At 36.5% G+C, this 288358-nt stretch overlaps 2 protein-coding genes across 8 annotated transcripts; both read right to left on the bottom strand.

Moving 5' to 3' along the window:
• Window positions 1-95963: 95963 nt before the first annotated feature.
• ABCA13 (ATP binding cassette subfamily A member 13) lies at window positions 95964-265550 on the bottom strand. The gene is given in 54 exon segments (XM_039714776.1): window positions 95964-96053; window positions 97616-97753; window positions 98620-98725; window positions 111975-112067; window positions 114633-114736; window positions 117059-117198; window positions 124538-124683; window positions 134605-134714; window positions 135979-136171; window positions 136457-136710; window positions 137640-137796; window positions 142049-142164; window positions 144772-144949; window positions 145573-145627; window positions 155358-155466; window positions 161820-161907; window positions 162853-162971; window positions 164489-164561; window positions 166183-166429; window positions 182724-182814; window positions 188317-188547; window positions 188942-189099; window positions 189959-190155; window positions 192430-192648; window positions 193496-193668; window positions 196367-196530; window positions 197912-198046; window positions 199082-199151; window positions 200077-200406; window positions 201577-201691; window positions 202523-202823; window positions 204856-205032; window positions 210985-211075; window positions 211692-211805; window positions 216548-216687; window positions 218927-219104; window positions 224644-224808; window positions 226616-226810; window positions 229323-229444; window positions 229679-229755; window positions 230921-231093; window positions 232809-232927; window positions 236406-238280; window positions 238851-240012; window positions 244421-244585; window positions 245567-245632; window positions 246335-246468; window positions 247516-247631; window positions 249738-249901; window positions 251028-251056; window positions 251905-252053; window positions 260793-260916; window positions 262033-262126; window positions 265482-265550. Coding segments are annotated over 54 exon segments (10398 nt in total).
• Window positions 265551-272988: 7438 nt separating this feature from the next.
• UPP1 (uridine phosphorylase 1) lies at window positions 272989-285205 on the bottom strand. Of its 7 annotated transcripts, none has more exons than XM_039714901.1 (8): window positions 285093-285205; window positions 282474-282539; window positions 279074-279191; window positions 278433-278591; window positions 277286-277400; window positions 276628-276837; window positions 275000-275146; window positions 272989-273581 (listed from the first exon to the last, which is right to left on the bottom strand). In XM_039714901.1, exons 2-8 carry the CDS (start codon window positions 282524-282526, stop codon window positions 273442-273444), a joined length of 942 nt encoding a protein of 313 aa, XP_039570835.1. In that variant the 5' UTR covers window positions 282527-282539; window positions 285093-285205; the 3' UTR covers window positions 272989-273441. The 7 variants fall into 7 exon arrangements, with proteins under 7 accessions (XP_039570835.1, XP_039570836.1, XP_039570833.1 ...); XM_039714902.1 differs by lacking the exon at window positions 282474-282539 and adding an exon at window positions 282011-282076 and having other exon boundaries at window positions 285093-285113; XM_039714899.1 differs by lacking the exon at window positions 285093-285205 and adding an exon at window positions 284979-285092.
• Window positions 285206-288358: the final 3153 nt, after the last annotated feature.

Raw genomic sequence — 288358 nt, 5'->3', positions numbered from 1 at the left:
TAATATTAGAGTTTAGTGATTTAATATGACATTTACTATTGGCAATCCTTCTATGTATGATTTGATGTTACTTCTTTTATATTAAAGTGATAACTATTTTGGTCTACTTTGTCATTTGGATACTTCCCTAGAGACTAGCTCCCAGTAATAGCAGATTTAGCAAATTCTTTCTCATTACTTGTAGAAAAATGTGAATATTTGACCAGATAAACACACTTCTTGTATCCAAAGAACTTGTACTCGGACTTAAATTGTGCCAAAGACATTTTGATAGCATTCATACTTGCTGGTTTGTTAGCTTGAGTGTGAAAAGAAACCAACATCTGCCTGTTGCCAAAATCCATTTTGAACCATACTGGATAAAACTCACAGCTGAGGCAATTTACATAACAAAAGAAAATCACTATTGTCTTGCTCAGAGAACAGTTTTTTATACCTTTTGTAGTTTGTACTGTGCTTAAAACAGTGAAGTAGATATTAGATTTATGTTCTCAATATCAAGTTTTTCCTGGTTTGAAACTAATTTTTTAGTTGCAAGTTAGTATTCCATATACTTGAGCAATACTAGCATGGGACACCAACAATGCTGCCTGAATACTGCGTATGGCCCAATACCACAGGAAGGTCAACCCTCTCCAAATGGAAAAAAATCCCCTAACCACAGCACACAGTCTGTCTGTGGGGTACCCTTACAGCACTGGAGACCATGGAAGCTTGGGATTATTTGTTTGTCTTCTTGAATAACAAATTCAGGATCTTCGTTACTGTGCAGTGCTTGTGCCGCTTTATGACTGCTATTTCCCCATCTCAAACCCACCTGCACTTGGATTGCACATGCCTGACCCAAACGTTGATGACTGTAACTCCCTGAAACGTCAGCCCACAGCTCTGAAGTGCTTCAGAGTGAAACAAAACAGACCACCACAGTGCTAGTCATTCTAAAAGAAAGGGACTAGAAAGATAAGTGATCAAGAGGTCACATCAAATGAGGAAATTATATTCCAGGATTCAGCATTTGAGATCCCATAAGATAAATAGTTAACGGTATGAACTGATATCAAAGTATCTTATTTTGTGAAATCAGCATTATCTGTTGTGAATTAAATATATTTTGATTCTACTGGCATTCAGTATTTCCATCTATGCATAAAAGAGACCCATGTCGTGATATGGAATTTGGACTTGCATGTGGTGTTTTAACTGTGATTAACATAGGTCATAGTAAAATTGTCATAAGTTAAAAAATGAAATTTTTTTTAAGTTAACTGAAAAGATAAATCATTAGGTAAACAAAAAAAGTATAGCTTCTTACAAAAACTCCCTAGTAGTGGATTTTTAACATTTATTTCACGTGTAAACTTACAAGGATTTATCCCATTTCTTTATGAATTATGACTTGAGTATTTCTTTAAGATCACTACAATTATTCATGCTAAGGTGCAGACAAGGTGGGACAACAATGGAGAGCTGTACACCCTCTCCATCAGTCTCATCCCACCTTGTCTATCAGTTTTGTCTCAACTCACCAGCACAGTAACATATTGCTGGATGTCTCACATCTTTTATTCAACACTGCTTCTTCCATAGAACTGGAGATAAAGGCAAATTTTGAACCTATTGTATTTGTGGAGTGCTCCGATGGACGAAGGAATGATGAATCTGACTCCATGTTCTCAGAAGGTTAATTTGTTATTTTATGACACTATATTACATTAAACAATACTAAACTATACTATACTAAAGAATACAGAAAGGATACTTACAGAATGCTAAAAAAAGTAATAATAAAACTCATGACTCTCTCCAGAGTCCTGACACAGCTTGGCAGTGGTTGGCCATTGAATCAAAACAACTCACATGAAACCAATGTAACAATCACCTGTTGGATAAAAAATCTCCAACCACATTCCAAAAGAGCAAAACACAGGAGAAGCAAATGGGATAAAATTGTTTTCCTTTTTCTCTGAGGCTTCTCAGCTTCCCAGGAGAAAAATCCTTGGCTAAGGGATTTTTCAGAAAATATGAATGTGACATGAACCTACTTGTAGAAAAGTGCTAATGGCACCATTTTCTCCCCAAAATGTATACATGCCATTCTCAGTCATAAACTGAAGGAACAAAACCATTCCTCTGAGTTGGTAAGGGAAAAGAAATTTAACCATTCTCAACTGATTTCCTTTGTTCTTTGCCTTCATGACTTTAGACACAGACGCTGAAGCCCAGTGTCCTAGATCTTGACAAGGGCATTGGGATTTTTAGATGTGGGCAGTAGAGATTATTTTATTACTTCTTTGTGTGTTTTTTTTCATAGAGAACTGAGTGACCTTCTGATAGTTATTGTTCATAAATGGTAAAGGGGTAACTCCTCCTATAAAGATATGTGGTCTTTATAGGAAGAGTTACCCTCTTATTACATGTCTACACTCCTCTCCTGATGTTGAGTCCACTTTAGAATCTCCACTTACAATGGGCTGCTTCCCTGAAAGATATCTCATTGGTTTTTTCTCCACAAATATAGAAACTAGGGCAGACTGCTTTTTTTGTCAGCCGGCCTACTTGTAAGGAAAATAGGAAAGTAACCGTGGAGTCTTAACTAGTTGTAAAGTTTATACTTCTAAAACATAATCTTAAAATCAATTCCAGCTAATATAAATGAATTAATTTCCCTAGACCTACCTGGCTTTTAGGTTATTTCCTCATAAGTAGGAAATCCCTTATTAGTTACCTGTGATAATATAAGTTCAGTCAGAAGCATTTACTCCATTCCCTGAAATACTGCTATGGCTTGGTCATATTAAACTTGATATTATTTTCATATGTTTCATCAAGTAGTGCCTTAAGACTATGTGGTTTGACCTCTTCTCTACTCCTACATTTTCTTCCATTATGTTGCCAATAAAATGGCTACAGACAGCAGCAAAATTATACAAAATAGAGCCAGAGTTCAATATAGAGTTTCTTACCTTTGAATAATTCAGGTAGTTCTGACTGTGAACAAAATTCATTGCCATCTGTCATCAAGTAAATTTAATGTAGGTAAACATGGCAATCCCTTCCTACTAGACAGCTGGCCACATAAACCATGCCACCACACTTTGGAAAATCTCAGCAGAAAAACCAATAAGTGAATGAACATGGAGTTTTATCCCTATCCAGAATGAAACAATGCATATATTTCAATTTTTATGTTTATATATTTACATATATGTGCTTAATACACATACATACTGAAGAAAAAATACCTTCTCATATTTTAGGAGCAAACACTTAATGGAAAATATACTTTAATAATAATGACTCTGTTTCTTCTTATATCAATATTTCAAACTGCACACTTCACACATAGATAAATAAAATCAATAAAAATCTCAAAACTCTATATCACCCTAAAATTACCAGAATTTTTGCATTTTCCATTCAAAACCAAGTTTTTAAATAGTTCTGTGGGACCTTCACAAACCTGTTGGTGAAATTGCCATGTGATAATACCACATTCAGTTTATGCTTTCTTTTGACAGTTTCTTAGCAGGAAGAGGATGACCTTTGCTCTGCAGTTGTGAGGTGATCATAACTGTTAGAACCTATGTAAGTTGAACTGGATGGATATAACACAAATATTGACTAAACAAACCATTTATTTATCCTATCAACCTTTCCAGATATCTTCTAAATTTACTCCAAGTTTGTTATCTCTCCCTTGTGACTTGAAACCTCAAATCTGCAGAAGCAGAGCAATCTGTACCCAGAGGGTGAAACAGGGTACTTTCTTGAGTGCATAAAAATAATGAATGCATAAAATGTACTGAATGCACAAAATGCACTTAGAACAGAGAGCAGAATCTGTTGTTATTGGTAGTTGAGGAGTAGAGAGACTCATGTCACTACTGTAAATCATCATGATCACTCAAGCAACCTCCTTAAAAATATCGGTTTCATATTTGTACTAAGGGATTAGGTAAGTAACCATGCCTAACTTTAAGAAAATGTCCTTCATCTAGCAGCTAAAAGCCCTGAAGTTCATATAGTCATAGAAACACAGAATGGTTTGTGTTGGAACAAACCTAAGAGATTATCTAGTTCCAAGCCACACACCATAGGGAGGAACATCTTCCATTAGACCAGGTTGCTAAATGCCACATCCAACCTGACCTTGAACACTTGCAGCAGCACTTCCAGGGCTGGGAAGTCTGCTCTTTTGGCAGACTAAACACTCTTGTCAGTTTCTGTTTTTACCCATAGCCTGATGAATTTCATTACTGATACAAATTGCTTTGGAATAATCCATAAAATATTGAAAGACAATGGTATAAGTTTTAACCAGCCAATTCTTTCTCAGGTGCAGTTAGACACAGATCAGCCTGACAGGCTGATCAGTGTGCTATATGAAAGTAGCACGCTTAAGAGCTATTACATGAAAGAGTACAATTAAGTGGGATTTCTTATGTGACTTCTAATGTCACTGTTGATAAGCATCTATGGTTGTCTTTGGTCTTTACAAGGAAGTAGACACTGAACAGCAACATAAAAGAAAATATAGCAGGTCATTTTTATTAGGAGGAGTTTTAAGGTGAAAAAACCTTAAATTGGTAATGCTGACATGTAACAGACTATTTCATGTCTGTGGATGAATGCACATGTGGATGAAAGACAAGTGGCATGACCCCAGTCTGCCAGTTGATAAGAGACAAGAAACACCACACTTAGGGATGCTCATATATTCTACTTCTGCACAAGGACTATTTAGTTTGGGAAATCAAGGGCTTGAATTCTGTAAAGAAGAGCAGGTGTGAAAAAGAAAGGTTCCCAAAACAAGGTGACAGTCTTGAAAACATGAAGATGCATAACCTGCAGATCCTGGATATCATATTTTTGGTGGAAATCAATGTCGTTGAGCAGCCAGGACCTTGCTCAGTAACACCCAGAACTGGTGACTGAGCAGGTGGTAGAGCAAGAGCTGATATGACTTTCTGGCCATCATTTCTGGGCTGACCTTCAGTCTTACCTGGGGGAAAGGAAATTCAAAACCTGGGAATAAAGCCCATAGTAAGGTGAGTGAATCAGTGTGCCATGAACAAGCAGGGTAAAATATTTAGTTCTGCTGGTTCTTAAATAAATGCTAGTATGCAGGACCAGCAGGGGTTGCAATTTTACTTTGGTTCACTTGGAACAGAAGAAAAATAATTTCTATAATCTATTCTGGAAATGCTTTTTATTATCCCAAGATGGTGTAATTGTTGGTGTACAGTGGAAAAAATCAATTACAGATATAACTTGTTAGAAAATGTGATGCTTTGAGACTGACCGTCTCTCCTTCCTCACTCCTAAATGGCAAATTAGTTAAATTAGCAAGAAAAGATCTTGGAATAGAAATGCAGAATATCTAAAAAAGAAGCTTGTACTGAATTACTTTTTAAAAATTGTTGTTACATGCTCTTTATTTAATGGGAAATTGTTTTGGTTGGCTGTGCTTCAGTTGCTTTGGGGAATATGACAGATTTCTCAGTGGCCAAAACATCAAGTGCTTCACCATAAAGTCACTTGGTAGCAACCAAAGTCTGCATTGCTTCTGGAACAAGCGCAGGAGCCCCCACAGCCCAGAACAGGTCACTGAGCAGGGTGAACACTGCTTCCATGGTAGCCACCAAACCCAGGGCTCTGGGACATCTCTAAGAGACTCCCACCATTTGCTGTGTAGGTAACTAACAACACCAAAGTTAGATACCAAAAAAACCTGACATGGATAGCTTGGAAAACTCTGTGCTTGCGTCCTGCCCCTTAGAAACAGTAAGACATGGCTCTCCTTTCCTCACAGACACTGCTGTGCACTGTGACTGAGATCTAAACCACAGGTACCCCGTCAAAACATGGAAGGGAGCTTCCCTTCTCTGGTCTGATTCCCTTGCACATATGACAGTTCAAGAACTAACCCCATCCACAGAAAGAGGGTATGAAAGGATTTATTTAGCCATCTCGGCCCACCTGTGCTGATTTTTGAACTTGTGTAGGAGATTTAAGCATCACAATTTCCTCAAACACTGTCAAGGCCACACAACAGCAGGAACTTGAGATAAGCAAAGAAGAGAGGAATTGGCAACAAGAAGGTGTTAATTCCAGATCAAGTGGAGTTCAGATTTGGTTAGCACATCCTAGTTAGTGCTTCCTGACAAAAAAAAAAAAAATCCCACTGTGGCAAACTCTGAGAAATGAAGCAACTGCTTATACACATGGCACCCCAAATTATTGCAACATCTGTGACTGCCCTATGGATACCTGGAACTTCAGAACTTGGTATAAAAGTGGTTGGTAACTTCAGAGGAATGACTCTTGAGACCCCCCACCACCAAGAAGAGCAGCAGAAGAAGGACCAATGGGTTGCCATGTGCATCTACAGGTGGTGGCGTATTTCTACTTAATTTGTCTCTCTCTAACTGTGTCTTCCCTGCGCTCCTTTATTTCTTATTTCTTTCCTTCTCTCTCTACCTTACATTTACTGTTACATAAAATCTGTACTATTGATTTTAGCATATGGTTTTCTTTGCACCTTAGTTCAGACAGAGACACCTCTCAATAATCAGCTCATAACAGCTTGGGGCATCGGCAGCATGCTCCATATAAATGTTTTTGCTACAGAAATATACCAAGTGGATACACTTTGTAACTTTACACCTCTTAACACATGCAGGGTATAAAATTAGGATCTGTAACTTCAACTGCTATATGACCAAACCCAGCAAAATTAAATAAGGAATAAGCCATGTTTTTCCTCAGTATTTATCTTTAAGAAGAAGAGAGAACATGAACTGAACTTCTTTCTGAGGACACAAAATCATGCCATTAAAATTTTACCAAGGATAATTCTTTTTCTGGTAAAATAATGTGAATTCTTACACAGATAAGTAGAAAAACAGTGGTTCTTTTGTTAAATTATTTTGATCAAGATTTTGGTTCAGTTAATTCCCTGTGTATTGCAAACATAAGAAAGCACTTGCTACACGAGTCACGTAGCTTGAGAGGCAAAAATTGCTGTGTCCTTGTGTCAGCTATCCAGGTAGCTCAGGGCAGTCTTATACACACCAACAAATAGCTATAAATGTACTTGCCTGCCCACACTCTGTAAAACTAGGCCATAGACTTTTGGAGCCAGGACAGGTGATTAGCATTTAGAAAAACTGCTTTTAGAGTACAGAGAACAGGGGAGGTTCAGTGCTTTGTGGGAATTTCACTCAGATAAGAGTATCAGATCCAAAAATCCTAGGTAACCCTTTGGAGCTTGCTGAATCTCCTCTCAACACATTGATGGGAAGATATGAACCTGAGTGTTTGCTGGTAGTGTTGCTTAAGCCATCCCTGCAGGAGCAACATGGACAAGAAAAGCAGCCAAGGCTCACAGAGAGCCTGTGATCCCTGAAGTGACTGTAGGGAGTAGGAAAGGGCTGGAATAGTGTAAGTTTCTCACAGTCCTGTTTATGCATCGTAGCAATAAATCATTTATAAAAGGTAGGGGGGGAAATGGGGAAGAGGATAAAGAGGGATTTATATTTAGTATGCAGGCATATCTGATACCACTGTTTCCTACTGTGACATTCCCACTCAGGGAGTGTGGTTTGCTTTGACTTAACACATGCCATGTGAGCCTTTTCCTAGTAAATCCACTTCATCTTTTTTCTAAATTAGCAAGGGTAATCCTGTAAGGCATACAGAAAATCAGTGTGTAACAAAAATATGTGTACAACCTTCAGTGTAAGACAGAAAATATTAATCAGAAAATTTTATCAGAAATATATTACATTTCAGAAAATTCTAGATAAGCCCCCATGTTTTTTTTTCCTTAGCTTTTCCTTAGATGCAGAGGAAGCTATTAAAATATTTATTAAAAAAAAAAAAAACTCAAAAAATCCATGACATTTTAGTGCTTTTTAAAGAGCAATTCCTGACAGCCTTTTATCTTAAGCTCTTTCAGCTCTCATTATGTAAAGCCAGTCATAGACTTGGAACATAAATAATCTGTGTGCATACAAGCTCTTTGTAAAAAGTGCAGATAAGTATTGTTGCAGCTGTATGCCTACACTTGTTTAAAAAAACTACCTTCAAACTGCTTTAGTGTTCACTAGTCGAGTCATATATTAATGGAAGTATGCATGAGACCATGACTTTTGAAAAAAGATTACCTTTAATGTCGGTACTAAAATAGACATAGAAAAACTATATTAGTGATGAGACACTAAATTGACAGCCTAAAATGTGGTTTTAATTTAGCATTATATGTGGAAAAATAAAATTCTAAAAGTTATTGCAGACATATTTTATTACACATATGAATACATTACCTCTGTAGCATTGCCTACCAAGAATAAATAGTTTTATACAAAAACAAAACAAAATATTTCTGTCATTTTTGATTAGCCTAAGGAACAAGAAAAGCATTTATGTAGCTTTCCTGACCTTGAACAGAGCTTGGCTGAGCTGGGGCTTTAACAAATTTAAGTTTAAAAAAAAATGCTTAATTTTTCGTAAAAACAAATGAAATATTTTCAGAAAGATATCACTTAGCAAAAGCTTGTTGTGTAAGACTTTGCTGTCTCTGAACAATGACCATTCTTGGGAAACATCAGAGGAGGAAGGTAGATCACAGATGTTTTCAAATTTATGAAGCAATTAATGGGAGTTTCATATCTCTGGACATTGCTGTTACTTTAAGTTGTAAACAATGTGGTGCGAAACCTCCCTACAGGACAAGAACAAAGAGGATGCCTACTAAGCAAAACATCTAGTGCTTTCAAAGAGTTCATGAAGAACGGGCATCAGACTGAAAGGGCCTTGGTGCTCTAGAACAGCATTGCCATCGCTTCCTCATCGTGCTGGGTTAGAAACACATAGCACATGGCTCTCTTACTCCTAACACTGGAGTTGTTATGCAGCCAGGCAGGTCTATCTTTAAAAAAAAAAAAAAAACAACAACAAAAACAATCAAACATGGAGAAAATTAAAAAAAACCCAAAACGATGCTCCTTTGCACTGTAAGGTGTGTAGCTCTGAGCAAAATCAAGGTGCAGGTCAAGCAATTTATTTTTCAGTAAAAATCCCCATGCACAGTTCTGTGGGTGCCTATAGAAAGAAAGAAAAAAAAAACAATTCTTGACAATAGCCCAAGATTCTACTAAATCACTTGGTCCGGGTACTCTATCCTGTGATATTATTATTAAGAAAATGTGGCTATTGCTTCCACAGGTTGCAGATCTCCTGAGAGGAGAAGCTAGATAAAAGACAGAGAGATAAAAAAATTAAGAAAAAAAAACCATCAGGCTTTTATAATTTTCACTTAGAATTTAGAAAGCATCTGACTAGTATAAATTCACTAAATTGTGCTTGTGATATTGGGCTTGACATCAGCTGAGGATTGAAGTTATGTAAAGGAGAGATTTTTTCCTGTATTGTAGATTGCTGAAATAGTATTCCCACTGTGTCTACCTGCTTTTGTGACACTATAATCTCCATGGCCTGATGCTGCAGCATAAAAAATAAATGGCTTTTTAACTACAAAAATTAATTGGAATTTCATCTCACATAGTACATTTTTATTAATACTAAACAGGTTAATTATTAAAAAATTACCATAAATAATATAGCTATTAAAAATTTAACATCTAAATATAAAAAACACACTGCATAAAAGAATTGCCATTTTTCATAAAATCTTACCTAATCACCACTTGGATTGCCCAGAAAATTCCATGCACAGTAGCCCAAGTTTTGTGCTGTCCTTGTTTTGCACATTGAAAGCTTCCATTACACTAATTTAGGTCTTAAGAATGTGACCAGCTTTTTCTGTTGTATCCCTGCACCTGGGAATTACACAAGCATTAAGTTCTCACTTTAGGAACTGACTCTATAGTAGACTCTATAGTACAAGATTCCTTGTATTTAAGTAAATGCTACAGCTTCAAGTCAGAATACAGGTTTCAGTCTTGAATCTAGTTCAAGTCTAACAGTATGAGTGACCTTATGCATAAGAAATTAATTTTTACATGAACATCAGATATTGTCTGACTCTGATATCTTACTGGTTACTGGGAAAAGCCTAAGATAAATGAATTCAGTTATTGGTTTGGATGCCTTTGGTGAAATTTTCCATTCATTTATTCCACATCTTGTCATTATCTGTGAAAAAACGACAATTAATTTTTCTTCCAGCCATCATCTGCCTTCTCTACTTTGAATGTAAAATTAAAGATGAGAAGGCAACGGGGGCAAATATAGATGTGTCCAGTTCTCATACTCTTCCCTCAGCATCCTCTTCTGTCTGCTGTCATAGGGTGTAGGATTTTCTATATCTTTGGTCTGCCTAGCTTGATTTTAAACTGAAAAGTGGTAAGTTTAGGTTAGATATTAGGAATCAATTTTTTCCTCTGAAGGTGGTGAGGCCTTGGAACAGGCTGCTCAGAGAAGTTGTGGATTCTCCATTCCTGGCAGTGTTCAAGGCCAGGCTGGATGGGGCTTTGAGCAATCTGGCCCAGTGGAAGTTGTCCCTGCCCAATTCAGGGGAGTTGAAACTATATTGTCTTTAAGATCACTTCCGATTCATAAATTCTAAGGTTCTATGATTTTAGTACAAAGCTGAAATGCTGAAAAACATAAATTAAATGCTGTCTTTACATACAAGGAAAGAACTAAAGAACAAAAAGGATGTGAAAAATGAGAATCTAGGACCTTGTGCCACCTGGAATAAAAGGAAAACAAACCTGACAGAAATCTGAAATGAATTTTCCTCCCAATTGTGCACGACATAGAGCTATTAGTTATAACGACATAGTTTTCCAGAAGTACATTCACACAAAACCAGCAGGACTGGAGCTCAAGATAACACATGCACAAAATCCATTAGCAATTTGTAAGAGCTGAACCATGCTGACAGACTAATTCCTCTAAACAGCAGTTCTGGGCTGAGCTGTGCAGCGCTCGCCACAGCACTTCACCGTGCAGTGCTGGCAGGCTTGGCACCACCTGCCACGAGCACCTCTAGAAATGTCAGTAAATAACACCCTTTTTTCTACTGCTGCTGACAGAAGAGCCCAAAGAGCTGAGGTGAAAACAGGTCCTGTGTGTTTATATAGGCATACATCAACATTTAACACGCCAAAGGGCGAGGGAGGTGATGCTCACCTCTCTCTTTCCTTCTCTCCGGAGGGAATAATGCTCTCCACCTTGTGGCTTTGCCCCCACTGCAGGGAACAGCTAAGGCTGGAAGCAGGTGTCCTGTGCTTCTGTAGCTGGGACAGCAGGGCTGCCCTCCCTGCTCCACAGCATGCTGTAGCAGGGAGTAACAAGGCTGTGGGGCCACTGAGTCAAAAATACTTTTCATACATTTGACAGAGACTCTGCAATTTTCTGACAAAAAATAACATGCACTCTAGCCAGCTGAAATAAACCAGTAATGTCTCTGTAGATCTGCACTAAAGAAATAGCATAAACTTCCTGTGGACACCCGACAAGCAGTTTAGCTGAACTGCACCAGTTACTGGTAATGAGTCTGAAGGAAGATCCCTGCAACTCAGAAACTGGGAAAATTGACAGAGTGGCTGACAGTTTAAAAATCAAGGCACATTTTACATGCCTTGCTATCAGGCAGTCAAGCTGTGATAAGAGATTTGATTTCATGGTGACCATGTGTGAAAATCAAGCTCCTCCATGGTACTTCAAGCTGGGCAGTAATAATCAGAGGGCCCTAAAGTCAACCTAACCATAATTCATGTCAAAATGTCACCTTTTTAACCTAACTCCTGTCCAATTCATACAACTGCCTCTTGCAGTACGTACATTAAGAGACAAGAAAAAGGAATTTAAAATACAGCAGTATAATCTTCCTGCTTTGCTTTATTAGCCTCATAAAGTAATACTAATTTTTTACTATTCTCATATAAAAATCCAAAGGCTTTCTGTTATGAAGTGAACTGGCTTTTCAAATCATAGATTATACTTCAATTAATATGGAATTACTATGTTCCAATAAAATATGTGATGTGTAATATGTGGTAAAGGAGGCTTATTTAAAGGATAAGAGCAATACCATACAATATGTCACAGTATTTTTAATTGTTCTAAGCGAGTTGTTTTAGCTATTTCTTCAATAGTTAAAGTAAATCTTCAGAGAGAGAAAAAGAATGTGGCTACAGTTACCCTGTTCTTGTTTCTGCAAACACATTAATTCATTATTGCTGAATTTGTGGTGAATTTGTAACACTTTATTTGCTTGCTATAGAGGAAGGTTGGAACATTTTTTTAAACATTCCTATAACTCCAAATAATTATTTAACTGTAATGACAAGATGCAGGCTCTGGATACAGAGTCTAAGATAGAAGCAATGTTTTAAATGCCAAAAACTTACTAAATTTTCTGTAACCATGATATCACTGTAGCTAAATCTTCAAGGAATGATGAAGCTGCAGTATAAGACAAAGAGTAAAATTAAGATCTCATCTTTGACTGCATGACAGAATAAAAAAAGAACAAAAAAAAGTGTCCACCTGCTTTTTAAAGGAATATCTAAACCCTTAATAATATTTCTATCAAATGTTTTAGATTTTTCCCCAAAATCTTAGGTGTAGCTGTGTTTTGTGCAGCTGGCGTACAAAGAAGGAACAGAAGAGTTTGGAAGCAGATACATAAGATGATCCTTCTACCACATGCAACGTCAGACTAAGAGGCAAATCCACCAAAAGAAAAAAGACTATATTGAAAGAAAAAGGCAGGTTACCTTACATTTCTCATTTTGAAACTTTTTTTCAGGAAAAAAATTCCTGTTGTTGTCAAATTGCATATTTTGAATATTAGTAATTTATTCAGGATCAAAAAGATCTTTCACTGATTTTTTTTCCTCTTTTATTTTATTTAAGTCCTCTAAATAAATTAATTCTTCATAAAATGTCATTAATAACTTTTCAATATAATAGTACATTCACTTCATTATTTATTTTTCTATCAGCTTAATTTTAATTCTGGTTTTGTAGTTTCTTGTGGTTTTCTTTCCCTCTCTTCTGAATGAAACTTTACTTTTACCTCTCAAACATTCACCCAGGTTAGAAAAAGAGTTGCTCTAGTTTACTCTGTTTGCTACTAAAAAGATTATTTTCCACTTTTTATTTCCAGGTATACAGAACAAGTGGTAAATAAACCTCTGTTTGTCTACATTTTCTTACTAAGTCCTAAAATAATGTAGTGTAAGAGGAGTACCTGTGCTTAGACTAGAAGTTGTTAGCCATGGTTGGTTTGGTTGGCTCACTTTAGAAAAACATCAGTTAAAGTATTAGCATAAGGAAAAAAGCTGACTCCTGGCCATTTAAACAAACAAACAACCTTAGTCCATCTCCAGGGACACAGATATATACTAAAGAGGGGCTTGTGGTTGTTTTAGAGCAAAAGTAGAATTGAATGAATATGTTGCCTAGGCAACAAAACATCTGAGCAGAGGTAAATTATAGAAAAAGCTGGCCAGCAGGAAATGAGTCTGGTGACAATGTCAGAGACTTCCCCTGTAATAACAAGAAAATAAAACAAAATATTCCAGAACTGAGCAAAAATTTTAGAAACAAATCCCTACTAACTTTACTTAGAGGTCAAAAGTTATAAAGCCTAATTCAACACATTGTTTTACAGCTTGGTCTGTTGTGATGTACAGTGACTTCTGAAGGACAATTTTCCCATGTTTGTTTTCATCAACTCACAATCCTTTCAGAATAGTCGCCAATGCAATCCACAACTTCAAATAAAGAGGGAGAGGTATACAGAAATGGCATGATCTAAATATGGGGCTTTTTTTCAAATTATGTTCCTGATAAAGTCAATGCCAAAGTTTGCACTGACTTTAATTAGGTGAAGAAATCAGTACTTAAAGACCAAATTCAAAGTCACTAAGCTCTGGAGAAGGCTTACATTTAGGAAGGCTGGCTTTGTTGGTATTGATTTAGCCCATGGCTGAGAATAAGTTCCTTCCTTTAATACGCTTTTATCATATCAAGGGGGGTTAAATTAATACTACTTTCAACTTCTGAATATTTTCTAACTTCATACCTTTCAAATGAGTACAGAAAAGAAGTTTTAAAACAACAAAAACAAAGCATCTCATTATGGAGTAAAAAAGAAGTTTCTATGACTAAGAAATGAAAAGATTTTATGCATCAAGTCCCTTGCACATATAATGAGACTGGAGAAAATAAAAAGACAAAATTTATTTTATCTTGGCATTGAAGCTAAAGAACTGTTTGAATAGAGGAGAGATGACATATTTAGTGTCACATCTGTTTATCTGCATGTGGTAATCTAAGGGGCCTGTCAGTGCTGCGTGTCAGGACTTTATAGGTGTGTGCTCGTGGGTGGGGGGTGAGACGTGTGTATGTACACAATGGGAACGATGAGAGGAACACAAGGAGGGAGTCAAAGGGCTTCAGATACCTAACAGGGATTATGTGATTGACAAAGAATAAGCCAAACAAAGGACAGAGAAATCAAATTGACATCATTTTTCTATTTACCATGTTTCAAAATAACCCATTTTCATGCGAGAAAGAGATTAGAAATGGAGACAGGTAGAAAAATATCTTGTCAGTTAATGGCATAGCCCGGTAAGTAAAGACCTTATGAATTTTAATAAGTGTGTTGGCCCTGTACAAATTCTTTTTAAGATAGTGACAAACTTTCTGAAAGGAAACAAGATGACATTTTTTCCATACCAATTATATTGCTTAGAATTAGGCATATGCCAATCCTCTCCCTCCTTACCACATCCCCCCTTCCCCAGAGCCCAACTCAAAAAACCCTGAAATCTGGAATTATTCTGCATATAAAGAATATTCATTATTAGCAGTTAGGCAGAGATTACGGATGATCCTTTTGTCCTTTATTATGTCCACTGATGGTACTTGTAGTAAGGCTAGAGAGACCATTTTGAGGTGGTGTACAATGAGGCAGCTGAAAGGCTTTTAGTCACACTGAGCTCTTCAGCTGAATTTTTTGCAATAGTGGTATGGAAGAAAAATTGGTGCTGCGTCAGCTCACTGAATGTAAATCATACTGAAAGAAGGAAAATGTTGTTACAATGCAGCCCTTGGGAATAGAGAAGGTCAGAGATGAAGCAAAAAGAAATTCTTACAAGTATGTGATGAGAAAACTTTTGAATCTTATGCAATCCAAATCTGGCCTCCTTTATAAGTAACTCCTTCTGTCCTGTGTCTTTCTTGGAGAATCCTTCTGGCCTGACTTTGCTGTCAACAAGGTCATTTGGTTATTGAGGAGCCTCTTTTTTCTCCCCATCTCACTTTTCTGAGAGAGGGCTTAGGCTTGGGGAAGGTGAGGAAAAAGGGGTTGGTGGACAAGAGCAAAATCATAAAAGTTTGCCTTTCTTTCTTCTCTCCCTTTTTTTTTTTTTTTTTTTTTTTTTTTTTTTTTTTTTTTGTATGTGTGTGGTTTTGTTTGTTTGGTTTTGGTTTTTTTTAGGGTTTTGGGGGTTCTTTTGTTTGTTTGTTCATTTTGGGTTTTTTTGGCGGTTTTTTGTTTGTTTGTTTTTTTAATCAGGTTGATGGTATCTCTATGAAAGAACTTCACTGTTATTTTTTAACCCAGTGACAGAAAACTAAGTGGATTCCTTAGCCATTTGCAGTCCTACATATCCCCTATTCAGCAGATCAAACAATTGTCAAAATCTGGATACTAAACTCAGCTCAAAGCTTGTTAAATTCAGTGCTGGACTTTCTACTGAGTCAGAACTCTCTGCATCTGCCTGAACATGACATAACTAAGTAAGTATTAAAAACTAGATGCAATAAATATTCCTAAAAAACCAGTTGTCTAAATATCTACTTTATTGCTTATGAATGTTTTGTCTGTCTTAAGGTCTTGACCTCATTGGAAACCTGTTTTCAAGGAGATGTATGTGGATAAGGGATATTGAACGAGGTGATTGTAAATACATTATTCATTTCTAGTCATTACTGGTGACCTTATATGTAACTCGTGAGTGACAGAGCATAGCACAGCTATGAATGATTGTTGTGAGGTCATCAATCAAGGGCAGAAATTAATTCTGCATCTACAAGTGCTTCATTGCAAATCCTGTGTAGTATAACCATGCTGTTTCAATATTTATGATTTTTGTAATTCAGTATTTTTTAAAATTTAAGTATACTGCCTTGAGGAATGGAAGATGAAAATATATCAACAGGTTTTAATCTAAAAATGTCCTTTTTTACCTGGAACCCTGAGAAATCAGAGTATTGTCGGGCTTTTCTGGGAAGGGACAGATTATGCCTGTAGCAAGTTGTATTTATGTTAATAGGAGTTCTGTCATTGAATTTTCAATAAGGACAGTGTCTCTGAATTTAGTGTAATCCATATATTTGGAAACAGCTTTTTAGCACAAGTTTATAAAAAGATTTTTTTTTTTTTAATTTCCATAGGAAACACTATTAAAGAACTAAATTTATTATAGAGTGTGATAATTTTAATATAGCAATACATAACATAATAGACTAACTTAAATACTTTCACAGTGCACCACAGCAGTAAATTAACTCCTTATTAAGAAGTATGTGTGTGTCTCTTGTGTATTAAGAAAACACTGCTCTAATATTAATGGTGAATTCTTAATGGAAGAAATACTTTTGCCCTTGAAAACTGACTCAACCACAGATGAGGATTTGTCTGTATTTATTCAGAGAAGTTTTTCAAAACTTAAAAAAAGCTCACCTGATTCAATAAATAGGTAGACAGACAGACAGATAAATAGAAACATTCAAAAGTAATGCAATTAATTATCACTATGGAACCAAGTTGAATCCCCTGCAAGTAAGAAGACTTTTAAAACTTAATTTAGATTACCTATAATAAGACATACTGCTAAGCATGCAGAATTAGACTATTCCAATCAAGTTGTACAAATATGAAGATTCTAAGCAAGAATTAATATAGCTTACAGCAATATATTGAAGCCTAGTTCTGACTAAAAGTGTTTATGGAGCATCCAATACAAATCCACCTATCAAGTAAAAGTAATTTCAATATATTTTACTAAGAGTCTTCCTCAGGATTACCTTCCAACTATACTGTATTTTGATCAAGTTTTCCTTAAAATGCAGTTGATGTACTCTATAATCTATACTCAGCTGGATAGTATTTAAGTAGGCTTTAATGTCCAGCCTGTTAAGAGCCTGGCTTGCACACTGAGGCATTGTGCAGACCTTCCTTCTGAACATGTTCCTTTAATGTCCTAGTGGAACACAAACACATCTCAGGATATTTTTCAACTGAAGCTACAGATTTAAATGGGTCATAATATCCTGCATAGAATTCAAGTAATAAAATCCTGCATCAAGCAAAACTCAGACCCTCTGAGGATTTATTAGGAAACTTGCAATTGAGAACAGCTTACCAAAAGGCTTTTGAAATGAACCTAAGCCAAATAACGTGGAAAGCATTGCACTTTCATACTGGTAGCTATACAAAGAAGGGCTTGTCTGAAATGAGAGCTTGTTTGGAGACAAACATTCCACAACTCATAGCTAGAGACAATGCTCAACCATGCTCTGCTGAAGAGAAGCTGCTGCACACCAAGCATGTTGGCTTAGCAGCTGTGGGCCCAGATGACTGCTTTTCAGTGCAAAGAGCAAACTACCCCCAACTTCTACAGGACCAAGGTTAGACACATAATGACTCCTTGCTGAAATTATTAACAAAACATAAAAATTTGGCTTTACAACATGACATTTTTATTGATAAATCAAAATGCATCAAGCAATAAACAGGCAAAAAAACCCCCCTAAGAACACTCATTGCATTATTTCAGTACTTAAAAGGCAGCTACTAAGGACAGAAGCATTCTCCCCTTCACAGGAAGTCAGAAACAGGGAGCTGACAAGGGGCAACAGGCACAAATTACATGAGGAGAGGTTTCGCCTTGGTTTAAGAATGAAAATTTTTATGAGAACAGTCACCCACTGAGACATGGTGGAGCACCCATCAGGAGGCTTTCAAGATGCAGTTGGACAAGCTTGTCTTGGCTCCCTTTCCCACAAAAAGTTGGACTGGATGGCCTCTTATGGTCCTTATAACCTGAGCTGAATAGTTTTATGATTCTATCACCATCTCACCTCATCAGACAGAAATTTTTCAACAAATTTTCCTCAACGTTGAAGAGCACACCTCAATGCCTTTAGGTTTTCAGGAAACTATCTAAAAACCAGTATTATAACTGTAATTAGGATTAAATACTGACAAAAACCCCCACAGCCTCTCTCCTTATGCTGTCTGTGGGAAGCAGGGAGGAGTTGAGGGAAAATAAAGGTGTTTTTAATGGCTTATGTTGCCTCTCATTATCTTGCTCTGAGTTTGTTAGTAATAAATTCACTTAATATCTTTAAGTCAAGCCTGTCCTTAACTCATGAGCTCTTCATTAAATTTTCTCTCCTCTGTCCAGTTGTGGAGAGGAGTGACTGAGACGCTTTTGTGAGTGCTAGGTATTTGGCCAGCATCAAACCTCAACAGTAGGCCATTTTATGGTTCTATGACTCCAGCAGTAAATTAAAATCATAAGAAATTCAACAATCTCATTCAAGATGAGATGATCTCATCTCACTTAGGCAAAACAGGGAGTAATTTCAAATCCCGTCTTTTTCCAAAGAAAAATCTAAAAGAAATTACAAAGCAACCCAAAGAGTGGACAAATACTTGGATTGGACTACTCAGAAGGTGGGAAATAATTACAGTAACAGTATGCAAAACTGATTATCTTCCCACAGAAGTTTATGCAAGATTCTACCCCAAAACAAATGTAAATTAAAATCATAAGAAATTCAACAACAGATGATGAGATCTCATGAGATATACACTTAGGCAAAACAGGGAGTAATTTCAAATCCCGTCTTTTTCCAAAGAAAAATCTAAAAGAAATTACAAAGCAACCCAAAGAGTGGACAAATACTTGGATTGGACTACTCAGAAGGTGGGAAATAATTACAGTAACAGTATGCAAAACTGATTATCTTCCCACAGAAGTTTATGCAAGATTCTACCCCAAAACAAATGTAAATTAAAAAAAAAAAATCAATTTGAACTTTCTTGATCTGATTCCTGCACAAATTCCCTACAACATCATTGGGATCACCCTTCTCTGCCCTAAATTAAGTAGCTAGAATAATTTAGGTAATTTAGGTAACTCAGCTTGCCAATTAGGATTGTGATTTGACTTATAGTAACAGGAGCTGCCTAGAAACATTTCATTAGCACATTGCTAATTCCCCATTTATGTTTTTTACACAAAAAAGGAAAAAAAAATGACATTGCTAAAAAGTCATATTTCAAAATAGAGAAAGTCACCCTGAAATAGGAAAATTCCGTGAAAAAAAAGCACAGCAGTAACAGTGAACAAGAATATTTATCAAACATTCGGCTCAGTTTTAGGTCTTTTTAAATCTCCTTTTTAATATTTTCTTTCATTTTAAAATTATTTTTAAGAATATAGATAATAATTTCTATACCTGTTGCATTTCATTTGGAAAAATTGTTTTGTTTCTCTGGGTTAACAGAGAGCCAAGCATCTATTCAAATTCATATTTTGGTGCAACTTATTATCAACAAGCAAATGCCTATTGTACTTCATCTCTCCATAGACAGATTTTTCAGTGTCAATTCAAAGTGAAGATTATGGCCTTTCCTTACTGAAGCCCTAATGGGAAAAATCTTTTCTTTATATACCTCTGTAACAGCTGCAGCAACAGGGGCAGTGAAGATGTGCATTCATTCATACTCCACCTTCAAAACTTTGAAATTTCAATTACACAGAAGCTTCACAGAATGTTCTTTTGTTTGCATTAATTTGTGGAGACTATCTCTGTGGACAAAAAGCAATCTCATCTTGAAATCCAGAGGGTATCACAACAAAAACGGTAAACAAACAAACAAATTGAAAATAAAATAAAGAGAGGAAAATATAGCAATTTCTGGAGCTAAATCTGGCATTACACCGAAGGACTAAGAGTTTCAACAGGAAATAGATCTACACAGTGAATGAGAGATTTTTTTTAGCAATGTCCTGCCATTTTCAGGTTGAATATACTTTCTGGATAAACCCTTTTTCCTATGCTTTTGCTTCCTACTCTTTTTGCTTCTATATGGTCCAATTAGCATTTAAATCAAAAGCAGGTCAGGCTGACATATAACTAGCTATGTCTTCATATATAATGAACATGTTCTCAAAGTATGTATACATGTTTTTTTCAAAGTCTTGGAAAATATAAATAAGAACAAAAGAACAAAATATATATGGCCAGATGTTCAAACTGAATAACACTCCACCAAATCCTGTATGAGACAGGATGGGGAACTGGTCTGCTTTCTCAAGGTTCAATAGAAACAGAAGGTAGGAGTAGTGAGGGGAATTTACTACATCAGTTAGTATGACTACATCTCAGTTATAGATGTTATGCACAATATTACATAGCTCTTAATATTTTCTCTTGTTAAAAAAAAAAAACCAAAAAAAAAAAAAAACCAGGAAAAAAAAAAACCAAAAAAACCCCAAAAAAAAAACCACCAAAAAACCAAATACCCTCAAAACCAAACTCATAAGAAAACCCAACCATGCCCACCCAACCCCAGACAACAAAACCAGAAACACATTATTTGTTCTGGTAAAAAAGCATCCAAAGTTTTGAGAATTACTTAGTCCTGTCCTATCTTTGCCTGGTATCCTCATTTGAGGAAGATGTCACACCATATCCTTTGGATGCAAATAGCTTCTAGGCTTGAGTTTTTTCATTTTCTGCAGTGAAGAGCTCAATCAGCAGGGGTGGAAAACACAACTAACCTGGGAGGCTCAGGTCCAACCTTTATCAGACTTGCAACTGAATTTTGAGATGTAAACTCTGCAGTGTAAAAGCCTTCTTTGGCTTGTTTGGAAAGATGAGCAAAATGCATTTGGACTTCTGTTGTCCGTGTAAGAGCACAGTGGCCATGACTTGGTACAGCTACTGAATATGTTGATGTACACAACTAGGACTATGAAGTTCAGGACTTATGCCTTTTACCTGTCACACTTCTGCCTAATATGAATATTCTAGAATTTATTTTTTTTTTTAAGATATGCTTCAAATAATGCTATAAAATGTTCCCAATTCATGTTTTCATTCTACATGTATAAAAGTGCTGTTGGTAGTAAAATGGCTAGTATTAAAGAACCTTTACATCCTTCTAAACTAAATATTTATTTATTTGACACAGGCAAATGTAGAGAAACAAGCATCACCCTTAGAAAAGACATTACATCAATAACACATTTAGACACATGATTAGAATCCAGGTATTCTCTTCTTCAATGTTTTGCTCTTAACCAACAGTCCTCAATATCACTCTCCACAATCTGCTGCATTTTTAGTCTAATGTAATCATCCCAAAGTACTCATACAGTTAGAGACTTTTAACTTCATTATTACTGACGGAATTTGGACTAATTAATAATTCCCAAAAGAACACTTAGCATAATCTACATTTTGACAATAGAGCATGAAAATTAAAAGAACAAATGTATGCACATTTCCAGCTGCCTTTGAATTATGATGTGACATTAATAATTTGTTATATTCATTGCTCAGTATTTATTGAAACTGCTCATAGAGCAAGATAAACATAATTAAAATTAATGAAACCTAAGGAATACACAGAGGATCAGAAGTCAATGTCAATTGTATTTGCTACTTACAGACAACTCTGAAGTTGAAGGTTTGCTTTTATGTGATTGATAGTTGACTGGTATATGATTAATTGCCAGGTTTACTGCTACTGAAATTCTAGTAAGAGGTTACCAAAATGAAAGCAATTATTTATGAAACAGTTCAGTGTTAACTTTTACATTTACTCCAAAGAAATTCTTGGAGGGATGGAACTTATGAAACTTTAATGTTTTGCAATGAAATTCTGCTGACCACTCTGACAATACTGTGTCTTCAATTTTAGTTAAAAGCAGAAAACTTGGCATATCTCTAATAAAAGATAATTTTAGCTGTATGTTTATTATGTGGTCTCTATCTAAAATCAACTTTTTGTCTTGTTCTTAGATAGTTCAAAGTTTTCTTTTAAATTATATTCTGTAACTTCAATAAATTCTTTGGATAGGCTTTGAATCCCAAGCTTAGAGCAATAAGCTTTAAACTTGTGCCTTGCCCATAGCTGGGAAGGAGAAGGCTGTCATCCAAGAGTTTGCATCCCAATAGCATTTCCTCCGGCTATTATTATATGTATCATGGGATTTGACTTCACTTCAATTAATTTTTTGCAAGGACAGGCTTGTCAGGTGCTATAGAAACCTTATCCTGTTTACAGGCAAGGCTTATACTTATGAAAAATGTTAGTTGCAAATAATACATCACAAGATTTAAACAGAATTATGCAATAGAACCACGTCAAATCATTTTAACTGAAGATACAGCCTGAATTCATTGTTGGAGGGAAGGAATCGGGGCTACTAGAGTTTTACTACCAAGTTTGACCATCCTTTGCTTTATCATTACCTACCATCTGGACCTGTGTCCTAAAACAAACCTCAGTGAACAGAAGAAATATTTGGCCAGTATGAATTTATTTATCTCTGTCCTCTTTTTTAACCCTGTAATCCTTAATTAACATTTGGATACAGATGAACCGTGTTCTATACAACATCTAGCTCAGGAAGTGTTTAATTGTACGTTCTTCTGCACAAAGTGTGTCCAGGTAATTTTTCAGTTTATATGAAGAGTTATGGCTACTCATTGATATTTCAGGGACAGCATGTTCCTTTATGCCACATCAAGAGCTTTAACTGTACTCTTTTATGCATTCAAACCTTTTGTTGAAACTTCAAAGAGCTAATGACATTGTAATAAACAGGCAATATATTTACAATTTTGACTGCCAACAAAGTCTTCTAAACTAATGACTCTTGAATAATTTTCATCTTGTTTCCCACTCAAACTTCTGGTTTCTTTGGATGAAATAACAGAAGAAAAATTAGACATTTTTTCCCTCAACCAAGCAGCAGACCAAAAGGATTAAGTATCTTGTGTGTTTCTTGGCTGACAAAATCCACCAAACTCTAGTACACCACATTAGCTGGCAATTTCAGATTATTCTCTCCCCCACCAAAGTCTGTTCATTGGTAGTGGAGGTCACCAATTCGATGCCATCTTGTCTACTTTGCACTATTTTCTGGGATGGGCACTCGTTTTTGGACTCCCTGTGGTTTGAATACATCACACTGAGCCTGACTCGTGTCTCTTCTGAGTTAGGGTAGCCCTGCATGACGGCAAGCCAACAAGTCATTTTCTGTTTCCACCACTGTGTAGTAGAGACTACAAATAAAGTGGATAGTATCTCCACTGGGGACTTTGGAAGCCTAGATGATCTGCACACGAGTGACAACATTCTAATGGAAATAGATACAAGAGACTTAAAGTACCCCGAAATTCAATTTGATATTAACTTGGATTCAGTTCATGTACTGCTTATGAAGAATGCTGAGAGAGAGAGAATTTATTTTGAAAGATAAATACACATATGTATATATACATAGAAAAATAACTACACACGGATAAGAAAAGCTTTGAAAGATAGAAAACAAGGATGCAAAAAAGGAATTATATCATTGTAGGGAGCTTTGTTTTTTGTCTCCTGTTTTTCAAAATTCTCATCTGGGATGCTCTTTTTAGACTGTTTTGTCTCTCAGCATATATGTATGGCAGAATTTTAAATGTCTGTGAAAAAGAATTACAAAGTCAGAAAAAGTGGCTCCAAAAATAATCCACAAGTGCCTCTAAAAAAAGATTATCTTCCCATTTAGGAAATGAGTACATTAAGAATCATTTAAACTATGGCCTATTATTAAATTTGACTTTCATCTGAAAAGCTTGATTACTGTCATTGGCAACTTTTGAAATTACAATCCCGTGTACAAAATTGCCATTGCAGAAGACTTGCTCTTTTATTTTTGAATCTTTCCTTCCCCAAGGCGAGTACAAATCAAACATCCTTTTCACCCAAAAATTCTACATGGGGTTTTTTGTTTTTTGGGGTTTTTTTTTGTTTTGGTTTTTTGTTTGTTTTGTCTTTTGGGGGTTTTTTGTTTGTTTGTTCGTTTTTGTTGTTGTTGGTTTTTTTAAATAAATAAACAACAGAATATGCAGATAAATCCACAACCTGCACACATAGCCTTCTAAAATTTGGCCCACAAGTACAAGCTGTGACATATATTGATCTACATCAACACTGTACTTCTCTGGGTTGTTAGCTGCTATTTCTTTCTTGAACTGTCAGAGAATTATCACATCAAACTGTACAGAAAGATTTACTTATATTGAAGAGTGGTTTAAAATCAGCTGACATGCAGTCCCATGAGACTTGTGATAATCATGGCAAATATCATTCTCAACATGAATAGAAATGTAAGTGTAATGTCAATTGACTGTGTACCCAGATCTGGCATAAATTTAGTAAAGGGATCACCATAGTCCAGATCATGCAACAAATAGAGGGAATTTCTGTGATTCCACACAGTTCCATACAATCCACTTATTGTTTGCAAATTTATGTAGCCGTGACTTAAATTGTCAATTCTAATTTTGTTTAGTTGCCTAAGGTAAAGGACTGTCTTCATCTGGCTGCTAGAGCTTTCATAGATAATGCCATGATGTTTTTTCCTAATGAATGGTGAAGCTGAGCAATCCTAGATTTCAGTGCAATGAAAATTATCCTCTGGAAGCCCCTTTGCCTCATTTTCTTAAGCCAGTGAAGAAATTAATTGCTCTATCTTATCAACTAAATACCTTCACAAATTATTTTGTAAGCTCTCAAGCTTGCTTTTTCACTGGTTTCACTGCAGTGCTACTCATCCTATATAACATTATCTATTTCACCCCATCTGAAATCCTACAATTCTAGGTACAGCTCCTGGCTAATTATAGTTCCTGCTGGAAAAAACAAATCAAAACAAATTTCTTAACAAAAATGAAGCACTGATGAAAATTATCCTCTGGAAGCCCCTTTGCCTCATTTTCTTAAGCCAGTGAAGAAATTAATTGGTCTATCTTATTAACTAAATACCTTCACAAATTATTTTGTAGGCTCTCAAGCTTGCTTTTTTACTAGTTTCACTGCAGTGCTACTCATCCTATATAACATTATCTACTTCACCTCATCTGAAATTCTACAATTCTAAGTACAGCTCCTGGCTAATTATTGTTCCTGCTAGAAAAAACAAATCAAAACAAATTTTTTAACAAAAATGAAGCACTTAAAGTCTTCTAGATTAATAAATATTCAACAAAATTTAAAAGAAAAAAGTTCTGTCATTTTTTCTCTAAAATGTTTGAAATAAAAAGAAATGTCAGAGAGAAGGAGGGGAGAGGGGGGAGAGGAAAGGACAGATACAGAATAGAGACTTTGGGTGGGATGACAAAGGCAAAAAAAAAAGAGAAAGAAAAATTCTGCCAATAAAACTTGATCCAGTACTCTCCTTGAGCTGGGGTTCTCTGATCCTCTATTTGTTTTTAAATGCTTTGTCACAACCAATATTACTGTGCTCATTAGAATGGCATTTTGTTTGTTAGTGATTTAGATGTTGTGCCAAAATGCCAAAATGCCAACATACACAGTGACAGCAGCATTCAGACAGTACTTCTCTTGATAAAGTGGTCACAGATAGATGCTTTTCCTGATGTTTTACTGTCAATCAATATAATGAATGAGCTAACCATCAATGGTTTCTGGAGTAAGCCTTAATGCATATTAAGATGCTTACACAAGTACAAAGAGGACACTTAGTTCTGAATGAGGTAGTTTGTCTTGTGTTTAAAAGTATTTTTGGGAAAAAAATGTAATTTCATTGCCTACAGATGCAGAGACGGTTGAAACAGAATACCTGTTGTTATGAGTACATGCATAAATTAGGAGTGATCTGCTCTGAAGGTGTTACTTATTGAGCTACTGAAAAAAAGCCTGACAGCTGCCAGAGGCAATGTATTACCCACAGTAGAGCTGAATGCTGTGCTGATTCTGTGCTTTGTTAAACTCATTCCTTCTAATGCTTCACCCTGTCCAGACTGCCTCTCAGAACTTACACTACAAACTGTGTGGTTTCTTTGCAATTATTGAACTGCATATGCAGCAGGAGAGTGACCAGAAATTTTTGTGGTTCTCAGAATAGAAAAATACTTTAATGGAGAGTTACATTTCTATAAACCAAGGCACTGAATATTTCTTTAGTGTTTTTGTCAAAAGACCCCTAGTCTTTTGCTGAAGTCAGGCCTTTTTGCCTGTGATGGTAACTGGTGAGTGATCTCTCCCTGTTGTACGTCAATCCACAAGCCTTTTGTGATATTTTCTTCTCCCTCTCTAGTTGAGGAGGGGAGACAGAGCAGCTTTGGTGGGCACTTAGCATCCAGCCTGGGTCAACCTACTATGAAAGCATCACATTGAAATTAAAGTGCTGCTACACAGCTTTTTGCCTATTTAATTTTCATTTATAGGTCAAACAGTGAGATCTCTGTAGGTGGCAATAGATGACACCAGTCAGGATTCCGTCAAATATAAAAAGCAAAAGCAGCAAAGATGTCAAAATCTTTCCGCACATTGCTGTTTCTTTTTTGTGGGTTATTTTGTTTTGTTTATTCCCAGAAAAAAAGAAAAAGATGTAGCTTCCTGTGGCAATCTGATAGTTCCAAAATGAACATGTCTGTTTAATTTAAGAACCAAAACCTGACTAGACAGAGTCCTGAGCAATCTGATCTGGCTGACACTACCTGAAAAGAGAAAGCAAGCTGGACCAGATGATTTCCAGAGTTTTTTTCCAACCTTAGTGATTCTGTAAGTGTATGAATATATTTTATATTTTTGCAAAAACTGCTGCAGAAACAATCCAATAAAGTCTGTTGCACCAGTCTGCCACCCCTATCCAAAGAAGACTCATTTGATCTTATTTCGTGCAGCTAGACTCCATGTTATTTACAGAGAAACCAGGAATAACAAACAGCATTTTGGCTGCAGTCTGTCACACCAATGAGTCTTAAACATAAAACTGTGACAGCAAGAAAAAACAATGTACATATCAAAGGATTTGGAGCCCTGATGCGTCCATATGCAAACTTTAAGAATTAGTTTACATCATCAAACTTCCTTGTGAAGTAACTCTGGCGAGTTTGAAGGGATTTTTCCCTTCTGGGTGTTGTGAAGAATTTTCCAAAACACAATGAATTTTCCTTCAAAGAGGATTATGTTGTGTCTAAATGTTCTCACTCATGAAGAATATTCTTGCAACTGTTGTTAGCAAAAGAAGGCTGGTTTTTCCTGCATCATTTCAATTTATTCAATGCCAGACCACATGATGATGCAAGTTCAGCTCTGCCAGGTGAACTAGCTATGAAAAAGAGATGATGCAAGATCAGATATCTGTACATCAGATATGATGTACTTTCTCTATGAGAAAGTTTGCCTTAGGCTGTCAACAGATTATTATTATAATAATATAACTATTATTAAATTTTTTCACATAAACCTTTTCCCCAATTTATGGGCAATAAAGGAATTTAAGTGCTTTAATTTTTTTAATCTGCATCATGTGATAACAGTGATGAATTCAATCTCTCTTTAAATAATGTATGTTGCAATAGTAAATCCAGAATGTGACCAATCATTACTCACTTAACAGTAGAATATATAATATTCTTTAACGAATGGCTTTTCCCCCAATTTTATGCTACATGCTTATCATTGCAGTATGCAATATCACTACAGTAGTCAACTTCAGAACCAAAAACTATGAATAATAAATAATTAGTATATATTAGGATTATTAAGAAATCAAATGTTTTTATTTTTAGTTATTCAAATGTTTAATTATTTTATTGTGAAAGGATACACATTATAAAATAATAACTTGATAACTTAAGAAATAATTCCTACTTTGTAGAAATGGGAAACTAAATGCTCAGGCCAAAATAATATTTTTTGACAAAGTTGGGGTTTTTTTACTCTGATGATATTCATGGGAGAAGTTTCACTTTATAAAAAGCTAATCTGTATGGATGTGTGTGCATACATGAAAGATGAATATTGAGTAAAATAATCACTACCTTGGGAAAGGTATTTGATTAATTAACATACAGGCAAAATAAATAGTCTAAATTATTTCATATTTCTGACTTAAAAGCTAGTGTTCGATTAGACTGTCATGGAAACTGTCGTATGTGATCTGATTAACACTTAAAAATTACTTGCTTTAAGAATACATAGGCTCTACACAATAAAAAAATCATGGCACCAGAGGAAAGAATTAGAGATAATTATCTCATTTTTTGATGAGATTGAATTGAAGCATTAGGCATTAAGTCTTCCTGAAAATAAGTCATGACTATTTGATTTTAAATTCACACAACTAACATTATTATTACTGGCATCCAGTCTCACACTGATTACTCCAACAAAATTACTTACTGCCAAAGTTAATTTCTAGAAGTTCTGCTAAATGAGAGCCTTGAAATTTGGTTCATTTTCTGTTGCCAACTATGCAAAACTTACGTATTTGACCTTGTGGCCTCCCATCACATACCTGTTACAGACATAATACTCTCTCAAAACTAGATTATCTGCTATGCACATAGTGGCTCTGGAGTCAGTGTGTGATAAAAGGGGCACTGCCATGTAAATAGATTGGGAAGGAAGGGCAGTCTGCCTGCAGCCAGAGTCAGTCCACTCCACTAAAGGTCTTACCAAATCCATGCAAAGCATTTGGAGCTCACTCAATGTTATTCTTCTAATAGCAGAAGGCTAAACAGGGAGGGAGTCCAAGGACAATTGTATGATTCTGAGTTCAGAAGCAGTGTCCAAGCATTGAGTGGTTGGGAATGACAGGTCTTGGACAACCCTGGCACTCCTCTCCAGTTTGACAGAGGCTAGCCAGTTAAGAGAACAATTCCCACTCACTCCCAGGCAGCTGCAGAAGGAGAGCTAGCAACACTCGGTCCTGTTGCATATTGTACTGACTGCCAGAGCACGGCTCAGCTGCAGCAGTTTCAGAAAAAAGGGCACTAGACCCTAAGGAGAGACTGAATCTTTCACTATTGTAGTAGTACCAGTGACCCCAGCCCAGGCCAACTGAAGCCTAATCTGCCAGGTGGACAAACTCCAGCCTGGCTTGACCAAGACAGAAGTCCATCTTGTAGAAAGGAAGCACATCTAACCTCAGCAGAGACGAGCACAGTCACCCTCATGGCACGGCAATGCTCCCAGTGAGGACAGCTGCACAGCGCCAAAATCACCTCCTGCAGCTGTCCTCACTGGGAGTGAGGGAAAGGGAGGAGGAGTCCTCGAGCGTGGTAAGCTTATAGGAATAGGATGAATTCCTTCAAACTAGCATATGTTTATTGATTGATTTCAAACACAAAATCACATTTCTATGTCATGCTCTGAAAAGATGGATGCTATTGCCAGCTAAACAGAGAAAAAATAATGCCACAGGGTGAACAAGGGCCAGCACAAGCAAGAGGGTGTTCCAAGCATAGCAGGGTGTTGGTCAGCAGCAAGACCGTGATACAAAACAGGACTTGCTGGACTTCAATATTCTCCATTAAATCAATTTCTCCATTGAACTTTATTGTCTTACAGTCAACTCTACCTCAATCATGATAGATCTGAAAAATTCAAAATTGAGTAAGTTCTGTTATTGCCCTGCTGAGTAAAAAGGAAGAAGTAATTTCTTTTATGTTCTTCCCAAGCTCCATGGCCTGTGGTATTGGCAAAATGTTCCTGCTCTCTGTTTGGGGCCTATTGAGTCCAATAGAGAACTACATTATTCATGATTCACATATTTGAAGGACTTCTTGTACTGACAGATGCTCTCAGCTCTATTTTTATAGAGTTCCATTTTTAATGTATACATCTCTCTTTCTTCTCCATTGCCTGGGTGATTTTGATTTATAAGCACTGTAGGTCAACTATAAAAAAAGGTTTTGATTTCCTGAGATCTCTCTTTGAAAATGAAATGGCTCTTTTGAGGAGTAAAACTTGGCATAGAGCAGAGAAAAAAGTGAAGCACAAATAAATAAAAATATCCTTGTGGCCATCATAGAAGGATGATGATGTGGGTTATCAAAACTATATATGACCTTTATTCCCTCTGCTTCTGGCAGTTTCTGAAAACCAGAAGACTTTGCTGTGGTAACAGCTGAAACCCCAAAGGCATATATATAACTATTATAGTGTTCCCATACTGAAATGTTCCAAAGCTAGAGAAGTTTTTATTGAGCTGAAATTTTAGAATTAATACTAAGAAAAAATAAGGCGTACACACTGAAGATCTCAAAGAAACATAACAGGTATTGAGAATTAATACACTGTAATTCGGGCAGATGTCATCCTGATCTGCATATGGGCATGACACAATTAACCAATGATTATGATTGTGAGTTGTCTCAAAATAAATAATGATTATGGTCTTACAAGTTATTGGGCCAGGTTTCATGCAATGAACATTTCAAAAGCCTTTTGAGCTGGAAGAATATTTTCTGAGTTTGTTTAGCCTTCTTAAATGTTTCAGAATTCAGAATTTAGAGTAATTTTCTCTAAATTTTTTACCAGTTTTACTTTCATCTTCAATTAGGCTACTCTAATCAAAATTAAAATTAAAACACTGATTCTAAGCAGCTTATAACATATTTGAAACATTTCTTCAGTGAAAAAATTAAAGCCACAATACATGCAATGGTCTTCAGCAGACCTTGTTTTCCACATTACAAAATTTAATATGTTATCTTAGATGACTTGGAAATTATTTCTACCAAAACTTATTTTAAAAAAAAGTTACATATTCCTTGTTATGGTTTATTGATCTATTAATTGTAGATTTCCTTTTCAATGTTGAACTGCAACTGTATTCTCAGGTATAACTTTATTAAATGTTCATTTACTGCTTTGCTGAGGTGCTCTCTGTTATTTTCTAAACAGTGATCTTATGTTTGAATTTTCTAAGCACAGCAGAAAAGCTCTGAGTAGATAAGCAAGTGCTCCACTCCCACTTTTGCTCTCCATTCTACAGGGGTGCTATGACTAGCAAGGGAGAGGGAAAAGAAAAGTTACCATTTCAGCTGGAAGTGTGCCTTTCATTCCTGCTCTCTCCTCTAAGAGTTAAAATTTATGTATATAAACAAGTGTTTGTGACCTGCCTTGTTTTGTGGCCCAGTTACTCTCTTCTGAGAGGAAAAAATGGAAAATTAGACAGAATACATTTTGCTATGTTTAGATGGAATTACATAAACTAGAAAGAAAGTATAAGCAATCTGTACTTTGTCTGTACTGGATCTGTAATATTCCATTACTTTTTGGGTGATCTACTGTTGAATATAAAGTTTTTTGCCTAATTTATAGAAAGCAGTAAAAAGGGTTTGGAAGACACCAAAATCAAACACTATGTTGCAAAATAGAAAGTAACACAGGAAGAAATTAAAGAAAACCAAGAACAATGATAAACCTAAATTGTATGAACTACAGCAGAAACAACACAGCAGGCATTAACTGTAGGAAGATGACACCTTTCATAGTACATAAACAAAAGTCATCAGTCTCAGAGATGAGTCAAAAAAGCAACACAAAGTTAGTAACTAATCATTGAAAGCCTAAATTGAGCAAAGTCCAACAGGCCTATTCTGAATCGAAGTGATCTTACAGAAAAAGCGCAGAACTCTTGACCTTCCAGGAAATTGTTGCACACAAATGTATTATCCCTTCAACAATGAGTAATTTCACCATTGGTTTCCTGCATTTTCTCTCCATGCTGTTTGACCACTGATTGTTGCACACAAATGTATTATCCCTTCAACAATGAGTAATTTCACCATTGGTTTCCTGCATTTTCTCCCCATGCTGTTTGACCACTAATTACAATTTTCTCCAATTCCACAGGTTACTGTCCTGAACATATTCTCTCTTTGAATTTAGAAGGATTTTGTGAAGAACCATCATTTATACTTCTGCAAATGAAAGAGATTTCATTTTCTTGGTAAATGTAGAATGAAAAATCAAACCTAAATCCTCTGTTATACTGTAAAACTTTAACTAAATATTGACATCTTACTTAAAGGAAAATTAAAACACAGAGCTATAATGACATATTGTCTTGTATCTGCAGATATTAATGTGACGCCATTTTCTCAGCATCTGAGCTCCACCCGTTTTTCACATCAGTAATATATTGCTGTCTGCTAAAAAAAAATTCTCCCATTAAACTACAAAAGAGTGCAGAAAATTATAATTGGGAAAAAATCACATCTCTTAAAAGTAGTTCTATTGTATAAAAAAAGGAGCATAACATGCTGTTTCACATCCTACCACATGCTCTATAGATTGTCCAAAACAACTTATGAGACTCAGTAAGAACTGAGCTGGAGGGAATGTGGAAGCACAAGACACTTTATGCATATTTGGAAGCAACACCCTTAAAAGAAACCATGCTGGCAACTGACCAGGCAATTTGGCTATAAGATGTGGGGGGAAAAGTAAATAAAATGGGAGCCTTTTCCTTCAGAGAGTGTTCAGTTTTCACAATCTGCAGCAATCTCTCCCTTTGTGCGCACAGGAGATCTGATGAGTCATCCTACATCTCTGCTGGCAGTGAGAAACAATCTTGCTCTGTATTGAAGATCAAAACCACACACATCTGTGGGCCATACTGAAGATAAAAAACAACCAGCCTTGAAAGGAAACAGGAGTAATTATGCTATTAAAAATAATAATGCATATTAATTATACTGCTGTAAATGGCATGTGTCTTTCAAGTTCGGTGAAGGCTTTTACAATCTCAGTGGAAAATAGCTCTAGTGGAATTGTTTCCCCAACCTAAGTATAGCAGCCTAGAGATTTTGGCTTTGCACTGTGTAGAACTCACCCTTTTAATTTGTCCAGTTTAAAGAGAACAGATTTGTTTTCTTAGTAGGACAGAGAATTATAATCAGTACTTCCCTGCACAGTTTTCAGTTCAGTTGAATGAAAGGAAGGTTCATTGCCAATAGGGAAGGGTTAGGGAGTACACTCAAATTGTCACAGCCTTCAAAGCCTTATTCTACAGTTATCCCTACCAAAGGATACCGACATTTCCTGAGGATGCCAAACCAGATATCTGATTGAAGAATCCAAATCCTTGCATCACATATATCACCAGTATCAGCTTACACTGAAGCCAACACAGGGCTTTGTTTTTACACAACCAGTGAAGAAGCTGTTTGTTTTCAACTTCATGAGAGTCAATTTTATAAAGAACAAATATAGTATTTAAGATTGTTCTTATTCATTTACACATTAAGGTAAAAGAAAAAAAACAACAAAAAACACCCACAACTGCAGCTGCTTTAGGACATGGCATCCCACCCCCCTCACCCATTGACATTAGAACTGGTAAAGAAACAAACTTGTTTCAAACAGAACAGAATATACAGTCGATTTTTACTTCTGCATTGAATAGGTCCTCATAGAGGAGGTTATAAGTGTTCCAATACCAGCAGCTCTTTATTCTGCTTTTCACAGAGATTTATAAATATGATCAAGAAGGAATCATTGTAGTATCTACACTGATCCTTATTAAGATTTTTGACACACAGTCAGAAGCAGACACAAGAGAAGAAAACATCACTTGTGAAAATATTCACTGAAATTATCTTAACCCAGTTCGGATTCCTCTTTTTCCAGGTTCATATTTGTTTCTGCCAAATAGTTTCTCCCTTTCCTCTGCTCTGCAACTACAGTTCTGCTGTCAGTTCTACAATATGATGGCAGTTCATCATATGGCATGCATATTTGAGGATGTCACTGAAACTGGACTCTACCTCTTGTCTGTAGATGCAGACAAGTCCACAAAGGCAGTTCAATTATGAAGAGGATGAAAAGCTCTTCCTCAGGAGCCATTTCCTCCCCATTGACTAGGGACAACACCCACAGTGACTACACGCCTAAGCATAGTACTTCAGCTGTGCAGGGCTGATTCAAACAGTTTATTTACTTAAAATAAAAGACCCATTTCTCTGCATTGAATATATCTGTATATATATATTTGGCTTAAATTTTTATAAGGTATGATTATTTTTCAAGTTGGAATTATAACTTGAGGTGCGTATTTTGGGGTGCTAAGCTTGGGTCGGAAAATAAGCAGGCCTATGGAAAATCAGGATGCAAATGAGAAAATGCCACCAGAAGAGGTCTCATCAACTTTTGTTTCATTCAAATCTGCAGCGAAAGGTTTTATTTTTGTACAAAATATCACTAGTTTTATCAACATCTCAACAGCTGAGCAACTAAAATTAAAATCAGCTAAGCTTCAGTTCTCTTTGTCCTCATGGAACTGCTACTCAGCTCAATTTAATACAAACAAAATTGACACTGCCTTTTTATGAGGGCACAACTGAGACTGTACCTTCAACTACCCCTTTACCTGTACACAGATTCACAAAACAGCAAAACTACAGCGAAATGCAATTTCCCCCGAACAGCAGCCTATGAAAGAAGAAGAGAATTTGATTATGAGAGACAAAGAGATGAGGTGTCAGTTCCTATTTCGAAATGAGCTATCAAGAGGCACCACTTAAGGAGAGAGATTGAATAAGCATATTTCAGTTCTAACAGCTTTACTCCCTGCGATGCCACTACACAATAATTATAATGCATTGTAAGTGATCCAGGGAGGGCCTGTATAAAGAGAAAAAAAACACAATTTAAAAGGGGCAGGAGGTAACGCCTCCTTCAGTCACTGTAATTTGTGTTACTAGAGGGCTTCCTAACTTGTGTGTTATGTAGTTCAGACACCTGAAAATTAAACACTGCAAAACCAGGATTAGATCATGCCAAGTTTAATTTGCAAATGTCCTGTCTTTGCTTTGCACTATATTTACCATTTTTAAAACATCATATTATATATTGGTTTTCTTTAGCCACTTCATAGTACAGCTTTTATAGTGACAGATGTGCCATTCTGGCAATCTGCAAATGTGGCTCAGCACTTTCATCACTAAGACCCATTCCAAGGGATTTATAACACAACTTGGAAATAAAAGCTTTTCTGTATAAAGGACTCCATCTCAAACTGAAAGGAAAAAACCCAAATACAAAAGAAGACAATTTTTTTTCCTATCTTTCAGAACTACATGAGATAAAACACAGTGGATGGAAGCTGTCTCTGAAATATTTCTAAGCATGTCTTAGTTTCCTCTACTGTCATGAAATAAAACCCATCTGATCAGGAAAAAGCAACCCACCGGTGATTTTTTTTTTTCTTGAGCTCATGCACTGGATTCCTGTGCTTGTTATATTCTAAACATTCATTTGCATAAAAATGTGAACCTTGTTAGTAGCAAGTAACTCAACAACTGGATTAGAAGTCAAGTTTCTTCCTCCTTTCTCCTTCTTGCTGAGAACAGTACCTCTTCCATCTATAATTTATGTGGGATCACAATAACCAATTTAACTCGTGGTTGGAATTATCTTTTATTAAACATGCACAACTTTTTATAGTGAAAAATAGATGAGAATTTCTTCAATGTAACACTATAAGACAGGATATTTTTATAGTGAAAAATAGATGAGAATTTCTTCAATGTAACACTATAAGACAGGATATTTTTGTGCCCATTCATGCATCTACTTTTGATTTATATGTTTCATTTTGTGCTTTTGAACAGTCACATGCACTTCAAATTGCAATCATTTTGCTATGGTACCTTTCAGTTTTCCTGTTATGCCCCAGAAAAATAAATTCAAGCAATAGGATTACTCACACTTAGAAGTACCTTAAACAACTAAGCACTAAGTGAAAACAGCAATATAAGCTAACAGCCCATCAGAAAATAGTCTCTTAGCTAAAACTCTTTTGAACAATTGGAGTATTACAGTTAATGATATGGAATATTCAAATTTTAAAGTCAAAACATAGATTAAGTTCACCTGGAAAATAAAAAATATAAAATTACTGAAATCTATTGAAATATTTTTTTCAATGAGGGAAGAGAGAGTAAAACCCTGAGTAATTTGATCTGATTTCACAACTACCCCAGCTTTGAACAAGTTGCATTATAATTTTTCTATAATTCTGTGGAGAAAGGTTCCATCACATAAAATACCAACTGGAATTTCACATAGACAATTAGCAAGGTATGTAATCAAAAATTACAACTGAATATACAAGAGAGAGAACTTGTTATTCCAGCAAATGCACATTTGATCTTCACAGAACTAAAAATCACATCATAAAAAAATCACAGCATAAGTTGCAACTTTTGCCAGTTAAAATCACCAGGGGAGAAACCTCTGTGGCCACACATTTGCTCTGTACTGAAATCTTGGCACAATTTATGTCAGAAAGAGTTGCAAGAACAATAATAGTGAAGCTGATGGACAAATTTAGGAAGACACAGTGCACTGGATAAATTCCCATGTAGTATAGCCTTTAGCAAGAGGAAAGGAGATACCAGAGAAAGATATATTTGAAAGCTAATGTTCATTTTTGTAGAAATAGTTTTGGCAATGATGTTCATTTTCAGATAGTTCAGACACATTCTTATTTAAAAGCAAACACAAGACTTTGTTAGAGAAATTACAAGGTACTTTTTTGGTATTTTAAAAATATTTTGTATTCTTTTACATAAACTGGCAACAATAATGGATCTTTATCTGAGAAGCTCAAATAACCACTGTGCAACAACATACATTGTTAGAACAAACTTTTTTGGCCCAACTGGTAAGATGCATCCCTCTTCTCAAATATATATTCAAAACAAGACCAAATTTCTGAGGAGACAGCACTCCTGTTTGCTTTCCTGCACCAAGCTCCAGACAGTAATTTTCAGAGGACCACAAGTAAGCTGCTGTAAATTTAAGCATTCACAGCTCGATCTCAGTTGATTTTTATTAAATTTATTTCCATTTTCTTTTTGAAATTCTGAGATGTTTGAAGTTTCTATGCTGACCTGGTGGTGTGTCTTCAGTAGATTTTTATGGCATTAACTCATAGTGAATTTTTCCACAAAAATATGGCATAAAAATATTGTTTCAACTTTATAAAAATAGCCAGGATTTTATTTGAATACATTTGAATATTTGAAACATGAAAATTGCTGTTTTCAAAACATTTTCTGCGAACTACTTGCAACTGAACAATGATAAAAGATTGAAGAGCACCATGACATCTGAGTCCTGGTTTCTTTCTTTCGTCTCTAGTCTAGAAGAAAATCTCAGTAACATTACAGTCTTTTATATAACACTTAACAAATGATGCTCAGCATGAATATTTCCACTTTTCCCTTATGCTTCTTTTTGCTTTGAGACTCTCATCAAATGCACTGATTGGCTTTATTTTGAGAACTAGAACATAAGTGATATAACTATAAAAATTTCATGTGTATATTTCCACTTTTTAGGATGGAACTTTCCATCTTAAGATATTTCAGCTTAGCATTAGTGAGATCATTTTTCACTCCCTTTTTTATTCAGTTGTTTGTTTGGAACCATTCCCCTTGATATGGAAAACAAACTGCTTAAATAGGGAGAACAGTGTCAGTCTGGTATTCAGACAGTGATTTTCTTGCTCTGTTTAAAACCCAGGACAGCCACATCCTTAAGTGTTGCCTTATTCCAGTCTTACATCAGTTATGGGCAAATTATTGCCCAACATTAGATGTGGAGTGGCAATTGAGAACAAGGGCACAGGGATGCTTCTGAATAGACACCTCCTTGCTCTTGAGGAGAGGAAAAAGTGGGGATTTCCTGACTGCTACCAGTGAATTTGAGGACTTTTCTTTCTGTCCTTGTCTCTGTGATGATGCTCTACAGCCTGAGCTGCCCAGATCTGCTGATGCTGCAGGACACTGCTGAAGAATGATGCCGTATTTCCACCAGGAAAGCAGTCTTAAATCCACACTTTTGCATGTGCTTAAACTTTTCTATATGTGGACCAGTAGACAAATAAAATAAAAACCAGAGTAAATTTCCTGGCAATGATAGAAATTTACATGTTTTCTCACCTACAATTCTGGGGCAATTAACCAAAACCATAAGTATATCATTATTTAATTGAATAAAAATTATCCAATTTGATAAATCTGAGAACCTTTTGAAGCAATTTGTGAGTATTTGGGAAAAAAAAGCAAGAAATGTGTGATAAGTATCATAGTAATAAAAGAAGGGGCAATTAACCAAAACCATAAGTATATCATTATTTAATTGAATAAAAATTATCCATTTTGATAAATCTGAGAACCTTTTGAAACAATTTGTGAGTATTTGGGAAAAAAAAAGCAAGAAATGTGTGATGAGTATCATAGTAATAAAAGAGCTCATGTCAAGCCAAACTATTTGCTTCTTCTGCAGACAGTGGAGAAAACATAAATCTCAACTACAGGTTTGAAACTGCCTTAAGGTGGCTTGCTGAAAAAATAATTTGGTTGATGAGATTTCTAGATTATGGAACTCAAACTTCCCGAAGCAGCTGAAGTGTAAGACAAGCCAGGCAAATGGGCTGAGGCAGAAGGACAGAGGGAGAGGCATGGAGGGAGCCTTCTGCTTCACTCAGCATCAGAATGGCTTCACGCATGGAGGCTTTGTCTCGGGCCAGATACAAAGCTTTGTGTTTCACAACCAGAACAGAAATGAAAAATAAATCAGTAGAAGGGAAAGTATTGCCACCAGTATTTTTGAAAGAAAAAATAAATATGCAGGTCGTTACATTCCTGAAGCATTCAAACTACAGGGAAAAAAAGCGAGAAAACTTAAAAATTACCATACCTATCACAAATATAATAATCCATCATAAAGCAAATGCACAACACTTTTCCATAAAATTGTGCAGAAAAAGGGAAAAGATTAAACTAGTAGGAGAAATTAAATATGAATAAAAATAAGTACTTTATGCAACAGGCAGTCACTTTCTGGGACTTTATGCTACAGGAGACTGAGTAGGCACCTGTCAGCTGTACATTGAAAGGAGGATGAAAGAAACATATGGATCCACAACCGGATAACAAAAGGATAAAACTCTGTAAGGGATTGCAGAATTAAGCATGGAAACTCTAAGAGGTCTGGGTGCTAGTGAAGTACAAGTGTACAGAAAGCATTGATGCTGATGTGCTCTCTCCAAGCAGCATATCTCTCATGAAGAAATTATTTTCTCTCATGTATTGAGGCATTTCTTATCTTCTCAGGGTATGTGGGATAAAAAAACCACCAAACTTATTAAGCAGCCACTCCTTCCAATTAAATGTTCTTAAAGTAAAATCTGTAAAACATTAGGACACACAGTTTTGATAATTAGGTAAGAAAATTATATTAATGTAATAAAACAGGTACAGTTAATTCTGCCTTAAAACTATGTATGTTTCAAACCTTTGGCACAGAACCAGAAATATCTTTGATTGTATTTCACCAAAGAGGTGCCCAGGGTGACAATTTATGCTGCTTGCCAGTCAGTTTAGCACATATTTTACCAGTTCAGGATCTGGCTGTACTTTATAAAGTTAAGATCCTTGGATCTCCCATTGTCTTGCTGTCCAGATTGCTGCTGCTGCAAAATTAGCATTGGCTTAAACCACAAGCTTGCAGGCCTTATGAACAGAAGTATAGTTTTATTCTAAACTATATTTGACAAGGAAATTACAGAGAAATCCACAGATATATAGCCTGAATTTGAACACCATCTTCAGTTCACTGTCAAAAGTTCAGTCAATCAGGATTGTAGAAACATTTCTGCAGATTATCTTGATATCTTTAAGAGAACTGGGGGCACCAGAGAGATATGATGCTAGTTTAGAGACTGGTGTGTTTCCAGCCAACTCATAACAATTACCAGCAGCTATAACCACTGTAAAGATAGAATTTGTTAGTGCTGTAACCCCCTTGTATATAGCCAAGTGAGGGAGGATACATTCAGGATACTTAGCTCAAAGAAAATCTATGAAATAGTTTTATACATTGCAAGAGTAGCATCTTTTTTATGTGAATATATAATATTAATTAAAATCCAAAAGCTTAGCAAGGAGTATCTAAAACAGTCTTATTCTTGAATGGCCTTGTAAGTAAAGGGAGGAAGCACTTGATGAATTCATGCCATCCTTTTTCAGTGCAGAAATTCCAATAAGTTTAGAGAAATTGGCCTAATGACTCAATGAATAGTACATTTCCTACTTCATCTGGCAGTGAAGATGTAACTTATTGATGTATCAGGCTCCCTAAAGTATTTTACATGTATTTTATTAAAAGCCCCTTAAGAAAAAGTAAAATGCCAACAACATTAGCTACTCTACTACTGATCATGAGTCTCCACTGACTCTATGCTCTCCAGAAGATATTTTCACCACAGATTGAGTTTGGGTAGAGTGTTACTGTTTTACATTCTGGATATTGCATGTGTTTGGATGAGCTCTCTATCCCTTTGAAGCTAAGAATAGCCAGAGATTTAATTTTGCAATTTACCTTAAGATTAAAAGAGGGTATTGATCACCAGCTTAGCATAGGATATTTAAACAATTAACATGAAGCTCTAAGTTTATCAGTAACTAACCTCTCCTAAAATTTATACTACTTACTGCAGCTAGACCCCTATATGCAGTTCCTAACTCTTTTCCACTTCTGTTTTACAGAAAATTATCTACTGGGTAATTTTGCAGAAATTTAAACAGTAAAAATAAACAGCTCATTTTAAACAGTAAAAATAAATAATAAATAAATAATAATTTAAAAAAAAAATATTAAAACTTCAAAATTGTAATTACCACATCAACACTGAAAATTACTTGGGTTGTGTAAATAAAAACCAGAAGGACTATGCCATCTATATTAAGTACCTGGGCTACTGTATGACAAACGCAATTTTACTGCAGGTAAATGTTAACATATTTCAGAATAGATTCAGTGTTGTAATGAATCTATCTGCAAAGGTTCAAGAGAGAAAATATAAATTACATTAAATGGAAGGATGATACAGCATAATGGCTTAAAAAAGGCCTCCAGCATCTATATCAACTATGTAATTTGTTTCATTTTCCCTGCCTACAATTCCCCATGCAGTTTCAAATGTCTGATACTTATCTTCACTTCTTTGCCTAAGTATTTTCAACCAATATTTGGGAAACAGGTAATTCACACATTTCTAAGGACTGAACACCTCATGAGTAAACAGATTCCACCTGAAATATTTAATTATTCATCAAGTACAGTTTTCTCCAATTTAAGAAAGCATTCAAAATGTTAACATGGATGGGGAAAATTACAACCATAAGGGATTTCCCTTATTTACTAATGCATTCTGAGCAAGACCTGAGAAATCAGTAGAATTTGGAGTCAGCAAAGCTTTGTAGGGCAGAGCACAGCAGAGACACAGATGACTAGGAATTTCCCTCTATACATTGAATGGCTATGCTGCTTATCATAGAGCGAAAATTCATTTCAGCCCAGTGCAATGTCAAGCAGATTTGTCAGAAAACTTCTTGAGCTAAAACGCTGAGTGGTGGCTTCTGACATTGCCCATACCTTAAACCTCAGTGAAGGGAATTATGGTTAGGCCACTTTACCTCATGAATGTGATGGTAATTCATAAAAAAACAAGGCCTTCCTCCAGTTGTTGAGTCTAAAGAGTTAAGAGGCTATGGTAAAACTGTCAATTTATCATATTTTGACAGACATTGCATGTTGGCAATTGCACCTAAACTCAAGTCTCTCTATGAGACTTTTCTTCTTATTTAATGAGAGATGAAAAATGTAAATACTTGCTGAATAGCATTCCCATAATTTATCACTGGTGCTTCCTTCCGCAGTGTGATAGGACCTCCAATGCCCAGAGAAAAGATGAAGAGTTGTTTATTGAGATAACGGGTGTGCTGGAAAATAGAATTGCAGTGAAATATAACTTTAATCTACATTTATTAGGCATTTGAGAATAGATGACATTGCTAGAAAAACAAAATGTTAAAGGTTTAACATCAAAAATATTGTGAACCAGTCATAAAAGCGTGCTTTTTCTACCCATGCAATCACAGAAATTAAGAAAAAAGAAATACTTTTCAGGTGTGCAAAATAACATCCTGTATCTGGGTCTCTTGCCCATTGTCATTACTCACTGCTACCAGGGAAAAGACAAATGCTTTGAAGTAGGATTCTAAGCCAATTGTTAGTCTGAGAGACATGATAACCATGGACACAAAATAATTACAAGGGAAAATCTGGGGAGAGCAGACCTGTATCCTGCTTAGAAAAGCTGAAAATGCTTACGCCTTCAACTCATTTGCATTCCAAGTTATCATCAGTGGTAATAATGACAAAAACCTTAGTGACTTAAAGGACATAATAGCATAAATTACAAGGTCCAGTTTAATTTTCTCTTTCCACATACATTCCCCCCACCCCAGTTTTCTGCTTAATAGGTGTGCTTATTGCTTATTCAGCTTTGGCTTGCTTCTGCCATTTGTTCCTTACTCATTGTTTTATTACCAGGGATGAGGACCCTCAGCTTGGCAGAAATAAATAATTTTTCTTCTCTAAATATTTGTTCAGTTACCTCAACATTTTTGCTTCCTTTAAGAGTAGACTGGGCTTCTTTTACTTCCTCACTTTCCTTTTGTATCAGACCGAAATGGGTTTCAACTCTGGCACTGACAGCTCATTATTAGAAACACTGATTTTGTAATTCAATATCATCTTCATTATACCTATTATCAGTACCTACTGAACTTTTTCACAAACTTTTCTCTGTATATTTCAATAAACTTCTCACATATCTCTACTAAAGAAACATATCCATATCATATGATAATGCCTTTCAAATAAAGAACTGTTGGCAACGTCCTTCTTCAGTTCAAAAGTAGATTGTCAGGTGAGGAAACAGGAGGTTCTCTCTGTTTTAAAACATGAGTCTGTGCCAGACTTCTCAAGTGACCATGGGGCCATCACCTAGGATGGATAGGGGTCTTGTCACTAGGGCCATTCCACAGATGTGCCAGTCCATATCAGCCTTCTGCGATTTTGGTGCAAGGGATTTCTTTATGGTCCACTTCTCTACTGTTAAACACAAGTATGGCTCACCTGCCTTTGAAAACTACAGATGAGCAGTGCAGTGTAAAAGCCCAAGGAGATTATTTTATGTCTCATTTTCTTGCAATATTTTCTTTGCTGGCATTTTACTAGTGCTTTATCTACATGATTGTCTGTCTCCATCTCTGTGGGTGCCTCTCAGGAACCCCGGCCAGCCCCGGGTCGGCAGACAATGGGGGGCATCCCCGAAGTGAGCGACAGCGGGGGGACACTGTCTGGTGCCCCGAGGGTACTGAGGGCAGCTGGGCCAGTCACCTTTGCAGCAGAGGAGACACTGGAGACATCGGTAGAGGGTAAAAGGCTGACTCTCATCAACATGATTGTCTGTCTCCATCTCTGTGGGTGCCTCTCAGGAACCCCGGCCAGCCCTGGGTAGACAGACAATGGAGGGGGGGCATCCCCGAAGTGAGCGACAGTGGGGGGACACTCTCTGGTGCCCCGAGGGTACTGAGGGCAGCTGGGCCAGTCACCTTTGCAGCAGAGGAGACACTGGAGACATCGGTAGAGGGTAAAAGGCTGACTCTCATCAGGGGCCAGTCCAAGGTTTATTTGGAGCTCCTCAGGGAGCCCCACACCTCAGTGTGCACCTTGCTCAGAGTAAAACAAAAGGAATCTCAAGGTTACATTTAAAGTGGGGGAGGAAACTGAAGGTAGATACATTTGCTGACCAATAAAGACCCTCCAGGGATGCAGTGTTAGGGATGGACATTTGGGATAGCACATAAAATAATCCTTGGGGGACTGACCCCTGGCCTCAGACTAATCACTCAATGACTTTGACCAAAAGTTCTAGATAGAGGGGATGGGATACTGAGTGACTGACAGAGAGCCAGGGCAGGGATTTGGGGATAATCTCAACACAGGAGAATGATTACACAGGTAGAGGAAGGGGGTACAAAAAGGGGTACACCCTTTGGGGAAAATAAGGGGATACAAAACCAAAACTATGACAACATATTACAAAGTATAAAAGCACATTATAACAGTTGTCCATCTTCCAGGGGTAGCTGAAATGAATTCTTCTCAGAAATGAGCAAGAAAACCTCTTGGATATCTGCTTCTCTCAGAGGTAAGATGTACATTTGGTAGAAATACAGCCCAGGGAAAAGTCACTTATATTGATGGAAAGTCTGTTCTTTATGGAAGAAGTTTGTGTGAGCATTATTTTGCAATGTTAGATACCTTAAGATTAAAACAGGGTATTGATATAAACTCAGTTGGAGCAGTATAAGAGAAGCATACCTTTTTTGAATAGGAGTGGCTATTTAAAACACATTTTAAGGTTTTTGAATATTAAAACTGTTCTATAAAAACAGACGAACAGTGAAGTATCTGAGATGCATGTTTGTTCTTAGGCTCTCACAAGAGGCTGTCCTTAAGTCACACTTGTGACCATCATATGGCAGCAAGATACAGAGACAATAATTTTAGGCTGATCAGTGCTACTATAGCAGTCCATCTGTGACAAAACACTTTAAACAGATCTGTGATCTGGTAAATCTATTAACCTGTTAATTGTTTAAGCTAGTCTACATTAATGGGGTTATCCTTTTAATGGGACCTAAGCTGCCTTGCACTGTGTAGACTTCACAGGACTAGTGGGCAGTACCTTGAGCATTTCCAAGCCACAGAGGAAGGGTCTTTTAGCAGATTTCTGTTGACAGAAATCTTTTTGCCAGGGGCAGCAACAAAGATCCTGTCTAATAGCTCTTTTAGTGAATTAAAATTCTTGTGCATTTCAGTTTTTTTCTCTCCTACCTTGCAGTCCCTTCAAGTCTCTTTAGAAAAAGTCTGGTTCTTTCATCTGGAAAAATGAGAAACATCTGTTCCTGTTACATAAACAAAAAGTCTCAAGCAGTCATAAATACAACAGGACCTTGATTGACTCTTCCAGAAATCAAATAATATGACACCTTGCTCTAAACTCACAGGTCATCAGAACATACTTTAGTTAGTCATAAATGGACAAGTGTAAATCAAGAGATATGCTTTGAATTAGGCAATTTGCCATGGCATGTGAATATTTTTATTAAAGCCTAGCTCCAATTTTTAAGTTACCATGGTCAAAATTCAAGATTTCTTTAATCTAAAAATAGGTTTTCCCACCAAAATGCAGAACAAGTAACAGAAATCATATCTCTGTTGTTCTTCTTTTAAAAATAGCAATCTTTTATGATTATTATAATGTCATCATTTATGCAAACACTATAAGTATTTTAGATCTCATGGGCCTGAATCAACAAACACAATTATTTTGTATACAGATCATTAAACAGAATACTTTAACAGGAAACATTGTTATTATTTTTATGATTTCAGCAAGCAGTGGAATTCTGTGAAACTGTTATCTAATTTAAGGTGTTTGTTAATATCTTAATTTTCCTTGTACAATTATATAAATTTTCAAATATTACTTCTGAGAAACAACGGCAAGTGGATTTGATAATAAAAATAGTATTATAACTGAGCTATATGATCTTCTGTCATGTATTTACTGTATAGCAAAGCCAAGAGGAAATCTGAAGGGAAATGAGTGAATAGTTTGGGGGCAGGGAAAATGTGTCTATTTTTCAAAGGACAGAGAAAAAAGAATTTCATCACAGCTACAATAATTTTCAATTTTTATTCCAAGCAGTCATTGTAAGGAGTTTTACAATTATGGTCTTATAATCTCTCATGTAAAAAGAAATATAATGTATACAAACTACCCAGATTTTTGAGGATTCATTCTACCGATTGTCTACCTCTATAACAAAATGGGAAATGAAGCTTGATTCAAGAATACTTGATATCAAAATATAATAAATTAGAATCAGAAGCAAAATATGTCATTTTGCATTCGCAGACAAATGATCTACTATTTTGTAGCACTGAATATTAGGGCCATGCTGCACATTTTCTAAATCTCAGATTTCACAAATTTGAAAAAAAAAAATCAATTTCCTTGCAAGTCTTGTCAAGAGCAAATCCAAACTAGATAGAAATTATGTGCATTTTTATTATATATAAGTTTAGATCTTATATTTTTTCAGAATTTATGTTTAGTTTATTGTACCTCACATTTCGAGTCACATTTTTATAGGTTTCTCTAAGAGTATCACCATTTGATGCAAAGAATGTTTAGATATGGTGTTAATTTTCATTTATATGCTTACATGATTTTATATTAATTAAAAAAAAAGAAGAAAAGCAGAGAGCATGTATTGTTTACCTGGGAACAATCCTGTAGATTAGATCATAATGAGGGAAAGATAAGAGAATATAATTCCTAGAGAAATTAGAAAGTTGTAAGATAACAAGATATTAATAAATCTCGTCTAATAGAAGTAAAGATTGTTTTCATTGTAATTCTAGAATAAAATTAAAGACTATCTCTTTTAATTACAACTCTCCTTTGAAAATCAAAAATAAATCCTGTTTATTACCTCCCACCAATTGATTTCCCTACTGAGAAATGCTCATTCCATATACAAAATCGTATTTCCTAGCTTCAAACACTCTTCATATCCAGTCATTTTTTTGGTCCAAATATTGCTGTTATTAGTGCAGATACAGATCAAAGGGCGAACAACACTTCAGAAAATCTCATAAAGCTCACCAGAAAAAACTTCTGTGAATGTAGCGTTATTTGCTTTATACATCTTACATCAACATTCATTTAATTTCATTCCGTACACAAGAGCAGTAGCCTTGAGTGGGAAAATCAGACAATGTTCAATTCCTAATCTAAGTAATGAATAGATTTTTTTTCTCTCTGTCAATTATGGCCTCAAAAAAAATCCTGGTACTAATTTGATTAGACAATGAAAATAATCCAATTAACAACACTGTTAAGGGGAAAGACCTGTTGAAACTGGATTCAGTTTCAGCTCTGTAGGGTTTTTGGGCTTTTTTTTTTGTCTTTTTTATAAGAAAAAAGACTGACCAATCATGTCTGAGAATATACTTTTGCAAATTCATTAAACAAGGAAAAAACTATTGCTTTCAAATGGGTGAACATGACACTTGCTGGACACTTCCTGTAAATTCTAGCACATTGTCAAATTGGGTGACCTTTCACGAGCATTGATGCAAGATGGTCTTCTCCCATAAAGAAAAGCCTATTCAGTGTCTTTTAAAAATTTTGTTTAAATATTGCCAGACTCAATACAATTAAAATACTTCTTATAATCAGAACCTATATTTCTTCAAAAGACAGAACTTTAACATATTATTTGGATGATTCGTGAGAACAACACTATTATATATAAATACAATACTGAATCTTTTACAGCCTAATGTTCTTTACTGTTTTTTTGAGATAATTGAGTTTACAGTTAGTTTCAGTCTTGATCTCCCTTGAAAAATTGCTACAACTGTTTAGAACTAGTTAGACAAAAGGTATGTTAATTTTCTCATTTAAGTTTGCAATATTATCCAGAATATCTAAAAACTAGTAACAACATTTTTTAAAGTAGTATAAAATTTCTTTTTTCTGCTATATTTTAAAACCATTTTTCCTGCTTTTGGTTTAAACATATTAAGACATTAATACTAGAAATTAATTCCTCACCAATGATTCAGATGGAATGCTTCTGGAGTAAAAGAAGGCCAAAGAGGAAGGATGTATTTAATTTTAACTTTAAGTGAACTGGACTGCTGGCTTTTAAAGACAAAAATCTTGCAAATTAACTTTTAAACTGAAGATTGGGGAAAAGTTGAGATGTATAAAAGGGTGTGTCTTTTACACAAAACACCATGTAAATTGTATGACTCGTGAAGGAAAAGAAACAATCCAGTAAGAAGTGACAGAATGCCATTTAAATGGGATGCTCAAGGGACCAAAATGCATGATTTCACAGCATTGCTAAAAATCTAGGAAGTAAGACATCAGAAAAGGAAAGCTGAGAATGAATAAACATGCTGGAAACTTAGTGGAATAAAAACACTGTCAGTCAGAAATAATCAAAGTACAAGAAAACTGAGAGAGTGGTCTGTGCTAGTGATTTAACCCTGGCTCTTTAAAAGGCTGTTCCTATTATGACATGAGGACAGAGGGTATCTTTGAGCTGCTTTGTACATCTACTCACATCTGGGGTTAAAATGAGAGAAGGGCAATAAGACACAGAGTGGCTACTGGATGAGGGAAAAGTAAATTGGGACTCTTTAAATTGGACAAGTAATAGAGTTTTACACAGTCAGAAGAGGTAGGAAGCATGCTATAGGATGAGCCAATTCTTTGTGCCCTCTTCAAGGACAAATACTGAGAGCAAGCTAGCAGCCAGGCTCAAATCCAACAGAAAGCATGCAACAGGATGTTAGATGGAGAATATGCAGGCTCATGTTCACAGAAATAAATTACTAATAGCTACTGTATATATACAGATTACAACAAGGTAATCAATCCAGATGACCATTAAATGAAACATGCCTGCCTAATCTTACTTTTCCTCTATGAGATGTTCATGACCTCAGTTAGAATACACTGTTAGAATGTTCTAACAGTGGGACAGAAGGACATGATCATTTTGTAAAGTCTACTAGAGCTACTTTTCCAATTGTGATTTGAGGAATATTTAATTCATAATTCGCTACTTATTATGTGTTCTTCATCATTCATCTCACAGAGGGTATTGCCTGTGTTTATCAGATATGGCCCAAACCTGAAGGAATAGAAAGTTAAACCCTATGAAGTCTGCTTTTAAGCTCAAATTCAAGTATGACTGCAAATATACGTGCATACATGACTGTAAGCAAAAAATTGGTCCCAGAAGGAACAGATGTGTCCACAGTGAGAAAAGAAATAAGTTTGTGCATCTCTGGCATGTGTAATTTTTTTTCAGAAAGTATTATTCTGTTGACATTTTGATCTATTTCTATCCCTTTGAAACTTACTCCATGACAGCAAAGAGGGTGAAAAATAAACCAGCCAGAAATAAATGTCACTTTTATTTGTACTAAAATTAATTTATTATCACTAGATACAAGACAACTGGAATATAGAACCAAGTGACTGTACTTGTCTTCACTCTACCTGAGCCTATTTAACCTACATCTGATTTAGCAAAATCAGTGTTTATTACACTATTGGGCATTCCACACAATAGCTCAGATCTTTGAAGGATATAAAGGAAATTTGATCCTCTGAAGGCTGTATGAATCAGAAGAAAGTTGTTAAAATCTACTCTTTAACAACAAAAAAAAAAATTGCAATATATTAGCTTTGTATAAAATTATTTGTCTCTTATTTTAGGATCAAATACAGACAGCAATGACACAACAATTATCCTGTCAGAGATTGGTTGTCTAATTTTAATGTCTATATAAGCAACTCCTATTAAGGAGTAGCTAAAAGAGACATCAAGCATGTTTTTTATAGTCTCTAGGTCCCATGTATTTAGGTAAATAGTATTATCTATAAGGGTTGCAGAAGGACTAAATTTTGACATTAAATATTATTGTGGTCACAAGGCAAAACGCTGTTGTTGTTTAAACCCAGGCAGCAAATAAGGCCAACTCAGAAAGGGAAAAGTTTGAGAACATATGGGTTGAGATAATGGCAGTGAACTGACAGATAGCAGCAGATAACTAACTGTTTAATAGGGAAAGCAAAATCTACACACAAGCAAAGCAAACCAAGGAATTCACTGCTTCCCATTAGCAGGCACATGTTCAATCATCTCCAGGAGAACAGCACATGTAATGCTTACTTAGGAAGACAAGATCACTCCAAATGTCCTCCATTTTCATTCTTATTCCCCCCACTTTATATACTGAGCATGATATCATATGATCTGGAACATCCCTTTGGTCAGTTTGGGCCGCAGTCCTGACTGTGTCTCCTCCCAACCTCCCATGCATCCGTGCCAGCCCCCTCAACAGCGTGGCAGTACAAAAAGTAGAAAAGGCCTTGGGTCTGTCCAAGCCCTGCTCAGCAATACCAGAAACATCTCTTTATTATCAGCCCTGTGTTCAACAAAAATCCAAAACATAGCACCAACCCAACCACTGCAAAGAAAATTAACTCTACACCAGCCAAAACCAGCACCAACACAAGAATCTCAAGGATCAAAATGATACGACTGGAAGACAGGCAGCTGAGGTTAGATAGATCTCATCTGTTTCATCTCCTTTATGTTACAAAATAGTCTTTGGTGTAAGAGGGTGTGTAGTCACAAGCCACAAGGTGTCAGCTTCAACCTGGTAAAAAAATATGCACATGGAAATAAAAACATTAGATGGTCAAAGGGTGAAAGAAAGTGATATATAAGCTTTTTGGTCCTGAAGATCCCCTTGGAAAGTCCATATCTGCCAGAATTCTGAAAGGTGGAGGAAGACTATAGAGTTTTGCAAGGGTCATTTGGAAACATCAAATAGCATGAGCAACATTCTCACTGCATGTATATCTGACACTGTTCTGCTTCTTTGAGTTTACAGTACTAGAAAAGAATATTCATTAGTCTCCCTGAGACACCTTGAGGTATGCTACTGTTTTGTGAACAACTGTCTTCAATATTCCAGTTACTGAAGTATTAAAAAAAAAAAAAAAAAAAAAAAAAAAATTAAACCAAAATATTCTAAACCACAACCTCATACAGCCAGGCCACTGACCTAGCAAATAATACATCTTTCCACACCATGACTGCAGATACTTTGTGTCAAGTGTCTCATTTACCTGAAACACCAAACTATAACCCCCATCTTCTTTTTAGTTTGAGTCTACCAATATTTCCAGACTTGCTCATTAGTTTTGCTAGAAAAATTTAAACTTCTATAATCATAGGGAAGAAGGGATGTAATTATCTCACTTATTATTTTCCTGAGTCCTTCCTTATAGGCATCCCTAAATCTTCCTTTCATCTGCCATTCATAGTTACTGAGACTTTGATACAATCGTGATGCCCTTCTGAATTTCAAAGAAAAATAATAACTTCAACACAGTAAAGGCCAAGCTTTCCATCACAAGTCCAGCTACTCGTATACCCCTGGCTTTGTTTGTTTTGATCATCATAAACCACAGTTAGTGTTGGTTTAACATCTATTCCCCCAGAAAACTATTACTGAAGACACTTCTGAAAGCACCAAGAGAAACTGGTAGGACACTTTGAACAAGAGGATTAAGAGGGGGCACTGAAATATAAACTGTATTAATAATGCTTCAAATCAAAATAATGCAATGCTGGCTTCTGACACTGAGGTATTAAAAGGAGTAAATTCCCTCTAAGTCTCTATAATGGGGCAAATGCATCCATCAACATAATCTTGCTCCTACTGTACAATCACCCACAGAAATAACTGCAGACAATTTACTTCCTCAACTCTTCTAACTCCTCAGTATAAAAGCCCTGTGTTTTCACCGTTTCCAGACTCAGTTCTTGACTGCTGTTCTACAGATGACTTATTTTCTCTTTCTGTAACACAATCTTTTATTTATATGCAAGAGACTCTATTACAACAACTTGGAACAAAGCCTGATTTTGTCAAGTAGTTGATTTAAAGGATTTGCATTTCTAAACATTCTGTATGCATTTTAATGCACTTAAATAAGAAAACCATCTGTGCATTTCTTTCTTTATTTGAAACTATGCTTGGCAAACAATCATTACAATTATAAGTAGCATACCATTAAGCATATGGTTAAATGACAACGTATTTGCTTATTTCAAGATCAACTCTCTTGAAAGCACTGCTTTGCTTAATATTGAAATTCATAAATCAGAGTTTTGTAATAATAGAAGACATACACCTGTAAAATAATGCTACTTTTCCTCAGGAGAAAATACATGACCATTGTGTCTAGAGGTTTAGAGCTGTACATAAAGTTAGGTTGTTGGCACAGTTCAACATCCCACTTGGCCTCCTGCTCAAGGAAACATTTGTTATATTCTGACAATCTCAGACACGGGGCCTGGGAAATATTTACCAATTTTATATGAACTTAAGGAGACCTCATCTGAGCTGCAATATGTATTTCTGCAATTCTTGCCAGCCCATAATGAAATGTCACAGTTCCCAAAAGAAAGATACTGTATGAATATTTGCAATATCCCACTGCCTCACAGTCATCTTTTGACTTCCAGGAAACAAGACAAATAAAATGCAGGAGATCAGGCCTTATCTGAAAAAAGTAACTCACATACAAATTTAAGCAATGTAGAGGTGCAGGTCCCCTTTAACATTTATTCCTTCTCACTTTTGCCATGGTACGTGGTAAAGTTTGCCTGTGAATGCCCACATAGAAAACATAATTGTGTATTATCTCTCAAGGTGTGAAAAAAAAAAAAACCTGCTTTAATTTGAATTAAAAATGTGATTCCATTAAGCCATTTGACTTGTAAATTCACTCTGGGATGTGACATTTAGACTACATTTTTTTCTTGCTCTAGTATCATTCCCAGTGTAATATGTGAAAAAATTGAATGAAAAACTGAAAGTTTTCAACACATTGTCTCAACAATACATTTACTCAACGGAATGAACATGAAAATATATGGAAGTAAGAGAAGAAAGTGGATATACGCCTATCTGGTCTTAATTGCATGTATAGGATAGTGTTGTATTTCCTTAATTGCACTCTTTACATGAAGAAATTAAATTAGCAAAATCCAATGCAGTCATATTACCTTTGGACAGAGGAGAAGAAATTCCTCTGTAAAACAGCTTGTTCTTTTTACCAGTGAGGGTGTATAGTCACAAACCACAAGGTGTCAGCTTCAATTTGGCAAGAAAATACTTACCTGAAAATAAAAACTCTAGGTGGTCAAAGGATAAGAGACAGTTATATATTTGAGCTTTTTGGTCCTCAAAAACTCCAGTTAGAACACACATGCCTGCCACAATTCTGAAAGGTGGAGGAAGACTATGGAGTTTTAAAATGGTCATCTGGAGACATCAAGTAACATGGGAAATATGAGTATTTGTTTATTAGTTACTAGAAATAAAAGCAGATCGGGTCCTGTTCTCCTTTTGTATAATTTGCCATAGGATGATGAGCAGCTGATGTAAAGCAGAGGTAATGCTCTGCATATTTAGGATTTAAAATCTAGTGTGGTGACAGACAGTTAGTTTCCCATCAACGTGATGAACAGGAGCAACATAGGGTGCAAAGAGATCTCTCATGAGGAGGTGTTTTGTACACAGAAAGCAAAAGAAAACTTTTTCCAAGATCAATTCATGAGAGGTTGGGCAAGTCAGCTCTGCTCCCTCAAGTAAATCATGCAGCATTTTTCCTTTTACTTTCTCACTCTGTGCTTTTCATCAGAAGAACAGGTCTTTCGGTCCTCTTCATTCCTGCTCTGACCAATCTTTTAAACTTACACCATAAGAAAAACTGATTTTTTTATTTGTCACAGGACGAAGCCAGGGTATTGACTAAATCTATTTCTCTTCCTTTCTTGTCCTCTGAAAATGTTTGGTTTTTTTGTCAGTGGAATACTCTCAGTAGGAGAGCCCAAAAACCCACCCTCAAGCTTTGCTATAACTACCAGATTAGAGCCTTAGTCTCACATGCAAACCACGGGTTCAGACTCCTCAAATCCACTAGACATCCTAACTAAAACAAAACTCCAGTATGATGTGTGTTTAGAGCTCTACCTTATTAACACCTGCAGAAGGACAATTACTGAATTCTACAATACTTGGACTGTTTTCCCTGTAGGTTTTTTTTCTCTTAACCCACTGTAGCCTAACAATTGTTCTATGCTGCTTTTCACTGCAGTCTCTAATTTTTTTCCATGACCTCCTTCATAAAACCTTAGAGGAAATACTATCTTTGTTCTGGAGTCTTGATAGTTTTCATTTGTGCTAAATAACTAAATGCTTCTGTCTCAATGGTGACAAATTCATTCACAGGACTGCATACACAAGCAGTGTCATATGGCATATTTGTCCTGATCTCTCAAGTAAATACTGGGAGAAGCATCCATGTAATAGTATACTTTATCATTCCTTCCATCTTCTTTTCTAGTTCACTCCTGTGATGTTTTAATTTCTTTCTTCAGTGAATTCTGAGGGCTTTTTCACCTAAAAAATAGTCTTGTCTATGTTTCTATAGGTCTAATTTTAGTTCTCTTCTAATGCATTCTTCTTTTTATAGCATCCAGTATTTTTGCTTAAAATTTATGATTTATGTCTTCTTCTGTTGTTGCTTACACTTTTCACATAGCTGTTGACTTTTATTCTTGTCTAAATCGGTCTAGTGATTTTATACTATATTTAGTCAGGATTTTTCTTATGCTGAATAGATATTTATATAAACTAGGATATTTATTACTGAGTCCTTCATATTTCACTCAAGTTCATTTCAGTCCCATAAGAACTTTCAGGTGCTTGTTATGTAAAGGAAGTAAAGGAAGAATACTAATGCCTTGAATCTAGCAAATTATCTACGAGCCCCATCTCTCCTACCCCAATTCTGTTTTCTTAGCATTCATAATTTCACTTTCTATGTAAACTAATTTAAAATTTATTCAACATTTATTGTTTCATCCTCTCCAAGAGTGATAAATAGCAATATTTTGCCTTTTGGATGAGCCAGGCAGGACAAGTAGCCTTCAGAACTGTCTCTGAACTGTCTGTAATGTAGGATGCAGGAAGCAGAAGATTTGCAACAATTCAGATGTTTGTTCTGCCTTTTGTGCTATGGGCATTATTATGGGGAACTTGGAGCCAACAAAGATGCTCCATGTCCAAAATTATTCTCTGCACAGCCAGAATAAAAGGTTTTTTAATGAACAATGGATCAGGCCTTCAGGGAAGATTTTATGTAAACTGTAAATTATAACAGTTTAGATTCCTTCAGGCTAATCTTTAATGTTGACCATTAGTAGTTTTCTGCTGTAATGTGAGCCATAATCGTTTCATTCACTTTGCTCTTTTAATTATACACATCTAATGAATATTATGAGGCTTTGTTTCCCTGTTGTATTCTGTCTTTTTGAAATATCGCATGACCTGAACTTAAGACCTAAAGGATGGATCTTTAATGATCTGTAGGTAATGAGCCTCATAACTTCCTCTTGCCAAATAAGCTTTCATTTCAGACAATTTTATTACTTCTTAGCAATATAAACACAAGTCCACCTCTTTTGTTTATGAAAGTTTCCATTCTTAGTGTTTTATGCATCCCTTGCCCATTTCATTTCTACAGCTGTCAGATTTTACAGTCTAAATACCCAGCTAGGACACCCTTTAGGACACCCTATACAAAGAGCAATTGAACTGGATACTCACTGCTGACTCACGCAGGGTATTCAAAAGCAAAGGGTATGTGGATGATGATTTAAAGTGCTTAAAATAATGTTACATTGAAATGAGCACAGCAGAATCTGGTCTTGGTCAGTGTAAGGGTTTCTCCCAAGGAAGAGCAAGGACCTTCATTTACTTCCGCACATGGTGCACTTCTAAAGGTATTTCCTTTGCATGTCTGAGGCTGGGAAAGGCTAGTAGCCTACTCAGGTCTCCTTTAGTTTGTTTCCTTTCCCATCCAAAACATACACTGGTGTCACATGTCTTGGAAGGTTGACTTCACCCTATCATCATCCATTAACTGGGAAAAATTTGTGATTAGAACAGGCAGAGTATAAAAAGTGAACAGAAGTGTTCTGCTGAGCCTTAGGCTGAACCACATAGGAGGAAACATCAAGCATTTCTGTTGATTGACAATTTCAGTTAAGGCTGATAGGTGTGTTGAATATTCAGCAGGAAATCAGTGCTCCAGCCACACTGCGAGTCATAAGGATGATATAATTCTATATTTGCAACAAGACTCACTAAGGCTTTCAATTATGCCAGATATTGGATCCATGCATCAGAGTAGAACATGTGGGCTCCTAGAATCATAAAATATAATTATAGAATGCAACCATAGAATATAATCATAGAATAGTCAAGGTTGGAAGAGATCTTGAAGATCATCAAGTCCCAGCACCATCACTGTAACCCCTAAACCACTAAACCACAGCACCTCAAATGCCCTTAAACAGGAACAGTGACTCCACCACATACCTGGGAAACCTATTCCAGTGCCTGACCACCCTAACAGTGAATATTTTTTTGAGAGTGTGATTTTCTCTGTAATTTCAACATAAACTAATGACACATATGCAAGTTCTGGTCCAAACTGCAATAGTCCATCTCACCTCTTCAGGGTGTTACATTTTGTGGTTAACTTGTCCCATAGTCAGCTATACTACTGACAAAATATAATATCCACACTAACGGAGCTTACCTTAAAATTCTTCTTTGCAGCTATTCTGTGTGTTTCTGTGCTATCATGCAAAAGAATTACAGGGTGTACTCATAGCTTCTTAAAAGGGCAGAGAAGGTAATAACCAGATACCTCTCTAAGTTCTATAAACAGATCTTTGAAAACAATAAGTCTCCCACAGTTCAATTACAGAAACAATCTTCACTGAATATATCTGTCCACAGAAACCTAAGAAAAGACTCAAGAATATTTGTAAGAGCCCCGCTCTCTTTTCAATGGAAGATTGCAGTACTGACTTTCCTGTGCATCAATATGTGAATAATACAGAAAAAAAGGGAGCAATGAATGTAGAAATACTGCTGACTTGCTATTGCCAGATGTCAGATTTGTTCTACTAGATAGGGAACAAAGAAAACAAGCAGAAAAATGTCTTTGATATATCTTGATTGCTTAACAGTTTGTTCCTGTCAGCAACCTCTTAGAAACTTCATTGCAGCAAAGAAGCTGTACCCCAGAGATAGATGGTAATATGTTTATTTGGTTGGGAATCACAAAGATTTTTGTGCTGTAGCTATGTGCTGTCATCCATTAGAGGAACTGCAGGACTGTCACAACCTACTGTTTGCTCTGATTACACCTGTAGTCCTGATTCCAAAATGCTCTGCAGTGTCTCCAGTACAGCCTTCTTTGATCTATGCTGTTGTAGGAAGGTATAGAAGTATGGTAAAAATTTACACCAAAAAAAGTGTACCATGTATTGGTACAATCTGATATCAATGCACATGAATAGAACTTCTGCCTTCGTTTGGATGACGAATATCTGTTAGGTTAAAACTGTACCTGGATTTATACAGGCTACATAATAACTTTTTTACAAAAGAAAACACTGACTGAAAATTGAAACAAATAATGATAAAGTAAAATCAAACTGAAGATTGGAAGACAATGCATGACTTTGAGGCACAATTGTTTGCCTAGCAGGAAATCAGCCATAAATTTTGGTCACAAATAAAACTGGGACTTTTCATACCATCATCATTGATGAATCCATCCAGTTTTTCATATTTATCAGACAGTACTAAATCATGCATATGCATGCAAGGCTTTTTATTAAAAATAAATATTTTATTTAAAAATAAAATTTTATTTTATTCTTTTATTATAAAGAATATGCTTGCATATTTAGATAGAAATCTACCGTTGCATATAGAAAGGCTAACTTTATCTGCTGGGGAAGAAGATCTACTTCTTGTCTTTTTTATTCTTTTACAAAAAATGGAGAAATACAGAAATACTATTAGACCCACTCAGCAGGATAGTAGGATGCACTGTTGCCTGTTACCTTCCTTTACAAGCTCACTAAAGCTTAAACTACTACTTTTTCTGAACACCCCTCTTTACTATCTACTGCTTAATAAAGAAGTTTAGTAAACAAGAAACTCATTCTTAGACATGAGTTAGGTGAACAAGTTCCTGGAGATATCATCAATCCAGTCAGGCAACTACAAAAAACTTTGTGCATACTTTTAACTGATTGGATGAGAACATGCTTTCCCTTATCTCCAACGTCAGTGTTATCACTCCATTCCACCTTACTTTAGGAACACATACTGGAGGCTGAAGCGATAGGTACATTTAATCATTTGAATTTAGAGTCACCTCTTCTAGCAGACTCCAACAATTCATATGGGTAAGAATCAGACTCAGCCAGCTCAACCTCAACCCTTTCAAAAAGCCTTGTAAATAAACCTGAGATATTTGCTCTGGGACTGATCCTCTATGCAAGGTAAACATACAACTGAATATCACCACTACCCTGCTGTAACAGGGTGAAAACACTACTGCTGTAGACATCACATGAATTTTATATATCATATCAATCCCTGGAAGTGCTCAAGCACAAGCTGGATGGGGCCTTGACCAACCTGGTCTAGTGGAAGTTGTACCTGCCAATAGCAGGGAGGGTGGAACTAGATAAACTTCTAGGTTGCTCCCCTTTCAGATATTTATAGACAAAGATTTAAGGTAGAGTAGTCACCATCTCCATCATTCCTCATTTTATACCTGATGTTAAATACATAGGTGTCCAGACTTCTTTCATTCAGTACTCTCAAATCTGATTTCAAAGTATTTTATTTCAGAACTGTGTGGCCTCTCCTACTTACAGCAGGATTAGTACAGAAATATATGTCATCTTTTACCACTCATCCCTCTGCAATCCCTTTTATTTACTGAAAGTATTACTGCCATTTTCTCATTCAAGGAGATTATTCTCAAACATCACTGTCAGATCTCAGTTTAAAAAAAACCCTTTGCAATTTGTGCTACCACAAAAAAATATATTCTGGCATGTCTTTAGTGAGATAAAAATGCACACAAGAAAAGGCAGGTCATTTAAAAGTTTAAAAAATCTGTAACATATAACCTGAAAGATTGAAAATAAGTGTCTTCAAGAACATAAATCTGGAATTAACAATACTTTTATTTGAGCTTTTCAGTTCACTTTTATGACAAATTTTTGAACCAGCAACTAGTGAAGTGCAACAAGTAGTGTGATTACTTGCAGACATCATCTCCTGGGAAATCTAGTGATTTCTATGAATGTTGTCCCATATGGAAAAGAGCATTCTTTTGACTGAACAGCTTCCTGTGAAAATCCTATAAAAATTATTTTAAAAGATAACTCCCTAAAATGATTAAGTATAGATAAAAAGCACTTAAAAAGCCTAGAAAAACATTTTTCAACTATTAACTGAATTGTTTTTTGCGCATGAAAATAAAGCTCTGGCCTGGATAATTTCACAGAATCAGAGAATATTAATAGGTTGGAAGAGATCCTAAAGACCATTTAGTCCCAGATTCCCTGCAATGGACAGGGACACACTCCATAGACCAGCTTGCCCAGGGTCTTATCCAATCTGATTTTGAACTCTGCCAGGTCAGAGACATTTACAACCAGGGTAACTTGTTCCAGTGTATCATCACCCTCACAGTAAAATTTCTTCCTTGTTTAACCTAAATTTCTCCTCTTTTAATTTGTACCCATTAGTCCTTGTCCTGTCACTTCTGTTCCTGATGAAGTGTCCCTCTCCAACTCCCCTGGAGTCTCTCTTTGAGTACTGAAGGATTGCTAGGAAGTCTCCACAGAACCTTCGCTTCTCCAGGCTGAGCAGGCCCCACTTTCTCAACCTGTGTTCATAGTGGAGGTGCTCCAGTGCTCTGGTCAACTTCATGGTCCTTTCTGATCTTTCTCCTGCAGTTCCATGTCCTTCTCATGTTGGGAGCATTTTCTTCAACTTTTTTGACTTTACACAGAGAACCTTGCATTACCTTACATACCTTTTGATGCAGTATGTTCATAACCTCTATTATACTAACCACAAGGCACAAGTGACCAATTTAATATTTCTACTTTAATCACATATGGGAGAACCATTCACATGTAATTGCTGCTAAAAAATTCAATGTTAAGTATAAGTTTCTAGGCTAGTAGTACCTGACATTACACCTGCAATAAGGCACTTCAAGACAACCTGGGCACTGAAGGAGCCAAGCAGGACATTAGCTTAAGAAGCATTTCTGCTGTGTTGCAGTAAGCATTGAAAATCCAGTACTTCCCCATAACCTCTATGTGTGCTGTATGACAGCCCTCAGAGTCTGTCTGCCTTAAATCAATCAGCAGCTTATAAAGTTGCTGAAAAGAAACAGGCAGCCATTACAAAGTGCTCACTCCCTCCCTTGAGAAACCAAACTACTGCAAAAGAAGCTTCTCAAATTATCTTTTCAAGCTGTAGACAGCTGCAATCAGACCTGCACACGGAGGACAGAGAATGCAAAAAAAACCCCAACAAATTCCATGTAAATTCAGAAATCCTCAGATTCTATTCCACCAGAAGATACAAAAGAAAACCCTAGTGATATAAATCAGTTCAGTTGTGCATGGAGTGGCATGCTCTCACTGAAAACAAAACGGGAAACAAAATGTTGGGCAAAATAAATTAATAGTTACTGAAAATTTTTAAAGCACTGAAGTCAGATCTAGCTTCATGGAGATGTCAAACCATCCAATTGAAAGAGAAAGGGGCAAATTGAAAACACAAGCCATATTTAACTGACAGTTTTTTGTGATAAAAGTGGAATTTTCTTTATGTGCCCTTGGGAAGTTGCTGACAGTTATTGAAGCACATGTTCTTTCCTGTGTAAATCACTTATGCAGAAATACAATTTGTGAAAATGCTCTGACAAAACTCTACTGCTTCATCAACATTCTTTTAGATTTGAAAGTTTTGTTAATTCAAGAAACTGAGGATCTCCAAAGTCCAAACTGCCCTTGAAAATTCTGAAAAACCAACAGTGACATTTGTTCCTACTCAGAATAAGCTTTCTGGTGCAACAATTCATCTCACACCCCATAAAGTCTATGTTAATAATGATCATAATTGCCAACAAGAAAGCACAGAGGCTGTGCATTACTGACTTTCAGGCTTGCAACTCTTATTTTATGAAAGACTAAGGTGCTGTTCAAACTATTTCTCTGTGCATAAATTATTCCACCCTCCCTTTTGATGTAGAGGCGTAGAGGCTTGATTCTCCTTTGCTTTCACAATCTCAAAACTCAAAATCAGGTTTATAAACACTGCAGAAAACAATGGTGTGAATATTCAAGGCCATGAGCTCTACAGTCAACATAAATCAAGCAAAAAAGAAAAATCTAGAGAAACCTGCAGTGAGCTGATGCATGTATAATGGTTGTGGTTTGCTGATGCCCTTTAACTGCTTCTTGAAAGAAAGAAAAGTTCCTGCCAAAATGCAAATTTCATCTTTCTTTTTGTTTCTTAATGCACTGGAACTGCACTGGCAATCTGTATCTAAGATATCAGTCTACAAGCAAAGACTCAATTAAATAGCAAAGTGTTAGATCAGGAATATAAACCTGAGATTATTTAGTAGGTTTTTTTGAACAGTGAGACCTGTGCTGTGTCCAAGTTCAAAGCTGGTTTAGCTGCAGTGTTTATTACTGTGAAATTGAAGCAGGTGGTATTTTTAGACAGGGATAAAAATATACAAAAATCGTTGATATCAACAAATGGGAAGAGATATTTGTCATATAACATCCCTTGTTATGATCCCGAGACATGCAAGCCCAAAACTCTTTCAGAGGTAGTAATGGCATAAAACATCAACCTGAAAGATGATTAATCAGAACAACTGATTCATGTTCCAGGTATCACTCGTTATTCCTGATTTCATCACCAGTGTTTCCTCTCTAACTGCATGGTCCTGGGATTTTCAATCTTTATTAACACAGTAGATTTTCTCTGGGGTGGTTTTTTGTTTTTTGTTTTTTGTTTTTTTTTAATGTCTGGTTTTCAAATTCCTGTATTCCTAATGTTTTTGTTTATTATGCTTTCCCTCCTTTTTAAGAAGGACTGTTACAGAAGACAGTAGCTGCAGGAGGGCAATCCTGCCAATGATTTGCATAATGGCAGCCCACCAGTCTGATTTTGGCCTGTTGCTTTATGTTATGTTTAGGCACCAAACTCATAACAGGTGGGTGCCTTGTCTACAAGAGTGCATCTGTCCTCTAGGCTGCCCAAGGTGGGACTGCAGCCTGGGCGGGTATAACACGTCTGAACCTGTAGATGTGCAGTTTTGGGCAAGGGAAGTACAGTGGTACAGCAGAAGCTACAAAGCCCACCTGAGAAGCCATGTGCGTGTTTATTTAGGCAATCAGGCTAGGCTACACTGCTTCTAAGTGCACTTTGCTGGCTCACTTCCAGCTTCTCATCCACCAGCAGTCCCAAGTCTTTCTCAGCAGGGCTATTGTTGATCCCCTAGGAAACTTACTAATGTTTAGGAACTTACCCACCACACATATCAGGAGGATCCTGGACTGCCTAAATCTTGCCATGATACTTTTCCAATGGATATCAGGGTGGTGGAAGCTCCCCAGCAGGACAGGAGTCTGCGAGTCCTATGCCTCCTGCAGCTGGAGCAGGATGACTTCATCAATATGTCCCCTTTATCAGGCAGCCCGCAGCAGCCACCAGTCACGAGGTTCCCTTTGTTCTATCAGTCCCTGATTCTTATCCACAGGCTTTCAACCCATCCACTGCTAGTCTTCAGACACATCCTCCCAACTGCCTATACCCAAAAGTCAGAAGAAACTCATCAGTGTTTGTACTGGAATTTCATTAGTTGTCCCCTTTGTGTTTCAAAAGATAACACTAACGACACACTGATTGATACTGCGCATTTTTGCTTGCTTTGAATTAATTTGAGACAGATAGGAAATGTCTGATTTTGTTTTGTTTTCTTACCTTTTGTATTCAAAGAGTAAGAGCTCTAATCATTGTGCATCTTCTTCTTTTCAAGAAGAAGATGCACAATGGGGACACAATTTCTATTTTATAAAAGACAAAAAATTCTCATCTTTTACATATTGTTTTGAACTGCTAGTTTAGGAAGTCAGCCTTGATGATGCAATAATAAACAAAGCCTTCAAGCTTAAAAAGTGTCTTCATCTTGTGTTGAACAAAGCACAAAGTGAATATTAAAACAGAAGAGATGGGGCTATACAGTTGTATTGGCAACAAATCTAATTTCCAAGCTGCCTTTTGGTACCAACACCAAAAGAATATTTGAAAGAACTGTGCAGAGGATTATTGTTTGATCCCTGTTTCAAGCTTAGAATTTGCACTGTGCTTCACACTCTGATGATGAACCTCTCAGTTTTCATAGGCAAAGCCAGGCACTTTGCCTCACAACTCCAATTGCCTTCCTGGAGATTAGGTGAGCTTGCAGGGAGAAGGATGCAGCTCAGATGTCCAGCTGTGGAATAGAAACAAAAAACAATTTTGTGCTATGTTTGTTTTGGTTTTGTTTTTTGTTTTGTTGTTGGTGGTGGTCATGGTTTTTGGGTTTTTTGGGGTTTTTTTTGTTATTAACATTATTTCAGTAGAAGTACCATAGAGTTGAACACGTAGTGTGAGAACAATAGCAAGTCAATTTATCTAACTTTCTTGCATTTAAAAATAGGGCAAATTTACATTTAGGGAAGGAGTGCCTGAGATACAAGGTTTATACCTAACTCCATGTCTTTGGGAGCTATTTGCTTCTGTAAATTTTCTACTATTCATAATATATCTCCATTGATACCATGATACCTTTCATCTCCCTTTTGTATTAATCAGGAAATGAAATATTTCCTCTCCAAAACTGGTGCAAAGGGAGGGAAGCTGGTCATCTTTGCAACATATAACACTGGGGTTTTTTTGTAAAGCATTTCTTTAGTACTTCAATTTCAAATATTAGGGGAGACAGTGAAAAACTTTACAATTTTCTTATCAATCCCATGACAATAATTTTCAGAGGAACACCATTAGTTAAAGAAAAAATAGAGCACTAATGAGAAGTTAAGCTTGTATAATTTTCATATGCTGTATATAAGTAATTTTTCAGAAAATGCACAAATTATTTTCCTTTTTCTTGCTTATTTTTAACAGTGGTTCATCATGTTTGGGGTTTTATATATTTTAATTTTACTCATAATTTTGGTTTACACATGTTTGAAGTTTAGATTAAAATACTGTTATTTTGTTGCCTTAGGAATTAGTCTTAATAAGAGTAATCAATCAATTAATTACTTTTTCTTGATGATTAAAATTGTTTCTATAGTTTACTCTAGTACTTACCTATAATGCAATTTGAACTCAGACACCTATGGATATTAAATCAAGATTTTGGGACTTAACATTTAAGAATTATGAAAAAAAAGAATCCAGTGAATATTTTTCACCTTCCATGTTATGTTCAAAATGGAAGTATGTGAATTGGCCAGAGATGACCAAACTTGTCCCTTGTCAGAAAAATAAGTCTGAATATTAACTTTAGGTTATATTTCAGTATTGTGCCATGCTGAGTCAAAAATCTAAAAGGTGTCTGTTCTCTCTAGCAGTATACAAACATTTTTGATTTATGCATGCAAGCTTGCACATACATTGTGAGCTCTATTGCTAGCTGGAAGACAGAAGGGGAAGTAAAGACTTTAAAGACTGTTCTCAACTTTCACTTTAAACAGAAAAATTCTCTCAGCAGCTGTTGCTACTCATTGAAAAATGCTATTCATAGCAGTGAAAAGAAGTGCTGTTCTTCACTGGATATTCAAGAGAAATTCTTTGTAGAAAACAGAATTGGCTTGTGACAAAAGGAGAAAGCTTACAGTGACCAGAAACAGTGAAGGCACAAGCAGAGTCTCCAGTAGTTTTCAGAGGCTCTAATAATTAAAATTATTTTAAAAGAAGCATACTTTCTTCTCCCCAAGTGAGCTAGATCGAATAATTCTATGCTTACTGAGAAGACAGGCTTCATATTTTGTCCAAGTCAAAATAGGATTCCTATAATAATCCAACTTGATGACATAGAGAGAAAAAAATAGTCTGGACAGAAAAAATGCCTATATAAAAGGACTTTCAAAGCTAACATTACGCTGTCTACTACAGATACAAGCTTCACTGGCAACTCAAGGTGATAGTCACTGCAATTGAAGAGACAGGTTAGAATCAATAGCTGAACTTTAAAGTGCTAATCAGAGCTATAGTGTTGATCGATTTTGAACAATTTTAACCCTACTTATCAAATTATCTGGACTGACAATTAAGTAAAATGTTAAAATAATGAGTTCAGGGAGAAATACAGGGTATTGATTGGAAACTGGAGAGGAAACAGAGAAGAAAAGACAGAACACATGAATTTCAGAAAATTTTTTTCTTACGTGATGGTAATACAAGTTCACTGCTGCATAAATATAGACAATAAACAAAAGCTTAATTAGAAAAAAAAACCTGCATTAAGTTTAGATGTGTTCTGTAAAAGAAGAGTGGCAATGGGTATTTTTCATTCTGAATAATGTATTCAGAATTAATTAATGTTTGTGTCTGAACAAAAATTATCCAAAAAGAGTGCATATATACAGATATTAGCTAGATATTTTTAGACTCAGAAGCCTTTGGAGTTCTGCAGTGATATTTTCATGAGTTTTTTGATATCTTTGACCACCTGTAGTTGACTGCTCCTATTGGGCAAACACCATGCTTCCAATATATTTTCCTCTACAAAAGGGACTCTGGGAGCTCAAGATCTGTCTCAGAAAAATGTACTGCCATTTTGCATTGTTGAAGTAGCTCTAAGCAACTGCAAGCATAAAGAGAGGGAACTGTCTTGATTTCCACTACCCAAGGAAAAATATAGGTAGGTTAAGCAAACATCCATCAGAGACAACACAAACAAGTAATGACATCTGAATGCACATGGAAAGAAGCTTAAACTAGAACTACTGAAACTGTTCAAGTGGTGAATGTGCAGATTAGGACACTTCCTGTCATGCTGATGTATGCCCACTTAACACAATGCCCTGACTGATGGTGTCCTTTGAAACAATAGCCTGTGAATACAAATAATCCCTAAATAGCATCAGGTCTGGACTCTGGCATCGATTCTAAGTCCCTGCAAACTGGAGAATGAGGTTTAAAAATACAGTCTTAAACCCAAATTAACACTCATGAATCATCCCTGTCTGTTCTAGCTAAAAACAGGAGCTACCAGCAGCTTTGAGGAAAAGATTTTCAAAATCTGCAGCAGCACTACCACACCATATGAATTACATCTTCCTAATAAGACTCATTTAACAGGTTTCCAGACGAGCTATTTTTGGACAAACACCAACACAACTGCACTCTTGTCATCATATATATGGGAAAGTGACTGATTCACAAGAGGGGAACAAATGGTTCAACAAGCTATACTCTGAATGTTTCCTCTTGTTGCAGTTTCAGTCTCTTGACTGCAGCACATATTGCCCTTGTTTATCTCTCTGAAATACAAACAGGCTCCAAACCACTCAATGCTTCTTCCATGTTCAGCTCTATTTTTTGCTGGCTTTGTAGGATAAAGCTCTTCATGGAAATGACAGAGCCTTTAGTACATACATCAGTTATTCTCTGGTTGCATTAGTAGAATCATCCCTGACCTACTTTCCTTTATTTTTTTTTTGCATCTGCACTTTTGATTATGTTCCTATTTACAGCACTGCCACTTGATGCCTTCCATTTCCTCTTTGAAAATGTCTCATATATGAGAACAATTCTGCACTACTGACCTTTCCAGATTTGATTACTTTGACACTTCCCTACCTGTTATGACAAATAATCATGGTGCTTAGGCTAGTGATTAATAGTAAACCCAGAACAGGACAGGCCTGTGACAGACTATCAAACAGAAACAGAAAATATACAGCTGCTAAATATGAAGATTTAGATATCAAACCACAACAGAAATCATTCTCTTTAATATCCTATTTCAGAAGGAAAGGAGGGGACTATAGCTTAACAAAGTGGATTACTGTGGGGGCAAGTTGTTCAGTACACTTCTGATAGTGCAAAATGTTCTGAAGCATCTAAAAAGAGATGCTTCAGAACATTTTGGGCTAGAGCTAGTGTCTACCACTAGCTCTAGCCCAAAGAGCAGGAGCTAGTGGTAGACACTGAATAATACTTTTCATAAGTTGATGGTAAATGCACTTTCAGAATGAATGCCTTGTTTTTCTTTTTTCTTTCCCATATCATTGAAATTTTAAATAACAGAGTTCCTTGTTCAGAGTTCAGAAATCTCAATATGTGCTCAAAAAAACAACATTTTACAAAGTCAATAAAGGTAGATAGTCACTATAGACAGAATTTGGTTAAGTCATTTTTTCCCTTTGCAGTCTAAATTAATAATTTAGGCTTCCTTTAGAGATTACAGAAACATTCTACACCTTTCTAGAGGCTGATTAATCCTCCCTGTTTTATGATGGGAAGCAGGCATCTAGAGATACAATTTACTATAGAGAAAGATAGCGTGACTAAAATAATTTGCATATTCAGAAAATAAGGCAAATAAAAGAGAGAGATCCATAGATTATACTGGCTGAAACAACAAACACACACGAAAAAAGCCCCAATGCAACAACACCCATGGGAAAAATAAATAACTTTAAGAGAATTCTTGGAATATAGCATAGCCAATAACAACATCCCAATTTTTGTTTACATATTCATTTAACACATAATGCAAAATCATCAGCTGTTATAAACTATCATTTTCCCATTAAAGTCAATAAGACTTCATTAATTTACACTAGTAGGATGTTTGCTTAATAAAATTTACAATCAAAGGAAAAATTAGAGCAGATAGAGATAGAAACTAAGGAAATTTAACTAAAGTAGAGAACACGAAGAAACAATGTCTTTATTCTTTGAAAAATAAACAAATGGACCTCATTCAGAAAATGCTGAAGGAGCATTTTGAAATGTTTCAACATCATTAGAAAACTGTCACATGAAAGAACTCAGGGTATAGACTGAAACCTAAGGAAGCCTCAGGATTTAAAACCAGGAAAGCACACTTTCCTTCAGGGAACCATGCAGAATACAAGCATATACTTGAGCAAATCTATAGAGACTTTTCTTTAGCTGATTCCTATAACCCATAGTTTCCCTGTCCTTTTTGAACCCTGACATGACTGCTACTGTACTTTCATGGGACATTCTGGAATTTTATGTTGCTGTTCCAATACCAGGAATATTCACTGAACAATTGTACACTTCAGTATGATGCACCTTAAAACTGGAAGAAGCAAAGTGCTACACTGCCAAATAATCTTTACGGGCAAATTACTGTGCAAAATGTTTGGCCCTTTATAAACCTGTGTTTATAAAAATTTGTACAGTAAGAACTATTTTACTTGAAGAACATAAGAGGGTATGAATCTGTGAATCAGAAAATATAAATAGTTCCAGGACCAGCTGTTGGCATTCTTGAAATACTTATACCTGCCTTTACAAGAATAAAGCATTGTCACCTGTATTTACAACTAGCTATGATTTTGCGTACACTAACAAAGCTCTGTGTGAAAATTTGCTTTGAAAGGCATATAAGAAAGTTAAAATATTAAGACTGCTTTGCTTTCCTGGGGACATAGTCTGTTCTCTTCCGTCTTAGCTGTAAATTACAGCAGTCAGCTTGTCAAATATTCTTCAGATATACCAGCAAAATTTTTATACAGCTATGCATATCTGACAAACAAGAAGCGCATTTGTCATCAGACTATTATACCAGACTTTTCAAGAGCTCACTGAAATTCTGAGGAGTGTTAGTGGCATGCATACATGCATGTCTGGGGCACAGATGTGGGCATAGCTACACAAGTATTTTTCTGGTCTAACTCTGAAAAACTCAATAGATTTGATATTTGAAATGAATTTTAGGATTTTTGTTATTATTCAAAATCATTGCTGATTATGTTAAAATTAGATGAACTTAGGCTATGTTGTATTTATCAGCCTTTGAATTTAAGCCATAGTGGACCCTCTTATTAAATCCCACAATACAGATGATAGACATTTTTGCATACCTCTATGCTTTTTAATATATTACAGAATCACAGAACAAGCTGAGTTGGAACCATAAGGATCATCAAGTCCAACTTCTGGCCTGCACAGCACCATCCTCAAAAATCACACCATGTGCCCAAGAGCATTGTCCTCATGCTTCTTGAACTTTGTAAGGCTGCTGCTGTGCCCACTTCCCAGGAGAGCCTGTCCCAGTGCCCAACCATCCTCTGGGTGAAGAACCTTTTTCTAATGTCCAATCTAAACTTCTCCTGACACATTTTCAGGATCTATTATATCTCCCCTCTTTCTCATGCTCATTACATACGTAAAAAGTAAATATGTGTGTATATGTATATGTATATGTATATGTATATGTATATGTATATGTATATGAAACTTACATAAAGTCCTCATACATACATTTCTCTCCCACAGAGAAAAGCCCCCAACCTACAGTACTGCTCACACTCAGCTTCCCATACTGCACGGCAAGGCTTCCACCTAGGGAAAGAGAGGAGTGGTGCTGTCTGCAGATCATGGAATGTATCAGGAATGAGGAGCAAAGAGAAACAGCATTCTCAGACTGCACCCTTTTTAGGTTCCTGAAAAGTCTTTGTATTCTGTCGTTAGTTTTCCGTTAGTTTTCTTTAGACTTTCCCAAAGTAAAGATAGCAGCAGAATGTCACTCAAAACTGGGTCTCAAACTGCTGTACCTTCACAGGCTTTCTTTGGGTCTCGCCACCTACTATCAGTTCTGTCTTCCGGAGTCTTCACATCTTCTCTGTTTGTTTGGCAAACAAGACAAGACAATATGATGTTTGTCTCTGTGTACTGGATAAAAGCTTTCCACTTCCCCTTCTGCCCAATGGTGATGTTGCTGCTCAAAAAACACTTTCAAGATGAAAAACCCATAGAAAGCCAGCATACACTACAGAATTTCTGTTCTGTTGCTGACTACAAAATATAAAGCATAACAAGCAGCGAACTGCATGCAGAAACTCTGCAGTTACAGAGACAGTTTCCCTTGCCATATCATCCATCACAATAGCATTTTATGGATCTGATTAAATTCAGCCAATTATTGTGTACTCTGAATGTGCCAACAGCTCCGTAAAGTATTCTTTAAATGTTCAGAATTAATTGCCACTGCTTTTTGCATATGCAAAGGATTAAACTTACAAAAACCTGTTATTAACCACCTTAGGTAGTATTCTACACTGGCAAACAGAAAATATGGAGTAGAGAGCATCCCTATGCCTAGGAATTACTCATAGATCATGCAAGAAAAAAAATCCAGTAAAACCTGCCAGTTGTAGGAGAGGATTGTATGCCATATGACAAAGTATTGAAGAAATGGTTTAAAAGAAGATAAAGGCTCTCATTATTTGTAGATGGACTTTTCATTGGACTGAAAGAAAATGTAAAAGAGAAATAAAGGAGGATTCTTGTGTTTCCTATAATGTTTCTTGAAAATATATAAAAGCACCTAATCTGACAAGAAAGCTAGCTGAATGTTTATCAATTCATTCATTTGTCAGAACAGCTAGCAGGAGAAATAGGATATTCATCTATATTCTACCTTATAACTTTGTGGTCCAACCTGATGTCACATGTTTCTTCCTTCTTTTTCATGATGAACCCTCAAGTGCCCTTTTCAGATGCTTAGGGAAAAAGGAAGCAGCAATTTTCATTATAGATGCATCCCTCCACGTCAGAGGTAGCAAAGATGGAGAAATATTTATGTTGGTAGAAAAGTATGGAAGGCAAGTACAGAATGAATTTATAATTAAAGTCTTTGTGACATCTCTTTCGTTGCCTTAGTATTCTCATAATTTCTAAATACACTATTGGCAATACTGGGATAAGGCCTTAAAAGTATTTTAAAATAATAATTTATTTAACATCAGAATATAGGAAAAAAAATTAAGCTGTTTTCTCACATTGACTCACTTCAAGAGGAAGAAATTATACCATTTAATAGAGCAATTGAGAACTGAGGAAACACAGGCAACCCTCAATGCCAGAGGCATAGTTGCTGTCAGCAGAGTTCTAATGAAAACATTTCCTGAGATTTTTCTCTCCTTAACATTAGAGTTTCTTTAACTTCATTTAAAGGAGTAAATGAGGAAAATACAACTACGTCTTAGTGTCTCTTCCTTTCCTAAGTACAGCTGTAAAGAGAAAATAAAGAGCAATGTTCAAAAATTAGCCCAGAGGGAGGATGATTAGCTGAATGAAAAAATTACCACCACTAAAGCTAAGCTGAACTCATTCAGTTTTAAACTAAGAGACTTTCTCTGTCATGTTTTGGGCATGTAGCCTGACACCACTGGTGCACTTTATGAGAAATATTATGCTTTCAAGTAGTGCTATGGAATTTTTTAGGCTTATCTTGGAGTTCACATATAAAAAACTAACAATGTCCAATGGTAGCTACTTGCATGTTACCATTGCAAATATTTTTGTGAAAAGCTATCCTATGTTCACAAAGGGACAGCTGTTTGCAGCATCTCTTGTGTTCTTCCGGTAAAGAATTTCTTTACTGGAATTCTATTAAGTAATTTCTATTACTAGAAATTCTATTAAGAAGATAGCACTGCTGAAAGGACTACTAATCAAGTATACTTCCACTCTTGCAAATCCTGAAAATTGTTGGGGCTTGTGCAAGGAGGATTAAGAGTTTCTGTAGGGACTTGATTTTTTGCTTTTCTTTTCTTTTTTTTTCCTTTTTTTTTTATCCAAGTAATTCAGAGATGTGCAGCAACAAATAGAGAAACAACATGTCTATTAGATTCACTTGTGTTGTATGAAAGTATAGGGCAGTGTCAGATCTTGTTCTGTAAAACTATTATTTTGTCTTTACTTGACAAAAAAAGTTACTCTACAAATAAATATCACAACTTACATTATAGCTGTGGCTTAAACTATCAAGAAGAGAAAGAGAACTATTTGATGCATTTCATTTACCAGTCCCACAAAAGTATACTGTATATGACATTTAACATGCCTTTGCTTTCTTTTTGAATTCCTTTTGAATTCAGAAGCACAGCTTATCACAGCATTAGGAGGACTGGACAGGAAAAAGAAATGGAAAAAATTAGAGGAAAAACAGCTTGCATTAGGTTGGGAAAAATTCACTATTAGTAGCTGAGTAAAGAGATGCAGTATGTGAGATTGAAGGCACAGAGCTAACCTTATGAATTCTCTTCATGCTTTTCTGCAGATTCTGTGTGGTATTTGTCATAAACAGCCTAATACTGCTAGACTTTAATACATGTACTATCAATATCTTGAAAATAACAGCACTTCTGTACCTCACAAAGATGAGAGCTGAATGCTGGGTGATAATGTGCTGAATGCTGGATATTCTTTTACATCTCCTGTTTCCTTTATTCCTACATTTGAACAGACCTGTTCTGGCCGTAATTATTCTGGCCGTGAAACAAGTAACACCCAGAGACTGCAGTTAATATCAGCCTTGCCCTTCTACGATACACCAGGCAGGAAAAGATGAGCACACATGCCATGGATAACTTTGCCAGTTCAGGAGATGTTTGCACTCTACCTAAAGCCTTCTCAGGTAAAACTTTTCTGCATGCAAGTGCTGTCTTTTTCTCTTGACTGGGGCAGGTGGTAAGAAAACTTTCTTCTTGTGCAGGCCCACGCTTGAAGCATTTCTCTCCAGTTGTATTCAAAGTCTTTTGTAAAAAATATCTTATCTATTCCTGGCTGTCATTGGTTCCTGCATTAATATGGCCATGCATCTAGAAATTATATACCTCTAAAAAGGGCCTGTGTCTGAATAAGTCTGGCTATGTGCAGAACCAAACTGTACTTGAAGGTCCATTGGTCCATCCTCAGCTGTTATCTTTGTTTTCATTCAGCTCTGAAGACCAAAGCAAAGCAATGGGAAACCAAGGAGATTTGCTGAATTTGGTGTGCTGAAGTGGTACCTTTGGGGCTCCTGATATCACCTTGGCCAATCATAGCTGTGTAATAGCTCTTGGGTTTGCACATTTTTGAAATTTTTGAGTATTGAATGATTTCCATCCAGAAGTTCATTAAAATAACAGAAAATTTAAAGTTCTCAATGAAACTTTTGCCTGTCAAAATATAACTCCACCCACCACACTTCTTTCAAGAACATATTAAAAGGAGTGGAAAAAAAAAATCCCAAATCTTTCACGGGTCTGAAAATGGGTGAAATAATTTGTAACACTCTATTTGCAACAATGTTTGCCCAAGAGTGGATGAAAACATGGACAGACACCTTTACTTGAGTGAGACACCAATGTAGGAGCCTAACTGTCCCAAACTCCGTATATTAGCAACAGACAGGCAAACAGAGATGGGCTGAATAATTCCTGGGGTGTGCTAATCTCTTCATGTTGATTGCAAGACACTCTGAGGTGACCACGCCTCTAACTCAAACTTTGCAGATGAGTGTGTCAAATTAGATTAGGGGAATCTGTGGCAGGATAAGGAAAGATGTCAAGTTCTCTAATATCACCAGATCAGTACATGATCAAGAGGCAGGTAGAAATCCATATCAATGTTCCTGATGTGTGCAGTCATCTGTAGCATAGATCTGCTCCTGGTAATGAGCATCCTTTTGGTCAAGTGATTTATAGCTGTACCAGGTGTGGAATACATAAGCATGTGTAGGGTGCATTTACCCTTTTCTTTGCACTAAAGATTACACAAAACTCTTTGGCTATGTAGCAAAGAGAGCATGTCTTTTTAGGAATGTGTAAGCACAGAGTTTAAATGTAATTTGAAGTAGCATATGAGAATATAATTTAAACAACAAGGGAAAAAGAAAATACATGACAAAAAGAAAGGATTACTTTATCAGTCAACAAAACAAAGCACGTATTTACCTTGCTGATGTGCCACACTGCTTTTTGCTCTTACATTAGGCTATGCAGACTCAAATTCATTATTCAAGGACTGAAAATTTCAGTAAAACAAAAAAGACAGAAAAGGTAAATGTATACAATTCTTTCAGGACTCCTCCTGAAGTCATCTTGAGGGTTAGGTCAGGTTTGACCCTCAAGCTTTCTCCTATCTACTGAGTTAAAATCCCCTAGTCTGAGTTTCAAGACACAGCTATCCACCTAGCTATTATGCACTAAAGGGAGTGCTCTTTATGGTTCGTTCTTAATGTGTTCCACATCATACAAACTTCAATTCAAGTGTGTCTGGGTGATAGCATCTCCCAGGGCAAGATATTCTTCTTTATTATTGTTTGGCCTATGGGCTCTGTCTAAAAAACCAATGAAAAAAAGAAAAATCCTGTACTCAGTCTTAAACTATGATTAACTCAGAGAGACCTTTTCTTAACAAACAAACCTATTTCTAGTTTATGGCTAGGAGCTGCTTCCACTGAAATAGCTATTAAAACTCCCAGTGACTTGAAACATTCAGTATCCTGCCCTTCATAGGCGCAAAAATGCCATCCAGTTTCACTGACTTGGTGGAAAGCCAACCCAAGTTTCAAAAGGACCAGGTTCACTTTCATCATTACAGGTATACATTCTCATGCCTGTGAATGAGAAGGTGACTCAAAACAAGCAGTATGGATTTACTAAGTGCAAATGGCACCTGATCAGCCTGGTGGTCTTCTATGTAAAAATTGCTGCAGCCACCATTTAATCAGACTGCTACCAACACCCTGTCAAGCTGTATTCTGACTCTTTCAGTGTTTTGTCATACTGAATTTCATTTTAATTTTCCTATTAAATTATAGTTCTAACTTAATATCTCCCATCAGTTTGCTTTCAAACCAGCAGAGTGAACTAGTGGATTGAAAAAAAATGTCTAAGTGATCAGGCTTAGAGTGCCATAGTTAATGGATGATATAGAGCCTGAAGGCCAGAAAAAAGTTGTCAGGGTTTAGGAATGGTATTTTCCAACTTAGTGCTGCCACTGGAACCACTCTAGCACTCACTCTTCATTTGCCCTACAGTTGGAAGTAAAAAAGTTAAAGATCACCGGTGAAGATGAGAATTTATTGGGAATAGCAATGAGATGAGAGAACAAACAGTAACAGCAACAATACTGACAGCAAAAGTGTACAAAGAGAGGGTGATTTACATGCAAAATGCTCACCAATCCCAGAACAATATAAAATAATGGTGGATAGATTCTCTTCCCTCCATGCCTTCTCTTCAAGGGGAAAGGGTCACCCTTTCTTTCTGAAAAATAAAGAATCCTTTTCTCTGGTCCTGGCAATGATGTAAGATATTATAGAATAACATCAGGGTATTGGTCACACTCAGACAGCTCCAGGCTGTGGCGATGGGATGTGGTGCTGAAAGGAAAGCAGTGAAAATGTGAATTGGTTGTAGTGCTGAACAGACAGCTCCTGTGTGGACGCTGCCGTGGGGAAAGGAACAGCTGGGGATGGCACCAACCTGGCCAAAACTGTGGATCCCAGTGGAAGAAAGCCCAGCTGAACCCAGCTGAACTGACCAAAAGGAGTGCAGCAGAATGGGAAGCAGCAACAGCAGGACTGACCTCCAGCACAGCAGAGCAATAGAAACAGCAGCTGAGGACCCTGTGCAGACCCGAGCCCAGTGGAGAGGTAATGGGATCCAATCGGATGAGCAGCTTTTGTGGGATTTGTTTGTTATTGATTTTTCATTGGTTTTGGCTAGCGGGGTGGGAAACACTATCCATGGAAGCCTCCTTGCTAGCCTGCATTTGTTCTCTACTGTCGCAGGGGTGGCACTTGTGAACAGTCACCCTATTCTCTTTGTCTGGGGAAACCACTGGATATGACCTACAGGGACCATACACCATCTCATTTTTGTTCCCAGAGGTGAATACTTTGCTAGGGATAAAACATCTCTCTTTGCAAACTTTTGGTATTATTTTTGTTGTTATTGTACATTTCTTATTCCATTGTTTTTTGTATTCAGTGAAATTTTACCTCAACCCATGGTCTCTGCTTTTGTCCCTCCCATATCAGAAGGAAGGAAATAGGAAGCAGCTTACTTGGAGTTTAATTTCCTGTTAGTGTTAAACCACCACCTGGCTTCATTGAGGATATCCCAGTATCAACAGGGAAGTCATCAAGGAAATGAACCCAAGCTCTTGATGACAGAGTGTAGTGCAAGGAAAAGACACATCAGCCGCAAATTTAAATAAGAAAGTCTCAAACTTCCTATAAGGAAAAGCTTTTTCACAGTGAGAACACTCAAATGTTAAAGCAAGGTGTACAGAGAGGCTCTTCAAACTTCATCCCTGGAGGTTTTCAAGTCCTGACCAAAACAGTCTTAAGCAACCTGGCCTGATCTACCTGGTTCTGCTTTGATCAGGAGATTGGGTTGGAGATGTCCTGAGGTCTTTTTCAACACAAATTAGTTCCAGAAATATGGATGCAGAAAAAGAAGAATAGACAAAGCAGGATAGGAGGAATTGTAACACATAAAAGCAAATGTAACACAATAAAGCAAATGTAACACTGGATGCAGAAAAAGAAGAATAGACAAAGCAGGATAGGAGGAATTGTAAGTCAAAATAAAGCAAAGTTAGAGCAGTGAAAATATAGCCAAGAAGGCATTTATTAGACATTCTTTAGAAGTCAGGCATACAAGTCTCGTCTTCATAGACCCTGTTTCAAAGTTTTCTCTCTTGCACACATGAAAGGCTTCCCCCTCCCAAACCTTCCTTCTTCCACTACCAGGGATGCCCCCTTGACAATCAAAGCATTACAGAGATCCTAACAGCTGTGATTCTTGCTGACAAATTGAGTCTTCCTTCTGACATGCACAAATCAGTAATTTTATCAAAAGTTAAGTTTCTCATTAGAGTAGGAACTGTCTTTCCAAATATTTCATGACTCAATCCCTTGATAACTATTCTGCAAGATCCCTGCATAGGACAGATAGCAAATCAATTACGTATAAAGCTACTATAAGAAAAACTGCTTTAAGGCATTAGACCTGAACAGTGCTTCCAGCCTTAACTTTTTGAGGTTTGATCTCTGTAACTCGATTCACACATACAAGCATGATATTGTTCTCACAAAGGAACTGCCCTTTAATTCCTCAGTGCTTTGCTTTGCATTCATAAAACTGTTTCAAATGTGGAAGATACAAAAAGTCACTGAATGAATTAGGTTGGAAAGGACCACAGCGAGAGCTGTGGTCCAATCTCCCTGCTCAAGCAGGGTCATCCCAGCACACGTGGCACAGAATTGCATCCAGACAGTTCTTGAATATCTCCAGTGAAGGAGACTCCACAACCTCTCTGGACAGTCTGCTCCAGTGCTCGGTCATCTGCACAGTAAAAAAGTTCTTCCTTATCTTCAGGTGATACTTCCTGTGCATCAGTTTCTGCCTGTTACTCCTGTCCTATTGCTTGGCACCACTGAGCAGAGCCTGGATCCACCCTCTTGACCTATCTACCCTTCAGATACTGACAGACACTCATGAGATCCCCTCACAGTCATCTCTTCTTGAGACTGAACAGCCCAAGTTCCCTAAGGCTCTCCTCACAAAAGAGATGCTTCAGTCCCCTATTCATCTTTGTAATCCTCTGCTGGACCGATTCCACGAACTCCATGTCTCCATGTCTCTCTGGTACTGAGGAGCCCAGAACTGGACACAGCACTCCAGACGTGGGCTCACAGGGGCTGGGAAGAGGGGCAGGATCATTGCTCTTTACCTGCGGGCAATGCTCTTCCTGATGCATCCCACTGCATACAGAGCTGGACTCTGGTGGAGCCAGCAAAGATCCCAAGAGAAGGGATGGTCCCTGGGATCACCCCTGCTCATGTGTGTCTCACACACTGGAGGACAGAAGGACAATGCTATCAGACTTAACCCTGCAAGGACTCATGTAGCATCAGTCAGGCTTCATGGAATTTTTGTGAGTGACATCTCTCTTAAGATACTTTGCTTATAGAGAACAGCAATAACCCTCTTGAAATGGACACGAGAGAGTGTATCCATGCCTGCCAGAATTGGTGCTTTTCAGAGAGGACAAAAAATTACTCTTTTCTTAGTCATCTTCTCCCATTATGGAGGCAAGATACTTGAAAAACACTTTGACAGGGAAAGCAATTTCATATCTAGCAACTATCTTCATGTTATTGGATCTTTTTTGGTATTATCCTGCATTTTTTCTTTCATATGCTGGGATGGTTTCATTTTTAGTCTTTCAAAAGTTTATTCCCTTATTTATTTTCAAATCACTTCCATATATAAACTCCTATACAAAAGTTCACAATATTCTGTTTACTACAGAAACAGATAACTTTTAAAATTGAAATTGTAATGGTTTATCCCAAAAAGCTCTTTCAAACTCCCACTCCACCTTTCTTCAATTCATCTCTGTATTTTTTCAATTATTCTGTCTTGAAATTATGATCAATAAAATTATCTTATAATAAGTTCAAATTGTACTTCTAAAGTTTCTTTTATTTTACAATAACAACAAGAAAAAAACTCTTAAAATTAGAATAGTTCATTTAATCATCTCCGAGATCAGGGTGTTTTCTATGTGGTGTGTTGCAATGCAATTCACTTAGTTGCTCCTTGACTATGTCTATATCATATCCTTGACAAAGATTTTAGAGATGCAACAAAAATATCTTCCTCATCTACACAGCATAAGTGTTAAACAGATGGTGAAGTTTCACAAATTCCAGGTAGTTGTTACAAAATAAAAAATCATGGGGGATTTCCACGCCATACATTGTTGAGTAACTTTGGCACATTTCAGATTCTAAGATCTGAAATCTAAGGTTTGAAAAGAAAAGTTAGGTGCTGGGATGGAGTATGTAGGTAGTCAGAATGCAGGTGTTTTAGTTGGAGGCAATTAACCCATCTGAATATTCCCACAATATTGTAGAAGTTTATCAAAACACTGCTAATCCCAGGAAAGTATTTTTGTTTCAAGACACATTTAGGCATGAGGATGACAATTCTCTGAAATAAAGGTAATAAAAGCAAAGTAACAGCTCATGTCCTTTTTCCAACTAATTCACATAGGAAACACAAAAAAGAATCATGTCCATAACTATTGCAGATTATTTAACAGAGGGATCAATGTATCTTTTACAGGTAAGAAGTAATTTTTTTAATCTCTAAAACTATAAGCACAGGCAAGAAATAAGAAGTAAGGGGAAGTCCATATTCATCTCTCCTTTGTAGACCTGAATTCTTCATCTCTTCATACCTTTTGATGCCGAAATGCACCAAAATCCCTAATTGTGCAAATCCCTCACAGGTACAGTAGTGAACTAGAGAAAGAATACAGGAGGAGAGCCAGGAATCTGGTCTTCTAATCTGAGCACTCCCTGTCTCTGTAGCCTTTTTAAGGCTGACTGAAATCTGTGGTTAATATCTTCAGAATGTGATCCTTGACGTCATCAACATCAGGGAGTGATTATCAAATTCGTCACTCCAGCCCATCTGAAAACCTTTTTCTGGGCACATTCTGTAGGCAGCAAGTTGATACATGAGCATGTACTTGATCATCAAAATTCAAGATGCCCAGTTTAGCTTTAATTAAGTCCCACATTTCATTGCAGTAGATGCAAATGCATCACTACTGGTCAGTGAGGCCCACAAAGGATTTTTGTTGAAATTTGTACTGATATGCTGGGTGAATAATCTGGAAGGATTTGGATTTACTCTTCTAGTTACTCACAACCCTTCAGTATAACTACTCCCACCCTTGCTAGAATAACTGGAGAGAGGAAAAAAGAGGCTATTGGGAATCCTGATTTGATTTATTAAACCACTGGGGGAAAAAAAAAAAAAATGTTTTCACTTTCTATTGGAGGACTGTCCACTACAAACTATAGTAAAAACAAGCACAAAATCACATTCCAAAAACACTGATGTCACTGTAAGCTATCTACAAGCAGCAATACTATCACTTCTTTTCTGCAAATTTATAAAAGACATCCTTTTTCAGTCACAGATAGGCTGCTAATCAACTATATGCAAAGCAAACTTTTGCCTTCAACTATAAAATTAAGATTCCAGGCATCTTCTTTTTTGAGAAGCCTGTTTTTTAAAATAATGCATGAAAATATTTCAAAAAACCCTCACACTCTGGGTTCTCATTTTCATTGCAATCATTAAAGTAAACTCAAATTTTGAAGTTTCCCGCTGATGGTTTAATGTTATGTTATGCTAACTTGATGAGGCTTTGTAACTTTGTGATGAACATTAACAGATCAAAGATATTAGCAAAAGTGGGGGGAAATAACTACTAACAATCCTGGTAGAATTGAAACTTTTATTTTAGTAAAAGCACTTCAGACTGTGATGTCTGTGATGTCAAAATCAGAGTTCAAGAAAAATTGCTAGTTGACTTTTTTGTCAAGGTAATTGGTACATATTGTTTACAAAATATTTATCAATGCTTTCGTTGTAGGTGTACCATCATGAGAGAGAGAAAATACAAAATATAATATACATTACCAGCAATTTCATGGAATTGTGTTGCCACTAGATAAATAATAGGCTATTACACAACAGCAAAAGTAAGTATAATATATCAAAATCCCTGCCTACACCTACTAATCTTCATAACTACTGGAAAAACACAGCACCCAGACCCGACTCACTCAGAGGTCCAGCTGGGGAGGTAAAGCTATTCTTTGTGCAGCTGAAACACTTCACTCCCACTTTGCAGAAGCTTTTCACCGGGGTATGTCCATTTGCACTTGGGCCTTGACTATCTCATTCCACTTGTGCATGCTGGCAGAGCTTAGAGGCTAAAAAAAATATATAAAACACCTGAAGTGTGATCCAAATAACCCCAAAGCTCGACTGTTTCTTATGATAAATAGTACAAATCTGCAGTAATGGCTGACACAGCAGCTGAAAGCCAAGGTAGTTCCATGCTTTATAATGTGGGTATTGCACAGACAAAATGTTCTTTTGACACCTTGTGAACAGCTTAAACACTACAGCCCACATTATCCTGTGACTGGTACAGATGAGCCATGCATTTAATTTCCATGAGCTCAGCTGACCAGAGAGGTCTCTGCATTTCAAATAAGAAGCAAAGCTCTCTCTCCAGGGTGCTTCGTGCTGCACATCTCAGCCTCTCACTCACTTCCATTCACTGCCTTCATATATCAAAAAGAGGGACAGCAAGTAAAGTAAAAATTTTTGAAGACATGCCCAGCTATTGCCTCAAACAAGAGAGCACCTAGAATACTTGCCTTGAGGATCTTCCTTAAGTAAAAAGGTATCTGTTTTCCAGCTTGTCAAAAGCAACTGCCCCAAGAAGGCACTACTTCTGACAGCAAATATTCAAGCAGAACTAAGCTAATCCTGTCTACAGCTACCTATACGCATACAAAATAAATCAAGAGCTATTCCTTTCTCTTTCAATAAGGGAAAAGAAAGGGCACTGGGCTGGATCTTTGAAGTTTGTTGCAAAACTTTATTCAATATCGCATAGCGGTAAAAAGGCTGAGAATGTACATTTTTTGACCACAGATGAATTGCCTGATTTTAAAAAGTGCTAAACACCTGCAGCTTTTATACAAGTGGAGATTGTCTCTGACAATAGATGCATAATTATCAAAACAGCAGCATATCTGGAGTACGAATATGATGAGCTAAAACACTGCCCAATTTGAAGAAACCACATTCACTTAATCATTGCTCTGTAAGTACATAAAAGGATTACAAAAATCAAGATGTTATTTACCCAGTAGATCCATTTCACTTATTGCTTCTGTGGCTTCTTAGCCCAAGCAGGGAAGCAATAAATTGAGGGCACGTGAGCAATTTCCACGACTTCCAAGAAATAAAAAAAATTATTCTTCCCATAACTTTTATTTTCAGGCTTTTCCAGTCTCCAACTTTATGTAAATGCAGAATTACTCCAGAGTTAGCAGCTATGAGCTGGTTTCAGGATAACTGAAAACTTTTCTGTTTTTCTTTTATAATCGGAACATATGAAAGTAAAATGTAGTTCTTTTTTTCATATATAAAAATATATAATTTTAAAAGCCCTACACTTATGAAAAAATATGCAATTAAAATTATAATGAAAACACATAAAGAAAATATATTCTCTGGCTTTGAAAAAAGTATGAGAGTCTGTAAGTATATTCAAATAGGGTGCCATTCATTATTACCCTGGATAATACACAAATATTGAGACCTATTTCATCTAAGGCTTCTCATCCAATGAATTTAACCATTTCATTTGGAAAACTGCTGGGAAGCTAAGATATATTTTATAGCAAAAAGATATGCAGTATACAAGTATTTGTAGAAGCTGTCTCCTAGAATAGTTGGAATTCCAGAAACCTTCACAAAATGGAAAAGAAACCAAAAATATTGCAAATGAAAATTCTTATCATTTTAGCTGCATCAAGATTGCTGCCTTTCATTCCAGAAATAATGGAAAGCAGCAAAAAACCCCCCCCAAAAAACAGCAGAAAAGTTAAACACACGTTCAGAGCCTATGTTAAGCTGGTCATTTGAACACAGAAGGTAATTCAAGATTGAGAGAGCTCACCAGCTTGGCTGATCCTTTACTCCTAATCAAGGGACAGTCAGACAGCTTCCTTAGCCTATGGCTTTCTCTGACTCAAAAAAATTACTATGGGTTTGGGGTGAAAGCTGAGATCTGACCTAAAGAAACTAAATAACATGATCAGAACAATCTAAAAACCAGCTCACAGCCTATGGACCTGGGGCGGCTTTGGTCTCACTCTGAGGAGAATTTGGAACATGATCAGAACAATCTAAAAACCAGCTCACAGCCTATGGACCTGGGTCTCACTCTGAGGAGAATTTGGCTTCAGAAGGAGACAAAGGATGGGACTTAATGTCTCTAGAATTTGCATCCAGCTAGATAACCATGCAAAGATGGACTAAAGCCTTCCTCATTTGCTGAAACATTTTAACTACATGTTAAACTCCAGGCATGCATGAAATTCTCATTGATCTCAGTGAGATTTAAGATTATTATTCAATAATTTCTTTCAGTGCTGTCTTCAGAAGAGACATTTTCCTGAACTGGGATATGAAGTGACTAAGTGTCCTGGTTTAGGCCACAAGAGGATTAATTTTTTGCAGTAACCAGGATGGGGGCATGGCAAGGACACAGGGGTTGTTCCATCCTCCCTCACTCATTTTGTGGGAAGGGGGGAAAGGTCACTTTGATTCAGGACAGCGTGGCAGAGTGAGTGGTCAGGTACTGCCGGTGGTTTCTACAGAGTGAGAAGTAATATTTCTTTTCTTATACACTCAGTCGTGAGTTACTGTTCATTTTCTGTTCATTGCTGTTACTGTTAATTTTCTTATCTCATTGTTGTTTCCAGTAAATTGCTCTTACCTTTTTGCACCCCCTGTTCTCCTCTCCAGCCTGCCACAAGGGAGTGGAGTGGAGGCATGAGGTGAGAGGGATGGGGCAGAATGAGCAAGCAGTGCGTGGTTTAAAGTGGCTTCAGTGGGACCACTGAATAGGAGAATACAGTTCCTAAACCACAACAGTAAGCTAATCTTTAGATGCAGTGTTGTATTGCTAGATACACTACAGAGGAATATGCTTCTGTACAAAACTTTTTTTTTTTTTCTAATGTGTTAACTGTAATGCACTTTGGATAAGTAGCAACTTTAATTATTCTTGCCTTATCTTCTCAAGAAAAACAACCCTAATTCCAGAACTGTTTAAGCCTCAAATTAAGCTTCAAAAGCCTTCTTGACACCTAACCTGCCACAGATACCACAGATTTGATTTTGGAATAAAGTTTTGTTTTCTTAAATAAGGATACTAAAAAATAAATAAATATTGAAGTGCTACTAGAGGAGTTATTAAGGACGCCCACCAAAAGTTTTGGCATCAGGAAAAGTCCTGTAGACTGAATTTCCAGTTCAAGGGAAGAGCTCTGTTTACAGGGATGGTCACTCTAGCAGCTCTCACCCTGCAGCAGGAGTCACTGAGCACATGCCTGAACCCTATTCAGTGTATCACTGCTCACTTCATGGGGTGAGCTACAGTAAAATCAGAGAACTGGTATAAAAGGACCTATTTTTATTTGTTGTAACAACAAAAGCAAAGAAAACTGGGGTGTAAGAAAGATATCAGCAAATATAATAAAGAAATAAACTGAATTTTATACAAAGGGTTGGCACTTCTTTAATTGTCAAGGGAGAATATAATTGCAAGGCAGAAGATATTATAACAAAACTACAAAAGGTGCACAAATATTGAAGTAAAATGTGATATCTACATGCAAGAGGGAACTATTAAAGAAATCTCTACATCTCACTGCACACTGATTTCTCATGCCACCATTGTACCTGTGGTTGGGAGGTGCCACTGCTGCCTGACACCTTGTTGGTATATTTAGAAGAAATATTGCAAGGTGAAGGCCAAAAGAGTCAACAGGGAAGTCTTGAAGTGGCTACGCCTGTGTACATAAACCAGGTGAAAGAAAGCAGGCACTGAGTTTCTTCCCACTTCACCTTCAGAAGAGGCAACTGCATATTGGAATTTGTCCTGCCTCTTGCTGACATCTTGCTGAGTGTTATAAAGTGCAAACAAAGCATCTCTTGGCAAGCTGGGAGAGACAGAAGTCCAGCTCTCTCTATTGGGAACCTCCTGCTACACATGCTCTGCCTCTGAGAGCATTCCTCTAGCACGGGCTGTGGCCACCTGCCCATCCACAGCTCCCCCTAAGCCTTGGGGACAGGTGTCACCTCACACTGTCCTCACACTGTGCATGAGTTGGCAGATGTCCTAGGCCAAGCTCCTCCAAACTTATCCTGCTATTCATTTATCCAAAGTAGTGCTTAAAGTTTCCAAGAAACACAAATGAGAAAAGGAAAAGGAAAAAGAGCATTTAAATTATTTACCACCATGATGCTTGTGGTGCCTCATGAAAAACAGGCTTTTTCAGCACTGTAGAATTGTATTTCAAATTCATTGTACTGGCATTGTTGTTCACAAATCCCAGGAGGAGTCAGCCAGTAATATCCAACACACTAAGATGAGAATATTCCCCCAAATATCTTTGATTTTCCAAAGCTGCTGGCAGATTATAATTGAGACAAACATGCATGTGAGCTAAGCCACTTGGGTAAAACATCAATTTATTGGCTCGGGCTCAGTTCTGTGAATAACCAAAATGAAATGCAGTGCTCACCAGAATTTATTTTTTTATTCTAGAAATAGTTAACATGAGTGGGCAGAGGGGACACTAGGGAGAATATATTCTCATCTGCAATAGTATTTATTGCATATAATTTCTTTTTTTCATTTTCTTTTCTGTTTTGTTTTTTTTTTTTTTTTCCTTAGGAAAGAAAGATTTAGGTCAGGAAATATTTATCATGGAAAACAACTAGTTCATTTGCAAATCCTCCTTGGAATGCACATGCTCTTGGCAGGTTAACATTTGCCTACAGGGGTCTCTGATGAGGAGAAACAAGGACTTCTGGTTCTGTCAGAGCCAGCCCTTAGCAGTAGCCTAGATCAACACACACTCAGCATTCAGAGATATGAAAACAAAAGCATCCCCTCAAAATAATAAACAAAAAGGGAAGGGGGGTGGGGAGGAGGAGAAGAATGTTGTTAGCGTGTGTATGTGAGAGTGAAAAACAATAATAGGACAAAACACTACAAGCAAACAAAACTGCAAAAACCAATTTAAGGTATCACTTCTGTTTTGATTATGGTTTGTGTTTTTTGGAGGATTTTTACTGGTGTATTAGTTTTATTTACCTGCATGGTAGGGTAGACTTCATTTCTAAGATTCAACCTCCAAGTAAGCAGTTGCATTTTCAAGAACTTTTACCTTCTTGCTCCCTCTAGTGCTCCAGAAAACCCTGCACAATTTTATACAGTTCTAACAAGAATGTTTTCCTCATTATTTCCTTTCCCATCGCGAGCAATCAAAGCAACTTGATAGGAAAGGACCAAGACTGAATTTATTTTTGCAATAATTTGAAATATAAGCCTTCACTTGGCAAGCTGCTAAGTAATACAAATTGTTGTGAGGTTCTTCCCATTGCTCAGATTATTATGGTTTATCCTTTGCAGACAAAGCAACACTCAGATTTGAGGCAAGTACAAATATGTGCATCCCTACAATTGCTTTTGAACACTTTTTAATGTTGATGGCATAGACCCAAGTTGTGATCATCAATTAAACATTCCGATTACCAAAGGGGAAAATATTGTCTGAACATTGTACTTAGGAACTTGTCTGCATCATGGTGCAGAGCCATAAAGCTAGCCACTCTCAACTTCAAGCAAACAAGTTAAAGAAGTTTCTACACTTAAATGAAAAGCCAACCTCTACTAGCTGCCACCATTAACATTTCCCACCCTGCAGACTGCTAGAGCTGGCAACAAGCCTGAACTACTTGATTATACATGAGAAGCAGCACTGCTACATTTGCACAGGACAGCAGGTAATGAATTCATACTATTCCCCAAACACCACTACTTCTACATTTTAAGTTCACCTTTTTTTTTTTATTTTAAAGACAAGTTATAAAGTTTGGATCTGAAACATGAACACAGCACAACACACTTACTGCCCATAACTGCAATTGGCCTAAGACAATGCTGCTTCCAGGCACCTCATGGAGCAAGTTAAAATCTGAAATGCCAAGTTAGCAAGAGAAGAGAGTGATAATTAGCTTCCTGAGGAGTAGAAGTAATCTGCTGTGGAAAACATTATTCTGTGATCTAGGCATGGGCAGAGCCTAGAAAACTAGTACTTCTAGTTTTTCCAGCCTGACTTTTGCCAGTGGCAAGCTAGAAATGTCTTCACGGCAATAAAGCATAATGAGACAAAATCTTCTGCTACACCAGCACAATTCTCCTGCCACTGTGTAAATTAGAGATGGGGAACAGCAAAGCCCTTGATTCTCTTAGTTTTCAAAGACACTTTTTAAAGTTATTTTTGCTACACACAGGAATATCATGGATCAGAATGATATTAAAATAAAATATTTTCTTATTTTTTTAATATCTACAGATTACTGTGTCAAGCTTTCCTTAGACAACAATGCCTTAATATATATTTTTTTTCAAGTATCCATATCAAATAAACTGAATAAACTGTCATATTCTTTAAGGATACATCAAGAGGCCAATATTTTTTGTTTGTATGAGTTCAATCAAAATTCTGTGTCCTTCACTATGCTATGTGCCCAAGTCTTTGAAGGAAGACTTAAGACAACTGCTCTGTAGAAGGAAAAGCTATAATATAGCATTGAATACTGGAGAAAGTTTTGTTACATGTCTAATGCTGGTACAATGGCAGATGCTTTTGAGCATCTGCCACAAATGTACTTTTTGATAAATCAGCTCAAAACATTTTAAATGGTAAATATAATTCAAAGTCATATTCCTTTCTTTAGAAAATCAATTCAATGTGAAACAAGAAAATGAGTCATCCTTGTTTCCTCTAAGTCTTTAATGTTTCTGGCTGCTCAGAGTTTAGTTTCAGATCAAAGCAAGATAAAAGTGAATTAAAGATTCTTCTAATCTGTTATTCATATCTGATTAAAATATATTTCCTTTTACCTATTGCATAATAGGTCATATATTTTGTTTTATTGTGTTTTGGCAAGGAAATGGAATACAATGTTTGAGGAAAACAAAGTTTTATTTAAATTTAGTAAATTCTTTATCAGCACCTATATCAAAACACATAAAATCTCTACAGAGGTAGGTAAATAAGTTAGAACACTCATTAACATATCTGCCACCAAAATAAATGCTTCTACTAAGTTGATCAAGATTTGTATGGTAAAAAATTATAAAACACTCAAAATAATCTATGTGATTAAATGTCATTTAGGGTTCTGAAAAAAAGAAAAGTATAGGCTTAAGATAATTTTAAAATATCTGCTATTTAATTTAAAAATTTCAGAGCTGTAAGTATTTTCTTCATCCACTTCTGCTCCTGGTCATTAGCTTTTCCACATGAAAAAAAGAAGATAAAAAAATTCTACACAAATCCTACACAAACCAAAACATTTTGCCACCAAGTTACCACCCAAAAAAAACAAAAAAACAAAAAAAACCAACAACCAAACAAAACATTAAAAACCCACAAATCAAAACACAACAAAATAAACAAACAAGAAAAGACACGCACACTCAAAAAAAAGCAAGAGAAATAACAAGGTACACCAAGAAGAATTACTTGTATTTCCCTGGTCTCTTATCAAAGACTATTTGCTATTCTTAGTAAAAGAAAGCTGTTGATGCTTTTGAGTAGATAAAATTCCACAATTGCAGGCAATATGTCCCTATAAAAAGAACTTACTTTAATAGATGGAAAGTCCACATAAGGATTTTTTGTTCCCCCAAACCAAACAATGGGAAAAAAGCTCTGTTGTATCCTCAGTTACAGTGCTATCTTCGCAATGGTGCCAGTTGACATAAATGCTTCTGCTGCAAGAAACTGGATGAAAGGCCAGGTCCTTGGTTTCTCATGCTCTCTGGTACACTGCCATTGTTCTCAGGTATTCCTCTGTCCATGTTACACCAATCAGAGAGGCTTTTCTGGGAAGGTATTGTCTTTGAGACAGCTCTTGCCATTGACTTTGCCTTCATAACATAATTGACTTGGACTGCTGCACCCATTCTGGGCTTCATTAATGCCAAAGGGCAACATGTAAACATACTATCTGCTTTTTTGTCGCTTTATATTATTGTGATCTAAATTAGTGTCATAACTGTTTTATATGCTTCTTGGAAACAGAAGCAGGAACTTCAGCAACTGGGGTCACCTTGCAGAATTTTGTACGTCTCCCTGTCCCATTCAGTTCAGAAGGAAAGAGTGGACCTGAGGACACCAGTCAGAAGTGAGACTGGCAACTGCAGCCTCACTATACTCTATCAGACGATTCAAACATTGAACAGAAAAAAAAAAAATTGTATCAATTTCCCAACTCTGTTTGGACCCACTGAAAAAGCCCTAAAACCTGACCAATGCTTTTGAGACAATTTTGCTATTTGGACCCTTGGTTGTATCAACAAGGATGTCTCTGTGAAACACCCACATTTTTCACTACTTTCAAAATGACATGAAGAGAGTGGTACAGCCTTCTTCAGTGGATGTAGTAGGCAAGCTGATATTTTTCTCTAGCACATGAAACCAACTAAAACTCTAATTAGTAAAGCCAATGAAAATTAGTTGCCAAAACCCTTCCATAACTTTCTGAAATTATTGAAGAAGCATGTTCAAACCTCAGTACTGATTAGGCACATAGAGAAAATCTCACTCCCACCCTTGAATACTGAATGTTGGTCCAAATAGAATCAAAAGTTGCTTTCTTGATTATTATCTAATGTTTTAAGCAGTTCTTGTGAACACAGCTGCTAGGAAACATTCTTTAATATGTGTGTGTGAAACCCCCCACACACATATTTTATAAGTGTAGAGTGTCTGTTTTCTTTAAGGTCTTCCTGAACCAGCTGTTTTTCACCTGACACCTACTGATGTAATCTTTGATGGAAGTTATGGAACTGTTGGAGCAAGTCCAGAGGAGATCCACAAAGTTTATATGGGGACTAGAAAATCTTCCCTGCAAAGTCAAGCTGAAAAAGCTGTGGCTGTTCAGCCTGGAGGAGAGAAAAGTTGTGTGGAGACCTTCCAGTACCGGAAGGGCCTACAGCGGGGCAACCCTTCATCAGGAACTGTAATGATGGATCAAGAGGGAATGGTTTCAAACTTAAAGAATAAGTTTTGATTACTGGTGAGGGTGATGAGGCACTGGGATAAATTGCCCAAAGAAGGCATAGATGCCCCATCCCTGCAGGTGTTCAAAGCCAGGTTGGATAGGGCTCTGAGCCAGTGAAAGGTGTCCCTGTCCATGGCAGGGAAGCTGGAACTAGATGATATTTAAGATCTCTTCCAAACCATTCTATAATTCTAACATGCCAGATAAGTGCAACTGTGAATTCTGGTACTGAGCAGAATAGAGAGAAGACATCATTGGTGTCTTTGAATTCTCTGAGAGTAATAAATTTATTTACAGAAATGATGATGATTTAGCAGAAGTGAAACAGAAAAAGTCCCAACCCTTCCCTAAAATGACAATGTTGGGGAAGCTTTTCACATCCAAGACCTGGCAACCAATACAGTGAGCAAAAGGCAAAACATCTACCAAGGGAAACATTTTCCTAAGATGCCAAAGCTTTTTCAGATGGGGTCTATTTAAAGACCTGTGTAAGACACAGTATCAAAAAACCATTAAGTCAGCTGTCCTTTTACAACATGGGGTAAAAACTAAAGCCTGAAAACACTGGTTGATAACTAAAATCACTTAAATCTACTAAAAGAAGAATAATCTTGAGCAAATTCATAGCAAATGGAACCTTGGTACAGATAAAAGTCTCATCCTTCCTGAAAGGTCATGGCAGTTTCTCTGCTACATATAGATGGGATGTATGTATGTGCAGTAACAGGTATTTATAAGGAAGCAAGGCTTGCAACAAGAAAGTTTTCAGTTCTTCTTGCAGTCAATACCTTGAAGTGGTTAAAAAGAGGGCTCTTCACACTTTGTAGAGACACCAACCCTCCAGGTGCAGAGTTACAGAGTCTGTTGTCAGTCTTCATCCCTGAGTTCAGACACAGCAGATCGTCAGTGCTCCCACTCTTCTCAGCTCAAGGTTATGGGTTAAAGCTAAATCTATCCATTTCAGCATTAGAAGCATGTAATTATGGACACCTTTATTTTCACTTAGATTTTAAGTAGAAATCTATACAGTATATGCAAAGAAAAACTTAATATTCTCAAACATTTCTGCAAAGACTCTTCTCAAAATGTACTTAACATTTTATATGTGTAAATACTTAAATACTTCTATTTTACCCAGTTGCTGGACACCCAGAAAATCTATTTTTAATTGCACAGTTTGCAAAGATCCCAGAATATAATTTTATGCATTAAATTGAATTGCCATTTTGTCTACAACATGCTGGTAGTAAAAAAAAAAAAAGAGTCTACTAATTGATAAGCATGTAAACAGCCTCAGCTCTGGGCCACAAATAAGAATTTTCAGCGTGTTGCTGGCCACTGACATGTGCCACTTCTAATCACTTAGATAACTTTGAAAGAGAAAATAACCCCCAACAATACAACACTTCATCACGCTGTGTATGACCTTGATTCTTAACTTTCACATACTGAGAATACTCTTTTAGCTAGATTCAATCTGTTTTGTATTCACACTTTGCTAACAGAATTATTTATGATAGCAGACTTCTAAGAAAACAATTTCGGGTTCTTCTTATTAGACAATTATCATTAGCTACAAAGTATCAGGTGACTACAACTCCTCAGCTAGAGCGTTACATGCATATTCCATTATGTTCAGCATGAATGTCATGTGCTGCTTCAGTCACGCACTCAGCTATAATTATGTAAGTCTTAAGGACCAGTTCTCAATAAAATCTAAGTTAAAAAACTCCACAAGCCTTCACATTTTGTAGAAGTTGAATCACTTTTCAAAATATTTTAGTCTGAGGGAAGCACCGAAGTTTTTTGGGGGTGTGGTTAGTGCATATAGTAACGTAAGTAGAACAGGAATTAAGGATGATGTAAAAATGATATATGGAATAAAGTTTGTATTTCCCTGTTTCAGCACACGCTAAGGACAAAAGTGTTTCTGATATTTTTCTCAAATTACATTCTCAGCATTACACTTTGCTATTAACCAGCATTTACTGCCTAAAAAAGTGGGTTAAAAGATTCCTGATTGATCTTACCTTATACTGTTGAACGTTAGAGGATCCTGCATTTTTCTGATGGGCACCTCATAGCCTGTTAACCTCTAGGCACTTCTTTAAATTGCCCATGGCATGCACAGGCAACAAAATTATGTGTGTGTGGTGTTCTATAGCTGGAGTAAATCAGATGCACATGGAAATCTCACCTATTGGCTTTTGCTTATATAGCTTATAGTTCCCCTCTCTCCACCAGAAAGCAGATATGAACCAGCCTAAACTAAAGATGTGCATATACCTCTACAGTGCAGACTCTGATCATGGCTTTTACAGGGCCATTGTGAAAGGAGTCAGAATTTATCCCAGCACATAGCTCCATGTAGCAATAAGCATGAGAGCACTGCTGGAACAACATTAGTATGTGATAGAAAAATTTAATAAAGAAGAAAGATGCTTTGATTTGTTTCAGTGACCCATATCATTATTCAGCATGGAGAAGTCATCTGCTAAAACATTCAGCAGAACTTGGCCCATTGATAGCAGCAGATGTCTGCTTTCTGGGCAAGAATGAGACAGCTGTGATTTCTGCTCTGTACCTGCTGCCCACTCGTATTGCACCTGCAACAGCATCAGTTCTATTTGTAATGTAAGGATCTAATACACAGCCCAGGAAGCATTTTCTCCTTAGCTGTTGTTGGTCTGAGCTAGTCAGCTCTCAATCACTTTAAGTAAGATCTTTTTGCTGCTAGCTTTGATCTCCCTATTCTTAAGAAAGAAAAATTGAAAGTGCTGACATAAAAAGATTAGATCATATTAAACTGAATCAAAGAAAGTGTCAGCTTTACTACTTACTAGGAAAAGACCAGGAAAACAATATCCTTACCTAAATTGCTTTGAAACAGATCTAGAAGTTGAGCAGTTCCAGGAACAGTTTGATTCTGCTTCCAAATTTATGTGATTTCAGACCTCAGTGATTCAAATTTCACAAGGACAAGCAAGCTCAAAAGGCACCTAATTCCTTTCCTGAAAATCATGTTATATGTCTTTCACTGCCATGGGCAAAATTTATCATCCATGGTCATGACTGAACCAAACCAGAGAAATAAGTTCTTTCTTTCCAGAAGAAAAAAAATCTGCACAGAAATTTAATATGCAGCCATATTCAAAGAGGTAATTAGTGAATTTTGACATCCTGTCCACTAATACCATCACCCTTCCACCCCCACTGAATTTGTGATACTTTAAGTTAATGTTCAGACCTACTGTTTATTTTTGGTCACATCATTCTATTACTGCATGAAAATAAAAAGAGGGCCTGAAGCAATCTGCTCAAACGTTGGCCAAAGCCCTTCTTTTGACTTGGGCTGAGGAATAGTCCCTTAAAAGTATGATTATCATCTTCCCAGTTTTACTGTTGAGTATTTTATATATTCAGCTGATTTTATAACTTTGAGCTTAATTCTAGTTTATTGTTCAGGGTGAAGAACTTGCTTTCACAGTCAGAGAAATTTCCAGCTGAAATAAAATGAAACTTGCCTAACAAGAATCACACAAGAGAAGTATTGTTAAAATCCTCAGCTGTGTTTGATTCCAAATCCAGAGGTGTTAAGAGATATTTCTTTATGAATTATGAATTCAAGGATTCTTTCTTTATTAATGAATAATTGACCTTTTCTGTCCAGACTCTTAGTTTAGTGATTTATTTTGATAAATAAATAAATGAATAAACCAAAAATCTTCAAAATACTTTTGTTAAAACTTGCATACATTATGAATGCCACAAGTTAAAGAAAGGGAAAATATCCTCTGAGACAGAACCTGGTACACTGGCACTCAATTAGATTTTGACCTTCTTTACCCATAAAGGATTGGTAGACAGACATTGTTTGCTATTTGCCTGAATTAAATTGGGTCTCCTGAGATGCATATGAAGTAATTTAAAAAAAGAAAAACACTGTTAACTGAATTTACTCAACCATCAGTCTGAAGCAAACCTTATTTACTGTATTCATCTATTAAACTAATATAATCTTTCATATTTTAATCAGAAAAAAGTGACATTTAATTAGTGTTACACAGCTAAGACTTGAAGAAGCTCCCCTATCTGAGCATTCAGCTAGGCTATCGCTTTTCAGTCTCACCACGGTGAGTCTTGTGCTTTTATGCTTCTGTTGGTCAAAGCAAACTGCAGGACTGTTTTATTAATTCAACTGCTTGACACCCTTCCTCAGCAGGAAAAAGTGCTCTTTTTACAATTTCATGCAAACCACATTTTTTGACTTGACTCCCTTACACTGCAAGGATCGGAACTATCTACTTTCCCAAATCCTTTAACTTCCTTGAGTACACTTCATCATTTTTTAAGGACTTGTGGTGGTTGAGACAGTGACATTAGTTTATAAAAACAAAAATAAAACCCAAAGCAAATCAATCAGTAATAATATCAGCGATCTACAGGTCCAGACACAGCAACAAAAATAAAAGAAAAAAGCTAAAAGCCCTGTTCACGTGACTGCCATACTTTCCCTTCTACTTTTTCCAATTAAGTGCTACAGAAATGTTCTCTTGAGTGGTTTCAGACTACGACTCAGAGATCCTTGGCTGTTCCTTGAATGCTCATTTTCTTCCATCCTGAGGTGCTGAAATTAAACAAGCTACTTCAATGATGGCATATTTCCATTTCTACCCAAATTTCCTGCATCTGCCTTCTTTTTCCCTTCACGTTCACTACTTCTCTCACACTTTGCTTTGTAAAATTGACTGGGTTTTGTTCTAATTGGGCACCTTAGAAACCTTCCACTCCTATTCTCATGAAGAAATTAAAGATACCTGTTTTCATATCAAATATGGACATCCCATTGTGCTATGGCGCTTCTACCAGGGTGGTTGCTGTTGGGATTTAATGGTTCCTAAGTGCTTTGGGTCCTGAGTAGCTTGTCAGAGTTCTGATATTATACCAATCCATTCTAATGATAAAGCACTTTCATAAGCTCACTCACTCTGACCCATATGCACATGCAGACAAAGCCTGTAAATCTTTAGGGTTTTATTTATTTTTCAAGGACATAATTTCATCTTTTTAAATAGGCAACCTGAATTCCTGATTTTAAAAAAGCATAATGGGATAAAGCAACATGAACAAATCAAGCCTCAATAAACAGTCTTCTGAGTCAGCTTGCAAAGCATAAAACACTAATTTTATTTTTTTTTAAATATTTTATCATTGTACAGCAGGGGATTATAGCAGCAGCTCTGCAATATTGGCCACTTAAAATCAAATTCTCTGATCTCAAAGTGAACTTCCCTCACCACTGCTCACCCAAAATCATATTGCGGCAAATAACTTCTAAGTCACTGGTTCTACAATTTCAGCTATTTGGCAGTGTAGTCCAATAAAATGGCATGAGCTAATTTCATAGAAGCTTCAAAGATTTGTTTTGGATGAGGCAGCCAATTACTACCAAAAAAATTCACATGTTTTTCTGCAAGCACAATACACAAGGTGTTTTCATCCATTAAATGTTCACTTATTTTATAGAAGTACAGGCTGAAGACTGTAGCCTTGTCTGAAGTACCTAGCATCATAATATATTTATTGAGAATTATATTGATCACAGTCTGAATTTTTATCTTATTTTCCTTTAGCATTCCCATTAAACAGCATTTTGACATTCTTTTTGAAGAAAAAGGAAACAAAAATATGAGAAAAACAAACTAGGTCATTAAAAAAGTACTTGAGAATACTTCCAGCAGCAACCTGCAGGCTTAGGTTTATTGTCAAGCATGATTTATGAAAACTGGTTAAATTTACTTAAGATAACTGGGAGGCAGACGCGGCTAGTACACTAATAACCTCTTTAATATGAAGCCTTATGGAATACAGTGCACCCTTTATACATTAAAAAGGTTAATTTGGCTTGTCACAACACAGAACTGAATTAACAGAGAAATTGAAAGGCTCTCAATTTATGTCATTAAATAAAAATACTGGGTGATACCCAAGCGAATGCTACCATTCAATTGTTTTTTCTTGCCTTATCATGTAAAAATTAGATATTAAGTGTGCATACAAGAAAGTACTATAGTCGAATGCAGAGGTACCACCAAAAAAAAAATTCTGCTATACACTGACATTTCAGATAAGCCTTCTTTTTTTTTTTTTTTCAGTAATTAGGCCATTTGTATTTTAATCCTCAAAAAAAAAAAAAAAAACCCCCTTAAAAAAAAAAAAAAAAAAAAAAAAAAAATAACCCTTTTTTTTTTTTTTTTTTGCAGTAATTAGGCCATTTGTACTTTAACGTTCCAGTTAAATTAAGAAAACATTACTTTTTGGTGGATTTTTTGGTTCACATAATCAGTTTCTTGCTTAACCAAGAACTGGTACCATTCCTTCTGGCCTACACATGAAAACTCACCTCTGCTTCTACTATTTGTTTCTCATACACACATTGTTCACTGTTGAAAAGTTATTGCATGTAGCTTTGTGTACATATATGCAAACACAGACACACATATGTTATGTTGAAGCTGTATCCTGTTCTGAGCCTAGACTGGGAGATGATCATGATGAAGAACAGGAGATCCTTGTGAAGAATGCGAGACTCCTTGTTGCTGTGTTGCAAAATTAATGAATACCTGTAAGACATGATAAAAAGTAGAATTTTCAAAATAAAGGTACCTGAATTCAGACTTTGGGGATATAGGTGATGGCATTTCTTAGCTGCTCTCCTTAGCTTTTTTGGCAAAATAATTAATAACTCATGTTGAGGGAACACCTCTAAAAACATGTTTTATAAACTCTAGAAATAATCCCTCTTCTCCTCTCCAGCTAAGATGGATGGAGGGATGGGGGGATGATAAACGATAAAAATTATGGTAAAATAATTTACCAGGATATGAAAAATACATTTTATGCACAAGCAAATATGAAACAATGGTTTTAATTGTCTTTGAATGACATAAATAAAGAATATGAGTCTGTTGTTTCTGCAAATAAAATATTACAGATGAGGGTGCAAATATTTCAAGGTGAAAGCACACTTCTGATTCAAAAACGAATATGCCTCCTTGAATTGGTTTGGGTTTTTTAAACACAGATCTTCCTACATAAAGGCTTGTTTCATTTTTAACCGCACAACAATTTCACAGTAAGGCATGTAGAGGGAAAAATGGCTCTTTATTCAAATGAACCTCTTCATATGCAAGAAAACTTGGGGTGCATTTAAAGTGTGTTTGTTACTGTGAAGAACTATTTTCCTGTTTAAAACTGACAGTCAGGGAGAGGAAGCGGTGGTAGGTGACTGAGGTGATGCATCACCATGAAAAATGGAAAGGAAGTAAACCTGAGTGAACAATGCCTGAAGAAACAGGCTGAAATTATCTTATATGCAGTCACTCAGTGAATAGATAGTTTACAAGTAGTTAGTAGACCAGCACAGAGGAGAATACTTCAATAATGATTTGCACATGGGAAAAAGGAACAAATTCACACCATCAATCACAGAAAATTAATATTTTGACTAAATGTGCCTCTCAGTTTGCAGAATGAATAACAAGCAGTTGCCTATGAAGATGATGTAACACATCACAATCACCCAGAAATCCCATGCTTGCCATCAACGTTTTCTTCTTTTTCTCACAATAGTATTTCACGGTTTTTAGCAGCTGGGTCTCCTGTCTGTTTGTGCTTAAAACTCTCACAGGAAAATGTCTGAAGGTCTAAGGTTTACCATGATTTACAGAGACTGGTTCAGCCTTTTCAAGGACATTGGTAAGATGCCAACTTTTGGACTGTGGGGATGGCAGTTCACAGTGCTATCTTGTCATCTCACACAGCTCTGGATTCATCTAAGCACAGATTATGTTTGTGCACACTACAAGTGTGTGGCTTGCTGTGACTAGGTTTGTGCACACTACAAGTGTGTGACTTGCTGTGATGCTTTTACTGTGCTCACCTCCAGCATTAAAGCAGTGTAGGACCTGAGATGACCTGGAACTGCTGGAGTATTGCATACATTCAGGTGACCCAGCAAATGATAAAATATTCTACTACATCAATAACTATAATGCACAGTACATTTAGGAAAACAAACAAACAAACAAACCAACCATGGGAAACAAAAAAAAAAAAAAAAAAAAACAAAAAAAAAAAAAAAAACCAACCATGGGAAAAAAAGGAAAGAGAAATTATAAAATACCTGCTCTAATGTAGTTTGGCTAATGGAGTAGTGTTTGATTTGGAGAAAAACTTTGTGATTCTCTAGGACTCTGAAGAGCTCTGCTAAGCATCCCTGACTTCTTGGTACATGGTACTCGAGCAGGTTAAGATGTTGTCCCTGAAAACAAGTAAAAATTATAAAAACAGATAAAAGTGAACGTTCTTTGTGATGAAGCTACACTTGCTTACAATCAGTCTACCTTCAGCAGACTCTCATTGCAGATTATTCTGGAAAATATGAGCTTTTAAAAAATAACATATTTTGCCCACATTCATAGAACAAAGAGCGGTTCATACTAAGAGTACAGATTTTGTGAGGTGACTGCTTGTTAATCTCATAAAAGATATATAAAACTTCAGAGCAATTTGAATGTGACAGACTAGTGCTGTTGCAATGCAGTCTGGGAAAAGGCTGAACATATACAGACACATTGCTGTCTGATCTCAATACAGACTTATGCTCACAAAGAGGTTCATCTCTAAGACAGACTTTGTTTCCTATTATCCTTTTCCTAAACACAGTTAAAGGAAAAGCCTTTGAGAGTGTTTATTGAAATGTAATTGCTATAAGTCTTTTATAAGGCTTTGTATTAAATCAAAGAATCTCAGTAAAGGCTGAGACTTATCAACTCTGGGCCTTGAAAGCAATCAAAGCAAATACTCTCAGTGACTACACTGCAGTCCTACTTCAGGTGAACACAGATTTGAGTTCAACTTCAATAATAAAAGCAAAAGGAAATTTTCAGTCAAAGAAAAGGCCTTTTTATTTACATTGCCTAAATTCCTGTTTGGAGTTGATTCAACCATCATCACAAGCCAATTTTTAAAGAATTGCTTAATAGAAAGATAAAAGGGATATTAATAAGTACTTTTCCCAAGAAGATAAATATATCCAAGCATGTAAATATCCAAACATGTACATACTGTACTTACAAGCCCCAGATTAATCCTGCCATATACTAGAACATGGAATTTTATGTGTACCTTAAACTGTGTTCCAGGAAAATGCATTTGTAGACAGTCCAAAATGATTCTTTCATAACTTATTTCTTTGCTAAGCCAAACCTTGACAGAATAACCCTCTCCAAACCTGGGAATGAGACACAGAAACATAAATCCATGAGGACACCATGAAGACAAGGAGAACATGTGGTTCAATTGATTTTCCTACAATTATATCAAGTATCATGTATGCCTATGCATTATCCCTGTGATTTTATTATAATGCTATTGAACAACAGAACTTCAATGAGAAAGTTTTAAAATTAATAATAACATAGACAATAAACATGTTATGCCTTATTTTAGTTACTAGTGTATTTCACTACTTAATATACCTGAACTTTTGTTAAGTAAACTATGCTTCAATTGCTATATGACTTTGAGTGGTCAGTATAAAACTATGAAGATTACCAATCACATATACAGGAAAAGAAAAAATATCCTTCAACTTTTCTAATGAGAAAAATGGGGACGTAGCACTATTTTTCAAATCTGTTAACAAAGCTGCACCTTCAAAAGAAGATTTCAGCAGTGTGAGTACAGTGGTGTTTTGAAGATATGCAAAGGCAAGTGTAGGGATATTTAGGGAGATGGCAAATTTAACAAATTTTCTTTGACTTCTATGACCATGCAATCTCTCTCAGAATGATTTAGGAAATGAACTTCTCTTTCTCAATACAAATGTGATAAAATTTAAGTACAGGCAATTTAACCAACACTATCTTTTTTATTAGTTTTACTCACTGCTAATGGTTATTTGGGAAAGTTGCAATAAACCAGTGAATATTGAAATGACAACTATGTCCTTATGCACATTTCTTAAGCAATGGAGGTTGTGTTGCACCAGTCCCCAGACTGGAGTGCACAGACAGCTCAGCAGAGACATGGGACAAAAAGGTGCTGTGCTGCACCCTTTCCCTCCTTTGCAGCTACATGAACTCCTTCCTTTTTGTTCTCCCTTTTCCCTTAGGGAAAAACACCAGCAGGAGCCACATCAGAAGAGCTTTCCACCGCCACTGCTCTTCCCTGTTGCCAGCGAGCAAGGGAAAGGCAGAGCTGAAAGAAGGACAGGGAACTTGAGCAGCACTGCCATGTCTCCCCAGAAATCTGTCACTTACTCTATCCTTCCACTCGCCACCAGTCCCACATCCTTCCTTCCAGCATAACCCCCTTTTCTTCCTTCTCCAGTGTGGCAATTGCTCGTTGCCAGATCGTTTATTCCCGTGGTTTGGCTCCTAGTGATTACCTCCGTAATATGCCCTTGTGCCAAAACCCTCCTCACTCGTGTCTTTCCTGTGCACAACCAATGATTCAGGGCAGCAGCTGGCTTAATTGGGTCTGACTGGTGAGAGGCACATTTTCATGTCATCAAAACAGAGGATATATCACAGCACACTCTGCAATGCTTCCCTATTTCAATACATTAAAACAATATCTACAGACTATCAATCAAAAGATAAAAAAGGAAGAACTATTTTGAGAAATATGTCCAATTTAACCAGTGCATGAATTATTCCCAGCAAAATATTCCACATGAAACACCACATGTTCCTGACCTATAATAAGTATATAGCAATGTAAGGGCTTTAACTTTTATTTTGCATTGAGTCAGAAAATCTGTTGCTATAAAGGAACAATCAGCATTGATTTAAGAGCAATGCAAGTTTCCACAATGACAAAAAATAGACTGCAGATTTGATTCTTTTAAGAATTTCACATTAATTCAAAATACAATTTCCAAGGATCTCAAACAAAAATCCTAACTTTCTATGTAGCACAAAACAATGGCAGCTCCTGCATAAAAATGAAAAACTCCACCACAGATAAATGAGCATAGAGTTTTCTAGCCTTTGGTTGTTTGTGGGGTTTCTTGTGGATTGTTTTTTGTTGGTGGTGGTAGTTTTTTTCTTTAGTTGGGTTAATTTCTTTGGTTTATTTTTTTGTTGTAGCCAAATGCAACCACTGAACTTCTTGAAATGGAGTAAGAAACATCTTGATGCAGTGTCCTGTCTGTTGGTTCCTGAAGGATGTTTCATGAACTAAATTGTATTGAGTCCAGACAACAGGGTACTAAATATTTACTGGAGAGTGTAGCCTGACAGACAAACAGTGCTGATTCATCAGAGATCCAGAATTAAGTGGAATCCAAAGCAGTGTCTGGCAGATTTGCTTTGCAAAGATTTACTGTGTTTTAAATAGATCTCTAATTATATGTTTTAAATGCATAGCATCATCCCTGAAAAAAATACAAGTGACAATAAAAAAAGTTGTTACAAAGATGGATATAGTTAACAAGGGTATTCAATTTAGTTGACAGCTAACCTGAGGCAACATTTTACAGGAGATCATTGATTCTGATCAGTTTTTTGGCATTTCTATGCAACGACCATTGAATTACAGTTTGAAAAATGCTGGTTTATGGAGACATTCAACAGTCTCATAAAACAAAATTGCTGTATGCAATGAAGTTTCCAAAGAAAATGAATCAAAATTCTGATTAGCAAAGACAGAGGAGTCTTTGCAACTTTGGTTTAGTTTTAAATTTTGAATGACATAACTGCCAGCATGGTACCAATAAAAAACTTTAAAAGATTTTCTTCTTCTGGCTAGCCGAGTTATGATGCTGCTATACCTTGATTTTCTACTTCATTTTAGTACAAGAACTCCCCATATAGAGTAAGTTGATCAGCAATAGACATTTCCCCCTGCTATAATCAGCAAGCTGCTTTCAGCAGTGCACTGAGGAAATGGAAACCGAGTTGGCCATTTTGTTCACTCTGTTTTCCTCTCCGATTCAGACAATTCAATTAATTCAGAAACACAAAGTGGAATTACAGAGGAAAGCACAATCTGGTTTGATTAGCACTGTTAGCATCAAACCTTTAGCACCTGAGAGCTCGAGACCAAAAGAGGAAGACATTATCATTAGAATGACCTAAGTTGAGCCAGCAGACTCATTCAGCAGCCATCTGCTGCAAAAGATTCATTTCTTCACAGCTATTCAAGAGACAACACATTGTGCACTTTAACTACACCTGCACTTCTATTTTTGTATAAACAAACACACAAAACCACATATTCTGACAAAATGAAATATTTTTCTTCTCTCTATCCTTCCTCTTCTTCCTCAGTCAAACTATTAGTTCATGCTTGAGTTTCACCTCATTAGTGGTTCTGGGAGTACAACTTATTGAGTGTTTTTTCTGTTAAAATGCCAACATGAGACTGAAGCTAAAATATAAATTCTCAAATTGACTGTAAACTAATTAACTTGACTATTTAAAGACAGCATCAGCTGCAGAAGCAGGAACTTAGCAAAAATTACAAGTCCACACTTCTTATTTACATAGGTACTTCAAGGTGTCTGAGCACTCAGATAACAAGGGAGAAAAAGGAACATAAAAAGGCAGCAAGGAATGGAAATATTTCCATGCCAGGAATTACTAAATAGGCTAACAATTTTCATAATGAAAGAAAGATGACAAGGCAGTCAAAAGGTATTTTTAGGGAGCCCAGAATCATGACTAAGCAACAAAAATAAAAAATAATTCTTCACTCATGTGTTTCTCATGAGCAGGGGACATAGAGTTACATTATAGGAAAAGAAATGCCAAGTCAGCAAGATGAAGTAATCCTCCTTACACCATATAGAGAAACGGTAGAACTCATTGACATAGGATGTGCTAGATGTCAGAACTTGACATGAGTTGAATAAGTGACCAGAAAAACTCATGGTGGGAATCCACTAAAATCAATTCTGACTTAAGAAGCCTCCAAAAAAGAAACTGCTGAAGGCAGTTGAGTAATGTGATAAAGAAACTTCCTGTGCTGAACCTTGTTCCTGTACTTTTCCCTTTTGATCACTTTCAGAGAGAGAATACTGTGCTAGCAGGTGTATAATCTGATATCAGGCTTCTTTTGGTATAAATATCCCCAAGAGGAGGTCAGCCTGGGTAAATCACCCAAATGGTTCTTCAGTTCTTAGAAGTTTTGAAGCCCCAAAGCCACACTGCCAGCAGTACAAAAATAGTTTATGTAAATTGACTTCAGATATGTGTCTACACAAGCTGCAGTCACACACTGAAATAAAGTGTAACCAAGTCTATACTGAGGCAGTCCCCTGGATGCTTTCCTGGTCCTCTTTCAACCTCACAATGGTAATGGAAGTGGATTTAGTGACCCAGAGGCTGAAAATTCTCGTGAATATGAAAGACAGGAACTGCCCCTTGGGGCAGGGTAGCTTCTGAATGTTCCCTTCTGCCCATTCCTTGGAGGTTCTGGTTCAGAGGTTTGAATGGGGACAAGAGTCCCCATTGAAACACAGCTGAGCCTGCATTTGGTCACAAGGAGTCCCTAGAGGAATTGACCCAATGGGTTTTCTTAAGCTTAACCCATGAAAACCTGTTTTATATGAACTGTGAAAAAGAAAGTACATTACCAGCAGAGTTCCATTTGCTTAAAAAAAATAAATCTGTATTTTCATTTAAAAAGCTTAAGAGTTTGCTCAAATGAAGTAAATCAAACTTTGAAACCACTGTTTTAAGTTACAGCAGGTCCAGCATAAACAGCTCATCAAATCACACTCTTCCCAAAGGTTATTTATCAACTCTTCTCTCCCCCAGTAAAATTTGCTGAATGCAAACTCAGGAAATGAAGAACATGGCCCCATTTCCTAAACTTTGAGGAATAAGAAGAGCATCTAATCACCCATATGCTTTTCTTCCCCACTAATCAAAGACTACATTTCCTGGACAATGTTGTGTTATATCTATACATATATTCACATCAAAAAATTGCAGCTCACAGAAAGTTTACTGATTGAAATCTAATGTGCATACTTTGTGCATACACTAGTTCAATCAAAGGATTGCTTCAAAATAACATTATTGGATACAAAAATAAAAATAGTAAAGAGAACATTGGCACTTAATGTCTTCAAGGAACTGCATCTTTTAGAATATGTACCATAAATCAAAGATTGGGAATAATAGTCTACTGTGCTGTTTATCCCTCTGCTTTGGTTTGCATTCATTTGCAGGCAGATATGGTTCTACTTTCCCTGAGTGAATAGAATCACGAAATCGTTTAAGCTAAAATAGGCCTCATCTAGGCAAGATAACTTAGTTACACCAGTATAATTGCTGAAGCATGGGATACACATCTAGGTTATTCCTCTCACAGCCCTAGACACAAATACAATTTACAAACAGAACAAATCTTGAACAACATTGAAAACAAAACACTTTGAGAAGCACTGGGAAAAAAGAAAAAAAAATAAAATTATTAAAACAAATTAATCACACTTTAAGATCATTTTGAATTGCACAATATATTTAATTGTTTCATCTATTAAAAAACAAGCAAAGTCAATACCAAGGAAAAAAGGTAATTAATTTTGAAATATTTTTATTTTTAATGCTAAAAATTGTATTTACAATTGTATTTACAATTGTATTTACAATACAATCCTAATACTTATATTTTTAAATGCTAAAATCAAATGCAAATACCCTGTCACTTTTAAAACAGGATTTCCTTCTGCATTTATTCAGAACCTCAGCCTTGCTGAACAGATAAACTTGATTAGATGCAAAGAAACAGACATAAATAAATTATCAAGTCTCTCTTCCATGTACTATTCATAGAGTTTGTTTCATCATTTTTAAGTAATCATGACTTTTCCAGGGTAACAATAGCAACACAAAAGCAGTTATTAAAATGATGACTAACACTTGTTCAGGTATATTGTACATACACTATTTGTTCACACACACTCAGGCTTTCATATCAAACCATCTAACGTAAATTTCTGTAATCAATATTATAATTGTCATAAAAGTGACTGTCCCAGATTATGAGCAGTGCAGGGTACAACTTTGCCTTTCTCTCTGTGTGCTTGTAAATTCATAGGTGTGATTTCCAAATATGTGGTGAAACCCTAAAAAAACTCGACAGTTGTTTATATATGTGCACACACAAATATCTCTCCATATTTTTGCTTGTTTGTCTGTACATACTGCCAAGTATCAGGGATTTTTTTTTATTCTTGCATTATTTATACATTTCACTCCCAGAGAAACAGGAGCAGCAGTGCTGTAATCCTGTGTAAAGCTGATGGTACTTTAAAGAGTCTGAACTATTTCCTTAAAGCAACTTCTGGGACTCAACAGTGAAAAAGGCAGGAGTAAGTAACATTATCATTGTGTTGCTGTGACTGGGTTTGCGTGTACTGATTTTTAATAACATAATAATCATGATATTACACACTAAAATATCTACTAAAAGACCTTATCAACACCTCAAGGTCAAATCTCAAGCTAAAAAGTGTTTAATGGATACAAGATGTAAAATTAAAGTTTAAACCACAGTTATATTTGCTTTATGGAATGAACATCAATTACATCATCACACAGCACCTTGTCATGAAATCCCTATTGTGAATGCCTTACAAGATACACGGGATGTACCTGCTCAGACAAGTGGCTTTATTTACTGCAATGCCTAGAAAATGTTGCAAATAAGACAGCAAATTGATGAAAGAAGGGAAGAGAAAGGGAAGAGAAAGGGAAGAGAAAGGGAAGAGAAAGGGAAGAGAAAGGGAAGAGAAAGGGAAGAGAGTGCTTCATGGTTCTGGAACATCCTGGGGAACCAAATCTTACCCTTTCATCCTCATACACCTGTGTGGTCTGTGGTGACTCAGACCATTTCTTTCTTTAGTGCTTTCCTGTCTTCTTAAGGGCCCACCTTAACTGGAGACAAAGGGCTCCAGTTGGCAGAGGGAATTCACAGTGCCTTCTGGAACACCCACAGCTACAGCTGAAGTTAACTGGAGTTTTGCTTTGAATGCAATGTTGAAACAATGTAAAATATTTAGTCATAAACTGCTTAGATGGTAAAAAACCCTTTTAACCCTTTTAAATTTAGCACCAATCTTTGGTTACTCCTCTATAAAATAGGAGTAATTATTTCAAATCAAGTTTCCCAAAAGTGCTGTGGAAAACAAAGATGTTGATGTTTGTGAAGCCCTAACCCAATAAATGCTGATAATACTGTATTTAAGAACAGGTTTGAAAAACTCCTAGTAAAACACAAGCTAGGGAAAGAGCATGATATGAAATCTCAAATAGCTGCTGCTGATTTAATGATTTATTTAAAGATACAATGTAGCATCCTGTGAAAGAGTATAAAATTACCAAAAAAAAAAAGGCATTCAAATGAACATGCAGAGTAGGACTGAATAAATATTGTACAAAATTTTAGGAGATTCAAAAGATATTGTTAATTCTTGAACTCTTAATCTGTGTGGTTTTTAAGTGTTAAGAACACTTTCCTTCAAACTTTCCTCTTCAAAGACAAACTAATAGCCATGTTACATGATTACACATCCACTGCCTTAATGCATTTTTCATGTACAAAAGGAATGCTTTTTTTTGGTCAAGAAGAATGAAAATTATTTAACTTTTTCTATGTTATAGCATGTAAGAAGCTTATTGGTAGTATGTCAATTAATATCACTGTGTCCACGAAAGGCTGAAATATATTCTCCATCAACTTAAAAAAAAAAAATTGAAGTATGAGCAGTCTGCCAACGTATTTTCCATTCTAACTCTTTCAGTGCACAGACAAGACTTGCAGATCCCTTTAATCCTCCCTGGAGTGAGAGAAAAGGACAGAGTGAGAACAGCAGAGGAACAACATGAAGACACCAAAGTCAGTGACAAAAGAGTCAAGTCCCATATAGGAGGGATGGGGAGATGCCTTGACTTTGGGCCTGAAGTCCTCTTGTAAAGCTATGGAGAAGAATGTAACAGATACATCAAACTCTTTTCCCCTGTAACTCGGTAAAGTATGGGGAAATTAAGTATTCAAATTGTAGATATGAGCAAAGGCCTTCATGCTAAAGTATGCAGATGTTGAAATAGCTGTGATCCCATGAGGAGTTTGAACAGAGTGAGAAGAGTGATGAAGACCCTTTGCCCCCAGGAAGAGAAGATCTCTGTTCTCAGAGATGATGATCTCAGAAATAAAGAGAACCTTTCCTCTTGAACAGCTTACCCCTAAAATAGAACCCCACAAGTTGACATGACCCATAAATGCAGCTGTGGGAAAGCTGTAAAAGATGGGAGGAACTTCATGATTGCAGATTTCTGGGTGGCTGCTCTTCATGGAAATTAAAAGCCACGAGAGAACTGTTTTCTTGTGAAGAAGTCTCCATAAATTGACAAGAGGGACTCCTCTCCCTCTTCATTTGGGACTCTCAAGTGAACTAAAGAAAAGCTATTCTCTAGAGATGACAAACTGACTGAATTGTTTCTGTACATCATTAGAGGGAAAAAAGAAGTTGGCAGGGGGAGGAAGGAGGACTGTTCTGAAGATTTTATTCTAATTCTAATTATTTTTTTGGTTTCTGTTAATAAAGTTTTCTTTGTATCCTTTTAGTTTTGAGTTTGCTTCGCCTTCCTCCTAATCCTATCTCACAGCAGGAAATGAATAAGTGTATTCTAGTGAGTGCACTGTTGTTTGGCCAGCATTGAAGCCACCACATTAATTGGTGCATTGGCCAGGAAATCTCAGATTGGCAAATCAAAACAACTACACAGCTATAGCAAATGAATTAAATGTTGGGTAATTTAATCAGATGGCTTGCTGATAAAATTTGAGAAAAGACTTGATGTCCAGCACCTGACAAATTGGTATGGGTTTTTCTGATATGAGCAGTCTGTCCAGATGGCCCTAGAATGAAGGATAATATCCAAAATGTTGTTCTCAGAGAACTAGCCAGCTGTATCTCACATGAAAATGCTTCTGTGAATTTTTTAAAAAAGCATTAAGTATAATGGAGAATACTGAAGAGAGCATTTAAATGTAATCCATTCACAATTTAGAGTAATTGACTCTGTTGGCAGGAGTTGTCTGAAATTAGGCTTTAATGGTCACAACTGTTAACACATCAATCTCAGACAAACTACATCTAGAACTAAGATGCTAACTTTTTGAAAAATGCCCTTTAGTTTGTTCTTCTACCTAATACATTTCTTGATATTGTTTATAAATTTGCCACCTACAATAGAAAAGCCTTTATATAGAAGTTTTTCCCTTTTTATTCTGCTGATAAATATCTGCAGATACTTTAAATTTGTTTAAACATATATAAATATAATCAAGGTTCAGCAGCTCGGAGCATAAACCCAAACACTGACATTTGTGAGAAGACTTTTTTTTGGAAGAGCATTTTCAAACAGGCTTGCAGAAGGTCTGGAAATATGGAACAAGTCTCACACATTAATAGCAGCATCACTTTTTATATTCCTATGAAGCATTTATGTTTCACATTAGCATCTTCCTGGAGTTTACCCATACCCTCATAGCAGAATTTTGTCCTGCTATCTGACAAAGCTGTACTCAGTGCACGATTATGATATTTCACATCTGCCAAGGGTTGAAAGTGTAGCCAGAGAGAAAGAGCTGAATCCTTGAACTCCCCAACACAGCAAAGAAACAAATTTAGCAGGGCCCCAAGGAAGACCCATTAAACCTTTATCACATATCCATCAAAAAGGTGATCATAATCTGGACTCTATAGGCTGGAGTGGTACTAAAGAATAAACAAATGAAACAATTTTGAGGACTTGCATCAAGATAGAATTCAACAAGAAGGGAAGAAAGAATGTCATTTTAGTATACGTACCTATATTTAAAAGAGGAAGAAATTTCTTAAGACATACTAATAGAATCATGTGTAATATCAAAATATCCTTCTATTTCTTACAGTACAGGATTTAGTCTTTTATAAATAAAAGCTGTATGACAGTTTTCTTTGCTTTAAGTATTCATATAATGGTTAGATTTATCTCCTTGCAATCTTCAAAGCCAGATCAGGACACTTGTTTATTTTAAAATGTTTGTTCAATTTGATTTGTAGAAACAAATTGAAAACAGACTTAAGGATGTCAAGAAGTGCATATAAATATAAATAATTTTTAAAAAACAAGCTGTAAAATCTAACAAAGAAACCATGATAATCTACAACTATCACCCCATTAATTTATTTTAGTACCATTCCCTGTTAATATGAATCTGTATACTACTAGCCTGATTCTTTCACACATAGCACAAAAAAACCACCATCCAAAAATAAAACTTTTTGGGTTTTGGTAATTAAATTAAATCAGATACAACAAAATCAGTTTTGTTTATGCTTTCTTTTGTTTAAACAAAATGTAAGAGGTGATGGGTTTTTTTACTGTGAGATGGTGCATGGAACAAATATAATAGACAGTACTAATTGCAGGAAAACACTGAAACACAAGGAAAAGATTGGGGATTATATTAGTGGAGGTGGCTATTAAGGAAAACATCCTTCCTTCCAGGTAGATATTTCCTAGTAGCAGCTTAGATTTACTAATCCTTGTGGTCTACCATTTGAGAAGAAACTGTATTTTGCTCTGCATGGCAATGAGAACGATAGCGCTATTAAATCATAGGAAAACTGGAGGGAAGGAAACACTTAATACTCTTCCAAGTCCTGGAATCTTTTCAGGATGTTCACAGGTAGAGCAGAAAGTGAGAAAATGAAGATTTAAAAATTATTTAAAGCTTAATTATTTCAATAGATTTCTTTGGAATTCTGCCCCTTCCCCATCTCATGAAGATGCAGGAATCCTCCATGTGGTACAAAGTGGCATACCAGGAAATTGTCTTCAAGTTTGCAACTTTAATTGCACAGAACCCACAATGTTTTTTAATTTCCTAACAATTACTTTAAGTGTTAGGTGTGCGATAGCTTGGGTTTTATGATAAAGGATCATATTGGCATGTGTTGGAAGCATGTTTGGAAACTAGAATAAGCAACTAAATAACAGGAGTACAGGAACAGTCTTTGACATCTCCCTAGCATTCATCAGAAGATTTCCAAAGAAAACACAGAAATGTCTTTTCTGAAAGCTTTAGCAGCTGTGTGTGTGACACTTTAAGACTGTGCTCTCTACAGTGGTTTTGTTCTTCCTGCCAAGAAAATGTATCAGGCAGTCAGAGAAAATTCAGAAAACTGTACGATTTTAATTAAATCGTCTGATAAAGCTCACAGCTATTTTTTCTTAATAAAGATTCTAAAGTTTTAAAAAAATTCAATAGGTCCCTGAACAGTTAGCATGGAAAATTTGGAGACCAAGTCAATCAATAAGCCAGGAGTTAAAGGGATTTTAGTCCTGCTTTAAATGAAAAATCTTCATGCAGTTTGAGCTACACAGTTTGTGTAGAAAGTCTCTGCAATATTGATCTCAAGTGCACATATTTTCCCATGTGAAGGTCACTGATGGACATATATTAAAAAACTGCCATGGAACGCAAACCTACTGACAGTATGAAATATTCTTAATATAGAAAAGGTGTGCTTTTTACAAAGTTGCAATGATTTTAAAAAATTGTTATGAACATGATTGCCAAATATTCTTATTATGACCTTGCTTTAGAGAATTTGAAAGAGGTACTCATAAAGCCTTGATTCCAGAATGGCTGATCTGTGACTATCTCTATAGTAATAACAGTACTAGTATCATCTCAATAAGAAATAATATGATGACACTTCCAGCAGGATATTTCTGCATTGATTTACTAACTGTGATCTGAAAGTAGTTTATCTACAGAGGCAGTGCAGCAAATTGAGAAATAACTGCCTTATTTATATGAATATGGTGCATACTTATGAGAATGCTTTTGATGTCTTCTTTCCATGAGAGGGAAGATAAAAAGATGCTGCTAAAGGAAACATCTGAAGTGGCAAAAAATTACAAAGTCACTGATAAGATAAAGGGGAAGGTAGCCTTTGTGGACTGTCTGATTTTGCCCTCTCAAGGTCAAGCAGACAAGACAGAGATATGCACTCAATCCAGAGGATCTGAAACATAAAAAGTGAAGACTCACATTCATCCCAGTTAACTTTATACACTCAACTGAAGTGCCTAAGTAATACTATTTCTCCTGAGTGGGGAATGCTCAAAAAGCATTTTCAGCTAATATCTAGCCTCTACATACTGAGTTACACTGTCCTCTACGTATGATCTGTTTCTCATACATGAGAAATAAAGGATGCCTTCACACTCACTAATCTACTCCAGCCAGTGAGATAACAGGCTATTCTATGCTACAAAATTTGGAAAGGGACAAGATGGCAAAGGCAAAGACCTAGATATGAAAGAGGAAGAAACTGCTGCCAATCAATTGACTTCTCATGCCTCCAGAAATTGAAGCAAATAGGCACTGAAAGGTATGCAAGCACAAAAAGAAGACTACAATCACACAGAATCATCAGAATTAGAGATGCAGACATCAATGTTTTTTTTCCACTATCTGGATTGTAATGTCTCTAACTGAAAGTCTGTCCTCATGAAAAAAACTTATAAGGAGAGGGATGATGTGAGTCAGGCCCATCTTGCCAATGCGTCTGTGAAGCAAGGATCTATGGTTCTACCCAAAGGGAAGGCCAGAAAGCCAAAAGGGTTGTCACAGCACAAGAAGTTCTCCAAGCACATAACTTCTGCCTTATAAACATGGCAGACAGCAATTCCAAAGCATTTCTGTAGAGCTTGTTCCCAATATCAAGTGCATGTGCACTTAAGAGAGCTAAGTGCTGAGCTGGTACAAAGCAGTGTAGCTTCGCTGCTTGTAAATGAGCTGTATCATCTTACACAGCTCACTGTCTGCGTGTCCTAACAATTACATTTACAACTAAATGTAAATGTTCTAGCTATAAGTTGCAGCAACTTTCCCCTCAGCTTCCAATCCTGTTTCCTTTATGGTGGTTTGAGCACATTCTCTGAATTAAACATTCTCATTAATAGATATTAAATTAACTCATGAGCAGAGTTCAAAGAGAAAAGAGGCTTATGCACACCAGGAAAAGGATGCAGAAAACAGCATAAATATCTGCAATTGTCAGTGAATAAGGTAGGGAGCAGAGAGAGTTCAAAATAGATGTTCGTACTGGTTGGTGACCTGTTAAAAATGCTTCTTTCTGTTATGAAAAACCCTCAGAAGGAACCAAATTGTATTTCATTGCCAGGTCGGATTCCCACAATGTATTCCTTAGGTTATGTGCAGAAATGCTTCATTTCAGATGCAGATCTGCCTCTTTCAATTACCAATGCAGACCACAAAGCATTTTAGCAATGTCATATGTCAATTTAGCTTGCTAAGTTATCCTAATGGACTTCAGTGGCAAGAGGAAAAAGAAAATGTTCTTAGCAGTCATAAGTGCTTATGCCTTAGCACTACTAAAGCATCTAGCCAGCTCTTAGATTGAATAAAGATGCAGAAGATTTGATGTTGATGCATAATACCTGTTTTTAATGTGCTGGGGAGAGCCAAGACACTTGAAAGCTCCATTGACCATGATAGCAAGCCTTGTGCAGAGAGCTTCACATTCTTCCATACTACAAAATAAATTGAGGGGAAAAAATCAAATAATTAGTACTGAAAACAGAGAACATTTTTTATAACTAACTTTAGATAAGGAAGAATCTGGACAGATGCCAAAACAAGTACACAAAACCTTTGACTTCAAAGGGTGATAGTCAAAGTGGTAAGCCTAATCAGTATATACCAGCAGTTATTACCGCATGACAGCTAGAAGAGAGCCTTAAACCATTATTTATATTTTTAGTCCATAACTATTTGGATAATTCTGGTCAGAATATAAAGGTATCATCATTACCACAGGCAAATGCCTCATAAGAACCCTCAGGAATGCCACTGATGGAGTCATGAACTCTGTTATTCCCTTTAATACATGTTTGTGATTATTCTGAGCTAAAGGATAAAGGGAGGAAAATGAAAAGCTTACTCAACCTTTCTTTTGCATAGTACATGGCCTTGAAAAAAAGTTACCCTTAGCCTGATTGCAGGATAGAAGACAATCCAAAACACTACAATCCAAACAGAATTTAGGAAATGGAAATGCATCTGAAGAGAAAAACACAGTCCTCCTAGATGTGACTGCTTCAGATGATAAATAATAGCTTTGACTTGTAAAACTTATGGTAAAACTTATGGTAGATAGGCTGCTACCCTACGTATTCTGCAAATTGTGTGAGCAGCTCTTTCAAAGAAGCACTTTAGACATAAAGAACCAGTCAGGATCCACCCATCATCTAAAAGAGGACTCAAAGGTGTTTGGTGTTCCTACAATTTGCTGTGTGCCCTTCCCAGTCCTTCTGAGACAGCAAAACAAGAGATGTCTTGTGTGCCTCAGCTGTGGGCCAGTCCAAATCAAAGTGCTTTGACAGAATGAACATTGGCAATCAAGTACTGCCCTAGGAACAATTTATTTATTATATGGCAGGGCTGTGGTGAGAACTGCCAAACTGCTGTGTCTGCAAGAGACAGGGAGAGAACTGCACATCTTCCCAAAAATCAGGAAATTCGCCAAGTAACTCCTAATGCTACCCTTGGCATAATGCTCCCCAGCTGTGGCAAAATTACACAAATTTAGGGGTCTAGGGACAGTTGATAAAGCCTCACTCCTCCCCACTTAAAATAGAAGTTTTGTCTGAGATCTGTAAGTAAAAAAATTGTCTTGGTATAGTAGGTAAACATCCCTCAAAACCTGAGTTTTACACAGCAAACCCTCTCTATACCTTACACATGTATTTGCTGACATGTATGACAGTTCACTTCATATGAAAAATTCCTGTACTTATACAAGTAAATAGTCTCAAAGCCCCAGTGACCTTCAGAAAATAGTATAAATAGTATAAAATAATTTCTCCTTCCTTCACCCTGGCACAATAATGTGAACAGTAACATTGTACTTATTGTCTGTTTCAAGTCATCCATTTGTAGAGCTAAATATGTAGTTAGTACAATTTCATGGTTTTTCTTTAGTATATATAATATATATATTAGTAATGAGATCACAGGTCTCTTCTTTTTAGCTGGTGTTTGACAGGTTCTTATACTGGGCTGAAAAGTCAAAGCATATTTTTTCCTGAAAATTACTGAGCTGAATTCACAATGCATAACCCACTTTCTCTAAATGAATGTGCTGGTAAGCACTTGGCCACCAAACACAGGTACATGAATTTTAAAATTAAGCTTCCGTAAATAAAACACTAAAAATGTTTTTGGAGAGTTTTTCCATCAATAATGGACTGGGAAAACAAATACATCTTAAGAATATCTAAAAAAATCAGAAAATAGAAAACAGTGGTGGAAGTTTGGCTGCATCCTTTATTAATTCATCTGTACTTCAAATCTCACTTGGTCAAATGTTTCATTGTCATTCTGCTTTTTGAATTTTGTCTTCTCTGGACATGTTTTCATGATCTTTCCCTCATCTAAAGAAATTTTATATATAGTTATACATACCATATATATATTACCTAAGGGAACATTTCATTTATTTCATTTCACTATAGAGGTTACGAAACAGTATTGATGTTTCCTCCATTAAACCAATATACCAGTGGCCATATCTGAGAACTGACAAGGTATTTAATGTAGATGGACTCTTCTGAAAGGATGGGGTCTCTCCTACCATTTCCAGTAATGCATAAGAGAAGAGCTGACGAATCCATCTTCAGGATGCCATGGCTTACTCTTTTCATATACTGATGCAAATCAGAAAATTTTAAAAAATCAGAAGGTTTTTCACTCATGCTTCCTTTTGTAAGGATTTTTAAGGTAGCCAAATACAAAAAAGTTGCCTGAAATTCGAAACCAAGAAGAGACACTACAACACTGAGTAAAAAGAGCATGGAAATAAAATAATTAATTACATCATCTTTGCTGTGCCTGCAGCCCCTTGAGCAGCACTCTATTTTTTTTTTTAATAAATATGAACAATATTTGGGATTTAAATAGCTTCCTTTTTTGTGAATAGGAAGGAATTACCATAAAATTCCAAGAATTAATCAGTGTTTCACAACAGAGTGAGCGGGTCTTCAGAACATACTTCTCTGCAGCACAGAAATATGCTGGCTGCTGGGATAAGGTCTTACCTGTGGGACGTCAGCACAGCTGCACAGCCATCTTGAACTTCCTTCAGGATAGCTTTCCAAAGGTAGCGTTTAGAGCAGGGGTCCATTCCAGAGCTGGGCTCATCCTACAGGAAAAATGAAAATTACACAGCAGCATGGGAAAAGCATACCACAGGTTCTGCCCAGCATGAAGAATTAACACAATTCACAATAAAATCATATATTTTTCTCTTTAAGTGTCACATTTTCAGAAGGCCATTTAAGTGATACCCTAATTAATGTTTTGCTTTAACACATACAGTTTAATGTCTAAATATATGGAAGGCACATTTTAGTAAAGAAGTGTATATATATATACATGATATTTAAATATAATCTATGTGTATTTATAAATGCTTACCATGTGTATAAATTTTATATATTATACATGTATTGCTATAAGTATTTATTATATCTGTTTAATTAGCTACCTATACTCTTTGATAAGAGAAAATTGTAAGTAGTTTTTCTCAGTTTCTGGAAGGGTTTGGTGACTGTTTCTGATCTGCCATGAGCACAAACAACTGGAGAAATCCTATAGCTCCCAGATGTCTACAGTGCCCATCCCATGTGTTTGATAAGATGTTTGGATTTGACATCTTATATCAGTTACTCCCACAACCCTTTTAAGAGGAATTTTCCCCCACAGAGGAGAGAATTTACAGGATTAAATAACATTAACTCAGTGCAGAGCAACTGGCAAACCCATTTCCCTCTTGGATGGCTTTCATGGAGAAAGATGTGCTGCTACAAAATCTACATTTCCCCTCCATATCTATTACTCCTTTCCTCCCTAAATCCAAGTTTTTACTTCATCCACTCATGGAAACAAAAGGAATTATATTTGATTGACAAATCCAGTCTCTGTTACTACGAAACTAGGAAGAAGGAAACTCTTCCAGTTGCTTTTCATGCAGTGGAATTCCATGGGTAGTGTCAGCACCTGTTAGAAGAGTATGGCTTGGGCCAGAGTATTTTCAGCAAGGAATCCCAGCTGCAACCTGGAAGCAATGTTTTCAAGACACAGAGCAAACAAAACATGCAGTTTGAAGCTAATTTTAGTGCTTCCCTACCAATGTCAGAGGTTAAAAAATTCAGTTCAGTCTCTCATTATCTGTGGATTGCTAACAAAGAAACCATAAAAAGCAATAAACACAAAGCAACCTACAATATTGCTCAAATTAATAGCTATGATCCTGGATGCAATTTAAAAGCAGATTCAGTAGTTTATATTGCTGTCTTTGCTTTCAGACAAAATAATAATAAAAAACCTCTTTTAAAATACTGAAAAACTCCTTTAGCTTTCTAAAGCCAGAAAATGGTTTAAAGAATTTGACAAGTTTAGATATCTTTCTTTCCTCTTTTAATTCCATATGCAACAGTCTGTGCCCTGCAGCAAGAAGTAGGCTGAAATGGATACTTGCAGTAGTACACTGTCATAAAGACATTCAAAACCAGTTGGAGCATTTCCTAAGATCAGGAAAAAACACTGATTTAAGATAGTCTCCTCCTTTTATTAGCTGAACCAGGGTCAGTTAAAGCATAAAATGCAAATAAAATGTTTTCTCTTAGAAGTGAGGCAACAGTAAAAGTTAGAAGCAGCAAAATGTGTCTAATCTTCTGAAACACAGACTCTAGAGACCATCTAGTTTATCTGGTTCTGGTTTACCTGTGATCTTTTCCTGTAAGCCCAGGAATCCCCCTGAACTCTGAGGAGCAGCTTTCCTACCCCGACTGATTTGAAGGTTTATTACACTGGTTTGGCTCTTCCCAGTCAAGTTTTAAGAAAGTGAGGTTCAATATTCTCTAGTGAAACAATGAATAATGGTATGAAAGAGAATGTAGTGTAATGATGCAGTTTTCAAAGCTTTGTAGCTCCCTGGTCTTCGATACAGAAGACATAGTTTACACTGGAGTGGCCAGTGTCCAGCCTGAATGGGCAGTAGCATGCAAGAACCAAAACAACTTGGGATAAATAATTCAAATTAATATAAGTCATAAGTATTGCTTGATTGGGTGACTTGTGGATACAATGAAATGTAAGAACTAGCCAGATTTATGAAATAAATACAACTAGTAAGAATTAGGATTATCCTGGAAGAACATGGGTCAATTAAACACATATTTGGATCATGGCATACAGCAACTGTATTCATGTTAAGGGCTTTTTTTCCTATTCACTCCTAGGAAGGAAAAAAAAATAGGAAAAGAAAAAAAATCACCTTCCATTTTTGTGAGCACCGGAGAATAAAATTAAAGCCATTAATACGGCAGAACAAAGAAGAGAGTTGTTCATCAATTACTCCCCAACTGATCAGAAAAACACCTGATTTTCTTTAGAGCAACATACACGACAACAAAATTCAATGTAGCCCATTTTTCATAAGCACAATATTACTTTTACTCACCAGCAGAAGTATTTGGGGTTTACCAACTAAAGCCACAGCAGTAGAGAGCTTCCTCTTTGTGCCAGCGCTGTATGTTCTCACCAGTTTGTCAGCATGAGCGCTGAGGTGTAACCTGTTAACCAGGTCCTCTGCAGCCTGTGGTTTGCAAATTTGAAGGCCAACAAAGATGAGGCAGATTAGATAACACTTGTGCACAGATTGAAAGAGCATTCTGTTCATGCACATTAAGAAAATGTACATGTTGTTTCCTTATTTACCCACACTTGCTGCACATTATTACTTTTGAATCTTAAACACAGGGGGCCCTTTGTTCTTCAAAAATGATAAGTATTTTCTCATATAGAAGTCAGGCTTTGTCACTGCTCAGCACAGTCATTTGTATTTGGTTTGTGTCCATGTGTCAATGATCTAAAATGTCTCTCATTTCAACTTATTCTCCACTATTTATTTGATCAAATACCTGAGTAACTGAAAATTCAAGCAAAAAAAGTTCTCCATCAGCTACAAAAAAAGATGAAAATGTCAGGAAACAAGCCACAGTTGTGAATTTAGAGCTTCTTTAAGACAAAATGTAACAGGATTAAATTAATATAACTTTTTAATAACTGAGAGGGGTAAGTTGATCCTAGCTGGATCTGGTTTTAATTGCTCCAACAAGAATTTATGATTGGAGCAAGCTGGGAAGGCATGTGAGCACAGCTGGAGACAAAGCTTATGCTGTTCCCTATGGCCTTTCTCTTTATTCTGTCAGAGTCTATCCTGACATACAAGGCTCCCTAAAATACTGGTGCTAGAGAATATTAAATGTAGCAATAATCTTAATCCACCTATATCAGCTACTACTGCTAGACTGCCCACAGAGATATAGCTCAAAACCACGAGGGACACAGCAGCAACTTTTCTGCTTGCTGCTGCCAAATTCACCCTGCTAAGCAGCAGGTGTTTGGCATAGACTCCTGGGGGGCTGTGTCATCAAGGAGTGATCAACTTTGTAACAGAGCAAGCATGTCTTCTACCTGTATGTAGGACAGCGGGAAGATTTTTGTAAAACAAGGAGTTGCATGGTGCCCTTATTGCCCAGCATTAGCTGGCAGAGCACCCCCAGCAGTATGGTTCATTGTCTTTGCTTCCTCTACATTACCTTCAGCAAAAAACCAAGGAGGGACTTGAAAGTTTAATCATATTGGATGGACAGTCTCCACTTAATTCAAAATTCCAATTGAAAAAAAATTTCAATAAACAATATTGTGAATTAATATTCACTATCCATCATAAACAAACTGCCACAAGCATAATAATACTTTCTATAGAAGATTTTTATGCAAACACCTGTGAAAATGATCAAGATATTCATGAGCCTCTGAGCAAGATTTGTCAAGAGATACTTAGAAAAGGAAGAGACATCTTGAGGGCAAGCTGTCTCTGAGAAGGAACCATGCTGCAGTGGTGAGAATCTGCAATATTCTTGTGATGATCCTTGGACTGGTATCCATAGTCACTGTGTTTGGGGTAGCTGGATGTATAACCTGACAGCAGTGCATGTTCTCATACAAAAGCCACATTTCAGAAGTATTGGTCTGTCTACATTAGATGCAGACAGGTTTTTTTTTAAAAAAATTATAACAACTGTTAAACTAGCCATAGGTAATATTACTCTGAAAAGTTCAAGGCTTCTGCTGTATCAAAGTTAATTCACAGTAATTTATTTCCAATTAGAGGTTATAGCTGTGGCTTTAAAATATGGTTAATCGCCTAAGTTACATTCTAAGGTGAGATAGCTGAGCTTTGTTTTGTTATGTGGTTTTTTCACTTCCAAATACAGGTCTCATTATACACCAAAGCAACACACAAAGTGAAGTGTTATAAAGCATGTAGTAGACACCTTATCCTGTCTACAAATCTGACTTGACTGCTACCATCAGGAATGCATGGATGTTAGTGACTAAAGGATTATCCTCCTACATATTCACCAACAGTCATACAAATTACACAGAAGATCTCATAAGAATTTAAGACCAGAAAGTGAAAAAATATGCAACCCCATGTTTACACCAAATATACATTTTAACTATAATAAGCTTCAAGAATAATTTAAAAATAATCAAGAGAGAACCATGCATAACAGCTGAAACATAGTCAAAACTATTCTTTAGTTTATTCTTTAGACTAGAACCAGTCTTTCTAAGACTGCTTTGAAGTGTCATCTAAAGTCAGCAAAATGGCTTTTTTAAGAGACGATGAATGCTGCATGGGGAAGAATTAAGAAGGTCAAGGAATAGTGCCAGAGAGAAGAAAGTAACTATTTAAGTTAGATGGGTCTTTTTGTAGACTGTAGCCCCCAAGGAGACTCAGTCGTGTCAGGTATGAACATAAAGCTTTGTAAGGAGCAACATTAAAAAGAACTAACTTTGCAAAGTTTGTAATTCCTCACATTGAACTCTCCTCTATTTTGTGTGTGCTCAAGCATTTAGCATGACTCCACAATCTCCTGTTTCATACAAGGAGACAAAGTCTGGCAAGCATCCTGCTATAGAAATTTTCAAAACAAGGTTAAAAATCTAAATAAGTAAAAGGAGAGGGGTGGGAATAATTTCCTAGTACCCACTTTGCTGCTGCTTTAAATGTGAAGAGCTTCCAAGATAAACCTTGCAGATCATCACAGAGCACAGCACAATCTGACCTGATATCTGGATATGCTCCTTTGGTACAAAACATATCAAATTAAAATTGATTTAGAACTGAATGACATCAGCTACAAAAAGGCAGAAGGAAGGGCCAACTTTCTTATTCCTAACTGTCTCCCAATTTCATGTAAAAAAATCTCCTATTCCTGCTACCTCCCTCAAATCTTATCTATGGTTCAGCAAACATAAGAATATAGAGCTCAATCTTTGAAGGGATGACTCCAAGACACTTTTCTTTAATGCATATTATAAGATTTCCAGTAATTTTTCAGCTTCATCAATAATACCTAAGCAACAACAAAACAGCAATTTGAATGAAATTAGAAATATTACATATTAGCTCTATTGTAGAGCATTCCAAATATCTCCATTATAACTTCATTTGTCTGCATAGCCAGTGGTTTTTATCATAGTACACTGTGAAATAAATACGAAAAATCCCTCTTAAACTGCTTTAAATGAAAATCAGAATTGAGCATGTGATCAATCTTCAGATACAGATACACACATTTATGCAAGAGAATTACAATTTGAATGATTTCCTTCCTGTAGTGAATGTCAGATATGTACACAAGCACCTTCTCTCCCTCCTTGTCATATTCACCATGATGCTCTATTTGAATAATATTTCATTGACCTTAAGCAACAAAGAGTGAGGAAATACTTCCATTTACTTAGTAAGTTGGTAACATTAAGGCCAAATCAAAAGCTACAGAGTTATATACAAATATATACATTGTAAGCACACTTGAACCATTAAAATGTTTAATGTCTATTCATGACTGTAATAATGTATTTAAACTGTTTCCTTTCTTCCTTCCTCCCCACACCAGCAGTAAAAATTATAACACACTTCACATCTATCAGCTAGCAATTTCCCTATTTTTCAATATTTCTTAAAATAATTTACTTTTTTTCTCATCAGTTCTAATATATTTAGCAAAATATTTTCCCCCAAATTAATTTGGGCTAGTCCACCTAGCTTTAGAACAGGCATTGGAATGAGCCCTTCAATCTGTAGCATCTAAACAAAATCCCCCAATACTTTGGGGAGTTCCTAAAGACAACATTCATTCCAGAAGAGGCAATAAGATAATTTTCTGCACGCATGCCAATATCTGTGTGAGTAAAAGTCAAAGCAGGCATGGCCTCCTCCATCCATCAGGGAACTAAGAGATCCATTCCACTGAAAAGCAGTAATTGTGTAACTACTAATGCCTGCAGGTTTCCTCTCCCTTTAAAAATTACCTCCAATAGTCAAGTAAAAAATTAAGTGGTGGTAAGCACTTTCAGTCTGTATGTGTTCCAGAAAAACTTGGAGTTATTAATTTATTGAAAGACTAGAATCAATCTATTCAAAGACTAGAAACATCACGATTTCTAGTCAAGATCATGACTTCAAAGGCTGTATCCATCAATGTATTAGTTTTCACAATAAATAAAATGCTTAACTTCTTGCTATATATTTTAAAAATTTCTCGAAGCAGATCTGACCAATATTGAAAATTTGTATCATACCCAGTATAAATGATAATAAACATGGATTGAATTCTAGACTCATCTGAAAAATAACTTTATATGTCCAAAGCAGTAATTCAAAGTGTCAGGTTCTGAGTAAGGGAATACAGCGTAGTTTGAACATCCTAAACAGCAATCATTCATTAATTCCACACAAAACAGTATTTTTTTGGCTTTCAGGAAAATTCAGAATTGTTAGATTTCTTACATTTGAAAGCTGTATATCCATGGTCAAGTTTCTGGGGAAGAGTATTTTTTGTCTCAAAATCTCATAAAACTGTACACACTAACTGTCCTTGGGGTCCAAAAATAAGTAAACATACAAAGAATATATGAATTTACAGATTCCTATTTCCTATAGAATATGACATGTAAGGAAATCATTGAGATTCTAGAATCAGAGCAAAATCTTCCTGGAGAGTTAATGAAAAGAGAAAGCATACTCCAAAAAAGTTACCTCAGAAGACCTCATAAAGCTTCTTTAGAGGTTTGCAACAGAAGTTTTAATGCTAATGAGGGATGCCATTTGATGCTATGCTAATAATTTTAATTTTTTAACAAGCTGAGTGCTGTATTTTGGAACAAATAGAGATCTAGGAAGTTGATATATTAAAGAAATAAAAATTAAAAGTACTATGCTTAATCAATATCCTTCTAAATAACCTAAAAGCTTTACTCTAATTTTTCCAATTTTAAACAAAAAGAATCTTCAGAGTAGGTTTATGAAGTATTAAAAAAATTCACATTACATGTGAAGCTTAACACTGATAGTAAATGTCCCATTTTTCTCCTCCTTTCCCATTCATTTAATTACTGTTTTGGAACATTAAGTGCACTCAACTTTATGTCAGGCACTTAACTCCTGCTGCTGATAAATTTGTCTAGCAAAGGATTTGGTCCTTGAAGTTAGTGCTTCAATAGACAACTTCAGCTGCAACACAACCTGGGAGTCACCTGCCTGCTCACCAATTTCTTAAAAAACAAAGTGAATATATGTTTCTTTCATTATCAAACCAATGTACTCTCTAGAATACATGTGTCTGTGCATATTAGTGTAATTACTCACTGGTAAATATTCAGAGGCAGGCTTGGAGTGCTGTATCAGAGGCAGGAGGGAATGATGAGAAAATAACAGCTTACGTTTCCATACAGCTGCTCCTCTAAAGCATTCCAAAGCCCTATTTCCTTTATAGGAAGCTAAAATGCTCACTTTCTCCAGGCACCAGCCATTTCTGAGTGGAAGCACAGCAGCTGTTGAGCGCTTGACAGCCATGCCACACAGTCAGGAGGGCCCACTGACAAAAACATTTGTTTTCCTCTGAGATAGCTGCATTTCAGTTTTTGGTGGAGGAAAACCAGAGCAGCTAAATATTATTTCAAAGGAGCGCTTTGATGCCTTGATCACAAGCATATGGCAACAAAGTCTGCTCTGCAATCAGTGCAGACAAAAAATTAAGACAACTGAAAAGAAGGATGATCTTTCCTTCACAAATGTGATGCTAAGGCACACAAGACTGACTATAAAGAATAGTCTAAGCCTACACCTGGATAATCTGAGGTCCAGGAAGGTTAATATTTATATTCTCTCAGTGCAGACAGTAACATAACTCATACCTAAATGAATTATTTTCATCCATCTGAAGAGGGATGTGTATGTGATGTACCATGCCACTTGAGGAACTCTTCCCTAACTGCTATGGAGGAACTGACACTTCATGGAGAAAACAGGTAATTAATTATAGTTGAGGGTTCTAGTGTAATAACAACTATCCTTTAATATATTTCTTTTAGATCAAAGGAAAGATATGCACGTTTTCAATACTCTGCCAGTAGTCTGAAGTAAAAATTAAGACCAAGAAGTTATGAAGGGTAAACAATCAAACAACAGACTGTATGATAATTTCTGAGCAGACTGCAAGTAACAGGTTGTTAAAACATGTAAAAGTCCGGGCTTTGTCCTGGACAATGGATACTGTTGAAGACAAGAGGCAAAGACTTGCAAGAATCATTAATTTTCCCCAGGCTTTCATCCAGAAATACCCAAATTATCAGCTTAAAACAGTAAAAATTCAAAACATTGCCTGTCCTGATGAATACTCAATATCCCTTACAGGAATCATACTTTTTTCTGAAATAGCACCTTTCTGCTGAGGAAAATGAAAACAGGCTGCAGAGAACCAGAAAGTAGCCTTCTCACATACAGTCAAGGAACTGGTTGCAAGCCACTTATTAGACCCTGAAGCAACAGCCAGAAAAGCACTGGGTAGTAGAAAAAAAAAAAGAAAAAAACCAGCTATTTCAGTTCATGCAATTTTGCTTCTGGAAAAATGAGAAGAAAACAGCAGTCGGTATTCTGGAGGTTACAAGGGCAGTGCTAGAGCAATAGTTACTACTTGGGACAAATTTATACAGCAGGAATTGAAAGATACCAATTTCACATCACACTACAGTTTTCTCATGTTAATAGAGATGCAATTAAGCAGAAAAGACTGAGCAGCTCGTCAGATCATATTGTAAAATTCCATCTGCTGATATAGAAAAACCCATATTTTACACTGTATCTGTTTCATACTTAATTTCTGGTATCAGCTGAGTTGTCTCATTACAGAAAAAAGTTCAACCTGCTGATCAGCACAGCTACACCTGTATCTGTAAATCCAAGAGCTCCCAGTGATATTGCCAAATACTGTCAATTTCTATGCTAGTAAGCTCTCATTTTCTTTGGCTTCTTCTGCTTGGACAACCCAAGCTTTGTGTGCTAGCTGGAGCATTTAAGAGACTGCACCTATCTTGTGAAGTTTAAGACAGCAGAGTGCTAACAGTTCCTATCCCAGCACCCAGGTGTTTCATTTATTTATACAGAATCATACAGCAATTTTTAGTTCCTTCAAAGTTAAATCATATCTCTGAAGAAAATAGTCTTTCAGAGGTACAAGGCTCAAAGTGTGGTCTCTCACAGTTCTTCATGTGAGATAGTGAAGGTATCGAACCATTCATGAATTTAATTTCTTTTAGAGGTTTTGTGCCCAATATTTCATTTGCAATAATGCTATTTTATTATCTGCAGTGATGTTATTGTGTTTTGAACTGGCATAACAGAGAAAAAAAATCCACATTATTTAAATAAAATTGTGGTAATGAAAAACCTTATTACTAAAGTTGTTAAGATGAAATATTAGATAGTTTCTCATGTTCAAAAGGTACAATTGTTCTATAAGCTCCACAGTCTAGCCAGGTAATAGCTCCCCCGGAAATCTGTTCTGGATAGTTACCTTATGGATATCCTGCTTTGGAATTCCACGCAGTGTACAGTAATAATAAAGGTGCTCCCAACCTGTTAAAAGTTCGTCCAGGGCATCTTGTTGCGGACAATATCCAATAAGAATACCTTCAGAGCTAGCAGAGAGTATATCCATTTCAGACCTGTTTAAAGAAAAAGAAAAATATTTGAAGGTTTAAGAAATCCCATAGCCCTGGGTCCCACACTTGGGATACAAGAAAAACACACATAACCTCAAGTCTGCAGATGAAGGAACTTGAGTCTCTCTGCTGTGGTTACTTAGTGCAGCACCACCCACACACAATGCACATTTGTTTTCCCTTTTAGGTTAGCACAGCCACCAGCATGTCACTGCTGTGACAGCGTGTGTGTCAAGGTCAATAGACCAACACATGAAGAAGAGACGTCTATTAGAATTAACACTCACCAGTTTTACTTCTCTTATCTTTTTGGTAGTACCTGCTCCAAAGAGACACATTTCAAACCATGCATTGCTCATACTGGATATTATACCATATACAATATTATATTTGTATCAATCTCATTGAAAATTGAAGAGGAAGGACTTGAGAGAGAAGGAAATTTTGCTGAGTATTCTTTGTGTCTGTGACCACACATATGCATGCGTGCATTCTCTAAACAACAAGAGTAAAACAAAACATAGGATATTAAATTCTAGTAACTTAAAAGACAATACAGCAAAAAATATAAAATTATCCTGATTTAAGAGACTTTAGCCTTTACTTTGTAGCTGTACAGCATTACTTGAAATCACATTCATTGCTAAGAAGCAAGCTTGATTGCAAGGGTGTCTCATTACCCATAATGACACTAAATCTATCTTATTTATTCCAACATCTAATTCAACACTCAACGATGCTGATTTACGTGTAGAGAAAGACCTATGAAATGAAAATACTTAATAATAAAAAAATAATAAAAAAATCTGAGTTTTGAAAGAAAAAAAAGTTTTCAAAAGATTCTGAGTAACAGAATGATTTTCCTCCTCGTGGTTTTCTACATTTCTGGTTGAAAGAACTAAATATATGATTAATCATTTGGACACAAAGTAAATGTGTTAACGCAAGGATCTACAAATACTAGCACTAGTGAAAATATAAATATGTATCTCCTGTTAACAAGATTCAGGAATCTGGGGAGAAAAAAAAAATCTGCATTTTACATAATGAACCACAGCATGAAAATATATTTTAATGCTATCAAAAGATAAATTAACATGATTATGACAAACCTTGCCATAGACTAATTAGAATGGTCCTTTGTTGTTAATGGCAAAATTATAAAACATGGTATCTTGGCTGGTTTGGCTGGTGCTACATAAGTTATTTGCCTGTAGACACCTCTCTAAATAAAGAGGTACCAAAAAATAGAAGGGTGATATGGGAATGAAGGTAACAAAATGTTCCTCATTAATTTATATCCACTTAAATATATTTAAATCAAATACACACAGAATTTTTGCTGTCTCAGGTTCCAACCATACATATGGTAAATTAAACCATTTTTCTATAGTCATCTTTACCATAAGATATGGATTGAATAATCCTGATCTCTTTAAACAACCAGTCAGAAGCAGTGGATTCCTTATTTAATTAGTTCTAACACAGCAAAATACTATTCACACTGAAATGTTAACTAGATGCTGTTGAACATAGAGAGATGAGTCTGAGGTTTGTTTTGCTAGGAAGATTCATGCACAGGGTATTCTTTTGGTGCAGCTGTTGTCTTTTGGGAAAAAAGAGACTGAGCTTTTGATAATATGCCGAATTCAGTCAGAAGAGAACAAATCACACTTGGGGGTAATTTCAGGGACATTTAGTCAGCATGAGCCCTCTAGCTGATAAAAACACCTTGTCTGCAATGGGCCCCTACCATGAAGAACAGAAAGTTAAATATGGACAGCTGCAAAAAAACCAACAAAACGGACATCTAATGTTCTTTAGTAGAACTATATTAGAGCATCCTTACTCAGTTTGCATCAGGAAATAGAAAGTGTCCTCAGTGCTAATTGTACACACAGGATTCTAGTGCTCTGCCTATGTAAAGCACCCAGTCTTAGGTGAACAGTATCCCCACCACTGACCTTTAGCTTTCATAAAGTGAGGGCAAAGTGAGAATGCATCATTTAATATTCTTGCTCAGTTTGGTCCCTTATCTTGCCACTTTATCCATTAGTGCTGACCCTGAACACTTCAAGGTTTCCCATTAAGGCTGAGATTCTACTGCATTCACTAAAGAACTCATGGACCTTTCCACCTCACTCCTCCCTCTCATCTCTGTATCTGTCAAATCAAAAACAATCCAACTAGAAGACCAAAAAAAAAAAAAAAAGCCATATTAGGATACTTTATTTTTGTTAATGTGCAGTATAATGCCTTGTCTTCCCTCATCAACATCACAGAGTAGATTTCAAAATCAAAATTCTGGACATTATAATTCAGTTTTGTTTAGCCAGGTCCTAAGTTTTTTCTGAAGATATAAACAATATAAATAAAAAATAGAGGAAAGAAAAACACATTATCATTTTTAATTATAGTAGTAACAAGCTCTTGTGTTAGAAAATTGATTTTCTTTGAAATTCAGTTAATCTCTCAGATTTCATTTTTATGGGTCTAAATTAAATAAACATTTCAAGTAGTGATGGCTTGATACCAGAAAATCTTCTCAGTAAATCATATACTGTAAATATTTTTTCTTTTTTTTTTAATTTCTGATTCAATACATTAAACTAATTATAATCCTCTTCTTCCTTAACAAACATCATCATATATGTTATTATCAGAATCAAATTCAAAATACATTTTAATATTTTCTGAATTATAGATTAGCAAGCAGCAAAATGCTGATTTTATTCTCAATCTAGAGTAAAACAGCCATTTGTTTTCTGCCTTATTATTATCAGGATGCCATAATTTTTCACTAGACTATTCACATTAAAAACAAGACATACAGGAGGAAAAAATCAGCTCATTTTACAGACAGAGAGAAAGAACACATAAGTATGGATTCCAACCCCTCTCAGGCTTTTGTCATAATACAGTAGACACAATGAAATCTAGTGTAATATCTAAAACTATAGGGAGTAAAACACTTCTACACTAAGCTTTTACACTAAGCTTTTACACTAATAGAAAACTTTCTGTATCTTCATAATAACACAGAGCACCTGTTATCTTTAAATTCTGTTAGCAATTTTGATTACATCATCTGATCAAGTTAAGATATAAAGCATATTTTCTCCTTCATTTTTCTTCTTCATTTTTAGACTACATCCTTATGCTCAGTCAATACTTCCTCTCGTTAGTTAAGTTTTCCTTTAGAGTGAACAGCTGCAACAAATGACATCACCAGCATATTTCCAGAAATCTTTTTATTTTAAATATAGTTTTAAAGTTGCAGAATTGCATTTCTAGAACTCTTTTAGAAATGGTCAACAGAACATCTGGCATCCTCAAGAAAAATAATGGAGTCTAGCACTTGAAGCATGCAAGATTTTTTATTTTATCCCTGTCTAAGTATTTTGATGAGAATCATTATATTTTGGTGCAAGACATCCTGAGAAAATATCCAGGACTCAATATGACTTTCCTCACTATGGAGTGTTCACCTTGTAGGTTTGTACTATTGAGGAAAGAAACTCACCAGATTTTCAAGATACTGGGATCATAAATCAAAATCAGAGTATAGAAAATTTTAGATTCAAAGTTGTTCCTCCACTGATTATTACAAGACTCTTTACATTAATCTATTTATTCTGAGTGCTTAAAGAAAGCCCTGCAATCTGATTACAGGCTACATGGGGGTGGCATGGGGCACTCTGGTCAGAAAGCCTTTGCTGACACTGAAAAGAGACATAACCACTGTGATGAGTGAATATGATCTGGGACAAAACCTGTTTCCTTCTCCCATTTAAACAGGACCTGCAGTTTCCAGAAAGCCAGAGTGGCTATTGCAGAACTAGATCTGGATCTTGTTTTTCACAATGGTTACGACCAACATTGCCTATAGGTGGCTGTGGGCTGTAATTCAAAGGTAAGCCTCAGTGTTGGGTTTCCAGGGACAACTTAGTACCCCTGTTTTCAGACTTATGGCTGGCTTTGGAAAAATTGTTTCACTTTTGGCTCTGCTGTGCACTTTGTTTCACTTTTATATGCTTTTTCTGCAGTTTTTCAATACAATTAAAAGCAGTGATATATATGGTACTTACAATATCACGCACATGTATATCTGCTTTTACAGAGAGATAAATTCCATTAATTAGTCAAAATGAAATATAAATTTACAAATTGCAAAAGTACTTAGACATTTCATTGTACTCATAACTGCACATTCAATTCAGTGCATACTAATGATCAATTAACATCACAAAAATCAAGGTTAAAATATAATTAATGTAACTATGGCTTCATTATAATTAGACTAATTATACTGATATACAGTGTAAAAACAGCCATTTCAGCCATTATATTTATGTAAATGTATTCTTCCTTTCAAGTTAAGCTATTTGAAATACATTTTAATTATTTATCAAGCTGAATATCATACCTATCAAAAGAGTTGAAGTCCTAGCTATAAAGAAATATTTTACTTTTCCCTATTTTGTAGAGCAGTTCCTTGGTCCTATGACTTTGTAATCGAACAGCTGAGATGACTGACACAATTCAAATAGGATAGGGAATTGCTGTCATGGAGGATCTCTGTGCAGAAAGAAGATGGAAATTCATGGGAGATAAATTAATTACACAAGGAAGACTGCCAAATGCTTCAGTCCTTGATGGGGCAACTTGTGAACAAGATGTTACCTGGTTTATCTAATTTTTTTTGCATATGCATCCCACTGCATTCTAAGTATGAACTTAAAGTCATCTCTATTCAGCAAAGTACAACAGAAAAGACTGCAAAATAGAAGGCACCAAAAAGACAAACAAACCACCAGTCACATTATTCATTATTTTACATTGACCTTGCCATGACACTTAAAAGGATTTTGACACTTTCTCTCTGACACTTTCTCTTCAAAGCTGTGTTTAGCACTCTTAACTTTAGAGACATTTTATGACACAGTCACTAAGGAAGGTTTAAACACAAGTACAGAAAGGGGAAGAAAACAAAGCTTGGCCAAAGTACACACAAACAGAAAAAAGTGGAACAGATATACAGTATCTGCTGATACATTAGCCCAGCAGACATTCAAAGACTATGAAGACTCACTTTGTTCTCCTTTGTTATACCACTTTGTTAAGTGTCAGCTTTTCTTTGTACATATTTAATGCAGACCTTACTTCTTCAAGCTGTTTGACAGAAAAAGTAACTACAAAAATGTTTACAGTTTCATTCACTACCTTTCATTTAGATTGCCACACTAGTGGCAATCTAGTTATGGCAGTAGAGGCAAGCATGAGATAATTTTGGTCCATTTTCATTCTTGTAAAGCAACAGCTGTGCTACAGAGAGCACAAAGAACTCTTCTAATTGTCAAGCAGATCATGCAGTTAATTATTAAACATATTTAAGCTTTGCAACTCTTTAAAAGCCTGTCAGTCTCTTAATGTCTTATAAAACCGTACTTTCTAAATACAAGTAAACATACATTAATCAAATAATCTACTTTCTAGCAATTATTGGTTTTGCTTTTGCTATTTCTGCCCTTTATGAAAGGTACTCCTGGTACTTTGCTATCATTATTTTGCTTCCAAGCCTTCTAAAGTAACTGTTTGAATGCTGCTTGTTTCTTTGTCACTCTTCAATATTGAGATGCAAATATCCCTAATATGAAGACACATTCTCTAGAAGCTAATTACTTTACAGTTTCTTTTGCACAGACATGTCACTGATAACAGTAATATTAATGAGCTACACAAAACAGTAAAACTGTAAAATCCCCTGTGAATTATCTTCACATGATTGGCTGTGGTTGGTGATCAGTTCCTATTACTTCTCTGACTGGACTATTTTAATAACAGTAATAACTAGAACGAGCCTACAAAGGTTATATAAGTTGCCTAAAACATTTTTCTGCAGAGGGATATGAAAATTTTAAAAACCCAGGTTTTTTTAGACTGCTCAGCTTGTATAGTATAAATGTGCATTGGTCACACAAATTGTGATATACACAGCTCAGGCACATAGTGCATTTAAAATATCTACTTAATTTATAGTGTGTCAAAAAGAGAAAGCCACAATTAAAACAGATCAGAAGACTTCCATCCCCCAAAATCATTTCCCCACCAAAGAAGTCCTGTAACAACCAATTTGCAGAAAAGATGAAGTTGGCTTTAGTATTTCACAAATATTACCACTTAATGACACCCTGACTTATGAATCCCAGTGATACTGAAAACTAACATACATAGTACCTATCGTCTATGGATTTTATTATCATTTGTTATGAAAACAGACATAGATCTCTCTCAGATTCTTAGGAATTAGCTCTTTTTTTTGGTGGTATTAAGCATTCAGCAAACAACCAACCTAGAGGAGAACAAATATTTTAAAAGTACTTGAAGATGTTGTGAATCTGCATTTTTACACTCTGTTAAAAAGCAAGTTACTTCTCAGAAGCATATTTTTAAAATTTCTTTGAGACAATAGCAGAAGTTCCTTGAATACAAGTTGATTATTGGTGTGTGAGGCTCTTTCTCTATAAAGCCCTGCACTTCCAAGATGTTTTAGGTCAACCTTTTAAAAATTCTACTTTATGTTCAACTTATGCCTTCGAAAAATCCCATCTTTCATTTCTAGAATTCATGTTGTTCCAAGGTGCAACTGCTATCTAATAAAATTCAAGGTCATTATCAGTGCACTTTCCTCAAAAAGGCACTCATTTGAAATTCAGTATCAAACAGGAAAATGAATACATTTATTTATTTGTTTGGTTTTTTGTTTGATTTATTTTTTAATTTATTTTTTAACCAAAAACTTTGAAGCATAGTTATTCAAGAAAACGGAATCTGTTATGAATTAAGGATTTTCTGCATGGAAAAGAATTAGTTAGGTTCTCCAATGTTTATAATGGTAACTTTACATACTCAATTATTTGATCATGAAGAATGCATCATCAAGTTAGTCTTAGATTAGATATTAGGGAGAAATTCTTTACTATGAGGGTGGCAAGTCACGGGAACAGGTTGCCCTGAGAAGCCGTGGATGCCACATCCCTGGAAGTGTTCAAGGTTAGATGTAGCTTTGATTAAGCTAGTGGAAAGTGTCCCTGCCTATGGAGGGTGTTGGAACCATATGACCTTAAAGGTCCCTTCCAACCCAAACCATTTTATGGTTCTGTGAGGGATCCATCAGACTACAGTATCTTGTCCTTTCACAGTGACAGAGGACTAAAAATGTGTTCTTTCCAGTCAAACCCAAAAGAGGTGGGATTTACATCTAAGCTGCATTATTCATGAGGAATAGGTATCCAAGATAATGTTTTTATGAAATCTCCTTCATTATGTAAGTTTTAAGCAAAAAAATCTAATTCTGCTGACCAAGAAATGTTCTGCAGCTGTGATCAGCAACAGCTGACTGTGATCTCTGTGCCAGGAGCACCAGGCTTCTGTGTACACTACCGGAGTAAGAAAAGGAGAAGCCTTCTTACCATACCTTCCTTCATTTATCTGAGTCATAAATAAAAATAAATCCACCTAAAATTCCCTGAAATTAGTAATTTTAATCATTCTTAGCTGCTGAGGAATGGCTCTCCAGACCTGTTGTGCTTACCATCTCACCTCTGGAAGAGCCAGCAAACTTGCCTCTTAGTGATTTTCAAGAGTTCAGCAACACAATGCACCACGATCCACTTAACAGCAGTTTCCAAAATAATGAAGCAAGGAACAAAGTCAGGAGGGACATAAATTTCTTCTCACAGCCTCAAATTGTTTGTTTCGCTAAGTTTAGCTACTGTATAATAGCAGCTCTTACTTAAGGTTGCCTTCTTGAATTAGTGTTAAGTTTTGGAATCTTGGGAATATGGGATTTACACTCACTTCAGTCCCTGCAAACACAAGAAATCCATAAACTCAATTGACACCACCATAGTACAAGGTGATAATTAATGTTGTCAAGGGTATTTTGTACACAGAAATTCAATTGTCTAAGGCTTTCTCTTGAGCCTCCTAAATGTGTCAAATTTCATTACCTATGTTTTAGTATATGGTAAATAACATTGCATCTTAATATATGCTTTCATGTTGGATTTACAAAACACAGTATGGAAAATGAAAGTGACACACAAAATGTCCAGGGACAGCATTTAGCCTATTGTCAAAAGCCAATAGCTGGCTAGTTGACCCCAGAAGCATTTTTGTACAGGTACATAGCAACAAAACAGATAAAAGGAATCCAGGTGAATTGTTTTGTAATTTTTTTAAATTACCTTAGGGGGGTCTAAAAAAACATGTAGTAGTCAGCAAACATACTGTGTCAACATATATAATAATGAACTGTATTCTTATAAATTTCTATTTGTTTTCAAGTAGATGTTAAAATTTTGAAATTTTCACACCAGATCAAATCATTTGCCCAAATACAGACCTGCGACAACATTGCACAGGGATAGTCATATGTAATCCATGAATGCACAGGTGAGACCCAAGACAAGTCCCATTAAAATCCACAGCAAAATACTGCTCGGAATCAAAGCAAAACATAGGAGCTTAAATGTTCTGATGTCCTAAAGGCAATATTTTATTTTTAAAAAATATATTACAGATAATTTTATCTTTCTAAATTTCAAATCTTCTTCAGACTCATACTATAAACTTCTGACTTCCATCATTATCCTGTACCAGGATGTACAATGCCATCCATCAGTTTCAAAAAATAACAAATGTTGATTTTTATCTAATTTTAAATCACTTCTGTAATTTTTAATTTTGATCAATATCTGAAAAAATTTGTCTTTTGTTTAAGACAGAAAACTATTTTTTAAAAAAAGTCTGGAAAATTATGAGTGAAAACAACTATCTAAAAATCTCTCCAACCATTTTAAAGCCTCACTCACACCACTTCACTTAAGAATAATTTTTCTAAAATCTGTTTTTTTAATATGTTTTAAAAAATAATTTCTGCTTTATGATCAACGTTTTTTATGATTTGCTATGAAAGATAATGAGAAAACATCTTGAAGCAAAATTATGTTTGTTATTGGTGATATTGTCCATTTCAAAACTGCAAATTTTCCAGAAAACTGAATTTTGCAATGACTGAATCTACTTACCTTTGAAGTTAGATCTGATGATCATTATCTTTGTAAAGAAGTAAGGAAGCACTGACCTATGAAAGCATTTCATTTCTAAACCAAAGAAATGTAACTTGCCATTTTGAAAATTCAAAAATGTTTCCTTTAAAAATTTCTTAATGAAACTCTTGACTTGTCCTTGTCCAGAAAATATTTTGAAATGTAGATCAATTAGGAAAAGAGCCCAAAAGCAATTTACCTAAGTGTATATACATATTTACTACTGACTGAAAAATATAACTTTCTTTCCCCTCCAATTTTTCTGGGAAAAATGAAAATTATTGCTTACATCTAACCCAAAGTCCATTATTCATTTATCAGTTCAACAGAATGATAAATCTGACAAACACTACCTCTTATCCTTATATATAGAATATTGATCAAGTAATTAATACATTACTCAGAAGTACATTAGTGTAAGAAAATATTTTCAAATTACCCACTTGAAGCACTGCTCACACACCTAAGCCTGGAACACTCTCAGTGCAGAACTTGTAGGGAGATACATGTCCATGCATTTTAACCTGCGTTAGGATTCTTTTAAAAGTTTTAAAAGGATATATATTAAGTCTTCTTAGAGTTTCTCTTTTGCTACCAGACAAGTTTATTCTCAATTAACAGAGCTGCCAAACAGAATTAAATAATGCTAAAAAGCTTTTCCACAGAGACTTAACAGCAACAAAGCAATATACATTTAAAAGGGAACAAAACAGGTCCCTAGAGTACAGTATAAAGGACTGAAGACATGCTGAGTCTTTGATCATGTGCATTATCAATTAGCACTATTCTGATCAAACCCCATGTTATTTACCCAGTAGGAGTCCTGATAACAGCACGTCCTGCAGATGGGATGATATCTCCAGTCAGCATCTTAAATGTTGTGCTTTTCCCAGCTCCATTTGTTCCCAGGAGTCCAAAACACTATCAGAGATATTGGAAAAAAAAATCAATATGCTATACTGAAAAAATAAGAAATATCACCCCTTCAAACTTTTCCCCTTTCCACATTTCCCATTATATATCTGTAAGAAACTATAAATTGATATAATGCGTGTGCAAATTCCCTTTCCCACAGAGAATCAATTTTAAAAAGCCCCATATGTATAATATTTTGATTGCCCCCTAAGTACCAGAAGTGACTTATTTAGGATTCTAGCCATCCTCTTAAAACCCTGCCCAACAATCAAACTTATTATTTATCCATATTATTAGCAAATGCTAATTGAACATTTGAACAGGGAGATTTTAGGTCCTTCTCCCAAACCCTGGATATCAGTCCACAGAGTGAATATTTCCAAGCCTGTCATGAGCTGCTTCATTACAGAGTGAGCACCAAAGGCACACTCATTTTGAACACTTTTTTCAGACCCCTAGCTGCAATAGCTTAATGCTTAAGCTAGGATAGGATCCATATTAAGTCTACAAATAGCCCTTTATGATTTCTAAATACTTTTTTCATGAACTTTCTTATTGATTTATAGGCTTTAATCAACAATAACATCCTCCTGGTTACCTCAGTTACCCAACAGCTGTGAGTAGCAGGAATATCACTGCACCTGTGCTGCCATGTGCAAGATGATCTTCCAATTTCCTCCAATTTTATATTAGCAATCAAGATAAGTATTTTCTTTCTCAGTAGTTTAGAAATTAATACCTGTAATTCCCCAAACCATCCAAATAATTAATAAAGCCCCCAAACACAAACATGCTCAGCACTAAATCTTGATTTATTGAAGTAGTTTATTTGTATATGCTACAGTCAAATGTACTGTGATGATTTCAGCATGGGAACCAAAAACATGCTGTGGTAACAAATTCAGGATGCAGTCCATAGTTTGCTATTGAGTTGGGTATTCTGTTTTCTCTTTGAATGCTAAACTGCTATGCTACTTTACTTACTTTTTATGTTAGCCTAAAAAAGAGTAATTTGGTATAGATAAGCAAGAAGTAAAAAAAAAAATTAAGACTGATGAATGTTTAACAAAAAAAATAAATGAGCAGTTGCTTCTTCAGCACCGCCAGAGTTTCTTCTTTTATCTAATTATTGATTTTCAGAAATTACTACAACTGAATTTTTTATGCCGCTGTCTACAGGCCTTTCACTGTAGACACACTGAGTATGTCTCAACAATTGCTCAGCATAAAGTGTTACTTTATAAAATGGGAAAAAGAAAGACTCCTTTACCTCTCCCCTTGGTATGCCCAAGCTTATGCTTTCCACAGCTGTGTTCTTCTTACTGAAACCTCCATAACACTTCCTGAGGTTGTACAGAAGTAGGACATCATTACCAGTTCTTCCATCAAAGAGTCTCTGTCGCTCCATTTCTACATCAACATCTTCTGCAGGGCTGTCTGTGCTGCTAACTGAACAATGACCCCTACAACAGAGGATGATACAAAGTGATACATGGAAAATTGGTCATAATTTGCTGTGCTCTACATAACTCCTTTTCCTGGTTGCAATCCCTTAGCACATGGTGATCAATTCTCACCAGAACTCAAGGGAAAAACAACTACTTATATTTTTTTCTGTAGTTTGCATTAATTCAGGTACACTATGTTACCTGAAGTATTTATCTTCCATTGTTCAAAGGAACACACCATTTTCTGTCTCTGAAAATTAGTTCAGTGCCCACTGTGGCAGAATACAAATGATAACAAACCTTGGTTTCCAGAGGAGATCCCAATGAAGGAAAAGACGTAAAAGAAGCAGTAGTGTTCCCTGGAGGGACATTGCCACAAAAATCCAGCCCAGGAAATCCATCTCAAAGGGGCTCACGTAAGAATCTATTCCAAAGTTCCTGGTCAGGTCAAACTTGATCTGATTGTATGAAAGCTCTATTAAGCCCTGGCCTAGGCAGAATTGTGGGAATATGATGAATACCCATTTGAGGATATTGTAGATGTTCTGAAAACTCTGTATTAAGACATGGGAAGGATGGAGGAGAATAAAGATAAAAGGGGAAAAAATTAGTTTCCTCCAACAGCCTAATGAGCAGACTTGCAAAACTGGATACTTCATTCAAATCTCACTCAAACTAAACTGAATTCTAAAGTGCATATTGTGAATTATTTTGGGGTTCAGGGTTACATAATATTCCATTTTAGACTTTCTACAGACATGGCATTTTAATCTTAGCTGAAGTTCATAGACAGTACCAAAACACATGTAGCCATAATTCTTCTATTTCCTTAACATTTCAAAATTTGGATAATATCAAATTTAAATCACGAACTTAAACCCAAGTGAGTACCGAATTTGCTTACACACTTGCATGACAGATTAGACAGATTTGACTTTAAACATCAAGTTTTTAACCTGTACATGAATAGAGAGTCATACCCAGTCTGGGAGTCCTCTCCATCAAGTTGTTTAAATACCGTTATGACTAATTAAAAATACATACATGCAGTGAGAATGCAATGTATAAATTACTATTCATACAGTGCATTAGTGATTCTAGGAATATGCAGCTTATCTCTTATGTCAATATTATTCAAACACATTTTACAATGCATATAATCTATTTAATCGACCAGAACAGCTCCCATTATGTGCCTATTACAACTTAATGGTCTAGAAAATGTCAAAGTTTCAATTAACACTGTTTTTCCATTATTCCAGCAAGCTTTTTTGGGTTATAGACAAGTTAAAATTCAAGATGGTAACAGTCAATATAGAAAAATCACGAATATATAAAAACCGTATGTTTTTCTTCTGGAAAAACCTTATCTGTATAAATATATAAAAGACACATGAACATTCTCAAATATATATATGCATGTATGTGTGTGTGTGTGTACATCTCAGTTATGAAAAAGGTAAACCAAAGACTTGATACTGACCTGCACTTTGGAAATTATAGCTAACAAGCGAGGTAAGAGAGTCACCAGCATGGTACACAGGCCAAACACAAAATTTAAGGAGATGTAGGAAACAAAAGCTACATCTGAACTTGAGAAGAATCTGGATGCAAGATACATCCAAGGTAAAGTTGCATATCTGAAAGTTCAAAGAAACAAAACTGTCACAAATAAGTTGTGCTTTTGACCGCAAAAAAGTCAGTTATCACACTAGAAAAATCCCACAATTATTGTTAGTTATTTTTAAGACAGGCAAATAACTCTTTAGAACAAGTGATTTTAAAAAGGGAGAAATTTGGGATACATATTCTTTAAAAAATTGGCTTATACTTTCATAGATGTACACATATTTACTGCCATGTTATATGGAGACATGAGCCATTTTTGCTTATTTGAGCTGCAGGTATTACTTTAACTGTTCCAGACAGACCACAATCCTGACTTCTGAATGATTGCAAATCCATGCAACTTATCAAGCCTCTTACACATATAGAATTAAAACCAAATATTTAAAGCTTAAATTGTGGATGCTGAGCAGTTATCTTTTCTGAGAGGCTTTCACATAAAGAAGAAAAAAAAAAGAAGAAGGAGGAGGAGATTGTGAGCAAAGAAAGAGAAGAAGAAGTAGTAAAAACAATCATTTTTGAACTGGAACGAGTATTTGTGCTAGTGATATGTGAGAATTGAAAAATCCTACAGACCATGTTATTACCTCAACCAGGTTGTCAGTAGACCAATAGCTGTAAAAAATGAGTGCATAACACTATGAGGACAAAACAGCTTGCCCATGGCTACATCATCTTCAATGAAAATCTTTAAAGGAAGGAGGAAAGCACCTCCGTTATGACAAATCAAATGATATCTATCCAGAATGGAGAACACAATGCTTTTTATTTATAAGGAGACATTTATAAAGATTAAAACAAGGCCCAGGCAATCAGAGCATGCATGCCATGTAAAGAAAATTTATTTTCCATTCAACATAGTGAAAGATATTTCTATCAAACAAGCAGTATATAGACTGCAGGAGCATATGTATCAGCATACACTACTGTACAACAATAAGTATATATGCAGTGTATATATAAACGCTTCCTGTATAATATCAATAAGTATAATGGTTTAATAGTAAGCTCAATGCAAGAGCTACTAGCCAAAAATCTGTGAATTCACTTCTTCATTGCCTTAAAGTGTAGTTTAGATTACTAAACTAAGTCATAAAAGTCATTTTACTAAATGACTTCAGAATACTAAACTAAGTCATTCCCTTTTGAATTCAGTATTCTGTACTTTATAGATGAATCTTTTGTATTGGAGAATGCCAAAATCCTTTACCTTAAAAACCAAACTTGCAAACTCTGCTGGGAAATAATAATAACGTTATCTTCAGTTTACAGAAAGATAAAGGTTAAATGACTCAATGTTTGGGTCTCAAATGAAATTGTAATTATTCAAGATCCCATTATACTTTTCAGCATCCTTTTGCCAGTGTTAATCACGTAGTCTTTTCTTCCCTTGATGCACATACCAAAATCACTGCTCTCAGAATAACAATATCATAAATACAAGTCCATCCTTGGAAACAGCTCAGGAAAGACACATGATTTACAGGGCTGTTGCTCCACTGTAAATGAAAGCAAAATTCGATTTTTTTTTTTTAATTTTTTTGCTTAGAAATGAGTAAGACTTTCAGAATCCTTAAAGTTATATGATGCTCAAATGTAGTCTTTAAGGTTGTGGCCAGTTACACCTACATTTCTAGCCTTTTTCTCTTCCTTCAGCTGCAGTTGCAGTTTAGTATTTTCTAAGTATAAAAGACAGAACATTTTGGACTGCTTAAGCATTTGGACTAGAAAACAGCTCTGCAATCACCTAAAAGAGAAAAATATGTAGTTTAGTCTTATTTTTAAAGGAAATCACTTTTAAAGTAGCACACTAAGAAACTTCAACTTTCAACCACACCCTCTTCTCTTTAATTTTTTTGTATAACTGGGCTATTTTTATATTTGTTCTAGATCAGAAAATCCTCACAATGTACCCTGAAGAGAAAAAAACATTTTTAAAGGGAAAAAAATGCAGATGATGATGGCATGCAGATGAGTGAGGATCATATGCACAGTACTGGGTAAGAATAAAATGTCCACAATAGGCTTCATCATATTTATGGTGTAGTTAGTCTGAAAAAGTGTAGATTAGGATGAGTGGAAACTGTGAAGTTTATCAATGTCCTTGAGACATGTTAAACTTACAGACAGCTACTGGATCTTTAATATATGTTAATGCACATTGAATACACAGATTTCCTTGTTAAAAATCACTGCAACATCTGTTATGTCAGCCAAAGCTGAACACTGCAGGAGGGATTATATTGAGCTGATTAAGCTACATCTGCAGTCAACAAAATAAGATCCATTTTCATTCAATTACTTTTTTTCTGAGATATTCCAAGTTTAACTCAACATTTTGATTAAAACAATGCCAGCATAACTGGCACTTGACAGTTCACTGTGGGCAGGGCCAAAGCCCATAGCACACTAGAAAAACCCTGTCCTGACTTCAGTAGACATACAGGTCTGTACTGTGTGCTTCAAGTGCTGCTGGGCTAGGGTTTCTATAGAAGCTTATGCCTCGCTAATATGACAGCAACTGGATCACAAGAAAGATTCAGTGGTTGTAAAGATAATAAAAAAGGTGTGAGATTTCACAATGTGAAATCTTTGCACTAAGATTGGTTAGAATTTGTGCCCTTAACTTGAAGGAATCACTTGATGGAAGTGCAGAAGAAAGGAAGTGAGGGTGGTACACAAGAAAGATACAGAGAGGAGGAAATTACAAACTTTGGATAGTTCATACAAGTTATTTACAAAATCCTAGCATCATGACCTCTAGAATATTTCATACTAGTTTGGCTATTCACATCCAGGAAATAGGAGTTCAAACTGGAATTATAAGGAAAAATTATAAATAGAATTATGCAAGGAGTTTGGAAGGTTTTACAAGAGAAGACTTGGCTTGTTTTGGCTTGCAAAAAGCATTTGATGAAAGACAATTATGAAGTATGGTTCTGAATAAACAGGCAAGAATTTCCAAGAAAAAATCCAAATTTGAGGATACCTAAACAGGTTCTAAAAAATGAGTTGCTGGAGGCACAAAACCTTGAAAACAGTTTTCAAGGAGCAATATAGTAAATTGGGGAGTTTTTTGAAGGCTTATCTGAAACTCTTCCTGGAATAGAACATGTTCTGATCTTGTAGAAGGTCCTTTCTTCTTTCTTTGCCTACCATTCTCTCATTAAGTACCTATATTTCATTATTTAAATATCTGTCTTGTAAGATATGCACTCTCCCCTACAAGGGTAGCAACAATTAGTTGCTTGAAATAAGTAATAAAATTCTCAGAAGCCTTTTCCTTTAACAATTCATCTTCAGCATTTCTAACATCACCTTAGACAGCACATGGGAAGAGTTATGACTCCCACTATGAATTGAGTCCCAGTATGTTTCAACAGACCTGGGGCTTCTGTCTTTATATAAATAAATAACTTCAAAATTAAATTCTATCACAAATCTTACCCTGAAATCATGGTGTATTACAAAAGCTGTACATGTACAGCAAAACAACTTCAATTCTGCCCCTCAAGGGACATGACAGAAAACACTATTAATATAATTGATCCCAGGGCTGAACAGACTTACTTTTATAGAGATCCTTTATTGCACCAGTTATTTAAACCTTCTATTACAGGATTGCTTTTTGGTTGGGTTGGTTTTTTTCTTTTGTTGCTTGGAAGTTTTTTGTTTGGTTGGCTGGGGTTTTTTTGTTTGGTTGGTTTTTTGTTGGTTTTGCTTCGTGGGCTTTTTTGGGTTAGTTTGTTTGTTGCTGTTGTTTTTCATGTGAAGCTAAGCAAGAGAACATGGTAGAACTTTCCCTCTCACAGTACTATTGTGAGACAAATTTCCATCCACACCACTTCAATGGACAGACTTCTCATTGGAAATATAAACTCCTATGCTGAACTACAGAAAATGGTTAAAGCTGTAATTAAAGCTGCTTCTTAACTTCTTGATGATATTCTGCACCTATGTTAATATTCCCTCATTTTCTGAAAGATAACAATCAATTTCTAACAGTAAACTACTGTTATACAGGCTGAGTATCTTCTAAGATGTTTGCACTCCTTTTATTTTAATGTGTGAGTAAATCTCCCTCCACTTTTTGTGTTTAATTTTCAAACTCACGTTTCAGCCTGTTTTCTCACTATGCTTTGCTGAATCATAATTGGTTACAAAGACAGAAAACCATGCATCCAGCAGCAGGTGCAAAGTACATCTAAAGATTTATGTTTGTTTCTTGGAAGCTGTAATTCCATAGTAGCATTTCCAATCACATACCCAAAGAGTATCAGCAGGAGAACAGTGGCTGCCAAGTTCTTTCGGAAAGTGAAGGCTGATAGCTGGAAGGCACTAATAACACCAACACAAAGGGTGACTGGAACCATGTAAAGCAGCTAGAAACAAAAGGGAAAAAAATTGAGCAGGTGAGCATCTCTTACTGGTCTTATGTAAATTGTATAGAAGGGTTTTACAAATTAACTTCTCCATACTCTCAATACAATTATACTACAAGTTAGCAGGAAATAGGCAGAAGAGCTTGGAGATTTGATAGTCTGCACTTGCTGTGAAACTGCCCCTTACACACGAAACAAACTGACAAGATAAAACCTGACTACAGAATATCCCCCTTAATCCTATTTTTATTGACCTTTCCAATACATCCATTTAACAAGCCAACTCTTCCAGATAATGAGTCCATGTGGGGCCATTGCTCCAAAATATCAAATTACACTGTGAATACAGAGGCTTGGTTTTAGAAACAGCAGTTTCACTGATTGGAGCTGCATTCATGTGGGAGAATAATAATGATGTAATTTTTAAAAAGATTTTAATGAAGGACCATGTGTGCTGATGAAGCAAATTACATCTTTTATTGGGAATGTTAAAAACATGTAAAAGCATTACAGTCATTAGGCAACAGGGAAAGCAATTTCTCTCTTTAGTCTCTTGACATACTGGCAAGCAATACTTGAGGGCAGCAAGGTGGGATTGGTACAGGAGATTCATATCCAAGTATTCAAGAGAGAGGCGTTCTGCTTGTAAATAGCCACGTCAGGATGTGAAGACCTTTGCTCAGCTCCATTTTCAGTGTCTGCCTGCTCTGTGCACTGAACCTGAGCTCACTAGGTGCTGACTGCCTCCATTTCTGTTTATGTCATATTTAGCTTTATAGCTGTAACCTAACAGAACTGAGATTCTGAGATACAACTGCAATAGAGGCAACAAATCAATGTTGAGCTAAATATTCAGTGTAGAAGAACAACATACCGTCAAAATTAGACTTTCATACTGAAGCACAGTGAAAACCTGTTCCAAGTTAAACCAGAGGCCATCACATCTTTGCTACTGGGAAAACATACTTTTTTTTTTTAAGAGAAGGGCAATGGAGTAAAATGTGGATGGATGCAATGTTCTCATTCACAGTGTACCTTTTCTTTGCCATATACAAGTATCATAACATACCACCCATAAATATATGTTTCAGTTATCTTGAAGCTGTTTAAAAATATTTTAGAGAAGTCACAATGCATTTGAGTCCCAGTATTTTTCAACAGACCTGGGGCTTCTGTCTAGAAATAAATCAATAACTTAAAAAATCAAATTGTATTGGAAATCTTACCCTGAAATCATGGTATATTACAGAAGTTGTGCATGTACAACAAAACAGATTTAATTTTTCCCCTTTAGGGACACAAGCTTAATCTGAACAAAATGTCTTTATTTCTCTTTAAATTTTCCAAGCACTTACATTTTTTCCATTTGTGGAACATAATAATGAATATCATTCATACCTATAAATACAGTAAGAACAGCCTGATTCTCATGAGAGCAATTTCATAAATCAAACACTTCTGCAGGCCTAGTAAAGATTCTGCTACCAGTAATGCAGGACACAGCCTGTAATATTTAAAATATGTAGAGGGATTTAAAATTTGACAGTTCATATATTCATGTGTTCAGTGTCCCTAAATGATCTGTAGCACAATTAGCATTTAAAGCAGTGTCTATTCTTTCCCACATCATGATTGATCATGTAGTACTGTGTTGAATTTGTGAGAACATTTTGAGAGATTGGCAGAAAATAATGAGGAGTTGACTTTGCTCACAAGGAGAAACCGAATGATGAAGGACTGTTTTTAACCAAGCCTTCTTATCTGAAGCAGCAGCAAAAAGAAATGCCAAGATTGACTGGCCAAGTAAATAACATTTGGAAAAATGTGCTCTTACCTCAAGATTGCTCAAGTGTGAAAATTCTGATTTCAAGCATGGATGGGTGAAGATCTAATGTTTCAGAATTAGAATGGTCTAAATGAAAACAGAGTGTTCCAAAATTTCTGTTCCTGACCAGGGTGTCATAGAATCCAACCTAAATGTTGGAAAGGACCTTAAGAACATCAGGTCCACCCATTAATCCAGTACCGCCAAGTCCACCACTAAACCATGTCACTCAGTGCCATATCTATATGGCATTTAAATACCTCCAGTGATGGTGACTCCACCACTTGCTTGAGCTGCCTCTTCCAGGTTTTGACACAAATAAAAGGTACCAATCATAAGTATCTCTCATATTATCCACAAAAACACATAACATAATTATCCCTTAAAGCAGCTGACTAGTATTTTCAGTTTTCTCCACTAATTTCTAAGGTTTTGCCAGTGCATGGCAAAATTCAAAGCATAGAAATTCCTGGTGTGAGCTGCTGTGTAGAAGATTCTTTCTGTCTAGGCTGATTAGACTACTTTCTTTTTTGTGTAAAATAGTGTATATAGCTAAAGATAGCAAATAATTTACAATGCAACTTTGGGAAGCAAGAACACAATCCCCACCCTGCATTAAAATAGGAATGGTGACTTAATGTTTGTTAGCATGTCAGCCAAGAGCTGTCACTGCGCAATTCAAATTTTATTCATTATCGTGTGACCATATTTCCGTTTACTCATTTATAAGAAACTAGCTTTAAATGTCCACCTGAGCACATGCTGCCTCACATAATACATACCATATCATAGCAGAAGTTAGCAAGCCAGTAAGTTTTGTAACCCAGGCCTGTGATGTGTTGCAAGCGTTTTGTCCCAGATACTCTGTCCTTCACTATGGTAGTTCCAATGGATGCAGTAAGGATGGAGAATCCCAGCATGATACACAGTGCTACCCCACACTGACGAACATTCTCCATTCTAGGGTAAAAAGTAAAATAGTGCAATGAAAACACAAAGGGGAAAAACCCCTTAAATGCAGGCCAGCCCCTCACCAAAACACTAGACATTAGGACCTTTATTCTGATTGCAATCACCCCAGAATCACAGAATGGTTTGGGTTGGAAGGGACCTTAAAAACAGTCTAGTTCCAACACCCTGCAATGAGCAGGGACACAATGTCTCTTCACTGTCAACATCTAATTAAAGAACAGGAGTAAGATGTGTTAAGTTACAAAACTAGATGTGAGTTACAAAGCACAGCATGTGTCTGAGTTGTAAAGTGAAGTTTATGCAAATATTTCACCTTTACAGAAAACTGAAATTTAAACCCTCGAAATCATTTGAAACAGTTACCCTGTTTAAAACTGTTATGACACAATCAGCATAAATTCAGTATTTTTCTTTACAAAATACTGCAACTATTTTTGGTATAAACAGTGGACTTTACAGACAGACCACACTAAAAAAATGCTTCACTCAGTAGAACTGAATTGTGTCTACCAATTCACAGCATCTACTCCAGGAAATATATATCCTTATTTAATTGATAGTTTCAATTGCCTGCTGATTGCTGCAGTGAAACATTTTAAGAATTTGCTCACATTTTGTCCTCGTCCAACAAGGCTCCTCCATATGGTTGGCTGTAGAGTGTTATCCCTGTGAAAAGAAAAATAAATCGTGACATATTAAATCTTATTAAGGACTTCAAGTTCTGGAGTACATGGTTAACACTTGTTATATGTATGAATAAAAAGGCTAAATACTTGGTAATCAACAGAAAGAGGTCAAATACCAGTCTGCAAAACCAAACATTGTCTCCCATTAAGTGATTTCCAGAGTCTGGAACCACTAAAAACTAATGAAACTAAACACAAGTAGTAGTTGCTTTTCTGTGTTCTGATGTTCAAAAATTGATTCAACAATGCAGTATATCACTACAGAACCTACATCTCAGAAGAGACTAAATGCAAAACCTAAAGTAGAATTTGTTCATATACCTAATCTTCTGGGGTAAGGTAGATTGTTACTGCAATTTATACACTTGGTTTAGATTTTATAGTAGATCTTTCAGCAATTTTTAGATTACTGATGTTTTGTGGAGAAAAACTGTTTAGTTAAATTCACAAAAGAAAAAAAAAAATCACACCTTTGGTTTAAACTGTGGAGTTCTACATTAAAAACGTGCTTAGTTTGGGAGACCAAGAAAAATCTTAGGCAGGCAATGAATCTGTAGGCTTATTTTGGTTCTTGGTTCAACCAACATGTACCAACATAGCAAAATTAACTTTGGAACTGGAAGGTAGTTTATGAACAAAAACTGTGTCCTTTTGCTTCATTTCTTTTAAAACAAAAGAAAAATTGTGGGAAGGTGAAGGTGCAAAACATTGTCACTGCAAAAGTTGCTGTTCCACTGGACTTGATGCTGTTGGCAACTTATCTGTCCAGGTGTGCCTGACAGATGTGCCAGCTGCACTGGTTCTATGCCGGATGGAATTCATCTTCTTCACAGGAGCTGATATGGGGGTTTTGGATTTGTGCTGGAAAAAATGAGATAACACAGGGATGTTTGTGCTGCTATTGCTGAGCAGCACTTGGAGCCGAGATATTTTCTGCTCCTCCCCTACTCCAGCAGTAAGGAGAGTAGGGGGGGCACGGGGAGTTGGGAGGGTCCCGGTGGGACAGCTGACCTGACTGACCAAAGGGACATTCCATACTCTATGGCATCATGCTCAGCCTGTAACATGAGGGAAGAATGAGGAATGGGAGGGATGTTTGGAGTGATGACATTTGCCTTCCTAAGTCAGTCTTAGCCATGATGGGGCCCTGCTCTCCTGGGAATGGCTGAACACCCTCCTGCCCACAGGAAAGGGTGAATGAATCCTTGCTTTGCTTTGCCTATGTGTGTGGCTTTTTTTCTACATATTAAACTGTCTTTATCTCAACCCATGAGTTTTATCACTGCTAATGTTCTCTTTCACATGCCACTGGGGGAGACTGAGGAAATGGTTGTGTGAGTGGGCCTTAAGTTAAACCACAACATCAGCATTATTTGATGTGTCTAAATAAAGCTATGCTGTTCCAAATTAAAACAAAGAAACAAACTTAATCCTAACAGCAATTATAATTTTTCTAGTATCTTTGGTAAATATATAAATTGTTGATAGCCTTAGATTGACTCTGTGGGGCACCACTTAATTGAATTTGTTAAAGCCCAGCTGTAAAAAGACAAAAAAGTCTTCATTCTAGTAACAGGTGCCATTTGACTAAAGAGGAATTTATTTTGCCTTTAATTTTTTCCCCCTTTAATTTTTCATTCCTCATCTTCAAGCCAAAGTCATCTAAACATCACTAAGTCACTGCATGGTAAAAAGCTGAAAAACAGGATGATGATTAACTCACACACAAAACTTATACAAGGTAAAGATTTTTGAAATAACAACTAAACGCAGTACACTGAAGCCCAATGGTAGTTAGAAAAACAAAAGAAGATTCAAGCCAATAATGTTTTGATGTATCACTAGTAGATACCTTGCTATTTGTAGAAGTCTTTCATGTCATGTGCCTTCAGGGACTGTTATAAATTTTCCTTTGTTTTTCTTTTAAAGCATTAATTTTTTAAACAATTGCTGCTATTTTTTCTGAAGCAAAACAGGCATATCAAAGAAAACTTTTTTTTCCCCACTGGAACCATGGAATTTCCATTTATGTAAAGAATAAGTAGCATGACAGAAAAAAGTTTAGTTTAGTTTCCAGAAAATTTTTTCTAGGCTTTTCTAATGCTTGAACTAAAGTGGGCATATTAGAAGAAATAATCATAGAATAATATGCAGAGTTGGATGGGACACACCAGGATCATCAGATCCAACTTCTGACCCTACACAGGACACCCCAAGAGTCACACCATGGTCCTGAGAGCATTGTCCAAACACTTCTTGAACTCTCAGGCTGGTGCTGTGATCACTTCCCTGGGGAGCATGTTCCAGCACCCATCCACCTTCTTTTCCTTTAGGATATCTCCTGGGTGAACTTCAGGCAGTTCCTCGAGTCCTGTCACTGGTCACAAACGTGACAGGATCAGTACCTGCCTTTCCACTTCCCCTTGTCAGTATGCTGGAAACTGCAATCAGGTCTCTCTTCAATTTCCTCTTCTCCAGGCTGAGCAAACCAAGTGACCTCATGACACTTCTCCTCCAAGCCCTTCACTATCCTTGTGGCCCTCATTTGGGTGCTCTCTAATAGCTTAATATTTTGGCAGTTTTTTTGTATTGTGGGACCCAAAACTGTATACAGTTCTCAAGGTGAGGCCACTCCAGTGCAGAGCAGAGCAGGACAATTCCCTTCCTTGCCTGGCAGCAAGATCTCGGGGGGAACTTTCAGGTTGCTGCATTGGTATTAAACAGAAATCTACAGCAGTTGACTTGGGTTCCATGCACTGCTTTAACTTTCTTTTCTATTAACTTACAGAATAAAGGGAAACTGTGAAAAAGAGATAATTGCAGGGGAAAATAAAAACCTATGACATTAAATAGTACAATGCTCCTTGCAGTATTGTATCATACAATACCAATCACAAGTCAAAGTTACACGGAATTAACTTCCTTCTATGGAATAGTCACAAAAACTAATCACACATCTTAGGAGTAATAAACATTTTTGACAGTCAATTTCTATTCAAATCGTGTAGATGAAACAAAGGATTATATCTTCTTTTAGTTTACACTCACAACTGAAATTAAATTTCACAAAGTTGTGAATTACAAGTAAGAAAAGTATGACTGTGCTAAACTAAGTTCAGTTGTGTTTAGATTTCAAAATTCTACCATTTCATTAAATGTAATACTTGCCTTTCATTCAGTATATTAAGTCTCTTCAATATAGTCTGGGGCATGACAATCTCTGAATTTGCTACCTTTTTAGTATAATATTTTCTTCATCCCATTGTCAAAAATTAGATGATTTTTGGATAGAGCAAACCAACTGGCCTGTAATTCACAGAGGAATAAAGTTCCATTGAACTCAATAAATGTTATAAATTATCTTCAAATACCACAAAAACCAGCAGAATTAATATATGGTATTTGCTAGTATATATATTTTTTTTTAAACTCTTCCATGTACTTCTATAATCTATCCCTTCCTACATTTCTTCTAACCACCTAGACCATCTTTTTTTACACATATCTCTGTCCCACTACAGTTGTTAAAATGATGTAAAATGTATTTATTGATACTTTCTTGCCTTTATATGCCTTTTTACTATGCAAAGCTGCTATAATGAGACTCATTAAGTTGAAAACTCTCTGCCATGTTTGGGGACTTAAAAACTATAAATGACAGATAAACTAAGAAGTTCTAAATTATAAAGCTCCAATTAAACAGATGCTTCTGGTGTTCATGCAAGGATTTTTTTAAGGACTGTACTTGCAAGCCTTGTGTGAACAGCCCTCAGGGCAAATTTTACCATATCAGTAATCATAAGGGAAAAGCAAGCCAGGCAATAACACCAAACATGATATGACTCAGCACTAACTCTGTCTGCTCCTTTTCATAAATTTCTCAGTATAAAAACTATTTCTTCCATATCTGCAGATTACCATTACATTCTCCTGACTTAATCACAACAAAAACTTTCTTTATTATCCTAAAACATCCTTTGTCTATGTCTTCAGAATGCAGTTGATCACATTCTTTTTACAGTGCTCTCTTAAGCTTTTTAATGGGCAGAGGTGAAAAATTGTAACAGACAAGCATTCCAACTTTTCCAAAACCACACAAAAGCAATTCAGGAGTAGGAATATATTTTCTCAGCTTTTTTTCAGCTATGAAGCTTCTGTTTCTTTCTTTTCTCTGTTGTTTTGCCTTTAGTTCACTCCATTTTTGGTGTGTCTTTTTTTTTTTTCCTCATTTTTGTCTTTCATTAATTTAAAGGGCTCAGTTGTCATCTCTTGTATTGCTTGATTAAAACATTGGGGTTTTTTAATACAACTGAGAGCAAGTGCATTTTTATCAGTCCTGCAAGTCACATTACTATGGAAAAAAGAGGTGGGAAGTAGTCAGAGCTTTACAGTTTAACTATACATTTCAGCAGTAGCACAGCTGGGGCCTAGGCAGGAGAATCTATTTACTTTGAAAACTACACTAGGAACCCCATGCTAAATGCTTAATAGTAGAAGAAGCAGTATACTATTCATTGTATCCCTTCAGCTTCTCTATGATTTCCCTTTTATATTCTCTCTTCCAGGTGGAACTATCCTCCTCCTTTCCTTGCATTGTTTTGATTAAACAAATTTTAGATTCTAATTTGTTAAAAAGCCATTACTAACGTAATAAAATTAATTCTTCATAAAATATTAGAAGGATTGTAACATTTTGTACAATAAAATGCTATACTTCTTCATTTGGGATAGGAAAGCTCACAGGAGAAAGGAAAATTAATCCACATTAGACAGGCTTGCTGTGAACATTCTGCATCCTGCCCTGTTGCCATTCAGGAGCTGCACTGCTTAGGACACCTTCAACCTATACCAACATCTTACTAATAGTCTTCAATCTGTGCCTTCAAGAGAAAGTGCTCTAGATCTTTTTACCTCACATCTACACCACTTGACTCTCTGTCAGAAAATAAAGGCACACACAATTTGGCATAACTTTAGAGAGTTGGATGTTTCCATCCTGAACATGATAAACAGAAGACATGCATAGTCCAGTCCATCCCACCTGGGTGCAACTTTCTGCATAAACACACTTCAAAATCTGTGGTTTTTCAGCAAAAATTAGGAAAGTGATATGAACGCAGCAACACTTTTTCAGTATCAGTTGGAGAAATCTAGATGAAAAAATCTTAAAGGTCTTCAAGCTTGTATGTCATCACCATAGATTAGTCAGAGTTGTCCCTAGGTATATTTTCTGGTTCCGCACCATATTTTGGATGTGTCTCTTGTCACTTCTTTGTAAACTGTCTGTAATGTCAAGTTGAATCATGCATACATAGATCAGTTTAGATCTGTGCTACTGATTCTAAATACCATGATTGTGGCAGACTTGAACAGAAGACCAATCTAGCTTTCTTTATTCAAGACATTTCATTTCAGACCAAATAAAATATTATGTATAAGAAAAATTGAGGTAGTACATATATATACATATATACACATATATATACATATATATATTTCCATTTATGTAAAATGAGACATTGTGAGACATTACTATTAACTGAAAATTATATTGTATGCATAATTTCACAGGCAGCACCATCATTAATGGTTTCTATTTTAGTTTCCCCCCACTAACTAGACATGGGTAAAAAGGTTCCACCCAAAGGACATTTCACAGTTTCCTTTGTAATAAGGTTTAAAGTTATAATTTGCAAAGCATTCAGGAAACTATACATCCACTTTCCACTAAAATTCAGCTGAAAATTACTCCCTTGATCCCTTCTGGTCTTTTGAAGAACTGAATCTGAAATAAATGAGGATGCTACATGAAAGCTACAATGAATCCTAGTATGAAAGCTTTTTTAAAAAATCAATGACTTCAGTATGGATCCTAAAATGGGGCAGCTGCATTGCAAAAGGCCCTTCTATATTGAGACATTTTTGTTCTTTGAGCAATGATGTAAGAACTTTTTTTTGACCACTCTACTTGCAGACAAAATTATAGATGACAACCACTCCTTTTTTCTTTATATAGCCTTACCCTAAGAATGAGATTATACTCCTTCTCCTATACTCCAGCATAATAACCACATTCTGACTCAAGATTATACAATTAGGTGTGAAAAATAACATTTTTACTTGATCAAAATTTCTATCTTAAGCTTAAGCAAAAAATATTGCCTTTTAGTTTTGTATTCTTCTTACTTCATTATTGCATTTTTATCTGCACACAATTACATTACTTAGTTGCAAGAGTGCAGCATTTCAGAAAAAATATTAGAAAACATCATTCATATAAGCTTGAATACCAGTCAGAGGTGAAGGGCTTGGACAAAAATCCTGCATATCTTACTTTTGTTGTTGAAGTGTCTTAGTAACTTTTTAAAAATTCATTTACTAACATGTTCATTTTCATCACCTGCCACTGAATTTATAACCCTCTAGAAAACAGACTGCATTTGATTTCCTCCACAGTTGAGACAGATGACTTTTTCCACAATGGGATCACAGACTTACCTGATGATAAAGGTAGGGGTGGATATCCACATGACAGAGGAATTGACATATTTTTTTATACAAGAAGTATTACTGAACTGCTGTTTCAAAAGAGACATCTGATCCATTTACTACAATAAACTGACATAAACTGATCAGGCCAATTTCTGTCGCTCCATCTAGTTACGTGCACCTCCAGCTCGGCAGACACATTTTCTTCAACAGACACATCACTATTTACATGAAAATTGCAAGAAACAAACATTGTGACTTCTGAGAAGTCTCATCCTCACTGAGAAATTTACCAACAATCCCAAATTGTTAAGAGACAGGGATGAGGAGAAATCTCTCTACTTGCAGAGAAAGTATTTGAAGATCAGATTATACAATAGCAAAAAGGACTGATTTTTTAATCACTGAACAGATATAATTTCCTGCTGCTGCATGCTGAAGACTCAGTAACTTGGACTGACAGAACAAAAAGTAATAATCAATTCTTTTCAAAGCTTTTTTAACAGATATTAATCCCTAGAGATATAAACCAGTGCAAGGCAGCATATGTCCTCTATACTCTTGGGTAAATTTTTTTCCTTTAAACTTTCATTCTAAATCATAAGTCTATATTCTATGTATCCTCATGACTGCAGAAAATACTTTAGACAAAAGCAATTAGCCTCCTGCTCAGATGCTTTTTATCAAAACCTCTCACAAACTTGGACTAGTGCTACTGATCTCCACTGAAAATTACCGGATCTGTCCTCTTGGGCAAAGCAGGTAGAACTCAGCATGTGGTCTGTAATGACTCTTCCCTCCTCCAAAGATCTCGGGAGAACTCCTACTGGGTTCATGTTCAAGAAATACACATAGGATATCACTGCAAAGTGAAAGGGTTTCTTAGCTTTGTATGAGCACTTAAACAAGTGGTTGATCTTGTTGGCCTCGCTCAAGGTAGTTTCAATATCATAGTTGCTGCTATTGTTTACACCCATGGCAATGCTCTATTCCATTGTAGTAAGCTTCTTTCTGTAAAGCTTTTTTTTTGTGAAGGAAGAAAAGTGTTTGTTCTTACAGTCCCTTTTAAAGCACCAAATTATTTTTATGTCACTTAAAAGTAGTACAGAAGCGCTGGTTCTGTTAGAAAAAAGTTGTTCTGTGAAATAACATGTCATTAATGCAAGGCACAACTACAAAGCCATGTCTCTGCAACATCTTAACAAACTTCCTCACAGCAATTTCCAGCAATATTCTAGAACTGACCTTGCCTATAAACAGAGTTTAGAAGAAGGAAAAAAAATCAAAAATAATAGATTTCAGTGTCAGAACACAGTGTGAGGTCTTCTGGCTACTGACTTACAGGACTGTATGTAACAATTTGAATAACAAAAGCATATGAATAGTTCTTCTCTGTTAGAACAGTATCCTTAAATAAGAGAAAGTTAAAAGTCAAAGTGAACTGAGTTCAAATGGCCCATACAGCACTGGAAAACTGTTTTGTAGAAATAAAATATACATATATATTGGTTTCCACAAACAATACACATATATATATATGTGTGCACACACACAAAACCATGAGTACATGAACAAATATATATATATACACAGGCATCTAGGTAGGTAACTTGACCTATCTTCCCAAGATTTCTATCACAGTTCCCTCTGCATTATGCATCAAGAACATGATCAGTCCATCTTCATTGTACTTCTCCAATACATAAACAAACAAACAAATAAACAAATAAATAACTTTCTAGTTCTTTAGCTCTACTTCTGCAGGCAGCTAACAGATTCTGCCACAAGATTGTACAATGAACCCATACTCATACAGATGTCAGTACCAGACTTGAAGTATTTCTTAAGCACTGTTATGCTTGCTGCATTTCTGTGTCATGCAATATCAAAAAATAAATAATTCCCAAAATCTTTGGGATAGCTGTCATTTTCTCTGAGTGACAGTAAACCCTGATTCTCCATGATAGATACAAAAGTAAGGGTACACAAACATTTACATTCCAGAATGAGATATCTAATGGTATAGAAAAAAAAGCTAGCATCAGTCAGACGCATGAAGTGCAGGGAAAGTTGATTTTAAATTGATTTCTATTAAAAATTCTTGTTCAAACATCTGATTTCACTTCATTCAAAGTTCTTGTGTAAACACATTACTTTTGATCCTTTCTCATAATTCATTTAGAGAAATGAAACCCCAGCCATCCTGAAAACAAGCCATTACTCTTTTTTCTTGGACATGCCAGAAAGTTTTCTTAATGAATCTCTGGTTTTAGATTCTCTGGTTTCCTTCCCCATTTTCACTGATTTAGTCTTTCTTCATTATAAAAACACTTAAAATCATTTTACCATTACAGAAAATCATCCTGACTTTACAAGAACTCTTAAAAATTGGTCAAAAGCTCTTTTTAAATTTCCCTAAACCAAATTCCTATTTAACAGAATTTTTAAGAATGAAAGGAACTGGAATTAATAGAAGTTAACATGAACTTGTGAAGTTAATCAAGCCCAGATTTCAAACTGGATTTGCACATCCTAAAGTTCATCTTTGTTAACAGCTGAGTCTTTGGCAGCAGTCATTTCTTTAGATATCTATTCATCTAGGTATTTTTAGATATCAATTCCTTTTAGATATCTATTCATAAAATTCTTACTTTAACAAATTTTTATAAAGTTCAGGATATATGAATCAGAGAATTCACATGTCAGATATTAATTGCTCTTTTGTTTTGTACAATTATAATATACAGCAGCCTTTCCTGTTCCTTGAGTAACAGGATGCTATGAAACATCACACTGCTCTGTGGATTTACAGGCCATTCTGGATTTACCCTGGATATTTATATAAGGAGATATAGCAAAGTGCCAAAGGAGTTATAAATCCATAGTCTGTTGTGCCTTAGTCATGCCATTTAAGTAAGCCCAAGCAGCAGTTTCAGAGGGACTAACATTCCAAACCAATTTACACTTACTTATTCCACAGGAATGTCTTTGTAAGGAACTCATATATGTTGAGCTTTAAATTCAAATTTTACCTTACTGTGTACTATATTCTCCAGAAAAAAAAAACAACCTTTCTTTGTAATTAAAATGTTCGTCACTTTTCAGTCCTCTGGAGAAATGGAACTCTGAAATCCTACTGTAAACCAAAAAATTTTCATACTTATTATAGTTTATTTAAAAACTACTTTCCAAAACATATGAATAAATACAAAGAATATTACCATACTGTCTCCAATCCACATTAGAAGGTAAATTCAGCCACAGAAGGAAGTTATTGAGTTCATTTAAGTAGGATGGCAGCGAATGGAAACCTTTTTGGTTATACCACACCTGGAAGAAAGAATGAAAAATGTCAATCAAAAATTGGTTCAATCTGCACGCTGATCTGAAAGTTCACATTCCTTTAAGAATTGTATGAAGACTATCTAATTCTTCTGTTATGACCTTTATTTATAGAAGAAAGTCAACCAAGGCAGAACAGAACTGGTTGATTTGCATAAGTCAACAACATGCAGCAGTTTTATTGTTAGACATGTACACATACCTTTATTACTAAATTGAGATTCTCTGATTTAATGGAACCCTTTCCTTTAAACACATGTGTTTGAACAAATAGAGGGATAATAATGTGGAAATAACACCAGCCAGTTTGATCAAAAATACAAAAAGGTGAGTAAAACTATTGCTTAAATTGGAAGAATCATTGAAATTCCAAAGAGATTCCTCTGAATAATACCTACATATGACACAAAGCATAAACTATTTAGGAACAGAATATTCTAGAAAGAGGGGGAAAGAAGGAATCAAGGAGGCACTGTTTACAAGGTATGAAGCTGTTCCATAGACAAAGTTGTTCACTTTGCATTATGATTAAGAATCCAGCATCAGTGGCTTGTTAAACATGGAGGAAATTGATGCAGACAAACTTTAAGGCAGACAAGGCAAGCCAGTCTCTCTGAGGAACACAAGGAAACAATTCTGTTGTAACATATACTTTATCTTCAGATCATGCAGATTCACTTTGACTTGATAAAGTACTCTTAATCCACACTTCCACTTGCTAAGACCATTGCTGAGAGCTTGATATGCCCCAAAACCAAATATACTGAGCTTTGAGTTTCCTCTGCAGTTAGAAATTGATTCTTAACACCCATTACTGTTAATCATAGTGCCTTTGAATCTATATTATCCATAATGAAAAGGAAGTCAAATTATTATGGATGTTGATTTTCAGTCTCAGTGACATTTAAAACCACCTGATTACTATCCATTTCTCAAATCATAGCACCCTTTCTTCTCCCCCTTTTTTTAAACAGTTGAAAAACTCCTAACCTTTCTGTCTTTGATATCAGCTGTTTGTACTCTGTATTTTGTACATCCCAGGTAGGGCAATTCTCATTGTCTCTCTGGACTCTGAATCATAATGCAAAGTGAACAGGATTTAATATACATCTTTATTGCCCTAACACTCCTCTCTTAATTTCATAGTTTCTAGAATTGCCATCTATACACTTACATATTAGAAACTTCCCTAAAGATTCTCTTATCATATCTTGATGCTGCTCTCATTTACTTGCAGATGATTCTGCCTTTTTTTTTTTTCTTTCTTCTCATACTAACAACTACAATCCTTACTTGGACCATAGTTCCAGACTCTGACTGTTTTTTCTGACACATTCTCCTCTATATTTCCCAGTGTAGCCTGCCTTACCTTCAGTTCTGTTTCTCTGTCTTAATAATTTTCTTCTGATTAATTATCCTGAGTACGTACTTGTTTGAATCTTCACTTTTTTGTGAGGTGACATTAACAATACTCCGAGTCTGTTTTATTTCCTCCCACCAAGAACCACTCTGAGGTCCACTGTCATTTCTTCTCTTCCTCTCACCCTTCAATCTTCTTTGCCACAAGCTCTGTTAGCCATTTTGTAAAAAAATAGCAGCTTTGATCTGCCATTATGCTTATCTGCATTATCTTTCACATTTTCTACTCTTTATGTGGTATTCACAACTGCTTGAAATCTCAACAGCATCATCAAACCAAGGTTGGAAGAGACCTTTAACATCACCAAGTCCAGCCACTAACCCAGCACTACTGTTATAACTCCTAGACCACTAAACCACATCACCCAACATCAGATCCAAAAACTTCTTAAACACCTCCAGGGATGACTCCACCAACTCCCTAGGGAAACTATTCCAATTCCTGACCCCTGTAACCATGATTTTTTAGATTTTCCAATATCTAATCTGAATCTTGCCTGTTTCAGCTCAAGACAATTTTCTCTCATTCTCTCTGCAGGCACAGCAGAAGAGACCAGTCACCATTCCCTACGGCCTTCTTTCAGGGAGTTGTAGAGAGGAATGGGGTCCCCCCTGAGATTCTTGTTCTCAAGACTAAACAAACCCATCTCCCTCAGCCATTTCTCTTAAGACATTTTCTCAAGACCCTTCACAAGCCTTGCTGCCCTTGTTTGGATACGCTTCAGCACCTCAATATTTTCAAGTGCAATATTTTCAAGTGAGGTGCCCAGAACTGGATACAATACTTGAGGTACAGCCTCACCAATGCTGAATACAAGGGGAAAAACACTGTCCTGGTCCTGCTGGCTATGCTGTTCTTGATACAGGACAAGATGTCACTACCTGGGCACATACTGGCACATGTTCATCTGGGGGTTAACCAGGACCCTCAGGTCCCTTTTCTGCTGATAACTCTCAAGCCACTCCACCACCAGCCTGTAGAGCTGCATGGGGCTGCTAGGACACAAGTTCTGGACATAGCATTTCACCTTCTAGAACCTCGTGCAGTTGTCCTCAGCCCAATGACAGAGTCTGTCCAAGTCTCTCTGAAAAGCGTTCATACCTTCACAAGCAGATCAATACCCCTACACATCTTAGTATCACCTGCATATTTACTGAGGGTATCCACATCCAGATCATCAACAAGGATGTTAATTAGGACCAGCCCCAAAACAGAGCTCTGGGGAACACAGCTAGTGATCAGCCACCAAGAGGATGTAGCACCACAACTCTCTTGTCCAGCCATACAAGTTTTTAGCCATCAAAGAGTCAGCCATCAAAGCCACAAGGTGCCGGTTTTACACGGAGCATGGTGTAGGAGACAGTGTCAAATGCTGTACTGAAGTCTGGACAGACAGCATCTACAGCCTTTCCCTCAGCTGGTAAGCAGGTCACTTTGTCATAGAAGGTCAGGTCATGCAGGATCTGCCTTTCACAAATCCATGAAGGCTGTGCCTGATCCTCTGGATATCTTCCATGTGCCATGTAATGTAGTGGCACATGGTACTCGAATGTCTCAAACCCGTATGTCCCCACATTTAAAGAAAAGGAAAAAGAACAAACCCTAACATCTTCCCCTCTTTGCAAAGTCATGAAATTCCTTTGTTCTTCTCCGGTTTAGTTCCCAGAAATTATTCCACAAACTAGATGTCCCATTCATTAATCAACAAGAGTTTTTAACAAAAGGTAGTGAAGGAAAATCTAAGATTCACGAGGAAAACTGAAAATCTTTGCACTGCAGGACCTCATGATTTCCCCTGTAGCAATCAGGGCAAAAAGACAGAAACCAGTGATCAAGGGTAAACTGTCTTTTTCACAGCCCCATACACCTAATTCTAATTCTATTGGTTGTCGAAAGTTTTTCACAAAATAGAAAGTTTTACATGCATACATAATGAAACTCCACTGCAATTGTGTCTTGTATTGGGGAAAAAATGCAATTAAAAAAAACAACAAAGCAAAATTCTGACAACACATCCTCATTTAATTTAGTCAGGGGAAAGGTCACAAATGTTCAGAGAGCATTTTTAAAATAAAGTAATGTAACTAGTATTCAAATTAATACAACAGAGCATTGGGTGTAACAATATATTTTAATATCCAACAAGTTAATTGGAATTATCCTCCAAGCTGCATTATTTAACTGAATAAAACCATGAGGAAATAACCAAATGGATATTTAATTTATTATAAACAGGAAAAATAGACATTTAAGGTTGCTTACTTCACCAGAAGGTACATTTAAGGCCTTTTTTCTAAAGACTTGTTTCTTATTCAAAATTATTAGCAAAAGTAAAATATAAAAAAAAGGAAATGTACTAGCTCTAGCTGAAACATCTTTCATATTTCTTTTGTGCCACACAGGTAATTATTTACAGATGGCAGAAAAGAGATGAGGAACAGAAAACTATATACAGCAATATGATTAATTTTTACTTTATATTCTATCCATATTTAGGAAAATTCTTTCCCAAGGAAAAACACAAACCCTCACCACAGCAGATTGAAGTTCTGTGAAGACATATTTTACATTATTACATAATCTTTTACTTGCCATTAATATTCCAGAACAAAGCTAGACTGACATTTCCTCTAACATATGGCCTATCAAGAAAAAAGGATGAGATGGAGCAGAGAAGTCCCTCAGCATTGCTGGACCAGATTCATGATTGATATTAAACTAGAAAGATGTAATTTTTTCCTATGGACACTTATACAATTGCTGTACTGTAAAGCCTCAAGTCCCAACCTTTGGGATCGGAAAAATATACTCTCCCAAATGACATGTGAACAGAACAATTTGCCTTTCAGCAGTATTTAAAATTATCACATGTTCTTCCTATATTTCCTTATGCTATAAAAACCAGCAGCTCTGACGCTATTATTGAACAATATTTTGGGCATATTACCAAAGGAAGCCAAAGAATATACAGTCAAGAAAATACAAAAAATCAGGAAGTTGTGCTTTTGCTACATAGCACCAATCATCAATGAATGCCAATAATCAATGTTTTTAGTTAGCCATATTTTTCATGTCATAGATATATTTTTTCTTGTATGCACATATACACATTCTTCATGTGCATGCATATACCAGGTGCGTGGTATATACAGCACAGTATGATTAAGTGCATTAAAATAGTTACTAAATAAAGATTTTTAATTTGAACGAGAAAAAATTCTGGCTTTTCAAGTACTGAAAAAGAATGCATAAAGATTCAGAAATTTTCTAAAATGAAGTGAATCATACAGTAATTCTCTTTAAATGCAAATTTCTCATTTTATTTCATACCAGACTATGTAAATGGTACATTCACTGTCTCATGAACAGTCCTGAAAGGTCAAAGTAAAAATCTGGTCATTAGTTACTGAAAGGTTAATGCAATAACTTGACATTGCATCCCTTGAAAGACATTTCCAGGAGATGCTTTAGATAACACAGTGCCCTTTATAAATTTACTTCACTATTTGCTTTGGGTCTGAAATATGAAACTTACTTACTAAGAGTATGACTATAATTTATCCCTGTCCTGATGGCAGGTGGTGCTCTATACCAAACACACTAAAAAAAGGACCACAGCGCAAGCGTGTCAAAACAAGAACCTAAAATGATTAAAGATACACAGGAAAAATTGGAAGTCAGAAAAAAATATTGCTGAAAACTTTCAGGTTTCTCATGAAGGAATGACAGAACTGGAGTTCAAACCTATAAAATATATGGAACTAAAAGAGAGATTGCAAATGACCAAAATGAAGATGTGTATATGCTCAGATTTGTATATAAAATAGGGAGATTTCTAACAAATTGTATGCGAAAGGCATTAGAAACAGGAATTGATTTTGCAAAACTAAGCATGAAATTACATTGAACTGGAGAAAATCTGTATTTTTGCCTAACACTTTGTCTCAAATGGATTTTGGGATGGAGCTTATTTATGCTGTTCCTTGTTTGCTTTTTTTTCTAAGAGCAAATAAAATCTATATTTACATTTAAAAATGTAAAGGCAGAAGCACCTTTCTTTTGTATCCTAATCTAGAATCTGGAAAATTCACAGCTTCCTCTTAAAACAAAACTTGTTTGCCCAAATACAAAAACAGAAACCTCTCACTGCTATGCATCAATACTTCTCCAAGACTGTTATTCCTCTACCGGTAATGCATCTACATTTAAATGGATCCCAAAAATCAAAGAAGGATTATTCTAAGCACAACTGAAATAAAGGGCTTTTCCTTAAGGCCTTTTGGTATGCCGTGGCCATGAGAGGTACAGTATCTCCATATTGTGAAAACTTGGGATGAGACCTGGAGGCTAACAAGCACTTTCCAATGCAGAGGATTTTATTTCCCTTGGAACATTTTAGAAAGGTTCATTTGAAAAAAGAATAGTATGTTTGTTATGCAGAAGGAGCTGCTCATGGAAGATGTCTTTACTCTTAGGGAGAGGGTGGTGAGAGAAATGAAGCAAGGTAAAGTAACCCTTGTAGGCATGAAAAAGCATCAACAGAAACCCATTACTGTGATGTTCAATGCACTTTGGTCAATTCTGACATCAGGTTTTTGCAGAATACAAACAAAAAATATTATTTGGCTGACTACCTAAAAGCAAGTTTTAAACTTAGATTCGAAAATGTGTTCACAGGGACTAAAAAAAAAAAAAAAGGTATATCATTTGACTAATTTAAAACAGGTTTCTCAAACACAGGAGATTGCTTCAAGAATTATGAACAGAGTGAGACGACAAGAGACAGAGGATTTTTTCCCAATTATTCAAGTGCAAGAATTTCATGTAATGATTTATTATTTGCTAAGTCCTGTGATGTCTGAAGCCTGAAAAAGTAATCAATACAAACATACAGATGTGCACACACACGTGCAACTCTTACCTTAGCCAGAGGCTGAGATTTGGTGTTATTCAATTTTTTATCTTGCAGTTCAAATGTTTTCATCCCTCCAAAAGACCAACCACCGTATCTGGTAGTAGAAATTAAAGTAACAAAAAATTATCTGCCTTAAGCTCTGCAGTTTTCTTGCAAAGGTAAAGTTGAGATAGGTACACTAAAGCTTTATTTTTCAACTGAAAGTAAAACTTCACCCCCCACAAACTCCTTCCTTGTTAAAAAGAAGAGGGACAATGCAGTTTTTAATTGGGTGAATATTATTGGACTTTTTTCCAGCAAAAGATAAGAATTTTTGCTTTCTGAAAGCTGAAATCTTTGATCAGCAGGAAGGGGTGTGAGCAAGTGAGGTATTACTGACTTCAGAAGCATCTTGAATAGCTTTATTTCTTCCTAAACCATTCATATATTAGCTCAAATCTTTCATTCAGAGATGCTTACCTCTATCAAATCAGATGCCCTTTCTTTTAATATATAAGTGGCTAACACTTTCTTCTCAATAAAATCATACATGGTCTAATATTGCCACTTACATTATCAGCAGTGGTTGAGTTGTAAAGGCACATAAATAAAATAAATAAACTTCAAAATACAGTAGATAACCTCTGTTGCTGACATCACAGAATATGAAGTATTGCCAGGGGCACACCAGCCCTTTCTACTTCAAAGAAAATATTAATTGGAGCATATCCACCTCTATTAGATTGAGTCTCTGAGGAATGGAAATTATTTTGTTCACCTGTTTTAGATATGCATCTCTGAGATGCTGAAATAGCTCACTACTCCAGAGTACGTCTAGAGGTGATCACCATGAAGCTGCTGGAGGAAGTTCTGAGATGTGACCATTGAGGATCTTTCGTGTTACTTTAAATCACAACCTAATGCTACACCTTGATAACAATCACCAGATAAAGACAATGACCCTTTATATTCTCAGTGACAAATGTCTATGCTTTGCATCAGGAAGGACTGTGGGGTTTATACACAAAGGATAAACAAAGGCTAGATGTTTTAAGGTTACCTTGTTTTGTTGGAAGACCTCACTAAATACTCTTCCACAGGGAACCCTGAAAGATTATACAAAATATGTCCTTTCTTATTCTTCATATAGGGAGCAGAGGTATTGAAAGCTGGGCACATCTGAAAAAAAAGTATACATAAAGTAAGTAAAGCACTTTTAAATAGCAGTGGCACTACATTTAGCCTTATTTTTGGATTTTGATGTAGATTTTATAGCATTTCTTTTTAACTCAGTTTGCTTTTCCCAGCTTTAACAGATTTTCAATAAATTATGAATATTTTTATGTTTATAAGGCAACTCAAATGATTGTGCCACCTACACATGAGAAATGCCTTTGATTTCCCTTGCAGCCCTGTCAGTCAGTTGGTTTTGAAAACATCAAAACTTTTATATAAGCTTAGGAATGTTTACAGCAATGAAAAAGGCAAGACTGCTTTTTATTTGTTTTTCCTGAGAAGAAACACAAAATAGGCACCAGATAAATATGAGATGAAAGCAAAATTCTAATTAATGTTATAAGCTTCTAAAAATTTTATTGATGAGCTGAAGAGAAGAATAAAGGAAGATGTCTTTCAATGATTCAGTGGGACATTCTCACAACCAAAGAAAAGGTGAAAGATATTAGACTCAATTAACTCTGAAGCTTTACAAAGAAATTTATGCCAATCAACAAACCTACAGAAAATAAAAATTCACTTTCAAAGATTGCTCTTACATAGCTCACAGAAATTGTGCCTCCACTGTCAAGTGACTTCTTTCAGTTTTCATGGTTAATAGACCTCTCCCTGTGAAAGTTCCCATTTGTTTTTATTCAGCCTTCTTGTTTTTGAAGTCTCCTGAGTATTAAAGGCAAACTTATTCCTCATCCAGAAAAGTAAAAACTAAGTTTCCTCCTTCCATTTTTCCCAAAACTGTATCGCTATATTTCATATGCTACTCTTATTCTAAATAATTATATCATTATAAACAAAATAAACTTTTTTTTTGTAGGATACTCCTTTTTGGGGAAATACATTTGTCACCTCAGACACAGTTTCATATTTTTGTTTATTATTCAACTCAGAGCAAGTCAGCAGGAAAAATAATTCATTAGGAAGGTCAGAAATTCATTATGTTTTTCAAAATCCTTCATTTCTTGAAGCCTGTTGTATTTTGAATCCAGAATCCAAACCACAAGCAAACTCTCACAATTAAATCTCATTCATGTGTAAATTCTCTGGTGGGTTCTACCAGCTAGGTTCACCCACCCTTCCCTTTGAAAGTCTTCCAGATGTTAAGGAAGTGTTATGTTCAACCTTGTTTTACATGAAGGTTTTTCTAACTCAAGAGTCCTATAACACATTTAAAGTAAGTTACATCTGCTGAAAATAGTTCAGCTGCCTATGATCCTGTTATTTCAGATCAATCTATAGCCATTTCTAGTGCACATATGTGTTTGTATATATATAAACAAGAAAATTGTGTACAATTTCATTAAGTGAAACAGAAGAAAACCTCCAATCATAACAAAGTTGGACCTGTGATGATTTATTTCCTCATCACTTTCACCAGCCCTTCAAAAACAGCAGCCAAGGAATTAGAAGTAATTTACACACATGCATTTTTTACATGTGTTAGTAAATAAAAAATTACCTACCTCCTGTTCAGATACACATCTGCATGAATCCTGAGGTGACACAGATGCCATCTGCCAGCATGAATTATTTTTTCTAATAGGAATAAATGTAATAAAAATTATAACTACAAAAAGAAAGTAATATGTCACTTAACAGAAGAAATCCAGAGAGTAATGAGCAGATCTGGCATGCTAACAACTTCTTAGCATTTGATCACAGCAGCAGCTGTGTCTAGAGTGATACAAATTTTACTCATTTTTATCAAAGTTGATTTATTAAAAATATTTATATAGGCATCAAATGAGCTTCATGTCTCATATTCGCAGCAATTATTAAAGCATTGTCACCACTTCATTCCTGAATTTGGAAATCTAGAATGCTTCTTAACAAATATTTTCTTCATTGTCTATTCATCCTTCATATGGACACCAGGCTTGATCAAAATCATCTTGAAATTAATCGGAAAACTGCCACTGACTTTTAAGATGTATGGATCAGACCTTTAACAGTAAAGCCTACTTTGTTCTTCACCTGGATGCCAGTTCCTTTATCAGAAACAATTTGTCACTAACTCCATGCTGCCAAAAAAAGGCTAAGATAATCCATTACACAGAAAATATTTAATATTTAAATATTTGATATTTAAATTAAGGAAATTGTTATATTAGTTACAATTACCCATGTTGTGAATGTGTGCATCTGTGGTCCCAATCAGAGAAATATCCCAGTAGAACCTGAGAAAGTTTTCCTAGGTTATCATCTTCAGTGCTGCTCAAAGAGGACCATAGGAGTATAAGGAGTGAAGAGGAAAGAAAAATTAAAAAATAAAATAAATAAAGACATGTTGATATGTCTAGCTCTATTAACCTTCAGTCTCAAGGTCCTATATATTTTCCAAGAAATTAAAGCACTATAGAATCCATGCATAGGAAACATACCAAAATAATCTCATTTCAAAGAACTCTATGACATGTAAAGAAAATTCATTACAATTATGGCTAAACAAATCTCAACATCTATCCATGGGCATCCTTCTCCTTATAGTCATGCATTTCTAGCTGTTGGCATTACTAAAATGTTTTTATGCTTATAAAATAAATTTTTATTATATTTATAAATTCAAACAACATCTTGCTATGTTCAACTGTATATTTGCACAATAAAGAGACTTATATGTGTGATTAGCACTCTACATATAGATTAATTCTATAGACACTGCACATTAAAAATAAATAAATAATCTAGTTTATTTTGAAGTTGAACATACAAAAATTAGGTTGAGTAAGAAGAGCAGCAGGTTTTCTAAATACTGTGTGGCATTTTCAAACCCAATAATTGTTTTGAGAAAATAACTTCAGGCCTACACAATTTTTTTAAATGAAGCATGCAAAGGCTTGTTCAAATATGCTTGTTCAAATACACTTGTTCATTTACATATAAATGGTCAGGGCTGGTATTGATTTGAGTTCAGTCTTCTCCAAAGCCTTTGCATTTTCCTCCAAAAAATCCTTCACACACAAAGCTTTTCCAATTTTATCTTTACCTTATAAATATCTATAAAAGTGTACTAAACATCTATAAAAAACTCCACATAACTATTGCAAAAAGTAACCTATCCTTCTTTCTAGAATGCAAGAAGGTCTTTACAATAGGAGAGCTCAAGGGTAAAGGTCCCAGAGCCCTGGAAATTGATGATGATGGATGAGCCCTTTACCTAAAGAAGGATTCTGCGCTGTCGTAAAGTCTTGGTGTTAGCTTGAGAGAAGGATAATCGATAGCCAGCGGCTTCACACTAAATAACGCCATTGCCAGTGCAACAAAGAGGACGGGCAGCAGCACATTTGACAGGCTTCCTCTCCAGTCTCGCCTTGTGTGGTGAAACCTCTTCATCAGAAGGGCAACAATCTGTGTGAGAACAAGGCGGGCTCCACGCACACTCGAGGCTCCGGCAAGTGAAATATCTAAGTGAGACAAAGAAAACAACCTCTTGACAAGCAAGGAAAACCAAACTGAACTTTTTCGTGTTACGTTGTCAAATACAGAACATGACAGTAATCTACCTCTAATAAAATCAAACTACATAAGCTCAGCATGCTCTCCTGAATGGAATAGTATAGCCCCATATCCCATCACTTCCAAGTATGACCAATTAACTAATTAACTCGTCCTATGAAGGAAAACAGATATTCAGTTAACACATTTCTATAGGTTCCTATGCACAGCTAATGGCTTACTGAATACTATTTTCCCTAGGTACTCCCTATGGGCCTGTACTGATTCGACCACTCCTTGTGCATTTCACCTTTGTTCCTGGACAAATTACTCTGACAAACATGGTCTGTACTCACACTAATATCTTGATCTACCTTGACTGGGATCAGCAGCAACTTTTCCACAAAAATTTCAATGGATCCTCATCAGAGCATCACAGCTGCTAGGCACATGGATTCTCATAAAAGCATTCCCTTTATTTCCCTGCTCATATGAGACTGATAAAATTTTCGTATTTGTTAGTTACTCTATTCAGTTTTCAGAGCTCATGGGCTGTCCTTCAGATTCACATGGGAGCGTGTCTACATCTTATTCAATCTTTACTGATAGACTCCCCCTTAATTTTATTTGATCATTCTCTATCAGACACTTGTGAATCACACCAATCACTCTGCCTCTATTTTAGTCCCTAATACCTTCTAGTTATGTGCAGGTTTTTATCAAACTCTCTTGGCTGTGGCCTTGCCCAGTTGAATGTCCTTCAACCTCTTTCGTTCCTCACAGCATTGCAGAGTGTCTGACAGATTTACTACCACCGGTATTTGTACCGTAGCAAGACTGAATAGCCTGTTTATTACAGTGCTCAAAGTCATGCTATATTTTATGAACACTTGTGATTTGCCTCTTATTACCTTCCCTTCTGCTTATTGAGGGCACACTAACCAGCATTTCCACATTCCATGTTTAAACAGCTACGTGTATGGAAGTTCTCAAGTAACCTCAAATTAATTGTCCTTAGAACAGGTTTTTTTTCTGAGTTAACAGAATTTTAATCCCAGACCTTTGGCATTGTTCTAACAGAGTATTTTTAGCCAAGCAGTGAGGCAAAGAGGGAGAAAATTAATCAGATAATAAAGTCAAACTTCTGACCATGGTCATTGAACAAACCGCTCAAATTCTGCCCTCATTACTCTAGGTAAATACAGGTTAATCACCCTCAGTGCCTGGGAAGGTCACACATCAAATTCTCCAGAAAATGACTCCCAGGATATGAAAAACAAGAAATGACCAGGAATAAACATGATACATTTGAACTGTGTCACCTGAGATCTTAGCATGAATACAGGACCGGTTTGGTGAATGAAGGATGAGCAGTGTGCGCTATTTTGATTTAACAAAGCCTGTGACGTGGTCTCCCACAGCTGAATAGGCCATGGAGGACAAGGTCCACTGGTTGGACTGACAGGCACCACCCTGCAGGCTGGGAACAGGGATACTGGATCCAACTGAGGAGCAGCTGGTGAGTTGGGGTGTCCCTTGGGGAAAAAGATGAGCAAAACACTGGCTAAGAGTACCTTTTAACACAGACGTGTGTGTGTACCTGCACCTGGAGGGGATCCACCCTATTTGGACTCATCTTTCTGTCAGCCACTGGGATCAAGGAGATCCTAGGAGCACCTAAGAGCTCTAGTGGCATCAGGGAGCAAAATCTCTGCTCAGGGAAAGGACAAGCTACAACAGCCACCAGCTGGTACCTGGAAAATTCTGATACCATAAATCAGGAAAAGAAATTTCACTCTGAAGAAAACAATCAAAGCTCAAGACTGGCCTGGACATGGTACTAAATAACTTGCTCTTGACCTGCTTGATCTGCATTTTCAGCATTAATATTCTCTGATTTTAACAGACTATAATTAACTAATTTGGGGGTTATTTTGGGGGGACAGCAAGGGGGGAAATTCCGGTATTTATTCCTTTAACTCCACAACAGAATTTATTTCCTTTTTCCCCAGAAAATCCCATTGAGCAGAAATTCTCTCTTTAAGACATTCTAATCACAGCCATAGCTTGCTAATTTGACAGCTAACACCAATGGGATTTCAGGTTTTGAATCTGTGAAGAGAAAAAGTAGCTTCTGAATTCAGATTCTGATTCAGCTTTCAAGTGCTCTGATGAAGAAGGGTTACATTTTAGGCTTGGAATTTTTTGTTACATAAATTGGAGTAGGAGGAGGAGACACTCTTGCTAAGAATTTTTTTTTTTTAAGAAAACTTCTTAGGAATGTATTAAGTTCTTAGAATTATCATGGTAAGACTCTTAATAGTTGTCTCAATACAGAAATTGAGACACTCAGAGGCAGAAAAAATTTCAAGGTATGAGTGTTTTTAGACTAAAACACACCCAGTAAGTGCTTCCAACTCAACATCCCTGAAATCGTAAAGTATACAATCTCTCATTCATCTAAGTAGCAAAATGCCAGAAAAGAAGCACAGAATTCAATATTTTCTGTAGTCCCAGACCTCATTAACATGATATGTGAATGAAAGAGTCTTCAAAATATTTGACCCTTTGAATCTCTGAAAGGCAACTATGACATCTTCTTTCTGGGGACAGAAAGGGAAATCAAAGCTGCCATCCATTCTTTTTTTCTTGACAAACAGAGCAGAGATAAATTATACAACTTAATCCGGATTGCCAAAGGAAGCAAAACTGTCACCATGAATACAAATAATTGCCTATTTTGTATATCCTGACTCTTACTCAATGTTCACAATGCCAATGAGCCAAGACACACCCCAAGAAGATGCAATAAACCATTATAGTGGAAGTATATGTTTGGCTGCTTAACTCAGGCACTTTAAAGTGATTTATCTTTTCTAAAACCTCATATGTTTATTGTTTAAAATTCTAATTGAAAAGGGTGCCAAATATCTTTCTGAATTATCTTAAATTTCCGTATTTGTGACCTTGAATTCCGTCATTTCTTTGTGTTTCAGGTACAAAACAAAATTCTAGTATACTTGTTTTGAATTTTTTCTATTTGAAGATACTGGATTGGCTCTTAAATCTTGCTTTAGGAGACAGGTTATAGAAGTTTTCAATCCATCTTCTGCATAAATAATCTCAACCTTTCACTCTCCTCTTATAAAAATCTTTATACTCCTAATCAACCTTGCTGCTTGTCTCAAATCCTCTTATATTGACACTGTATCAGTCTCAAGATATAATGTGTTCAATGCAGACGTCTAACAGATGTGGAAACACTACTGATTTATATGATGTTATTATATATGCTTGTACTGATCAACTTGTTTTCTTTATGCATCATGCCACTTCATTTGACTGCAGCCACACTGTGAAAAGTGGTCTGCATTGGGCTTTCCATAATAGACTCAATATGGCTTTCAAGATTCCCAAGGTATTAAATCACTCTTTGAACTAGAACCTACAGAATTAATTTTTGCTTCATAAAGCTTCTAAGTAATTCACCACCTACGTCTGGTGTGTATGTCAGGATGCATAAAAACAGCATACATTTATGGGAAAACATCTTCTGATTACCACTGAGAATGATAAAGGCTGGAAGACAAGACCAGCTGACCTCTCTGTTATGAAGCCACTTTTTATGCAGAAAGCTTATGAAAATATCTTCATTAATAATTTAGATCACAGAATTAAAAACCTGACCCAAGTGTTAGAAGCTGTCTTGCTTGACTTACAATTGCAATTATCCACCAGAAGTGCAATTATGTTCACAATTAACTTGTACTTCCCAATTCATTCAGACTCTCTTTTGTATTACAGACAAGACTTTTGCTAGATGCCAATATATGTGAGGTTAATATGAGGTACAGGGAAACAGAACAAGGCCTAAAATCCAGAACCAAAAATTATCAAAATCCTTGCCTATAGACTACTCTAGAATTAGGACCAGGAACAATTATTGTAAAAGTGTCTAACTTGGTATTAGATGATCCTTTTCTCCTGTGATTTTCACTTCTAGAAAACAATGTAATTCTAATGCTTTTTCACAGTGCAGAAGGAAAGATGGGCTATGCAATAGATAAACTAACAGCTTGGAGCATACATTTTCAATTCTGCTTCTGTCACTTTGGCATTTAGGCAAGCCCTTTAAAGGACCTCCAGATTTTGAGAAGGTAATGCTTAGAGCTGCAATACCCTGGCAAAACAGGTGAGCTAGCTCATATAAAACTGATTGCATTTGGAGGCTGCACATATTTATTGGTTTATCAGAAGTTTTGTGCCAAAAAGTAGTTCTAGGCTGAGCAAGTGAAGTGACATCATTCCGCATGTCAGCACACGCCATACTGGCCCAGAGGCAGTGCTAGCCCACCAATCTGTGCACAGCACTTCATTAGAAGATATAAAAATGTCCTTCCTCTTCTTGCACATTTTTCTACTCATTATAAAAATTATTATTATATTGATTTTGTTTCCAGGAGGATTTTGAAGACAAATTTTCATGTGGGGAATGTGGATAAAAGGCAGTTTGATAGTATAAAGGGAATGCTGAATGCATCTGGTCTGTGTTTCATACAGTAACTGATCCCTGCTTATATCTAATGGAATAATGAGTTCTCTCTATCCAAAGTTGATCAGAAAAATATTTATTTTGGGGGGAATTTCACAAGAGAAGTTCTCTTGGGGCATTTTTAGATATAAATCCTCCTATTCCTCCCCTCAGGCTATTTTTAATTTTAGGCATTGTGAATATTTCTTTTAAAACATTGATTCAAATTGTTTCCATTTTAAGAATTTCCTGTCTGAGTTTCTCCCTGCTCCATACATATTGATTAATCCAATTAAGTAATATTTTTGAAGGCAAAACATGTAGGGTTTTAATTAAAAATTTGGCTTTACATTCTGAGTGCCAGGTCCCAAAATAGGATTCCGCATAGGCATGAAGACCTTTGAGACAGAGTAATAGAGATCTAGGCAACTGTAGAATTCTTCAGTAGAATTAACATGTTTTAAAGCCAAGGAATTGGTGTCTGTCACTCCCCAGCCTCGTAAAGAACTGCCTTCACAACTGAGATCTCCCAAGCCTTTTTCCTCAAACCAGACAGTTGACTGATTAGACAATTTCCTTCCTTTATCTAAGATATTATTCTTGTTCAAAATCTGACATGCTTAATATTTTATCACACTGAAGACCACTGAAAGGATAGTGTGAACAATACATCTGATTCCTATTGAAAAATCAAGAACCAGGGTGACCAGAAAATGTGCTGCATACTCTCACTGAAGAAAATCCAACACCCAAATCTCACAATCTAAAAACCTGTCCCTAGAAAAAATACCAGCAAACTCATAAAGGAGCCTTTTTAAGCTCTTTATTATTTTTTATTTCCTAGAATAAGGGATATGAACAAAAGTTAATTTGTACACAAAAAGCTTAGGAAAAGAATGGGGCAAACTCTTTTCAAACTTATCACTGTATTTAAAAGAAATACATCCTAAAATCAGGCCTAAACAGAATAGGCATTATCTACTCCCAGCAATGTGTAAGGGGGTGAAGAACTGGCAGGATAGAATTGCACTTAAATCTTAGAGGGAGAAACACTTTACAGTACCATCACACTTGACACATTGGAATGAGGTATATCTGACTTTCACTAGTTAAATGAAAAACAGAAGTGTAAAGTGGCTTTCTGCAAAAGAAAAGTTAAAACATCCAGGTGTTAGAGAGCAAAAAGCAAAAAGCCTTCATCCATAAAATAATTTTCTTTACTATTACTTGCTGTGCTGTTATTCAAACAGTGACAGAGGTGTATCTAAGCAAGAGCATTTGATCCTGAACATCACTCTTTGCAGCCAAGATTTCCATTCAGGTTTGTCACAGGGTGTAGATGCACAGTACAAGTAACATAAGGCACATAATTAAGTGGCAATGGAAAATACGTGTCCAAAGGACAATGAATCTGATGAATGGCCTGAAGCACAAGTCTTAAAGTGGCTGAGGGATCTGGGGTTGCTTAGCCTGAGGAAAAGGAGGCTCAGGGAGGACCTTGTCATTCTCTACAACTCCCTGAAAGGTGACTGTAGCCAGGTTGGGGTCAGTCTCTTCTCCCAAGACACCAGTGAGAGGACAAGAGGAGTCTTAAGCTGCGCTAGGTGAAGTTTAGGTTGGACATTAGGAAGAATTTCTTCACAGCAAGTGTAATTAAACATTGGAACGGGCTGCCCAAAGAGGTTGAGGAGTGACTGCCCTGGAGAAGTTTAAGAAAAGACTGGATGGAGCACTCAGCGCCATGGTCTAGTTGATATGGTGGTGTTAGGTCATAGGCTAGATTTCATGATCTCAGAGGTCTTTTCCTAGCTAAGTGATTCTGATTCTGTAAATTTGTTAACCAAAACATGAACTCCACTTGTTTTTTATTATTTTGTTGGGAGAGGAGGAGCTGTTAAAACAAGGAATTTTCACCTTAAAGTTTCTCATGAAATATGACTCATACAAACACTTCAAGCACCAATCTAAAAGACTCTACTCCTGTTGAACCTTAACCCTACCATGGGATAGTTTTTGAATAGATAACTAGCGGACTGGGAAATAATTAAAATTAGGACTAATTTTTTTAGTACTGAATAACCCAGTTGAAGAGATTAGGATATTCAACAAGATAGCTCTCAAAATAATCTGAATAGAGTACATCACCTAGATTCTCAAGAGTTCATTAAATGCAACAAATGACTATACCTGTCCCCCAAACTCTCCAACTTTTGTAGAGTTTACTAAGTGAACTTGATCAGAGTCCCTACCTGAATCTAATTTCTTGACATCCAACCACCATCACTCTATGCTGCTACAAAGATCTACAAAATAGTCTGAACAGATTTTAAGTGTAAAAAAGAATACAACTTTATTTTGTCTCGAGGCATAGCATAGTCTCATTCACATTATGAATACCATCCTTTCATTTCAAGAACTTGCATTTTCTCAAAGTTAGAGCATACTAGAGGTATGAAAAATAGATGAAGAGATGAGCACCACTGAATGCAAGCAAAATATTTCTTCACAATTATACAAAATAGATTACAACTAATCTATCTTACATTCTAGTTTTCCCTTCCTTTACATGTTCACAATCACAACTACTTATATGAAATCTGAATTTAGGTATCTGAAATGCCCATTCAAGACAGAAAGAAGGTAAGCCAGGCTCTTCAGCTAACATATAACTAATACTCACATGCCTACAGAATTTCCTGATTGTTTTACCCTCTTTTTAATGCAAGAATACTCAATCTCATATCAATGCAAAAAAAACATTAAGCTTTGTCATCACTCAAATAACAGAAAATCTTCTAAATGTGCCACACCATGTACCATGTGTGGCAGTAGATAAAAACTTTAAACCAGATATGCATTACAACCACACTCTAAATGTAAATTTGAGGAAGCAAGAAATTCCAAATGGCATTTAGCAAATAAATAAAATAGTCAGAAAGACAATTATCTGAGACTTCTGCTTTTAATTTTTGGACCTGCTTTATACTCTTGCCTTCCCAAACCTGCTTTTCTGTTCTATCTAGTCATTGCATTCAATCTTAAAATGAGACTGCAAGCTGTCAGAGGTGGTAAGGACCTGGGTTTTTTATTCTTACTATTACTCTGTAGGTTATCTGGAACAACAGGGCATGACTTTAGACTGGGTTTCCAAGGCACCATGGCTCATACAATAAACAGTAATAGCTACCACAGCAGCTAGGAAAAAACAACACCCTTGTAGCTGCTCAAGTGTGAGCTGGTGTCAAAACATCCCTTGTTTTTTTTTTACTAGTGTGGAAATGGGCAGGAATGTAGCCAGAGCAGAACTTGACTGAGCATATATTTATTTGGGAATGTAACACTTCTATGTTAGAAAAGCACAGTCATTACTTTCAATGAAGGGAATTAATTTTCTAGTGCAAAATACTCTGTATCTTTTCCTTCTCCAGCCATAAGAACACATGGAAAAAATGGGAAACAATGGTGCTGTCTTCCTATCCATCACCCCACAGACACCGTGGAGAGCCAAATACAGGTGCTACACTGGCAGCCAAGTTAATTTGGTGAGTGGCCACCTAAGCTGGTCTGGGCCTGGCGGAATAGGAGGACACACTGCTGAATGCACCATTCCAACCATTCAGAAATAGAGCGTTTCAACTGTTTCTATATTTGTGATGCCTAAAACAATCTCTTTTGTTACATTTCCATGGTTTTTTCCTGCTTTGCCATAATTTATATATCTTCATCCTAGTTGGGATTTTTGTCAGCTTAAACTATGCTGAAAATAGTTGGAATCAAACACCAAGTATTTTTATTAGACATGTGTGTTGAACTCTACTGTGGCCAGGACAACTTCATCATTATGGGATGGGAATATTCTTTGAAAATAAAACAAAAAAACAACCAAAATGAAAATGAAAACACAAAACAAAAAAACCCAAATATTCAGTCAGGTAGACAGGCTATCATGTCTTGGAAAAGAAAATTACTGCAGATTTGAATATTTTAAGTCCCTGATTTTGAGTTTCTGCATGGTTAATTTGTAACATTAACAACTATGCTAATTTCAATTTCCAGGAGATAATTTTGCAAATAGATACCCTTTTATTGCAGTACTATCTCCCCTGCAGTGATGCACCTGCAATGAATTGCCACGTGGAGGAGGAGACAAGTAAAGGAAGAGCTGGAAAACCAGGACAGTCTGTGGCTACAAAATGGAAGCTTAGTTTCACCTTCTGTTTGTACTTTTTGAAGGTACAACAGTAGAAGAGAAGCACAGACTGTCAGAATTGCAAAAAATATCCCAATTCATTTCATATGTATCAAATCTATGTCAGACTTGGCCAAGAGAAAGAATACATTTGTGCATGCACAGGCAAGCAACCATCAGATACATCTTGTGCACTAGAATATACTCTCTTATGACAATAAGCAGCATGCTTAGTGAGGTTGGCTCCTCTTCTTATTAGAACTGAAAATCAATACTCAGAAAGTTGTTAGAATTTAACCCACTGAATTCAACCTATAGACTCAAGTTACAACATTTCAAGATTGAATCTGATGCAGAAAATAGGGCTACAACCCACAGTACTTTTGCTGGCACTAGAATATACTCTCTTATGACAATAAGCAGCACACTTAATGAGGCTGGTTCCTCTTCTTTCTAGAACTGAAAATCAATACTCAGAAAGTTGTTAGAATTTAACCCATTGAATTCAATCTATAGACTCAAGTTACAACATTCCAAGACTGAATCTGATGCAGACCATAGGGCTACAACCCTTTTGCTATGTTTGGTGAAAAACTGGTGAAAGGGCAGGACAGCAAGAAAATCTGAATTTTGGTCTACCACTTCCCATAACATTATGTGTGAGACTTAATGCTAAGTATCTTAGCATTTCTAACTAGACAGATTAAATAGAGCAACAGAAGAAAGAACTATATATTCAAACCAGGTGTTCTCAAACACTTCTCACTCAAACCTCCCAGAAAAGGAACTTTCAAATAACAACTGTCCGTTGTTGGACTGCAGATGGCTTCTGTCATGCAGCTGCTCAGTTTGCATGAGTGGCCTTTGAAAACACTGTGTACAGCACTCTGGAAGAAGCCTCTTGGAATTGCTCAGAGGAAACTCAGACATTAAACAGAGGAAATAACTCGACAGACAAGGACATTCTGACTCACTTTAACTTTCAGAATTTTTGCATGTATTGCCTTAATACAAAGAAAGCACTTGGTCTAAAATACTGCAGCTCCCATAATCAGGATTTTTAGACCATATCTGTACTGGAGTTATTCTATTAATAAAAAAATCATATCAAAGTTTGTGCAGGGAAACAATTCAATACTGAAAATTCTGCAGGAGGCATGTTTTATTCAGACCTGAAGCTATAGCAAACAATTGAAAAACGTGTTTGATGAATAATCGCATTCATCAGGCATTCAGGTATCTCATGAATAGTAGTATTAAACAGCTTCAAGGATCTGGATTAGCAGAAACAACAGATTCATTTTTTCTAATGTCTCCAGTGAATATGGTAACCTAAATAAACTGTAAAATAGACCTAGAAACAGATAGAAAAAGAAAAAAATTACATGGCTAAAAATTTCCACCTACACAGAAGTCCAACACCAGGTCTGCCATCATGAAGTCCCACTTATATTTTGAGGATTTGGCTAGCAACAGTGTACATCTTGTATCACCTTGTAACAAGTTTACCATATAAAAAGCTAGCAAAAAAAGGGCAGTCCTAAGTGCTCCACAACACTGAAGCTACCTTACATGTGCCTTACATGTTGTCCCTGTAACCCTAAACTAGGGGTTTTTTTAGTTTTCAGGAAAACAAACAAACAAACACCCAAACAAAATCCATGTAGCACTGCAGAATGTTGCTAGTATCAAGAAAAAAAAGAAGTGTGAATATTGCTAAAGTCTTTGTAGGCTTTTGGTGCACAAAAGGAATATTTTAGCAACAGAGAAGAGACAACAATTTCACCAAAGCAAATGCTTTTGAGAAGGAACTGGACAGGTGAAAATCTAGTTTCATATAGAAGCATCAGCCTCAGTGTCTTACTAGCCCGACTAAGATGCATAGCACACCTTCTACATACCTAGGGTATTTACTTAATAAATGAGGCAAGACATTAGGAAGATTTCATGAAGCCCCTTCCCTAAGCAATGTTCTGTTTCAGAATTAGAAGTAAGCATCTTACTCTTGATAAGCATTTCTTTAAAAAATTGGTCATTTACATTACATAATTGAAGTTAAAATACCTGTGTTGCTAGTGCAACAGCATTAATAAAGCAAAACTGTTTTAAAATACTTGTATGCATGTGTGTACATACGCACACACTTTCTTCATCTGTAAAATATATATACACAAACACAAAAAATGTATAAAATATACACTCCACTTGTAAGCTCAAGCAAGGCAAGAAACCATCAGAAGTTACTTTCAGTATAAAACCTAAAGACTTGCTATTAGCAACAAATACTTTCTGACATCCTATGTATGACTTGGTGTTGATTATCTAAGTGAAAATTTTGTCCAACACATAGGCCCCATATTATGAGGGAGAGAAATAATTTTTTATGTAGAATATGAGGTGTGAGGCAGGCAGGTGTGGTTAACATACCTTCATGTCTTTGAAATAGTTACTTCTAAACAGAGACACTGATGCTTCGTGTCTACAATATTCTTCTCATAAATCAAGTTATATTTTGCAAGGTGGAATATTGAAATAATTCCTAGGTTCTTTTATGCAAATTTTACAGGGAATTCAAAGAACTGAGTTCCATTTAAAAATGGATGTTAAAATATAACTTCAAGGATATTTTAAAAATCACTGTCAAGCCTTTTTTTGCAATTACAGTGAACTCAATTTGTCATAGGGTATTAAAATATACTATTTAAGAATACAAGAAACCACTTAATCACCTACCAAAAGACATCAAATTCCGTTCTGCTGCTCCTGTGCAAAAATCCATACTACCCTTTTCTGTAGCATCTTTTCTGTGAAGACCCAAGTCTTGTGCCAAATGCACCAGAGAAGCAACACACTTCCTTGGGTAGAATAACTCCAACTGCTAATTAAGTCTTATCTGTCTTTAGATTACAGCTATTTGCTTACGTTTTGCTTCCTTTGTTTTATTTCCCTCTTCTGCTCAAATAAAATGTAGAATTATATGTTAACAGACAATATTCTCCATGCATTAAAAAAAAAACAGGATATTTCAACAAACCACTTCTCTATCTTATTTTTGATAAACTACATCAAAGGAGCCCTGATAGTGCATTTATAAGGACTTCACTGCCAACCTCCAAATATTAATTCTTCTCTGCACGCTTTCTGAATTCTCAATTTCTCCCTAACGTCATTCAAACTTAAAAATGTGGGCAAAAAGGTTGTACTAGTATTGTAGCATCAGTCTCATCAATTTTGAATAGATAGTCAAAATGACCTCTTTGCATAATTTTGTACATTCAGCTCAAATATAAATCACCTTATCTGTGTTAAAATGCTTCTCAACCACGATCAGCAGATAACTCAGAGTCAGTGTTTTCCAGGATATTACTTCCCATTACAGAGACATGTTTAGCATTTGGCTTAATTAAAATAACCTTTATTTAAAATGGATTCAGCTTTTCAAGTGATCTAACTCCGTTCATAGGACTGGTCTCTCTTGTCACCTTTTAGCAGTTGTCTTTCTTTTTCATCAGCAAGGTTATGGTTACTTCAGCATCAGTCATGAAGATAATTAAAAGGCAGAGTTGAAACCCAGGTGAAATTCACAAAAGCCCTTCATTTTGAGATTTCCTTATTAACAACTGCTTTTTGTCAGCTACAATTTCATAGTAAATTAGCATTTAGCTGAGCTGTATGAGTACTGTATATTGTTGATCTCACCAATCCTAATAGGAGCAATGTCACATTTAGCCCAATATGGTTCAAAATGGCTAACACCAGTTGCTTCAGGGAAAGGGTTAAGCAACATTAAAAAGTAATTATGCTTCCACACCCACACTTTCAGAGGCTAGCTTATCCAAGAAGTCCAGAGGCATATAAGTTTTAATAGCACTACTGTTACTACAGCTATTCATATTATAAATCCATTAATAACCATTCTTTGGCTTTTTAAAACCTGTTGCAAGGTTTATTGCAAGTCTCTGTAACATTATATGTCAGGAAAATTCAAATGTTATTTATAACTGTGTGCAAAAATATAATGAAAAAATTTTGAATTTTCTACAGTTTAGTTTCATTTTACCTCAAGGGTTCCAACTGTAGTTTACTGCCAGAAGGGACTAGATCCAAAGTCAGTATCTCCTAGAAATTTCTAAGACAACAAATTCTACAAAATTAAATAATTTTGCTCTTCAGCAAAATATCTGAGTATTTTAATTCAACAATATTGGTCCTTGAATGAGCCAATGAGACCGCTCACTATCCTATTACCTGCTTTTGCATGTATTCAGATTATTTTGTCATTTATCCATGGTTAGCTACTCACCTTTTGGACTTGCTCTTAGCTCTCCTGGTTATTTCTGTATATATACTGCCTACTGTGGATTATGATAATTTTATTGCCCTCCATAGAGTTGGTTTCTCCATTTTCTCTAGGCTATTTGGCTTCAATGGTCTTGTCAAACAGACATTGCAAGCTCTGTCTAACCATTTCTCTGCATGCTCTGTATACACCTACAAAACAATAACTACTGCGTATTCCAACTGTGTATAAATTAATAATGCATGACTGTATTGCAATATATCCATGTACTATGTCTGCACACACAATAATCCCTGACTTAAAAACAAAATGTTAACTGTTTTCACAAAAGGGTCAGTTTTAGTCTAAGGTTTTTTTCATTGGAATAAAACTAAAAATTTTGAGAAAACCATTCACAATGGAAACAAACTACTATATAATACAGTGTGCTTTGCATCTTTAAAATTACCAATATTCAAACTGTTACAATTAATTTAATTAGTGGACTGATACTTACCTATAATATTTTCATTTAGAAATGCTCAAATAATTCTGAGTTAATTTTACATTATTTTCATTGCTGATTTTAAGCAGCAGCCAACCACCAAACAGCTGCTAGCCCATACTCCCCCTCCTCCAGCAGGATGGGGAAGAGAATAGGAAAAGAGAAAGTGAGAAAAATTGTTGGTCAGGATACAGGCAGTTTCAGCAATAAAGGAAAAAGATGGAAAAAATAAACCAAAACCAAACAAACCAAGTAAAACCAAGAAAATCCAACCCAGATAATGAAAAGGCAATCACTCACCACCTCCCACAGGTAGACATGCTCAGCCACTGGTAGCAACAGCTACCTCCTCAAAAAAGCTTTTGTTGCCAAGAATGGTACTCTGTGACAATAAATAACTCTCTGGTCAATTTAGTTCATCTGTGCAGGCTGTGTCCCCTCACACCCTCTTTCCCATCCTCAGTTTACTCATAGCAGGGACATGGGAAAAGAGAGCACCTTGGCACCACAAATACTACTCAGTGATAGCCAAAACAGTGGCGTGTTATCAACTGTTGTGACTGTTTCAGTCACAAATCCAAAGCACAGCAAGAAAGAAAAATGAAGAAATTTAACTCAATTCCAAACAGAGTACACTAAGACACTCTAAAATATGACTAGAAATTATCTCAGCTCTGACTTCAGTGAGATTCTGTCATATTTTGCTGAAATAATGTCTCTTGTGTGTTTTTGGCATTGGTGGTCAGCCTAAATCCTGTACTGATTTTCTGCAGATTCATTTAAGAAGAGACATACACACTTCTCTGCTATGCCTCCTAGTCCAAATTAGAGAACATTTTCATTTCTGCACAATCCTGACACCTCAAGAGCTCAGCAGCATTAAAGGATTGCCAACACCCCTGCTTAAGCTCAGAGCTGTGCTTTGTGAAAGCATCTCTCTAGTCTAAACTATTTTACAAATCAAATAGCAGCATCCTGTGATCTCCTCAATAATCCCAGCTGCTTGCTCTAAGGGGTTTTGAAAATTCATGTGACTACTTTGACAAAAGAAAGTTTGACTGCCTTTGAACCTGCTTTCAAAGACAAAGTTATACAAGTCAAGCTACTGCCCATGGAGTATTCTGGTTAGCTTTGACAATGATGGATACCTTTCATGACCATTTCCTAGATCCCTTATGCCTACACTTCACAACTGTCCTTAATGATGAATGACAGTCATCTGCAATGAATGACAATTTTCCAGTACTCTCATCCTCAAAGAAATGGCATTATCATCACATATTCTTGCTATAATTTATCAGGGTGAAAAAATACAGTCTCTGATTACTCAATTCTTTATTAATGTAATAACTTAAACAAATACTACTTTATACATTTTGAGATGCAGATGGGAAAGCATATCAAGTTCTTCAGTAGAATATACTGTATTCATTACTTTAGGAACTGTAAATCTTACTCTTTAATGAAAATGCAATGTGGAGAAGACAGATTGTTATGATTCGAAACTAGTTCAGATGTCCTATCTGAGTCTTGAATAAATAAATTGACTGCTATAAAATAAGGGATATTCAAAACTGTGTTTTGAATAGAAGTCTCATTCTTGCCACTGAGAAAAGTGGCAATTTTATTTGCTTAGTGAGGTTGTTTTAGTTTTATACACTTACATCTTCACTGATTCCAGATGGAATAGCCCAGCAAACACTACCTCTGGAAACAGTCATCTATTCAAGCTTGCACTTTGTGAGAAAAGGTCTCACCTTAGACCACCATTATTGACAATGATTACTTATTACTGGCACATTCAATTGAATTTATCTTAACAAATAAAGAAAACTTGGCTGAAAATTGTTATTTCTGTTACAGTAACATTAAAGGTCCACAGATCAGGACTTCCCTGTGCCTGTACTTTATAAAAACATAATGAAAAGTACTGCACATAGAACAAAGTGCTTGACATCTAACTAAAGAAAACTATAATCTAAATGTCAATCTTCAAATAGAAAGAAACATGGTAAGTATAGAAGCATGAAAATCCCAGAACCAATGTGAAAATTTTCGTCAACTTGATGGGTACTGACATTAGAGAACTTGAGTCTTGGATTTTGTAATGATGTCACCTTATGACCATTAGTGATGATTAGTGATTCTTCTTATGAAGAGAATTTTTAAAGGGAAAAATCTTCCTGCAGTTTCAGAAGTGTTCACAAGAACCTTCTCCCAGGCTTGTAGGACAGAAAAAGAGAAAGTATGGAGGGTTTTTCTTTAAAACAAGATGTAAAGGAACCTAAAATAACACGTCACTTAAGAAGATGTAAGATTTCCTACTTCAAGGGGAACCAGCTTTTTTTTTCTTCTTTTGAATTGTATGTGGATGAACAAGAATCTACTTTTCTTAGAGTGTAGAGATTTTATATCTGTGGGATATGTTTGTAATATCCATTTTCAGTACGAGACAAAGAGGATAATTAGCTACCAGGGACTGGCACAAAGGAGTAAGTCAATGCTGCTGCAGTGAGAGAATGCATGTGTACACAAAAGGGTAGGAAGATGACTGTGAAGGGATAGAGGTAAAACACAGCAGACATATAAGAACTACTTCCCAAGGCACACACACAAAAAATAAATTACCAGATGGTAGAAAGAAGTATTCTCCGTTTGCTTGGGCATTTCTCACCTTTGGGAACTTCGTGCCTGCTTACATTTGTGTTTTTGATATTTATAAATCTAATTGCTTCAGAAGGCACATAATTTTTACTTACAGACTGATTCAGCACCATTTGTATGGTCCAGCTGTGCTGCCTGTGGCACATAGGGCATCTTCTCTGACTCCTGCAGCAGCCTCAGAAAAACCTTTCATGAAAGTAGAAAAAATTGATTTAGAATCTATTTTCTAAAATTATTATATATATATGTATATATCTTAAACCATCCAGACTGTCAGAAATTACTACTGACTGCTGTAAACACCTTGTTGGAATATGACTATAAAGTTAGTCAAGCTCTTTGGTTAAAATCCTGCGGATAAAGGAAATGAAATAAATGTCAATAGATGCAAAAACACCCATGCAAAACATTGCTGACCTCTGAACACTACTATCTGCAAAAATTTTTCAGTAGACTGTCTGCCCTTGATTGACTTTTTATGCTCCTAAGCCTTGATATATGTTGGAACTCAGTTACTGCAGTTTTTACCAAGGAAACAGCTTAACTCTTTTCTGATGCTCCAGCTAGAAATCTATGGGCACAACTGGAACTGATACCAAAGAGCTCTAGCTGTACTAGAACACCTAAATCTAATGTACAAAATCCTACAGAGCTGAGAACCTACAGATTCCAGGGAATTCACAATGTCTAGGGACACTCAGGAAATGTTCCTAGATATGTGCAAACACATAGACAATAATGTTACTGAAAGACATTGAAAGGACAAGGCAATCATCAGAGACAGCCAAGGTGAGTAAAGTCTTGTAAAACTGATACTGCAGAGAGGACTGGGCAACAATGTGTGGTTTGTAGCAAAACATTAGTGTGCATAGCCCAAATTGGGTAGCGATGGTAGGGTTTTGTTACCTAAAATCACCATGAGAAAAACTGAAATTACTTTCTAATAAAAGCAACAATCTAAAAATATGCACTAGATTGAAGTTGAAAGGATTGATTTTTCTAAGGTAGGGAAATTCATGTCAGAAGGGACTTAAACTTATAAAAACCCAGCAGAATTCACCATTTTCATGATCATGAGGTCTATTTAAATTGTATATACACTTTGTCAAACAGATTTGCGTTCAACCTACTGTATCTTCCTTAAACCTGTTTCACAGTTCTGTCCACATAAAGCCCTTTGAATTTCACAGACATGCATTTCATTTATCTGTACCTCAGCCTTGCAGAAGCTTTCATAGTGAGCCTTATTCACACACTCCCCACTTCTTGTAAGCTCAAACTAAAAGCACAATTAACATTTTCTTATCTTAACCTGAACTGCAATTTAAACAGTGATCTAAGAACCTCAAGTAAAAAAAAAGAAAAATTTACAGAAAATACAGGTACCATGATCATCTCAAATTAAACAGAAAAATAACAACCAATTCTTTTCTTTGTCTTGATGAAAGTTTTCTTTTGCTCTTTCCTCTCTGTTTGGGTTGAGCTGCAAGACAGATTATACCCACAGTGCAACTTTCAGAAATCATTAAGAAACCATTTATTTCTTCCCATAAAAGAACCTGATCTCAGCTATAACAAAAAATTCCTTGTTTCCAAGGAGCTCATACAATAGACAATAAAAACCAGTCAATGTGAAGTACTTTATAGCTCTTGAAAGATACTTCTTGACTTTCTAAGGTCTAAATGTTACAAAAAACATATTTTGCTTAGTCAATATAATTGCCATTTAACAGTGGTTATTGATTGCATTTGTTACCTGCCAGCTTTCAGGGAACAACTTTGGCCATTAACAACTGCAAGACCAGAAATTTCTGGCCTGGTATTTCTGTATTAGACCCTGGAGGCAGATCCTGACAGTCTAAAGCCACATTCTAATTTGTTATCTTGGACCTGCTTGCTGGTGGCTCTGAACACTAATTCTGTCAAGCAAACCAAACTAAACTGCAACAACTGAATCACAGAATCACTGAATGTCCTGTGTTTGAAGGGACCTTTAAGATCATCTAGTTTCAACCCCTCTGCCATGGACAAGAACATGTTCCAATGGATCAGATTCTTCAGAACTCCACACAGCCTAGTGTTGAACACTTCCAAGGATGGGACATCCACAGTTTCTCTGGACAACCTGATACACTGCCGCACCACCACCACAAAATAGAATTTATTCCTAATGTCTAATTTGAACCTACTCCCCTTTGTCCAGTCACTGCATGCTCTTGTAAAAAGTCCCTCTCTCTCATAGGCTCCCTTCAGATACTACAAGGTCACAATTAGGTCACCTCAAAGCCTTCTCCTCTTTCAGCTGAACAATCCTAACTCTCTCAGCCTTTCCTCATGGGAGAGGTTCTCCATCCATCTATTCACCTTGGTTGCTTCCTCTGCACTCACTCCAACAGTTCCCTGTCCCTCGTGGGCTGGGCCCCCAGATCTGGATATCTGGATGCAGCACTGCAGGTGGGGTCTCACCAGACCAGAGGAAGGGGAGAAGAATTCCCTCCCTTGCCCTGCTGCCCACGCTGCTTTGGATGCAGCCCAGGACACGTTTGGCTCTCTGGGCTGTGAGCGCCCATGGCTGGGTCATGTCCAACCTCTCATGCACCAGAACCCCCAAGTCCTTCTGGGCAGAGCTACTCGGATCTGTTCATTCCCCAGCCTGGGTTGGTACTGGGGGTTGCCCAGACCCAGGTGCAGCACCAGGACTTGGTCTTGTTGGACATCATGAGATTCCCACGGGCCCAATTCTTAATCATGTTTAGCTCTCTCCAGATGGCATCCTGTCCCTCAGGTGTGTCAACCACTTGGTGAAACCACAAAGTAACTACACATCCGTGGTCAGGACAATGCCTACACTACAAAACATTGCCTGCATATGTTTACTTCAGTGCCAAAATAGCTGCAGACACATTTTCTTATTTTCTCTCATTAAGTCACTGTAGAGAGGATGTAGTTATACCCTAAAAAAAAAAAATAAACAAACCCACCAAATGGTTTCCTATGTCTGTTGTAGCTTTATTGACACATACTCTAATACATCTATAAAGGCAGAAGGCCACCTGCATTGCCCAGTCCCCCCACCATGGTATCCAGTTTTCAAACCTCCTCTTAAGAATGGGAATCATTAGGGACTACATTGCACAGATGATGTGATAATTTACCTGGTGTTGCACCAGATATTGTGAACAGAAGTGGTATTAGCCTAACAATGTTATTAACAGAGTATCTGAAACACACAGGTATGGGAAAGTCAGGATTAGACACCATGATAAAGGGACAGTATGTTCTTGCTACATTTAAATGAGGGTGTATTCTAGACCTCAGCAGAGCATCCTTTCCCCACATGCCTTAGTAATTCCTGCTTTCTCAGTTGGTCAGAGCATGGTGTTAATGAAAGCAAGGCTGGTGTTCAATCCCTATGTGGGCCATTCACTTAAGACCTGGACTTGATGACCCTTTTGGGTCCCTCCCAGTTCAGAATGCTCTGTAAAATTCTGTAATTCTCTGAAACTGTTTTAATTTCTGTTTTGACTAGCAAGTCTATACCTGACTAATGACTTGTCCTTGTCAAGGACAAAAAAGGGCTTTTCGTTCTTGAGGAAACAAGTCTGGCCAAATGACAATATTACAGTGAAATACATTAATGTGACTGTGCCATCACCAGAATGCGTTGGAGCACCCTGCATCTCACTGGAAGGTGCACATCAATTCTAGGAGGTATATGCCTTTCCCTGGAAAGTTTTGATGCAAACTCTCAGGTAATTTCAAAGAAAATAATTTAAAAGCAGTACTCAATTAACAAATCTTGACACATCTTATTTTGAAAAGGTGCTACAATTGTTTTGTTCTCCCCTCAAAGAAAAGCAAGAAAGCAATATGCTTTGAAACCTCCAGAGTTGCCAGAAAGTGAAAAAACATCCTCCAGAGAGCTCTTAGAATACACTTAATTAATTACCCTTCTATTCTCCTTTTGGTTCTGTCAACACTTTGGATTACAGGTATTATAGAATACACAAATACAAATGGTTGAAAAAGATATCCAGAGCCTAAATTTGAGCAAATATAATATTAGTGAGATTTAAAGGTGTCAGAAACTGATTTGTTAGAACTTCAAGATTCCTTTGAAATATGAATGGAAGTCCATTTTCCCTCAGTGAACACGATTTTTAGAGAGTGTGAGTGTCCCTCAGAATAGAAAGAATAATGGTGAGTATATAAGAGAATAAAAAAAAATTATAATACATTTCTTCCTTTAAACCCAGAGTTCTTTGTTTCCAGATTGAATTGCTTGAATAGATTAAATAGTGCTACTATGTGCTATCCTTTTAGTTCCAAACACAAAGGGCTTTTGATAAGGTAATAGAGAATTGAGGTTGTAATGACAGCTAATGATGAGATGCAGAGATGACAGAAATCAACCCGAATTAATGCATTAAATCTTCAAGCTGAAGAATGATACATTAATATCTAATATCACATTTAAAGATGTTTTAAACTTCCCCTTCACAGAACAGCTAAAAGCAAGCTTGTAACTGAGTCACTGATTCAGCTCATTGAGGAATCTTCCTCATATCATGACAACTTCATATTTACTTTATACATGTCATTTCTGGAGAGTCCTGTGTTATCTCATGGGGATATAACCTAAAAGCATTCTTAACATATACATTACCTCCAAATCTGTAATGTTTGGCAGTGAACAATATTATTCCTTATACCATGTTAATCATCCATCTTCTATATGAACATAAAAACTTTTCAATATTTTTATTTGCCTCATATAATTGTATCTCAGGAATCTAATTTACTTAATATTAAATTAAATGTTTATTAAACTTGTAAATTATGTATGATAGGAGACATTAGTCTCTTATCATCACTTGAAGTGAAAAAAAATTATTTCTAAAGGATCTGTAGTACAGTACTTGGGTAGTGGTGATTTAGGGAATCTTGTTATTTAGAAATTATAGATGGGGTAAAAAGAGTCCAAGGAAGGGAAATAACCTCTTGCTGACATGGCTATGTATACAGAGCTAAATTCAGAATTATGTAGATGCATAACAGACTCTCTTCCTCTGATCCATTTAGTATATGCACACACATACATGTACATTTATGTGTGTGTATATATGTTGATGTATACATATATCAAACACTTTCTCTCCTGGTATACACAGAAAATATTCTTTTGAATATAGGTATTTCATCACACAGTTTGGCTAAGTCCTAAGCTTCAGAACTAGTAAGCTCAAATGTATTCTTAGCTTTTTTTTTTTTTTTTTTCAGTCCAAAGAGCCACCTAAGCTGAATCACCAGACTTGAAAGCCCAAAGCTTGTTCCAATGCTATGGGCTTAGGACAACACTGCTTCTCATCAAATCAATGACACATTACATTTCCCTTAAGTTAATGTAGAAAAAAAAAATTAAGGGTTACACAGTTCATCAGTCTTCACATAAGATTCTTAAAATAAAAAGATATGCCATAGTAGAGTGGGTGCTGAAATTAACAGCAAAGCAAAACTACACAGTATAGATTTTACCTGATTTGGGAGGATGTGTTTGTTTGTTTGCTTGCTTGTTTTTGTTTTGGGTTTTTTTTAAACGTGCTTCTCACAAGAAATTGTGAAACATAAAAGATACTATCAAGATTTTCTAACCAAGAAAATGTCATTACACAGAAAAACTACAAGTACCTCTTCCAAAGTTGTGTCAGAAATGCCATAGCCAGTCACATGTAGATCCTGAAGGCTTTGATCTAAAGCGTGGAAAAGACCTTTAAAAGAGGTCTTATCTGCCCTTTCTGGGATCAAATAGGTCAGCTCAGTTCCACTGTTATCTTTCAAGAAGGCTTCTGGAATGTAGGTCTGTACCAGAGAAGTGACCTGAACAATGTGCTTAGGGTCCTGGATTTCAAACACAGAGGGCTATGAAGAAAGAAAGAAAGACAATCATGCAGAAAAAGTTAAGTATTACCAGAAGTATTGGTCTTAATATTAGAATTCATACAGGAAAAATTCCACTGATGAAACTGTATCACAGCTGGGATACAGAGACTACCTTCCAGGAATAAAGGACAGTGAGACAAGCCCGTTTTCAGCTAAATACTGATAACATTTTCAAAGATTCCATTGTGTTCATCCAAATAGAAATAATAATACCATCCATCCAAAACAACCAAGGAAGCTGATAAAAACATGTTTTGCTGGTTGTCCAATAATCATATTACTAAACATATTACTTCCTGTCAGGGACATACATCTCCCTTGAAATGTACTTGGTAGGCACTCTCCAGTTCAGTACAGTACATTTTTAACTTACCTTTTTTATGAGTGTTAGACTGTGTCCCTGGCCATATGTCTCCCTCAGATAGGAGGGAGAACCACAGCACCTCAGCTGGCCATGCTGCAGGATGGCAATGCGATCACTGAGCACCTCCGCCTCATCAAGATGGTGAGTGGTAAAAATCAGGGTACAACCTGCATGACAAAGACTGGTACAGGTCTACAAAACCTGGTTTCTAGAGAAACCCCTCACAAGGGTCCTTTAGCCCTAGGCAAACATATTTTCAGGACTCTTCAAAATCTTAACACAGGACGCAAACAAAATATGCTGTCAGAACGGTGAATTGAGTTAGATTCAGTTCTAAAATTACTTTGCCCTGTTTTATACAAAGCTTTTCAGGACTCTTCAAAATCTTAACACAGGACGCAAACAAAATATGCTGTCAGAATGGTGAATTGAGTTAGATTCAGTTCTAAACTGAATCTAACTTTGCCCTGTTTTATACAAAGGAAACATTATTAAGTCTTTAGAACCTCCAGTTTTAAAAGCTTAAGAAATTCCTTAAAATTGCATAACAGCAGTGTCTCTTTCAATGGATCACTCAATGTGAGTTATTACAGCTGACTGAGTGATCACTAGCTGAAGAGTTTGCTTCCCACAATCAGTTTTATAATTAGTGTAGCAGACTGACAACTAATATATTTTAATTAGAAGTATATAACCATCTATATACAGGTATGTGCAAAATAGAAAATGGAAACCAGAAAGTAATTTTGAGAAGCAGAATAAAGGGGAGAAACTTTAGAACAGGACTTAGGACTAAGCTCAGTCTTTTTTAAGATTCAGGGTCTTTCTGTGCAATAGCAGATAATTCTTGTAATACTATTTGACTTGCCTTAAAGTTACCAAGATCAACTTAATGTTTCCTCATAAATTAATGTTTTCAGCTTCTGATAAAATTTTGACTACACTTTGACTATCTAGTTTAAATTTATTGAAAAAAAAAATCCAGAAAAGAAAATAAGAAGCAAATAACGCGCATAAACTTTGTACCAGCTTTGTACTTCAGAAGCACATCCCAGATACTACGGCGAGAACATGGATCTACTCCACTGGTGGGCTCGTCCAGAACAACTGTCTTTGAGTTTCCAATAAAGGAGATGGCAATTGACAACCTTCTTTTCATTCCCCCAGAAAGGGCTCCAACAGGTTTGTACTGATGTTGGGATAAATCCACATCTTCCAGAGCTCTGAAAGAGGAATACAGAAACAGGACCAATTTTGAAAATGCTTTTCTTGTCACATTCTGTCCACTCAGAGAACAAGTACTGAAAAGACATTGTAAATGGAAAGCAATAGAATCACTACCTCTGTCTGATTACATACTTTTGTATCAAAAAAAAAAAAAATAGGAAAAAAAATCTCTACCTACAAAGCAGAAATGCTTATCATCCTCAGATGCACAGATTTTAAATAATATTGTAAAGGAAAATTTTAAATTAAAGATAATAAAATTAATATTAGTTTGTCCAACAACTTCAGCAAACTACAGATTATAGTCCCTTTAAATAATTATAAAGACTGCTAATTTTGTGAAATAAACTGATAAGAGATCCCTGGGTAGAATAATACTATCTAATCAAATCTAATCTAATTAAAATCTAATCTAATTCCTATGTTAAGGACTGGGAGACATCTCACAGATGTTTCCAATTCAGCCCTTGCCCTTGCAAGATGCTGGTCTTGCATCTGAGCATGGAAATGGTATGGAAACATGATTAATAAGGGCAACACTATAAAGACTTTAACTTATTTTTTATCACACTGAGCATACAGTCACTGACCTAAGAGCTTTCAGCTGCTATCAGCTTGGCAAGCAAGACATAGAAGGCTCAACAGTCCTAAGCTAAACTCCTGAATCATTTCAGTGCATATGCAGTCTGAGTGAATAAATAATGCCATTTACCCTGAGAGAATTTCAAAATTTAAAAAAAACACATCTCAATAGCTGTTCTATAGACATATAATGAGAAAAATTATTCTTAAGCTCTTCAGAAGCCTGCTTCTTTAGTTAATAAAAGGCTTTTGCTTCATTCTTTTTTTTTGTTTTTCTAATTTCTCTGAAGTAAGACATATAATGAGAAAAATTATTCTTAAGCTCTTCAGAAGCCTGCTTTTTTAGTTAATAAAAGGCTTTTGCTTCAGTCTTTTTTTTTTGCTTTTCTAATTTCTCTGAAGTCTTTTAAAGCATTTGTTGCCTTTAAAAATAATTTTTCTTAGTAGCAAGGCCTGCAGAGTTCTGAATATTCTCATGTGCCATTAGCACGACAGACTGCTGCTAGAATTACAATTCAGCAGTCTAAGTACATTAAGATACAGAATATTATTTCACATCAATTTTAAACCATTTAATAAGTTTGTTTTATCTCTGTAGTTCTTGAGAATTCCTGCTGTTGCTTCTGGAGAGACTATGATGTCCACACCTGAGTTTGTTCAGATTGAAATTTAAAAGTAACAGGCTTTTATGATTGCTCCCAAAAAGGAAAGCCACTTTGCCAGAAATGCCTCTGCATATGCCTGATTGTACACTTAAGAAGTCCCATCAACCTGACATTTGTTTCCATTGAAGCATGGAAATGCCCAGCCCTTCACAGAGCCTAGCATGAATCAGAAGGTAAACAGAAACTATTTATACTGCCACACTGTTTGAAAAGCACACCTTTTATTTCTGAAGTAGAATAAACACAGTTTGGTATTAATGCACCAGATCTCAACTTGTACAGTTTACTAGTTAGTTTAATATACACTAGGAAAAATTGAGATCTAGTCCTATATTGAAGTATCAGCAAAAAACACTAGCAATTGTTTAGAACCTGACAAGTGGCAAATCCTCTGAGTTCATGTCAGAGCTCTGACTTTTTTTTGCTATTGCATTTTTCATTTTTAAACCTCATCATTTATCAAAAATATTTCAAGGTTGGATTTGGCAAAGGAAAATGAGGTGGCTTATTTAAAAATATTGTAACAATCTCTGCCTTTACCTGGATTTTCTGGTTTTCTAACCTTCCTTCTGTTGCAGGTGAAGGAATAAAGGATAATAAATATATAAAATCATTTTCTTGATTTACTTAAAAACTCGGGGCAAGCACAGCAGTTTTCTTTCTATCTGTTTCTCCATCAAGGACAGAGGTAAGGCAGACAGCATGAGGTGGAACCCCTGCAACTTTTACAAGGCTAACCACCTCCTCTCCAGTGAAAACATCATTATTTGATGGTTCTGTATACCAGGTTTTTAAACATTGACAGCTCCTTCTACAAATATATTCGAGTAATAGTTAGACACTAGGAAATATATTTTCAAGTAACGATTTCAGAACATAAAATGTGACAAAAACTCACAAAACCCTGCAGTTACCATTGTTTTTTTCTTGTAATTTTTGCATTTTCTCTTTTTTATTTGGGTGGCTTGCAACAGTCATTACCAATTTACTTGAGAGATTTCAAGAAAGGGAAGGAAAACTCACCCACTGACTTGCTCATCCAACTGTTCCTTTGTCCACCCTGGTGCCTTCACTGACCCGTAAAGCAGGAGATGCTCTCGCACCGTCAGCGTGTTGAACAGGACGTCGTACTGGGGACAGACACCCAGCTCTGTCCTGATGGCAGCCAGCTCAGTCCGGATGTCCTTCCCATCAACAATAATGGTACCAGAGCTCGGTGGATACACACCAGTCAACAGGGATCTGATACAAGAAAAGAAAAATAATAATTCAGCAAGATAACGTACAATTAGTTCATCACTTAGATATCCTTAGACATGTTTTAACATCCTTAGAGCAACACCAATTCAGTCAAGTATAATTATAGAGATATCACTAATGTTTTAGGTTTGGGTTTAGATACTTTTTTAAATTGGTGGCTTTTTGGGTTGGGATTTTTTTTGGTTTTTGGTTGGTTTGTTGATAGGTTTTTTGTACATGATCTCAACAGTTCCTAATTTCCCTTCCTCCAGAGACAAATCTTTTTTTTTCCCCAAGCAAATCTAACAGGTGGTTGTTTCCTTCTTCACATGGGTATTCTGTAGGTCCCACCCTGCATCACTGGATTAATGAAAGCTGATTATGGCTAACAGAAAGGTAGAAACATAAACTTCTTAGTTGAGACATTTTGAAAGGTAATTTTTCATTTTATTACTTTCATTTCTGGTCAACTGCCAAGAAAGAAGTCCTCTGTGAATTCTAGGGACAAAAACACCATAAAACTTCATGCTCTCTATGTGATAGGTTGCCAAAAAAGAACACTCCTTCAAAATGTGTTCAACTCCACAACCAGACATGCCCAAGTCCTACTTAAGGTGTTCCTGAGATATCACATCATGGTTTAAGTGGCACAGAGGACTCAGTTCTCTACTCATTACATTCCTTTCATCATAGATTTACAACTTTCACTTTCCATGAGCTTTGAGGAGTTTATTAAATATTTATCTGGGTGGGGGAAGAAAAAGCATGGCAAATAGTTCACAGAATTTTAAACTGAAAAAGCATAGCAGAGATCAGAGGGGACAGTAACAGCATTAAAAGTCAGGCTTACATAACTGTTGTCTTTCCAGCTCCATTAGGTCCCAGGAGCGCTGTTATTTGGCCCTTATGGAAAGTGAGGTTGAGATCTTTGACAGCCGCCTTCTGACCATCCACGTGCTCCTTGGTGAGGGACAGCAGCACAACACCGATGGTGGCTCCTTCAGTGCAAGGGACTTTCCAACCCTGAGGTGCAGGGTCTGTGTGGGGAAGAGTACCAGAACGAGCAGGTTGCTGAATCTAAACATGTGTTTGTGCATAAAAGGAATAACAAAATAACTTAATTTCTCCTACCATTTACCAAAGCCTAGAACAGATGTTCAAGTTGACTGAACTGACATAAACTACATTGAAATTAAACTTATCACGCCAATTAATATTTGCTAAGAATTTGACCCATTTGTTATGCCAAGTAATGTGCATGTCTACATGTGTCTTGATAAAGTCATAAAATAGTTGCTATATTTTATTCCTAGTAAAAGAAATACTTATAATAACATTACTTGAATAATTTTTTATGCCCTTAAGCATTAGAAAATTCTAACTGCATAAGCTACTTCATGTATGTCATCCAGTTTCAGGCACACAATATTGACATCACATTCACAGCACAGGCAGTTAATCTTCTCAATTCCCCTTAGTCAACTAAGCAAAGCAGATCTCTGAAACAATTCAGAGCAGCAGCCTACTCCAAGTATAATTCAATATGTTCAAAGCAAGCAGATATCCAACACTTTTCTAGCTGTGAGGTATCATCCTCAGGAAACTGAGATGCCATATGACATCAATGAAGTTGCCTTCCTTTCCATGTCAGGTTTGCACTACTTTCCAAACACGAGCACAGTCAACCAGCAGCCCCATTACATTATTCATGTTTAATATTTTATTGACTCATTACTACTTAGAGATCTGGCAGTGAGTTGGTTTATTTTATTTTTAAGCAAAGGCAAGCCAAACTGGAATGTTAGTCCAAAGTAACAAATGTTTATGCCTGAGAATTATGAAAAGAGAGAACTATCCTTATGAATATAAATAAGACATTTATGGATTATATTTATATTCTTTGCAATGCCTTTACTTAAATAAAATGCAAACATTACAAGAACTATCCTATACATAAAGTACTTGAATTGGATAAATCAAATTATAAATTAAAAAATACATAATTATTTCAAAGATTGGTTTGTTTACACTGTGAATGAAGAAGTTTGGTTTGCCGCTTTCACACTCAATTTTAAGCTTCTGACAAAAATTCTTTCTAAACTTGAGGTCACTTGCTAGCAAGGTGCTACTAGCAGTTGTGACACTACTAAGATCTCCTACCCATGCACCTCTCTTCCAGGTACCTTTCTGCTGTTTCCTAAACTTGCATCCTTTAAATTAAAAAAGAAACATTCACCTGCAGAGGGGCCTCAGACAATGTAGCTCAGGAAAGACTCAGAGTGAGAGCTCCAAGTTCCTTGCAGACACTAAATGATTACCCTGGGAGTTCTCAAAAAGGGGAGCTCCAAGTGGGTACACTGCACCCTGGTCACTGCCAGCCCTGCTGTAGTTCCAGTTCCAGCTGGTAGGACCTGTGCTCCCAGCTCCTCCCTCACACACCTCTGATTCCCTAAATGTTCTCTCTGGGACCAGCCCTTAGCTGGGCTGCAGGGAACAAGTGAAGAAATTGCCGGAAGCAAGTCACTTTGCTGTTTCTAGAAAATTCTTCATGGCTGCTTTTATCCCATTGTCAGTACAATGGCACACAATTCTTTTAAAGGACATCAAGCTCCTTTGCTGCAGACAGTTTTAGCATTCACACACAATTTGCTATCAACCACGCGACATGAGGAAATCACAAAGAATGTGAGACAGAAACCACACTAAAACTGGTCAGGCAGAGAAGTTTGTCTTTGTTTTCTGCAGATTATGTGGTGAACCCAGAAGGAAACACTGGAAATCTTCATTTTATATAAGGACCAAACACAATTGTCTTAACAAAATGGAGTTGTTCCAAATTGCAGGAATTTAGACAAAACGCATACAAATAGTTTTTTCCACGAGTGTTTAAAAGGAACCTCAAGACATTTTGAAGCCTGCTCCAATCCAGGAGACACCTGAACAACTGCTGAGTTGTTCAGCTTCTTCACCTATGCTACAAACAACTGGATCATTTCTAAGATAATTGTAACTCCCAAAAAAGCACAACAAGCCATCACGTTGCTCTAAGGCCCAAGATGGAATACAGGTGAAAGTAACTTACTCCTTCATTTCCAAAACCTAAACTAAATGTGGGAACACCCTTAAAGGGACTGGGGAGAGGGAAAAAGGCAAAAAAAAAAAAATCTGAATTAATTGTAAGCAAGTGAGCATACATAGAAGAGCAGTGAAATTGGAGGCTGATAAAAAATTAGTGACAATAAGAGCTTTCTAGACAAAAGGCTAAGAAGCAGAGACAGAAAGAACAGTGATTATCAAAGAGGAAGATAAGTAACAGAAGGGAAAGAAATGAACAAAGTTAATTTTTCCACTGAAACAAGAAGAAAATTTTTTAAAAGTTAATAAAGCCCAACATGTTTCAGATTCAGGAAGAGTATGAAAGGATTCAGTGAATTCCAAAAGATCCAAACAAAGCAAGGGGGCAATACACTGGGACAGGATGAACCCAAGAGATACTTATTTTACATCTTTCAAAGAGTTTTCTTAAATATTTCTGTACAATAGTTTCCACTGCATGAATCAATCATTACAGGGGGTAGCAAAATGTAACAGTTACAATATAATATTCATAGTATATACTACATAATGAAAGAGAGAAAGAGATAAGATATAAACATAAAATAGAGGACCAAGCCCTGACAAAAGTAGATTGAATATGACTAGCCCACCATTCAGAAAAAACCCTATTGTTCAAATTCTATTAATACAAACCTTTTTCTTGGAAGTTTTCATTGAAGAAAAATATATTAGAATTCAGATAATCTCTCTTGCTTCTCTCTGTACACAGGTTCTTCCAGTAGGAAACAGTAAAGGGAAAGTACCACTGGTTCTTCAATCCAAATTTTCCTATGTTAGAATTGTGACATAAACTGTTGAAAAACTTATAGTCATTTTGCATCTGACTGTACACTAAAAATGTCCTATTATTGCTTACAATGTGTTGGTTAGACCATTTAATTAGACCAAATACTTTTCTCTACTTAAAAATGTTAATAAAGCGCAAAAAAAAAGTCATTTGGTCATAAAACCAGGTCCTTCCATAAAATAATCAAGTCTCAGTGATGCTTTACCCTGTCTCCAAATCAGCTTCAAAGTGTAACAGAATCATAGACCTTACAATCTTATAACCCACCGGGAAGAAGATGGACGAAATAGCCTGCCAAGACAAAGAGCCTATTTTTTTAATTATAAAAATAGTTCATTACACCACTTCTTCCATTAATATCTGCAAAATGCAAACAAATCAGCCGCCAAAAGAAACACTTATTGTGGCACACAAACAAAAAGGACAAAAACGTAGTCATGTATAAAAGCTAATCTTTGGCAGTGCCTGATCTTTTCAGGCATTACTTACCCATCACACACTCACTCTGGAGTGTCATTATGTTGACACTGAAGGACAAGTGTCAATTGATAATAAAGTTTTTTAAATTCAGTTGCATATTCCACCCACCCCTATCTTTCAAGGCAAAATAAAATTTAATTTCATTAAAAAAGAAATACAAAGTAGCCAAAAGAAAAAGCGACATATGCAAATCAGAGGAAAGGTAAATCATCAGAGGAAAGGTAAAACATACAGTGAGGCATGAGGCCAGGATTAAAAATACATTAAACAACTCAGTAAGACTTATAAAACTTGGTTCATGAAAAAATTTAAATAAGCACACCATTACTTTCTGAAGATATACTTGAAAACCAATTTGTTTTCTCTATACACGGGACTGTGGACTGATTGGGAACAAGATACAGTTACTGTGCTGTCTGAAGTTTTTTCGTCTCAAAACATGCTGTTGTGCATGGGTTTCAGCCCAGGTACTGAGAGGAGATTCACCATTTTTCCAAGATGTTTTGCTTCTAGACTAAGCTCTCTTACTGTGAAGATCCAATGAATTCCTAATTCTATCAAATATTTGGCATACCCATCAGCAAACAAAAGATATTTCATGCCTGGCTACAAATTCTAGTCCATGTGTTAGCACTAGTCAGTATTTATGTATTTAGGGAGATGTTGTTTCTCAGTCCCTAAAGAAAGTCAGACAGTTTTGTACAACAGAACCATAACTCATAAAAATACATATTTTTTTATTTGCATAAAACCAAGAAAGACAATGCCACAATAAGTGTTTTCTATGGCGACTGAATGTTTATATTGTGAAGATATTAATGGATGAATAATATTAAATAACTTCTTCAAAAACATAAGATAAGAACAAGCCCATGATCTTACCAGGAATAATATTGCTGAAATACCAGCCACATACAAAATATAAAATAGAGTCAAAGAACATCATCCAGCACATCCATCCAAAGGTCATGTATCCTCCTTGTGCCGTTGACTGGTGCACATTATCCCACTGAATTCCTGGTAGTAATAATAATGATTTTTTTAAAGGTCAAAGCTAGATCAGTGCAGCATTAAAGATCACAACACATCAACACCGCACATTTCTGGACATTTAAGCACTGGCACACGACAAACTATAGTTAATAACAATAATCCTAATGAACACAAGAAAATTTCTATGCCTCTACAAGTCTGTGTATAGAACAGCAGGTGACACTGCTGCTGGGAAAATGTAGGGAAGATGTTTTAGAAAGGGTTGTTTATGAAGTTTAAGCTGGCCCTTAATTTGGCAAAAGAAAAAGAACTACAACACTGACAAAATGAATCAGGCTTTAAGCCACTCTGCTAATATAAAGACAAGGATTACACAAAGTTTAATGCCATTTCTATAATGCTAAATCTGAAGATTTAAATCTGTGAATTCTAACTAAGAAGCATTGTGTACATTGACTGCATTTAGAAGTAAACATGAATGAACTCACTGAATAATTGCTTCATAAAATTATTACATTGCAGAAAACACGAAAGGAAAAAAGAAGGCACAAACACCAGTGCTACAGAAAGCTACCATACTGCTAAATGGAAAACAAAAGTAACAAAGTTGTAAATTTATTAATAATATTGCATTTTTTAAACTGAAAATGCCACTTTGTTTGCAGTACAGTGGATCATTATATTTCTTCTACAATTCTTTTTCCACAATTGTCAAGGAAAGTGGTTTCTCCCAAAACACATTTTGCCCTTCCTTCAGTAAAACAAGACATTTTCATGAAGTGTCTGGTGGGAAATTTAAGTAATATATTCTGCAATTGTCTCTTCTACTCTTACAAACTGTTGTACCATTATGACACTTTTTCAATAGTTTGAAACATCCAATGTCATGAATATTGTTCTTGCCATAATAGTAAAAAAATTGTTACATCTATTAATATATCTGAACTTGATCCAGCTTATTAATTTATTAGAGATTTTTCAGAACAGATTGAAAAACATTTCCAGCTGTAGCTTTTGAAATAATAATTACAAAGCTTTTCTCCTAACCAAAGACCTTACCTATTTCTTGGCCCTCAAAATATGTAATGAAAAATATTCCTTGCCCAAAGGCGGTTGTAGAAAGAAGACACTACAACATCAGAGGAGAAAAAGTATGTGAACATCAAATAAAAACATGCTGTTAACAAGTTCCATGAAATAAAATATACTGTGATACTAAAATCAAGCACAAACTAAATAGACATTTTTTTCCTCCACATGGGCCAATGGTTGCTATTTCATTTTATGTTTTAACCATACTCCCCCACAAACCTTCGCAGTATTTGTTCCACCTAACAGAGCTCCACTAACCTAGTTACTAATACTGGAAAGTGTTATTTCATCTGACCAACTGACACTGAAAAAAATGAGCATTTTTTAACAGTGTATGTATTATTCCACCAGCCTAATTTAGTGAGTTGTCCTGAAATAGTGAAGCCATAATGTGTGAAATATATTTTGTTCATATGATGGTGATACTTCATGTCACATTCAGGGATATGGTATTTTAGCACAGTACAAAGACATAAAACAGGCTATGGAATACATAGAACAGGAAAGGACCTGAAAGAACCTACACCAAAGAAGCACATACCTCATATTATATGGTTGGACAAATTTCTGATCTATTCTCCAATTACATTAACAGAAAATTAATCACTATTTTTTTTCCAAATAAATAATGACTTTGAGAAGTGGCATGTCATCAGCTGATCTTGAAAATACACTAACGTTAAAAATATTTTGAAGTCAAGACATTAAGAGAACTCATGAGTATGAGGAATGCAACTTCCTGATATTTTCTGTAGATATACAAAATTACCCTGGCACATTATTTTTCCTTCCTTTCTATCTCTAAATATTTTCTTGGTTGAAGATTTATTATTGTGATTTATTTCCTATAGTCACAAAAGCAAACACGGGAAAAAATAAATACATTATGCTCTGAAGTTTTGAAACTATAGAAATTCACAGCATAGCTGGAGGAGGAAAATTAGAAAAGAATAAATATTTACCATTATAATCTGGTTGGTGAAACTCAGCTGGTTCTGCAAGACCAACAAAACTATGTAGGGTAAAAAGCTGATCATATAGACAAGGCTGGCACACAGAGCTGCTGTATCGGCACTGCTGAAAAACACTCCCAAAAAATAGCTTAACATGATGACTGTAACTCCAAATTCCAGGAGAAAAAGGAAGATAAGGAAACCATTGCTATAAGCAAAGATACCACTTGCTTTTAAAATGATGGCCAGAGCACAGCTGCTTACTGTGAGCACAATGACATTCTCCAAAAACCAAGCAAAGAAATGAATGGCTGGATACACACCCATTGTCTTCATATACTGCAAGACAGCAGAGCAAAGAGAATTAAAGTCAGGAAACAAACTTGCTTTTCTTTTTTCTTTTTTAAACAAAAAAGGATGTTATCTTTCCCTTAAATTTCTTGTTTCTTTGCTCTTGTGCTGTGCTCTCTCCTGGATCAGACAGATTGAGCAGGGCAGTCTCTGAGATCAACACACATGAGCACAAGGAATCACCATGCTCAGCAAAATTCTCTTTTGCATAGGGTTTCAAAAGCAGAGGTCAGACTACTGGTTGTTCCAGATAGGATTTTGCCTTTTCATACTCTAAAAAGTACTGAGAATATACAACAGCAATATATGTACAATTTTTTTTTCTCAGCCTGTTGCTCTTCTGAAAGAGGCATACAGTTTGTAACCTTTATGTATTACCAGGCAAATAATAATTTAGCCAGGTATGAAGTACATCCCTCTTTTTCTAAAAATATGCTTTTGGATACAAGCTAATAAAGCCTTTGAAGCAGTACTCATAAAATCATCAAAATTAATATTAAGTTGATTTAATATTTTGAAGCATTAAAAAAGCTTACCTTACAACAGAAAGATTAGAGAAATTAGATAATTCCTTAATAATTCCCCAAATTAAAAATTTTACTCAAGCAGTAATTCTGCTGATACAGTGAAATTAGTGTAATTCTTTAAAAAAGTGTATTTATCCCTATAGAAAATGTATCACAAGGACCCTGTCCTTCCAAATGCTTAACACCTGGGAAGACTAGCTGTTGATAGAACCAAATAATTGTCTTTTTTTTTTTTTTTTGGTATGCAATTTCCCTTTTATTTCTGATAATTACACAGTTCATAATAAATTCTTAACTAATTTTAGGTAGTTTGATCATTACAGACTACATAGAGCAAAATATTAAATAATCCAAAACAAAAATCATTCTAATCAAAAGGCCTTCCCAAATAACACTTTCCAGCTTCAACTTTTGCTTGTTGCTTTTTGTGTCATGGACAATATTTGCATACTGATGCTCAGATAATGTTTTGAAACTGAGTTGGCAGCAAGAACTAGAGTCTAGTGCCCAGAGGAAACAAGTGAAAACAAAGCCATCTGGATTACGAGTACTTAAAAGTACCTCACAACTTTTGTATTGCAGCGCACCTAAATTAACACATTTTCTTTTCAGACGTTAATCTACCTCTTACCTCTTCAAGATGAATTTCTCTTTCATAAACCAGCTTGCGAACCATACCAGCAACTGAAACCATCCATGTTAACATCATCATGAGAGGGAAAAAAAACCCTATGTTGTTCAAGAATCTATGAAAGAGCAAATATGAAGAGTTGTCAGTCCACAAAGGTAAACTGTTTTCTGCAGAATATTCATAGGTTAATATTGGAACTGTTCTCAAAATAAGATCTGACATGAACAATGAGATTTATTCCTGATCTGATTAGAATTACTTATTTTTTATGTAACAAGCTAAATGTATGTACTAGTACAATATTATTATACTAATTTTATATATTATAGTATTTTAAACCATACAGCTGATATAATTACTCTTTAGGGCTCCATTCAACGTCAAACAAAATTCAGATTTTTATTGATGGCAAAGTAATATATTTGGACAACAAAGAATAATATGCCCCAGTGAATTTTCACTCCACTTTAACAAATTTATTACCACTGACTAATTTTAAAATCTGACTAATAGTTGGGATGTTTTGATGTTTTACAAAGAACAACCCTACACTTTTGCTTCATCAACTTTACCCTTCAAGGGACCAATTTACAGTTTGTGTACAGGACAACTAAGGATTTTAAAAGGGATCTCTTACAATAATTTAAGTTAATTGAACACTATGTTGACATAGCCTCTGTCCAGCAGACAACTCCAAATTATGGCTGCAAACATTTTGTAGGGGGTTGTTTGCCAGACCAACATTGTATAACATGTTATGTTAAACACAGCTGTTGGGCAATATTTGCTCTGCTGTAATACATCTTGTATTGGATGTACTTGTTTAAGCCTGTGTAGAGATATACATTCACTCACTGATAAGTGGGAACGTAATAGGATGCCAAGTTCTTTAGTACTAATTTAACAAGGAAAATACATCAAATTAAAAAGCTGAAATTTTACTTACAGATCACTGGTATGACAAGGGTAAGGCATGGCTTGCACTTGAATTGCTGTTTCTGAGGTGTCTGTCCCAGTCTGTGCTGAAATAATTGCCCTTTCAATCATATCTTGAAGAGGAATAAAGACATGGTTGTATTTAAACCCATCAGCTGGCAGCTTGTGGGGATGGGATTTCCATGTTGGATTTTTAATCAAATCTGTTCTCATGCTGTAGAGAACACTGGTTCTAATTGTATATGAAATGCGTCTTGGAAGGAGATTGCTGGAATCTTGCTTCTTGTCCTCTGGTGTACTGAAGATGATACCTGGCATAAGAAAGGAAGCTTCATAACTAAGCTTATATAATTTATGCTATTTCCATAGCTAACTCATTGCTAATTACCACATGATATAGGATGCATTAATCTGTCAAGGCAGGCCTCCAAACTTTCTTGATCCCAAGCCCAAAAATGGCAAGTTTCAGAGACACATTTTTCACGTTCATGAATATGAAATGTAAAAGATGATTCACATGATAAATGGGTTCGTAAAAATCATATTTATCTGAGGTGATTTGTCTTTTCTTGAGCTGTAGTTTTCTCTTTGCATCCACATTTAGTTCTTTTTGGGGGACTGATATCAGTTCCACAGTAAAAGCAGCAGCCATAAAATTTGTGCATCAAAGCATCAACATAAGTAGATGACAAAGTAAACAGCACCAAGCCACTAAAATATATTCTGATATTAATCTTTAAGTCAGTTCCAGAAGGTCTAGTTTAGAACAGCAGAATTTGCATTTGTTTTCTCTAGCTCTCTATAAAGGAAAAGAAACCCCAACCAAACAGATGAAAGCTTAACATGTAGCTGTAAAGATGAAGCCAAATACATGAAACTGCTTGTGTTCTCTTTTTGTGTGATCCAGACCTTTTAGGACTTCCAGACAAATTCTAAATGTTGCCCTTTTCTTCCCTGGGAAAAGGGAGAGATATCTTACCTACCAGCTGGTTCTCTGAAAGATAATAAAATACAGAATACTTTACTGCAAACCCGATTTCTTTCAACTGGTCAATCTCATTTTTCCATTTACACAAAGAGTTGATTTTCTAAGAAATTCCATGAAGCTATGAAGACTCTGAAGACCACAAAAAAAGAAAGGAAAATTCTATTCCAGTTTAACATCTTTCTATGGAAAGGAATGTATGCCTACATCAGAGCATGTAACATTGACATGTTGGACACATTATGTTCCTTAGAACACCATCTTCTTGTTCTCTAATAATGTGAGGAGATAATAAGGCCAGAGTACTGAAAAATACTCATACAAAATGTCTTTACTTATATTAGCATATGACCCTTCCCTAGGTAAGTGGAACAAAAACACAGCTATTACTTGGTAATTCAGTTTTCTGAGGGCCAAGACTTATCTGTCCATTTCTTTCCTTAAAGAGACAAACAGTTTGCCTTCTCTGAAGTACTCCTGAGCAATTCTCCTTGTCTCAAGGTATAGCCTGTTTGCTTCATATTGATAAAGGGTGGCAATTGCCAGGGTACTGGAGATCACAAAACAAGCATAAGATTCCAGACTGAACAGTTTCCTTCTTTACAAGTGCTTTCTCATGTCTTCTGTTATATGCTTACAGTCATTAGGGGGATTAAAAAAAGACAGAGGGAAAATGTTGTGGAATACTTTATATAGGCTTAAGGGGGCCTCTCTTTTGGAAGCACTACATGCAATCTACAGCACTTTCCGCAAGACAAGCACATTTGTTAATGGAAAATATTCTTGCCTTTTAAAATCTTTTATAAAATTAATTGAGTCTCAGCAATAAGCATATAATGCAGGAAAAAGAGAAAAAGTGTAATCCCAAGGAAGAAAATAAATTCCTTAAGAACTTATTCACTCTGAATAAATAAACTAATTTCTCTGAGGGGTTGGTTTAAAAGTAAATCTTAACAAATGCCCTTCCTTTCCTCCTTTTTGTAAAGTCCAGAATATAAAAAATAAATTTTGAAAGGATGTAAACAAGACGACCTTGCCATCTTGTTAAGTTTCCTCAGTATTCCACATTTTTTTATCTTTTTCTTCTTTATATATTTATGACAACTCCTTTGAACATTTTGATAGAAATAAGAGACTCCAAGGATTCATTCATTCAGCCATTCCACAGTTAGAACAGTATAATTAGTCTTTCCAGCTTACGTTACAGCATTTAAATGTGCTTTATGTTGACTGTATTATATGTGATTTAATGCACGCTTCGAAACTGTGTAACCTTTACCTACCTTATCAATAAACACAGACAACAAATAGAAAGTCTGAAATTTTCTGTAAAAATACATTTTACATAAGGGACTTACTAGCCAAAAGATTGTTTTCCTGCATGAGTTCATGAGCCTTCTCCTCCAATTTCTCTATAGAGTCAAAAGGCTGGAAACGGTCCAGTAACACACAGGAAGATATATTTACAACCAGCTGTGTCAACAGGTCAATCTGTTTACTTGCTGAGCTGTTAAGCATCTTGTTCGTCATAGTTTCTAAGATGAGGAAACAAATAGGACTTGCTTAGTTTTAATGATCAGAACAGAAAGGTATGTTGTCACTTGCGCATCATATGAGACTAAATCCTCATTGCATTAAAAAAAAAAAAAAGTAGTTTAAAAGACACAGAAATTTTAGTGTGAACTTGTGGAAATGCAGTTCATGTTTCAGTGTCTTTTACAAGCCCTCAGCTGCTCTTTCCTTCAATTTCAGAGGAATAAAAATGTAACAAATTCTAGCAGAATTACAGAAAGAGCCCACACCCTTGAACCTTTTCTGATGTTTCTATAAACAGAAAGGTATGTTGTCACTTGCGCATCCTATGAGACTAAATCCTCATTGCATAAAAAAAAAAAAAAAAAAAAAAAAAAAGTAGTTTAAAAGACACAGAAATTTTAGTGTGAACTTGTGGAAATGCAGTTCATGTTTCAGCGTCTTTTGCAAGCCCTCAGCTGCTCTTTCCTTCAATTTCAGAGGAATAAAAATGTAACAAATTCTAGCAGAATTACAGAAAGAGCCCACACCCTTGAACCTTTTCTGATGTTTCTGTAAGTACTCCCACAAATACAAGGGAATTACTGTATTTCAGATATCATAAAAGATATTAATCTCTCATTTAGCAACATATTAACCAGTTCTTTTCTCCTTGATACTGTGAATATTTCAAGAACCGTGTTAAATAGAGCATAAGCATTTTGACAGGAGTCCTACATTTAAAAGAATCTGAAAAAGTCTAATAATCTCTTCATTTCTACTTTATCTATGGATCCAGGAGGAACACATACTTCAATCAAAACCTGGTTTCTTAAAAAACTCAACCTTTGGAGGAATTCAGATCTTCATCCATTGGTAGAGAATGTAGGGAAAATGCTATATGCTTATGTTTGAGAGAATAATCAGAAGGACAGCATGAGCTAGAAACATGCTATCTAGATTTAATAAAAACACCTGAATTTCTCAGGTACTAAACAATGCTATAAAACATTCCACACAATTTCCCATCTGAAATTTTTCAACACTCACTTGAAGATACAATCTTTAAAAAAGGAGAGGAGGTGACCTCCTGTGATAAGAGTGGTGACTGACAAATCCTGGATCGTAGACATTACTCAGCATCAGCACAGGAAACATTACAATAGGAAGGCAGATAAGTGGGAAATGTATGAAGCAGTCTGAAGAAGAAGCATGATTAACAGTGAGAAGGGTAAAGTGCACAAGGAGAAAAAGCAGAGGAACTGACAGTCTAGAATTCAAAAGATAGGCAAACAATGACAGGGTGAATTCATAGGTTGAGAGAAACTATAACAGAAGAAGATAATAAAGATAATAAATGTATTATTTATGGCTATCCTTGAAGAGGACAATAAAGGAAACACCCATGCTGCCCCTTTTTTTCACAACATTAGAGAGAAGAGAATATTCCTAACATTAAGCCTGGATGTATATATTCGTATACGTTTTTGTATATGTGTATGTAATTATACATAGCCCTATATGCATTATTCTGTACGAAGACAGGCTGAGAGGGTTTGTTACTCAACGTGGAGGAAAGAAAGTTCCAGACAGACTTTATAGCACCTTCCAGATTTTATTGTGGCCTGAAGGGGGCCTACAAAAAGGCTGGGAACAGACTTTTTGCAAGGGCATCTACCGGTGGGACAAGAGGAAATGGCTTTAAACTGTAAGAGAGTAGGTTTAGATTGGAACAGGTTGCCCAGAGAAGCTGTGAATGCCCCAAGCCTTGGAAGTGTTCAAGGCAAGGCTGGATGGGGCTCTGAGCAACCTGGTCTAGCATAAGGTGACCCCGTGGCAGAAGGATTAGAATTGTATCATCCTTAAGGTCCCCTCTTATTGAAAGCATTCCGTCATTGACTGATAGATAGACCTTAATTTGAAATCAATACTTAGCTAAGAAAAGCTTCTCTCATGAGTTAAATTGTTGAATATTTTAGCATAAGAAGTAACATTTATATTGCTGTTGGCTTGGAGTGTGGTATACCTAAATATTTCTGGAAAAAAATATTGTCTTAATGTGCATGAACTTCTATACTCCATCATAGAAACAACATATATATATAAAATGCAATCTACATGAACGTTTTAAAATCAAGACCTATAGAGTTGATTACCTTGCTTTTTCCTATTTATAAATGTAGCAATTATGAATAAAAAGTTTGGTAAATCAATGTTCACTATTATCTTCATATTTCATTAAAAATAATGTCAGCCCTCATCTTCCACTCAACTTGTTTAACCTATCATTAAGTAACTGGGAGGAAATACAAATGGTTTATGTAAAACCATTGGTAGAAGTGGTGTTTAAGTAAAAATAAAAAGTTGCTGGAAGAATAAATTAGAATAAATCAGGAATAAATAAATTTAGGTCAGAAATTAGAAGAAAGTTTCTAGGTATCGGAAGATTTGGGTTGGTGGCACAGTTTTCAGTGATGGCACTACAGCTATTTGTTTCCTGCCTTATAAATACACACAACACTATATCATTACAATGAGGGCAGCAGAAGGGTTGCACAAAGGAAAGCTGCTTGTTTTGGTATTTTTTTTTATTGTCCTGGCTGTTATACACATGGTCACATATAGCCCTCTGTAAGGAGAGCCCTTGATAGTGAAAAAAGAAAATTCATATCTGGAAGAAATCACAGAAGAAGGACAAAAGAGAGACCCAGCAAGCAAGAATTTAAAAGAGGAGCTTGCAGCACAAATGCCACCCAGTGCCTCCTGAAGGTTTGTAAGGATTGTGCCCAGCAAGGAGCTCACAAGTTCTAGTGGGTCAGGGTTTACACAAGATCAGTAGGAAATTATTCCAAGTTGCTGGGCTGCAAAGCAAGCATAGAGGAAAACAATTGCTTTGCCTACACACACAGCAACTTAGAAAGTAAAGGGATTAAAAACAAAACCACAAGCTTTTTAGCCCTCAGCCTAAATATTTACCTTGCCACACCTGAGTAAATATGACACAGTAATCCTGCTAAACAGTTTTAGAAATTGATAACTTTGTCAGGTATTGAGACATGATGATTTTATAGAGACATTGGAAGAGTTCTACATCTATTCACTTTGTCTATGACACTTTACAGCAGGAGTAGCACAGAAGAAACCATCACTAAGTCTGTTAACATTTTTTATATTATTGTAGAGAAATAAAGAAAAATACAAAGACAAGCACCTTGTATTTGAGGATAATTAAAAGTAATCTGTATGAGAGTGCAGATGTGATAAAAGAAGATATTTGCTTTGGTTAGAAGACAATCACAGAGATCAGGAGATTTTAGAAAGCTGGAGCTTTGGATGAAAATGAAAAAGATTGTGAGTAGTAAAACCATTAACATGGATATATTCAAGGCTTTAATTGGATACAAGCAAGGTAATTATAGGACTGAACAGCTGATGCAATATAAGATGAAATATAAAATGAAATTTTAAAAAAACAAACATAAGAACAGGTTTATAGTTAAGTTACACATGATTATGGTCCAATAAAATAAACAAAAAGTACACAAGCTAAGACAAAAATAAGAGTGCATATCATTTTTCAAGAAGTAAAACAACCAACTGAATCTATACAAAGAAGCATAATAAATGCAGAGGAGTGCTCTGGTGCTTTGGAGAGATCAGTTTCACAGAGGCATAAATGCTCTTGTGATCTATAGACCCTTTTGATTTCCAGTTTTTATATGATGCGAATTTTACCAACTGTATTCCCTTAAAATAAAGAAATCCTAGTTTCACAAGCCACTCAAGCCATATTTTGTCTTGACCATCCAAACTATTAATCGTTTATTACATATTATTAAATGTCCTAGGTTCTGTTAAAAAGCTATAGCTTGAGAAACACAGGTACAGATTTCTTTGATGTTGTCTGCATCAGTGAAGATGGATCTGATAATTCCAGATGTCATGATATCTATTTAATGGAATATTGTTTGTCCATAACCCATCATGTTGCTCTCAGTGTTAGGTCCACACAAACGAAATCCAGCTATTACTCAACTAATAGATTGAGATAGCTCTGTTCCCAGCACACCCTGAAGCTTAAGAGACTTGCTCTTTTCTCCATCCTATCTTTCCAGCATTGTGATTTTGTGGGCTTGGTTTTTAGCTGTATTATGATCCATCTTCACCTTGAGGGGTGAGCTGAGCCCATCTCAAACTAGTCAACAGTTTCCTGGTCAAGAAAATCATCTGCAGAGAAAGCAGTTTCAAATCTGAGTCCCTTGCTTAGGGATGACACCAAGTCCAGATTCGTTCCAGTTTGAATTCCAGATGCCATTTGCCATTTTCCTTACTGAAAGCATGCACAGGAAGTCCTAGTCTTCAAAGAAAGCCTTCAAACTAAGGCCGATTTCAACTCAATCTCACAACCCGTCTGCTAAAGAAAAGCCACACCAGCTCACACCAACTGTGACTGCACCAGCTCAGGGCAGTAGTACAAGACTGAGAGCACACTTCATTTACAAGCTCTCAGGAGCCGCTGTGGATTTTGTCCATCTCCTGCCTAGAGCCAGATTCTGAGAACCAATAAAATTGTATTTCAGGTACATTTATTTATTTTAGCTGTAATCTTAATTCTTTGTCTGCAAAGCAGACTTAATGACTTACATTTATGTAAAGTCAATTTTTTAAAATCAATGAGGGTCACAAAGTTCCTCTGTGGGGGCACCTGAGAGCCCATCACTGCCCTCCTGCAGAAAGCAACTTGAACAGACTTCTGTTTGGCTCATAATTAGCCTAACAAGCACTGACCTGAAACCATACAGATCTGTCCTTTCTACCACAATCCTCCTCTGGGAACTACTCTGCACCCTTTGTCCATGATGTGACACTATCTGTTATTGAATTTTATCCCATTTTTGTCTCCTCAAAATCATGAGCTTTTCTTACATGACATTGGAATCTGCTTCAGTACAGAGTTTTCCTTCTGGCACATGCTGGCGAGCATTTTAATGATCGTACACCTACCTTACTAAAAGCTGAACACACTGAATTTTTTTTTCAGTTATCAAATTCTTGTAAAATCATTAAGGAACATAAATTTACAGCATAATCCTTTTTATTCTCCTACTTAAATTCTTGAATATCCCAAATTAGTCAAAATAATAATTCCCTTGCTCCTCCATTAAGAACCATCCCCCCTGGGCTATCTCTCTAACCCTGGAGGCTCTCTGTTTGACTGCCAGGGGTCACTACCAATGCAGAGAGGGACTTGCCCAGGGGGAGGCTGCCAGGCAGACCAATGAATCAGGGTCACTCCTTTCCCACCAGAGCTGCTGGCACTGGGCCTGGTCCTGCTCCAGGCTGCAGCTCCCACTGTTTCACACCTGGTTGCGGACCTGGGCCCACAGTGCTTCCCATGGGGTGCTGTTCTGCCCTCAGCATCATCCCCATGGCCCCACTGGGCTATCCCAGGGCTGGGACTGACCTAAGTTTCTTCCTATTGACAGTGTAGCTCCCTGGTTGTAACCCTGTCTCAGGCTTTTCTGAGGCTCAAGGACACCCCACAGAACTGATTCTGAATAAATGGAAAACATAAATACAGAGAGGTTTTGATCAAACACTGCATCCAATCTCATTTTCTATTTATTTCCTTCAAAATTTACTACAAAACTATACTTCTGCCGAATGGAAATGTGGCTACAAGGTTTATATCTCACTTCACTCCTTTTAAGTATGGATGATATGTTTGAGACTCTCCCATGACACTTTTTCACTTCTGACTTGTTACCAATATTGTTTCAGTATTTGAAATTCAAATTATCCAGTCACTCAAAAGAAAACAGACAATTACATTTGAGACTAACTCAAGAGGGTAAAGTCTCTTATTACTTTACTTAAGTATCACTGAGGTAAGTAAAATACTAAATTTCAACTAAATGTAGTTCTCAGTTGAAGTCTAACATGACTAACCATTACATGTACTTTCATATACGCACCGTATGCTTGCATTTTTTTAAGAAGTTTTTCCATGTTGATATCCAAATTACTTTCTATGAAATGTTGTACAAAATTATTTTGTAGTGCTTCCTGAAATGAAAAGTGATAGATGTTACATCAGGTTTATCTTCTCTACGAAAATACAAAATATACATATGTATTGATGTTCAATTCCATTACCAAGATTTCCTGCATGACTGCAGAAGTCATTTAGCTTCTCCATGTCTTTCCCTCTTAACAGGTTAACACCACACATTGCAAATAAATGGCAGGGGTGCAGGGAAGAGATTTAGGAAAGGTGACAGAAGAAGGCACAAATATGTATAATGGACAAACTCCAGTAAGAAGAATGCTTTTCTTTTATAGTCCATATTTCACTCATCAGTTTTTTTTCATCAGTTTCACATCTTTCTGGCAAACACAAGCAATGGACAAACAAGTACCAACACCATTTTATTTTCCCTGCTGTTCAGTGATACTGGAACGATACTGGAGATAGTGAGGCAACATTTCTTTTAGGTATTTTCATGTCAGAAGTTTCTCAGCATCAGTCTTTAGGTTCATAACATTAAGCTAATCTGCCTCTTTTTCAGCTTGTTTTAAATCTGAAGTCAGATATATGGGTGGTTTTGCATGTATAGAAGAAATACTGTCTAGATCAAACAGCAAAAAGTTGGAAAATTGAAAGATCTCACAGTTCACCAACCTGCAGTCGTGAGACTGTGAGGACATTTCCACTGGTTTTGAAAACCTCAGACATCCTAAGCCATGTCTCAGAATAACTCTTCAAGTTTTCCACAAAACCAAAAGTGAAATTAGCCTGGGAAAAAAATACATGGAAACAATTTAAGTGAAATTTGTGCACAGTAGATTTTAAGAAACAGAAAAAACTGCCATGCTTTTGATCTTGTGCAACTCCTTTGCATTCTGTTTTGATAGTCGACAGTAAGTATATCAGTTTTCTTTTTTTTACCTAAGAAATTAAACATATTTTTTTCTATACCAAGCAAATCAAAGTTTTCCTGTGCTCTGTATATTTCCCATCTAAAGTATCAATAAAGATCTCTTTATTTTACAGTGTCTCTTTCATAGAGAGAATCATGGGTGTGCTTGAGAAAGACAGAAAAATAAATATAGTTGGGACATATTCAAAAGAAAGGCTCTCAGTTGTGGGTCTCTTATTCAAACTAGTTTGACTGAGTACGTAATAAAACTGAAATTTGGAAGCACAGTTTGGACAATAAATATAACTGATCAATCAGCCTCTTTCAAAATACTCTCACAGGGAAAAACTTGAGTAAAGCAAACCATTTTCTCTCCCAGTCAAACACAGGTTACAATTTCTCTCTTAGTAAACAACCAGCAATTTTTTCCCAGCCTGTTTTAAACAGATCATAAGTATACTCAAGACTAGAAAATATTGCAGTATCTTTTGTTTAAATTGGTGTTATCAGTCACAGAAGTGCATTTAAGAACAAGCCAGCATAGTTGTTATGATAAAAATTGTGACATTTTCCAGCAAAGAGTGTCTGCAGTGAGTTGTAAACTCCAATTTAGTACCAAGCATTTTGGAATAATTCCTGTTGAAAGTATACCATTTCTACCATAGTATCTTAAGTGCCTTTTTCAAAATCTCACTTTCAGCACAACATGAGAAGAAAATTTCTGGTGGCTCTTTCTTCCTCTTTGTAACACAGAGCACCCTAAGGAGACCTTGCATGTAATTTTGTTTCCCTGAAAAACATTATGCATTTAACTTCTATGAGAATCGCTAGTCCACTTTAAAGAATGATCATTCATAAGAATTAAAGACAAAGCGATTCTAAATGTTAAACTAAATCCTGCTGTCAAGTAGACTAAATAAGTTCTTCTGACCAGAAGTAACACAGAAACCTCATGGATAGAAACCCCCAGACCAGGCACGATGGTGACAGGATCAAGGAGACCAGGAAGGCTGCAAGGGTGGCAAACAGGTAGTCTGGGAGATTGCTTTCCCCAGAACAGAGCAACTACAGTTCACACCAGAACAAAGGGGGATTCTCGGAGTTTCTGAAGTCGAGATGACCCTGAGGTGTTGTTAGAAAGTCTCCTTTTCGCAGCCCAGCGGTCGAAGGAGGAGTCGGGATTCCTTGGCTCTGGTTTTCAAGGTTGTTTATTTTCTCTTATCTAATACATTCTCTTCCTGACCCACTGAGGTCTATCTGGCAGGTCAGTTCATGGCACACTGACCGCCCTTGGGTGGGGTGGTGTCAACATTTTATACTAAGAACTACGTGTACTTTATTTACAATAATTTTCCAATACCTATCAGCTATGTTAGACAGTCTGTCTCTAAACCAATCTAAAAGTGCCACCATTAGAGAGAAGATGGAGGCTAAGAAGGAGAAGGAAGAAGGACATTGCATGCTCAAATTCCTCCATCTTGCCTCCTGAACCCCCGTTCTAAAAACCCCAAAATTCTACCTTTTCACCCTGTTAGTGACAAACTAGCTATTATTCTACTTAAACTCTCGTGGCTTGTAAATCTTCACACAAAGTTGGTAATTTTCGCCATGGATTAAAATCAAAGGCCTAGGTGTCTTTGACTCCGTGCCAAGGTCTCTGAGTCTTCTGCCAGGGTCTCGAGCCATCAAGGGCAGTCAGAGAAAAGTCCTGGGTTCTGACAGGAGATCAAACTTTCAGACACCACTAGAAACTATTATACCAAGCAGCTTGTAAGATCTGTGCTCAGTAGAGCTTAGTGCTTCCTGACTTGATTCTGAACAGCACAAAGGAATAATAATAATAATTTAAAAAATAAATTTAAAAAAAGGAATTTGTTTAAAAGTAGTTTTGCTTTATCATTCATTCATTCATGACCGTAGGCATTTGGGAAGTTCTTGTGTCAGAAACCTTCCCCACGCAGAACACTTTGGAGAATCTGTCTCTTATCGAAGCACCAGTAAAAAATAAAGTCCTATAACTTAATGAAGTGAATGATAAGTAGTTCCCAGGAAAAGATAATATCAAGCCAAGAATTTCAAACTTACTCAAGGATTAAATAGCTAAACTACGCACTGTAGTGTAACCTCCTGATTAAAATTCCCTTATTATGAGGGAAGTGGAAAATAACAAATACAAAATTATTTATAAAGATGCTACTAATGCAGACTAATAATTCTGAAATCTAAGTTTTTTTATACTAATAATAAATTACAATAAAGAGTAGTAGTAAATAGAGAATGGAAATAACTACAGCTGGGAGATAAAAACATAGAGTGTTAAAATAGAAGGTGCCACAGTCTGAAGTGGAAGAACAAGCAAGCGAGGAAGAAGAAGTGGTTGATGCAGAACTCACCACAGGCACAATAAATACCTGCACAATAAATACAATAAAAAACTTAGTTGTGAAAGCAAAGATCAAAGACATCACACGAGGCCTTTGAACTCCTGGATGCCAGTTGGCACTGAAGTGTTTTACCCTCCGTCATCACCACAGCCTCTTTCTGTGACTCTCACCACCACACTCCACACAATAGAATTGCTGCCTTCTCTGAAACTCAAACCCAGTAACCTCACATTTTATCAAAGAATGGTCAATTACATGCCCTCAAATTTAATAGCCCATGCGGAAAACTTAGAGAATATGTCAGAGCATACAAACATCATCAAAGCTGTAATCTGTTACTTTTTTCTTCTAGTAAATAGATGGCATGTGACTACACAATCTAAAGGAAACTAGAACTTCTCCAATTTCAGTAGGACATGAGGCTTGTAAGGTTGGAGTTTAGTAGCAACATTTGAGACACTGGGGACAGTAGTTTGCTTTTAAACTTTGTGTTCAAGCAAGAGCTGAGAGATTTCTGTAATAGAAAAAAGAAAATTTCCTACTACTTTCATATTTACACATAAACAGATACCCATTCATAACTGCTTGTTACATTTACGGGACTGGGAATACGGGCAAGAGTGTATTTACAGAGATTTCTGAATAAGCTGATGGAACTGTGAATATATAAGTAGAGAATATATAAGTATATCATATACATATATATTAGAATATATAAGTAAATAATATATAAGCCTGAGAATATATAAGTAGACTGAGAGTTTCTACCGCAATCTTTGTATCATTTCAGAGCACTAAATCCCACCACCAAAGAAACAACCAATCAACCAACAAACCCAAAACACTGACCCACAAGTTAGCTTCTTTCTGAACTGTGTTACTGAGTCCAGATTTCACTAAAAGATCTGTGGGGAATATACTTTATGTGAAGATATTCATCTTTCCTACAGATATTTTTTAGAATTGAGGTTTGGTGTATTAATTGGCAAAATAATGTGGAAATGTTTTAAGTATTATATTCTAAATGTCATCGCAACATAGACTATAAGTTCAAAAATATATTAAATATTTGTCATTTTTACAGCTCTTTCTTTATAGAATTTCCATCTAGAAACATGAAGAACAACTTTATTTTTAACTGACTAGAAATTTTGAGTTAATTATACTGTACTCCAGAGCAATAAATAATGTTCCCCAAATTAAGTTATTTTACAGCAAAACATGAGATCACTCAATCCTTTTTTCCAATTCAGAACAGAAACTATAAAGTTATATAATATCTGCTATCTACAGAGGGAGTTTTGGCTTAGATTTTTACTATATTTTTAGAACAGAAATCATAATACCACAAAGTTTTCAATTTACAGAGAATATAGTTACCATCACATTTAAAGTTATTGTGGTCTTTTTGTGTGCCACTTACAAGCAGCAATTACTTTTTTCCAGATTTCCACTCTTGAAATAACTAATATTGCAGGTTAAAAGTAATATATTTAGAAGATCAATGCAAAATTTGCAGAGAAATGTAAAACAAGTCATAAACCCTTCTCTTGCAGAAGTGCCTCTAAGCTAGGCATGCAGAAACATGTCATTGTCAATAATCCCACTCAAGACAGAGCACCAACCATAGCAGAACTGCAGAGATAGCAAAACTTTTGAATACCATCATCAGCATCCACACATACAGCACCTCAGTTATTACTGGTCACTCAACTACTGGTGTTAGAAAGAATCAGTAAGGATGAACTACAGATTACATAATTTTTTTTCTTTTCAATTCAGTTCAGTGACTCTATAAGAACAGGCTTTTTTTCCCTGGGGCCATCCCTTCCCACAGGTCTTTATGCAGCCCCATTACAGTTCCCATGACAAGAAAATGTAAAAGGCAAAAGTTTTCCTAGAATATGTGCACCCTATACCTCAATTCAGCATGATTCACATGACACTTCTGCGAACGTGTTCTTTTTAATCTCTCTATACATGCTTTAAAGGATTTTGAGCAAAATTCTGCTTTTCACACTGAGTTTGAACCACTGTAACAAGTAGGATAAAAGTTAAGAGAAGCATTAAGTTTAAAGTGGGAAACAGGTGAGGGCTCAGGGGGCAGGCTGGATCTATTTTTCTGAAAGGCAATTATCCAGTTGCTTCTGCCTACTCTGAAAGAAGTGGATGTTTAAAACAAATTGCAAAGACAAAATCAATACACAGAAATAGTGACATTTTTTGATACTCACCTTCTCCATCACCAGGTCAATCATGCTGATGTTTGAATTGTACAGTATCTTCCCATGTAATAAAGGTTTCAGGAAAGTCCACAGCAAAGCCCCATTAGGAGCCTGCAAAATCTCTTGATAGAGCTTCAAGCAAAAAGGAGCTGCAAAAACAAAGACAGATTCACATTTAAGATGGACAACACAGGTGAGATTGAAATTTTTTTATTCAAATAAAAGCTTGAGTCTTATTTTAGAGTCTACCACAGCACCATGCCAAAAACTGTTACCAGAGTTTTTATAACAACACCATGCAACTGCCACATTAAGCAATCATTAGAGGTTCCTATAAAAATTGTTTAACAGTGTTGAGGAAACAGAACTCTAAACACTGAATAGGAAAAAAATCAGAATCTACAGAGTTCCTCACATTTCTGAAAAGCAGTCTGTATGAATTCTATCTGTCCTAAGTGTTTCATTAGTGCATTTTATAGCAGAAGGACACATGCAAAACCGTTGCCCACACAAGTGAATTCAGAGGGAAAAGTCACCTTAAAACAGAAAAAAAAAATTCCTTCCACACCCTTCATTGTTTGGCAGCTTTGGATTCCTATATAAGAAAGCAGTAGAAATATACAAAATCCTTCAGAAACACAGAGTTTTCTTTTTGTATAATCTTAAAAGAACCTACCAAAAAAACAGGTAAAAAGTTTTCAGGACACTTAACTTCTTGATTTGAAAAATCTAATCAATTGTCTTTTCTATTCCTTAATAGAAAATACATATTCGTACATCACATGGGGCAACTAATGCATTAATTAGGGTGTATATCCTTCAGAACTAGGACCTAAGGAATAGTTTCCAAGATAACCCATTGCATTTGTACTCATGTAAAGGCAAAGATCTATAAGAAGCATCTAGATTTTTATGCCCAACTCATGGTTTTGGAGGTTTTATTATTTATTACAAGTGCTTTCAAAATATCCTGTTTCTAGTGCTCTGAAAAAATATTAAATTATATCATTAACTCCTCAAGGAAGACAAATCTTTTTACATAATGGAAAATTAGGCCAAAACCATTTAAACTCCTGACAAAAGTTAAAGAAAAAAGTGTCAGAAATGTTTCATCAAGAATGTTTCTTTTAATCAAGAGTTCTTTGCCCAAATTTTTACTTCCTTGAACAAAATAATCATTAGTAAGCATGATCCTTGCTAAACAACAGCAGAGAATTAAGAGGCTAGAAGTTGGCCAGACATAAATGTCAATAGACTAAGGACACAGAAGACTTGCTGATCTGGGTTTGCTGTGATCTTCAGAAAGTGATTAGGAAGTATTTGGTATACACAAAATACATAAAAGTTAATCGCTGTGAAGCAGCATAAATCAAGTTTCTGTGGCGTCAGGTTTTTTTCTTAATTTTCATTTCCATTGTTCCATATACAAATTTTTAAAACATGGACAACAGTATTAATTCACTCATGGAAATGTTGGAACTAACTGATGCCTTAAATATTGCAGAGTCCCATGGTAAAAAGGCCTCACAGCACAGCAGAATTCTGACAGCTTGAAAAAAAATAAAGATCAAGAAACAGTGCTTCTGGCCTAAACAGCTTTTAAAGAGACTAAGTTCCAAACAATCTGTCTAATCATCCATACAGCTGACTTCATTCTTCCAACAGGAAAGAAAAGCAGAGCTGCCTGGTTACCACTACATCCCACACGTCAGTGAAAAGGCCAAAGCAGAGCCCTGGCTCCCTCCCAAGGGTCCCAGCCCAGCCAGGAGCAATTTCTGCCTGTAGAAACCAATAGATGACAGAGGCTTCCCTAGTGACACTCTATCACTGTATTCTTCTCTTGCACAGGGCCACCTGAGGCACTAACAAGGTTATTAACCATATTAAAATTAATCAGGGTAAGTCAAATGTGTACTGAGGAAAGGGAGCAAAGGTGAAATGAGAGCAAAGGGATTTTTCTGAGCACTTGACAAACAGAATAGGAATATAAACCATTAAAATACTCATTCTATCCAGCAGGTTTGTATATTTTACTGCTCAATAATACCACACCTTTGTGTTCACCAAAGAAAGGTAAGCAGCAATAAATTCTCAATCTTGTATCTCAAAGATATGTTTTTAATACCAAGTGCTTTAAAAATGTTAATAAAAATGTCTCAAACACAGGAATATTCTTATTTATTATTTGCAGAGATAGAAAAAACAGAATCTCTTCTGTGCCACCCACGATTATCTCATAGACACTTAACTTCTATTGATCAACACTTGGTGCTCAAGATGACTGTGTCAACTGAGATGTCAGTGGGCATATAAACATTTCCATTTAAGTGGAAAAAACTACTCTTAAGTCTGAGTTCATACTGCAACTTGTCAGATGTTTTTTCTTACTTGAGTCTTCAGGAATGCCATATTTTGCCATATTTTCCTCCAAAAGTCCCATGATTCTGGGCATGTCTATGAACAGGTTTGCATTGCTGAGAAATGAAGATTCTTCTTTACATACTGCTTTGATTACAGATTCCAGGGATCCAACAGCTGAACTTCTAAACTGCCCACCCTGCAAAAACTAGAACAAATGAACAAAAATACAGATGAATCAAAGTTGCTTTAAGTAGCCTCAGAGAGTAGCCCTGGTGTTCTGTCAATATTGATATCAAAGGAGATTGACAAAATTAGACTGTTGAAACAGCTTATTTGGATGAGGGCCTTCTATGTTCATTTCTATTCTTCTGATCACCACTATTATGGGGAAAGGTAATGTAGTTTTAATTGTCAGGATACTCAATGAAAGCATAATGTACCAAACTGAAACTGGAAAAATACTGTGTAGCAGTTAGGCAGGAAAGGACTAAAAATATCAAGACAACTGGATAACAGATGCCCTGATTCCAATGCCAGTTTTCATGAAGCATGCTCTTCTGGTAGATTATTCCTGTGTCACAAAGGCAGCAGAAACTACCAAAGCCATTTTGTTATGAACATTTACAGTGAAAAAAAAAAAAAAAACAGATGCCCTAAAAGCCTATTTTTCAAGTAGATCTTTTAACTTGTTAGATGTGCTTACAGTTTTTGCATATCTTGAGTCATAGCAGCATTTATTATTGCTGTTTGTTCCTGACTAGCATACTTCTAATGAGGAGAGAGAGCAATCTGACTGCTTTTATGGCTTAAGCACCATCATTCACCACATTCAAAAAGGAAAAGGAACAACAATAGTCTCATCCTCTGTGCAGCTCCACTTTTCAAATAATGGGCTTCGATTGTAAGTGATATCTCATGGAAGGCTGTACAGGTGCACAGCTCTAAGAGGACACAACTGCAAGGCATCTTGCTGCTGTGGTACAAATGAAGAGTGCACTGGCTCGCCTGATACTCATTACTGTAACAGATGCTTGTCAAGAAAGGCATAACTAGACTATCAGACATCATTCGAAGACTCCACAACTGGCAAGTAGAAAAACCACTGTAATATGTCAGACACACACATTCGGCACAAGAAAAAATTAGCATTTTATTGCTGGAATTTTTTTAAACAGAAGAGTCAATTTTCAAAGTAATACAGCACTTTACATAAAGACATAATCACAGACAATTTGGAAATTGCGCTGTTAGAAACAGTTTATCCTGATCAATGCATTTATTGAAGTGCCAGGTGCTTCTTTGGTAATTCTAGAAGAATATTAGTAAGTGTTGTTTAAAACTCAGTGTTAGCTGCTCACAAAATCTTACTTTTAAGGTACAGTTTCAGCACAGAGAAAAGTAAATAAGTAATACCCATGTTTCATAATAAAATCATCCACAGCCCTTGAATGAATCTGCTGGCATGGACTTCGGTGGAGAAATAAACTTTATTTATGCACAATGCTGTATAAAATTGGTTATGAATCTTTATTAGTGACTATTTGCACTAGAGGGATAAATGAGGCCTATTTCAGTCAAAGAGCACAAATGTGCTAATTAATTCTAGTTCCAATCAAAATAATTTGAAATTGAAATAATGAATATTTATGCGGTAAGCTGCCACTAACAGGCTGCATCTACTTACTATCTTTCAACTAAATATCCACTGACTCAAAAAGATATGTTTCTTAAAATTTGGCTTTGATAAAGTATGAGGAATATATAGTATGGCTCTCACCAAAAAGAAAAAGAGTTATCTTTGATCTAGTTTAAACTCTATAAAGTAGGGCTGTAATCAAGACTGATGAATCCAAACAACCAGCCTCCTACAAACTAATCAGTTAAGCAAGTCACTGTAGCAAAGTCACGGAAGAGGAAAGCTGGTATGGAAGATTAAAAGGTTGTCTGGAACTGGATTTTCAAATGGAGACAAAAAACTCATAGCATAGGAGCTTCTGACTTAACAGAACAGCTGTATGCCAAAAAAATATTATGAATAAAAAGAAATTCACATAGAATAGTGGATAAAAACAAATTCACATGGTATTTGCCATTTATTCATAAAAAGAGACTTAAAAGTCATACTGGGCCACAGCTTGCACATAAATCTAAAATACATTCTGAATCATTACATTAGAGAGAAAGAGAGAGAAAGAACAATAGAATTTTCCTGGAAAACTACAAGGAGCTTCAAGATAATTCAAAATTTGATGAAACCAAAGGGCCAAAGGAAATAAATTCAGAGAAATAGATAATCCTAATTCTTGGGAAAAAACCAAAAATACAACAAAGTCTTTTTCATCCTGAAATTGACAGAATCAGGAGAATAATAGCAAATTTGCTGATTTGATTAAACAGTTCTCAGAAGCCTATGAAATTTAGATAGCACTATTTGAAAAGTAGAAAAAACATCTATACTCAAGAATAAGAAGTATAGCGATCCAGGAAATAATGGATATCTGGTTCTCATGTTTATTTAAGCAAGATATACAATGAAAATTAAAGGGAGAACATTAAAGATAAAAAATATTTGAGAAGCAAAATTTAATGCATTCTCAAGTTATCATGCCTGACCAACACAACATATTTACGTGGGAGGGCAATTCCTTTCTCCACAAAATGTTACAAGCTGACTCAAGTTTAGGTGAACTCTAGCAACCAACTCATGTTCATGCTCCAGAAACTATTAATCATCAATTAATCTAACTGCGGATTAATAGTGGTGAAAAAATTGGCATTAAGACAATGTTGCAGGGAGCCTGTTAACAGGGAAAAAAGCCACAGGATTACAAAGAAGTTATTACTGTTTTTTTCTGTGAGCCCCAAAAGAAGCAAATTGCCTAAATTTGCCCATCATTTAATACCAGAAGGCATTGCAGGAGAAAAAAAGATGAGAATGCAATATGGCAAAAACCCAAATGTGTAATTCAAAGAAAATTGAATAGAAAGATCACCAGTGCAAAATCTTATTTTTCAACTGAAATCATGAGATGTTGCTATAAAATGGAGGTCACCTCAGTATATCACTCATCCTTAATCATCTAAGAGATCAAACTGTGTGCAGTTTATGAAAAAGTTGAATGCAAGTTTAGGGAAGTCATTTTAGTAGGTATAGACAAGAATAAGTAGGCTACAAAAGTCATCAGTTCTCATTCCCCTCAAACACTGCACATATTTCTTCTTTCAGACGTTCAGGATTAGCCTTAAACCAGCATTCCAAAACCATGCTAGGCTGCCTTAAGCAACTGAGAGCCTGATAGAAAAAGCTAAAGCAAAAAACAAATGCTAAAATTAGTCACTTCAACCTATCAAAGCAGAGAAGGACTGTGACTGGCCTTCCACACATATATGAGCAAGCCAGAGAAGTTAAAAATGTTACATAAATTTTTATATACAAGAATAAACATAGTAGCCACAAATAAACCTAAGTCAGAATTTATTTGTTTAAAACCCCAACAGGTTGTTCTACAATGATAGGTTCAACAGGGAATTTGTTCAAGTTAGTGGAAGGATTACAGAGTGAGACCACCTCCTACAATTAACAGCATTTAGCAACTCAGGAAGTCCCCTGCAGCTTATCTATTGACAAGTGACAAGCATCCAAAAAATTAAGTATGAAAATATAAGTGAATAATTTCAAACAGCAAAACACAAGCAAAAATCATTCTTGAAATCAGCAGTGTTCTTCTTCAGGGAGTTATCCATCTATTTAGTGTTTTTAACAGTAGAATCTGGCACCATATTCCAGTTAATGCTGATAGGTAAATAATGAGCTTTTACATCATCTTTTATTACAATACATGTACCTTTTCAATTCAACTCCACATTTTACAGATATATTAAAGTTATTTCTTCCTTTCCAGTTTTTCTTTCAGACAGTAATCCATTATTAGTATGCATAGTTGACAATTACTTCATTACCTCTTCCATTATAGAAGTTTGGGGTTTTTTTAATTACCTTCAATGTCTTTCTGACAAAGGTCCACATATTTTACCCTAAAAACATTCACATTCTTTATCTGATAATCTTTCAATGTCACTGAATTACTTTGCTCTTGGTAATCATGAAAACAAAAATCTACAAGTACAGGCTCTTTTGGAAATAGAAGAAAACATTTAAGGAGGGGTATGAGCAATATATGCACTTCAATGGAGCATTTATTCAATAGTACAAGTTTGGCAACCATAAAAAGCAAAAAAAAATCAATAATTAAAACTTATTGGAAAGTATAAAAAATCAAGTTAAAAAATAAAAGAAACAATTTTACTAGTCTTCAAAATTTAAAAAAAGTTGCAGACACAGAAGGACAGAAGAGCCCTTGAAATCAAAAATGTTACTTATTAATAAAATAAATGGGCACTGATTATTTTAATCTTCCACAAATTATTAGGTGACTAATAAGCCCCAGCAATTTCACAAGGTAAGGGATTTAGCAAAACATTAGAAAATAAAGATTGTGTGGAAAAAAAGTGATCAAAAAAAGTTAGGAGTAAAAAAGAACAAAAATTACAACGTTAAATCTATGGCATATTATGGGATAATAGGGGTGGTCATGGAGCAAAGCTTAAAACTGTGAGCAGATGGCCCTCTGCTGTTCCATTTGTTCCTTTGCAAGCTTTTTTTTTTTAATAGCACCTTTTGAGAGGTTCTTCTAGCAAATAAGAAACTTTGTGATTTTAGTCCAAAAAGAGTATTTCATTTGCTGGAAGGAAAGTCTGATACAAACTGACCTAGTTTAAGGAAAGCAGAAAAAATGCAAGTGTCTGATGAAAGTCACCATTAATTGCAGCAGCCAAAGAGAGAGGCTCTGACTGATAGATGCACCAGAACAGCATTTTTCAACATGCCTCTATCACACAGATTAGAAGATCTTGAAAAATGTATCACTAAGGAAAATAGTACTTAGGGCAGTGTTTACTCTGTACTCTAGCAATAAACCAGATTGCACCATCTATCACTGTGGGATCTTTCAGCGGTTTGAAATTTTAAACCAGATTTAATCGTCAGATTTCCACAAAGGACAACAAACCCAAAAGGTAATGACGGACTTCCTATGGAATTGGAGCCTGTTTTGAGACATAAATCTTTCTGGTCATTCATTTAGCACTAGATCTACCACTGTGCTAGCTGTGTAGATGTGCATACAGCAACTGCCCTTAAAGGCAGAGACAAAAGAAATACCCCCACTCAACCTCATGCCACTTATTTTAGTGCCAAGCAGAACTATCACACAAACCCCTCAGGTGACACAAACAGAAACATGTAGCAGATAGAAGAACTGCATAGGCTGTCTGGAACTCATATTCCTTAAAATGCAAAGCTATTTCATGTAAAAATAAAATGGTCTGCTCTTAAAAGAAACAAACAAAAAAACACTCTTAGCAGAAAACGCCTGGCTAGCTGTCTCTAAATCACAGATGAGAGATAATGCTAGTCAGCTGACAAACACTGAGGTAACTTAGACTATAATCTCTTGAATTACCAAAAAAACCCAAGATGAAAAAAACAACAGAACACCAGCCTTGGAATTACCAGACTGCTTGAAAGAGATCAAATGAATCTTCCTAGGGTTTATGGACTCTTCTCAGCATTCCCTACTTTCTAGGAAATAATTTCTAGTAGTGTGCCTCCTTACTAAGCACATATCCCTACCTAATCACCTCACAAGGGGAACTAATTTTGCATATTGAAATCCTACACATACCTGCTGCAATGCAGAGATGTCAAGCACACCAAGACTTTGAATTCCTTGGAGGAACACTGGAAGCTTCTCCATGACATGTTGGACTTTATTGAGAAGTGAACTGATACTAGAAACCACATCCAGTAGCATATTTAATACATTGCCTATCTCAGGTGGTATCTGGACCTTGGAATAGAAGGGAAAAAAACACAACAGAAAATTCCAGTTAGAAACAAATGTTAACCTTTGAATGAACACTCAAAATTATTCAATCTTTTTCTAAAACTGATTATACAATGTTCCTACAAACCATGCTTAACAGAACTCCTTTTGATATAACTCTCCAGTTACTCTCAGATGAAGCTGAAGATAGGCTGTCTGTGATGTAATGTTAGATTTGGCTCATGGCAAAACAGAAATTAATATTCAGAGAACAAGTTTACACCTGCCAAGTTGAAGAGAGCTTTCCAACCCAAGATGCTAATGGGATCTGCAACATTCTATCCTTTTAGAATTCAGAGTAAATGGAAACTTTTCCTTCACCACTTTTAAAAGGTTCAATGCAATAATTCCATATTTTAAAAAAAATTTGTAAGTTAAATTAAATCTAGAAACCACTTTTATTGCTTAATATGACCCTTAAAGTAACTAACTTTCCTGCCACACTCTTCCTGTCTTTGAATTTTTCGTGCCCAAAATAATTGTGTGCATTTTATTACCTACTTGACCTAAGTTCAATTGGCTGTTTGCTATTTCCACCATGCAAATTTGTCATTATGGATTTTCTCTCTGTTTCCTTTGCTTTTGGGGATTAGCTAGATGATATGATAATACAAACTGATTCATTGTTACCTCTCTATGCAAAATAATAAAACCACTATAATCTCATTAGATAGTTTCAGTGCTTTCTCTGATTATCTCTTTTATCCACTTTTGTCTTCTGACTATAATGTCTGTGCTTGATTTTCTTCTCAGCTTTACATAGTTTAAAAAAAATGAAAGATACCCATAAAAAAATCTTATTTAGCTAAAAAATTATTATATTTTTTATCCATTATAATCTAGGATGAGCTGACAACATTTTTTACTCTTTGCTAGGATTTGATTAGGTTTCTGTAGAGTTCAGTAGAAACACTCATCAGAATAAGCACTGGTTTATTTTCTTCTATTTTTTCCCCCTTCTAGGTTTGCAGATAATTCAGGAAGTAAAATATTTTCTTTCCCCTCTGGTATCTTTACCTACAGTGGGAAATTATCTTGTTTTTTACTTTCTGTATCTGATCTGCTTAACTGAGCATGCAGCATCCAGAACACAACCTGAAACATCCAGAAGAAAACCAAACCTCTGTGGCTTTAGAACAAACCATTCTTCCTCACAATTTTATAAGGATATTTCAGCTATTCATGCTCACATTCTATGTTCTGTCAATCAATTACCCCCAAAAGAACTGAACGAAATGTCTTCTAACTATCCCATTCAATAATTCTGTGCTTACAGATAAAACCATTACCTCACTGAATACCCATACTAGATTCCAGATTATCTACAGTTATACAGATAATAGTTGTGCTATAGACATTTGCATCCACAGTGCTATGAACTCTTCTTAGAAAATAGTTTTGTCATTCTTGTGATGTGAGCACCTGTGCTGGTTTTAGTTCAAATATTGCCAGATCAGTCTTCCACTCTTACAAATAATGAAGTGACTAATTGCATGAACTGCAAACTCTGCTAAAGATTATTAAAAATATGTCTTTGACCTCCTGTGTTTTCTGCAAAGCTTTTGTAATTAGCTCCTTAGTGATAATTTTCCTGAGGAAGCATCTATCAGCCCTATTTTTCAACTGTTTTATTTTGGGGAGCCAAACAAAGACAAAAAATGCCATATGTCCTCTATTTGCTTTCATGGAGAAAGAACATCTGAAGAAAAAAACATAATTATTAATGTATCTACCTGTATGTTTCATACTACCTTCCAATAAATTATCTTACCTTGTAAATGATGTGACGTACATTCAAATTTTGTATAATTGATACAAACATGGTATACAAGTCCAGTGCTGGTAAAGAGCATAATTCTGCCACTACCAGGGATGTTCTATTGTCTTCAGGGAGCTTTAGCAGCAGGCTAAGTACTTCTTCATCACATCTTCCAGTTAAAGCTACCACAAAGGCACTGTAAAGAACCTATCACAATATATGTGTATTAACATTTTTTCTCCCTGAAATGCATCACCATTTTTTATAGTCAATAAGGTAAAAAATTGTGTCACAGTAACATGATAATTTGTAGGCACCAACAGGCCTGAAATAATAAACCATACAGCTTTATATCAGATTGCTGTGTTCTTACTTTATACTCCTTGTACACATAAAAAGATGAAGTATATTTCTTATAAGGATTTGCTTTCATTTTTCACAGGTCAATCATTCATTCTTGAGCATTCATACCATAAGCAGGCATATTTACAATGCTGAGCATGCTCCATCTAGCAGATATACACCTCTGCTGCAGAAACACATGAAGATCACAATCTAGGTGCGTGAATCACTAACATCAAACAATGTGGTCCTTTCCTTCTTTCAAAGGACACACAAATTTACCACTTGGGGATGCCTATATGGCATAATGTCTGCTCTCAGCCAGCTCACATTTCTCAGTTAAGCACTGTTTTAAAGTCTTATTTAATAGCAGGTGAAGGGACTGCAGACCCTGGGTGAGGCTATAATGAAACATTCTTGGATAATGGCAAGTGCTTGAAGTCCAGATATCTCAGGAGCTCTTAGCTACCCATTCTCACCAAGTCCAGAAAAATTAAAAGTTTTTTAGGAGCCTGTAGGAGGCTCCATTGTACTGCTCAGGACAAAATCTGCCTCTACTGCCTCCGCTGAATGCATCTCTTGCTGCTAACAGTACCCAATCAGGTAGAGGACTGCCAAGACAGTCAGGATATGCAACTTAACCCTTTAGTTCCTACAAACATTTTATTTTCCAACTTAATGATTTGATTTTTTTTTTATTCTGGAACGGAATTTTGCCTTTGTGATGCTACAAGGTTTTCTATGTATTTAAAGATTCACTTTTTTGTGTGTGCGTTCAAGGAACAGAATATCAACATAATTCTGCGAGCCGCCTAAGATGATACTGATTTGGATTTCTTGCTGGGAGGAAATTTGACTGTGATGCAATTTGATATTTATTTCAAATGTGCCTCACAGGTATATCATCAGTTTGTTGCAGTTTTAACACATTCTATGTTTTAAGTTCTTCTGAACTTTCCTTGCAGCTTTCTGAGAACCAGAGCTAATCCAATCTCCTACACTCAGTAAATGAACACTTATAGTCTTCAGGTTACAGGTTTTAAGTGATTTCAAATCACTTTATCCCATGGTAATGAGCATGGCCAGCACATAACATCATGACAGATATTATGGGTAAGTGCAATAAGAACAAAAATTCCCAGGGTTACTCTTACTGTTCCAGAGGAAAGCACAGTAGTAGTATCTAATCACAGAAATATAGGGCTACAATGGGCCTATAGCTATCATTAGGTTATCAGACAGTGGCTTTATAGACAATAAACATAATGGGCATGCTTACAATATAGCTCTAGAAAGTACTTGTGCAGCTTTCATAATCAGTAAGAGACACAGGCCTTTAATGCTCCAGTTGGACTGGGGGAGGATTTAAGCACTAAGCAAACAAAAAATTCTGTATCATTATCCAAATGTGAGATGTGTTTATATATCTAAGCTCTACATAAGACTGGCAAAAAGTAATGATGGAAAGTAATTTGACAATTCAGCCAATTAGCATTATTATTCCAAAGGATCAAAGGTGCACTGAATCCCATTTAACTGAATTGCTTTCAGATGATTTCTCTTATTACCATCTAGTGATATCACAATAACAAGCTAACAATAAAGGCAGTCACAGTGCCACAGAAGCAGAAGAACAAATCATCTGTAAGTAGTTATGATGGTCTGAACTGCCTTTTTAATGCTGCACTTTTCAGGAACAGAGCTTGCGGCAGTTTCTGCAAGCGGAGCATCACTGACACCCAGTGGCTGCTTGACCGAGCTGATCAATTTGCACCAAATGCACCTCCAGCTCTTCAACAGGCACTCACAGCAGAGGGAACATGTTAGACAGCTGGCATTTCTCATGATTTCGACTGATCTCTGGGATCACAGGAAAAAGCAGAGGTAACACACAGCCTTTCCCTCAGAAAACTTTCTCAAAAGTCAACACCTCAAAGGGAAAGTAAAGCAGGACAGTGGTAAGATAATGTAAGAATGGTGAGGAACACATAAGGCAATTTAAAAAATAGATATATATAAGACAACTCCATACAAGGAGCGGAGGTGGTAAGGTACAAAATGGTAATTCCAGAAACCCTCATCTTTTTTACAATACCAAGACAGCAAAGTTCCAATTGTGCATCAGCACAAGAGGGTAAAACAATGTTGATAGTGATAAAGCAGTGTCATTTAGACCAGAGGAATAGTGCTACTATAAATTGATATCGTAATGCATCACATTATTACTTTAAAGTCCTAAAACTCCCAAAGTACTTCACGTGGAAGTGATAAGTGAAAAGTTAAGATTCCACAGAAACAATGTGGCTTGCTTTGCTTCAGCTGGCACACCATGCCATAGATTTACCCACTAATTTGATACCTCTTTTTCATCTTTTACCTCTGAATGAGAGACACTGGCTTCCAAAAGAGTATTGACAGTTTCTTCAGAAATATTGACAGAAGAACCAATGTCCAGACTCAACTGAGTAATATTCTTCACAAAATCTTTGACTTTCGCATCTGGAAGAGAAAGAAAATAGTACCAACAGCACCATATTTATTAATTAGATTTCCTACATTAATAAGGTTTCCTACATTCAATTCACTGTGAGTGACAAAATTGCCATATGTCAGTAGTAGTAGTGTGGTAATAAACAGTGTCCCTTTGAAGTTGAAAGAACAAAGAAACAGTTATTGTCCTACAAAGTTACACTAGAGTGACTTATAGAAAAAGCGAAGAAAACTGGAACCCACCATTCACAAGATTAAAATTGCTGAGGAAAGCTGCCGCTGGATTTTCAGACAATTGTAGCTCCAAATGTTCTGTTACCCTGGAAAGATAGCCTTAGTTTCACAAGTTATCAGAGCCAAATCATTGGCATTTTGATGTATAAGGACAAACAGAAAGAGTGAAACAGGACTAAGAGAGGCAATAGGGTCCCACTGTGCTCTGTGTGCACACACTGTGCATGCAGTCAGCACCTCCACAGACCTTCTCATGCAGTATTTACATGGTGCAGAGGTCATCATATGAGACTGCATACATAGAGATACACATGATACACATACATATGTAGAGATAGATTCCCACAATGACTAAGGGCCCTAGCAAACTGTAGCTTATAGAGAAGGACAGGTCTAGCAACATCTTGCTTCCATGTTTCTCACTGAACACACATTTTTAAAACCTAGAGATCCAAATCACAGTTCAGGATGAAAAAAATGTCTAATTATAATTTAAGTAGTAAAGAGTATGCACACATTAGATATTATTTTCTCTTTAAAACTGGACATGAGCCTGTGCTATTTAGGAGCAGCATTTAGTCTCAAATTGTTCTGTATTATTACTGTAATTCATAGACACCTCTCAAGCCTGTTGTGAAAACAATCCAACAGTCAAACCAGTAAAGCAACAGTTATAACAATGTCTACTTCTAGCTGATTGCAAATATGAAACACTCTGTAGTACCAACTTTACTTAAAATCTAATGGTTTTCCCCATGCAAATTACTATCAGAAGTTGTTTGGACTTAAATCCCATCAGATTACAATCACTGTATTGTGTTTCTAAGTCTTTGAACTGCTGAACTGATCTGAGTGATTAATATTTCACAAAAATATATGCAGCAATTGAGAGGAAAAGCCATATCAAAAGAGTTATAAACAAAAAAAATTGGACTCAAAATTTTGACCTAACTTGAGTCACAGGAAATTGAAAATTTTCTTAGTTATCATCCAAAGCATTCAGTTCGTGGAGCAGCAGAATCTGCTGCAAGTGCTCGGCAACAAATGGAAGAGTTTTTAGAAATATTCAGTTATTCTAAATTACTTAGATAATTTGTATATTTTATCCACTCAGTTTTAAGCTAAATGAACAAAGCTTAAAAAGACAATATGTCTCCTGTAATCACTCAGTTTAGAACACAGACATATGCACAGAATAACATCACTAATGGTGAGAAACCATTTGGGGTACCAAAATGAGAAAGGCTTTACATTTGCAGTCGTCTCTGGATGTTCCCCAACATTAGGTGGCATTCACAGCTGTCACTGCTGGTATTCTGCAAGACTCCCACGAAGCTCTCCAAAGCATTGGAAAGTTTTTGGTTAATATATGCCATACTCTCACAATCTCCCTTGTTGAAAGCTGTCAAGTATCTTCCAACATCCTGCAGAACACAGTGATCATATGGTTAATGAATTCATGAAATTGTGTTATAGCTAGAACTAGCAGCTCTCAGCAACCAGATGATTTATAGCTTCAAATGAGAATTTGGGTAAGATAATATTCTTTTAGTCATTATATGATTAATTAAAACTAGAATAAATATTTTCAAGAAGCAAGGAATTTTCAAATATTTGAGTTTTGGAAACAATTGGTTTGGGAATTTGAACAAGCCTGTCAAGGAGAGTCATCCACCAATAGAAATGCCAATCTTTTAAAATTTATTTCAAAATTAAATGAGCTGTTCTTTTTTCTTTTTTTTTCCTTTTAGTCTGACCATTTTTATCTTTTTCCAAAAAAACTCGTTTTGAACACAGATGATTTATAGCTTCAAATGAGAATTTGGGTAAGATAATATTCTCTTAGTCGTTGTATGATTAACTGAAACTAGAATAAATGTTTTCAAGAAGCAAGGAATTTTCAAATATTTGAGTTTTGGAAACAATTGGTTTGGGAATTTGAACAAGCCTGTCAAGGAGAGTCATCCACCAATAGAAATGCCAATCTTTTAAAATTTATTTCAAAATGAAATGAGCTGTTCTTTTTTCTTTTTTTCCTTTTAGTCTGAACATTTTTATCTTTTTCCAAAAAAAACTTGTTTTGAACATCAGTTTTGATTCAACAAACCAAAATATCTGGATCCTCATTTCCAAAGTTCTTCATGCATTACCTCTGTATAGTATGGACTTTTATATTTTCTCCTGACTATTAGCAGTTTTGACTTTGAGAAGCTTTTTTAATATTTGCACAAACCAAAATATCTGGATCCTCATTTCCAAAGTTCTTCATGCATTACTCTCTGTATAGTATGCACTTTTATATTTTCTCCTGAATATTTACAGTTTTGATTTTGAGAAGCTTTTTTAATATTTGCTGAAGTAGGTCATAGAACAGTGGTGACTACACAAACACATTTGGCCTGCAAAAGTCTGCTTTGAGATATAAGTAATGCAACTTGTCATCTATTTACTTGAACACATGGCTGTTCATATCCGAAAAATGTCCAGCTAGACAAAGCAGTAGAACCATTTAATAAAGAGAAGACAGATTCTGTACTAAAAAGCATGACTTTAGTATTTTGTCTGCATACAGCACACTCGTCTGTGTACACATATGTGTGCTATCCAAAGGCCTGCTTCCATCTATAGGTGAGTCTCTATGTGCCAAATATTAGTCTCATCTGCTGGCAATTTCATGTTAAAGGAGAACAGACTGAACCAACTGGTAATCACAACTGCTATTTTAGCTGGAATTATTCTGGCTAAGAAGTTGTTTCTTTTCCTTGTTTAATTTCACAAATGTTCCTGTGAAAATTTAAAAGTATAAATGTACTGTAACTCATTAAATGACAGAATGACATAATTTAAAGGAATTAAAAATGGGCTGCTGTTTGACATTGATTAACAATCCAATTGTCCTAGTTATAGGACTTGTAACAAATCAAAGTCATACTTAAAGCGTTTAAATATTTATTTAAGGAATTTCTTCTGGGTATCTCTATCAAAATTAACAGAGGTATACCTATTTAAACCTCAGGTTTGTATAACCACTGTGGGAACTTGTCCTTTAGACAGTGGGGAAAAAAAGGAAACTTTCATTAGTTTCCAAAGTTTAACACATGTTGTAAAGTACACTTGTAGGTGAGGGAATCATTCAGACCTGATAATGATCTTGAACCACAGCAATCCCTTCAAAGATAGCGAGGAGAAAGTGACCCGTTAATCCATCTTTACACTTTGTAATGGCGCAGAAAATGTTGGTAAAGACAATGGGCTCTTCTGTAAGAGAAAATGTCCAGATTTAATCAGATAAAAAAACCAACTTTAAATCAAATTTAAAGTTAGCCAACAAGCAAGGAAGATTTTTTTTTTTTTTAAAAGGAAGGAACATCTGATGTGTTAAGGCGCAGAGAAATATTTCTAACTAAATGTATGTATCATTTCAGAGGACAAGAAAGGCTAGTTTGATTCAATTTCAGTTACACTTCTCCATTACATTTTCCTGATCAGTAATAAGAGCATCCCTACCTGCTGCAGAACCAAAGACCATTTCCTTTTTGCTCTTCATTACCAAGAAGCTCATAAGTAAGAGCTCACAACTGTGAGAAGCTGAGTGTATTAACCACATCTACCTTCTCCTCAGGCAGGCTCCCCTGATGCTGTTTCCCTCTAGGAACATCTGGGTGTTACAAACCCTCCACTGAGCAGTAGCTCTCAAACCAAGTAACAAGGGAACAAAAACAGCATTACATAAGCATTTTCCATATCTTGGGATAATGAACCCATATAGGATGATAGTGTTATCCCCCTGGTCATCCATGGAGACTGTTTCTACCCAAGCTTGCAGGCACCATATCCTTGGAAAAAAACCTGCTTTTTGCTGTCTGCAGTGGGTTTGTACATGGGATAGTAGAGAAGGAATTTGACTCAACTGCAGAATTCTCATTCAGTCCTAAGGCAATTTTTTTAGCTGTTTTTTTTTTCCTTAAGTTTTTTTCTTAAGTCAAGTAGAAAGAATAATAAACATTAAACACTGCTTCTAGAACAAGCAAACCTTGATCTTGCTCATCAACATAACACAATACTATTCCTCAAATCAAACCAAAACAAGCAGTTTTCATCTTTTCCCATTAGGTTTCATAATATTTTCTGTAACAAATGAAACATTATGAAACATTCCCACAAACAGAGGATTGAAATGAGAATGACAGAAATTTAGTTCCCTAATCTGAGTTCTCTCAATAAATAGACTGTTCTTCAGAGGTCAGGGACAGAACACAGGTACCCGGATACACAATTCTAATATCACTTATCCTATCTCAACATCACTACTGTTTTACTCTTTGGAACTACATCCATCACAGGAGAGTGGAGAAGACAGTCAAAACTGAGTTATAATCACATCTTACACTCTTTTGGAAATTAATTTGGCATAAGACATTACATATTTCATGCCTTGCCCTAGAAGGGCAGGTTAATGTCTCCTAATTGCTCTTTGCAAACAATTCTGGGCATAGTTGGCTAAAATATGAGCTTTGAAAAGCACTGGGTTTTGTTTCCCACAGAAAAAATAATATGAATTTATACTAAGGTCAATATCTATATTCAAAGGTTTTAGCCTTTCTTAAAGTGCACAACTTGGGAGCATATACATAAGGAATAAAACAAAGTAACACATTAAAATTTGAACAATTTGTTGAAGATTGAATTTTTCAGCTACAGGTAGCCAATTCACTGGTGTGACAAGACCAGAAGTGGGAGATGCTACTTCCTTTAAATACTTGCCCCATTTTTCCTTACTGTCAAATATACACTGCCCTGTGGCAAGTCTGGCTCATTAAAAAAAAACCCTGTGACCTGACTCAGCTCACTAGCTGAGGAGGAGCAGGAAGATCTCCTGCTTTCCCTGGGATTTTAAGTCTACATGAATGCTCCAGAAAGAAATAATTCCTTTGTATGATCTGTATCAGATTTTTTCCATGTGCCTCTGTTGGTTTAATTTCCAGGCATCAGTATGCTTGCTGTGCTTGGCATCACCCAGATTACCTTATTTGTACAAAAGCTTGCTTTTGTTAAGTTAAGTAAAGCCTTAACTTCTCAGCACTAATACAGGGGTCCCAGAGTCACTACTGCAGTAACCAACCTGAAAAGATTTTGAGAATATTCAAAATGGTAAATTGCAATTTCTGCAATAGTATGACACTATCAGGGTATAAATGTTCCCGAAGAATGTTGCAGATTTTAGATGCTCTGTAGAAATATCAAAAAGAAAACATTATTTTCATTCCAAGGGTACCACAGAAAAATTTCAAGACGTGACAGTGCACAAATGCAGTATTCAATGAACCAGACAAGGATTTCAATATTAAATGTTATTACATTTGTTTGAACTATTTCAAAATCAGAATATAATACTTCCATGTTAAAAAATATACCATAAGAGTGCTAGAAAATACCTTCACAAAATAAGCAAAATCATAATAGCTTCAGAAATACTGAGAAGCCACATCATATGCTGACTTGATGGTAAAGAGCAGATAATCAGCATGTAGGGAAAATAAACCACTTTTCTAGTACTTGCTTTTGATATTTTTCAACAGATTAGGTTAATACTTGACCCTGATGGACAATGGTTTCATGTATTTACATAAAATTAATCATAAAGTTCAAAATACCACATCACAGCATCAACTTTACAATGCCATTTCTCAGTTGGTTTATGTCAGTAGGACCAGGAGCTCCACCAGAAAGATACCCTAGAGCTGTTTGGAGCAACCAGCTTGTGGCTCATTCAATTTTGTTTAAATGCAGCAACTCCAGTCTAGCAACCTTTCTATTAAGTAAACCATCAGTAAATCTGAAGCAGTTTCCTCTGCTTTTGGATTACATCTGATCTGAGTAATCAGGCAAATACGATTGTGAGCTCAAGATTCCTTCAGACAACGTATTTGTTAAACTGAAAAACTTAACACAATAGCCATAAGACATCAACAAATTTAAGTTAAAGAAACTTCATATAGCTGTATTTGGATATAGAAAAAACCTTCACACACCACAAAGAACTAGGCTCAAGCCTCCCTTAACATTTAGCTCCAAAGGCAAAAATAACTGTTGCCTGTCAATTAGTGGGGGTTCAGTATTCAGACCTGCAAGGATTTTAAAACACAAGTATCTTCAAATAATTTTTTCTGTAATTGTTCCAAAGAAACCAATTCAACTATCAATACATATGACTAAACACAATAATTTGGTCCACACAATACCAAATACAGCTGGTCTGAACAATATGAGTTGGAAAAAATCTGAAATGAAACACTAATTAACCTAATAAAAGTTATCATTGAGCTGCTCATAAACAGAGAGCCCTTCTGTCATAGTCAGCACACTTCCTAAAATGTGTACATGGAAAACACTTACCTCAGTTCTGCCATTACATCCTTATGCAAATTCATAAGTAAGAGTTTTACTTTATTCCTGTCATGTTCTGCAGTGGACTGAAATATTATTTGCAAAATCTCTTGCATGATCTCCAGAGTTCTGCTTTGGGACTGTGTAGAAGTATTTCTATATGGTGCATTATAAAAAAATGAATCAATTAAGTCAGCTTTATGAAGCTTGGAATTGTTTGTATGCAAAGGTTCTTCTACAACATCAAGGTCAGCAATTATATGAAGGAGGCTGTTTAGCAAAACTGAAAAAGCAGGTTGAGTATTATTCAATTTCTCTCTGCTAAAATGACTGTCACCAAACAACACACCAGTATAGTCCTTCTTAGACTTATTTTGGAATAGCTCTAGAAAGGCAATAATATCTTTAACAGCCAGCAGTAGGTCATTTGATGAACTTTCATTAGTGATAAGGAGAATTAGAATATGCATTATTTTAGAATAATTTTTATCGTTACACTCGCATAGAATGCTCTTCACAATGTCTTGTATATCTTCAAAATTTCTTGATATGGCATCTACAGATGATGTCTTAAACTGCTCTAGTAAAACATCAGGAGCCATTGAAGAGGACTGTCCAGTGGCCAACTTTAGTAATTGAATCTCTTGATCTATCACCACAAGTAAGTGTCTAACACTGAAATTCATCAATAAATTTTCTATGCTTGTAACTACAGGAAACAAGAAGTTCTCAAAGTTGTCAGTTATATTCGTGTTCCCACTTAAAGCTGATATTGTCATAAGCACTGTGTGTGTCTGGTTTCCAACAGATGACAGTGTCATCAAAGGCTGAATTACAGAAAGAAAAGAAAGGACAGCTTCAGTATTCAGGAGTCTGGAAACTTCACTGGTCATGTTCTTAACATTAGTAAGAACATTCTTAAGTGATATTCTTGACTCTCTGTTCCAACTTAGGCCACCATAAAGATTATCCAGCTGTTCAAGAAGTCTTTTGGCCATCTCCATTTCTGACACTGAAACGCTGCCCAGAGTTTCTATGATTTGTAAAGCCATTTGGCTCTTTGGTGTGAAGGAACAATTGATTGCATGTGTATTATTCACCAGCAGTGGCACAGCATGAAGGGATAGCTCATTCCAAAAATCTAGCAGCTCTTTGAGAACTGAGCTATTTATATGATGGAGCTCAGAAAACTTCAAAATGATAGAGTTCCATTCTTTAATCTGATGAAAAAAGCAAGTCAAATTGTGAATGATATCCAGGTGAATGTCCTCCATAGAACAAGCAAAACTGTCATCCAGAGTGATAAGTTTAAGCTCCTTAATAATTTCAATGACTGCATTGTAATGAAGAGTAGAATTGGTGTGCACCAAGTCACAAGGTTTAACAGTGGTATCAATTTCAGGTGTTGCTGTTGTGAAAGTCCAGCAGAATGCTGCAGAAAAACAAGCAGAGGCCTCTCCAGGTTCATCCAAGATGTCTGACAATGCCTCCAGCAATGTTAGAAGATCTTCAACCTGGTTAGAGAACTCCTCATCAGTAAACATTGGCATTTTTTCTTCCTGAGTCAGTATGAAAGCATATATTTCAGCTAGTGCTTCTGTAACATTTCCATGATCCAATCTTTCTGTAAGGTTGATGACATCAAAGAGAAGGTTGAACACATCTTCTACATTGTAGAGCTCATCATGTTCAAAAAGCTGTGTTATTTGGCGCACACCAGTCAGGTTCCAGTAACATGAGAGGTTCTCAAATGCATCCCACCAGTCTGTTAAGGTACCTAACCCAGAGCTCTCAAGGTTAAAATGTTTGATATTTTTAAAGAAATTTTCTAGGTTCTCCTGGACCTGTTTGAATCTACTTATCAAAAAGTCAACATCCAGGTTTCTCATGTTTTGCACCAAGGCAACCATATGCTTTAGAAACTCCTTTTCATCTCTTAATGGAAAGACAACAAAAGCAGGAGACTTGAAAACTTCAAGTGCCTTCCTTACCAGTTCAATATTCAGACCTGCTGTTTCTATCATTTTCTGAGGAAATGTTTTGTGTTCATCCTGCAAGTTTGAGTCAAGTTTTCTAATCATATATTGGAAGTACTCCATCAGCAAACTGATATTTTTCTCATGCAAGAAAAGTTCAGTCTCAGTGTCCAAGTAAGAAGAGCTGTTTTCTTGGAATTCAAAAGTTTTGTTTTTCAGAAGACTTTGGACTTCTGACAAGAGTTCCACTGATATAAGATAAATGTGGTGAAAAGGATTAAGGAGCATTTCTGAAGTCTTATTAAAACCACGGGTTGACTGACTAAAATAGGTCTTATTTGACATATGCAATGAGGTCCCAACTAAATCACTGGTAATGGTTTGTATTTGCTCTCCAGAATTATTTAAAAGTTTAAACATAAATTCAAGCACATTAATGTCATGTTTTACATAAAGTTCAGGGAGAATAAATTTCAAAGTTTTTGCTATGATATTGAAATAAACACTTGCACAAATCATATCAGAACCACCTAGGGAACATTCAGGGAGTGTCAAATTAAAAACCAAATTAACAAAGTTCATCACATTCATTAGCTTAGCATCTGTCTCAGCATTTCCCAGAGATTGCAGAAGAAATAAAATATGTTTTGCACTTTCAAGGTGGGAAGGTGACTTGTATTTTTCAGTGAAATTACTTAATCCATATATCCATGTGTTACAATCATCTGCTTCATCCATTGCACTATAAAAGTTTAGAAAGGAGTTAAGATGAGATAAAAAATTTGTTTGCAAGTAGCTTATGTCTTTCAGACTATTACCCACAATTAGTTTGGTAATATTCTGGAAAATGCTGATACAAACTATATATTTGTCTTGAGGTACACTTTTTAAAAAAGCAGATGTGTCATTTATCTCAGTGAGAATAATTTCAAGTTCCTCTTGGGAGAGCTTAAGAATAGTAGAAAGGGAATTTTCAATGGAAAATATACCAGCACCCTTATCTTCTCCCTCAGATCCTCCTGAGATGAAAGCATCAGGCCAAGAATTCAAAACCTCTTCATTAACAATCTTCAGTATAGATTTCTGCATTTTAGTTATCACAGCTCCTATTGTCTCTAAAACACTTTCTAAACTGCTATCTTTAAGCAAGTTTGTGACTTCAAATGAATTGTTAATTACACTTTGAAGATTAACAAGGAAAGCCTCAAGATCTTTCAAGTCATTTGAATTGCCACGTTCCTGAAATACAGCTTTTAAAAGCTTCATTGCTGCTCCTGTAGCTTCAACAATAGCCATAGCTGTATTATTGCAGAGTTCATCTTGAGTTACATTTAAAAGGTTTTCAGAGAGATATGCCAAATCATCTCTCAGGCAGACAAACCAGGTTGAATTCAAATTTAAGATTTCTGATGCTTCTTCAAAAATCTCGGTCCATGCCTGAAGCCATGTAAAAGTGCAGTGCAAAGCAGAAGGCACACTTATCTTATCTCCCCAGTTGGTTACGTCAGACAGGACACTGTCCAATGGAAGCAGAAGTAAGTTATAAACCTCTGCTGAATGTTCTATTGAACTCATGTTTGCTAGATAGAAATCAGTGCACCCATTATTTACCAGGCATTCTGGAGGCAGATCAAGAAACTCTTCCAAATAACATAAGAGATCTGTTTGGAGCTCTTCATCTATAAATAAAGCTTTAAGACTGCTCAGAGTGTCATAAACAACTTGTATATCTTTGTTTCCATTCTGTGCAAGAAACTGTGCCTGAAACTCTGTGTAATTGTAAATTAATAGCAATTTTTCACAGAGAGACTTACTGGTGAGGTTCCAGAGAAGATCAAAAGTTTCAAACAGAAAATCAAAAACTAGCTCCTTATTTTGCACATCATGCCATACTTGAGAAGATGACATACTTTTTGAAACCTCATAAAGAAGTTTTAACAGTGTGTTATTGCTTTTCATATTTAAAACCAGATCATCATTCTGGTACAGAGAGAGAATTTTTGGAACAAGTGAGGCCACAAAAGTGCTGTTTAATTTTTGGATATTTCTGAGGAAATAATGCACAAGTTCTCCTAATTCTTGTACTTTATACATAAAAGTTGCATTGGAGAGAAATAAAGAGGAGGTATTACTCACTCCAGGAATTGTGCTAAATGAGACATTGACATGATCACCAGACAAGGATTCAACTTCAAAGAGATTTCTTTGCAAGTGTCCACTAAAATGTTTTAAACGGTCCAAAGCAGTAATATTTAACTCTGGCCAATCAGTCAGGATCTTTTTGAGCAACACCATACTTCTATTATAGATTTTATTTTCTGTAATAGAAGATAAAATTCTAGATAAGGTCTCAATTGCTTCTTCCTCTTCCACTTGACGCAAGAGAGAAAGCCTAGAATCTAGTTCATGGAATACAATTTCCACTATATGCCAGAAATGTTCTGTCTTCTTTTTTGTCCAGATGCTTTGAAGAGGCTGGAAATTTTTTTGTAGGTCATTATGAAGTTCAGAAACTGCAAGTGAAAAATTGGTGGCAGATTCCTCCTCCTCAGCAAAATTTTTTATCCCTATAATTGCATTTCTCAAAGCATTTTCAATTAGAGACTTGTTTGAAGAAACCAAGAAATCAAACATAATTTTTTCTATGACTTCTACAAGATGAAAAAGATGATCCATTTTCTTTTCACCAGAAATCCTTAAGTTTTCTTCTGTCTTCAAAAACTCTTTGAGAGATGTCAAAAGCCTGAAAAATTAATTGTAAGGTTTTTTCTTGTTAGTTACCTAGCAGGCAGAGAAGAATTTTTTAATTGTATATTATTTAAATTTTAGAATCTAGATTTATTTACTTAATTCAGGGAAATTCCAAATATAATTTAAATAGCAGTCATTAATTAATCATCACAAAATCTGAATTAGCAAAACTTGACAATTGCTTTGGGTTTCAAAAACTGTGAAAAAAACGCTACTGGAAAGTCACAATCTCATTCAAATCAAAACCTGACTGCAGACAGCAGTTAGAGAATTGTGCATTTATCAGTACTTATAATCAAGCTTGTAAGCCACAAAGAGTCCAACACCTTTGAGTACATCACATTTTCAGCTGCTGAAAAGATTTTATGTCCCACAGACTATTTTACAGACAGGAATGTATCAATAAAATAAATCAAAACCTCTAATTTTCTATGAATTCTAAAGAATTTTTTCTTTTCTCATAATTATTGAAAGCTAGAACATGCCAATTGACTGCTCGATAGCTGAACACTGCTATTTTAACATCTACAAAAACATGAAATCACAGAGAAAATTGGAGTGCACACACTGATGTTTCTATTGTGTCAGTATTATTTATCAAAATAAAAAACAATTACTAGCTCTATAAGATTGTTCAAGAGGAGGAGGTGAATGGAAGAAAGAGCCTTTGAATGTAAAGGCCTCAAGCTGAAAATATCTTCTCCTTAAACACGTTTTCTTTCTCTCCAGACTCTGCAATCAACAGAGGTAGAGCACAAAAACATTGTGTACTGCAAACAAAAGGGTAAAACTGCTGAAAAAATTGCTTTTGGTTATTGCAATTGGTTATTGCTTACCACTGCAGCAGCACAGCAGTTTTCTTTTATAAATTAGAACCAAATTTCAAAACATCCTCCTAAATTTTTGAACAATTTGACTGCAATCCCTCTCTTACTAGTTGATAATGGATTGTTTCTTTCAGATGTATCCTCACATGTTGACTCGTATAACATGAATCATATCTCCTCCAGTTATCACGTTTGATATGAACAAGTACAAGCAATGAGAAACTGAGCCAATATTCTAACTCCTGGAAATGATGCAAATCATGCAGTGTGTCATTAGAAAGAGGGAAGTATCAGTTCCTGTGCTCTGCCGTAGACCTTTCTTGAGCCTCTGCCAACTCTGACAAACATTAACTCCCTTTATGTACAGCTTAACTCCTCTGTAGACCCTTCCAGAGCAGGAATATTTGAACAGGTTGACAAAACATATAATTCTTAATAAGTACAGGGCTTACAGCCAAATCTTCACATAAAGTGTTTACATTTGCATTAAGTCATGAACCAAACAGAGAACTTGAAACTGTAACGAAAGCTCAAAAACATCAAAAGAAATCAGACTCAGAGTGCCCTAATGAGGTTGCAAACTACATATGTACCACTAAATCTATGTGTTTAAAATTCTGTTTTCCATAGGCTGTAGCTGTTGATGAAGGCTTCTGTTACAAAATCTCCTGCACAACTGAGCTGACCTCTGCAATAAAAAATCTAAATATTTCACAGCCACTAGACTTGCTATACATGAGAACTATTACTGAGTCACACCAACTACTTGTGGGAATTCAACTTTCTTTGCAGAACAAGATAAGGAATTAATGGCCTAGTTCAAAATGCCAATTATCTATAGCTGCTGATTCCTGGGAATCCTGATCATGTAGTAGTCACATCCTCTGCTGAACTTCTAGGAATTATATTATATATATTATATAATTATATTATAGATATAATTATATTATATATATTACATATATAATATATATAATATTCTGAAACATCTCTTTTCCAGAATATGTAAGCATCAGCACAATTATTTGATTGTATACAGGGTTTTGAACTACAGAATAAAAAATAAAATCACAGAACTGACAAAATCAGAAATCAATTAAATGCAAAGTAAAATGAATATTCAGGTTGATCTAATTTTATAAGACAAGTTTCAGAAAGATAAATATGACTTACCAATCATGAGATGAAACATATCCTTCTGAAAAATAGGCATCTGATTTCTCATTCCATTGTTGGATCAGGGTATTTATCTCTGAAAAAAGTTTCCTGCCTTGACTGTCATCTAGAAATTGAGACATTAAATCAGCCATGATTCTTCTAAGTTCCAAAAGGAAATTCTGAGAGAGACTGCTGCTGTCAAGCCATTGCTCAAGTACCTAGTGGATTGAATACAAAACAGAACATCTCATTAATCAAAGCTTTTTAACTTAGGCAGTACACAGAATTTGCATGTCTTTAAAAAATTCACACAGTAAACAATGATACCAAAATTTCTCCCTTACAACCTCTCTAGACTCTGAAATGACTGACATGAGGAAGGTTGATTTTCAATACAGTTTTGACTGACATGCAAAGGAACGGGCTACAGCACACAGACAACTGACATGTGGTGCTGACCTTGCCTAAAGACCCAGGAATGGAAAAAAGATGGACTGAGGCTGAAATAAACCAAAAGCGGACCTCCACAGACAATTACTCAGGCTTCTTTTACCAGACTTCTGCCTACACTGCCAATGTGATGGAAGATAGCAGCCTTAAAATTTTTGGAGTCCCATAACACAGAGATGATGAAGAAACCTGCATGGTCCCAATGTGTAGCCCAGAAATAAGCACAAAAAGGCCTGGCCAAAACTACTGACTGCTCTCCTTTCCTTCACCATTACCTTTCTTTTAAATGTCAAGGAAATATAACAGATTTACTCTAAGAGATATTCTGTTCACCAAGACAATTCACAGTGGCCAGCATTTTACAGTACTTCTGGTTCCCATAATAAGAACATCAACCCGTGCTAAGAGTTTTAAAATCATGTCTGAAATTATTACTGGATTTTTCTGCATAGAAATTAGTGCATTTGTTTTGGCAGTCACATTGCATTATTACCTCCTACTTCATCATACAGCAGGGAAACCTCAAAGATTACCTTTTTGAGGAAATACACAGGAAGCTCTATATGTTTTCTTTACATAATGTTGCAAACATCTCTAGAGCCGCTTGATACATGATTCTTCTTTTTTTAATGGAGAAAAATATGATGTTTCAGTATAAAAACAAATACCAGTGTTAAGGTAGCTAGGTATTTTTCTTAGGAAGCATCTGAATATTTAATTATTTTGTCCATGCAACTACCCATATGTCATTACAGAAAATGCATGGCAAGCTATTTTGCCAGATCAGAATTTTAAGATGCTCTACTGGAGGTTTACTTTTATCTTGCTTCAGCCACCACTGCCAGAGACAGTGAGGGTAAAAAATAAATAAATTAATTATAGATCAGTGGAGGTGTCTAGTCAATTTTCAGTTTTGTTCAACATTCGGTCTCAGGTGGAACAGTAAACAGTTTCCTCTGACAAGTTTCTGCATTGCAGTATATTTCATGACATACCCTATTACATTTCAAATCTGACTAAGTGGACACATGATGATAGATTATACTGCCACTGTAATGATTCTTTATAAGGATCATTTCATTTTATTAGCAAGGAAGTTCATGAAAACAATTTTATAGATAACTTAGATTTTTTAACTGAGTTATTGCTGACAATCTGCATGCAAAAACTAGGAATTCAAAGTATTAACTTATTAAAGTTACCCGTGCATAAAGTTTGAACTTGCTGACAGCATGAACAAGATACAGTTTGGTCTCATGCTGTGCAGAATTACAGCCCTCTCCATTATTCTCTTTATTTGTTTCATCTTCTGGGACAACAGCCAGAGCAGAGCACACAAACTGCTCCAGTGTCTCTCCTGTGGGAATCTGGCAAGGACACAAGAAATTGATGAGTATTTCAAGAGCAGCTGCTGAGTGTTATCTCTCCTATCAACTTACTTATCTAATGAAAATTAGAATAACACTTAGCTTCTTCAGCAAGAACAAAGCCCATTTAACCCAGCCTCACATTTCCGGGCACATACTTCAAAGTACTCCACTTGCAGGCTGCTGTATAAAATACCAGTGGCCCCATTGAGGTGCTCATACAGCAGACAGAATGATGAAAATTGTATATGCAAGGAACTTTCACCTTATAGCTACACTGGTGTTGATACTTCTACAGTAATTTGCAGGCTGGCACTGAACTAACTTGACTATGATACAGTACTCCTACAGTAGAATAACTATATTGAAACAACTTCACAAGTACAAAAATTACTGAAATAAAACACTTAGTACAGTGATGCATCTCAACCAGTGATTACATGCAACATAGTTTTAAATTGAGATTGCTGGGTTTCAAGAGAGTGGCCAAGAGAAAAGCATTTGTTCCTCATAGATTAATTTTTTTAATTCTGTGATGAATGATTTAATATTCCCAAGCCAATAAATATTATTAATGCTTACAAAAATAATGCACACATTTTAATGCTGTTATTGCCTTTCTGAGATACTTTACATCCTTGCTCCTTTCAACTTTGACCAGAGAATTCATAAAAAGTTTTGCAGGTGTTTTGACACCAAACAAAATGGGGCGTTACATACAGAATTGAAGTGTTCCAAACAAATATCATCCAGGCTTCCATATTTGCTTTTATAGTTTTTTACGGTCTTCAATGTTCTAACACAAGCACAAAATATTGAGATACTAGTTTAAATAGTTACCAAGTGAGTAGCCTGCGATTTCACGGTCAACCAGAGCTACCAAGCTGCAGTTGAATACAGTTCATTTGATCAAAAAGGCCATCACTGATATTTCATTAAAAGGCCATTCAAAAGTCAAGGATTTTTTTTTAAATAATTTACCCATTTGTTTAAATCAGCTATTTTTACAATGAGCTCTTCTGGAGTGTAAGTATAAACTCTACTGCTCTGCAAAGAACAAACAGATTTCACATAAATACCAACATGTTCTGTTAAAGAATTTGTGGACTTCAGCACAAATTCAAAAGATGCTTCCAGTTTTCTGCAGTCAAACAAGATCACCACAACAGACAACTTTGGTCTAGAGGATAGGTTAGAATGCCCTATCTGAAGAAAGATTTTCTTCTGGATATGATACCTTACTAGGATATTTGATTAAGCACCACTGAGAAAACTCAGTCTAGTACATTCATATCAAGACTGCACAACTGAGAAGAAAGGATTCTTGGTCTCCCTTAATTTACACACAGAAAAGACAGGCATTCTTTGTCCAGCAAATGAGATGAAAAATGCTGCCAGGCAAGCTAATCCTGTCAGACTCAAATCAAGGATTTGGTTTAAAAGCTTAGTGGAGCAATCCTCAGAATTCTCTACAGGACTGGATAAAAAACTCATGACTCTGCCATACACAATTGTGACTTCAAAGAAGTATAAATTCATTAGTGTAACAACCAGACCTATCAGCATCTTCACGTGCAGAGATTTCAGCTAAAGCTAGACATTTATTTGATGGGAATGAAGACAGGATAGTTAATAACCTTGTAGCTGCTTCACAAAGCTAAGCTTCTGTAATGCAGGAAAACACATTCAGGGTGCAAATGAAAAAAAAAAAATCAAAGAGATATACACCAAAATTTTCAACTAATTTACCTCTGTTAATTGTGCTGTATAACTTAGTAGCTTCTCAACACGAGGGCCATCAAAACCAAATCTGGATTCAAGTTCTGCTTTCACAGCAAATGGATTCCATAAAACATCCCCGAAAGAAAGATTGTATTGAAAACCTGAAAGAAAGGAAATCTTTTGTTTATGTAATTAATTCTTTTTATTCATGTTTTTTCTTGGTGGTTCTCTATTGTTGAGATCCAAGTACCATGTTCCCAGCTTTTTTTGGGGACAGCAGGATGTGTGCATCTGAACACAAATTTACCTAGCCTAAAACCCATGATTGCACTACTGTAAAGTCAGTTAATGTGATGGCATTTCAGCAGTTTATATGATGATGGTGGGATGCCCCTGCAATTGCCAGCAAACTCAGGAGGGTGCCATTCTGAAATGTACAGAGGCATGCAAAGGTGTGTGTGTATGGACTGGATGTGAATCACTACTGAGAATGAGAGCAACGGGAGAATACCAGAAGTTCCAGAGAAATCAAGTTCATTCTCTGTGCAAGGGCTCGAGCACATCACCTTTGTCCCACATCAGCCTCCCCTTTTGCAGATGCAGTGGGATTTAGACTGCATATTACTCTTACCCTGACCTTCCACACCAAGCAGACAGCTCCACCTGTACATTGTGTGCTTCAGTTTGCCTGTGAAACTTACTTCTGATCTTTTCTTGTTTTCCTAGGGCCAGCCTACCTTCTCCAATTAAATTCATCTTCCATGGTGAAACATTAGATGGAGAAATGCAACCCTTCAGCTGACAGCAGAATTTATGAGAACAGAAAAATTAAGCTTAAAGTAAACCAGTCATAATGCTTAACATGCATGTCCAAAAAAAACTGGTCTCCTATCAAATGGAAGAAACTGTCCCTTGCATTGATTTAGTCTCTCTCCAAAATTCATTGCTAAACCATGGCCATTCTAAACACTATGCATTACACCAGCTTATCTGATACTTTGTTTATCTGATAATTGCCAGAGTCTGATAAAATTTAGTAATCAGTATCAATATTTAAAAAGCAGATCAGTAAAGAAGTAGGTTAGAAGTACAGCAATACAGTTTAGTCTCTGCACATCAGGAACTTAGCAGAAGATCCAACAGTTACTATCATATATTTCAGTATTCTTATTAGGTAGTTCCAAGAAAATCTGAAGCAAATTTCTTACCTTCTAAGCTCCTATCCTGTACTGATGCAGCAGTCAAATTCAGTGCCATTTTCACCACTTCATAGAAACTTTTGCCCAGTGGCATCATAGCTAAATCCTTCAGTGATGCTAAGGTACTGAAAGTGGAAAATAAAAGAAAAATCAAGCTCTCTATGCACCCAAAAACCTGAAAGGACTTGCTGGAAAGAGACAACCTTCAAGCAACTGAATAATAAAACACTTTTTTTACTGTTGAAAAATCAATGTTTTATGAAATTAGAGTTTAACTGAAGAAAGCACATATTGAGATTTTACAGTTAGAGGAATTAAGGAAATTTGTCCTGTAAGGACCAATGTCCTCTTACAGAAAAAAAAGGATGAGGAAAAATAAGGGCAAAACTACCACATTCTCTGTTATCCCCACACGAAGGCAGGATCAACACAGAATACTTACATTTTACTTCCCATCAATCTGTGGGAAAAAATATTTTAAAGCAACATAATACTCATTCTCACAGGAGGTTAAACAAAGTGCATTACAGAATGCATTGATAAAAACATATCTATTGAAATTCTAACAATTCTCTGTCACCTTCGCTGTGAACAAAAATTCTCTGTTAATATAACTGTAACTTATTACTTACATTTTATGTCAAATTTACCAGTTATTTCCGACCAAGTAATGCCTTCTTATTATGCAAATAAGAATCCAGCATTCCAGAGTGGATCATCAGTCTCCAACATTCATGAAAAGAATGGGGGAAAAAAAACCAAAACAAACACAAAAAAAAAAAAAAGAAAAACCCACCCCTACCATAAAACCCACAGCTGGTCACATAGATGTGAAAAGTTCTGTTAAGCACCTCTGAGAGACACAGCAAAACATGGTACAGACCTAAAAGTGGGAAATGTAAATTCAGAACCTTTTTACTGGCTAAATTCTGCCTTAGAAAGCAGCACTAGAATGCAGTATGGTAATATGAAACTAGTCAAGAAACAAGCATTGGGTTTTGTGGCTTGCTTTCCAAATTGCATTAATAAGGGTAAATTTGGTCACAGAAGGGCACAGAAATCTTAAAAAACCCTAAGCAAACGAAAACATCAAAACCCATATGTAAACATCCGAGTCTTATATGTAGTTTCACATATAAGACTCAGATGTTTAATGTTAATAGCTCAGAGAACAAGCTGAAATAAAGTTACAAATTACTCAGGCATAGGGAAAAATAAATAAATTTTAAAATTCAAGCGCCAACATAGGTGTTATCCACCTATTGTAAGAGAAACTTATTTCCCAGTTTGAAAAATGTTATGTCATCGTATCCTTCTTATCTGGATGGGGAGTTCTTTTTGTTGGTTTTCTTTGGTTTGGGTTTTTTAGTCTAAGAAAAAAAAAAAAGACAATGGGATGATAAAGGATGGCAGAACAGCACAGTAATTTCTCATTCATGATCTTTGGGCCCCTGCTTCCCCACGGCCTAAGGCTGCTGAGCTACATGGCCAGTCTAGCACAGGCACCCAGGGTCAGAGGGCTTCTCTTGCTTTGTGACTGTGTTATTGGACTACAATGACAATTGCCTATCAATCTACTACAACAAACTGCCTACCCTGGCAAACACATATCTGACTTTCACCTAACAATTACCTTATTTTACTGAAAATTCCTATAGCTATATATCTTGGTCTATGCTTTAATTCTATGTCTTCCTCTGAATCCAACTGTCCTTTACCTGATTCAGAACACAGCCTCTGGGGTGTTTTTCTTACCACTTCATTTCTTACAAGAGAAGATATTTTGAAAGCAAGAGGCTTAAGAAACAAAACTGAGTAATTTTCCTGATACTGACTAAGTGCTACATACATTCAGATCTGATTAGGATCAAAACTATTATTTTCTTATATTCATGTTCTGTCTTTCAAAGACCCCCAAAGTACATTACAAAGTTCAAAGCCATATTATGGGATGGGCTAATTCAGACATTGTTAACATGGAGCTACTTATCAAAGACTCCTAGGGCATCTCTGTTGAGTTTGGCAGAGATGCAAAACACAGTTATAAAGGAATCAGTGTGGGTGAAAATTCCTAACACAGTTTTATAAAAGCAAAATCTGGTAAAGAGAAGAAAATTTTAGCCTCTTTACACTGTAAAGGATGATTATTTCATTAAGTAGACAGTGAGAAGAGCAAGAATTGCAGATAACATTTTAAAACAGAGCACTTTCAAGACTGTGAAATTACTTACTTTTGAATAACTTTTAGAAACTGTGTTATGGTAGCTAACTCATCTTCTGTATAAAAGCTGTTTAGTTCAAGATGAGGCAGTGAATGCAGAAGGTTCCAGAAATATGGTTGCTTGTACAGATTTTCTGCTCTAGAAATAATTTTCTCTGCTTCATTCAAATCCATCTTTAGGTGGAAAAACATAAAAATTACATGCAACACTTCCAACAGAAGAAAAAAATTTAAAAAAAAAGCAGGTGTCTGTTATTTCCCTGAGCCTCTTGACTTTTAAAGCATTCATCATATTTTTCTGAAGTAGAAACATACCTCTAGATTTGGCAATATACCACATTATTTTGGTGGTATTTTGAACTCACAGAAGCTTTGTTTCTGATATCTGTCTCTGCTCTGATGGAAAAAGGGAATTAAAGGTAAAGCTCTTTCTGCTCAGAGGTGTAACCAAGGGAAGGATAATCTCTAGCTCTCAAACCTTGCAATGAATTCTAAGTCCAAGGTAGAAAGATCAGGGGTCTGCCCAGGCCTTGCCATCCTTGCCTCACAGCTCTTTGCAGGGCTTGTGGGGGTCTCAAATAGCAACTCATAAGAATGGTTCTTTGAAGGTGAACTGCCTGGGATAAAACAACTTCCTTCACAGGACTACACAATATGATGCCTATGCAGAACAGGCTTTTATCACACTTTTTTATTATGTGGTCTTTGCTACTCTAAATTAATGTCTCACTAGGGCTTTTTTGCACAATGGTGACATAAGCATGCCTACAAAAAGAAGTTTGTGTATACACAAGCTCTGTTTCTAATAATGATCACCTACTGTCAACTTAATATTTTCTCAGTGTTGAAAAATACATTATTTCTATTCTATATTGCATTCCAGAAATGAAATTTCATATTGATATGGCTCCTTTCAATCAATGAGATCTTATGAGAAATTAAAAAATGCTATCTAATTTCAAGTTATTAACTGGAAATCTAAGTTTCATGAAGTAGCAGTAACAATCAATCAAATATGGAAAAAAATACATCTGACAGATGCACTTTTAAATTGCTCCTAATAAACAAACACCCTTCAAATCGTTGTGGATTTTAGCTACTAACAACCTAGACCAGTTTAAATAAGTAATCTAGAAATCATTGAACATCAAATTTACAAGACATAATTTTTCATTTAAACATCTTTTTTGTTTTTAGATAATCTACTTAAACTTGACAGGATACAAATTTTTAACCATTATAATAAAGATCCTCAAATCCCAGAACAGTAATCTAGAAATAGACTGTAAAAAATACTTACAGTAAGAAAAGTGGTGATGTTATGGAGCCCTGTAAAATTAAATATTTTCCTTTAAAGAGAACATTATTAGCTTTAGAAGGATCAATATTATAAGCAAGAGCTAGCAGTGCACAAAGGATGTTTCTAGAAAAGTAAAGGCACATCAAGCAACTAAAATCCCAAAGATAGCGGACCATTTGATTTTCTGTGCTTGCAATACTTTTACTGTAATCACAAAAACAATTTAAAAGACATTGCTTACTGCTCAATTTTTTAGTGAGGCAAAATCATCATACCAACACTACATGAATGTCCTAGCTGCCAGACAGCCAGGCATGCAAAGTGCCATTTCACCTAAATCTTTCTGCTTGAAAACTCAGCCAGAGACACAGGGTAGTGGGAGGTCTTCAATGCCCCCCTGGTTCAGCAACAAGGCTGTGCAGTGTGGGTGGAAATGCAACAGGAGACTCAGACCCTGCTATTTCCAGTCTCACTCTTTCTGTGCAAGACTGAAGGTCACCTAAGGTCACCAGGTTTTCCATTCCTATACTATTTAGTGCAACAGAAAAATACAGGGAGGGAGAGCTAAATCCTCATAAACTACTTTTGAATGCATGTTAGAACAAGTAACCTTGTACTCTGATTATAATCCTTATCTTTTAAGCTTTCCTCTGTGTTTTCATAACTCTCAAGTATACAATGGCACGGTTTTAGAAAGCTAAATTTTTTCTTTGATAATGTTGATTATCCACAGTATTGATAATCATAAAATGACTTTTTTAAATCAGCTAAAATTTCAGTTGCCTATTTTTTTTTTAAGATCAAACTATTCTTTTGTTTGATGGTTATCACTAACCAACAGGCAAAATAATTAATTTTTAGAAAAATCACAGCTTACCTGAGAGCCTTGAGTTTTCTTCCCATAGCTTTTCTAAGGCCATGGCTTTCTCCGTAGTATCAATAAATTCCTTTGCAAGTTCTTCTATCTCTTTCATGAAGTCTAGATCAGGTCCAGTGGCTCTCTCTGGACCACTGTGGGGGTTTGCACTATTTTTGACAGAAAAAAAGAGGGAGAGGTGAGGTATTAGCACTGAAATCAAGTAGCTGAAAAATGTGTACATACTCACAGCAGTATTCTGATTTTTTTTAATTAATTTATGTATTCAAACAATTTTTGTTTAGTTAAATTCATTAGCATGGAAGTTGCAGCACTGGGTCTCAAAACCTCAAGAAAGTGGGCAGTGAAAAATTGCTGAGGTCACCTATGCCAATTCTGGCAGCAGACAAGAACAGACACATCCGAAAAGTCTTTAATATTTTTGAACACACTCAACTTTTCTCCCAGGATTATCACGTGTCCTGATGGCAGTTCTTTGATGAGAAAGTTCAAGCCTTCCTATTGCATCTAAGGTAACACTTTGTTTTTTTCAAATACATGCAGCAACAGATAAAAAGAGTATTTTATTCTTATTACTGGCTTTTTCCTGATTTTAGCTTGCAGACTTACCACTGATAAATGTTATCTCTGTTATTTCTATTACATTGATGTCTGGTGACTACTCAACAGCACAATTTTCTAACACTTTTAAACTAAACCAGGAGTCAGAATAATTTAAATGCCTCTTTACAGGACAAAATTACTTAGACCCTCCTAAAATACCATAAACACAGGAATAATTATATTTAGCATATTACTAGGCAGTTGAATTCTGTTTTATCTAATAGGAGATTCAAATTATCTTTAGAGCTACATCTTGTCTAGCAAAAATATTGCTATTTTGCATCAAAACCACAATAAACTGTCACAGAGTCAAAGAATGGGTCAAGCTAGAAGGGACCACAGTGGTCATCTGGTCCAACCTCCCTGCTCAATCAGGGTCATCCTAGAGCACACGGCACAGGATTGGGTCCAGATGGTTCTTGAACATCTCCAGTGAGGCAGATTCCACAACCTCTCTGGGCACCCTGTTCCAGTGCTCAGTCCCCTGCACAGTAAAGAAGTTCTTCCTCATGTTCCGGTTCATGTGTGTCAATTCTGCCCATTGCCTCTTGTCCTGTCCCATTTACAAAAATATAATAAAGGGTTATATTCCTTTCCCATCGAGCTTATATGCCAATACTTGCTTTCAGCACAATTTTTATTTATTGAAAGAAAAGCCTAATGAGATCAATTCACAAACCAAAGAAAGCTATCAGTCACCACTTTCTCATTCTCTTATTTCTCTTTCTCTCCCTCCCTGATCCTCATTTGTTCAGATACTCACAGAGCTGTTTGCAGCTTCAGATTAAGGGAAACAAAGAAAATTTCATCTTAAAACGATCAAGTTCTTAATTGTTTCAGTACAGCTTATTTTGATCCCAACTTGGCCAACAGCCAGCAAGATATCTGAAAACTCTTTCACCATCCTCAAACTTCAGTGGGCTAAAGGCAGAAAATTCCTCAATATATATTATGTCCCTTTTAAATGGAGTTTTAAAAAGCAGCTTTTCAACAAAAGCTGCTGTTCAGAAGGTGACTTTTTGGCTGACTAGAAGTGGCACTTTAGCTGTTGTCTTTGAAAACTACCTCATAAATTCCAATATTACTGAAACTCCCAGTGCCCAAAATTTCAGACAGCTGAGAATACTTGTGTCTGGCAAAGAACTGAAACACTACCTACATACTGAAATCTTCCTAGCACTCTGCTTTTTGAGCATGAACAAGAAGCCAGCACTTGACCAGAATAACAGCAGCCACAGTCAGGACATTAAAAAACCAAAACTCTAGCTCAGTTTCCATGGGCTTTTTCACAGATTTTGCTATCTGGTGACTACTCAACAGCACAATTTTCTAACAATACTTTTAAACTAAACCAGGAGTCAGAGTCATTTAAATGCCTCTTTTTTGGTTGTCTTAGTTGTTTTTTTGGTTTTTTTTTAGGGTTTGGAGGGAGTGGTGGTGTTAGATTTTGTTGGGTTTTTTCCCCAATAGTTGCTGAACGGAAAATTGAAAACTAAACTCTCCTAAAGTCACTTAAAATAAAAAATGTTCAGAGGAGTGCAGTATTTCAACCCACATTGTTTGCTCTCCAAACTAAATCCAAACCTTGCATCCCCATCTACAAACCTCCTGATTTTAGAAACGTTGCAAACAACAACACACTGAGAAAAAAGGCCTTAATCACACAGGAGCACACAGCTTTCTCCAGGGGCTGCTGGGGCTGCCTGGCCTCCTGCCAGCAGCCAGGGACACAGATAGCAGTGACAGAAGGAATCAGTAAGTCTTCCCACTCTATCCCTATCACCAACTCTGCTGCACCTTGGATCTGCAAAGCTTGGGTTGATAAACAGCAGGGAAACAATAAAAAAGCATCCTCTTGTCATCTAATTTTATGTGCTTTAGCCACTTGTTTGATGCACAGCGGAAGCACATTAGATAACACAGGCTGAATTGACAGCATGCTCAGCTGGGCTGTCCTTTCACTACTCCTAGGCTGGAGGACTAGGGATACAAGCTACTGCCCTGTGAGGTCCCACAGAGCACAGCTGAGGAAAGGAGACTGGGAAGATACAGACTAGAAATATTAAAGAAATCAGCAGACAGCACTTGGAGTATGGTAGCTTGTTGAGGACTCCCCATGTGTGGAGATGCGAGGCTTGACTCCATTTCAGAAGGCTGATTTATTATATTAAGATATATATTACATTAAAATGCTACATTAAAACTATACTAAAAGAATAGAGAGAAAAAGATCATCAGAAGGCTTAAAGGAACAAGAATAGAATGCATAACAAAATCTTGTGACTGCTCACAGCCTAGCCTATCACACAGGTGGCTGTGATTGGTATCAGTTGAAAACCATCCACATGGACCAATGGAAGATGCACCTGTTGCATTCCACAGCAGCAGACAGTTATTGTTTACATTTCTTTCCCGGGGCTCCAGCTCCTAAGGAGGGAAAAATCCTAGCAGAGGATTTTTCATAAAATATCATGGTGACAGTGGCTCTGAAGAGCTACAGGGCAAAGTGCAAGGAAATCATGTTGATGGTAAAAGTGGAGAGGGAGCTGAGGAACTGTAGGGGGATGAGGATATTTAGGGCATGGCAAAAGGAGCAAATCCAAAGCATAAGACGAAGCCGTTACAGAAGAGAAGGCACATGTGCAATGTGAAAGACCCATAGAAATGCCACTTCCCTAAGCACAAGCCTCTCAGCAGTCCAAGAGCAGTTGTTTGGACATGCTGGCTGTGAGCTATTAGCTTTGTGGGAATTTCCAGGTCAGCAGCCATGTCAGCTAGCTGCCATTCGTGACCCTCTTTTGCCATCATTGTCACAGACCTGCCTCTCGCTATTCTTGGATCTGAGCATAGCCTCTTTATGAAGGGAAAATGGCAACAGGCATGACATTGGTTATCAGACTCAGTTTTATGAAACACATTAAATTATTACAGAGATCCTACTTGCTGAATATCTGTTCTAAGATTAAAGGATTTTATATAGGATTTTATATAGCATGGTAATAGAGGACTACATTTAGCTCCTAATAAGAGTGCTACAAGTTACTACTGATCTCTTAATTCAGCACAGGTTATACAAAATTACAGGAAAATGTCACCATCTTGCCAGAAAGATAAGAAACTACACTTCAAAAGCAGATGCAGACACAGTCAAAGCAAAGAATTTTGAGCCAGTGTGCCAACAAAAGTACTTAATTGTTACTGCCACTCTCCCAAAGAGCCTTCAAAGTGTGTTTTCTGGAGCAGAAGGTGGCATTAACTCATTTGTGTGTGAATGTGTAAAGGAAGTTCAGCAGACGTCCCAAAGAAATTCCTAGCAGCAGTTGCTAGGAACATTAAAGAAGGGAAGCAGGAGATAATAAAAAGTACAAAAGGAGGAAGCAGTAATTTGTAGGAGAGGACATACATAATTAGAACTGGGGTGTTTGAAGAAGGGGTTGGGGAATGCATGTATAAAATTTCATTATCATCCATGGTAGCTCTTCCCTCAACTGTACATTTCCACAAAGTTTGTGAGAACAGAAATCAAACTAAAGACATGCATTGATACAAGCTTTGACTGTGACAAAATACTGCAAGAGAGCAAAAAGATTGCATCTCTTTCAGCATGTAAAAGCAATTGTCATTTCCTAAAGCCATGACTCAGAAACATTAATTCTGTCCAATTTACTCAGTAACTCAGGATAACAATAAGAACATTTCAGAGTTCATCTGAGAACTCAGCTATGATCTGAAATGCCTTTTAGACTCCTGATTTTCATAAGCATCTCAGCAAACTCATCTCAACCTCATCCCTGTCACCACTTTAATAAATTCTCTCTAAAATTGCAAAGCCCTAACTGGCTTCTATTCTGCATTATATCAGGGTTTTATAAGCCTCGACACATCAATACTAATGCACACACTGGACTGTGTGTCTCTCACAGAAAGATCTTTCTCTTCCATGTTGATACAATTATAACCTTCCTAAAATGTAATGGACTAAAATATATAACAAATTTAAAAATATATTCTTCTTAATTTGCTCCAAAATTAAGAAACCCCATGTTTAAATTTCTTTTTCTCCATAACTCTGGCAATCCATAAGCAAGGTCACAAAAACTGCTTCTGTTTTTCAGCTACACAGACTGAAACTACAAAAGTTGGCCCAGACCACAGAGTTAATATTGCAGAAAGTTGCTTCAGCCATAGGCTGTCTCAAAGAACTATTTCTTATTTGAAGATATATGTCACTAAAGAAAAATCTGACCCTTTAAACAATTCTTACACAAAGAATTTTGCTGATGCTTAGACCTTCCTTGATTTTACTTTTCCACACCTGCCGCTGTACATGAGTTCTTCTGATGCTCCTCCACTGGAGAACCCAGGCCAGGTGTTGATAAAGCAAAAGGTTTAGAACAGTAGGAAGAAAGGGACTGGCATGAGCAGAGCTGCTCCAGGAGGGGACCAAACTAGGAGCTGGGGCAACCCTGGAACAGTCCATGCCCTCACCAATGAGGCACAGTCCCCCTGGCTGCCTGCAGGCAGACACAGGGGTGTGTTACAGGCTCCAGAGACAGCTCCAACAAGGCAGGGTGAGCCCAGTCAGGTGCTAAAGGAGACAGAGCTACCACATGGGTATGGGTGGCACATCCAGCAGAAGTGCCAGAGACAGATCCAAACTTCTACCACATCTACTGGGTCAGGCTGCTCAGGCTGCTACTGCTTGTAGCTAAATAAACTAATGTGCTTAGAGAAATAAGCTAATAAAGAGAAATAAACAAATGTGCTTAGAAATGACATTTTAGAGTCTTGGTTTAATGATATTTGTGGTTCTAAGTCTGAGAATGACTTAATTTTCTTTTAAGTCTTTGAGAAGTCTAAGTAACATATATCTAGGAGTCTAGACTGCAAGGGCAAATCCCACCATGTTCTGCAAGATTCACCAGGGAATCCAGAGTACTGGGAAATCATGATGTTTCCATGCACATGCATGAAAAGGTGTGGGTGTAAGGCCACAGGACTTGGGCTGTCTGGTTTTTATCTTCTTTTCATGCTCTCAGTTTTACGCTGTGCTTCACTAAGATGAGGAGTGGAGTGTGGAGTGGAACATTCTGGAAAGAGCAGGGAAAAATGTCCTTTGTCATGGGAGCTCCTGAATACTTCCTTGTTCCTCTGCTCTGAGATACAGTGGGTGTATCAGGCTAGAGAGTCATATCAGCTGCTGCCAGCCAGCAGCTTTTGCAGTGGTGCTCAAAAGAGGAGCAAGGAGCCACAGAGCTCTTACAAGTGGATGCTTTCTGAGGCATCAAGGAGGTGGCAGACCTTGCTGCAAATCAAAGTTAATGTGGTCATAGGCTTCACCTGGCTCATCTTCTCACCATATCACAGGCTATTGCCTGAAGGGACAGGGGCACATCTGTGAGGGCACAGCCTGCAGCAGAATAACCTCACCCTGGGCTCAGCCCCCCTCGTGGGGGATGCTGCTCACTGACAAACAGCTATTTGTGGTTTATGGATTCCATGGAGGTTCCAACAGTAGTCATAGAACTACTTCCTCCAAAAGACAACTACTACATTTCAAAGTGATAGCACCAAAGTGTTACATACTGTGAAAAAAAATTCAAGTGTCCATGCAAACTATGCAGTCTCTGACTCACTTGTAATAAACACATTATTGACATAAAAAGGTTCCTTTATCAGACTTATGGTTTGATATAAATCCTTGAAGGGAAGATAATTGATATTACTGTTCCTATGACACCCCATCTCTCCAGTCAACAGGGACTGGATTCAGTTATGTTTGACTGATCAAACTGACAGTCTATATTCCTAAGGCTGTTGGCAACCAGCATAAGTCAGAGCAGCCCTGAGGTTGATTTAATTTATACTGATGGACCTGGTGGAACAGGCTGACCTCAGAATGAACTTCATCCTACCTTTTTAGCCTTTTTCTTTACCTAGGCTATATGCTACTCAGTGCAGCCTATTGAGTGCATAAATATGGATACATGCATGCATTTTATTTTTCAGTTGAATAATTGAAAGCCACTGAATAATTGCCCTGATTCTTAAGTAGGTCTAAGACTGCCTCCAGGAAATTCTCTGATTTTCTATTGAGCTGGAACATAATTTGGGCAGTTCAGTCAAAACAGTGTAAATAATCATGCAGAGCAGTCAATATAGTTCATAGCTTCTAGAAATTTAACACATTTTGATGGCATCTGAACTAGAGACGTAAATAAAAGCTATACTTTTAGGGAACAAATTTTTAAAAGGCTAGAGTTAGGGTAACTCTTTAACCCAGTAATATAGAATTTCTACTGCAAGTAAGAGGCTACAGGCTTTGTACTGAGTTTGAAAGACCACAGCACAGGGGCTTGCCACCTACCTTTGGTTTGCCTGAATTTGGTTTTGTTTTGACTTGGGTTCACTCTTTCTTTTTTTTTAATTTTCCTGGCTGGACAACTCTGGCAATTTGCTGTATTTTCACTTGTCATTGCATAACACCATCATAGTTTTATTCAGATAGAAGTAGCAAGTGACCATTCAGTGCAAAATGAGATATTCATGGCTAACAAGGCAGTGCAGAAGAACACACGCCCAGTATAATAGGTGAAGCCTTGAGAGGTGAGGACAGAGATGAACTGCACAGGTATATAATACTGGAGTATCTGGGATGATGAGAGGTGGGGCACAGGCTGGTACAGAGGGCTAGAAACAAGTCAGCAGTGTTTAGTTCAAATTCAAAACTGTAGCTGGAAAAAGCCAATTTCTAAGCATCAAGAAAAAACAGTAGGTAGCTAACATATGCAAAAAACACCATATACATTCAGGTGTACAACATAAACTTGAATGTATCCCAGAGCTGCAGACCAATAGAAACAAGCACAGTATAAAAGCACTCTAGCAAACACAAGCAACCCCAAGTGCACTCTCAAGTGAAAAAAGAAGCCATCAACATCACATTCCTCCAGGTAAAATACTGTGTATCGTGACTTACCATAACAACCCCACCTCCATCCATCTGCAGCTGTTTACATGACCCAGAGCACCAATGGAAAGGTGAGCATCACCCCAGAGAAAGGATTGGAAACTCATTGGTCATGTAACAATTTTAACTGTATTAGTGCGAGGAGGAGGAGGCAGAGGAGAATTTTAATATGGGTATTTTGTCTGTAAGTATCTTGTGTAATAATTCATCTTGACTAATGCTGGCTTAAATTGTTAACATGTCGATTCTAGTAACAAATTCTACTTTATGTATAACATGATTGCCCATAAACAAGGTTTATTTTGTATGTCCTTTTGTTCAATCAACAGTTCCCTACATGTACAAATAACTGAAGCAGACCATCTGGATCAATAGATGAGTATTATGGCCAATTACTGTGATAATGAAGCTTCCCAACTTGCTGTATGCTGAATTTATTGCTACCTATAAACTTTTACAATAATAAACCATAAATATTTGGTTCTCTGACACACCTGGCTCAGTCTTCAAAGATCTTTTGGTAGATATTATAAATTTTCTAGGAATAATCATACAGATATAAATGTATATATTCTGATTAGCTGACCCTAATTTGACTTTATTGTTATATGTTTTGAAAGGCTGTTTATGACTGTACCCTTCAGCCAGTTTGCATAAGTGTCTTGCACCTCAAGAATTTGTGATTCCCAAATTACTTCATTTCTTAAAGAAATTACTTCATTTCTTAAAGAAAAATTCCAAATTAAAATCAATCTTTTTTCTTTCTGATGCAAGGGTCCTGTGACAAGGACTTATGGGTAACTTCTTCCAAGTTCTTATTACAGAACTTCTGCTCTTCCTTGTTGGCACTTTTTGGTCTTATATGAAAGTTATTCTTGTTTTGCTTTTCTGGGTTCACTTCTCCCACTGTGTAAGCTTCCAAACTATTCAAAGCTGAAACCCACATATAATTTTGGTGCTCAGCTTCACTCACATGTAACAAAAGACTTTTAGTAAAGGATAAAAGTATGCTCTCACACAACATTACAGAACCAACGTTACAGCAGCAAAAGGGAAAGAATATGACAAGGTACAGCTACAATTTTATCCCCACAGACTGTTCAGTATCAAAAAAGGCATGAAATGCCCAAGAAATGTAAACAAAAATTAGCAAGAGGTACAACTAAGGCCTTACACCTTTTGCAATCATAAGAACACTGAAGGAAACTTTTAGCACAGAATAACATTGCTCCTATTTTTCCTGTCTACAAGGCAGTAAGAACCTTTTTTGTAAAAGAAGATGCACTGTGACGGTGGCAGCTCTGTCATAGCTCACCTAAAGCGGCCGTGTCTCTGCGCTGTGTAACTGGTGTTCCTGCATCTTGAACCAACGTTACAGAAAAGCGTCCGCATGAAAGGATACAGGCCACGACTCGGTAAGTCACGAGCTTCTAAGTAACCTGAAACCAAGCAACAGCAGAAATAGGATCAGTAATATTGCATTTGAAAGCTGTACCATCACATTGTGCTCCCTTGTCCTAAAAAGCCTCTTTGTCATCTGCAAGCAATGAAATTGTATCAATGTCAGGTGTCTCATTTAAGAAAAACTCAGTCATCACAGAAAATGAGTAACCTCTGTGTCACATTGTGACAACAAGCTACATGTGACATTTGAGAGCAATCTTTGAAAAGCTGATTTTCCTGGTAGTAACATTATTGCAGTATCATGTGGTTACTAGCCCCTCTGCCCAAAGTCATGTGATCTGGATTGGAATATAGACTTCCGCACAAAGTGGTATTTCCTATTTTCTCACAGGCTTTCAAAAAATGAAGGAACTGGTGTTCAGCAGTGTCTGAACATGCATCAATCAAGACTGTCTAAACAGCCACTTTTCCATATCTCTAGAATTATCCACAGCTCTCTTATAAAGTAAATATACATAATGCAGGCTACATTCTCTCCAGGTAGTTCACTCTACAGATCTAGAATTGTTTTACCGAACTGATTTTGAATGTAGCCAAAGCTGGTTTATCCCCATTTTACTACATTGGTGAATAACTGAATAGATAATAATATAATAAATAATTATTTTCTAAATGAATTATATTTTGACAAGATAAAAGCAAAAATAGCTTTATAAGGTGGAGGGAGTTTTGAAGTGTTAAAGGAAATGGAAGAATTTAACAAAATATTAATTCTCAATCCCAGGAAGTGAGTAGGGGTAAGGTTCATCTTGTCTAATTGTAAATATCCACCTCTGAGGCAGTCATTTAAATTCCATTACTCAGTAGAAAGCAATAAATATAACTAAAACCCAAATGATCTCACTCACTCCAGAGCTGACATTTAAAAGTTGTCTTACCAATCAGATCGTAAACTTTGCATCTCTTTCCCACATAAATACAGCTTCCTCAGATCTGTATCTGGACAAGATTGAATCCCACTGTAGGACTCTTTCCATTGACTCCACTACATTTAAGTCCCCCAGTCCCCCCTTCTAGGATGTCTTTAGTGTTTGCTAAATAATTCTACAAATAGGGGCAACCAAAATAGGGCACAAATGAACAAAACATACAGTTTTCCTTGTATTTTGGGGGCTCCTGGAAGCGGATGGCAGCTAGAATCAAGAAAAGTACACATGGCCACAGTATTTCGGTGAGAGAGAGGACCTGAAAAAGGAAATCAGAACATCAGTCTATAGAACATAGGGTTTGGGAACAAATCATTAAAATTCATATGTTTTTTACTTTAAAATAAAAACATTAATTATCCTCTCTACAACTATTTAAGGAAAAACAAGACCATTAAAGCAAGCTAACAACTGACACTTCTATTTTAAATCCTTATAGCTTTGAAATGCACTTCTTTCAGAACAGAAAAATAGTTTTCATTTCAGTTTATACTGTTTGTAGATACTTTTCTCAGGTCAAGACAAAGACTGGCAAGATGATGATGGTGACCTTCAACTTTCCCATACCTGAGCCTCCTAAGAAGCCAGCAGCATGCTGCACCTTGGTGAAATTCTTCATGCTCCCCTGAGCCCTTCCTGGTGGCATACCTTCTTGTCCTTCCCTGACTGCCTGGCTGCTGCCATCACACCCTTCCTGTCACCTGCACTCAAATGCTCTCCAAAAGCCACCTTTGTCATCTCCAGGAGGGAAGACCAAGTGAGACCAAGCTAACAGGCCTGAGGCTGCCCACAGCCACACTTCTCATATCCCAGTGTTCCCATTTCCAGGGCCACAACAACAAGGCACACAAGCCAACGTGCAGTGGGACTCATTTTGAGTGTGTCTTATCTGAGCAGACTGCACATACACAGCACACGTTCATGCCTCTTCAGAGAGGGCACAGACTCCCAAATGGATTGGAAGGAAGAAAAAGAAACACCAAGAAAAGCAATTGTGCCAGTTTTAAGCAGCAGAAAGGAAGAAACAGCCATTCAGACAAGTTTCAAAAGACTTCTAGATTCACTGATGACAGCATTAGGAAAGTGTGAATAGGGACAGAAACACAGTAGAAATGACAGCCATGCTGAAGGTCTCCCATTAGAGGCTGTTCAGAGGGATTTTATTTCTAAACTGACAGAGTTGAACCAAATCCCACCACAGAAGTTAACTTGAGTGTGTCAGAAAAATGCCTAAGAACCATAAGATAAGAACAAAATCCAGTGTCTGAGTCTTCCCTGTGGAGAAGGACATCTGTGCTGGACATGACACAAGGAACTAAAGGTTTCCTGAAATTTAGGGATATCGCCATTTATCTAAACTTATCATACTCAAACAATGCAGGAGCCAACCTAATAAAAGGGAGGATGGTGCTTTCTATCTTTTAGGGGTCACCAAGAGCCATCTGCTGCCGAGGGTGCAGGGATCTGTGTGTGACAGTGCCACCCAGCAGGCCAGGGGACCCATCCAGGGATGCCAGAAGGGAAGCAGGGCAAGGCCTGCTATCACAGCCAGTCTTAACCCGGAGTCCAGATCCTCAGCCAATGTCACAGCAGGCCAAGCCAAGCAGTGTCCAAGCAAGGAGAGCAGCACCTGGGAGGAATGGTGAGTTTTGGTAACAGAGCTGATTAAAATCAGCTGATTTTAATTCCAGTTGTCCTCTAAATTAGGGAATCAGAATTTGGGAATCACATTTCATCCTTTACCTAGCTACAAATTTGGATGGTAATAAACATTATTTAAATGACAGTTAAGAAATGCAGTGATGGAGAACTAAAGTAGCCTGGTAGTGTGTATGTCCTGAGCTTCTAGAATCTATAGTAAAAGTAGAAGCTTCTGAAAACAGACATAAGAATGTATCTTTGGCACAACTGCAATTTCAAACTCCAACAAGTCAAAACGTCCAAAAGACCCTGTCCTGCCTTTGAATCATGTTGATAGAAGGTGCTGATGCCAGCCTGAATTTCAGTCACAAGACCCGCTCCTTACAGAACTCTTACATCTGTCACAGCCCCTTCACCCTTCACTGTGCAATATCGACTAATGGCACATGGCACTCAGGACACTTTGCCGGTTCAATAGCTCTCACCTCTCTTCCAGCCCTAACTGCTGATAAAGAAAATTGTCTTATACAGACGGATCTAGGTGGTATGGAACAGAGCTGAAGCACATCAGACCTTTCAGGAGGTGTTTCTCTTCAGATTCACAAGGGTCTCACCACCTCTGCATACGTGGATGATCCCCCTGAATTTCTCTTCCTGTACTGCAGGTGGAGCACCTTCACATCTCAGTGCTTGCACAACAGCACACAAGGAGGTTTTGCAAGTTCCCCAGGGCATCTTCTGCCTCTCAACACACAGAATGAAGTTTGCTTTGGATCACCCACCTTAATTCCTGCCTTGGAGAAGTCTGCTTCTCAGTGAGTTCTCTATTCAGGAAATCTACCAATTAGACAAACTTACAACTTACATGAATTAAGATTTTTTTTCTTTCAAAAATATATGAGGGAAAACCACACAGAACAAGAGGAGAAATAGATCCACATGCAGAAAAACAGGAGATACAGAGAAGCCACTTGATGCACCCCAATTGAACTTAAGAACTGTACAGGCATAGAGAATAATATGACCAACAGCATCCTCCCCCCAAAAGTACATTTTATATTAAAAAACATCACTTTCATTAATTTGGGGAATAAATTCCTCTCTAAATCTCTATTTTATTAAGGCTAAATATTTCTGAATCTGAAAACTGTGCTTATTTAATTGAAATAATCCTATCCAAAGCAGCCAACATGCTTCACTGCAAATCCCCAGATCATTTAAGACAAGTGAAATCTGTGTGAAACTATTAATTGAAGTGACTTTTTCCCCACAAAAATGTTCTCTCACTTGAGAAAATTAACTTCCTTCTATCCTAAAAAATTGTTTTCATCATAGTAAAGGTAAAAGACAACTCATATCTAATTTTCATAATTTTAATTTTGATTTCTGTTTTAAGCAGCTGCCACATTATTTTGCATATTGGAATTTGAGAGGCTAAATTAGGCTTTGAAGAGCAGATAAGAAAGGAAATTAAGAAGTTTATACAATTTTAATGCACAATACATTCCCTGTATCTAGACTTTGATCACAGTCATGCAAGCTTTCTTACATTACCTATAAGCACCTGTAATGTGAAAAAAATTGATTTTCTCCCTTGCCACTGCTAACCAGCACTGCTAGTATCTAATGTTAATTAAAGAAAAATTTTATGACATTTGTCTCATTTGCAAATTGGGAAGACAATTTGCAAAATTTTTATGATATTCGTCTCATTTGCAAATTGGGGTGAATTGGTGTATTCAGCCATTTTAGAACTAAAACAATACATTCTCTTCTTGTGCTTTCAACAATTCAGTGACAAAAGGCAAAACAAGAACCACTTGCAGCCAGCCTATCCTTAACAATCTGCAATGAAAAGGAAAAATCGATAGACACACTCTTTCCAATACTAAATACTAATACTAATATTTCCAGATACAAAAAAAAAAAAAAAAAATTAAATATTCCTTTTTTAATTATTTCCAAACACTCACCGGTTGCCTCACACGACAGAGCCAATTTTTCCAAAACAGAGCCTTGAATTGGTGTATAGCATGCCCCATATCTTCTTTTCTTTCCTTCATCCACTTGCAGAGTGGACTTTCTAACTCAGAATCATCTCACCAAGGAGTCCAAACGTATTATCCAGAAGCTGATTAATTCCAGCACTAGTGAATAGTGCAGGAGATTTGCCTGCTTCCTCAGAAAAGATGAGATTATGTTTCTGCCTCTTGTTTTGCTTTCATTGAGGAATCTCATCTTTCTGTTTTTCTTCTCAGTGCAATGAACAGTAAGGGGATGGGTTTATAGAAATGCCTTCAGGCTGCTTTACTCCACAGCATACATTCTGCATTCGTTTCTACTTTTCTGGAATAAAAATGGATGCAAAAAAATGAAGGGGTGGGGAAAGAATATGTAACACACATTTGTCTTTTTGCAAAGTTTTATGACTTTTTGTCTCTTTAGTGTTTATGTCTGTTTGTTTGCAGATACTCATATTTTTGAAAAAAAAATAGTAGGAAAATAAAAAGGAAAATAACTCTGTTTCACAACATAGCCCTAAAAATGTCAGTATGCTTCTAGAACATCCTTATAAGTACACATCTAGCACTGTAGTGGTCCCAATACATCATCAGATGACTGTTGAATTTTCTCTTGTGGAGTGTGTATGTCTGACATTTCATTCTCTTTACCTACATAGAGGGGCAATATTCCAAAAATAAAAAACTCCATTAATTAATTTCCACATGCCACCTGGGATGAAAATCAGTCTTACAGCAGAAGTTCCTTCAGCAAAGAGGTGGGAGAGCAATTCCTTCTGCAGAAGGGGACCATGTGCAGACCTGTGGCAGCAGAGCCAGTGGGAGACCCAGCAGGAATCTGGTGGTACAGAGGATGACCACCCTACCCAATGTCACAATGACACTGTGAGCAGAGGAGTAAACTTTCTGGGTTTTTTTTTTTTTTTTGTTCTACACAAATGAATTGCCTAAGAATCTGATTCCCAAAAGCTCTCTCTTATGGTCAATAGAGACACATAATACAGCCTTTATATAAGGTAATTCAAACCACCTATAATCGCAGTCATGATTCACACACACACACGTAGGAGGACAGCATGATGCCTGAACAAATATTCTTTATTTCTTATTATTGCTGAGTAAATTGCATCATTGCACTATCTACAAATATATTCCTGTTGAATGAAAGACACAATCTTAACATGCACAGCTATTTTTCCTCATTATGAGTAAAATCTCCCAAAATATAAAAATTTTTTTGATACAGAGGTCATCAAAGAGGAATCCAACTTCCATTAGATTTAAGCCAAGGCAGCAGTTTTAAAAGTTAATAAATCTGCTACTTCTGCAATGAACAACTGCAAATCTGCAGGTCTAATTAGTTGTGCCAGTTTCTATGGGATAAGAATCAGCTTGTGTTGAATGCCTTAGCTTCCCTTTCTCAGGCTTTGTGTTTGGGTCATCCAGCATCAGTTTTGGCCCTTCAGAGCACATTCTAAACTTAATTACTCCACTTCCTGGGAAACTGACTGACTAGTCTGTCAAAATGTCTCTATTTGAAATGGTGCAAATTTCTACTTTAATTTTTACCTTTTCCACAGTTCAAGGAATAGCGAAAAAACAGACTAAGGTGTCATGAATTCATCAGTTTTACATACTGGTCAACATCACCTCCCAAAAACCAGAAATCACAGAGAAGTCATGGCAGAATACAACTAGCTAAACTCCTTCATTTCTCAAATATGTTGAGATTTCCTTTTATATTCTCTGCTCTGAGACTGAAAAATTACTCAAGTAATAATTTAGTTCAAATAGAAATCTGAAAGTCCTCAGGACATACTAAAAAACTAAATAGTTTAATGTTTACCTGAATGACGTTAAGCACATATGTACTCTTGAGTCAGGATTAACTAATACCTTACCCAGGAGCTCTACTTCACACTTGGATGGCACTTCTGCTTTCAGTCAAGCACTGCTAAAATGCCTGCTGTTTCAGAGCATGGACAGTCATTTTTCTTGCTTGGATCAAAGGTGACATTCTGTGATAGCAGTGATGCAAATTCTGTGCACAGCAGAACATTTTTAAACAATTTTTTTTTTCAGGAACTGAAATTGAAATGCTGTTAATTGTTAATATGTGTGAGATCACACAGCCATTCTGGAAAGCCAGGGAGCAGAATCTTTAGAATGTGATTTGTAGGAAGTGATAAACTACTCAGCATAATGAATTACAAGCAGTTACTTATCAAAACACCTGATATGGAAGAGAGCTCCTGTCTGTCTGCGTGTGAGCTACAGCAGCTCGCGTGAACCATCTGCCAAATTATTTTGAACAAACCTTTCTGCAAAATCTCTGCCCATCCGACTGTGATGTGTTAATTTATTATGCTCTATATAATTACATTCTCATAAATGTGGCATTCTGTTTTTACGGAACCAACTATTTTGTATGCAATTAGTGTCCAGTACTAATGAACTACTGACTCCCCATTCTACTGTATAAGACACTCAATAGACAAACACCTTTCACCATCAAGTTACGTTGACTTCATTTGTCTCTTACTTCATTAGAAAAGTGTCTCATTTCCTATAGAAATTCAGTCTTGCCTCTTTTGGTGTCCTCCAGTGGCAGACCTGTTTTTTCTAGAATGAAGTTTAGGAAAGTAAAAGATATCCATTCCACCAAGAACAATCACTGCAGTGACATTCTGGGAAATGACTTCTAAAAGTAATTATAGAAGACACAGATTCTATGAGGTTGATTGTATTATTTTGAATGTCATAGAAGTATGAGAATTATTAAATTAAACAATCACCCCCAGCCCCAAACCAAACCCTTGGCACAAAAGATATAGTATGAAAATGAAACACAGAGGCAGGAAAATCAAAGGAGTAATGAATATGTTTGGAAAGATGCATCAGCTATATTGCTGCCATCCTAGAAGCTCTTTTGAATCCCTAGGTTTCATCAGGAGAGCTTCAAGCAGTATCCTGTGCATGTACCAGCCTTAAATATCTATATTAACTATATAATTATTTCACTATAAACAGGTAATAGCTATATTAACTGAATGTTTTCAGGGTTCCTTGACAAAGTGGCTGCAGTCAACAGCAACATCTTGAGTATTGCAGGGCAAATTAGAAAGGCATGGATTTCATCATGTGCTCCACTCCCTCCTTCTGGAATGGAAACAAAAACAGGCTCAGAATTGGGGCTCTGAGTAAAGACAACACAGAGTGATCTGCCCTTTTTTGCTTCTGCTTCGCTTTGTACAAGTTATCCAAAATCACTGGGCTGAAAAGGCAGAAAAGCTCCTGCCAGCATCCAGCTCTGGTTTTAAAACTTGACTGCTTTATAACATCACACCATCAACACGCCATGTCTAGCCTACAGTTTTAATACAATGTAATTAGAGTAGGCTGGCAAGCACTTCCAAAGAAACGTAATTTTATATGTTAAATAGGTTGAAGCCCGGGAGCCAACAATACTGTTTGGTATGGACAGGAACGCAGTCAAATCATGTGAGAATATGACTGGGAATCTGGCAAGCGAACCTATTTTCCTATCACCACCCACCACTTCTTTCACAAGGTTTATTAAGTGATCACAAGGCTTTCCTTCTAATATTAATAGGAGTACTACTTGTAAATATTTACATGGGCCAGACCTGTGTTCAGACAAAGTGCCTGCAGGATGACATCAATTAGTAGCATCTTTCCTGGGAGACGCTTCTTGTGTGCAAAGTTAGAGCCTGATGAAAAATGTTAGTTGTGGGCCAGGTCAAATAATGGGGCTGATTAAAATGGAGCTATGTGTTAAACCAACAAAACAGACCCAATCTCCCAGGGAGGCTGGTAGTTTGTTTGAACTTCTGGGGAGCTCTAGGAAGTTTACTCTCATAAAATGACAGACTGATAGGAAATTGAAAATTTTCTCACAGCTACAAGCTCAGCACCAACAAGAAGCGTCTGGAATCAGGCTCATGTGTCATGTAAAACCAGCTCTTGTCTGTCTTTTGCTGCTGATTCACTTTGTAGCCCAAGCAAAAGCAATGTAGCTGTCAGCATTACTCTTTCTTCTATTATTGCATCACAGAGTTTCAGATTTAATATTGCTCTATTCAGCAACCTCCTTTGTCTTCAGCAGAAGACTTTCTGCACTTGTAATTTAATCCATACTCTGGAGCATAATATTAAATGGTAATTATTTTAGAAAGATAAAACATGAATTTTAGTCACTCAAAGACTGAGAAACTTTCAGAAAAAGCAAACCTCAACATTTTGTAGCAAACCAAAATAGTAACATCAAATCACACGACTGTGCCTTGTATTCTGTTGTTGCACACAGATGCAATCCCCAAAGCCCTATTTGCTGCTTTGGTTTTCCTTCACCTGATTTGTCAATGGAAATTAAAACCAACCCTGATTCAACCATACAAACATTTTATTTAGGAGTATATATTGAGATCCCAACTTAAAAAAAAATCCAGTTCTGTTACACAATGAACTGAAAATCCTTTACAAAGAAGAATGTTTAAAAAACCATGTTGCTTATTACATGCATATATTTTCAAGAAATACTGAAATTATCAAATTATTTCACTTGGTTTTTAAAGGACAGATAAAAAGAAAAATTGTTGTCTAAACACTTCTGGACATGGGTCATTCCATAATGCTCCTTGTCAGGATTTCTCACACCTTCCTTTAAAGAAAATCCTTCTCTGAGATATATCAAGATGCCAAAAATAAAAAAAAAATCCACTGCTTCAAATAAGTCTGAGTTCCTGCTCTTTTCAGTCTCTTGCAAATGTAAAACCACTGCATTATAGCCTGTCTTCATTATGATCTCAACCATTTCTTTAACAAAATGGTAGGAATAGGCCACAACACCATGAATCACAGAACAAACTATTGGTAGGAACCACTTTTTTCTCCCTTCCTGCTTCCACTCTGTTCCTATCTTATGCATTCCTTCTTTGCTTTTATCCCTTTTGACCCTTGGATTAACTGGATTGTATAGTATTTTGCTAGGTACAGGATGGCACAGAGAACCACAGCTGGCCCTTGATTTGAAATGGGTTTCTGAAGTTTGCAGGATTTGTAAATCTACTAGGAGACACTGAATTATGTAATATTGAACATATATGTGATACCTAAAATATCACCACTCCAGTTCCTGATTCATGTTCTACAGAAAGAATAGTAATGGATATATTGAACAATTGACTTGCATATAAAACCTGTAAATATTGTATAACTCTCTGTAAAACCTACAGGAAGGTAACTTCTCAGCCGGATGCACACAAGTGACTCACTTCTCTATCTCCCTGTCCAGTTGCAGTCATAAGGGAAAATACAATTGTTCTTATCAGAATAACATTCTGGCAAGTTTCCTCTGAAGTCAGGAAAAGTATTTTATTGCGTGTCAGATGTGTCTGTAGAGTGACCTCTTGCATTAGGAACACAGCATCAGAGGAGGGGGAACAGCAGAAACAGGAGGATACTTGGTATCCTTTGGTTTCTGATTTTAAGCTTTCATATGTCCCTTCATCTGGTGGGAAGCACAGAAGTAAATCTTTTAGCAGAAAGAAATGTACAGCGTCCTAAGAAACAGTGGGAAGGAGGAAGGACATACAGGCAAAAGGTTAATGGCTCATCTTTCAAGAGGCTTCTACCATGGTCTTGGCTATTGATTTAATACAACTGTTGCCTCATCCCATGAATGCATGACCCTTATCTCCAGCTTGGCCAGGCCACAAGACCATTTATATTTTACCATCTAGCACATAAGAGTTTTCATATGAGTTCTCAGAAGTGCCTACATTATTTGACTGTAAAAACAAATTTTTTTTTTTCATTTGACAGCACACACTGTTAAAATAATTCAAGAAATTCTTTTTAACAAGTTTCCAGATTAATTCTGTCCTTGCTTCAAAAAGACAAATCACATCATTTTAGATTTATACCTCCAGGACAACTGTAGTAATATCCTTCCCCAGAGCTTCACAAAGTCACATTAAGTGTTTGTTTTCTAGCTAAAACATTTTCTTTGTCTCTTTAGGTACTTCTTATTAAGTATTTCTTATACAATAGCAAACTCTCTCCTCGAAACCTATACCAGTCAATTTGGTGTAAGACTTCCTTCATCACAAAGTGCAGCACACACTTATGTGACCTTGTTTTTATCTCCTTGTTGCTGTTTTGAGAACAGGACCTTGAAGAGAAAAGATGTGCTTTGTTGCATGCTTCCCAAAGGGCCTCACAGACTTCACACAATGCCTAGGCAAGCACCAGGCACAGTTAAACACAGATTTTTTATTTTTTTTTTTAAATAAAGGAGAAACAGTTCAAACAAAATGTGGAGCCATTCCCACTTCCCTTCTTTTCTTCAGGGTAGAAAAGATTTTCTCTAAAAGCTTACCTTCACTGTGTATCAGATAATAAATGAGAAATGTGGTTTTGAAATTAAAAGAAGACTAGATTGTAACTTTCTAAAAGTTACTAAAATGTTTTCCAGCTGAAAAGCTCATTAAATTTAAGGAGACTGATGCTCAATGGCAATTTTCTGTTCATGAGTCACCCTTCTTTTTTTAATATTTTCATCACATTGTTTCCAGTCTCTGTCACTTGGTGACTGTGGCTAATACTAACATCCCTCTCTTATAGTTCTAACTCTTGTGCTTGTTAACAGCACTGCAGACTGCAATCCTCACAAAGAGAATCGCATTTTCCTGGGTCAGCCACTGCTGTTCTGAGAGCTTATTCAGATTTTTTGACCTGTGACCCCTGCTAGGACTGGACCCTACCCCACTGCAGTAGAAAAAAGGAAAATAAAAAAGGAAAAAAAAATTTAAAAAGGAAAAGAGATAAACACATTTTCTTTAACTGACCATGTATCCATGTGTTTACATTCAAACCACAGCAGCAAAGCAGCAAGGAGTATGATTTTTTAAAAAATCCCAAACACTTTGGCCAATATTAGTGGAAAAAACTGCAGTGGCAGAAGGGGTTTTGATGGCATGTACTACTAGCAGGTATACTCTGGTTCTTCAGAAGAACTGGGAACCATTGCAACAGTGAGTGTTACATCCTGAGAATGGAGATGAATACCAATTTAAAAAAAAATAAACTAAGTAAAAGCAAGAAAAGAAAAGGGCTACCATAATACAGGCCTGTGAACATGCTGTGCATCTCCTGGATGCCTTCAGTTCCTCTTCATAAGCAGGAGGCTTGTTTCAGGAAAAGATTGCTAGTATCTCAATGCAAAATTACTTAATGCATAAATATTTCCTGGGTATTGATTCAATTCTTTAGTTAAAATATTGCTGGAATAGTATGTAGGCAGTACAGATATTCAACAGCTCAGTGTCAAGTCCTTAATGCTTAGAAACTTCAGTCCCACACTTTGCAATTCCATGAAATTTTAATATATGAAAATAGTATTGTTTATTTGTCAAAGTCTGCAAAAAAAAAACCTGCATTCACTTTAAGTTTTATTTACAAGTGAAGCAACAAAGACAATTATAAGTTATATAACTGTTTATAACAACAAGAAAATTATTCAGATTTTTAAGTTAATTTGCTGGTATGCATGTATTTGGCCATAAAGTTTGATTTTCTCTCTAGTTTTTCTTTTACAGCAGAGATAAATAAAGCTTTTTCATGTATTATCAAAGTCTTGTCCTTCACAGACAGATCTGCTTTCCAATTCACAGAAAAGTGAGTTTTCTATCCAGCAATGCATAACTAAGTAAAACTTAACTGAAGTCCTTCAGCACATTCAGTTCCCAAAGAACAGTGACATAAATGATTAACTTCCACCGACACATGGAATGCTGTAAGTTATTCTGAGGAAAAACACCTGTAATGCACAGAAGTCATAACCAGGTCTATACAAAGGTCTTCTCCTTCTCTAAAACACGAGATGGATACTTCATACTTTGCCAAGACTTTTCTTAATGAAATATCCCACCAACTTCTGCGGCCTCTGCTGGTACTCCACAAGGACTTCATGTGGGCTGTTGATTTGATCCCCTTCGAGTCGATTCAGAAGAGTGACACACACTACAGCAGCTAGAAATTAAAAGACAGCATTAGTTAGGAATTACACTCTTGCATTTTACAGTCCAAAAGCATAAACATTTGAACAAACCACTAAGAACAGAAACACAAGAGAAAACAAATCCCCAAAAAGAGCGTGCACTACCATGAGATGCAAGGGGACTAGCATGCTGTGGATGATACAAGGTAGAAATAGTTTAAGAGAACTGCTTGCTACACTAACAATAAAGCCAGAGCTCTCAGTCAGCTGCAGACACTTACTGTTATATCATGATTCTTATGTTTTCCCTGATAGGAAGTGTATTTCACAAGTACCCAGGTCATGCCTGGTAGGAAGTGCCTGGCACACGGCTCTAGCAGAGCCAGTTACAGTCCTGCACGGAGTGCCTGTGCTGTAGGTGCCATCCCTCAGGAAGCAGCAGATAAGCTGCCTCCACATTCATGGACAGGGAACACTGCAAGCACACGAGGAACCCATGGATCATCTCAGATTCATATGCTGGCCTCATATGCAGTCATCAGAGCCAAAGGCAAAACCTCTCCTTTCACTCAAGCTCAGGTCTGTCACTCAACCTTGTAACTCTGCTCTGTCTGGAGTTTCTGCCAGTGGCAATTTGCAGAGCACAAACAGTAAATACATATTAGAGGCCTACAAAGCAGAGACAGCAAAGGGCCTCCTGAATTGCTCAGGGATAATACTGGTTGGGTTTTTAAACCCTTTCAGGCCAGTAAGAACTGAATGTGTTTGATATAATGACCTTTTTGCTTATATTTAATCATTTGACATCCTCAAGCTTAAAGGAGTTTTAGAAACATCAGTGTTTTAAATCAGCATATTCCTTACTAAGGAAAGTGAGAGAAGACAGTTAACATGATAAGAAGAAAGACACTGTATTACATTATTTTTAATTTAGCATGCATAAAAAAATTAACTCATTTTATGATTTGGAACAATTTATTCATGATGCTACTAGAAATCCTCAACTGTTTAAGAATTATAGTCTTAAGTCTACAGAAAACGTTCCATTTGATATGAAAGTATAGAAATTGAGTATAGTTACATGTATATAGATCTGAGAATCACCTGATTGTTTAAACTAAGCAGTTGCTTTCTATAAACTTCAAAAGCTAACTGGAAAAAACAAATTAATGCCGTAGGTTAATTAGGTACTTTAATGATTTACATGGTTGCCATGGGCTGGAATAGCAAATGACAGAAGTAAACTGTGTAAAAAGTGCATGAGGAATCATGATAAGTTGTGACACAACTGACACAAATCAAAACATGATAGCAACAAAATTATAAGCAGAAATATATTTTATATATATGTACAGAAGGTATGTTAACATTCTGTGCAGTTTTTAGCCACAAACCCCCTGCAATGCAGAAAATTTCCTATTGCTAGAATAATGTGACTAAGTTAGTTTACCTTTGACACCGCTGAGATTACACATTGCAGCAAATACAGAAGACTCCATCTCGATGTTTCTCACACCAGACTCATAAGCATTCTTCAAATATTGCAGCTTTTCTTCTTCATCATATAAGCAGATTGCACCATCCAACCTGCCCTGTCCTAGAAAGTAATTTTATGGAACATTTCAGAGTGATGAAGTTACAGACCAAATTCAATTTTGGAAACACCCAGTTATTACAGTCTTCTCCATACAGTGCTCAGCTTTTACTACTACTCTTTATTTTTGTGCATAAGACAAATAGGACAAAGTGATTCTTAGCTATTGCTAGAGCGTATATATATTTTTTTGTATTCTTTATAATCAGGTAACTTAATGGTAATTGGTGAATCATGGTAATTTAATTAGTCTTCTTCAGCTTCAATTCTCAAATTCATAAACAGGAAAATGTGTGTTGTACATTCCCACAACAAGTAGGAATGTACAACAAGTACCAAATTCCACAAGAAACATTAAGTTGTATGGAAGAACTGCATTTTTAATATGTTTAATCACTGTCTAAAAAAACCACCAGGCTTAAAAATGCTCTCCTGTTCCTATCTTAAAAGGATGAACATTTTATTACTTACAGATTTTCCAAGGTAAGAGATGTAGAGTCTCTTAAGCTAACTAGCTAATACTGTTGCAAATTCTAAGAAAAATTTTACTCAAATTATTCAAGAACATCACCTACAGACAAGACAGCAGCAGGCTAAGTACAGTGCAGTTGAAATACACTGTATCTTACTCAGTCTCTTCTTGGGTTTGGGAGATGTACTCCTAAATTAATGTCCTCAATCCTGTTCTCAGCTTTTGCTGTATGAGTTGAAAACATCCCTGACACTTTTTTTAGTGTTTTTTGCACCTGTGGTTGGTGCCTGAGAAACACAAACTGATAGTGTGTGCTTCTGCCCAAGCTGGAGCACGACGATGAAGATCATTTGACCCCTACTCAGCAACAGACAGAGAAAGTGGGATGAGGTGCCACTTACACTCTGTTCTCACAAGGTTTGAAAGGTGTTTCTGAATGAACATCTAGATTTGGGAGATCAGAAAAGCACCTGAATACCTGTATGTTTATCCAAAATAGGCCTTGCAGGTTTGTGTCTCCTACATAGCCGCACTGACAACGCAGCAACTTATCTTTGGTTGTCTGATCACTGCTTTGCTCAAACTGAAAAAAGTTCCAACCCTTTTTTCATAAAATATTTACTTTAGGTACTTAACCAGTGCAAGAAAACCAACCCTAAACAAGTCACAAATAATTCCCATTCCTCTAATTCCCTAGGATGCTTCAAAAAAATCACGTAAGTTTTGTGACAGATATACCTGACAGGTACATGAGAAGTGTATAGTAGACTATATATACTTCAGAGAATCTATTAAAGCTGGGGAGAAATCTCCAAAAGTTTGATACAGCCAACTGCTAAGTGCAATGCTTGATTTTAAGTAGATGAAAAATAGTTTAATTGAGATTTGTGAGACAAGCCAGAGTAGGAAACACATATTGTTAGTGAAGTGAAAGCCAAATGTTAACATATTATTCAATATTTATCTATCGCTGTTTACCAATATTCTCCTGTTAGTCTATCACCAGCCTTACCTTCATAGAAATCCAAAGTGCACATGGTGTTTCCAATGACTGTGTGGAACTGACCGATTTCTTTACTGCACTGCATCAGCTCCTTAGCCAGTTGCTCATCCAGGCTAGTGCTGCGAATTACCGTCTTTCCCAGGACAACCTGCTCCAGCTGAGGCTTGAAGGTGGCATCTACAGACTGCCTCGTTATAACCACTGAGCCTGGCTCCAGACCTGCAGCAAAAGGAAATAGATATATCTTCACAATGCTGTTAACTAGTGGTTTCCAGACACATAAAACATACATGTTGACCCAACCCTGCTTCTTTTAAAGGTGGGAATTTTGCCTCTGAATCCACCAAGAGAATTTTTTGTCCATGCCTAGCTGCTTCAGTTTATTATTACAAGTAATTTCTGAAAGAATGAAATTTTTCCTTTTTTACTTCTTTCTTATATTTTCATACAGGACAGGAGCATCCTTCTTGTCACATTGTCAGATCTTTAAGTGCATTTTCCCTATGCAAAAGCAGATGTTGCCTTTACTTTCAAAACTACAGAATGCTGCACCTCCTGTGGAAAACTGTTCCAACCATTAATGTCTTACATGCAGAGAGATGCTTTACTCTCCTGCAAAGACACTTTGGTTTGCAGAAAGGAAGAAATAAATCAAGAGGGGAAATACCTATTCCACCAGAGGTGCCAATGCGAATGATGGTTATGTCAGAACACTTGGCATGATACAACAGTTTGATCAGCTCGTGCAACATGATTGAAATAGAAGGAATGCCCATACCGTGCTGAAAAGGAAACACAAATTAATATTCCACATTCACATAAACAACACAATATATATGTGAAAGAAGCAGCTGGACATTATCTCCTCCCTGATACTATTCTCCCAAATGCCACTTAACTCACTCCCACAAAACTCCCAGCTTCTGGGCCTACAGAAAGGTACTGAAAGGGCGTACAAATAGACTCCCACTAGCTTTGGCAGACTGTGGATGAAATACAGTATTTCTAAAAATCATTAATTAGAGAACATTTACATTCTCAAAAGTATAGAGTGTCCTTTCCCAATATCTGACTAATGCACTTCATCATGGAGCATTTCCTAAACACCAGAAAAATCCCACTCTGATTTTTTACCAACCTTAAGTGATAGTGAATAGTTAAGCTAATTTTTTTCAAAACACAGGCACTGTGGTTTAGTCTTGACATTCAGCAAATACAAATCCACATTAGCTTTCATAATATTGTGATAATTACAGCTCACAAGAAAGGGTGATACTAGATACTAGTATTACAAGCAAAGTAATACTAGAGCTTTGCAATTGCAATTGAAGCATGTAATTCTATCTACAAACTGAAGCTATGAATGCTTCAATTCATACAAATGCACACATGGGTTGGCAGCACCAGTCCCATGGAATGCTACTCTTAAGCACATTTGACAGTGCCACTGCAGGTACATAGATCTAGGTGTGATACAGACATTTTTCCAATACCCCACATGCACCAAGTGACTTTTTCCCCCATTTCAGGGTACAGAACAGGGATAAGGCAACAGTAACTGCTCAAAAAATCTGTAAGGACATTCCTGCAACACCTCAGTAATACACTGAGAAAAAAAGGGATGCAAGAAGGAGCAAAGGTAGTGGAGATTTTCCCTCTTACAAAAAAGGGCTGAAAAGGAATCCTTAATTAGCTGACTGCATGGTTTTGAGCAGCCTGTTTAGGACTGTGAAGTATTTAAAAGAAACATGCTTTCATGTTGAACAGCATGAAAACTGAACCATGTCCCGTGTCAGACGAGGGGAAGCACTTACACTGACGGACAACACGGGCCCCACTTTGTACATGGCGTAGCGGTCGGTGCCAGCACAGATGTTGGGGTAGTCACACCCCGGGCTCCCGAGCCCCAGCTCCTCTGCTATGTAGGCAATGAAAGCTTTCATCCGGGAAGGACTTCCTCCAACACACACAAACTGGGGTGGACAGAGTTCAACAAAACAAAATCAATTGTGTAATTCAGTATGTCAAAGAACAACATGAGTATGCAAATGCCTTCAGTTAGCACAGATTTATCCCCAGATATGGTGCTTCTCTTAATCATTCTAAAATGCCATGAAGAAGAATTATGGAAAAAGCTGTCTACAGCACTCAAATGCCTTCACCTGTTCAAACTAATGAAAGACAAATATTGATATAAAGACCCAACAAACAGAAGTGGTATCTGAGTAGACCCTACAGCATTTGCCTTTTTAATGGATTAAATGAGACAGTCAAAAGCAATTACCCTCAGCTTTGTTGGATAGCAAAAGTGACAAGAACCCACAAAATTTTTCCCCTTTTGAATGTACTCCTCAGTTGCTGTTAGGCTGACACATTTAGTCTTATTCTGAAGACAGCTACACTTTCACCTACTGCAGAAAAGCTCAGGCTTGCTGAACAAAGCAGAGCATCTTACCTTTACATCCCCAAACAATGTTGGAAAATCATGGGTACCGGTCCCAAGAGCAAAATGGTACAGGATGTCTTCTTTCATTTTCTCCAGGTGAGGGTTGCAGAGATGAATAAAATTCTCTCTACCAGGACAGCAGCATTGTGAAACGTATAGAATATATACAAATATATATTGAATATATACAAACATTGAACAGATGACAATTCTTCAAAGTCAAGCAGTCAAAAGTTGGGAAATGCCACGCATACAAGTGCCACACATACAAATGCCTGTACTATCTTATTTTGGTTACTTGTGCATTGTGTTAAAGAAACCCTAAATTCCACAACACAAGATGAAATTGATGAAGAGAAGACCAGAGGCAAGATGCATTTGCAAGAGTGGAATCTTAATCTTTATCTTATTATCTTAAATAGTATTAAAGCTGGGTACCATAGTGGGTCTTTTTGGTGAGCAGAACAATGGGAGCAGGGCCAGGGAAAAGTCAATAACCCACCATAATACAGAGGCAACCTGTAGCAAAACTGAAAAGCAAAACTTGACCTCTGTTTTGACGGAAACTCTGTCAGCCATCTGAGAAGGCTGGGATGATTTGGGCTTTATGGACAAGCACAAACTAGATTTCTGGCAATTTGTCTTATCCTGTCATACAGACAGGAGAAAAAAAAACCCTATGGCATGAAACTGATAACAAGGGTACAGAGGATCTGAAAAACAAAAAGAAAAGTGCAGATCTGAAGCAAAGAGAAAACCATAAAAGTGGAAAAAAAAAAAGGGGAAAAGAGAGGAAGAGGTAAAAATAATTCACTTCTTCCTAAGTGCCTCTTGTAAAGAAATGATGCATCTTAAAAATAAAATAAAAACTAATCCATCTGAAGAGACAGAAAATGACAGGACAAGGAGGGAAACCTGAACTACTTGGCCTGTGGGATCATGTTCATGTAAAATTCAATAGTGGACTAACTAAACAAGCTGAGTGATTTACAAAATGTCTGCTTTCTGTGCTTGATGTTTTAAGTTGAATTGAAACAGGTAGGAAAAGACTAGTCAATAAGTACAAGCTTAAGCAGAACACTGGCCAGTACTTCAAAGTAATTTCTGAAAGATGGAATCAAGCGGTAAATAGCTTCCAGACACAAGAAGATGACTTAATAGCTTAATGAAGGCTCAGTGGAGGCACAGCATGGCTCAGCAAATTCAAACTGCTTTGTCAGAGGAGACAAACAAAAGAGTTCACCTGGACTTCATTCAAAAAATCATTAGGACAACTCAGGAACAGCTCTGAAGCCTAAACAGAGGTGTTTAGCACTATTTTAGATGGTCTAGATTACTAGGTTATCTTATCTGCCTTCTAATTCCTCTTCAGAAAGGAGATAAGGCAGAAAGGAACTATGCTTTCCATTACTTCCTATGCCTTATCTGCCTGTGCAGGATGCAGAAAGTCTACAGTGGCCAAGATGCCCATGCTGAGGTCACTGAACTCTTCCCTGGAAAACAAACAGTTACAACCCAGATATTCTGAGTATAGCAATTTCTTCTGCTCCTGATTGTCTCTCTCCAACATCATTAATTATCCAGTAACAGCCGCACCACCAAGGAGAGAGGTGTCATCCCAACCCACCCTATCTGTCCCTGCCCACCGCAGACAATCACCCTCAGCAAAAACTGAAAGAGCTGCCCACCCATTCACCCCTTCAGTAGGAATTCCCTTCCATCTCCCATGGTCTCCATCTGCCTCCCTTCATACAAATACTGCCTGAGGTGGAACCAAAGGCTTTGGCTACCTTTGTTATTCCTTCCAAAAGACCTGCTTGGCTCTGGGAGGACTAAAGAGCAGGTGTATGGCCTGTCATGAAGCCACAGACAACCTAGGAATTCACCAGCTCATTATTAGCAGAATTTCTAGGCTGCCTCTCCTGAATTATTCCTGTTCAGTTTTGTGGGACTCTCTACATTTATTTACTGGCTCACACACTAGTGTAGATCCAATATCTGGCTGTGCTGATGTCCATTGGAATGGTTGTCACATACAAATAGGATGGCTATGATTTTAAATGATTTTACAATCTATTCTCAGGCGAGCAAAAAAAAAATTTCCTTCCTCATGAGAACACTGGCAATAAAAGCCTCTCTCCAAGAAATAAATTGGGGAAAGGCAAGACCTCTATTAAAAGTTCAAGAAAATTCATGTAATACCACTGTCCTCATGCCTGGCGAAAACACAGCCTCCTTCCTCATCAGCAGCTATATTCCACCCTTTTCATCTCACAGCCCACCAACAGCACTCTCTGACCCACCACCTCAATACACTGAGGGGCCAGTGTATTGGCCCCTTGCTCAGCTTATCCACACATATGATTGCACACTTGGACCCTGGAGTAAAATGAGCAATAAAAACTAGCATAATATTATGTGTACATAGGATCAATGCCATGGATTTACAGGAGAGGCAAAGTTTGCTTGATAAAAATCCTTGGCATGCAAAGTTCAGGAGCAGAAAATTTATTTCCCTAGAGCTGTTGTAAAGCACCTACAACTTCTAAGGGTATAAGTAAAATACAAATCCAAAGACAAAAGAAGCATATAGCAGGTTTTAGTAAAATAAGCTTAAAGTAAGGATTAGAGAAACACACTGAAATATTTGTTTGAACTCTTGAAGCAGCAGCCAAAATCAGCATTTCAGCAGCTCATTGGATTAAAAAATAAAAAATAAAAACATCACCCTGCTTTGAAATATTCACTGTTGAGAGAAGTTCAAATGGCTAGCCAACTCTGTATAGGTGTGGTAAAGCAATAAAGCATCCAATTGTCAAAACAGCTGCTACTGGATACTTGGCACTATTATCATAAAATTTATCTTAAACTGAATGAGCATGTAATGAGTTTGGGGAGGAAGTTGAAGTGTAAACTTGGACAAAATAATTAATTTGTCAATCTTACTTTGAAGCCTGTCCATCATCAGTTTTCTTCTCATTTGAGGAGCCAGGAGCCATGTATGTCTTATACCTAGAATTATATTTAAAAAAAATTATATAAGTGCATCAGAATAGTGCCATCTGTAAAGCTGGAAGCACTAACAGAGAGAGAAACCTTCTGTATTGATGATAACTACCATGAATATTAAATTCCCCAAATAATCCAGCCACACTACAGCTTTTATAACTGAAGCAAAAAAACAAAGTGAGCATCTACACTTTTTACTGCTGAGCATCACCACTTTCAAACCCCTCAAGCCTAAATTAATCCCTTGCTATTGCAACCCCCACATCGCCACTACCTCTTTTCTGTGGGGTGAACAGCTGCAGGTTCACTGGCCACAGAGAGGCAAGTCTCATTGCTAACTAACTCACCCTCTTTCCTCCAAACCTCCCACACAACAAAATAATTAATTTGTCAATCTTACTTTGAAGCCTGTCCATCATCAGTTTTCTTCTCATTTGAGGAGCCAGGAGCCATGTATGTCTTATACCTAGAATTATATTTAAAAAAAATTATATAAGTGCATCAGAATAGTGCCATCTGTAAAGCTGGAAGCACTAACAGAGAGAGAAACCTTCTGTATTGATGATAACTACCATGAATATTAAATTCCCCAAATAATCCAGCCACACTACAGCTTTTATAACTGAAGCAAAAAAACAAAGTGAGCATCTACACTTTTTACTGCTGAGCATCACCACTTTCAAACCCCTCAAGCCTAAATTAATCCCTTGCTATTGCAACCCCCACCTCGCCACTACCTCTTTTCTGTGGGGTGAACAGCTGCAGGTTCACTGGCCACAGAGAGGCAAGTCTCATTGCTAACTAATTGGTGCTCTTTCCTCCATACCTCCCACACAACAGTGACAGCAGTGACTGCCAAAGCAGCTTCACTCCCCTTCCACCTCTGGCTCCAGATGATCTCCAAAGCTCAGCTCTAGGTAGCAGACACCTGAAACCCAAGTCCAGGAAGCATCTTACTCATAATATCCTCCTCATTAAATTCTTCCTACTAGCCTTAAGAGCACTTCTTTCTCCAGCATAAAACAAGGAACATGAAACTAAAATACGACTTCAAAAAGCCACAGCTCTCCAGTTTATCATCTATCCTGAATACCTTTTTTTCTGATCCTTTACCTTAATCTATATGCAAAACCTTCTCCCTGCTGCATTCTTCTTTACATTTAAATAGACAAATGTATCACTGAGACTTTCATGGTGGCCCAAGGACAGAATTATAATTATAGGATGATTAATTTATTATTTTCAGAAGTGACTAAGGCTACGTGCCGAAGTTGGGTACTTTCTGGGAATGCCCTTGTGGGAAGTATTGAATCATAATGTTTTGCTCCACCCTCCATTAAGAAAGACCTGACAGCACAGAGATTATAACAGAGACAGGACTGTAATCCTTAAAAACCCCAGGATTACACTACAAGGAAACAGGAAGAAATTGATCTTGCAAAAGAATTACATCATATGTGATTTTCTAATGAAGTGCACAAGCTAACAAAATAAACAAGAGACCTGCCAGTTAAAAGCTACTGAATAATGGAAATGTATTAAAATTTATAAGGACAATTTGTTTTCTTCATGGAAAATATCGACCTTTATTAAGTAGACCCAAATTTACAGGTACTAGGTATACTAAATGCATGCAACCATTTGTGGTCAAGGAGGGGAAGTATAAAAGTTGCATTTATAACCAACTACACTTCTTATGGTGGTATGAAGTACAGTCAGCTACTACTGGGCAGCACCACATACCACACACATTACAGGAAAAACATATCATTTCTTTCTACAGTGCCACAAGTTCTGATAAAGAGGAGTGAGAAGCTAGGAAGAAGAAACAGAAAAGTGATTTTTATGAAGCAAGAAGAAAAATGGCTGCAAATAAACCAATGATATACATTGAGGTGTTGTTCACAGTACTAAGCATCCACAAGATTTTTAAGTGCTCTGGGTTCTGATCCCCTAAGTAACCACAGGTGCACTTGAAACAGGTACACAAGTGAATACACTTCAAAAAGCTGAGAACAAAGTTCTGACAGTCCAAAGGTGCAGCTTACCCCCTCAAGAGCACCCAGCTGCAGGTGTCTTGGCAGGAACTGAAGGAAGGAGCGAGCATAAAGCAGGTTTCCCATGGCAGACCCCTGAGTAGGTAGCAGCTGACAAGCAACCAGTTAATCTACAACCACAAAACTCTCACGCTGTCTAACCAAATGGAAATTTTTACAGACATGACAAAAGTTTCTGCAGTCTTCTTCAGCCAAAGTCAAAACTTGACATTCAACAATAATGTGCTTCCAGCAGGACTCAGATAAAGAAAAGGCACAGCATGTTTTAAGGTGTGTGCACATCCTAGAATGGTATGGATTGGAAGGAACCCTAAAGAACACCTGGTTCTAACCCTTCTGCCATGGGCAGGAGCACCTTTCACTAGACTGGATTGCTCAGAGCTCCATCTAGCCTGTCCTTTAACACTGCCAGGGATGGGACATCCACAACTTCCCTGGGAAACCTGTTTCAGTGTCTCACCATCCTCAGTGAGACAGTGAGTGAAGGATTTTTTCCTAATATCTCACCTAAGCATCTAAATCCTCAGACTGGTGCTTTAAACCCATGCAGGACCCACTATAATTGCCACCTCTCATTTCCCCCCGCCATCCGTCATTTTTGAAGGAAGCCCACAGTCAACGGTTTCTGCAGGGAAAACCTCTTGTTCGGTGTTCATCCATCATCAGGAAAAGCTGAAGTCGCTGCAAAATTGGTTTTACCCTGCTGGTCCCCTCGCTGCTGGCGGAGCGCTCCCCGCAGACAGAGCAGGCGGCCCCATCCGCCGGATGCCGCCGCACCGCCGAAAGAGCTCCCGACCGGACCGACGCCTGCGCCCATTCCCTACCCACTCGCTGCCCCCCTTCCCTACCCACTCTCCATCCCCGCGGACCGGCGGCCGGGGCTGAGAGACACGGCGGGCACCCCGCCATCCCCCGGGAGCGGACCGCGGGCTGCCGGGCGCACGGCGGGACGCGCTTCTCACCGGGGCAGCGGGATCCGCCGCTGGGAGACGAGGAGAGCGGCTCGCTGTTCCCGGGCGGGCTGCGGGGAGCCGCGGCCGAGCCGCCTCCCGCCAGCGGCGGCACCGCCCCGCCCCGGGCCCGGTTAACTCCCTGCGCGCCGGGGAGGCTGCGGGAAGCGCCGTGCTCCCGGCGCGGCTGTGGCAAGGATGCCGGGAACGGTGGGGATGCAGCCGGCGTGCGGGAGCGCGGGGCTCCGGGCATCGGCGGAGAGCTGCTGCCAAGGGCACGGGCGTTCGGGAGGACCTTATCGGGGAGATAGATACCGATACAGATACTGATACAAATACAGACAGAGATGCAGATACAGATGATCCAGACGCAGGTGTCGGCCGAGGACGGCGGAGTGGGGTCGGTGCCTGTGCCTGCCCTTGTCCTGTCGGTGCGCACCCACCGTGCTCCCGCTCTCGTGGGCATCTGGGCACGGCAAAGGCGGCGCGAGAAAAGAGCAGAGACGGCTACGGCTGCTGGAAGCGTAAATTTAACATTGTTCGTACAGTAACTGAAAACACCAAACCCACAATCCTGCAATGCAATTTTAAAAGGAAGTTTTCCTACCAGAACCACACTGTAGTTTGTCATAGTATTCCCTACTAAAATCTTCATGGTAGAGAACTTTCTGTGCCTCAGGACAGTAAACACATTAGGCACAAGGCATTGCTGAGATGTATTTATTACAAAATCATGTACTGGGCATTTAGATTAAAATTTATTCATATCCTGTCTCACACCAAAGGACTTTGTATGGGAATGTAAGAGAGAGATCCCTTGCACAGATGCATTTCTAAGCACAAACGACATGCAAGAGGAATTGCTTAACAAACTCAGAAAAATGCCACCTGTTCAGCTTGTTTGGATTTCCAGTGGGTGAAACAGGATAGGTTCCTAATTCATCTTCTATTTTCCTTTTCTTTAAATATTTGTCAAGACTTCCAAGCTACAGTAGTGGACAAACATGTTAGAAGAGTGTTTAATTCTGTGGAAGAAAGTTTTCCTTTAAACAGGAATATTACCTACCTCTTCATCTCAAGATCCAGTGAAAAGTTTACTTTAGCTTTCAGGTCGTTTTCCATTCAGCTATATATTAAGCAAATCAATGTAAATTGCTATGTTTCATATAATAAGGTTACTATAGTTACGTTGTCTGAAATGTTCAATAAATTATGCATTTCTATGAGTCTAATATTGGTAGTAACCTTTGCTCTCTGTTATCACTAAAAAAACTTTAAATCTCCTTTTAGCTTCCTGGTTTTGTAGTGTAGTGTTTGGGTTTTCATTCCATTTTGTATTTTAGCGGAAAGGATACTAATGTCATTCAGAAGGGTGAAAAATACACAGCTACATACTGGGGTAATAACAACAACATGTAACCAGTGTCCATTTTCAGGTTTTTATATTGCAGGGATGAAAATATGAGCTATGGAAAATAAGGTTGTCTGTCACAATCAAAAGTATTCTCCCTCGTGCTCACCATAATCCATTTTCACAGTCAATTGGTCAAATAATTCAGTGCAGCTGTTTTACCCACGTCATTTTGATTGTTCAGTTATTCTGGATGTTTTGTATCATGACAACTATTAATAGAAGGACAAAATATGCTAAGACTGAACTTCTTTATTTCTATTTCTAGCTTTTTCTCCCACACTACAGCATAATATGTAACTACATTCTGAAAAAATATCTGCAGAGAAGGGCAAGAATATGAAGCTATTTACTTACAGAAAGAAATTTGGCTTCATCCTACATCTTTTACAACTCAGCCTGCATATTCAGCACAGATAATAGTATTTAAGAAATAGATAAGCCCAAATCAAGGGAATTTTAGATGCTTCAGAAGAACATGGGGCAACTGAATTTTCATTTGTATTGCTACACAAAGAAAGTTAATGAATATGTACCCTTGATCTTTGGAAACATGTTCATATTTTAGTCTAGTCCAAAAAGACAGAAGTGGTTAGAATTATGTATTAGATGTATATTAGACTTCACTACAGTGAAATGGCTGTATATAAAAGGAAAATTACTCTCCGGTTGCTAAACTGTCAAGTTATTGTTAAATCTTTATCTGGAATTCTCTTTTAGAAACATTCATATGCGCAGTATCTTGGATGCAATTCATAAAATATAACTGCACTTTTGTTTTATCTTTGGGCTTCCAAAGCAATCAGTATTCAAAAAAAAACCCAAAAAATCTCACTACTTAAAGGCATTCAGGGCAAAAATAGAGCACAAGACAATGAAACAAATGTTTCAGCATTTAAAACAATAAGGCAAGATTTTGTAATAAGCACCCAGCTTTTGACATTGGCATTTCTCTGTAAAACAGAAATGGAAAACTAGAAGCTTCCACCACTTCTACATGGAACTGCTGATGACTTTGAAAACTGCCAGCTGCATGACTGCATTGACTCAGAAGTAAACAGAACAACGTGATTACTGTGATAAGGTGAATTCAAGCAGCACACTTCCATCCTTGGGTTCAGCTGGAGCTATTTGATTTGTTACACCACTTTGACTTCCCTTTGATGTCCCTTGGAGAACAGGCAAGTTATGCATCTGGTGCAGCTCTCTGTTACTCTGAATGCACAGATTCCAGGATCATCCTCCTGCTCTTGTGAAGAGAAATCTCAGGCTGTTAATATTCTAACTCACAGTATTCAAACTGTGATCCATTCAGATTCAGTTGACCAACAATGCAAATCAATTCTCTCCTCGGATTGACTAAGGAATGCTAAATACACATAAATGGCCATCATTTAAGTTGGAAAAGACCACCAGGATCATCAAGTACAACCTTCAATCGAACAGCACCTTGTCAACAAAACCATACTGTCATGTACGGTTGCTTCTTGAATACTTCCAAGAATGGTGACTCCACCACTTCCCTGGACAGCTCATTCCAATGCTTAACCCTCCTTTCAGTGAAGAAATTCTTCCTGATGTCCAACCTGAATCTCCCCTGGCTGTTTCTTCTTATTCTCTCACTCGCTGGCTGGGAGAAACCAACATCCACCTGGCTACAAACGCCTTTTAGGCACTTGTAGAGTGCTAAAGTCACCCCTGAGCCTCCTTTTCTGCAGGCTAAACAACCCCAGCTCCCTCGGCTGCTCCTCACAGGACTTCCTTTCTCAAACCTTCACCAGCACTGCTGCCCTTTACTGGAGTCACTCCTATGAATTGTGTTCCTCCTTATTTTCTCTCCCCTGTTTTGCTGGGAAGGGGAGTGATA

The sequence above is a fragment of the Passer montanus genome, unplaced genomic scaffold, assembly GCF_014805655.1.
Source record: "Passer montanus isolate IOZ18808 unplaced genomic scaffold, ASM1480565v1 scaffold31, whole genome shotgun sequence".
In the NCBI taxonomy this organism is placed as follows: domain Eukaryota; kingdom Metazoa; phylum Chordata; class Aves; order Passeriformes; family Passeridae; genus Passer; species Passer montanus.
Note: the sequence above shows the minus strand (reverse complement) of the source record. Positions and strands in the feature narration are given on the sequence as shown.

Coding starts and splice junctions, on each gene's coding strand:
- UPP1 (XM_039714898.1), bottom strand. CDS start 284,888: ATGGGGCCGCCTGCTCTGTCTGCGGGGAGCGCTCCGCCAGCAGCGAGG. Junction 277,401..278,432: donor GGCCCGTGTTGTCCGTCAGT/GTAAGTGCTTCC, acceptor TTTCCTTTTCAG/CACGGTATGGGCATTCCTTC. Junction 275,147..276,627: donor CACTTTGGATTTCTATGAAG/GTAAGGCTGGTG, acceptor ATTACTTTCTAG/GACAGGGCAGGTTGGATGGT.